We start from the raw sequence: 209,134 nt of genomic DNA, 5'->3' as shown, positions 1-209,134 counted from the left end.
CATTAATTGGTTATTTCTCTGCAGGTGGTTCAGCGTAGTTACCGGAACATAATCTTATAGTGTAAGATAATACATAAGTGATGCACATACTGTATATATTACTATAAGCATTTAGTTCTGAGTAATCACTTTAGTGTATTAGTAAACTAAAACTTACAGATATTCTAAGTCACCCCAGACCTATATAAATACACTACAGAAGCTCTTATATGGGCACAGGATTTGTGAGCTGTATTTCAAGATGATGATTTAATAGAAAAAGCCCAAAACCAGATTCCTCAGTGATGCATGAAAGAGCAGGCGAGGATCTTACTGTGCCAGCGTATCTGTATTTATAGGGTGCCTCGCGGACAGAGGGTGAGATGAATCTGATTAGAGAGAAAACAAGACATGAGGGGAATGGGGGCATTAACATATGGAAAATGAGAATTGGATCCATTGCGCCATTCCTCTGGTTACAGAAGCCAGCCCATGCCAAGCACAGCCTGGTATACATGGTCTCGCTCTGTTCTCTGCCCAGGAAGCGGCCAGCCCCTGTCTACAGACCCATCAGTGGTTTCTTCTTTGTAGATCCATCTAATTATAGTTTTATGTGCGCAGAAAGATCCAGCACTGACAAAGTGTGGTATTCAAATATAAACTCCAACAGATTACACCCCCCAATACCTACATTTATCAGAAATCTGTGTCATTACTCTCCTATAGCTAGAACTGTGTAAAAAAAAAAAACAACAAACGTCTACAAAACATGTTTATAGTACAGTGACTGTATAATACTGTAATAAAGGGTGATGTGTGATTGAGCACAAGTCAGAATAATAAGAAACCCATAAAGCTGGTGTCACCCTGAAGGATGTACAAAGCAGGCCAGATATTTTGGCTCTTACATTAATTACGCACCAAAATCCGTTACACATCAACTCTGACCGGCGTACTAAGAGGTTTATTTTACCTTTTAATGCGACACACTGAGCACTTAGTTGTTTTGCCGTTTGTCTAGAACCCCGTTTTATACTTTTTCCCCAAAGACCAGGACAGATAATGGAGATGTTTAGGGAAAGCAGTGGAAAAAAAAAAAAAGTTTGTTTTGCTTTCAGCAACCAGATTGGAACCAAATATATTTTTCTTTAAAATCAGACACCAGAGAGAAAACAATATTGCTGCAGAGGATTTATATCTAATTACTATGAGCAACACAAACTATTTTTTCCTTACACAATGGGACATGACGTTAGTGTGGTCCCGTAAGTGAACATAAGGGACTAAAGGAAAAATAACCGATATGACTGCTTGACAAACCATTAGAAGGATAAATCACAAATTAGAGACATGCACACACCGGCACACGCCTCCGCCAGACACACGCACCGGCACACGCCTCCGCCAGACACACGCACCGGCACACGCCTCCGCCAGACACACGCACCGGCACACGCCTCCGCCAGACACACGCACCGGCACACGCCTCCGCCAGACACACGCACCGGCACACGCCTCCACCAGACACACGCACCGGCACACGCCTCCACCAGACACACGCACCGGCACACGCCTCCACCAGACACACGCACCGGCACACACCACCGCCAGACACACGCACCGGCACACGCCTCCACCAGACACACGCACCGGCACACGCCTCCACCAGACACACGCACCGGCACACGCCTCCACCAGACACACGCACCGGCACACGCCTCCACCAGACACACGCACCGGCACACGCCTCCGCCAGACACACGCACCGGCACACGCCTCCACCAGACACACGCACCGGCACACGCCTCCACCAGACACACGCACCGGCACACGCCTCCACCAGACACACGCACCGGCACACGCCTCCACCAGACACACGCACCGGCACACACCACCGCCAGACACACAGAAACACGAGTCTCAGCTTTACTTTAACTTTTATTTTACACAAATAACAGTAAAGATGTTTATTCGTTCTCCTCACTGCGCAGTCTGGCGTTGGGGTTTGTGACTTTGATGGCGAGCTGAGCCGCCCTTTCCACAATGGTCTTTCTGTTCTTGGAGGAGACGTTGTGAGCAATCTCTGCACAGAAGGACCTGGGGAGAGAAACAAAGTGTCAGGAATAACTGAAGACTTGTCACCTTATAGAGAAATCAGCTTCTGTAACTATCCTTCATTCCTCTCAATAAAGGTACGGCAGGAAGTACAATCTATATACCACCAATTCTGCCAATCCTTTGTTTCGAAATGCACCAGCACAAAGAGCAATTCAATAAATAGCAACTTGTCTGAGGAGCTGGCAATCTGTACAGTTTATTCTTGTACAACAGAGTATTTTAAGAACTGAGTAACGTCTGGTTTACTGTGCAGAGCAAATTACCCATGGCGGAGGACAACCGAGATTTTTACATCTATGTTGTAATCCTAAAACCTCAGGACGCACATAGCCAGAGTGATTTAGAGGCACATCGCACAGACCTGGACCTGTCCCTTACTGTGTAACATGCACAGAGCAGGCAGCTCTGTGGAATGAACCTATATACAGCCTATCAAGTCATCAGGTTCTCATATCACCACATGAGCTGCCTCCACTGAGTAGTCCAGGTCTGGATAACCTGGGGCTCTCCAGGTTCTGTGAAACTACAAATCCCATCATACCCTCCCAGGTATCAGCAAAGCATGCTGGGGTTTGTAGTTTCTCAACACCTGGAGAGCTACAGGTTGTACAGACCTGGAGTCGACACTGGGTCATGCTTTATAAATCTTTCGCACATATTATAAAAGCGTTTCCTTTTTATTCTCAGGAATAACTTATAACCAGGTAGAATACTGAGTACATAATGCGGATATCAAGCCTACATCGTAACTGACCGATAGATAAACCAGACACAAGAACAGCAACGTCAAACAATGGATGCACAGAAACACCAACATTTACAGTCTCCAATTGTTAGGTCTGTAACCAATATTAAATAAAGTATTAAACTTTGCCCTGAAACAACATTTAATTTCTATACTAAAACATTTTATGTGCAAAAATGATCAGCACAAAGTTGAAAACTCTACTCAATGTTAAATAAACTTTATGGACAGATCAATGGCATTCTCCCCTACCGACATGCAAGTTAGGCGGCTCATGCATTCAGAGCTGTATCAGTCTCCATTTCCCCCAAATGCCACTATATCTGGTCTCTTACAGCAGATAATTCACCATACACCAATCTAACACCGGACAGACAGAGTCCCCCGATCACTGACAGTCTGACCAGATACTCACTTGTTGCTCATCATCAGAACCTCGAGCTCCTTGACATTGTGCACCAGGAATTTCCGGAAGCCGGAGGGCAGCATGTGTTTTGTTTTCTTGTTGCTACCGTAACCGATGTTGGGCATCAGGATCTGTCCCTTGAACTTCCTGCGAGCCCTGTTGTCAATACCCCTGGGCTTACGCCAGTTACGCTGTAGAGGACAAAGCAGAGGAATGGTCATAATATGGTCTGAAACACGAGGGTCCGATGTGCCAGAGGAGTGGGCCGCAGCCAGTTATCTCAGAGAAATAAATATATATATTATACATACACAGAACATACTATACTGACATTAGGCTCTGAGGCTGGACTACACTTAATAGAAGTATGTGAGATTTTATTCATGTAATCTGTAGGGTTTTCCCTGATAATCTTGCCAGATATATAGTAATATTATTGTGTACAAGACCAGAGTGGAGGTCTGTCCATTACTGGGATGATATTGGGGCAAAATGCAATGATATATATATATATATATTTGGATTAACACATGACACCACAGGTTTGAGATATGGGGGCTTAGATATAATTGTGCATTCATAACAAAAGCACGTGACTTTCAGAAATAAGAAGCCAAGACCACTGACAACTATGTTGTACGGTGTACGTAGGCACATAACCCTCAGGCTTATATTTTGTAGTTTTGAGGTGGGGTTTCACCTCTTCGTGCGAAATTGTTAGTATAAAAAATTATTCAGAAGGAAACAAAACTCTTTGTACTGACCTTAATCTTAACATAACGGTCTGACTGGTGGCGGATGAACTTCTTTGTTCGTTTCTTAACGATCCTGGGTTTGATGAGAGGTCGAAGGGCCGCCATGGTGCCTAAACAGAAACCACCGTTTAATTGGTAGAAAAGCCACATTCTTAACTATGTCAGGTATTTATATTGATGCCGATTCTGCCATACTGAGGGCTAAACACGAGAATTCACTAGAAACTACCAACATCTTAGGTGCTTATTGTCTTAATGTGATCAGTAGTTCCTAGAGAATAGACAGAATATGGATTTAGCACAAAGTATGGTCGTCTTCAGTGTCATTAATGAAAGTAATGTGATATTGTACCATTTTATTTGAAGAACAGGGTGATAATGTTAACATGTAGCAGAGACTCTTCCGTAAGCCAATACAATAGACCAGCCACGGAATGGGTAATAGCTCTGCAGTAATCTCCCTCCTATAGACTAAGCTGTAAGAGCACAGAGCACTCCACAGACAACAGCCCGGAGGACAAACACACAGGATATAATGTAACCAGACTGTACTCCCATAACAGTAAACACAAATCACAGCTTTATACAGATGAATTTTGTAAGGGTAAAATGATTGGTTAATACCATGAGGTCAGGTCCCTAGTCTGGGTTTTAGGGAATTCAGACTAAGCTCCAATGAGGCAGGGACTGAAATGTTATTTGTACAGCGCTGCATAATATGGTGGTGCTATATAAATAATAAAATGCCAGAAACCTGTAACACCCATAAATAGTGACTACAGATGTCTAACACTTAGTCTGCAGATGGATGCACATAATGTCATGCTGTATCTTCTCCAACCTAACTTTAAATGTCAAGGAACTTCAGGAAAGTTTTGCTGGGTGATAACTTTTAAATTCAGATTAAAATTGTTTTCATTTAGCTACTTTATTTTTGACTACAAAGGTTTTACAGCAAGAACAACAGTGAGGAACTGTGGTCCCTGCACAAAAACATTGAGGCCATTTTCTGGGGTCACCATGTGTCAGTGGTAGAGACTTGTTATAAACATTATACAGGTCCCTCGTTAGAGGTGCTGCCAATAATACACCGGTGAGAAAATTATATATATAATATATATATATATATATATATATATACACACACACACACACACACAGGCCATGCCTGGAGCCCATAGGACACTGGTGATAGATATATACACACAATGCCTGGAGCCCATAGAACACTGTGGTGACCAGCTGAGCTGTAATCCTCTATTTATACATTTATGTTACAATGTATCACATGTCAGAGGCTGATGCAGCATCTCCCATAGACCTGGATCATGGACCCTCAGACATCCTGCTAGGAGACAGAGCAGAGGCTGGCGGGCATGCTGAGACTTGTAGTTACACAGCAGCCAGAGTCTGTGCATACAGACCCCATTCCACAAGGTGACCCCCTCCTGCCCGCTCCCCACTATGACCCCCCCATTAATACTATCACACATAGCCGAGGAGAGCGGCCCCGGGGATCCCTACAGGCCGCCATGTTCCTCACAGGCCTCAAAGACTAACCCTCCCCAAATCTCACCGAATCCCCCAGAAATAACCCTGCGCGGGGAACGAGGGAGGCCCCTGGGTAAGGATGGTATAGCTCCCGGTACCAGTATACGGTATAATAACGGAGGATGTCGTCAGATTCACTCACCGGTCCGGAGCGTCCGCCTTCTCCGCAGACAGCTCGAGGAAGAGAGAGAGTGAGAGTGGCGGGGAAAGGTATAGAGGAGCTCAGTACTTCCGGAATGACGCAACGCCGCCACCTAGCGGCACCGACTGGTACTGCAGGCTGAGCCCAGCTGTGGTTATAACCAGGTTATCACACAGGTGCATTTTTGTGGCAATTGGGTTTGTATCAGATATTCAGCACTGATGCCTAAATATGCGCTTAAAATACCCCTAAACAGTGCATGTTTTCTATATCTCATCCTGAGCTCAGTAGTGTTCATCAGTAATTAAAACACGTAACTAAAAGTACTCAGAATATTCTACATTTTACTGCTTTAGTTATAGAAAAAATCCATATACTATATTATTGGTTATTTCTTTGTAGCTGTACTCCACAAATCTTGTTGTAGAATAACGTCCACCATTGTTACATAGTTATTGAGGCTGAATTATGCATCATCCTCAACTAGTTAAACATTCTGCACGTGTTCAAAGTGGAAATTTAGAAGTGGCGGTATGAATAATGTAATTGGAATGTGATAGTGTTACAATGAAGGCAGTAGGAGAGGTGGCGGTATGACATACCCCATATACCCCCCACTTCCACCACTATGTATTTGAGTATATATATATATATATATATATTGTAAGTGAATGTAATGTTATAGTGTTACAATGAAGGCAGTAGAAGTGGCGGTATGACATACCCCGTATATCAGCCCACTTCCACCGCTGCATTCTGCACGTATTTATATAGAGAGGCAGCTGCCAATTCAACATCACAGGAGATAAATATCCTTCCTGAAACCATAAGACAATAAGATTTTTTTTCCTGGATCAATCACCCACCCTGGGTAATCTGGTAATTACAACAACTGATAAGTTTCCTGAATGACCTGTGTTACCATATTCCTGTCTTTCCTGGCGCACAGATACCTGGGTAGAAAAATTGTTGAATCCATAAAAGACAATCAGTCGGAGGGCAGTGCTGTGCCCGAGTATTGTGTCATTTGCCCGGCAGCTCAGCCCCTCTGTGCCATGTGGGCATCTAATGATGTATTTCCCATTCAATGAACTCATCACATTTGCTGGTCACTAACAGCTGGACCGCCCAACACTGCATAGATCTCATATGCCCCCTGCGTCCCCGTATTCTATAAACAGTGACGCATGTAACAAAATACAGTTGGAAGTTTATTTTATTTAGATGACACCGATGTTTGGGAGAGGTCTCATCCTCTCTGATTGACGCAGCTTCTGGTCAGTGATTGGCTCGTTGTTGTCTCTGCAGCTTTCGGCAGATAGATGCGAAGCTTCTCCACGAGGTGTCCTGGCCAAAACGCGTTGTCATCCGATGTATAGAAACTGTGAGGGAACCGCCGCTTCAGATGTCTAAACATAATCAGTAATAACAGAGGGTAGTATTATATAATTTATATATTCAGGTGTTTTGAGAAGCTTTAAATATACCCCTCTGACGTCATGTTGGAAATGGGGTCATTTCTTTGGTACCTATAGGGCTCAGCGCTAAAAGCCGCCCCTGAAGGAATACATCAGCGCATTTGATGCTATTTTGGTCTATAAATTATTTACATCCACTTTCATATTACCGTCCAATTAAAATTGAACTTACTAAGAAAAACTATTTGAACATGTTATAGAGGAGGATGAGCTGCTCCCTGTTCCCTGAATGTCACAGATCTCTTTTCTAAGAAAATCATTCAGAAGTTACTCACTGACCACTGCCATTTTATGTGAAAGACCACCTCATATCCCCAGTCAATAAACACGTGCCTCATACCTCATGCCTCGGTGATGTCACCAGCTCATGGTGAAATGATAAATACTGTCTCAAAATACAAATGGGCACATCTCTATGGTGCCTCTGGCACCCGCGACAAGTGAAGGGTAGTTTTAATGGAGGGAAAGTACGATTGGGGCAGATTAGTGCTTCGGATGTGCTGGGAACACCCTTTTTGCATGCGCTTCGACACAATGCAAAGTGTTGCGAGGTACGGTAACCGTCTATATTTTGGTAAGTGGCTGTGCTGATGTATCGGTGTTGTTGGTACTAGGACTCCTCTGTCCTTCTCAACTCACCCGATCATTCCCTGAAACTGCTCATACGTCGTCCAACATCTCAGAGTTTCTTTCGTGACTTTTTTCTTGCCCCTCACTTTGGTCTTTACCCATCTGACATAGGCTTCTGGAGGATACGGACCATCGCTGAGACATGAAAAACAAAACAGAGGTAGGACTGGCAATATGTATAGCCAACTGGTTAAGAAGGACACACCAGGGACTGCAGGCGGCGGGTCTAACTGATGGCCGCACTTCAAGCTGGTGTCGTTTTAAGGGGGTAAAATATTCAAAGAACCCCTAACATCTCCAGAGATAAGCAGCCAGACAAGTGGCAGATTACTGCCCGGCTCTCTGCCATCTATCCCGGGCTCGTGGAAGAATGACCTATCAGGACTCCAGTGAGGATGACAGAAACAAGGGAGAAGTTGACTAATAATACATTATTGCTAAAAGTAAAAGAACAGAGAATTCGTAGACATCTGCTCGTTGCGTCCGATTCCCTGGACACCTGCAAAGCAGAGAGACACCGGCAGACCTCATCCGTGCTGCAAATAACTGGGCCTGTCTGGCGCTTGTCGCAGACTGCTTTATATAATACCCTGACTGCACTTTATTTGAAAATAATAACAGGTCCCGGGAATTGGAGGATGCCCACTCATACTGCTCTGCTACTAATATCAGGCAAAACTCTGTCGGAAGACTAAGGGGTATATTTACTAAACTGCGGGTTTGAGTGAAGATGTTGCCTACAGCAACCAATCAGATTCTAGCTGTCATTTTGTAGAATGCACTAAATAAATGATAACGAGAATCTGATTGGTTGCTTTAGGTAACATCTCCACTTTTTCAAACTCGCAGTTTAGTAAATATACCCCTAAACGTCTGATCTATATACAATACAATCACTGACTGGCAGAACACTCACCGTATTCCGGCAACTGAATCAGACTTAACGCTTCTGACACCGCTGTGAAACGACAAAAGCAGTAAGAGCTGATTATTCCCTGAAAAGTGCATAGTCTGAGACAGCTCACGGTAATATCACCTCCTCTCAAGAGCTGTAAGTACCCTCTTATTTCCAGTATTTCCAACATGCTTTAAACTTAGTACTGAAACACAAAATCTCCAGCTTCACACCCTGAAGTCTGCACTTCTGTATCTCAGTCCTTTACGGTATTAAGTCTCCAGTTTCGTAAGCGTTAGAACTTACTCCACTAGCAAGAAAAGGCTGGAAAGGTGCATTTCCTCTCCAAAGAGCAACACAGTAATTATACTATAGCAAAACTCCTGATTAGAAAAGTCACCATGAAATTCCAAAATCGGCAACACCCTTTTATGTAGATGGCGTCTAATCAAAATAAAATAATCAGCGTCCCACATCTACATTACATCATACAAATGCTGCCAATCCCACTAGCGGGTGTTAAAACCCTAAAGAAGAGTTTAAAGAATTAATTTGATTTAACAAATGACCAAAGCGACACCTCTGCTTATAATAACCACTAGCAGTGGAGGAGAGAACTTTCCTGACATTAAAGAACAGAACCTGGCAGCAAATAAAATGTTATACTCTCTAAAGCATCTAAGGACGCAGCAGAGAAAGTGAACAGACAGGAAGACAGACAGACAGTCTCTGTCACAGTGTAACATAAGATACCGCGGTGTAGATTGTATATGATATTTATAGGGTATGTCCACTGTGACAGTATCCTGTGTATCTCATGACCTGACGGCCGCAGCTCACCCCCTCTCAGGAGATCTCTCCGCCTGCGTTTTCCCTGTCTCCTGCGGATATTTCCTAGACGCTGCGCTCTTCCTCTCATCCTTGGATCGGATTAATGTTCCAGGTTGTCGGAGGGGCAGCTGTTGTCCCGATTCACACGTCACCAGTTTGTCCCCTGGATATAATAATGCTGTACATAGGGACACATGTAATATAGATGGGATTACAGACTAAACTACAACTTACAACATACTTGCCAACTCTCCCTGAATGTCAGGGAGACTCCCTGAAATAGGGGTGATCTCCCTCACTCCCTGAAGAGTCTGGTATTCTCCCTGATGCTGAGCCAGTACAAGACGTGGTTGGCTTCGCCCTCTGTGGTATGATGACACAGTTCAGAAATTGTGTCCTGTGTCCATGTATTGATGCCTATGGAGGTGGCCATTTTCATGGAGACCAAGATTTAATCAAAGACTGACAGGTAAGACAACATGACTTCAGTAATGGAGACAGAAATGTAAAAGACACTTCAGTCTCTGGAGATATACAAATAAATGATGATGATGATGATGGAGATTCATTAGCTGCTTTTTTTTAACACATAGTTGCCTACTCTCCTGGAATGTCCGGGAGACTCCCGCATTTCTGGGAGACCTCCCGGGCTCCCAGTAGAGCAGGGCAACCTCCCGGTTCTTGCTCCCGCAATAGATAAATGGGGGGGGGGGAAGGGGGCCCTAATGATGCAAATATTGTGTCATCTTAGCCACGCCCCCTGCTGTAATAGGCCAAAATTGTGACAATTATGTAGGGGGCGGTTACATGAAGTTACATGAAATTGAGTCCTCACCTCGCTCCAGCAGCTTCTCGGTGAGAGGAACCTTGTAGGCCCTGCACAGATTTAGGATCTTGTAATACTGCTGCAGCCCTTGTCTCCGACACTTCTCCACCACGTCTGCCGCCTCCCCTCCCAGTGTGGAGGGCAGGGAGTGAGCGTCCACGGCAGCGTTGCCCGAGCGCACCAAACGGCACTGCTCTAACCAGTCCAAGAGCCGAGTGTTACTCTGGGGGAGACGGAAGGCAAAGTGATCACCAAAGACTTCACCATTACCGCTATAATATAGGCAGATTCTCCACGCTGGACACTCATGGGTAGATTCACTAAACCGGCTAAAAAGGAAAAGTGGAGGTGTTACCCATAGCAACCAATCAGACTCTAGCTATCATTTATATAGTACATTCTAGCAAATGATAGCAAGACTCTGATTGGTTGCTGTGGGCAACACCTCCACTTTTCCTTTTTAGCCGGTTTAGTAAATCTTCCCTTTAGGCTGCAAATGCTGATTGGGAGCTGCTATTGCTTAATGGAGCTCGCTAAAAATAAAAGAGATATCATGTAACTTCACTTCAGATGTGTTACCCTTGTCATCCTCACATTGTTGCTATAAACCAGTGATGATGTTGCTGTCTGAGTTCCCTGCACTGTGCCCGGCAGGTGGTCATATGATGCGGGCCATGGGTTACGATCAGATATAAAGCAGAGAATAAGAGCAGGGCTGATGTGGCCTAAAGCAGGAAGGAGCTGGGGGCCACAGGTGAAGGCTTGGAGTGCCACCTGCAGCAGCAAACTTCCGCATCACATGACTTCGTTCATATCCAATGATCTCCTCTGCATCATTATGACAGAATTATATAATGGTGCCCATGTGACACTCCAACTGTTTACTACAAATAAATCTCTGTCAAAGGATGCTGGGACTTGTAGTTCAGTAACAACTGGAGTGTCTGCCCTGTCTGCGTAAACATCTCTGACTGCATTTCCCTCTCCAGTGTCCTCACCTTCACTCTGCGCTTCCTCTCTCTATAATGCTTCCCGATCTCCTCCATGTCCTCGTAGCTGAGGGGCCTCATTTCCTCCAGACTGACCGGGGGCACCTGCAGGAACTGCGACCCGCTTCCCCCGCTTTCTACGCTGTGGACGGGACGAGAATTCCTTTTTGTGCTTGCGAAGCCGTCCAGCGATCCAGAGAGTGTCACTTCGAGCTGGGTGTCTCCACATCCAGTGGTTTGGTTACTGGGAGTCTGGAAATACGGTACTGTAGCTACGAGGACAGAAGAAACAAATGTTCAACATCGCTGGTCAAGGGAGACGCAAAACGTGCAGACATGGAGCAATCTGGTCTCTGTGCCCATGACAGATAAAATTACCATCAGACATATTGGTCCTTGGATGCTACAACTATGGCCACCCGATATCTTCTGCCACTTTCTAACCACCCATTTCATTGGAGCCTTTTATTATTTAATACAACCAAGAAGCTGACACTCATGACAAGTCAGTCCACCTTCTGAAGATATAATGTATGCATCATACTCATTATACTCTCAGCTGTGTCTTGGAGTCATTGAGCTACTGCAAAGACACAAACCCAAAACTTGGTTGGAAAAAGACCATGATCGACCGTTCTGTAGCGGAAGGACCTGAGGTTAGATTTTGTAGAAGACGACCGGGGTAGTTCTACCTGGGCTGACGGCAACTCCTTTCTTACGATCTTCCATGGTCTTCTTCCGCCACAAGTGACGTCCTACTGAAAGCTCCTTGTAGTTGATATAATTTGGTTGCTTACTGCCGAGGGAGATGACCAGGTCATCAAACTGCAGGTCACTAATGGGAATGTCAGCCTAGAAGAGAGCAGCGTTTGAGTTACACCTCACAAGCAACGCAATAAACAGCTCAAAATCACATGACGTCAAAGATGATGTTTTCTGAACGCGACTGCCTTAGCCCTGGTGCCCCATTCAGTGAATAATATATTGTACACAGACACAGCGATGAGTCATTAATGCAGGCTTTGAATTCCAGAATCAAGCTGCTTATTACTATCAAGTAGTATTATAATATTTTAGCTTGAAAATTATCGATTCATTGATATAATTTGTAGGTTTCATACAGCCTCGTGGATAGACTGTATTTACCTGGTAGGTTTAATAGAGAAATTTCTACAAGTATTTATGGATCTATAGTTAAGAAATATGAGAATATAAAACCCTAGGAGAGCGTAATCCTTTTGACATAAAACGCCACCATCACTCCTCACAATTCACCTCTTGCCTCACGGTTTTCAGGTCGTGACTGGATATCTGATTCCTCTTGCTCTTGTCTGTCTGGTTATAAAGGTCGACAAGGCGCAGTCGTCGCTGATTCAGGTAACGTTGTAGGATGGCCAGGGCTTCGGGGTTAGGCTGCTGGATGGTGGGTGTGATGACATGGGGCTGAGCGCTCCTTGTCTTGCTGTGCTCGCCTTTCTTATATTCATACACCTAGAAGCACAATGACTTAGTGATATGATAACAAGGATCTGATCAGGAGATATCATCATCATCATCATCATCATCATTTATTTATATAGCGCCAACATATTCCGTAGCGCTTTACAATTGGGGACAAACGTAATAAACTAATAAACAAACTGGGTAAAACAGACAAAGAGGTGAGATATATCACAAATGTCAGGAAAGAGGTGGAGAGATGGCCCAAATCAGAGCGGATGATTTTTTTTTCGTCAAGTTCTCTGAAACCCATAATTATTTATCATCATCAACCTTTATTTATATAGCGCCAGCAAATTCCGTAGCGCTTTACAATTGGGAACAAACATTAATAAAACTATACTGGGTAATACATACAGACAGAGAGGTAAGAGAACCCTGCTCGCAAGCTTACAATCTATTTAGCGCACATAGCCTCTGCCCCATCTATGCGTGTGTGGGGAGGGTGAGTCAAAAATTATTGGTCACCTGATATTGTATACTGGTAGCATTTTTACAGTACTTTTAAAGTAGAACTCTAACCCCCATAAATTGATATGTTGCATGTGGTTTACTCAGAAAACTATTCAGAAGTTGCTTACTGTCCTTTACCATATTTCTGTGAAAGTATGCCCCCACATTTTAGTGACTGATCAGGATCAATAAATAAAAGGTCATGTTAGTAGCAATATATCTGCTACAGCAGATTTTTTCCCCATCTTCTACCTGTCTATATCTAATAATAATAAATAGTCCATTTCTGTAACAATAACATATTCTTAGCTCTCGGTATATAAGACACAGTCATCATCCAAATAAACATGGCTGCTCTGGTTTGAATAGGTGGCAGCTAAAACAAATTTTAGGATAAGATTTTACATTTTTGTAATTTTTTTTAATTGGTGAACCCACCGTATCTACAGTAGTTTCTTCTGACATTTGGCTTTTGATCCTTCTCTCCGCCATCCGATCCTGTACTCGCGTTTCTAGATCTGTCCAGTCTGGTTTTCCCTGCAGCCATTTCTCTATATCCCCCATACTGTCCAATTGTTCCCTGAACTTCTTTCTTTCCAATATCCAATCTGAAATATTCAGACCAGTATCACTGGTCTCTTCGGTCACTGCCGTCCTATCAGATTCTGACTTAACGATGCTCCTGGAAGCCACAAGAGACTCTTCTTTAACGTCTAACGTTCCAGACTCCAGTTTTTCCATGGGGGGAGCATTGATGCGTCGTGTCCTTGACTTTGGGGGTCCGAATGTCCTGGAGGCCACCTTGAAGAAAAGAGTCTGGGACAGATCTCGCTGTTTGTACCCCTTCAAATGATTGTCCATTGATGGCTGGACGTCTTGAAAGGAAACATCTTTAGCCATTGTCAAATTCTGCATAGATGCATCAATGTGAAAAGATGATTGGATCAGTCGCCATATGTAACATGGGCTAAAACAGAAAAGCAGAGATTAAAACTGTGACTGTATGATTTCTGCTATTTTTGCTGCTTTTTCTATGGATGGCAGCTCTTGAGAGCTTACAGTAGAGTATATCCTGAAATGGAGAAAAATGTAAGAGTATTTGCTTCACAAAGAAAACCCAAAACAAGAAAACTGCATTATACTCTAAATCCCCCGAAACACCGTGATGGCAGCCATTTTGAGAACTGAACCAATATTCCGCCTATAAATCTACAAAGTACCTCATACCTCTGCGAGGTCGTTACCTCCTACTGAATTGACAGGCTGCGTTCTAGCGAACATTGGTTCAGCGCACAAAATGGCTGCCTCCGCAAAACTTGTGACAACCCTGAGGCATGGGATTCTCAGACCTCCCCCCCTCCCCCTTGCAAGTGACTAAACCGGCTGTCACGGAAATTGACACATTGATTATTGACATGAATAATTATACAAGTCAGATAACGGCTGCCATGGTAAGCATGTGATGGATACATCAAATATATTATTATTTGGAGTTGTGGTACACTAGGCTATTATGCAAAATAAAACCGTAATAATTTAAACAAGCAAAAATAGGCAGATAGCTTAGAAATAGTAAGAAATTGACTTTAAGATAATCATTACAGACAGTAAGAAGGACCATAGAGGAACTGTGTGACTGACTGGGCATGCTGGAACTTGTAGTTCCACACCCAGAGTCACAGGTTGCCTTATCCTGGTCTAGTCAGACATTGACCATTGCACTCCCCACCACTGAAGACACCAAACTAAAATACATAATAATAGAATAGCATCTAACTGGCAGGGGGTACTGTACAGTGAAAAATAGGGACAGTCCCTGAAAATTGGGATAGATGGCAGCCACTGTGCAAATGCTGTGCTGTATCAGATAAAAGAAACATTGTGTAAGATAAAGCAACCCTAACAGTAGGGAGCAGCTCCCCAGCAATGATATATAATGCAGGGGGACAAAGAATCCTTCCAATCCCTGCAATACATACCTGTGCTCTCAGAGCCCTCCCTCCAAGATTGTTGCTGTCAGGTTACTATGGTAACATCCCGGTTCTCCGCCCTCTGATTGGCTTACACTGACGTCTGTTTCTAGTTTAGCATAGGCACAAGAGGCAAATACCTAAGCAACTAAAATATGTCTCCAAAAGCCTAACGGAAATTTGTGACCCTCTCCATTTTCTTGAAGACCAAAACTTGGTTGACACTTTCGCTTTTGACTCCAGCAAAATGTCTCCTGTACTAGAGACAAGATGTTGAAACCAACTTTGTTCACTGTGAATTCAGAATTATTTTTATTTTATAATGCATAGACATTGCATAACTATTATTATTATTATTATTATTATTATTATTATTATTATAGTTTATTATATATAAAATGGGGCACTCACACAGAACACAGAGTTTTTAAAGCACAGTTTCTCTGTCCTGTCAAACTTGTTCCACTAAAGCTTTCAGGAGGGGATTTATGAAAACTGGATAACAGAAGACTGCAAATAAGTTCTGTATACCATAGCAGACACTGGATATAATTATATAAGCTAGTAGGGAAATGGCAGTGGCTACGGGTTACAATACCTTCTTTGCAATTAACCTGTAGACCAGTTTTCTTAAATGCCCCCCACAGTGTCACTACGATATAGTCTAGTGGTGGATAACCAGGAAGATTTTGGGGACCTCATCTATGCCCCCCCCCAACTCCTCCAAAGGGCCACATGTCAGCAGCCATCAGTACGGTCCAAGAATGTCAGCAGTATTAATAATGCCCAGTAATAAACTACAAGTAGTAATAGTACCCAATAATATAGCAGCAGTGACACTAATGCCAATTAACAGGCCACACAAGCAGTAATGACCAATAAAATGGCAGCAGTAGTAATAGCGCCAGGTGATATGCAAACAGTATTGCCCAATTATATACCGCCAGTAGTAAATCCCTTCTTTTGTGCATTTCCTCGAATATCACGCTCCAGGGTGATGACGTTGAATAAGGGCCGCCAGTTGGCACCAGTGATATAGCCAGTAACGCTAATGAACTACTACTTCACATTTTATTCAGTAAGCAGGATGCAACACTCAGTATTTAATTATATTCTATATATTGCATAAATAAATATGAGGCTAAAATTTCAGTGGATCTGGGATATGAGTCTGCTCAGTGCATAGTTACCAACAGCCCCTGATATCAGGTGTGGGAGATTTGTACCTGAAATCATTCATGCATGACTATATCCATGATTTGCTATGATCAAACCACCTAATGTTTTAATTTGTTCTAAATCTGTAACAGTAACTAATCTCTAATAGGTAGGTGATAAACTGAGTGGGACTAGAACCTAGATCAACCTTTAGTCAATCACGCAATTAGCACTTTGACTGTAGTATACAATATGTCACTTCAGCCAACTCCTGCTTGTTGAAGGTGAGTGTGAAGTGTGTGACATAATGGGGAGACATTGGACAATACGAGCATCAGAGTATTGATGGAATAATGCAGTGTTAAACAAATCACTACAGTAGTTGCAAAAGTATTCTCCACTTTGGCTTTTTTCACTATTTGTTTTCATACATCCGGCTCCTACTCCTCCCCCTACCCTCTCCCTGTAGGAGTCCCGCAGGGCTCTGACCTCGGCCCTCTACTTTTTTCGCTCTATAGTTCCTCCCTTGGTGCTCTCATCTCCGCCTTCGGTCTTCAGTATCACCTTTATGCTGACGACATTCAACTCTACATCTCCTCCCCTGATCTTTCTTCCACCCTCCTCTCTCGTGTATCTGACTGCCTCTCCACCATCTACTCCTGGATGTCTGCGCGTTTTCTCAAAATCAATATCTCTAAAACTGAACTCATTGTCTTTCCTCCATCCAGACTCCCATCCCACCATAACCTCTCTTTTGTCGTCAACAACACCACCATCTCCTCTGTCACCCAACTCCGCTGTCTGGGTGTCACCCTTGACTCCTCTCTCTCTTTTGCCCCCCATATTCACTCCCTTGCCCAAGCCTGTCGCTTCCAACTTCGCCCGCATCCGTCCCTTTCTCTCTCAGGATGCTGCCAAGACTATCATCCATGCACTCATAATCTCCCGTCTGGATTACTGCAACCTCCTCCTCACTGGCCTCCCCCACTCACATCTCTCCCCCCTCCGCTCTGTACTCAATGCGGCCGCAAGACTCATCTTCCTCTCACGCCGCTCCTCCTCTGCCTCCCCTTACACTGGCTTCCCTTCCCCTACAGAATCCTTTTCAAACTCCTCACCACCACTTACAAGGCTCTCTCCCACTCTACAGCCCCTTATATCTCTAACCTCTCCATTCACACTCCTGCCCGCTCCCTTCGCTCAGCCAATGATCGACGCCTCTCCTCCACTCTTATCACCTCTTCCCACTCCAGAATCCAAGACTTTTCCCGTGCTGCCCCCCTTCACTGGAATGACCTCGCTCGTTCCATCCGCCTCTCTCCTACTCTGTGCTCCTTCAAACGTGCACTGAAAACCCACCTCTTCCTTAAAGCCTACCAACCTTCCGCATAACCCCCATCTCCTCCACTCGCTCTCTCCCTTGCCTCATCTAGCTCCCTTTGTGCCTGTTCTGTTTTCCCTCCCTTAGGATGTAAGCTCTTCCCTCCTGTCTCCCTACCTGTTCTTCTGCTCCGTGTTTATTGCTTTAACCTGCCTGGAGTTCCTGAAGTACTGGTATCTCTGTTTATTGTTTTGTACTGTTTCACTCTGTATAGTGTACTGTCTGTATGGTGTACGGCGCTGCGGAAATCTTGAGGCACCTAACAAATAAAGGATAATAATACATCATGGAATCTAAATTCACTTTTTTGGAAATTGATATCCCCTCTGTTCTATGCAAAATACTCTGTAACGTCAAATGAAAGACAACTCTAAAGTTTTTTCTTAAATAATATTAAGTACTCATCACTTCGCTGCTTTGATTTACTAGGTAGAAGCGCATTTAACTGCAATCAGCTGAGAGCCCATGTGGATGTCTCTCTACCAGCTTTACCATTTTTGCCCATTCTTCTTTGTAATATTGCTGACATCAGGATGGATGGAGGCAGTTGGTGAACAGTCGTTTTCACATCATTCCACAAGTTCCTGAAGGGGTTAAGGTCTGTCCTTTCACTAGGCCACTTATGTTTTGTATTTAAGCCACTTTAATGTGGCCTTTTCTCTAAGCTTTGGATCATACATGGTATGGTGATAAAGGATAGCACAATTTGGGGGAGATTTATGAAAACTGGTGCAAAATAAGAAGTTTGTTGAATCCGATTTTAACTTATGTTTCCAACAGAATGTAAAAATTGAAAGCAAACATCTGATTAATTTTAATGGGGAATACAACATATTTATACATGTACCCTCAATGTGGAATAATATATAGTCAGTGAGCCCTGTGTAGCAGCGAGCAGATACTGTGCACATCAGACTCAACTGTCAATCATGGGCACAATCCTCAGCTGCATGCTATCATATAGCGCGATAGGTCATCAAAAAGCCCACTGAATCCCCACCTCCCCCCAAAAAAGGAAGGAGTGGACCTATGGTAGAGGCAGGTGAGACAATGGCGTAGACATTAGAGAAACAGAAAGAGCCAGAGATTAGCTTATTTAAATACCTGCTTCTGATTGGCTAGCTAGCTCAAACATGTTGTAAAATAATTTTAAAGAGATCTCAGTGTAAAAATAAACCTGCCCAGCATCTGGGTGCCAAATGCAAAAGCAGACAGTATTTTCCTTGCGTGCAAGAAGAAATATTGCAAAAGCACCCCTTACATTGCGACATGGTTTGTCCAGGAGCATACTTACACCCATTATCTAGATTTACCCTTAACTAAGGGTGGAAATCACCTATTCTGGTACAGAGTGCAGAGCTCCAACAACCTTTAAAAGCCCAACATGTGACACGTCCTTAAGAATATTGTCCCGAAAAACTTGAATTGAAATGTTAGCAAATGCGCACATGTAGAATACAATGACAAATGTTTAACCAATAAATTACAAACTATTCTATTAGCAATATAACTTTTATCCAAAATGTTTTTTTTATTTATTTTAGTTTTCATCATATAAAAAAATACAAACATTAAAATGGCGCATAATTTATAACTTGATTATTTATGTACACAAGAGACATGATAAGATGAATGCATCAAATGACAATAAAAGCGCAACAAGTGGGACAAATGCGTTAGTCCAGGCCAAGCTGTTCCTTGTTCTCCCGCAACCAGGCATGATATTTATTCAGCTTGTGATCCTCTGGCTGCACCTGAGAATATAAGATAATAATAGAAACATGATGGTATATGTGGGAAAAGATTTAGGCTGGTAATAAAAATAAGAAGGAATTAGTGGAAAGTGATGCTAAATTCTACTGTAATCAAAATATAACAAATAAACAGAATATTTATTGTATGTGTTCGTTAATTTCTTTTAGTGCTTTAAAATATTTTTAGCTCTATGTCTTTACAATAGCCGTATGTTTGAACTCTTTTCTCTTATCAGTCCCCATCACAACTGTTGGGATAGAGCTTTTAATGAGATCACAAAAATACTAATATGCTATTATATATTGTAGTCCATTTCTGGTTCATATCCTCTGTTGCCACACCAGCCCTGCTTCCTCACTGGCTGCTGCTACTTCTCTGAGTGCCCTGCTAGCAGCTTGATTATATGCTGCAGCATTAACACCAGACCATGACCCTACAGCAAAGATGACGCAGGACTGAGAATCATGGCAGCTGTTGGTCAACAAAGGCAAATAATATCTTATTGATAGTGGCGCTATATAAATAGATGATGATTGATAGGGAAAGTCCTAAATGGGTTATGCAACTTTTATTATAATGCAATCCTATGTGGGACACATAACAGATCATTCAAAAATAGGATCGGAAACAATTGTATCGCTAAGTCTGGGCAGATTGAATACTCAAAATTTCTGCCTATGCGCAATATATCAAGTTTATCAGATTTGCAAAAATCATTCAATGAAAAGATCATTTGTGCAAAGACTGTTTTTAGATTAATTTGGATTATGACAACCAAATAAAAGTTAAATTAAATTAGTAATTTTGGCTAGGCACTGCTTAATTTTAACATGCAAATTGGGGTTTGATTCAGACAAATAAAAAAAGGATTTGGAATTTTCCTAAAATATTTATTTAATGCATCACAGGTTCTAACAAAAGGGCTTTCATTTTTGTGTGCCCAGTTTAAAGCTATTGTTTAGTTCATGATCTAATTTTGTTTTAAGCACGTCACTTAATAGACTGAGTAAACATTTCAAATATTTAATTTACATAAAAATAAAATTAGGATGTAAAATCCAGGAGAGGGATCTGGGAATCGCACCTTTTTCCACTCGTTCACACAGAAGATGCGATAGGAATCATTGCCGTACTTCCCAATCCCATGAAGTTCAATGGGATATCGCCACTTCTTAGAGAGATATTCGTCTGCGGTACAAGAAACATGGCTGAAATCCCAAATTTCACAATAATTGTTTGCCTAATTCTATGATGTTTCAGGATTACAGTAGTGGGAGTTGAACTGTCATTTGCAAAAATGGCTGCACTTTACAAAATAATGGTCAGCACTGGAGAAATATTCTTTATATCAGATCCCGATCATCATGAAGGAATCAAATAATAAATCAAGATTTTGATTTGCCGAACACGGCAAATTATGGATCTCCCAATTGATTTCCCAGAGATATTAATACATAGAACACACAGATATTGTTACTACAAGCTAAAATTACGGTAACTTGTTAGCACTTAGGCCTCTGATAAACAATTTTAATATTTAAACTAGGTGTTGGATTCAGCTTGTATCCGGCAGAGGGATTTGTAGAAAAAAAAAACTTGATATTTGGCCAAATCTAAAATAAATATCCTGAAATAGATACGAGAGCAACGAAGGAATAGAATGACGTTCGGCTACTTGCAGATCATTTATCCATTTTCAATATTTCTCCATGTGAATGTATTTATAATGCTAGGTGCTAAGCGCATCTAAACTGTGACTATATAAAGTAATTACAGAACAGGGAGTCTCAGTTTACCTGAAAACCTGACAATGGTCTTTGCCCTGAGATTATGGAGTCCGAGCGGCTGCAAAAGTTCAGCCATCTCCTCCCATGCGGCTGCTCTGGCGACCTCAGCGCTGGGATATTTCTCTAAGAATTCCCACAAGGCCGGTATCGCCATTTTCCCTATAAGAGAGGACAGAGAGGCAGAAATGCAGGTAATGAATACAAAGTGCCAGAGGAGGGTAACCGGATTTAAGAATAGGAGCACGATATGAGAACTGCTTTATGTCTTGTCCTACGCCCAGAGCTTCACCAGACACAATAGAGGTATTTGTGTTGTGTAGCTCTATGAGAAAGTTGCTTCGTGGTTTAAGGAAATTATGGAATTTATAACCAGTCTTCTACCCTTGCGGCGTTTGTATGATGGCCAACACGGTGGCTCAGTGGTTAGCACTTCTGTCTTACAGCACTGGGGTCTTGAGTTCAATTCCCGACCATGGCCTTATCTGTGTGGAGTTTGTATGTTCTCCCCGTGTTTGTGTGGGTTTCCTCTGGGTGCTCTGGTTTCCTCCCACACTCCACAAACATACTGGTAGGTTAATTGGCTGCTATCAAATTGCCTCTAGTCTCTCTCTCTCTGTGTCTGTGTGTGTGTTAGGGAATTTAGACTGTAAGCTCCAATGGGGCAGGGACTGATGTGAGTGAATTCTCTGTACAGCGCTGCGGAATTAGTGGCGCTATATAAATAAATGGTGATCATGATAATAATAATGTTATACCCATATGTGCAAGGGTTTTTAAAGTGTTCCGATTCTGGTAGGTTTATTGGCTTATGACTAAACTTGTCCTTATGTGTGTGTGTTAATGTGTTATTCATACACTAACTGGTGCTTGAAAAATGTGTTTAAAGTGAATTAATGCAAAGGATTCCATTTACTTTTCTTAACCAAAAACCGTCATAAAAAGCAATTCTTTCCCTATTGTAGAGATACAGCCCAGGTTCTCACCTGAGGTCTTGTTCAGGAAAATAGTGGCGAGAAGAAGCTTCCAGGGATCATGGAACAGCGTTTCCTGAACTAGATTGAAAGGAGACCGAGGAGGGGTCCACTTGGCGAAAGCTTTCCTGCGGGGCGGCACCAGAGCTGCAAATGAAAGATTGACGGTCACAGCAAAGCCCCCAGCAGCTAAACCTTAACAGAGAGATGTGGTAATTACAACGTTGTGATTAAGATTTATAAACTGGTTTTCATCTACAATTATTTGTCCAAATGGTGCCATTAACAACGATTATCTTACTCCGGTTTAGTGACATTACATATCCCTCACAGACAACAGGAGAGCGCCACCTAGTTACCAAATCATCACAAATGTTAGTAATATTTGTTGCTAACTTTCAAATGAAGTACCAGTCAGACTCGGGAAAGCAATTAATATACCACAGTTTTGTATATACTGTGTCTAAACGATACACACAGCTTCTCTGCTTCATTCTTCACTCCTCCAGTGCAGCCCTTAGAGCACTGCAATAATACTACAGCCAGGGTTGGTCTTAAGAAGCACAATACTCAGCCCTATCCCTGGCTCCCCCACACAAGTAGTCACAGAGAAACACGAAACTCCTCTGACACAGCCCAGCGTTTCTATTTCTTAATGAAAAAAGTACATCAGTAACAAATTCCCTCCCTCGCACAGTAAGACTTTCCTCTAGTCTTCAAACCTTTAAGCGTTCACTGAAAACCCACCTCTTCAGACAAGGTTATGATATTCCTCAACCATCATCTTAATTTCCCTAGGTTACCCTATTGCCATCCTCTACACAGCTAACACAAGACAACAACCTTCTGACCAACATTGCAACACACACAGCCCACTCAGTACTTTTACCTTTGCAGTCTGGCTGGTCCATTGTGCAATATGATGTAGCACATGCCCTTGTGTTTCTAACTCCCATTGTCCTATAGATTGTAAGCTTTCGAGCAGGGTTCTCTTACCTCTCTGTCTGTATGTATTACCCAGTATTGTCTTATTAATGTTTGTTCCCAATTGTAAAGCGCTACGGAATTTGCTGGCGCTATATAAATAAATGTTGATGATGATGATGATGAAAGTAAGGAGATATGTCAGAACGTAGAATAATAAGAATTCATTAAAGTTTTTATTTTCTCATGGCAAATTCTACCTACTATTTTAATGTTGCTATAATTCATGTATAATGACATTAAAATTCATCCAATTTCCTATTTAGACATAAGGAGGAAGCTCCTCTATATAGATTATATACATAAGATATACAGACCCAAAAACAAAATATGATATACCTATATGGCTCGATATCCACTACACTCATTGACTATAACACAAACCTTCTTTGGTGGCATTTTTGGAGAAATAGTGGCTGGTCTTCCTCTTCTCCACTTGTGACCTTGGGATGAAATCTAATGAAATAAATATGTTTAAATAAAACACGCTTTGTAGACATAACACACGTTTCAAAACAGAACTTTAAATTATTAATCGACCACAACTACTTACCTCTTGTTTCATTGTTGTCCTGCTGATAGGAGTCACTGGCTGCTTTCTCCGTCTCAGTGTCAGGCAGCTGCTGGACAGCACACGGGTCTGTCTGATCTTCTGTCTTCTCTGCGGGTGTCAGTACTGGCTCCACTTGATCCTCTGTCTTTTTACAGTGAAGTACTTGATTGGGGATTGGTAACTGAGAGCCGATTATTGGGTCTAGTTCACTTGATGACCCCTCTTTGGGTTTTTTCCTTACATTGATCCTTTTATTGTATTTTCTCTTTCTAACTTGCGCATCTTGCTTAGAGGAAGAATATTTTCTCGGCTTTTTAATTCTGTCACTTTCTTTTGACCCTCTTTCTGACACCCTCCTGTGACTTCTAACTCTTTTCCTACCAACGTCTTTCTTTATAAGCACATTTTTTTCTTTTTCATCCACAATAAGTAAATCCTCTTCTGTACTTTGTACAATTCCAGTGTTACTTAGAGCCTCTACCACGTGTTCTCTTGGCAGACATTGGATGGACATCGAGCTGTCTTCTCTATCTTTGCTGTTACATGCCATTACTGGTTCCATACATTGTATACTCCTTTCCTGTTTTATTAATTTCCTCTGTGGTGGAACCAAAAACCCAAAGTCTTCAATTTTGATTTTGACATGGTTAGAATTAAGATATCTTACAAGAGCACATCTCGATCTGAGCTTGGTCCCTTGAGGGCTGGGAAATTAAAATAAATAAAACGACAACACATTCAGTATGTACATGTTTATAGTATTCTGCACGATCTTCATTGATAAACCTGCAACATCGCAGACTCCAAGATTTAGGGGGCAAGAAATTAATTGACAATATGAATTTAGGAGAGTATATGAAAAGTGACAATTGTCACCCAAACAGTCAAATTGTGCATAAGCAGCATTTTGTCCAATTATGGACACACCAGTAAATATCTATGCATTGTGTGGGACAGTGTCAAATAATCTTGGCTTACTGAATGGGATTTAACTTAATGTTTCTCCAAAATTAGGCAAAGAGCTATATATATGGGAAGCAAAGAAAATGCAATGACAATGCAACAAAGCACTGGGATTGTTATTTTTAGATTATATATAACATTTAAAAGAATCTGCTATACTATACATATTTGGAAACATGGTACAGTAGTTTATTTACTGATCAAGTCCGTGTTTGAAATGTGGGGGGCTTTCTCAGAGATATGTCACAGTGCGAAGCTCATGGGGGAGGAGCTTTGAAAACCGCATTACAGATAGAAATAAGATAGCGCAGGAAAGGACATTGTGGAATTTGCTGGATCGAAGGATCAGCGGAATGCAGGTAAATTACATTTTGTTATTTTACATATCTTACATAATGCCTCCCAAATCTAAATTGTTATTTTTGGGTGAAATTATAATTTAATTATCATTTTGCGAAAAGAGCTTTTCTGACACTTAATAATGGAGGAGACTAGACATGGAGCTTTTAGACCACAACTGACCTTACAAATAACAGGTCATATTTTCCAGCCGTTTTTCCTGATTGTCTCTGTTTTATTATTTTTTTCCAGCCCTCAGGAAGTGTTTCCAGGACACCCGAGTCGGCATCTTTAGAAACCTCATCGCTGTGTGATTCTTGCAGTGAAGTGACCTGGGAACCTATAGTTTCTGCTTCTTTGGGTTCAATTTCTTGTCTCCTGGGGAAGATGAGAAAAATAAAACATGCTGTGAAAATGTGAGTAAAACACACTGCAGCTTTATAGGGACTGGATCAGTGTTAGACATGCAAATGATCAGTCTCTAAACTTTGAAAATCAAAATGATCATATTTGTAAGATCTGGACCTGCTTTGACTTCTGCTACTGCTGGTTGTAGCGACAGGAGTAGCTCTCTTTAGCATGTGAAGGAGTCACATTCATTTTGCGACTGGCAATGGAGTAGCATGTCACCGCTCTCAGAATTTTAAGTGGTTACTGGACTGCATGGCAATGTTGATAGCAACTATTTATTTGAAGCTGGTATGCATTTGTTTTTTTTTTAAATCTAAGGCTGTATTATTTATTAAAAATAATTACACTGTGGATCATCCCATTTCTTTCCTGTATTTCTACATAATAGTCTGCTGAGTGCAGGGCTGGAGACTTCTTTGGGGGCTGCAATCATTTCAGCAACTGTGTGTTTATAATATATCTTTACCAATATATAAGGATCACTGAGGTGGCAAAATTGTCCTGGTATTTACTCTGGTACCCACAGCCCAGGGGTACAGGGAGAAGCCTCAGCGCTTTTTAGAATGGGGTTGCTGGTTTTTCCTACCTCTCTCCCCCAACAGCATAGAGTCACCAGCTTGGGGCTTGTTTTCAATATGACAGCGGGAGCCCCACAGTGAATGCATCTACCAATGATCTCTATAATGACAGGGGCGCTCTAGTTGGGCATATCTAACGCCAGTGGTTTGAAAGGACTGCTGTGAAAATCAAGATAACATCTAACCACCAATCTGAAATAGGATAAACAGACATATTGTACATATGCTGCCATATTATAAATCATTATAAGGTAATATCACTGATTCCTCTCGGATAATAGTAACAACCACGGGATCCTAGCAACACTGTGGTTACCTGTCCATCATGGGGGCCGCCATGTTAGATTTCAGCAGGATCATGTGACACAGCAGAGCTCCCGGACTGCGCATGCGCGCTGTGTACGTGTCCGTCCTGCGCATGCTCAGTATGGGGGAAAGGGTTAGGGGGCGCGGCTTGATATGTAAATGTGTTACAATCTGTTGTGGTAACTCTACGGATCGGTAATAACGGATCCCGGATCCCGGAGCCCCGGAGCCATGAGGGCCGTACCCACCTGGGTGGACAAAGTACATGACAGGGACAAGGTGGAGCAGTGGTAAGAAGGGTCCTGGGGATATGGGACTGGGGCCCTGAGGTGCCTAGCAACCAGGTGCAGGGGGTCCTGTGGTGCCTAGCAACCAGGTCCAGGGGGTCCTGAGGTGCCTAGCAACCAGGTGCAGGGGGTCCTGAGGTGCATAGCAACCAGGTGCAGGGGGTCCTGAGGTGCCTAGCAACCAGGTGCAGGGGGTCCTGAGGTGCCTAGCAACCAGGTGCAGGGGGTCCTGAGGTGCCTAGCAACCAGGTGCAGGGGGCCTTGTGGTGCCTAGCAACCAGGTGCAGGGGTTCCTGAGGTGCCTAGCAACCAGGTGCAGGGGGCCTTGTGGTGCCTAGCAACCAGGTGCAGGGGTTCCAGAGGTGCCTAGCAACCAGGTGCAGGGGGCCTTGTGGTGCCTAGCAACCAGGTGCAGGGGGTCCAGAGATGCCCAGCAACCAGATGCAGGGGAGCCATTGATGCCTAGCAACCAGGAGCAGGAGGTCCAAAAGTTCTTAGTTAACAGGTGTCAAGGGCCATGTGATAGTTGGGATGTTAATGTAATACCTGGTACTATATAATTGCAGGATCGTGGGGTGTAAGGGAGGAGTGTGATTGAAGGGCAGGGGGATTCATGACATACATACTTGCCAATACTCCCTGTGCACAGCCTTGACGTGATCTCCGGGGGCCATAGGAATCTGATAAAAGAAAGGGGGCATTGGTTGCATGGGATGATTACTGACTGTTCATGGACCATGTGTATGATTGTTGGAATAGTTCAAGCATGGTATCTTGGTGATTAAATATATGTATGCCTAGGTCAGCTATATTGCATCGTGTGACCCGTGCCCTGGGTCTCAGTGTGGTTTAGTTTGCTATCAGGGATGCAGCAAATACACTATTGTCAATTGCTTTATGGCTTTGACAGATGGGAAATGTGATGGAGACAAACTGGAGTGTGTTAGGGGTGATTGCCTTATGAGTTGGTGTTATTGGAGTGGGGAGGTAAAACTAATACTCATGCACTCTAAAATATGCAGTATTGAGACCTTACCATAGCATTTATTCTCGAACACTCTATTTATGATATTCTATTGTAGCATTGACTCCCAGATTAGGAGCGACCACTAGGATACTGTGAATGAATGATAACATGCATCTTATGGACACTACAGCATCATAGTTATACTCTCATTCCTGCTCCTGCGCTGCCAGCATGCTGGACAGAAACATCAGCCTGGATGATCCCAGGAAGCTGAGCAATTATCAGGACTGTCAGATCCAACATACTGGCACTTCCTGCAATTTTATTATTATTATTATTGTAGATTTGTAAGGCGCCACAGTGCTCCACAGCCTTGTGGGACCCCAACAGATAGTGGGAGAGGAGGGGAGGATGTACCAGAGGTAGAAATACTAAAGGAGCAGTTCGATAGGTAAGAAGTGAACCAGGAAAGGACAGTGTCATGAAGGCCAATGGAGTGAGGGGTGTGTAGGAGAAGAGGGCAATCAACAGTATCAAAAGCAGCAGAGAGGTCCAGGAGGATGAGTATGGAGAAATTACCATTAGATTTTGCTGTAAGTAGATCATTGGTCACTTTTGTGAGAACAGTTTCAGTGGAATGTTGGGGACAGAATTGCAGAAAGTTGAGAATGGAGCGAGAGGAGAGAAAGTGAGACAGATGTTTGTACAGTAATCGCTCAAGTAGTTTGGAGGTAAAGGGGAGGAGAGAAATAGCGCAGTAGTTGGAGAGAGGCTGGATTGAGAGATGGTTCCTTTAGAATTGGTGAGATCAGCGCATGTTTAAAGCAGGATGGAAATGTACCGGTGGAGAGAGACAGGTTGAAGAGGTGAGTTACATATGAGCATGCAGTGGAGGGGGAGCGGAGTAGTTAGGGGCGAGTGGACAGGGTGTATGGTGGGATAATAAGATGAGTGCAGAGACTTCGTCTTCAGTTACTGGAGAGAATGAATTAAGGGTGAATTGGGGAGTTTAGGTAAACGTGGATTCCAAGTGCCTTCACAATAGTTTTCAATTTTTGTAGTGGTTGATCTGCTTTATTCCACCAATCTGACAGCCAAAACATTATAGTTATAGTTAAAAGTATTAAAGTTTGATCCCTCTTTTTTTCCCCCCAGTATTTACGACCTTGCGTTTAAGCCAGATGGGACTCAGCTTATTGTGGCTGCTGGGAATAAAGTTCTGGTAGGTGATGCTTTGTTGCTTTTGAATTCCCTATCATATGTATTTCTGATTTTTCTGTATTAATAGACATACATAGGTAATAGGACATACTCAGAGGATGGTAAGTGAAGATCAGGGTGTTGTTCTGCCACAAACAGTGATTATTGTTCTCGTATTTCTTGACATTTTCTCAGGTCTATGACACATCAGATGGAACCTTACTTCAGCCATTAAAGGGACATAAAGATATGGTGTATTGTGTGGCGTACGCTAAAGATGGCAAGTTTCTTATCTCTTATTATGTTGCTGATTAAATGTAATATTATGGGTATTACCCTGTGGCATATTGTGTATTTTATACATTTTAAGGAGATTTGATGATATGGGGGTGACCACTTAGTTGTACGTAGTATATAATGCGTTATACAATATATTATTAACATATACGTGATTAGAGTATGGTAAATGTTTACAGTATCGGTACACTGAGTGTTCATATTTATATTCATATTGGTAATGAAGTCTTGCTGTATAAGTGTATATTCTACCAATGTATATTGCAAGACGATGTAACAAGTAGTATTGTATCTGTTACTTTGTTTTGGATGAACATAATACACAACTAATTGTGTGTAAAAGTAAAAATGTTATTGTCAATGTTCTATTGATTTGATGTCCCTATTGATCATTTACCGGCATTACATTTAGTTGCAGAGTTTGCACTGGATCACTGCAACCAATCAGCAATTTGCTTTTATCTGTCTAGTTAGACAATGAAAGTAAGTGTCCGATTGGTTGCCGTGGAGCAAAAGTTGTATGTAAATGAAGTGTTCGTAGATGAGCCCTCCTGTGTGTGCAGATAATCACCTATCTATCTGCAGTTCCAGTACTTTACTGTGTTATAATTGGGATTTGCAATGTGGTTTTTCTTAGATTTAAATAAATATTTATCTCTGTTGTTTGTTACTTGTCCCCTATTCTTCTTGTCTTGGTGACTGCAGGGAAAAGATTTGCCTCGGGATCCGCTGATAAAAGTGTCATTATTTGGACTTCCAAATTGGAAGGAATTTTGAAATATACGTAAGTCCTTCTTAGTGGAACAAATGTGTGTTACTCTGTAACATGTTACACACAGGACCGATGCTAGCCTCCATGGCGCCCTAGGCATTTTTACTAAATCGGCGCCCCCCCCCCCCCGCAACAATCGGCGCCCCCCTCCTCCCTCCTCCCCCCCGTCTTTCCTTACCTCACCACCGCCGCCTCTCTGCTCCGTCTCCTCCCCTCCACTCACTGACACTAGTAAGTGGAGGGGAGGAGACGGAGCAGAGAGGAGGCGGTGGGGAGCAATAGCCTCTTCCCCCCCCTCCCCCGTGCATCTGAATGCTGTGCGGCGGCCGTGACGGGTATGGTCAGCGGTCGCCGCACAGTTTTAAAGTAATTTTCATTGCCCTCCAGAGCTCGGCGCCCTAGGCAGGTGCCTAACCTTGCCTAATGGGAGCGCCGGGCCTGGTTACACAGTTCTAGCCTCATGATTTACTTATGTAGGTATAGGAGATGTGGTTTATTCCTGGAAAAGTATAAAGTCATTCGTTCCAGCTGGTCAATAAGGGTCAGGGGCACCAGAAACATTGCTAGCTTGACTGACTACATTGTAATAAAGACTTATTGATCAGTTACTGTTGGCGTGTTGGTCCGTTGCTATCTAGTGACTTGTGTAGTAGACGATCGCAGGTCACCCATCCAATCACAGGACAGCAGTACCTGTAAAGTTTAATATTTTGGGCCTCATGTCAGAAACAGTTGGTGTCTCGGTGAATGCGCCTGAATATTCTGTTTGTTAGGGGGACTGATCATTCGGAAATTTATATTAGATCGGAGTTCAACTTCTAAAATATTGTCAGATTCTGCCGTCACTACCAGAAAACTTATTTGAGTTTACATCTGAAATCTGCATTTTTCTTCCACGATCAGACACAACGATTCCATCCAGTGCGTCTCTTACAACCCAGTCACCCACCAGCTGGCCTCCTGCTCCTCCAGTGACTTTGGTGAGTCCATCTTCTTGTGGGTGGTCCAGTAACTGATCCATCATAGGATATGTAATCGCTCATGTTTCTATCTCTTGTCCAGGTCTGTGGTCTCCAGAGCAGAAGTCGGTCTCCAAACACAAAGTGAGCAGTAAAATTACCTGCTGCAGGTGAGAGCTCTGACCAATCCACAGATACGGCTGTCATTGTAAGTCTGTAGGACTGTGGTCATCATGTAGCAAGAAGAAGGTTATTTAAGGGGAACATGGAATATTCCAGTATAAATATCCTCAGAGGTGTAGTGTTTGTATCAGTCTGGTTGGTTATGTCATTGACCAGTATACGTGATCTGTACTTTGTTCTGTTACCAGCTGGACGAATGACGGGCAGTATTTAGCACTGGGGATGTTTAATGGCATAGTCAGCATTAGGAACAAGAACGGAGAGGAGAAAGTGAAGATTGAGCGTCCTGGAGGATCGCTGTCACCCATATGGTCCATCAGCTGGAATCCTTCCAAGTAAGTTCATCCGCTGGAATCCGAAAACCGCCAAGAGTATGGTCACATGACCCTCCAGCCAATCATCCTGGGCCTGCCTGTGTGGGTGTCTGGCACTCATCTGTACTTTATAAAGGGGTCATTCTCTGGTCTATCCACTTTTTTTTATAGGGAGCGAGCGCCTTATGGTGTAAAACTAGGTGGACATACATACACACTTCCGTTTATAAGCCTGAAGTTATAAAGAGAGTCCCACTGTATAGTGTCAGTCAGCCATTACAACTAATGTTGTTACAACATAATTTAGTATAAATTCTGAACAATTTTTCCTCTGTCCATTTATTGGGAAGGTGATTCCTTAACATTTTGTCCGGTTGCAGAATGTTTGTGTCACAGAGGTCTGAGTTCTCTAATTTATCTACTTTACAGACTGTAAACAAGTTCCATATAACGTATTAAACTTAAAGTGTTTCCTCTTCCGTCAGGGACGAGCACAACGACATCCTGGCCGTGGCAGATTGGGGACAGAAATTATCCTTTTATCAGCTCAGCGGCAAACAGGTACCTCAGAAAATCCATAATATTATAGACTATAGACTTCATAACCGGTGCCAACGTGTGTCATTTTACGTCGTCCAGTAACGCATTATATCATTGTGTATGTTATATTGCTTGATTTACTAACGTATTGTTTGATGCATTATTGGATTATATAATGTGCTGGCATATTGTGATCTGAATGAATAATATTACTATTGGATCTATTACCATATTGTTCTATGCTGCAGGTTGGGAAGGACAGGTCTCTGGGCTGTGATCCTTGCTGTGTCAGTTACTTCTCCAAAGGTGAATATATCGTCCTGAGCGGCTCCGACAAGCAGGTGTCTCTGTTCACCAAAGACGGCGTCCGGTTGGGAACTATCGGCGAGCAGACCACCTGGGTGTGGACCTGCAGAGTCAAACCCGATTCAAACTACGTGGTAAGACGGATCCTGCGCTGCCGCGTGAGGCCTCTGCTGTCACTGAGTCCTGGTGCAGCTATTATATAATATAATGTGTGTTACCCTGCAGGTCATCGGGTGTCAGGATGGAACTCTCGCTTTCTACCAGCTGATCTTCAGCACCGTGCATGGGCTCTACAAGGACCGATACGCCTTCAGGGACTGTATGACCGATGTCATTGTGCAGCACCTCATCACTGAGCAGAAAGGTAGGTAGCACTGCTGACTACTCGTATATACAGTGTACACACAGACAATACCTCTGACTCAGCTCATATTCATCACCTAGGATGGGACTTGTAATCAGGGCCAGATTAACCATAGGGCTAACTGGGCTACAGCCCAGGGGCCTATGGCATCCAGGGGGCCCTTGAAAGTGCTCAGCAGCAGTATTGATCGGTCGGGGGCGGGGGCCGATCAGTGCTGCTGAGCACTTTCACTACGGTCCTTCTCCGGTGCGCTGTAGTCTCCTTACTGAGGAGATCTCGTGAGTCTCACTCTCACGAGATCTCCTCAGTAAAGAGAGTACAGCGTGCCGGGGGGAGGCACTGGCAGCTCGGATCACGGGGGGGAGGCGCGGGCAGCTCGGATCACGGGGGGAAGCCCTCACGGGGGAATGGAAGCCCGCTTAGCCCAGGGGCCTCCATTCCCTTAATCCGGCCCTGCTTGTAATATCGTAGGGGCAGCAAGGACAATGCACACAGACACACTGGGGAACACGGGACGAAACCTAGCAGCAGCCTTTGTAATATTTGTAATATTATATCTATCCATTCTTCTGGTGTTTCCCCTACGTCCGCCCCCTTCCCCCCCTTAATTCTATGTACATCACCCTTGTTCTCCCAGTCTTTGTTAGGTGCATTTAGTCTTCAGCTAACGCCAGGTTAATGGAATGTAACTGATGCAGTGATTGTCCTAAATCTGTTCTCTTTATGAGATCAAAGATATTTATTCATCATCCTTCTGGGGGTAACAGACATCAGTCTTGGGTTTCTGCTTCATCTACCAATGAGGCAGGTGACCTAATGATGTCCCTTTCTTCTGGCCATCAGTTTATAAAGTGCCCTCAGCACAGGGAACGGCTCAGTCATTATGTCTGGTCTCTGTTTTGTTTTCTTTTTGTTGTGAATTGATTTGATTTGGTCTTTCTATGATTTTATGTTGCTCAGGGAAACTCCTGATATCTGTCGTGTGAAAGGGAAAATACATCTCTCTCCAGCGTCTACTTTGTCCCTGGGATCAGCGCTCTGTGCCTGATTCTCACAGTTTTCTAGGTTACATGTTATACCTATAAGGGAGCCCTGCCCCGTCTGTGAGATACACTGTACCCAATACTTGGGGGCTGAGTGTTCACAACATCTAGGCTTACAGTGATGAGTCGCTGGATCCTTCCTCTGACAAGGCCTATAGAGCCCGGCTTCTGTGGCTAAGAGGGAAATGGGTTTATATTCATTTTACTGTGGTATCTGCAGGGTCCTGTTATATGCTCACTCTGTTCTATCTATGTTATCTCTACCGCCAATGGAGGCCCTTCACAAACTCTTATGTCAGCAGGAGGCCCTTCACAAACTCTTATGTCAGCAGAACCTGAGTGAGCCAGAGTCGTTGTACATGGATTACCTTTGTTTCAACTGGTTGAGTCCTTACAGCTCAAGATATTGAAGCAGAAGTTAATAGATGCCTGATACCCATTGGATCTCTAAAGTGGTGTCAACAGGTGTTGGGTGTTTTGCATCTGATTGCATTTTATATGGAATAAATGTTGTTAGAAGCCCCTTTGTGGAATCCCCCCTGAGTGTTTCATGGTGTTGCCGTCTGGTTAGTGGGACAATCATGGTATTCATTGACCACTCGTGGCCTGTGCATGTGGATGTGGACATTGTCCTCCTGAAACATTCCACTCTTATTGGGACAGAAATACTTATCAAATAAGCTTCTGATGACTTTACTTAGAGTGAATTCCATAGAATGATTGAGACAGCTGTGACTGTGACTAAACAGATGGAAACATTCACCTATGTGTTGCGTACATGTTACAGTGAGGATCAAGTGCCGGGAGCTGGTGAAGAAGATCGCGATCTACAAGAACAGACTGGCCATTCAGATGCCGGAGAAGATCCTGATCTACGAGCTGTATTCCGAAGACGCTGCCGACATGCATTACCGCGTCAAGGAGAAGATCATCAAGAAGTTTGAGTGTAATCTGCTGGTGGTGTGCTCGCAGCATGTTATCTTGTGTCAGGTGAGGACCCCATGGGCAAACGCAGGATCTGTAGAGGGGGGTTTCCACACCACGCCGCCAGTGGGCGTCACCAGCATGCATGGGGGTGTGGCTATAATATTAGACAGTGCTTGGCTGCTCTCCAGCTCTTCCTATCCCCATAATATACATGGGCAATGCTGCGTGCACTACTGCTCAAGCAGAGCCGTGTGAAGCGGGGCAGTGTCCAGCCACCTCAATTATACAGTGCCCCAGACTTGGAAAGGGGTTTCCAGGCACTAGGAACCCCCCCCCCCCCTCCTCGGTTTGCCTATGGACCCTGTAAGACCCCACGCATGCTGCCCAAGGCTTAGTAATGTATTCCTATATGTTTTATACTTCTGCATATGCAGAGCCCAACAGTGAGTTACACAGTGGGCAATCTGGTTGTTCAAACCAATCGCTGGACACACAGATTTGTAACCAATTTGGCCACACACGTGAAAGGCCAAAGAGTTATGTGGAACTTGGGATGGATTACCAGATTGCATAGTGCCCTTCTGTTTCCTGGTCAGCCCCTGATGCACCTCTGTGCAGGTCATCAAATCTCCAGAGTAGGAATAATAGTCCTGGTCAGTACCATATATGTGTTTACAGCTGCTCTACTGCTACAAGCACAGTGACCATCCTCCGTTAGGAAGAGATTGCTTCATCTTCACTATTAAGCTTCTTAGTGTTCTGTGTGGTGTTAGCTCAGTGTGCCAGCATCACCCAGCTTTCCTGTGCCTCTGTCTGTGTGTGGCGCTGTGTGTCTTGTGCCCATTACTTACCAGGGAACATTCTCTGATACCCCAGGAGAAGCGGCTGCAGTGCTTGTCCTTTAAGGGTGTGAAGGAGCGGGAATGGATGATGGAGTCTCTAATCCGGTACATCAAGGTGATTGGGGGGCCTCCAGGAAGAGAAGGCCTGCTGGTGGGGCTGAAAAACGGACAGGTAATCTCCCCTGATCAGGGTGTGTTGTACTCCGCAGCGTTACCTCTTCTTACAACAGAATGCGGACATTTATGTCGTAAAAATGGCAGTATTTGTGTTCTTGAGATCTTTCCTGATTGCTGTTTTTTCTCAATATCACTATATCATTGCTGTAAGTTACATTAATAATGATATAAGCACATGGGGCGAATTAAACAGATTGCGCTACAGCCCTTTGCGCTAGAGTACTAGGTCCAGATAGAGCTCTATGAAAGCTATGATCTATTACACGAATGACCACTTGGTGGCGCCATGTGCTTATGTAATTTTCTTGCCATAGATTTTTGCCTATAAGTTATTGAGAAGGAATGTTCCTGAGAGGCGCACACAATGTGTCTGTTACATTGTCCAGCTTTAAATAACAAGCCTGCATTTCACATTAATAAGATAACTTTCTGTGTGTGTGTTAGAATTTCCTTTAAAGCATCCCCTTCCCGTCCTCCATTGTATCTTGTTTCCCCCCAATTCCCAGATGATCCCCGTTTTTGCCAAGCCCCATTTGTAGACAGTCTGTAGGTTTACATTTGTAGAGGTCACTCAGCAACACTGCAGATAATAATGTGTCATAGCCAGTGACCCCGGGGTCCTATTCTCCATATATATATATGCATTCTAGTCAAATCAAGCTACTTAAGGTGTTAAAAAGGTTCTTGTCATGCATTTGGGCCATAGCCCAGGCCTCAACCACCAACCACTCCCCACTGTCACCCCCAGCAATCACCAACCACTCCCAACTGTCACTTCTCCTTCAAGAAATATATATATATATTTTTTAAATCTTTATAAACACTTTTAACAATTAATAAATTAAAAACATCTTAGTATACCAAATTTCAGCCCTTTCTGAATTTTTTTCCCCACACACACTAAGAATGTAGTAGGTCAGTGTATAACTCCGCTCAGCAGGTGGCGCTGCAGCTTGGTTTTATTTTTTCCACACACACACAGACAGACTAACACACGTCACTAGACATTTATATTATAGATATATAAACTGCCTTAAATGAAATACTGTAACATTGGACATAACTTTCCTGTCTTAGTACAAGACACCCTGGAGCTCATTCATTGGTGTTTCCTATAAAACCTCACTATTGGTCTCTCCACATTAAATTCCGCTCTTGTCTTTTTTTTTTTATGTGGACGCTCATTAAATTCTCCCTGTACCACTTTTATTTCCCTCTGGCCACATCATGATTTATCTATGTATCCTGCTTCATTCTCTTGTCTGTCATCTTTTTATTTTTTTTATTAACTATTGTTTATTTATTGAAGTGTACAAAATGTGTTACATACATATAAGTTATATATCTTGTATCAAACTGAACACTAAACAATTCAGTACTTTGTAACAATTATAACCATTATAAACTGAGATAAGATAGGGATAAAATTCTAACAATCTGTTATTACAAACCGTTTGTAGAAGGAAAACAACCGTCTTAATAACCTTTAGTTATTAATTGCGTTAAATAATTGAACCCTATTTGATTGCGTCCCGTACATTACGAGGTGGAGATATATTAGTAAGATAAGAAGCTGCCGCATGTAGGGCGCACGGAGACCGAGCCCTGGGTTGTTGTGTCCTGAAACGCAGGGATTGTAGGAAAGTTGTTGTACTCTGGCGCGAATAAAGATTTCGATAAACGTCCCTTTGATGTGAATGCGACAACATTGCAGCCGTCTCGTTGTGGTTTATTGTCCCTGTCTGTAACTCTCGCCCTTATTTCCATCAGATCCTGAAGATCTTTGTGGACAATCTTTTCGCCATCACGCTCCTGAAACAGGCGACCTCCGTGCGGTGTCTGGATATGAGCTCCACCCGCAACAAGCTGGCCGTGGTGGATGAGAACAACACGTGTCTTGTGTATGACATCACAACCAAAGAGCTGTTGTTCCAGGTCAGAGATGGAGATTGTCTCAGCTGGTCTGGAGAGGCAGAATATAGGCGATTATTAAAGGGGATGTAGTTATATTACTCTCCTCCTTTAGTGTGGGGGGGGGGGGGTAAGCCCCATTCTCTCGGAGGCAGGGGGCACTGGAAGAAAATCTGACCCCCTCTCTCTGTGTAAACCCCTAGTCCCTCATGCCAATGTCCAGTTTCTTCAGGCACAGGGCTCTGTGCCACTACCAGTTATGTTTATGTTGAGATAATTGTAATAGTTTTGTTTTTTTAATGAAGAATAGACTTCAACACAACAGCGCCCCCCAGTGGCCAGATTCTCACCATGGTAGAACGATGACCTGATTTACAGAGTAATGACTTGTGGACAAGACGTCCCTCCAGCCATGGGAGTACCCTAGTTTTAAGCAGATAACAACAATTTTTAATAAGGGTTCAGTAGGGACTAATAACACAACTTGTCCTGTATGTGTCAGTGCTGTAGGGCAGGTATAGGCCGCCGATGGCTCTACAGCTGGAAGTCCCAGCATGCCTTGCCAATCCGAGGCCTCTAGTTCCACAACTCCTTTCTCATCCACCTAGGAGCCCAATGCTAACAGCGTGGCCTGGAACACGCAGTGCGAGGACATGCTGTGCTTCTCCGGAGGAGGGTACCTGAACATCAAGGCCAGTAACTTCCCGGTGCACCAGCAGAAGCTCCAGGGATTTGTGGTGGGATACAACGGCTCCAAGATCTTCTGCCTGCATGTGTACTCCATGTCTTCCGTAGATGTGCCCCAGGTAATCAGACCGCGTACTGCTGCCTAGGTGAGCCATACACAGGAGATAATCCAATCCCTACTGTACATTATATGTGTATCAGAAGTCACTGAGGAGTTCTGTCACCATATAGAAGCACAGAACCCTCCCATAGAGGTCACAGAAGTAACTTACAGTACCGGGTGCGTTATTCCTTATAATACACAAGGTTTTCTGACATTAGAACTCGCCAGTTACAAGTAACGACATCAGAACTCACTGTTTATACCGATATTATTTACAGGATATTATATTAATATTAGCGTCACTTGTGTAATATATGTATTACTTACATGGTACAGAGACCAACTCCATTTATACAGTATAATAGCAGCCATGGGGGTTTAATTGTAGCGGAAGGAGGGTCTGTTGTGTCTGTCTTCATCGTGAAAAATAATGTACAAATAATGCAGCCAATCGGCTTACTAAGAACCAGTGACATCACTGATTCCTAATGATCTGATAGGCTGCAGTTTATAACCATTGGTTCTGCTATTCTGTGCCTATAGTGATTAATATTGTCCGTTTATGGGTCCTGTTGTTGATCTAATGACAGAGACAGTGCGATCTCTGCTGCTCAGTGCATTGTAGTGATTCAGACTTGTTCTTACCCTGACCTGTCCCGTGCCCCCCTCCCCTGCAGTCTGCTCCGATGTACCAGTACCTGGAGAGGAAGATGTTCCGAGAAGCCTATCAGATCGCCTGCCTGGGGGTCACTGACCTGGACTGGAAGGAGCTGGCTATGGAGGCGTTGGAAGGGCTGGATTTTGAGACCGCCAAGAAGGTGACAATCTGTTTCCTGTTTATCAGAATGCTGTGTCTGACATCATGTGATCTGTTTACTCTCCATCCCCAAGCGGAGGGTCCCAGGCACGTCCTGTCATTCACAGGGGTCATCCTGCCTCGGACGAGCATGAAAACTGCTGACACCAGCTCACCGAGACACACACATACCACTAACACATGGCAATGTGCTCAATACACCAACACATAATTACATACTATGTACATAACACATATATAGAAACATAAACCTTAAAACTGTTCTTGTGTGATTATAATGACTGTATTCCTATTACACCGTCATCGGTTGTGGATGATTTCAGATCTCTGCTGCAGATATTGCAACTTCTGATACAAAACAACAGTAACCTGATAGTAAGAATAACAGAACATTACTGTACCTGGGATATTGTGGCAGCGTTACAGTGTAAACTGTCTCCCTGCTCTCTTTATCCTTAATACTGGGAATCCTTCATGACATTATTACAGGTATAAATTCCCACCTCTGTATCAGCACTATGTCTGAGGTTCCCTGGATCTGTGAGACAAATAAAGCTGTGACCTGGTAGATACAAGAGGTGCTGTGTTATGAGTCATATAATACAGTTATTCTGTGATCGGATGGAATATTGGATGTGATGTAAATGGTTCTATGCAGCAGGAATAGTCAGGCAGAGCAGAGCATGCTGGGAATGTTGGTTCACCATCAGCTGGAGGGGGGGGGATCAAGCTGCACCCTTGTGATATAGGAGTTAGATATCTTGTGGATGTGTCTAATAATGTCTTCATTCCTTGTATCAGGCTTTTATACGTGTTCGAGATCTTCGCTACCTGGAACTCATCAACAGTATTGAGGTAATCAGACACTCCTTATGTTATCACTACGGAAAGAAGACCCTTACTTTAGGGGTACACGGTGAACTTTGTTGCTGCAAACAAAGAAAAGTAGACTGTTGGCTGTTTGTCCCCCCCTCACACCCAACACAACCTTAGGCTGTGTAGCCATAAGGTAAGACCTGTGAATGTACATGAGAAGACAGCGGCTTTTGTGTTGTATTCTGTTCATATGTAACGTGGTATTTACTGTCATATTCATTGCCGAGTGTAGTGTCCTTCAGGAGAATTAATCGGGTCTTTACCTTCAGACAACCTGAGCATTTTGTTTGTAATACCCTCCTGCAACCTTTGCTAAATAATTTATATTTCTGGCTTCCTTGTTTTTCACCATGACCTACAGCATCTAGGATTAATTGTTTGTTATGTATTGCCCTTGGATATGACACAGCTCAGCTCTGCTTTGTATATTAGATAGAACAGTTTTGTGTTCTACACATGGGCCTCTGTCTATCCCCTTTTAGTACTAGAGTCCCCGACCGCGGCGGGGTAAGTATGTCCTTGTCCACCTTTTGTAACCAGGGGCCTGATTCATTAAGGATCTTAACTTGAGATACTTCTTATTTCAGTCTCCTGGACAAAACCATGGTACAATGCAAGGGGTGCAAATTAGTATTCTGTTTTGCACATAAGTTAAATACTGACTGTTTTTTCATGTAACACACAAATACTTGATAGCTTATTTGTACACTGACATTTAAAGTTGATATTTGTGTGCTACATGAAAAAACAGTCCGTATTTAATTTATGTGCAAAACAGAATACTAATTTGCACCCCTTGCATTGTAACATGGTTTTGTCCAGGAGACTGAAATAAGAAGTTTCTCAAGTTAAGATCCTGAATGAATCAGGCCCCAGGTCACCAAGTCATCATAATTACTGGTGTTCGGATAGTAAAATGCAGCCTGAAGCCACTGAATACCTTTTAACATTTTTTTGTTATGAAGTTGTTAAAGCCGCGCAGCTCTCCAGCGCTCACCGAGACCCCGGACCACCCCTCTATTGTGTCTACATAACAATGTTGACTTACCCCTGAAATTCCGAGTTCATTGTGTCTCTGGGAGACAAGGAAATCGGGAGAAGACAAATTATTCTGCACATTTTTTCCCTTTCCTTCCTCTGCCTGTTTGTCGGCCGTTTAGCTCAGTGACATAATTTGCGTTATAAATTTATATTTCCTGCAATGTGAAATTTGTTTTGGCTGATTTCCGGGCTGAGTTCAGCTGCGATCAGAAACAGCCCAGGGGACCGGCTGCCAAGACCCAACGTTTCAGGCTGGACAATGTATTAAACACCCTTTTGGTTGAACTATTATTTGGTGTAGGAAAATATATTTATTTTTCCCTGTCCCCATGTATTGCCCCAGTGCTAGTGAGAAAAGGATCAGTGTACAGGACAGATAATACAATTATGATGACCATTTATTTCTAAAGACAAATCTTTTTATAATGCCGTAAGAACGCCATCATGTTTCCCTGCGGCCATACCTTGTGTTTGCTTTGGTAACACTAACAAGTCCCTGAATTCCGCATGCATTGCTAATCCCTAAAAATATTTTACTGACATGTCATAAACATTGACTGACACATTATGACACCGGAAATGATTACCAAACTGAGAGCAGAAGCAGCCTCTGCACAGTAAGTTGCTGGGGGATTGTAAGTGAGTGATTGAAAAAACCTTTTCACAATCTCAAAATCATCGATGAGACACTTTTTTCTGACCTCTTATTTTTTTTTCTTACTGATGGGGGAATGTTTGATTTTTTTTTTTTCACTAACTGTCAGTAAATTTACTGACAGAATGTCCCTGGAGATCAGTCAGTTGAGGGTTAGAATAGACACCCAGCAGCTCCTGTTTGTGTCATGCTGGGAGCTGTAGTAGGACAATAGCCGGAGAGTGAGCGGACAATAGCCGGAGAGTGAGCGGACAATAGCCGGAGAGTGAGCGGACAATAGCCGGAGAGTGAGCGGACAATAGCTGGAGAGTAACAGAATGCCAAAACAACAGCTGCCAAAGAGTCGCTCTGTGCATTGTAATTTAATGTGCTGCAAATCCCCCGACCAGTGTAAAAGTTAATAACTGGTGTAGACAGAACTAAAGTATATTAAGGGAGTCCCAAGATTTACAGCCTGGATAGTTTAGTTTTCTATTGAATCCAGTCTGGCTCCTGTCATCGCCCTCTCACACTGCACCTGACTCCTTATACCCGGGCTTCCACCTGAGACACAGCGTTACGGGCTGCTATGGAATGAAGCACAGTCCCCAGTGTACTCCGACACAAAGCCTGCAATCACAACAGTTGTTCTAGAGGAGAAGTTCGTTGTTAACCCCTTTAGATGTTATGGGTTATCGTATAATGCATTACAAGCTGGGGAATGTACATCACAGCATAGGTACCTTCAGGAGTTTAACCCAAGTGAATCTTCAAGCTTTAGTTATAACTTTTATTTTTCCAAAGTACTCACATACATAGGTGTAAATAACGGGATTAATAGATGTCAGTACAAACATGCAATGTAACAAAGTAATGAGGAAGGCAAGTCAGATAATTGGTTACATAGGGAGAGGAATCTGTAGCAGAAAGAAGTAATAATACCACTGTATAGGTCATTGGTACGGCCTCATCTAGATACTGTGTTCAGTTCTGGAGGCCATATCTCCAGAAGGATATAAATACATTACAGACTGTACATAGAAGGGCAGCTAAAATGGTGCATGGCCTACAGCACAAAACTTACCTGGAAAGACTAAAAGATCTTAATATGTATAGTTTGGAGCAGAGAAGGGAACGGGGGACATGATGGAAACTTTCATATATATCCAGGGTTATGACAAGGTGCAGGAGGGAAACATTCTACAAAGGAAGAGAAGTATTAGAACACGAGGACATGTACTGACACTGGGGGGAAGAGAAGTATTAGGACACGAGGACATGTACTGACACTGGGGGGGAAGAGAAGTATTAGAACACGAGGACATGCACTGACACTGGGAGGGAAGAGAAGTATTAGGACACGAGGACATGTACTGACACTGGGGGGAAGAGAAGTATTAGAACACGAGGACATGTACTGACACTGGGGGGGGAAGAGAAGTATTAGAACACGAGGACATGCACTGACACTGGGGGGGAAGAGAAGTATTAGAACACGAGGACATGTACTGACACTGGGGGGAAGAGAAGTATTAGAACACGAGGACATGTACTGACACTGGGGGGAAGAGAAGTATTAGAACACGAGGACATGTACTGACACTGGGGGGAAGAGAAGTATTAGATCACGAGGACATGTACTGACACTGGGGGGAAGAGAAGTATTAGAACACGAGGACATGTACTGACACTGGGGGGGAAGAGAAGTATTAGAACACGAGGACATGTACTGACACTGGGAGGGAAGAGAAGTATTAGAACAGGAGGACATGTACTGACACTGGGGGAAGAGAAGTATTAGAACACGAGGACATGTACTGACACTGGGGGGAAGAGAAGTATTAGAACAGGAGGACATGCACTGACACTGGGGGGAAGAGAAGTATTAGAACACGAGGACATGTACTGACACTGGAGGGGTAGAGAAGTATTAGAACATGAGGACATGTACTAACACTGGGGGGAAGAGAAGTATTAGAACACGAGGACATGCACTGACACTGGGAGAAGAGAAGTATTAGGATACGAGGACATGTACTGACACTGGAGGGAAGAGAAGTATTAGAACAGGAGGACATGCACTGACACTGGGGGGAAGAGAAGTATTAGGACACGAGGACATGTACTGACACTGGGGGGGAAGAGAAGTATTAGAACATGAGGACATGTACTGACACTGGGGGGAAGAGAAGTATTAGAACACGAGGACATGTACTGACACTGGGGGGAAGAGAAGTATTAGAACACGAGGACATGTACTGACACTGGGGGGAAGAGAAGTATTAGAACACGAGGACATGTACTGACACTGGGGGGAAGAGAAGTATTAGAACACGAGGACATGTACTGACACTGGGGGGGGAAGAGAAGTATTAGAACACGAGGACATGTACTGACACTGGGGGGAAGAGAAGTATTAGAACACGAGGACATGTACTGACACTGGGGGAAGTAGGTTCAGAGGAAATATGAAGAAAAACTACTTCACAGAAAGTGTAGTGGATAAGTAGAATAGCCTCCATCAGAGGTGGTAGAGGCTGATACAGTAGAGCAATTTAAACATGCTTGGGATAGACATAAGGATATACTTATAAAGATTAAAGGATCCAATAAGGTTGGAGGTTACCATAGGTTAAAAAATGGGCAGACTAGATGGGTCAAGTGGTTCTTATCTGCTATCAAGTTCTATAGCTATAGAAAAGGAACGTCTCTAATCTGTTGTGCACATGTTTTTGAATCCGTCTTCTTATCTGCCGTCAAATTCTAAGTTTCTAAACATATGTCTTGTTAGTAAACACCCCCTCTCGTAAGTGTCAGAAGGATGGGGGTCCAACAGAGTTACCCCCGTCCCTCGATGCCTCTATAATGATTGTGAAGATGATGGGATGATTTATACATTTTATTTAATTATGACACCCAGAAGATTTTAATGTGGCAGAAGCACAGACCGCTCTGTCCTCGGACACTTCACAAACCGCTTGGTGTTTTAATTACAGAATTTCTACATTTTCTTCTCTGTTGTGAAAAATTCCTCCAGTTCCTACTTCCGCAGTGGGGGGTTTCGGTCTTCTATGAGGAGTAGAATAAATAGTGGATTTTAATGCTCTTTTCTCTCTCGTGTGTCTTCCAGGAGCGGAAAAAGCGCGGAGACACCAACGAGGACTTGTTCCTGGCAGACGTGTACACTTACCAGGGCAAGTTCCACGAGGCAGCCAAACTGTACAAGAAGGGCGGACAGGAGAGCCGAGCGCTGGATATGTACACGGACCTGCGCATGTTTGAGTACGCCAAGGTATGATCCGTACATAGTAGACCATTCAGGGTCCATATTGCTTGTCTCACAAGAGGCGACGCTCCATAAGCAGGACTAACACTCTGTAAAACCTTCATCTGTTATAGGAGATGATTGTCAAGGCTCGTTGTCACTGAACACACGTGTAACACGAGTGATATCAGACAAGTAGGGGCTTGGTTTTGTTTTGTACATATGGACAGACAGACCAGGAGGATGCAACAGAGGCAGTCAAAATATGAGAAACAATTAGTATTATAAATACTAATATGCAAATAGCCTTAGATATAATTACATTATGCTGGACGTCGCATGTTTTGGGGCAGAATGGTGGCACAGTGGTTAGCATTGTTCCCTCACAACGCCGGGGTCATGAGTTTGATTTTGACCAAGGCCCTATCTGTGTGTATTTTGTATCTTTGAATAAACTGTAATAAATGCAATAATAAATATATTTTGACTCCATGTAACACCCGAGAAGTAATCTGGCAATCAGTTATGTGACCCCTGACCTCCATTTTTGCCCCATTTTTCCATTACTCCAATACTATGATGCTTTCCATTTATTTTTACTGTTCTGTCAACAGCAATTTAATTTTAAGTGAACTTTCAGACCCCTGGCTGTCAGTCTGGGAGAATAATTCTGGAGATCTCCGCGTTACTGCTGTGTGGGTGGGTTATTTGGCGGAGCCCCCATTTAGACCTCAAAGAAACCGTTGCTCATATGAAGTGAGGCTGAGCGCGTTTTACCATCACTGACAGTTCTGTCATAGTCCATCATAGAACACCTTCAAAATGAGTCACGTGACACAAGTGGGAGGGGCCTGTCTTTTTTTGTTAGCAAAAACATACTGGTGGGTTAAATAGCTGCTGGCAAAAATTGACCCTAGTCTGTGTGTATATTAGGGAATTGAGACTCTAAGTACCAATGAGGCAGGGACTGATGTGAGCGAATTCTCTGTATAGCATTGCGAAATTAGCGGTGCTATATAAATAATTGCTGATGATTAGCAAAAAAAATGGTTTTGACCTCTGTCAAAATACACCTCAGAAACAACTTAGGAGACCTTTTTTATATATATATATATATATATATAGTTTATAATTTTATATAGCACCACCATACTACGTAGTGGTGTACAGAGAATACATCTATATAAGCTGTGTGTATTGACGGTCATCCCTTCCTCAGGATTTTTTGGCAACTGGGGACCCAAAAGAGACCAAGAATCTAATCACCAAGCAGGCCGACTGGGCACGGAACATCCGAGAGCCGAAAGCGGCTGCTGAGATGTACGTGTCCGCTGGAGAGCACATGAAAGCCATAGAGCTGAGCGGGACCCACGGCTGGGTGGAGATGTGAGTATACCTCCATACTACAACGTGAAACGGGCACTATATAGGATCCAGCAAGGATGGCAGGGCATGCTTGTATTTGTAGTTCACCAACAGAGAGCGATACATTGCCTATATCTGCTTTAATAATAATCAACAGCTAAATACAACTCGATCCATGCGTTCTCAGTGCCGTTGCTCGTTCTCATCAATTATTAATATTCTTTCTTTTTGTTTTTTATTTATAAAGCGTAAACATGTTCACCTCGCACATTACGTATAGACGACTCTAATTGCACGCGTAATATCTATGATCGGTGGCAGAGTACAGGTTAACCCCGTGCCTGCAGTAATAGCTATAAATGTTATAAGGCCCATATGGTTGATTTACTTAGGATAACGTAATGGTGGATGTAAAGTGACGGACCTCTAGGGATTGTCAGGCTGAGCTAAGCTCCCGAAATAATGGCCTCTCCGCTCGGCTGTGATAGTGTGGCAGGATATGCCGCTGACAGGAGCACCTGCCTACCGGGGCGTACGGGCAGGCCATTTAAATTACCAGGGCCCATAAACGACCTTCAGCTGGCTTTGATTTCCGGCTTCTCTGCTTGGCCGGCCCCCGTCCAACGGTCGCGTGGTCCAGAGGGGGCGTCATAGGGGAGATGTTATGTACAGAACAACAAGACGCTTTATCAAGTGCGCGAAAAATAACCCACATCCCCCCCAGCTGCCGGTGACGTATTCTGGTTATGTTTAGTCCTTTGTTTTCTTAGCTGCGTACCTGGAAAGTGATACAGAATAAGACAGAGCAGGAAGCGGCTATTTGCAGCTGTTCAGCACAATAACAAGGACGTTGTTTCCTATCCTTCTCTGCGCTCATCTTTTCCACTATCTTCCCCTGTGTTAGGGTTCATCCAGCTTGTGTGGCACGTTCTCTGTCCCCCGCTATAGAGCGTCTGTGTGCTACTAATCTTTGTGTTTGGTCTCCCTACAAAATGATACTTCCTAAGTTGTATTATTTTTTTTCTATACATCATACCTGTTTATATTTTTGTATTCATCGCTACAAGAGGGATCTGAGGTTCCAATATTCATGATTTATACAATTCTTCAGTTTTTAAATAATTAATGAATCTTATATGGAATAGAGGATGGGAGTGACCCAGTTGTCCGGCTGATTTTTCTGATCACGATTAAATCTAAAATCATACTTGCCAACTCTCCCTGAATGTCAGGGAGACTCCCTGAAATAGGGGTGATCTCCCTCACTCCCTGAAGAGTCTGGCATTCTCCCTGATACTGAGCCAGTACAAGACGTGGTTGGCTTCGCCATCTGTGGCATGATGACACAGTTCAGAAATTGTGTCCTATGTCCATGTATTGATGCCTATGGAGGTGGCCATTTTCATAAAGACCAAGAATTAATCAAAGACTGACAGGTAAGACAGCATGAATTCAGTAATGGAGACAGAAATGTAAAAGACACTTCAGTCTCTAGAGATTCATTAGCTGCTTTTCTTTAACGCATAGTTGCCTACTCTCCTGGAATGTCCGGGAGACTCCCGCATTTCTGGGAGAGCTCCCGGGAGAGCAGGGCAACTTCCCGGTTCTCATCCCCGCAATAGATAAGTGTTGGGGGCGTGGCTTAAATACGCAAATATTGCGTCATATTGGCGGGGCCAAAATTATGTGATGCATCAAGCCCCGTCCCCCGCACTCACCTCCCCCAGCGAGGAAAAGTTGGCAAGTATATCTAAAATACTATGGACAGTACTCGGTCCAGGTCATCTCTCTCAGGGTCCTCATACCCAGGGCCGGATTAACCCGAGGTCTAACTGGGCTATAGCCCAGGGGCCTCGGGCATCCAGGGAGCCCTTCAAACTCCTCAGCAGCATTATTGATCGGTCGGGGCGGGGGCGCCCCCAGCCCGATCAATGCTGCTGAGTACTGTCAGTGCAGTCCTCCGTCCCGGCGCGCTGTAGTCTGCTTACTGAGGATATCTCGCGAGAGTTCATGAACTCTCACGAGATCTCCTCAGTAAGGAGCTTACAGCGCGCCGGGACGGAGGACTGCACTGACAGGTAAGTGCTTGGGGGGGTCCTCGCGGGGGGGGGGGGGGCGGCGGACGGCTCACATTGGGGGCCTCGGGGGGAATGGAGGGCCCCTTAGCCCAGGGGCCTCCATTCCCTTAATCCGGCCCTGCTCATACCCACTGACATTTTAAGGACCGTGTAGGCATTTTAGCCCTAATTGGCTGCAAATCACAGCGTGTATGAGCACTAACAGACTGACCTCTGTAACATCTGGTCTGATATCTGTGATGGACAGTGGACGCATCTGACCCTGTAATTAGCCATCATCCAACTGCACCCATAGGGCCAAGTTGCATCCAGAGCGAAAAACAATTGTATCTTTGAGATTTGGTCGCACATGTGAATGTGCCTATATGGCCAAATCTGACAGAGATCCAGCCCTCCCCACGATCAGAACAAGCTGTTAGATCAGTGCTGGCTAACCTGTGACACTCCAGGTGTTGTGAAACTACAAGTCCCAGCATGCTTTGCCAATATATAGCAGCTTATTGCTGGAAGGGTATGCTGGGACTTGTAGTTTCACAACACCTGGAGTGTCACAGGTTAGCCAACACTGGGTTGGATCATCAGGTGAGGGTCCTCTACACCAGGGTCATAGCCCAAGTTTCTCCTTCCCTTGACCAACTAGAATAGATCCCGTCTCAAATTAGTATTGTGTCAACAAGTGCTTATGTTTTTGTAGCAATTCCTGCTGTCACTGGGACAATGTAACACTGGTACGGACTAGTCAGCAATTAAAAGAAACCATAATTCTGCTGCTGTCTGTCCTGACACTGAGCTGTGGACGTTACAAACCTTTTCATTGGCCCACTGACCCCATCTCCAGTAACCGCACTTTCTCCTGTCGTCTGGAACATTTGCAGGTTTGTGCTCTTTTCTCTGCACATAAAAACATCTCCGAGATTTATAGGTGAAGTTGAAGGGCTATAAAAATTAATAGCGAGCTAAATGACATACGTTTCCTGGTAGCAGGGTAGCAACGAGAGGGGAAAGTGCCCCCAGACCAAGCTTCTTATTAACGTTCCTAACAAAGAGGTCCAGGCACCAGACGGATTCATTGCTTTTATTTCTACATTTTTATTCTATGTACACAATTTCTATGGTTTCTTCTTGCTGACATTACTCTATTTTAAATACTTAAGTTTATTTTCTTAAAATATGCTCTTTATTTACTAATAATGTTTGAGACTTGAAGGTATATTTGCTAAACTGAAGGTTTGAAAAGTGGAGATGTTGTCTATGTACTAAATAAATGATACCTAGAATCTGATTGGTTGCTATAGGCAACATCTCACTTTTTCAAATCTGCAGTTTAGTAAATATACCCCTTAGTCTATTACAATTGTTTAAACTTAACCTTTATACAAAATTGTCATCAACTTTACACATCTAGAGAACATTTTGCACAGTAAACCTGAATTTGAACCTTAATTTGAATTTTACTGTTTATGTTGCAGCTGTTTCCTTACTGTTGTTTTGTTCCCTCAGTCTCGGTACTCTAATCACTAATCTCCTGACGCAGAGCTGACTGTGCGCCAGTTGGCATAGCATATATTGCGCAAATTCGCGCTCCGCATAAAGAAATGCAGGAATATGCGCCAATGCTGGCTAGCATTAGGGCCAGCATTGGCGCCAGGTGGAACGGAGCAAGGAAGGCACACAGTACAGGCGTGTTATCATAAATTTGGCTCCTGCAGAAATGCACCTGTACACCTGTTATTAGGCATATATTTTGCACCTGCTACAGGGCAGGAGCGAATACTCGATGATGACGTGGCATAAACCAGACACGTGCCACCTGCGCGGAGCCAGCCGCATCTCGAGATTTGTGTACAGTTCTGCGTTTGGGCAGAATACACTACTTGGAGGCTGTAGGGTGACAGGAGGACACGGTCTCTCTTCTGATCATTTACTTGTGTCCTCACTGGGATATATGTGTAATGAAGACAGAACAGGAGGTAGTGGTGGAAGTAGGAGGAGTTGGTGCTTTTATTTATTTTTTTCTCCAGTACGCTCCCTCCTCGGGGTGAAACATAACCCACTACCTGTGTCTTCCTACAACCTCGGAGGAAAGGATTTAACAGTAAATACAATACCTGGTTCAATCCCACCTGTTCTGTCCCAGTGCCTGTTCTACCCCTGGATTGCTGCCTATCAGTCAGATCTCAGTCATTTCATTGGCCATCAGTTTCTTTCGTCTTAAAGAACTTGGTTTATATCTGTTATGAAACCACCCGTGTGTTGCCTGCTAAGTACTATGACTTATGTCCATTTATTCTTGAAGAAACGCTTATAAGGGAATTGTGATCACCGTCTGCTAATTAGCGATTGCAAATATAGATGATAAAGATGATAGAGGGGTTTAAATCCCCCAAACACTCCCTATGTCACATCTTACCAGTTATAAAATGAGCTTTGGTCATTTGTGCCGCCATCGTCTACATTTGTGGATTCATTGGAGAACTGCGTTTGTCTTCCGATGGTTTCTACTGCCTGCAGGGGTATTACTTTCATATAAAGCACTGTACATTGTAGGGTTATTTAATGTACAATGCCAGCCACAGAAACACAAGATTCCCGATAATTACTGTCAGAATCTAAGGCTTCTGTTTGAGCGATCAGAGGGAAGAGCTGAGACGAGAGTACGCAGGCTGCTCTGTACAGCGTTTCCCGAGTTGAGTATAATACGTAGGAGAGAAGATTGAGAGCTCTGTGTTTAAGTGGCTGAAAATCCACGACGTTCACTTATGCCCGTCTATTACCAGCCTTAAAGCTGTTTGTGATCCTATTTCCATTGCAGGCTGATTGACATCGCACGGAAGCTCGACAAAGCGGAGCGGGAGCCGCTCTTAAAGTGCGCCTACTATTTCAAAAAGCTGCAGCATCACGGCTTTGCAGCCGAAACGTATCTGAAGATCGGGGATCTGAGAGCACTGGTCCTGCTACACGTGGACACCCAACACTGGGAGGAGGTGGGTGATGACTTCTGAATGAAAAGCAAACTCTGATCTAACGGACAATAGCGATATGGTGTTGCTGGATTGATCACATGACTTCTGACTACAACAAGTCATGTGATCAATCCAACTATTTCACAGCTGCTACTCTGTACAGTTTCTAAAGTTATTTTAATCTGTGTTTATTGTATCAGACAAGGATTATCTAATGACGCTGGAATACTAACCTTCTAGATAGAATGAAGATATTTCTGCTGCTAATCATTCATTTCTGTGCTCAGGCCTTTGCTCTGGTTGAGAAATACCCGGAATATAAAGACGAGGTTTACGTTCCGTACGCGCAGTGGCTGGCAGAGAATGACCGGTTTGAAGAAGCTCAGAAGGGTCAGTAAATATTATATTAAATAGCTCACTTGCATTATACCCTCTACATGATGACAATATCTGCTGTTCTCAGTATAAGTGTGCAATACTTCACTAGTGTCCTGCACCGTTGTACACGGCTCTCACAACCGTGCTTCCTGTTCTAGCCTTCCACAAAGCCGGCCACCAGGATGAAGCGGTCCGTGTGCTGGAGCAGCTTACCCATAATGCAGTGGTGGAAAGCCGGTTCAATGACGCTGCTTATTATTACTGGATGCTGTCTATGCAGTGCCTGGATATTGCACAAGGTGAGGAGGAGTCATTAGGAGTCATTATTAATGTCTACTCTACATAAAATGCATTTTTACAGTTGTAAATTGCAAACACATGTTCTAGCTGTATACACAGCCGTCATCACTAGTAATCAGCGCTTACACCCAACCTGTAGCTGGAGCAAGGGATACGACTGAGAGAGACATACCTGAGATGCCCATAACTTGAATCAGACACTGCTGTGTGCTCCAGCTTGGCACACCCTTACTGTACATTGACTACGTGCATACGCCCGGTCCCCTCCCCGTTCTGCCCCTGAAATCATAGGCTGTCGTAAGGGTCCTTTGCACTCCAAGATGAATTGGACGTTTCTGTGTTCTCTGGTGTGATTTTGCTGTGTGTTACCCCAAAATACGGCACGCATCAGAATCTACCTGCCTTAGTGAATCAGACCCAAAGTGTCCAACAACCACATTGAGCTCTAAGAAATTATTCACTGCAACAATAGTCCTGGAAATTTTCCCTTCTTGACTAATCTGGTTGACACCAATGTTTCCAGGTTTACAGGAAGCTTCGTGTTGTGTAAATGATTCATTGTTTATTCCTTCCTGCAGATAATGAGGAGAAACAGGATGCCATGCTACAGAAGTTTCACTATTTCCAACATCTGGCTGAGCTGTACCATGCCTACCACTCCATCCAGAGATACACAGTGAGTGATACCTGCACCCCCCCCCCCCCCCCCCACTCCCAGCATGCTCTACTGGCTACCGACAGATCAATAGTTATCTCCAACCGGAGCACACTCACAACAAGCTCAACGGAAACTTACAAACCCATAAAAGACTTGTAAAGACACGAATGCAAAGTTCTATCAAGTTTTTTTATACAAGACCTACATGGACGATTCGTATCCTGCACAAATTATTTCATGTGTGTAACCGTGAGCGAATGTAGTAAATTGCTTTATACACTAAGGGGGGTATTCAATTGTTAGCGAGTTGTTTTTTTTTCCCCGCCGCGTAAAAAACATAAAATCTCCCCCGGGGTTTTGACAGCAATAGCGACCGTTTTGAGTTAGCGCAGCGGGAAACCTCATGCAATTCAATTGAAAAAGAGAGAACGCCGCCCCCGCGCGTTAAAAATTGTGTTTGCGAGATTTTAGAGGAGTGAAGGGGAGTTTTAACGCTGTCATGTATAACACAAAAAAAGGTTTTGCAGACATTTCCATACATTGGATTGCATTACACACTGATAATATCTACATTACAGTACTTTCTTTAGCATATTCTTTAATTCAACTATTTTTTACCATACAATCATCTATACCAAGTCAAAACACATTAGTACATACATATTTGTACCAAAAACATATATAAATATAATTAGTGATTTAAATTTATTTATTTATTATTATTATTATTTTTTTATTATTTCATTATTTTTTTCACAAGAGCACAAGTTAGGTATTAGTGATAAACATAAGTTTAACTTTTTTTCCACATTTTTACATGATTTCAAATACTTTTCAGAGGTTTTTTATTTTTAACACACCCCCAGGAGGTGTGAGATAAAACAGCATATTGGCCTGTTTAACGCGCCGCGTTAAAAAACAATTGAATAGCTTTTAACGCGGCTGCCTCTCGCGCACCCTATACTTTCAATAGACCTTCTACTGGAGCGCGAGAGAACCGTTTCATGAAAAAAAAACGTAGCGTTAAAAATGGAATTGAATCGCTTGTAAAGTTAACCCGCTCGAAAATGATAAAACACAGCGTTAAAATGACTTGGTACGGTCAAACAAAAACAAACTCGCTGACAATTGAATACTCCCCTTAATTTCCAACAGGTCTTCACAGTATACTATACAGTTACATTATGCTTTAGTATATGTTCTACCTTTTGTTTAGCATCCTATTCACTTTTTACGTTACATGCATTTTGAACAAGCCATTATTATCGTCCTTTATATTTATAGAACCAATGTTTTCAGCACTGTAGTGAAACGCGTCAGCACAGACGCGTTTGATCTAACTATCTAATTTCCCTGTCACAAGTTTACAACTAAAACAGACTATGGCAAATTTAGTGTAAATATGTTTTACTTGCCAGTATCATTTCGGTCAATGGGAGAAACCCAAGTGAACGCGGGGAGAACATAAACTCCATGCAGTAACATCCTGGTCTGAATAAAACTCATGTCACTTGCACTGAAAAACAATGGTACTAAACACTGTGCCGTCGTATCACCCCACCGACCCACTAGCTAATATTTAAATCTGTTTCAGTTTTTCTAATGATTTATTTTGCATCTAATTTAACGTGTTTCATCTACAACTGTCATAAATGTCCCGTCGTGTTTTGCATCATTTAGTGTCTCAGTGACCTCCTAGAAGTAGGATTGTTGGTGATGTCACCTTAGGGGTTGTTCGTGAAAGTGGAGTAAGGAAACGCAGGACTAAGGTGTAACCGTATTTGACAATTGTTTATTGTCCCTTCTTAAGCTGAGTACACATCTATGCAATTATCAGGGAAGTCACAAATAAACGACAGTTAGATCTGATATCACATTAGTGTGTACACTCCCACTATCATGTTTTATCGTACCAAACATATTGTATATGTTGATTTGGTTTTCTAAACTTCCTAAAAATCACGATCAACGATGGAACGATGTCTGGTAAATGTGGCAGTGTGTACACACTCACCACCAGCAGTGTAGGCAGATATCTGTACAGTGTGCAGAGTGATGATCTTTTCAGCAGACGGTTATGAGAGATGAAGATCACAGATCTGAAGGTAAATGGTGTAGGTGTGTACACAGGAATCTGCTGCTCATCGGGACTTTCAGTCGTTGGTGAAATCGCTACAGAAATCATCTGCAGTAAGATTACATAGGTTGTACCCAGCTTAACTGAATTTTTACTTTACTTTCAGAAAATATACCCCAATATGTTTTGCTTTATATACTTTTGGACTTTAAAGCGTAATCATTGTCATTTTATTTTAGGACGAACCCTTCAGCTCTCACTTACCAGAAACGCTGTTTAATATCGCCAGATTCCTGCTGCACAGTCTGACCAAAGAGAGCCCCCTGGGCATTTCTAAAGTGTATCCTTCTACTTACGGCAGATCAATGGGAACCCCAGCGTGAGGGGTTAATGGTCGGGTAGCAGAACAATCAGATTACTATTATTATTATTATTATTATTATTATTATTATTATTATTATTTAGAATGTGCTGACATACTAAGAAATGCTGTACATTTAGGGATCATGACAAAAACAAGTTATATGCATTCACAACCGATGGTAAAGATCAATAAAATGCCCCATGTGATCAGTTATAAATGTTTGGGGTAGTTCATCCGTCAGGAGGTGACTTGTAGAACTACAAGGTACAGTAGAACGTTGTGTAGTTCGGGTTCTGAAGGGATCGTACTTGTATGTTCTCACTGCTTAACACACAACACCAGGAATACTCTGTATACACTGGCAAAGCAGAGCAGGGCCTTGGGAGCTTACAAACTAGCCCGGCACGTCTACGAGCGGCTGCAGGGCCTTCAAATCCCCAGCAAGTTCCAGGAGTCCATTGAGCTGGGCATTATCACCATCCGGTCCAAACCTTTCCATGACAGCGAGGTAAGTGCCCCCGTTTCCATGGATACTGTACGTCCCAATTACGTTTTCAGAACACAACACTTTCACTTGGCTACACACATTGGTGGCATCTAATTATATGAGCGTGCAGCCAATCCTTTGACCAGGAACCAGTGACATCACTGAGGCGTGAGGTACAAAGAGCCTCATGCCTCGGTGGCCTCATTAATTCCTAGCGATCATGTTGGTTACTAGTGATATGGGTTTACTTTGGATATTTGATGATATTTTAACAGCAGAAAGCTGCTCCTTCCAGTGCGGCCTCCGCTAGCCAAGATTTGTTATTTATTATTATTATTAGAAAATAATTAGCAGCATGTACTTCACAGTTGTTCATATAAGCTCAAAAGCAACAACCTGTCGTCTTTTGTAGATCTGTGTTTACAATCCCACTGTCAGAATGACCTATAATGAGAATGACTGAGTGGTCCAGTCACCACCAGGGGGCAGTATACTCTTAGATGCCAACCAGTGCCATCATAGCTTCTTTTCACTTAGCCATGGATGGGTTGTAACTTCCATTTCTAATCCCACAATTAAAGTAAACGCGCCACTTAACACCACACAGAGGCAGACGTTTTGAGAACGTAGTGTATTAGTCTCATCGGGTCCTAGTGAACAGATACTGGCTCCGCTCAGGAAATTAATGATATTGCACTTTAAATCACTATATGCTGTCTCCACCCTAAATTACGTTATTGTGGACATTCTGCATCCAGTTCTGTACTCCCAGATCTGCTCAGAAGTTTGCTCCTCCCACAGCGCCATCCTTCTATTGCACAAGAGTTCCCAAGTGCTACAGCGCAAAAGTTTGGCACTGTTGCACAGGGCGTAAGATCTAAAATGCTGCACCTTTATATTTTCATCAGAGCTTATAAATGACTCCCACTATATAACCATTTAATTAAAATTGGGAGAGCGATTCCTATGTAGCGGATCTGTGCGCTCCCAGGTTTTATGATGTTGGAAGGCTTGTTTAATGCTAACATAAACACTGTCATCTGTGCCTCAGTTAGCAAAATAAACTGCTGGAGATCTGGAGCACACCTCAAATAAATCATTATCTAATTACGCTGCAGCAGAGAGTGGGTTAATCCCCCCTTAGAAGTGCACATCTGTTTCTGGTAAGTGCTCCCAGCTGCCTGAGCGTTACACACACAAGATTTCTAAGGTCATAAAGAAACTCTAGGATATTGGCAGGGCAGCCCGTGTCTTGTAGTACAGTTACGGCATCCGTGTCGTTGGGAGCTGCCAAGTCTGATTTATACAGAGATTTTTGCCCTGGAATCTCATTAGACCAACAGAACGTGCAGTACGGTGCGTTAGGCCGTGTGGGAGAGGCTTGAGCAACCTGGGCGGCTCTGTGACCCGACGACAAGGGTTGTGCTGGGATTTGTAGTTCTCCAACAGCAGGCTAGCCATAGATTGGCTACATTTGATCTTGAGCAGACATGGGAAACCTGGGACTTGTAGTTCCATAACACCTGGAACACGGGACATTGTTTTAGAAGGCCATAATGAAATATTAGTATCAAAGCCACCTGGTGACAAGCAATACGTTATAATGTCCTGAGAGAGCACAGATAAAAAGATGTTGTACTGGAAACATGCAACATTTGGAAGTCATCAACATAAAGAAACACTTGGGTCAAATAGAAATGCAAAGTATATTGAAAGCGTGTCTTTACACACAGCTATGGTTCCTGAGTTAACTAAGCATTTAACAACCTGTCATTCCTAGGGTAGTGTCGGATGTTTTATAACTGCAAAGGAAACGGCGACATTCTAATATAATATTAGTTGGCGTAACGTTAAAGAGAATCAAGGACGCTGTTTCCCTGTCACATACGTCGTCTTGACAGCGGACATTGTATTGTTGCATGGGAACGGCGTTCTTGACTCCCTTTAATGTTTCGCCAACTGTGGGTATCCTCGTTTTCAAACATCACAGAAAATTGCGCATTTTGAGACGCCCATCTGGCACTGCCGTAGGATCGTGCACAGAAATTTCGGATGGCTTGTGTTGGCCAAAATGTTGTCACACGTGGCTAGGGGAAGAGACCTCAGTGACTGTGAGAGAGGGTCGGGTTGTGTTTGGCAGGATGCTAATGTTTTATTAGGAACGGGTAAAGTGTCTAAGAGAGAGACCATAGGAAGCCGTGGACATAAATTATTCTGGCGCATTGAGTGAGGCTGTGTCCTGCCACCACATCAGCAAAACCCATGGAAAGTTTTGTGTGCTGGTGTCGCTTACCTCCATGTTAGTATATGGGGCAGTGCATGGATAGACTTTACATAAATATATAAATATTTGTGCTCTCTCCTTATAAGATTGCAGTCTCCTAGGACACACGTGTGCCGTCTGCTCTCAGTTTGTACATTGTGATATACACATTGTGATATACACATTGTGATATACACATTGTGATATACTGCAGAGGTCTCGGCTGTGTTACTGGCTGGCGCTCTGAGTATGCACAATGTACAGGAGACTCTGTATCTGTCTCCCATATTCTGTGGTACTAGGTCACCCAGTGTGTAACCCTCTCTGTCTCTCCCGCAGGAGCTGGTCCCCATGTGTTACCGATGTTCCACCAACAACCCTTTCCTCAACAACCTGGGAAACGTCTGCATCAACTGCAGGCAGCACTTTGTGTTCTCTGTATCCTCGTACGGTGAGTGTAGGGAGCGAGCGGGACATAGTGACACACTCTCCACACACTGTACAAACACACAGACCCCCCCTATTACAGATAGCGGAAACATGTATCACCAGGTACACCTAGAAGAGAGACAGTATAACAAGCAGAGACTGAGAACAGGCACAATAACACACGTCACCGCACACACTGAGGAGAGGACGGTGTAACACACGTCACGGCACACACTGAGGAGAGGACGGTGTAACACGCGTCACCGCACACACTGAGAGGACGGTGTAACACGCGTCACCGCACACACTGAGGAGAGGACGGTGTAAGACACGTCACCGCGCACACTGAGGAGAGGACGGTGTAACACACGTCACCGCACACACTGAGGAGAGGACGGTGTAACACACGTCACCGCACACACTGAGGAGAGGACTGTGTAACACGCGTCACCGCACACACCGAGGAGAGGACGGTGTAACACACGTCACCGCACACACTGAGGAGAGGACGGTGTAACACACGTCACCGCACACACTGAGAGGACGGTGTAACACACGTCACCGCACACACCGAGGAGAGGACAGTGTAACACACGTCACCGCACACACTGAGGAGAGGACGGTGTAACACACGTCACCGCGCACACTGAGGAGAGGACTGTGTAACACAGGTCACCGCACACACTGAGGAGAGGACGGTGTAACACACGTCACCGCGCACACTGAGGAGAGGACTGTGTAACACGCGTCACCGCACACACTGAGAGGACGGTGTAACACGCGTCACCGCACACACTGAGGAGAGGACGGTGTAACACGCGTCACCGCACACACTGAGGAGAGGACGGTGTAACACACGTCACCGCACACACTGAGGAGAGGACGGTGTAAGACACGTCACCGCGCACACTGAGGAGAGGACGGTGTAAGACACGTCACCGCACACACTGAGGAGAGGACGGTGTAAGACACGTCACCGCGCACACTGAGGAGAGGACGGTGTAACACACGTCACCGCACACACTGAGGAGAGGACGGTGTAACACGCGTCACCGCACACACTGAGGAGAGGACGGTGTAACACGCGTCACCGCACACACTGAGAGGACGGTGTAACACACGTCACCGCACACACTGAGGAGAGGACTGTGTAACACACGTCACCGCACACACTGAGGAGAGGACGGTGTAACACGCGTCACCGCACACACTGAGGAGAGGACGGTGTAACACACGTCACCGCACACACTGAGAGGACGGTGTAACACACGTCACCGCACACACTGAGGAGAGGACGGTGTAACACGCGTCACCGCACACACTGAGGAGAGGACGGTGTAACACGCGTCACCGCACACACTGAACTGAGAGGACGGTGTAACACACGTCACCGCACACACTGAGGAGAGGACGGTGTAACACGCGTCACCGCACACACTGAGAGGACGGTGTAACACACGTCACCGCACACACTGAGGAGAGGACGGTGTAACACACGTCACCGCACACACTGAGGAGAGGACGGTGTAACACACGTCACCGCACACACTGAGGAGAGGACGGTGTAAGACACGTCACCACACACACTGAGGAGAGGACGGTGTTAACACGTCACCGCACACACTGAGGAGAGGACGGTGTAAGACACGTCACCACACACACTGAGGAGAGGACGGTTGTAACACGCGTCACCGCACACACTGAGGAGAGGACGGTGTAACACACGTCACCGCACACACTGAGGAGAGAACTGTGTAACACGCGTCACCGCACACACTGAGGAGAGGACTGTGTAACGCGTCACCGCACACACTGAGGAGAGGACGGTGTAACACACGTCACCGCACACACTGAGGAGAGGACGGTGTAACACACGTCACCGCACACACTGAGGAGAGGACGGTGTAACACACGTCACCGCACACACTGAGGAGAGGACGGTGTAACACACGTCACCGCACACACTGAGGAGAGGACGGTGTAACACGCGTCACCGCACACACTGAGGAGAGGACGGTGTAACACACGTCACCGCACACACTGAGGAGAGGACGGTGTAAGACACGTCACCGCACACACTGAGGAGAGGACGGTGTAACACGCGTCACCGCACACACTGAGGAGAGGACGGTGTAACACGCGTCACCGCACACACTGAGGAGAGGACGGTGTAAGACACGTCACCGCACACACTGAGGAGAGGACGGTGTAACACGCGTCACCGCACACACTGAGGAGAGGACGGTGTAACACACGTCACCGCACACACTGAGGAGAGGACGGTGTAACACACGTCACCGCACACACTGAGGAGAGGACGGTGTAACACGCGTCACCGCACACACTGAGGAGAGAAGTGTGTAACACAGGTCACCGCACACACTGAGGAGAGAAGTGTGTAACACAGGTCACCGCACACACTGAGGAGAGGACGGTGTAACACACGTCACCGCACACACTGAGGAGAGAAGTGTGTAACACAGGTCACCGCACACACTGAGGAGAGAAGTGTGTAACACAGGTCACCGCACACACTGAGGAGAGAAGTGTGTAACACACGTCACCGCACACACTGAGGAGAGAAGTGTGTAACACAGGTCACCGCACACACTGAGGAGAGAAGTGTGTAACACGCGTCACCGCACACACTGAGGAGAGAAGTGTGTAACACACGTCACCGCACACACTGAGGAGAGGACGGTGTAACACGCGTCACCGCACACACTGAGGAGAGAAGTGTGTAACACACGTCACCGCACACACTGAGGAGAGAAGTGTGTAACACACGTCACCGCACACACTGAGGAGAGGACGGTGTAACACACGTCACCGCACACACTGAGGAGAGGACGGTGTAACACGCGTCACCGCACACACTGAGGAGAGGACGGTGTAACACGCGTCACCGCGCACACTGAGGAGAGGACGGTGTAACACGCGTCACCGCGCACACTGAGGAGAGGACGGTGTAACACGCGTCACCGCACACACTGAGGAGAGGACGGTGTAACACGCGTCACCGCACACACTGAGGAGAGGACGGTGTAACACACGTCACCGCACACACTGAGGAGAGAACTGTGTAACACACGTCACCGCACACACTGAGGAGAGGACGGTGTAACACACGTCACCGCACACACTGAGGAGAGGACGGTGTAACACAGGTCACCGCACACACTGAGGAGAGGACGGTGTAACACGCGTCACCGCACACACTGAGGAGAGGACGGTGTAACACACGTCACCGCACACACTGAGGAGAGGACGGTGTAACACGCGTCACCGCACACACTGAGGAGAGGACGGTGTAACACACGTCACCGCACACACTGAGGAGAGGACGGTGTAACACACGTCACCGCACACACTGAGGAGAGGACGGTGTAACACACGTCACCGCACACACTGAGGAGAGGACGGTGTAACACAGGTCACCGCACACACTGAGGAGAGGACGGTGTAACACACGTCACCGCACACACTGAGGAGAGGACGGTGTAACACACGTCACCGCACACACTGAGGAGAGGACGGTGTAACACACGTCACCGCACACACTGAGGAGAGGACGGTGTAACACACGTCACCGCACACACTGAGGAGAGGACGGTGTAACACAGGTCACCGCACACACTGAGGAGAGGACGGTGTAACACGCGTCACCGCACACACTGAGGAGAGGACGGTGTAACACACGTCACCGCACACACTGAGGAGAGGACGGTGTAACACACGTCACCGCACACACTGAGGAGAGGACGGTGTAACACGCGTCACCGCACACACTGAGGAGAGAACTGTGTAACACGCGTCACCGCACACACTGAGGAGAGGACGGTGTAACACACGTCACCGCGCACACTGAGGAGAGGACGGTGTAACACACGTCACCGCACACACTGAGGAGAGGACGGTGTAACACACGTCACCGCACACACTGAGGAGAGGACGGTGTAACACGCGTCACCGCACACACTGAGGAGAGGACTGTGTAACACGCGTCACCGCACACACTGAGGAGAGGACGGTGTAACACGCGTCACCGCACACACTGAGGAGAGGACTGTGTAACACGCGTCACCGCACACACTGAGGAGAGGACGGTGTAACACGCGTCACCGCACACACTGAGGAGAGGACTGTGTAACACGCGTCACCGCACACACTGAGGAGAGGACTGTGTAACACACGTCACCGCACACACTGAGGAGAGGACTGTGTAACACACGTCACCGCACACACTGAGGAGAGGACGGTGTAACACACGTCACCGCACACACTGAGGAGAGGACGGTGTAACACAGGTCACCGCACACACTGAGGAGAGGACGGTGTAACACGCGTCACCGCACACACTGAGGAGAGGACGGTGTAACACGCGTCACCGCGCACACTGAGGAGAGGACGGTGTAACACGCGTCACCGCACACACTGAGGAGAGGACTGTGTAACACGCGTCACCGCACACACTGAGGAGAGGACGGTGTAACACGCGTCACCGCACACACTGAGGAGAGGACTGTGTAACACACGTCACCGCGCACACTGAGGAGAGGACGGTGTAACACGCGTCACCGCACACACTGAGGAGAGGACGGTGTAACACACGTCACCGCACACACTGAGGAGAGGACGGTGTAACACGCGTCACCGCACACACTGAGGAGAGGACGGTGTAACACACGTCACCGCGCACACTGAGGAGAGGACGGTGTAACACACGTCACCGCACACACTGAGGAGAGGGACGGTGTAACACACGTCACCGCACACACTGAGGAGAGGACGGTGTAACACGCGTCACCGCACACACTGAGGAGAGGACGGTGTAACACACGTCACCGCACACACTGAGGAGAGGACGGTGTAACACGCGTCACCGCACACACTGAGGAGAGGACTGTGTAACACACGTCACCGCGCACACTGAGGAGAGGACGGTGTAACACGCGTCACCGCACACACTGAGGAGAGGACGGTGTAACACGCGTCACCGCACACACTGAGGAGAGGACGGTGTAACACACGTCACCGCACACACTGAGGAGAGGACTGTGTAACACGCGTCACCGCACACACTGAGGAGAGGACGGTGTAACACACGTCACCGCACACACTGAGAGGACGGTGTAACACACGTCACCGCACACACTGAGGAGAGGACTGTGTAACACACGTCACCGCACACACTGAGAGGACGGTGTAACACGCGTCACCGCACACACTGAGGAGAGAACTGTGTAACACACGTCACCGCACACACTGAGGAGAGAACTGTGTAACACGCGTCACCGCACACACTGAGGAGAGGACGGTGTAACACACGTCACCGCACACACTGAGGAGAGGACTGTGTAACACACGTCACCGCACACACTGAGGAGAGGACGGTGTAACACACGTCACCGCACACACTGAGGAGAGGACGGTGTAACACACGTCACCGCACACACTGAGAGGACGGTGTAACACGCGTCACACACACACTGAGGAGAGGACGGTGTAACACACGTCACCGCGCACACTGAGGAGAGGACGGTGTAACACGCGTCACCGCACACACTGAGGAGAGGACGGTGTAACACGCGTCACCGCACACACTGAGGAGAGAAGTGTGTAACACGCGTCACCGCGCACACCGAGGAGAGGACGGTGTAACACGCGTCACCGCACACACTGAGGAGAGGACGGTGTAACACGCGTCACCGCACACACTGAGGAGAGGACGGTGTAACACGCGTCACCGCACACACTGAGGAGAGGACGGTGTAACACACGTCACCGCGCACACTGAGGAGAGGACGGTGTAACACGCGTCACCGCACACACTGAGGAGAGGACGGTGTAACACACGTCACCGCACACACTGAGGAGAGGACTGTGTAACACGCGTCACCGCACACACTGAGGAGAGGACGGTGTAACACGCGTCACCGCACACACTGAGGAGAGGACGGTGTAACACACGTCACCGCACACACTGAGGAGAGGACGGTGTAACACGCGTCACCGCACACACTGAGGAGAGGACGGTGTAACACGCGTCACCGCACACACTGAGGAGAGGACGGTGTAACACGCGTCACCGCGCACACTGAGGAGAGGACGGTGTAACACGTCACCGCACACACTGAGGAGAGGACGGTGTAACACGCGTCACCGCACACACTGAGGAGAGGACGGTGTAACACACGTCACCGCACACACTGAGGAGAGGACGGTGTAACACACGTCACCGCACACACTGAGGAGAGGACGGTGTAACACGCGTCACCGCACACACTGAGGAGAGGACGGTGTAACACGCGTCACCGCACACACTGAGGAGAGGACGGTGTAACACGCGTCACCGCACACACTGAGGAGAGGACGGTGTAACACGCGTCACCGCACACACTGAGGAGAGGACGGTGTAACACGCGTCACCGCACACACTGAGGAGAGGACGGTGTAACACACGTCACCGCACACACTGAGGAGAGGACGGTGTAAGACACGTCACCGCACACACTGAGGAGAGGACGGTGTAACACACGTCACCGCACACACTGAGGAGAGGACGGTGTAACACGCGTCACCGCACACACCGAGGAGAGGACTGTGTAACACACGTCACCGCACACACCGAGGAGAGAACGGTGTAACACGCGTCACCGCGCACACTGAGGAGAGGACTGTGTAACACGTCACCGCACACACTGAGGAGAGGACGGTGTAACACACGTCACCGCACACACTGAGGAGAGGACGGTGTAACACACGTCACCGCACACACCGAGGAGAGAACGGTGTAACACGCGTCACCGCGCACACTGAGGAGAGGACTGTGTAACACGTCACCGCACACACTGAGGAGAGGACGGTGTAACACGCGTCACCGCACACACTGAGGAGAGGACGGTGTAACACACGTCACCGCACACACTGAGGAGAGGACGGTGTAACACACGTCACCGCACACACTGAGGAGAGGACGGTGTAACACGCGTCACCGCACACACTGAGGAGAGGACGGTGTAACACGCGTCACCGCACACACTGAGGAGAGGACGGTGTAACACGCGTCACCGCACACACTGAGGAGAGGACGGTGTAACACACGTCACCGCACACACTGAGGAGAGGACGGTGTAACACGCGTCACCGCACACACTGAGGAGAGGACGGTGTAACACACGTCACCGCACACACTGAGGAGAGGACGGTGTAAGACACGTCACCGCACACACTGAGGAGAGGACGGTGTAACACACGTCACCGCACACACTGAGGAGAGGACGGTGTAACACGCGTCACCGCACACACTGAGGAGAGGACTGTGTAACACACGTCACCGCACACACCGAGGAGAGAACGGTGTAACACGCGTCACCGCGCACACTGAGGAGAGGACTGTGTAACACGTCACCGCACACACTGAGGAGAGGACGGTGTAACACACGTCACCGCACACACTGAGGAGAGGACGGTGTAACACACGTCACCGCACACACCGAGGAGAGAACGGTGTAACACGCGTCACCGCGCACACTGAGGAGAGGACTGTGTAACACGTCACCGCACACACTGAGGAGAGGACGGTGTAACACACGTCACCGCACACACTGAGGAGAGGACGGTGTAACACACGTCACCGCACACACTGAGGAGAGGACGGTGTAACACGCGTCACCGCACACACTGAGGAGAGGACGGTGTAACACGCGTCACCGCACACACTGAGGAGAGGACGGTGTAACACACGTCACCGCACACACTGAGGAGAGGACGGTGTAACACAGGTCACCGCACACACTGAGGAGAGGACGGTGTAACACGCGTCACCGCGCACACTGAGGAGAGGACGGTGTAACACACGTCACCGCGCACACTGAGGAGAGGACGGTGTAACACACGTCACCGCACACACTGAGGAGAGGACGGTGTAACACACGTCACCGCGCACACTGAGGAGAGGACGGTGTAACACGCGTCACCGCACACAGTGAGGAGAGGACGGTGTAACACACGTCACCGCACACACTGAGGAGAGGACGGTGTAACACGCGTCACCGCACACACTGAGGAGAGGACGGTGTAACACGCGTCACCGCACACAGTGAGGAGAGGACGGTGTAACACGCGTCACCGCACACACTGAGGAGAGGACGGTGTAACACGCGTCACCGCACACACTGAGGAGAGGACGGTGTAACACGCGTCACCGCACACACTGAGGAGAGGACGGTGTAACACGCGTCACCGCACACACTGAGGAGAGGACGGTGTAACACGCGTCACCGCACACACTGAGGAGAGGACGGTGTAACACGCGTCACCGCACACACTGAGGAGAGGACGGTGTAACACGCGTCACCGCACACACTGAGGAGAGGACGGTGTAACACACGTCACCGCGCACACTGAGGAGAGGACGGTGTAACACACGTCACCGCACACACTGAGGAGAGGACTGTGTAACACGTCACCGCACACACTGAGGAGAGGACGGTGTAACACACGTCACCGCACACACTGAGGAGAGGACGGTGTAACACACGTCACCGCACACACTGAGGAGAGGACGGTGTAACACACGTCACCGCGCACACTGAGGAGAGGACGGTGTAACACGCGTCACCGCACACAGTGAGGAGAGGACGGTGTAACACAGGTCACCGCACACACTGAGGAGAGGACGGTGTAACACGCGTCACCGCACACACTGAGGAGAGGACGGTGTAACACGCGTCACCGCACACACTGAGGAGAGGACGGTGTAACACGCGTCACCGCACACACTGAGGAGAGGACGGTGTAACACGCGTCACCGCACACACTGAGGAGAGGACGGTGTAACACGCGTCATCGGACACACAGAGGAGAGGACGGTGTAACACGCGTCACCGCACACACTGAGGAGAGGACGGTGTAACACGCGTCATCGGACACACAGAGGAGAGGACTGTGTAACACACGTCACCGCGCACACTGAGGAGAGGACGGTGTAACACGCGTCACCGCACACAGTGAGGAGAGGACGGTGTAACACGCGTCACCGCACACACTGAGGAGAGGACGGTGTAACACGCGTCATCGCACACACTGAGGAGAGGACTGTGTAACACGTCACCGCACACACTGAGGAGAGGACGGTGTAACACGCGTCACCGCACACACTGAGGAGAGGACGGTGTAACACGCGTCACCGCACACACTGAGGAGAGGACTGTGTAACACACGTCACCGCGCACACTGAGGAGAGGACGGTGTAACACGCGTCACCGCACACACTGAGGAGAGGACTGTGTAACACACGTCACCGCGCACACTGAGGAGAGGACGGTGTAACACGCGTCACCGCACACAGTGAGGAGAGGACGGTGTAACACACGTCACCGCACACACTGAGGAGAGGACGGTGTAACACGCGTCATCGCACACACTGAGGAGAGGACTGTGTAACACACGTCACCGCACACACTGAGGAGAGGACGGTGTAACACGCGTCACCGCGCACACCGAGGAGAGGACGGTGTAACACGCGTCACCGCACACACTGAGGAGAGGACGGTGTAACACGCGTCACCGCGCACACCGAGGAGAGGACGGTGTAACACGCGTCACCGCACACACTGAGGAGAGGACGGTGTAACACACGTCACCGCACACACTGAGAGGACGGTGTAACACGCGTCACCGCACACACTGAGGAGAGGACGGTGTAACACATGTCACCGCACACACTGAGGAGAGGACTGTGTAACACGCGTCACCGCACACACTGAGGAGAGGACGGTGTAACACAGGTCACCGCACACACTGAGGAGAGGACTGTGTAACACGCGTCACCGCACACACTGAGGAGAGGACTGTGTAACACGCGTCACCGCACACACTGAGGAGAGGACGGTGTAACACACGTCACCGCACACACTGAGGAGAGGACGGTGTAACACACGTCACCGCACACACTGAGGAGAGGACGGTGTAACACACGTCACCGCACACACTGAGGAGAGGACGGTGTAACACACGTCACCGCACACACTGAGGAGAGGACGGTGTAACACGCGTCACCGCACACACTGAGGAGAGGACGGTGTAACACACGTCACCGCACACACTGAGAGGACGGTGTAACACGCGTCACCGCACACACTGAGGAGAGAACTGTGTAACACACGTCACCGCACACACTGAGGAGAGGACGGTGTAACACACGTCACCGCACACACTGAGGAGAGGACGGTGTAACACACGTCACCGCGCACACTGAGGAGAGAACTGTGTAACACACGTCACCGCGCACACTGAGGAGAGGACGGTGTAACACACGTCACCGCACACACTGAGGAGAGGACGGTGTAACACGCGTCACCGCGCACACTGAGGAGAGGACGGTGTAACACAGGTCACCGCACACACTGAGGAGAGGACGGTGTAACACGCGTCACCGCACACACTGAGGAGAGGACGGTGTAACACGCGTCACCGCACACACTGAGGAGAGGACGGTGTAACACGCGTCACCGCACACACTGAGGAGAGGACGGTGTAACACACGTCACCGCACACACTGAGGAGAGGACGGTGTAACACGTCACCGCACACACTGAGGAGAGGACGGTGTAACACACGTCACCGCACACACTGAGGAGAGGACGGTGTAACACGCGTCACCGCACACACTGAGGAGAGGACGGTGTAACACGCGTCACCGCACACACTGAGGAGAGGACGGTGTAACACGCGTCACCGCACACACTGAGGAGAGGACGGTGTAACACGCGTCACCGCACACACTGAGGAGAGGACGGTGTAACACACGTCACCGCACACACTGAGGAGAGGACGGTGTAACACGCGTCACCGCACACAGTGAGGAGAGGACGGTGTAACACGCGTCACCGCACACACTGAGGAGAGGACGGTGTAACACGCGTCATCGCACACACTGAGGAGAGGACTGTGTAACACACGTCACCGCGCACACTGAGGAGAGGACGGTGTAACACACGTCACCGCACACACTGAGGAGAGGACGGTGTAACACACGTCACCGCACACACTGAGGAGAGGACGGTGTAACACGTCACCGCGCACACTGAGGAGAGGACGGTGTAACACGCGTCACCGCACACACTGAGGAGAGGACTGTGTAACACACGTCACCGCGCACACTGAGGAGAGGACGGTGTAACACGCGTCACCGCACACAGTGAGGAGAGGACGGTGTAACACACGTCACCGCACACACTGAGGAGAGGACGGTGTAACACGCGTCATCGCACACACTGAGGAGAGGACTGTGTAACACACGTCACCGCACACACTGAGGAGAGGACGTGTAACACGCGTCACCGCGCACACCGAGGAGAGGACGGTGTAACACGCGTCACCGCACACACTGAGGAGAGGACGGTGTAACACGCGTCATCGCACACACTGAGGAGAGGACTGTGTAACACACGTCACCGCACACACTGAGGAGAGGACGTGTAACACGCGTCACCGCGCACACCGAGGAGAGGACGGTGTAACACGCGTCACCGCACACACTGAGGAGAGGACGGTGTAACACACGTCACCGCACACACTGAGAGGACGGTGTAACACGCGTCACCGCACACACTGAGGAGAGGACGGTGTAACACACGTCACCGCACACACTGAGGAGAGGACTGTGTAACACGCGTCACCGCACACACTGAGGAGAGGACGGTGTAACACAGGTCACCGCACACACTGAGGAGAGGACTGTGTAACACGCGTCACCGCACACACTGAGGAGAGGACTGTGTAACACGCGTCACCGCACACACTGAGGAGAGGACGGTGTAACACACGTCACCGCACACACTGAGGAGAGGACGGTGTAACACACGTCACCGCACACACTGAGGAGAGGACGGTGTAACACACGTCACCGCACACACTGAGGAGAGGACGGTGTAACACGCGTCACCGCACACACTGAGGAGAGGACGGTGTAACACACGTCACCGCACACACTGAGAGGACGGTGTAACACGCGTCACCGCACACACTGAGGAGAGAACTGTGTAACACACGTCACCGCACACACTGAGGAGAGGACGGTGTAACACACGTCACCGCACACACTGAGGAGAGGACGGTGTAACACACGTCACCGCGCACACTGAGGAGAGAACTGTGTAACACACGTCACCGCGCACACTGAGGAGAGGACGGTGTAACACACGTCACCGCACACACTGAGGAGAGGACGGTGTAACACGCGTCACCGCGCACACTGAGGAGAGGACGGTGTAACACAGGTCACCGCACACACTGAGGAGAGGACGGTGTAACACGCGTCACCGCACACACTGAGGAGAGGACGGTGTAACACGCGTCACCGCACACACTGAGGAGAGGACGGTGTAACACACGTCACCGCACACACTGAGGAGAGGACGGTGTAACACGCGTCACCGCACACACTGAGGAGAGGACGGTGTAACACACGTCACCGCACACACTGAGGAGAGGACGGTGTAACACACGTCACCGCACACACTGAGGAGAGGACGGTGTAACACGCGTCACCGCACACACTGAGGAGAGGACGGTGTAACACACGTCACCGCACACACTGAGGAGAGGACGGTGTAACACGCGTCACCGCACACACTGAGGAGAGGACGGTGTAACACACGTCACCGCACACACTGAGGAGAGGACGGTGTAACACGCGTCACCGCGCACACTGAGAGGACGGTGTAACACACGTCACCGCACACACTGAGGAGAGGACGGTGTAACACGCGTCACCGCGCACACTGAGGAGAGGACGGTGTAACACGCGTCACCGCACACACTGAGGAGAGGACTGTGTAACACACGTCACCGCACACACTGAGGAGAGGACGGTGTAACACACGTCACCGCGCACACTGAGGAGAGAACTGTGTAACACACGTCACCGCACACACTGAGAGGACGGTGTAACACGCGTCACCGCACACACTGAGGAGAGAACTGTGTAACACACGTCACCGCACACACTGAGGAGAGGACGGTGTAACACACGTCACCGCACACACTGAGGAGAGGACGGTGTAACACACGTCACCGCGCACACTGAGGAGAGAACTGTGTAACACACGTCACCGCGCACACTGAGGAGAGGACGGTGTAACACGCGTCACCGCACACACTGAGGAGAGGACGGTGTAACACACGTCACCGCGCACACTGAGGAGAGGACGGTGTAACACACGTCACCGCACACACTGAGGAGAGGACGGTGTAACACGCGTCACCGCACACACTGAGGAGAGGACGGTGTAACACGCGTCACCGCACACACTGAGGAGAGGACTGTGTAACACACGTCACCGCACACACTGAGGAGAGGACGGTGTAACACGCGTCACCGCACACACTGAGGAGAGGTATGGATGTGCTCTCCCCGTGTTTGCGTGGGTTTCCTCTCACATTCCAAAAACTTACTAGTAGGTTAATTGACTGCTATTAAACTGACCCTAGTCTCTGTGTGTGTATATTAGGGAACTTAGATTGTAAGCTCCAATGGGGCAGGGACTGATGTGAGCGAGTTTTCTGTACAGCGCTGCGGAATCAGTGGATGATGATGATGATGATGATGACGATAGAATAACGTGGTGAATATATAGGTGCTCTGCGTTTCCACGTTTCTGTGGTTGTACATGGACCATGCTTTGTACATATCTCTGTAGTGTAGCTCTCTGTCACTATAAGATGATTAGTTGCAGTAGAAGGATGTGATGGATGTGGAATCCATAGATATCTGGGGGAGAACATCCTGTAATCCATCCAGATGATTTCTGACTATCCCATTTTACAGCTGTGCCTGGGGAAGGACCACACACATTTTCCCATTAGAAATGTCATATATTTACCCTGTACAGTAACCAGACTGACATTGTAATATATGTATTGTCATTATTTACATGTTACAGTAATGTCTGTGGTGCTGATATTATTATTGTGTCTCGATGAAAAGTACAATATTCTGTGTGCATTTAATTTATTAGTTTTTTCATACAAAAGTTCTTTGCAGCTTGTTAGCCAAAAACAGGTGAAGGGTCAACGATGGCAAAAACGGCACTAACCAGTGTAACCACGGCAACAAGCATACTGGTATATTGTATATACTTGTTTATTGCCAATCACTGCTATACTACAGCCCCTGAAGACCACAGTACCTTCATTTGGTCTTGATTTATGTTCCTTGGTTGTAGTGAGCTGTAGAGATCTTTCCCTCGCTGACTTTTATAAGACAAATCTGTTTGAAGCGTCACAGCCCCCAGCAGTCCTGTACACAAATCTGTAACTACAAATATGCAGAGAAAACTACGTCCATATGTGTCACAGACTGTTCAAGGGAAATAACCCAACGTATATGCACAACATGTTTTTCCTTTAAAGGGCCAATGAACCGTAGTAAAAGGCAACTTGTAACAGTCACAGATAGATATATATGTAAACCCACCATGACAGATCTTTAAATATATTTGACATTGTATTTACATTTACCCGGCAGCTGAGTGTGAGCTGTTGGGTTCTGTTATGATCCATTAAAGGGCTCATTCTCACACACAGATTTATTTTGTTGCATTTTCTAGTGAAGACTTCAAACTGTTTTAAACGGTTTACAATCGAGGATTTTTGTAGCTGATGTGAAGCGTTTTATTTTGTTAACTTTAACTGAGATACAATTCAAACTAATTTACTGCCAGATCCTGAACACAGGAAGCGAATCAAACGTTTGAAAGCCGTCACAAAACACTTGTGAACAAGCCCCAGGGGGTATATTTGCTAAACTGCGGGTTTGAAAAAGTGGAGATGTTTCCTATAGCAACCAATCGGATTCTAGTTATTATTTATTGAGCACATTCTACATTATAGGCAACATCTCCACTTTTTTTCAAAACCGCAGTTTAGTAAATATACCCCAGGACTTAAACTGGTCGTAGTATCCTTCAATAAATCCTTCTCCCATCATTACAGTTTTGTCCAAAATAAATTCTTATTTCCACATATGTATTATTCTTGCCAGTAGCTCTTATAGAAATAAGTTTATATACTAGGTTTAGTGATGTACAATGCTGCTTGCTGTGTGGACGGGCTTGTTTCAGGTCGTCTGGGGGTAAATGGATTTTTTTGTAAAAGGAAAAAAAAATAAATCAGTTGACACTTTAAGTGGTAATAACACTGAGACGTGTGATTACCAGCTTCCAACCGCTCAGTCACTCCTCTTCTGTATTATAAGGCAAACAAATCCTCTTCCCCTGCTCACTTTTTATTAAACAGTGTTTTCTCTCTACCTTAAAGAGAGTAACAGCTTTCATTATGTTTAAACAAATAAACTTATCCTCTGCGCCCCCGTTTGTTCTTCTCTGTGCCCCTGTCTGTTCTTCTCTGCCCCCCTGTCTGTTCTCCTCTGCCCCCCTGTCTGTTCTCCTCTGCGCCCCTGTCTGTTCTCCTCTGCGCCCCTGTCTGTTCTCCTCTGCGCCCCTGTCTGTTCTCCTCTGCGCCCCTGTCTGTTCTCCTCTGCTCCCCCTGTCTGTTCTCCTCTGCTCCCCCTGTCTGTTCTCCTCTGCTCCCCCTGTCTGTTCTCCTCTGCTCCCCCTGTCTGTTCTCCTCTGCTCCCCCTGTCTGTTCTCCTCTGCTCCCCCTGTCTGTTCTCCTCTGCGCCCCTGTCTGTTCTCCTCTGCGCCCCTGTCTGTTCTCCTCTGCGCCCCTGTCTGTTCTCCTCTGCGCCCCTGTCTGTTCTCCTCTGCGCCCCTGTCTGTTCTCCTCTGCTCCCCCTGTCTGTTCTCCTCTGCGCCCCTGTCTGTTCTCCTCTGCGCCCCCTGTCTGACCTCCTCTGCGCCCCCTGTCTGACCTCCTCTGCGCCCCCTGTCTGACCTCCTCTGCTCCCCCTGTCTGTTCTCCTCTGCTCCCCCTGTCTGTTCTCCTCTGCTCCCCCTGTCTGTTCTCCTCTGCTCCCCCTGTCTGTTCTCCTCTGCTCCCCCTGTCTGTTCTCCTCTGCTCCCCCTGTCTGTTCTCCTCTGCTCCCCCTGTCTGTTCTCCTCTGCTCCCCCTGTCTGTTCTCCTCTGCTCCCCCTGTCTGTTCTCCTCTGCTCCCCCTGTCTGTTCTCCTCTGCTCCCCCTGTCTGTTCTCCTCTGCTCCCCCTGTCTGTTCTCCTCTGCTCCCCCTGTCTGTTCTCCTCTGCTCCCCCTGTCTGTTCTCCTCTGCCCCCCCGTCTGTTCTCCTCTGCTCCCCCTGTCTGTTCTCCTCTGCTCCCCCTGTCTGTTCTCCTCTGCTCCCCCTGTCTGTTCTCCTCTGCCCCCCCTGTCTGTTCTCCTCTGCTCCCCCTGTCTGTTCCCCTCTGCTCCCCCTGTCTGTTCCCCTCTGCTCCCCCTGTCTGTTCCCCTCTGCTCCCCCTGTCTGTTCCCCTCTGCTCCCCCTGTCTGTTCCCCTCTGCTCCCCCTGTCTGTTCCCCTCTGCTCCCCCTGTCTGTTCTCCTCTGCCCCCCATGTCTGTTCTCCTCTGCCCCCCATGTCTGTTCTCCTCTGCTCCCCCCGTCTGTTCTCCTCTGCCCCCCACGTCTGTTCTCCTCTGCTCCCCCCGTCTGTTCTCCTCTGCTCCCCCCGTCTGTTCTCCTCTGCTCCCCCCGTCTGTTCTCCTCTGCTCCCCCCGTCTGTTCTCCTCTGCTCCCCCTGTCTGTTCTCCTCTGCCCCCCCTGTCTGTTCTCCTCTGCTCCCCCTGTCTGTTCTCCTCTGCTCCCCCTGTCTGTTATCCCCCTCACCCTATCCGTTATCCGGTCCCCCATCCGTTCTCCTCGGTCCAATATCTTTACCCTGTGAAGCCTACAGGCAGATTCCTCCAGTTCTCTCCAGGCTGATGGAATGTGCTGTGTGTAAAACAGAGCGTCCACCCTCAGCAGTAATTACAGGACAGTGGGTTAATCCTTCACTAATCTGCACAACAGTGTTTAGCAGTCAGTTAGGTGATTTGTCTGTCATTTAAATCTATAAATAGTGAAGCTGATTTTACACAGACCGTCTGCTGAGAAACTAGAAAATGATCCATGTTCATCATCATCATCATCAACATTTATTTATATAGCGCCAGCAAATTCCGAGTCTTTAATGTGAATGTACAGGCTACACTCACTATTATTAATATATTACCTCTCACCCACTACTATTAATATATAGACTCTCACTCACCAGTATTAATATATAGACTCTCACTCGCCATTAGTAATATATAGACCCTCACTCGCCATTAGTAATATATAGACTCTCACTCACCACTTCTAATGTATCTTGTGCAGAACTTACATTCTAAAGTGTTATATTAAAATGTAATTGGATTACAGGGCAAACATCCCCATGTAAAACATTTAAATTACCCCCTATGGTGCCATGATAATGTAACTGCCCTCTGATATTCTGCCTCATTGCTCAGTAAATCTGTTCAGATCTTCCACCAAAACCGAATATTTTCTAAAATAAAATGTGTTTTTTAACATTTTTTTTATAACATGTCTTTGCAATGTAGAGCAACTGTAATAATGCATGTTATATACAGTGGGTATTAGTAACCTCATGATAAATGTATTTAATGAAAAAAACACTTTTTTTTAAAAACAAAAATGTTTTATTATTAATGACGATTATTAAACGGTGACAATAATTAATTACCCTTTTTTTTTCTGTGCGTTCTGCTGGGACTTTATATTGCACATAAGTGTTGTACGTATCCTGCAGTGTTGTCTGTCTCAATACGGCCAGTGCCGTACGTGCAGAACGTCCCTACACCCGTATTCACCAAGAGACGTCTCTTCAGCTACACTACTAGCTGAATACAGACGTATACCCCAATTAGGTGCGTTTTTAAAATATTGCACAATTCGTTCATTCTCCGTAATGAATCAGGCCCTGTGTAAGCGAGCAATTGCCCCCTTGATTAAATTATTGGTTACCCCAAACTTTAGCAGCCACTGGACAGTTGCCGTAGTTATTGCCCAGTGGCTCCCAGCATTGTGGGGGGGTCACGTCTTACTGCAGACCTGCTTCGTGTCGGTGAGATAAATATTTGTTTGGTTGCTATCGGTTACCTTTGTGTTTCTTACACGGTATAATAAAATAAGTCTTCTAACGTCTGCAGTCGCCTCCCCCGTGCACGTTACACGCTCATCCCCTGTAATCACACTCAGCAAACATGTACGGTGAAGACGCAGATTACCTCTCACCTTAGAAGCTGATTTGAGGTTTATCCTGGAGGGTATTATAGCTGACATTAATGAGTCTATTCAAGGTTTACCTTATCGGCTCTTTTTCTTTTTCACAGAATTCATTTTTCCTTTTTTCACTCCAATAATAGACCAATCTAATTGTAGAACTGATAAATAACTATTTATATTCTTGATTCTACATGTAATTGTCTGTATCTCATGTAATTGTCTGAATCTCCTGTAATTGTCTGTATCTCATGTAATTGTCTGTATCTCATGTAATTGTCTGTATCTCATGTAATTGTCTGAATCTCCTGTAATTGTCTGTATCTCATGTAATTGTCTGTATCTCCTGTAATTGTCTGTATCTTTGCACACTGAGCGGCAGCCACCTGTACAGGGTCCATTATAGGAAAGTGTCTGGTCATGCTGAGCGTTATTGTTCGACAATAGCCCGAAGAGCCATCGTTTGCCTAATTCTATGATATGGTTGAGTCTTGTGTCTGTGATTCCTGGATTTGCAATGTATTAATTTAATCCACACTGTTCCCTTAGCTTGTACTTGTATAAGAGAAGCTACTGCTGACTGGTCTGTGCCCTGTATCATTTTCTATGCATCATTCTGTTGGGATCATTAGCTGGTTATCCCCTAGAAGATAACTTGTCTTGAAGGGAGGATATGTCTTATATCAATGCAGGGCTTGTCTGGGCTTCATGTTTATATAAAAACATAGATGTGCAAATTATTCTGCTTAGTGAACTTTTATTTCATTGTAGACCCAGACTTATACGGGTGATTGGCAGCTGAATGAAAACATGAGGTATTAGTTCATTTTTTGATCAAAACTTTTAAGCCTGCATCCCAGCGTCAAGGGCACCTCATTATATGCAGGTCCTACACTGACCTATATGCTTTAAACACCATTAAAATGCAGTTAAATCAGATGCACTCACCTCCCAGGTATAGGGGTTTACATCTAGCAAGGGCTGGCTTGTGAGCCACACCCCAATGTGCCTGAAATACGCTTGATGGACAGCTGCTATGACAATAAGCCAATATTTTGAAACAAAACGCGAGACGCCGGGACACAGGCTTAAATGTTTTGATCAAAATATGAACTAATACCTCATGTTTTCATTTTGCTAGACACACACATATATGCAGTGTAAAGGATAAGCGCTGACAACTGTCTTTTGGTTTTGTATACATATATGGGCATTTATATTGCCACGCAGCTGGTACCATATATAATGTGGCATATACCGAGCACGGGCTTGTTTTTTCTCTAAACTGACATTTTGCTTACTTTTGTACAATGTCTATATACTGCAACACTGCCATCTAGAGGCGACATTATCCTGAAATGTAATCAAATTCCCAGATATTTTTTCAAATATTTTTAATATGTTGTTAATGCTCTGTCGTTATTGCTATGTTCCATTTGACACTGCAGTCTTGCTTAGTCTAGCTTTATATCGCCTTCACCTGCAGAAGTGTTGCCTCTGGTCGAGTTCTACCTGGAAGAAGGAATCTCCGACGATGAGGCCATGTCACTTATCGACCTGGAAGCTCCGAGAAGCAACGCCAAAAAGGACAGATGGCAGGAAATGTCCTCGGCTGGTATCCTTACTGTCGGCTGGAGGTGTAAGATGTATGGCGGGTAGCTGTAATGTATGATGGTAGGCTGTGATTACGCACTGGGAGATGGGGTAAGCTACTGATTTCTGATGATGGACAGCAGAATCAGCCAATCACAAAACACTGAGGTTGAGGGTGGTGCTGAGAACTGCACTGTGGAGAGAGTTGTCAGGGGCGGCTGAGCTGAAAGACAAGTGTACAAATAGCTGACCCCATTAAGAATGTGAGTTTGTACATAGCTTTGTTTCCACGATATGACTTCAAGGCAATGACACCAGCTACAGGTTAGAAGAAACTAAATGTCAAAAAATACATGGTCTGTGATCATTACATTCTGTCCGGGTGACCTAATCTCCCTTATATAAGTTTACTGTACATAGTAAGCTCTACTTGTTTTCAAGTTATGGCCTTAAACATTGATAAGACACACAAACGTTGAGACTGGACGATGATGAAGAAACCATTTTGGACGGTGACCCTTTCTCAGCTAAGCTAAGTTTTGAGGTAAGTTTCCTGTTTACGTGAGGACTGTGACCCTACAGCTTGCACTCCGGTATCATACAGACCCTGTGTCGTAAAATACTGTTATGTGTCACAAGTGGACCTGGCCTATGTAAAGACACAACTCAGACGGGTGGAGCGAGTGCAAAGTGTGACAGATTTATAATTCAAAATTATATAGAAGTCTGACCGCCTAAAAACAGATCTTGGATGACCAGAAATTGGACTGATTAAAATAGTTTTCTCTGGAAGAAAATCTGGAGATCTTCCCCTATCGCACCTGTATGTACTATGATCTTGTTACACATTGTAGATTATCCGGTATTTGCAGCACTTTTGGGCACGGTCCCTATCATGGATTGCCCTGTTCTCCTTGAAAATGTAAAATATTAAAAATATATATAATTGCCAGATTTTAAAAAGAATAAACCGTGAATATTTTCTTTCCACCTTAGACTTAAAGTATTCACAATAACCAAACATTGGTGCTATATATGTAATGTATGCGGTAGGATTTCCGGCAGTAAGTCTTGATTGGTTAAGTTGGACTAATACAGCCTATATGACACATGTGGAGGCGTGTCTTGGTTAGCCCCGCCCCCACCTAAGTGACCTTTTTGTGATGGTGTGTGTGTGTGTATGGGTCCAGATGGGCCATCTTATCGCCTCATTTTAGGATTACTCTGGTGACGCTTAGTGACACAGTCTTATAAAATGTACACATCTTACCTATATCCCATTCCTTCTAAAGATCGCTTTTCATACATTCACTTTGTAGCAAGGGGGCTCGGAGTTTGTCCCAGTGGTTGTGTCTCACACAGTCCTGAGGTCGATGAGCCGGAGGGACGTCATGGTAAAACGCTGGCCGAGGCCGCTGAAGTGGCAGTATTACCGGTCCCTGCTCCCCGATGTCTCCATCACCATGTGTCAGTCCTGCTTCCAGGTACGTATTGTCTGGATGCCCAGAGATGGCAGATATTATTTCCCTTCATAGCATAGGTCCCGTTGCTTGAGACCCCCTCCTTCTATGCTGGGGGCCCCCATCCCCCTTCCTCCGAGGAAGTTAAACCTCCACAGAGGAGTTCGCAATTTGCTGATCAGAGTGAAGAATTATGTTGCAGCTTTTTTTTAGCAACATACTGCAAATCTTATGCTCTAGGACATCCATATGCCTCACATCTCTAAAGAGGTGGCAGCATGACATGTGGGGGGCTATCAGAGGCCCCCGCTGGTATATCTTGTCCTCCTCTGCATAGGTCCAGTTTCCTTAGGAGTCCACATGGCGCTGGACAAGGGGTCCTGAGGGTATAAGCCCCCACTGCACAGGAAGGGAGAGCTGCGTGTTTACAAAGGACATTTTCATAAGCACAAATTTCATTTTAAGATAATAACTAAAGTTCCGTTAATTAGTGACATTGATTTTTATTAGTAACAGTAAATACACTTTAATGACCACAAACCTAAAGTACAACTTATCTTCTATAAAGAAAAATAATTACATTCACTTTAATATTAGTAACATTTGTGTTATTATTATAATAACCAGTTAGTTAATCGCTGATAGACAGTAACACTGAGTAATACATAAGTAGGAAAGGGCCTAATGTGACCTCAGGTAACCTAGCACAATGAGATTAGAAGGTGTTTGTGTTGAGGTATATTAGTGCGTTGAAAGGAAGATTAGTAAATGGTTTATAATGCAGAGTTCAGAACTCTGATTGGTGCAGAACTCTGAGTTCTGCTTCGATCACTGTCCCTTAGAGCTCAGAGCGTTGCTGATTTTCTAGACGCTGCTCAGCGTATTGTCCCAGGCTCCTTCCTGTACTGATCACTGTCCCTTAGAGCTCAGAGCGTTGCTGGTCTTCTAGCTGCTCCTCAGCATATTGTCCCAGGCTCCTTCCTGTACTGATCATTGTCCCTTAGAGCTCAGAGCGTTGCTGGTCTTCTAGACGCTGCTCAGCGTATTGTCCCAGGCTCCCTCCTGTACTGATCACTGTCCCTTAGAGCTCAGAGCGTTGATGGTCTTCTAGCTGCTCCTCAGCTTATTGTCCCAGGCTCCTTCCTGTACTGATCACTGTCCCTTAGAGCTCAGAGCGTTGCTGGTCTTTTAGCTGCTCAGCGTATTGTCCCAGCTCCTTCCTGTACTGATCACTGTCCCTTAGAGCTCAGAGCGTTGCTGGTCTTCTAGCTGCTCCTCAGCATATTGTCCCAGGCTCCTTCCTGTACTGATCACTGTCCCTTAGAGCTCAGAGCGTTGCTGGTCTTCTAGCTGCTCCTCAGCATATTGTCCCAGGCTCCTTCCTGTACTGATCACTGTCCCTTAGAGCTCAGAGCGTTGCTGGTCTTCTAGCTGCTCCTCAGCGTATTGTCCCAGGCTCCTTCCTGTACTGATCACTGTCCCTTAGAGCTCAGAGCGTTGCTGGTCTTCTAGCTGCTCCTCAGCATATTGTCCCAGGTTCCTTCCTGTACTGATCACTGTCCCTTAGAGCTCAGAGCGTTGCTGGTCTTCTAGCTGCTCCTCAGCTTATTGTCCCAGGCTCCTTCCTGTACTGATCACTGTCCCTTAGAGCTCAGAGCGTTGCTGGTCTTCTAGCTGCTCCTCAGCATATTGTCCCAGGCTCCTTCCTGTACTGATCACTGTCCCTTAGAGCTCAGAGCGTTGCTGGTCTTCTAGCTGCTCCTCAGCTTATTGTCCCAGGCTCCTTCCTGTACTGATCACTGTCCCTTAGAGCTCAGAGCGTTGCTGGTCTTCTAGACGCTGCTCAGCATATTGTCCCAGGCTCCTTCCTGTACTGATCATTGTCCCTTAGAGCTCAGAGCGTTGCTGGTCTTCTAGACGCTGCTCTGCGTATTGTCCCAGGCTCCCTCCTGTACTGATCACTGTCCCTTAGAGCTCAGAGCGTTGATGGTCTTCTAGCTGCTCCTCAGCATATTGTCCCAGGCTCCTTCCTGTACTGAGCACTAACCATTAGAGCTCAGAGCGTTGCTGGTCTTCTAGCTGCTCCTCAGCTTATTGTCCCAGCTCCTTCCTGTACTGATCATTGTCCTTTCTCTTCTCCCAGATGTTCCACGCAGAAGACTACGAACTTCTGGTCCTGCAACATAACTGCTGTCCGTATTGCCGGAAACCCATTGAGGAGACCAGCCAGTGACGTAGGGGACAGCGAGCACTACACCAGATCCAACAAAACAAAGGATTCATTTTATTTTTATTGTTTTTTTTTTTATAAATTATTAAATCATTTGTAAAAAGTTCCTGTCTGCTTATTGACAATGTGTTTACTTTTTATTGGTTGCAATATTCTCCCTATGATGGATACAGCCTTAAAGAGCAGCTGTTGCTCACACAGTGGAGGCGGCCATATTGTGCGGTGAACGAAGGTTCTTGAGAATGTAGAACCAGTGACCGGTACAATGATACATTCTCTTGAGAATCTATTTATATACATTTATCTCTACAGAGCCAGCATACTCCACAACACTCTAAAAATAATAATAATATTAAAGCCAGACTGGTATGACCAAATAAAGGGGTAAAAGACCCTGCCTGCAAGTTCACAATAGAGTTCAGCAGTAGAAGAATGTTTTGGTGTGGGTAAGGTGCAGACCACCATCGGCAAGGGCTGCAGGTGAGGCAGTGTCTATGAGAGCCATGTTTCGGTCATTGCCAGTAGGTTGAGGTTGTTAAGGATGAAGAGGTCATGGATGAAGATTAGGTTGTTTCAGATAAAACCTGGATTCCTCAGGACACATGTAAAGGATTTGGGAAGTGATGGAAGACCAGTGATATATTTTGAGATTTGCTGGATTTCTATTGTTCCATTTTGAAATAAAATTCATTGTAAACGGGGGCAGAGAGCTGGATTTGGCGATATATCACCGTCCGCTAGAAGCCGGAGGATTGAGAGGAAAAGATATCGTATGATTTAAAAGGCCACATTTTGTGCCGAGAGGTTGAGGATTTTGCAGTTCAGGAACAAACATAGGAAAGAGGTTTGTGAGTGTTAATTAGAGGAGAGTCGAGTAGTGAGGGGGCAATGTGGATAAAGGAACAATGTCATGCGGGGCAGGAAGGATGTAGTGATTCTAAGGATAATGCCACAGGGGGCATTGGGCCAATTGAAAGGGGCTTGAGAATGAACGGCAACGAACCAAAGCAAATAAACAGAAGGAAGGAGTGAGAAATAACATCAGCAAGTTGCATTGTACGGGTAGTTTCTGGATGTAGCAGATGAAGATTAGAACAAATACATCCCACCTAGACTGACTGATATAGTCTAGCAATAATTAGGCCCATGTCAGCTAATTTGTTATCTGATAAAGACATTTCATGTGCAGAGAGGTAGAGCTGGTAACACAATCGTGTTAGTACAGCGGCATAAACTTTACATCACAGAAGGAACAATAGAGATACATGGAAATGAAACCGATGATTTGGTTTGCAGGAGTTAAATGCAGGTAATGATGGTAGAGACATAACAGGGGACAAAACAATGAATGGGGACAGATCTGCATAAAATGTAGGAATATGAGCAGTAATGTAACTGATTTTCCATCACCTGGGAAGGAAGTCACCTGACCTCCCCTCCTGCTCCTCCATTGGTCTATATTGGGGCAGCATGGTGGCTCAGTGGTTAGCACTTCTGCCTCACAGCGTTGTGGTCATGAGTTCAATTCCCGACCATGACCTTATCTGTTTGTATGTTCTCCCCGTGTTTGCGTGGGTTTCCTTTCCACCGGGTGCTCTGGTTTTCTCCCACACTCCAAAAACATACTGGTAGGTTAATTGACTGCTAACAAATTGACCCTAGTCTGTGTGTGTGTCTGTCTGTGTGTGTGTATGTTAGGGAATTTAGACTGTAAGCCCCAATGGGGCAGGGACTGATGTGAGTGAGTTCTCTGTACAGCGCTGCGGAATCAGTGGCGCTATATAAAAAAAACAGTAATGATGTGATTCAAACCCTGGGCCATAAACGCCTAAAATTGTGCAAAAGTCCTGCACAATTCCAGACCCTAATAGGACTACTGTCTCTGTGCTTGCTGACCGGACTGGCCGTGTGCAATGGCCCAACGCCCTTTTAAATGATATTCATTTGTTTTCATTTATTCTGTCAGTGTGTAAAATGGGCAACTCTGTTTTGAAAGAACCCCCCCTCTTCTCTTGAAAACAAGGGAACTTTTTACATCCAAGGATCTGTCATTGAAGTTATTTTTCTATAGAAAGTCCATTACTGGGCAGACTAATGGCGAACAATCCTTATTTTGTCCTTTTAATAATATGTCTCTGCTTAAAACTATTGTTAGGGTTGAAATTTGTGAGTTCACACTTATGTTACGTTATTGCCACTTTCTCCACAAAAGAGAGAGAATCAAACAGATAGATAGGTGTCTACAACAATTAGATCTACTTTGTCTACTTTAATAATTAGAGGTGAGCAGATCTGTTTCCTCGCACTCCTTCTCCTTCCAAAGGTTTAGTCCGCAGAAAAAGAGATGGAACCGTGTCTCAATGTCTCAGGTCATTAGATGATTGACAGGATTAATGATATCTCTAAACTGCAATCCATGGACAAGCTACTGAGGGATCAGTACACAAAACAATTAACATCTTACCAAACCAGACCTGTACTGGAACCACTGTGACTTACTTTAAATATCATTAGTATCAGCCAGAGCGGATCAGTTAATGTTAATTCTAAATGGTGCATCTGGGAATACACATATACTGCCACATTACTGGTTCTGTTGGCGATACCAGAAGAAAATCAATGAAAAAAATGCATAATTAATTTAATAAATATTTTTTTTCAATAGTTCAAAAATATTTAGATATTTTTAATTTCTTCTTAAACTCCCCCCCCCCCCCTGCAGGATTTGTAGAGGGGGGTTTCCACACCACGCCGCTAGTGGGTGTGACCAGCATGCATGGGGGCGTTGCTATAATTTTAGACAGTGCTTGGCTGCTCTCCAGCTCTTCTATCCCCATCATATACACGGACAATGCTGCGTGCACTACTGTTAGGGGCACACAGCTCTCCCTTTTTGAGCAGAGCCGTGTGAAGCTGGACATACCTCCAAACTGTCCCTACAATCAGGACAAAGTCCTGACTGAGTGTGTCAGCACAATTGACAGACTGTCCTGCTCTCTCCTACCTGTTCTTGCTGCTTTCAATACTTGTTGGGGAGAGATGACTGTGCTCAGTGCAGACAGAAACGATCTGCACACAATCTGCAAAGTGGCTGGTCCCGGGGCAGGGTCCAGCCACCTCAAGCATACAGTACCCTAGGCTGGGAGGGGGGTTTACAGGCACTAGGAAACCCCCCCCCCCCCTTCTCAGTCTGCTTATGCCCCACCATTAGTGGAACTGAAATCCCAAATTGCAACGTTAAGTGGTGATACAAAATCTGCCTAATTGCCACATTTTGATACATTGACCCCTAAGTTCTCTTTCTTTAATGTGTTTCGTAAAAGGCTGAAAAACAAAGTGTAATTGTAGCTGTTTTGCTTTATGATGTCCGGCCTTCCTGTACATAATACTCACAGGTATCACCGGTATTAATGTTGCAGCTCTTAGTCAGCGACTAAAATTCTAAGAGTGAAGCTTAACTTACTACTTGTATTATTATTACTATTATTATTTAAATTATTTTTTGGTTTCACATGTTATCAGAAATTTCAAATGTTTTGCATATGTAACCTATTAATGGATTAAAGAGATTTGTGTTATGTTCCTATAGTAATGTCATTTTTTTTTCTGTGCAATTGTCAGATCAGACCACAGTAAAATTGTGTAAAGTGTACAAAATTCTCCGCAGTCCATGTAACGTCACATTCAAAACTTGCAGATATTTTCACAGTTTGCACGCATGAAAATCGACTGAAAAATGTATTCATCGTAAAACAAATAAAAGTCGATCCATGCAGCTGTGAACAGGTGTAAGATGAGCGTTGGAAGACAATTTGGGCAATTGGTGGTCACGACAAATGACCGTAGAGATCTGCACACAGGCTAACTAAATTTATTGGCATTCCCAAAAGCAATCATATCATTATCAGTTGGATTATTCTCAGGTGTCATGTTGGTTTCAGCACCAAACACAGAGTGATATAAATTAAATATTAGGCCAATTTGATTTTACATATTGAAGCTTATGGCAACATTAGATTCACTAATTTGGTAAATAAGTGAATATAGGGCTATATTCAGATGTTGATATTCCTCCTTAAAGGTTTACTTGCCTGACCTGGATTTTTCCCTATCACTTTTAAACACACTTTCCTCTGCTGTGTTTAACAGTGAGACAGGTGTAGCCTTAATACGTTTATGAGAAGCCAATTAACACTTTGCAACATTAGCTTGGATTACTGTGATTACTGGATACCTAAATCCTCTACTGCTGACACTAGGAAAGGCAGCTTACGTGGGGTGTCATGTTATAAAGTCCAGGGGTCCGTCGCTCACTGTGTAGAGCGGCTCTAGCTGGGAACTTAAGTTTTTTCGGGTCCCTGAGAGACAGGAGAAACACAAAGTGGTTTCTTTCTAGAGGGAGTAGGACTTTAACGAGCTGCCACCATGAACGGAACAGAAGGTCCAAATTTTTATGTTCCCATGTCCAACAAGACTGGGATAGTACGAAGCCCATTTGAATACCCTCAATATTACTTGGCAGAGCCATGGAAGTATTCAGCTTTGGCAGCTTACATGTTCCTGCTCATCCTCCTTGGGCTCCCAATCAACTTCATGACCTTGTATGTTACTGTCCAGCATAAGAAACTCAGAACACCCTTAAACTACATTCTGCTGAATTTGGCGTTTGCCAATCACTTCATGGTCCTGTGTGGTTTCACCATCACGATGTACACCTCAATGCACGGATTCTTCGTCTTTGGCCAGACTGGATGCTACTTTGAAGGTTTCTTCGCTACACTTGGTGGTAAGTAGAAGCTCTTACTCCATGACTTGATGGTGAACACAAGGTTAGTTTAGATGCCTGCTTGGCAATTGTCATTGCACCAGGAGGGTAAAACAAATGATTGATGATCTAGGTAGACTAGAGGAATGGTCAAGAGTGTGGCAACTACAGTTTAATGCCAAAACATGCAAAATCGTGCACTTGGGTCTCAAAAACCCAAAGGCCAAACATAGTATTAATGGCACTATAGTGGAAGCTACTGAGGAGAGGGATCTAGGAGTCACTATTTCAGGTGACATAAAGGCAGGTAAGTAATGTAACAAAGCAATGAGGAAGACAAGTCAGATACTTGGTTACATAGGGAGAGGAATCAGTAGCAGAAAGAAAGAAGTAATAATACCACTGTATAGGTCATTGGTACGGCCTCATCTAGATACTGTGTTCAGTTCTGGAGGCCGTATCTCCAGAAGGATATAAATATATTAGAGACTGTACAAAGAAGGGCAACTAAAATGGTGCATGGTCTACAGCACAAAACTTACCCGGAAAGACTAAAATATTTTATTATGTGTAGTTTGGAGCAGAGAAGGGAAAGGGGGGACATGATAGAAACTTTCATATACAGGGTGATTCAAAAGTCGCAGTACACCCTTTTATTTCAAAAACTCTACAGGAATTGGGCCGATTTCAAGATGGCGCCCATGTTTGGTACATACCGTAAAAGATAGACCATGTCACCCATACCTTACTGGAGTATTCAGGTTTCCCAATTTCCTGTAGAGTTTTTAAAATAAAAGGGTTTACTGCGACTTTTGAATCAAGGTGCAGGAGGGAAACATTCTACAAAGGAAGAGAAGTATTAGAACACGAGGACATGTACTGACACTGGGGGGAAGAGAAGTATTAGAACACGAGGACATGTACTGACACTGGGGGGAAGAGAAGTATTAGAACACGAGGACATGTACTGACACTGGGGGGAAGAGAAGTATTAGAACACGAGGACATGTACTGACACTGGGGGGAAGAGAAGTATTAGAACACGAGGACATGTACTGACACTGGGGGGAAGAGAAGTATTAGAACACGAGGACATGTACTGACACTGGGGGGAAGAGAAGTATTAGAACACGAGGACATGTACTGACACTGGGGGGAAGAGAAGTATTAGAACACGAGGACATGTACTGACACTGGGGGGAAGAGAAGTATTAGAACACGAGGACATGTACTGACACTGGGGGGAAGAGAAGTATTAGAACACGAGGACATGTACTGACACTGGGGGGAAGAGAAGTATTAGAACACGAGGACATGTACTGACACTGGGGGGAAGAGAAGTATTAGAACACGAGGACATGTACTGACACTGGGGGGAAGAGAAGTATTAGAACACGAGGACATGTACTGACACTGGGGGGAAGAGAAGTATTAGAACACGAGGACATGTACTGACACTGGGGGGAAGAGAAGTATTAGAACACGAGGACATGTACTGACACTGGGGGGAAGAGAAGTATTAGAACACGAGGACATGTACTGACACTGGGGGGAAGAGAAGTATTAGAACACAAGGACATGTACTGACACTGGGGGGAAGAGAAGTATTAGAACACGAGGACATGTACTGACACTGGGGGGAAGAGAAGTATTAGAATACGAGGCCAAGTACTGACACTGGGGGGAAGAGAAGTATTAGGACACGAGGACATGCACTGACACTGGGGGGAAGAGAAGTATTAGGACACGAGGACATGTACTGACACTGGGGGGAAGAGAAGTATTAGAACATGAGGACATGTACTGACACTGGGGGGAAGAGAAGTATTAGAACACGAGGACATGTACTGACACTGGAGGGAAGAGAAGTATCAAAACACGAGGACATGTACTGACACTGGGGGGAAGAGAAGTATTAGAACACGAGGACATGTACTGACACTGGAGGGAAGAGAAGTATCAAAACACGAGGACATGTACTGACACTGGGGGGAAGAGAAGTATTAGAACACGAGGACATGTACTGACACTGGGGGGAAGAGAAGTATTAGAACATGAGGACATGTACTGACACTGGGGGGAAGAGAAGTATTAGAACACGAGGACATGTACTGACACTGGGGGGAAGAGAAGTATTAGAACACGAGGACATGTACTGACACTGGAGGGAAGAGAAGTATTAGAACACGAGGACATGTACTGACACTGGGAGGGAAGAGAAGTATTAGAACACGAGGACATGCACTGACACTGGGGAGAAGAGAAGTATTAGAACACGAGGACATGTACTGACACTGGGGGGAAGAGAAGTATTAGAACACGAGGACATGTACTGACACTGGGAGGGAAGAGAAGTATTAGAACACGAGGACATGTACTGACACTGGGGGGAAGAGAAGTATTAGAACACGAGGACATGTACTGACACTGGGGGGAAGTAGGTTCAGAGGAAATATGAAGAAAAACTACTTCACAGTAAGGGTAGTGGATAAGTGGAATAGCCTCCATCAGAGGTGGTAGAGGCTAATACAGTAGAGTAGTATAAACATGCTTGGGATAGACATAAGGATATCCTTATAAAGAACTAAGGATCAAATAGGGTTTGAAGTTACCATAGGTTAAAAAATAGGCAGACTAGATGGGCCAAGAGGTTCTTATCTGTCGTCAAATTCTATAGCTATGGAAGGAACGTCTCTAATCTGTGCTGCACATGTTTTTGAATCGGTCTATTGGATTCTTATCGAAAGACGAATTCCTCATGTCTGTGCTTCTTCTCGACAGGTGAAATCTCCCTTTGGTCCTTGGTGGTTTTGGCCATTGAGCGATACGTGGTGGTCTGCAAGCCCATGAGCAACTTCCGATTTGGGGAGAACCATGCTATCATGGGAGTGGTCTTTACCTGGATTATGGCCTTGTCATGTGCTGCTCCTCCCCTCTTTGGGTGGTCAAGGTATGTATAGAACCAGAAGATTTTTTTTTTTGTTTACATGAAACAACCCGTAGTGTTTCATATATATAATAATAACAATTATAATAATATAATACTATTTATCATGTATACAGATATACGTTTTAACAAAAACATTAATCTACATAGCAAATGTATTTTCCTGGAAATGTACAAATTTATCGATAGAAATGTCAAATAAAAAAGACTGTAGAACAACCCCTGAATATACACGTTGATCAGAGGAAGTCAAGGAATCCTGGGAGTTGTAGTTCCAAAGCTGGCTTTGAAAAGAAAAGCCTTGCTTCAGATATCTTCCGTTCAAGGAAGATCCTGAACATTTTCAATATGTATTTTATAGAAATATGTTACTCCGTATTCTAGGCCCCATGACGAGGTTTGTGGCTGGGGATCACTGTTCCTGACACTTGTGTCTAATTTCAGGTACATCCCTGAGGGCATGCAATGCTCATGTGGGGTTGACTACTATACTCTGAAACCCGAAGTCAACAATGAGTCCTTTGTCATCTACATGTTCATCGTTCACTTCTTCATTCCCCTAGTTGTCATTTTCTTCTGCTACGGCCGACTGGTGTGCACTGTGAAAGAGGTACGAGCCCAGCTACTTGATGGTTTCCACCTATGATCACATTTTTTATCATCCCTTATAACCGCCTTGCTCCATCTTTTCTAAACTTTAGACCTAGCAGCCTTTGAACCCCAATCCTCTGAAACTCTTTATTTCTAAAGTAAATGGTTTCGGTTGATCCAACAACAGGAGTTGACTGTCAGTGCAATCATCCTCAATGGCACACCTTCCTAACGAGAGCAATTATATCCTGTCAATCAATAAATATAAACATAATAATCCGGCAAATGAATACACAGAAATCATACACAAATGTTTATTGGTTGACTGGATTATTATTATTCTCAAAGGAACCTAAAGACTGCATTGTATTGTATGTCACGAGTGCTTACTGCACCAGCGCACAGTGGGGGCAGCCATTATGTGAGATAAACCATGAGGAGAATGCAGCCTATCATCACCCAGGCACCATTTCCTAGTGAATCTATAGGTTGCGCTCTCATGAATATTGGTTGAGATCACAAAGTGGCTGCCTCGACTGTAAGAAGGCGAGAAGGTACGTGGACACCGTTCATCCCGCGTCTCTCTGATCTCCATAGGCCGCAGCTCAACAGCAGGAATCAGCCACCACCCAGAAGGCAGAGAAAGAGGTCACCCGAATGGTTGTCATCATGGTCGCTTTCTTCCTGATTTGTTGGGTGCCCTACGCCTCCGTTGCATTCTTCATCTTCACCCACCAAGGCTCTGAATTTGGCCCAGTCTTCATGACCCTGCCAGCTTTCTTTGCCAAGAGCTCTGCCATCTACAACCCTGTCATCTACATTATGCTGAACAAACAGGTAAAGAGCTATTATAATATGACCTCTCCAAATGTCCTCCTAACCAACCCCCAGGTGTCTATATTCTGGCTTCTCAAAGCTCTAACCCACATAGAATCCCATAATCCACCTCTGGGCTGGCTCAAGGGGACGACAAATGAGGCAACCGCCTAAGGCCCTTATGATTAAAAGCCCCATATGTTAAAATTAATGGGTTAAATTTATTTTGCCCCAACTAATTCTTTGTTAATTTACAGTTTTTCCCATCCACCATAGTAGCCACATGGAGAGATCGTACCTGGACTATTCTGTGCCATGTTTTAAAATTAACAATTACTTTCAGTGGGATTCATTCTTGTGTATTTTTGAAATTAAGGCTCTTTTTGATCTTGCGGGACGGTCCTAATAACTTATGTTAATGTATTTTTCCTTGATAGATGGGACTTTATTTGTGTAGGAACTTTGATAAATAGTTTGGGTTATAGAGAGATATTTATGCAGGTTTTTATTGGAGGGTCTGTCTGTATATTATTTTCATCCCTGGTTTGGAATTTGTAGAGCTGCTCCTTGTGATCTTGTCCAGTTAATCTTTGTGATAACCTCTAAGGCCTTTCTTCTTCCAATGGACCATGTGGCAATATGATATTCTTTAAATTATTATTTCATTCATTACTCCTTCCCCATAATTCCAGCTCCTTCCATTGTCTCTAGTCCTACCTTTCATAAGACCTGACTTTCACATCCTCTCCCATAACCACATGACCTTCCTGTCCCACAGCCTCATTACCTTACTGGCCTTCTTCCTGTCCCACAACTTCATGCCCTTACTGTCCCACAACTCCATGCCCTTCCTGTCCCACAACTCCATGCCCTTCCTGATCCACAACTCCATATCCTTCCTGTCCCACAACTCCATGCCCTTCTTGTCCCACAATTCCATATCCTTCCTGTCCCACAACTCCATGCCCTTCCAGTCCCACAACTCCATGCCCTTCCTGTCCCACAATTCCATATCCTTCCTGTCCCACATCTCCATGCCCTTCCTGTCCCACAACTCCATGCCCTTCCTGCCCCACAACTCCATATCCTTCCTGTCCCACAACTCCATGCCCTTCCTGATCCAGAACTCCATATCCTTCCTGTCCCACAACTCCATACCCTTCCTGATCCACAGCTCCATGTCCTTCCTGTCCCACAACTCCATGCCCTTTCTGTCCCACAACTCCATGCCCTTCCTGTCCCACAACTCCATATCCTTCCTGTCCCACAACTCCATGCCCTTCCTGTCCCACAACTCCATGCCCTTCCTGTCCCACAACCCCCTGCCCTTCCTGATCCACAACTCCATGCCCTTCTTGTCCCACAACTCCATATCCTTCCTGTCCCACAACTCCATGCCCTTCCTGATCCAGAACTCCATGCCCTTCCTGTCCCACAACTCAATGCCCTTCCTGTCCCACAACTCCATGCCCTTCCTGTCCCACAACTCCATGCCCTTCCTGATCTACATCTCCATAGCCTTCCTGTCCCACAACTCCATGCCCTTTCTTTCCCATAACCTCATTACCTTACTGGCCTTATTTCTGCCCCACAACTCCATGCCATTACTTCCTTTCCTGCCCTACATCCTGCCCCTCAACTTCCATCCTATAATGGTCACTGTCTTCCTCCCACAGTTCCGTAATTGTATGATCACCACCCTGTGCTGTGGCAAGAATCCCTTTGGTGATGAGGATGGCTCCTCTGCAGCCACCTCCAAGACGGAAGCTTCTTCTGTTTCTTCCAGCCAGGTTTCTCCTGCATAAGACCTTCATCCAGGCCTGTCGCTGGGTCCGCTGCCTCACAAAGCTCCCACCGCCCCGACTCCTTGTTGCTAAGGCAACGAAATTCTGCAAAGTATAATATATACTATAATATAATTGTAATGAGTGATTTGAACCTTATCTGTCCCACAAGAGGTAAGAACCTCCCCAGACCCCTTTGCTGCTGGTACTGGCCACGTTAAATTGCTTTGCAAGGCAATGGGGCCATTGCGGCAGCGAAGGGGTTATATTCAGAATATGCTGAGAATTTGGTCAAGACTGTAAATATCTTAAGGCAAAGGTCCCGCTAGTGTGGGACATGCCTCCCAGAAAGACTCAACGCAATGTCCCTGTAGCTGTCAGGTCTTGGGGATGACGTACCCAATGCTGCACGGTCTCTGGCCAGTTCATACCTCTCATTTTTGCAATGCAACAGAAGATAAGAATATTTTTTTTTTGTAATATAACATCAGATTTCTAGTTATCTTTCTGCTTTCTGTTTATTTATTTATTATTTTTGGTAAGGTCTGATAGCGAGGATAGACAGACAGACCCTTTGCACCTGTAATAAACAGCACTTTGCAAGTAAAAAAATAAAATAAAAAATGTCTGCTTTTTATTTAAGTGAAGATGCTCTTTTTATAAAAATTGGCCATGTCCACCCCCTTCCGCCCCTACAGATTTGACCTCTTCATCCAGAAATCTCTTTAAATTGCCACCGGCAATAATTATCTGTCAACTGCCAATATGAGACCACTGGGGCACATGTGGAAAATTAAGTCCTCCTATTTCATTTACTCCCATTCCAAAAAAGTCTTATTGCAATAATGAGAACCCATCAATCCCAGGTACATTCATCTTCCATTGACATCCTTGTGATGCCAAAATTATTGGCAAAGGGAGACACCCTATTACTAACGCCACTTGGCATAATTGCCTGACACCTAATATCTAATTAATGTGACTGTCAGGAGACGGGCTACGGTCCAAAATTCTGTCCGCTGAAATAGAGCCATCCTCTGTACGTTCAATAAATATGTCTTTGTTTGAAGAGCTTACATTCTAAATCATGAAGGCTGCAAGACCTCCTTTCCTCTTCAATCAACCTTTGCTTTATTCCTTTAAAATATTTTGCAGAATTTGCAGATACCTCTTCACCTCTGGGCCGATATTCCCTCAAGAACATGTACAAATACCCATTAAACTCTCTTAGTTGCCAGCATATCTCTGTATGATAACGGTTCATTGTCTGCCTCCTGCCATGGGGTGTAGACCAATGTCGTACCTGATTCTGTGGCAGCTTTTTTTTTCTTTCCTCTTAACAATCTTCCTTCCGAGAAAACATTATTTAAGATCAATTTAATATTATCAGCTTCTCTTTCTATATTTAGACCCCCCACTCACATCTCTACTCGGCAGTGAAATTGTTGAACAACTTACCGGAATGTTGGACACCGGGGTCGGTTTCAAAACTTCAAGAAAAAGTGGAAGCGTTGCCCATAGCAACCAATCAGATTCTAGCTATCATTTATCTAGTACATTCTATAAAATGATAGCTAGAGTCTGATTGGTTGCTAAGGGCAACACCTCCACTTTTCATTTTTTAGAAGTTTTAGTAAATCTCCCACCATTCTTTTGTTTAATTTCCCAGACTGATGCTGTGGAAATGGAGATTGTAGTTATAATGAGGCAGGTTTATACTTGTACGAGAAGCAAGTTCAGCATAGGTAAAGGTCGACAGGAGGGGGGGGCAGAATGCTCTGTTCCCCCCTTAATGAACCCCATAAAAAAAATTCCAAGATGTGGAATTTGTCTGTGTTACTGTAACAATTCTGAAACGTTTGTAAATAGAAATAACCTTGTAAGATTTGTGTAGGTGTGTATGGATATATATTCACCTGTATACATGTACATGCACATACAGACAGGTCTATACTCTGTACACGTGTGTGGACATACAGTGTCACGGTGGGAATATGAATACTGTAATACAATATTTCCTAAGTGTAGTCATTGATTTTCTGTACAATGTTCTAGAGGATAATTCCACATAAAAACATTTCCTGCTTAAAATTTCTGTCTCTTTCTCTGTCTCTGTGGGATGATACTAACCGGCTGGGTCGACCACACAAGGCGGGTGATAGAGGGATAGTGGGAATCCATTTTTTTGAAGTCATACACTAGTTTTCGCGGCCTGTATAAATATTTCCAAAAATCCGTCCACTGTGACATCAGTGAGTCTATTCGTCATGTGGCTGGTTCCTAATGAGTCGATAGGAAAAATGACACAATTGACAGGCTTCGTAGGCTACAACAAAATGGCTGCGTGACCTGAGTGTGCTTTTAATAAACATATTAATTGCTGCACAAACTCACTTACCATATATATAACAGATGAAGACTTATCTTGGTGGCTGCCAGTTCCTGTCACCCTTACAATGGGATCTAGTTATACCACACTGAAATACAATATTTAACACAAACATGTCTAATGCTGTGGTTTAGGTGAACTGTATAACTGATCAGACATTGTAGACCTGCCAACGTGATCATTATTTCACAGTGTGAGCCCTTGGATTGAGGCACATGGATGGTGCTACGGTATAAAGGTTAAAATTAATGCACAGGGCAATGGCACAATGAAAATGTGACTATGGTCACACAAAAAAGGAGATGCTTATTACACCGGAAACTGAATACCTAGCTTATTAAGCACTATGCAGGGGCAAACTCAGGATTTGCAGACGGGGGTTTCCACACCACGCCGCCAGTGGGCGTGACCAGCATGCATGGAGGCGTGGCTATAATTTTAGAGAGTGCTTGGCTGCTCTCCAACTCTCCCTATCTCCATAATATACATGCGTGCCCTACTGTTAGGTGCATGAAACTTTCTCTTTTTTTTCGAGAAGAGCCATGTGAAGCGGGGGTAGGGTCCAGCCACCTCAATTATACAGTAACCCTAACCCCCCCCCCCCCTCCCTCTGTTTGCTTATGCTATGATAAACAGAATAAACTTAAACATATCAACAAACTAATGATATACTACATATGCAATGCTGCCAGCTGCCTATTGGCGCAGTCCCAAACCCCCCGAGCTTGGGTCAGTCCGGTATGGGATCGTAAGCCGGGTACACACCGATGCAATCCTACGTCAGATGCGATTTCTGTATTCAAAATTTGCCCGACAACGTTCCATTGTTGAATATGATTTTTAGGCAGTTTATCAAATCAAATCAAACGATACATTGTGCTTTGGTAGATAAAACATTATGGTGGGAGCCTACACACTAATGCAGTATCTGAGCAAATGTCGTTTATCATGTGACCTGCAGGATAATTGCATAGACGTGAACCCAGCTTTAACCCACGTTACCCCTAACAAAATACTGGTTGGGTTTTCGACAAGTTATCTATATCATACAAATAAATTGGTAGATCCGCTGGGAATGGCCTTTAATGGCTCTTAAACCAGATCTGGGCGTCTCCTTCAGACTCTGTATACATTTAATAAAATACACTCACTTTAAAAACATAAGTACATATGTATCCCCTAAAGAAGAGCAATGTAGCCAGTTTCTCTACCAGGACCACTGGGGATAATCACATCATAAACAGAAGGATCAGCGTATTGAATGCCAAGACCTCTGTTATATAATACTCCCCCAGAAGATTAAAGGTGAGTTACGTTATACTGTTCCTTCCAGGTAATACCCAACGCGTTTCGATCCTACTGGGGTCTTTTTCAAGGTAGGGGCCCTGGAGCGTGTATACTAATGGGTGAATGTATCACTCTGCGATTCTGGCAATATTGTTCGATTTAATATGGAAATTTGATTAAAGGTAGATATTGTCTTTAATCAAAATTGCCGCCTTAAATTCGGATGCAGAATATCGGCGATTTGCCAGAATCTCACGTTGATACATTTACCGCTAGGTTTGGTCTTTGAGAATCCGTGGACCCTCCTATACCTCACTGTGCAAGGAGCTATTTTAACATCAAAATGTTTCACTTGCAGTTTCTCTGTAAGCAAAATCCTGATTGTAGATTTGATTGACTACAAATCATCATAATTCCCTCCATTACTTTGTGAATATCTCTAGGCTTGGAAGAAAACCGTCTCATTTCTCGTTACACACTAAACCTCCAAGGGGTATATTTACTAAACTGCGGGTTTGAAAAAGTGGGGATGTTGCCTATAGCAACCAATCAGATTCAAGCTGTCATTTTGTAGAATGCACTAAATACATTATAACTAGAATCTGATTGGTTGCTATAGGCAACACCTCCACGTTTTCAAACCGACAGTTTAGTAAATATACCCCCAAGAGTTGTTCTCAGCTATGACGCTTGCTGTTCTGAAGAGTCTATAGATGGACAAGAAGCAGTCCCAATCAGTGGCGTACACAGGGGGGGGTTTCTGGGTCTCCAGAAACCCCTCCCCTCTGCTAACAAAGTGCCCCATATAGCAGCACTGTACTATACAGCAGCCGGGGCGCTGTCAAAGAAGCGTCCGCAGCGGTGTTGTATATACAGGGGAGATTTAATTGAAAAAAAAAAGTTAAATCTACAATCTCATATGTGACAGCGATAAAATAAATACTGTGCACATCAGACCAGACTGTCCATCATAAACAGATCAATGCCCAACACATGCAGCATATTCCTATACCCCCCGTACAGTCACAATGTCCTCCAATTAATACTGACGCAATGACAACATCAGAGACATCTTATGAGTAGTGTTTTGTCTGATAAAATGTACAGAACGAGACCCGACCTCCCCCAGTCTAAGCTGGCGCAGAATGAAAGTCCTTCTGCAGAGCAGCCATTATGTCCTTTGTAGGCTAATCTGCGCTTCCCAATTAGTGTATTGATCAGTTGCTGCTGTACGGGAAAAGTGAAGGACCATTGGTCCCAAACCCCAAAGGTAACAGTATACCAAAGGTTCCCAACGCAATTAGGTTGTGGATATATCGGTGAATGAAATGTAAAACCAGAACACAAACAATAATGATCCAACTGTATATTATTATAAACAAATTGCAAAAATCCAAATGCACTGGATGTAAAACATTAAAGGCAAATAATTGGCAAGAGTGGCAAGGCTGCAGCTACTTGTAAACACTGCAATATTGAAAGTCCCAAATAAAGTTAGTGGTATAAAAATTGGATATCAGAACAAGAAAAGGGCCAAAGATGACATAAGTCCAAATCCTTGGTTCAGGATGTGAACGTTAGTGCAGATTACATCCAGTATGTATGTCCCTCTAGGGCAGTGATGGCTAACCTGTGACACTCCAGGTGTTGTGAAACTACAAGTCCCAGCATACCTTTCCAGCAACAAGCTGCTATATATTGGCAAAGCATGCTGGGACCTGTAGTTTCACAACACCTGGAGCGATTTTTTTTACATGTTACATGTCATTCACCCATATAGCCACACCCTAATTGCGCCTGGGAACCTTTGGGATTACGTCCTTTGTAAATAACATAGTTTTCATATTCGGGCTTTGCTATAATGTATTTATCCACCGCTATATAGGTCAGACTAAATTATTTATCATCTAAAGCTCTCACTGTTCAGTTCCACTTGTCCAAAATAAATGAATTAATGAATTAATTAATGGTTAAAAATTAGATAAAACAATATTTTTAAAAAATGAAAAAAAAAAAATGTAAAAAACTTTTACACACTAATTATTCAAAGAATAAAACATTTTTTTGTCCACTGATTTTCTTTGATGAAATTTACTGCTGTCAAATGCAATCGCTGTCGGTAACACTTTGATGTATAGGGCGATATTACAAAAACATTTGATAAATACATACATTTTACAAACACCATGTTTTATATTGTTCTAATGATATAAGATGCATAGACATCAACCTAACCAATTGCATCCTGGATTCTGCTTCTAAACATAACATTTCTGAGTGAAGGGTCCCAGGCTCCATCCATTACTTGATATAAAAGCTGTTTTGTATATCAATAAATTGACTAATCCCATCTTTCATTCAGTCAGATCTAACTTTAGCTGCAGACATATATCCCGGGATAAATGTCTCAAGTTGGCGTTTCTGTAAATGCCATAAACATTTTCTTGTACAATATATTTAAAAATATTTAGTCCTGATTCCTCCTTAATGAGACACATCCCACCCAGCAATAAGGACCAGGTGCTGACTATATGGTCTGCACAGACCACGCTGAGCTGACCCTCGTTAGAGATCTGATTGGGAGTGATTGACAGACAGATATAAACCCTACACAGAGGACAGAGAGTTGTTCTCCTGTCAGTAGTTTAGGTGTTACTGGTCATGGCTCCTAAGAAGGTACCAGCGGCTTCTGCAGCTGTTGTTGAGAAGGAAGAGAAGAAACCTGTAGAAGGTAATGCTGAATAATTGTATCTGTATCACCAGTGTAATATAGTGTGTGCTTTATATTAATCCTGTTACTGTATACTATGCACCTGAGGAAGGGGCCCTATTAAGTCTAAGAATGGACTTTTTCTCAATGTTCTTTACAAAATATTCACATGTACATGCTCTATTCAGCTGCAAGTCTGTCTAATAATGGCTGAGAATAGGCATGTAATGGATCTATCATTGTTGCATGACTCTAGAACACACTGAATAATGTCTCTTATCTGTGAGATCTGTAGTGTTCTAATGACACAGCTGAGAATGGCTGATTAGCAGATACATTATCTTGTAGTACACCATAATCTTGATGGTTTAAGTGGTTTCTGCTGGGTACAGGTGGCTGTTATGCAGTAAGGTGATTTTTATCATATTCTGTTAAACTGAACAAGATGTCTGAGACGTTCTATCATTCAAAAGTTTATTCTCAAATTAAACTGGCAAGTTGTCCACTGCTAGCTGCTGGGTGCTGGTGTATTTCTGTGGCCTTCCCTCCCAAATCCTTAATCAATGGACTGTTTTGTTTGATAGGCAACAATAAATACTGCAGTGGACTAACTTTGCAATTTGGCAAAACCATGTTGCATTGGAGGAGGTAGGTAAATTCAAAATGTGGATACAGACTTAGTTTGTTTAGGGCATGTACTAGATCAACTTTAAGTGTTAGTGTAGAAATAAAGCTATCAAGTATTTAACTTATGTGCAAAATAACGAATTTACACCCCTTGCATTGTAACATGGGTTTGTTTTGGAAAAAAAAAATATTTTTTTTTCTGCCTTACTTTCCTTAATGACTTGGGCCCATGGTGTGCATAGAGACTTCGTGTTGGGGCATAGAGCTGTGGCCACATGATTGGAGGGGGAGGGTGGGTTGCATATCCCTTACAATGCATTAGGCTCTCCAGGCTGTGAACCTTCTATACCTCTTAATTTATAAATATCACTATTTTGCAAAACTGAGTTGCACCGTATATATTTATGTAGACTGAATGCATTTCCTTTAGGGTCTAGACCAGGCTTGGCTAACCTCTGACACTCCAGGTGCTGTGAAACTAAAAGCCCCAGAATGCTTTGCCAATATATAGCGGTTTATTGCTTGAAGGGTATCTTGGGACTTGTAGTTTCACAACACCTGGAGTGCCACAGGTTAGCCAAGCCTGGTCTAGATTCTAAGGCAATAAATTGCAAACCTAGTCCTCAGGGCCCCCTAGCAGGGCAGGTTTTCCATATCTCTCTGCTGGAGCACAGGTGCAGTCATTACTGACTGACACAATTTATTTATTTTTTAAACTCTTTATTTATGCAAAAAAACAGAAGTTCCACATAGCAGATAATAAAAAAAGAGAAACATTTGAACAGAAGGGCCAAAACATGTCAATTGAGAAACAGAAAAAAAAAAGTCAGGCAAATGACATATTGTTACACAAATTCCTACACATAAAAAAAGCAGTAAGTTAACCCATGGAAAGGAGATTGGCTGACCCAGCCAAGGATGTTGGAAGACTCAACTTGACTGACACATTTTGAAAGATCCACATGTGGTAGAATTGTCACTGGTCACCTAGAAAACCTGCACTGTTGGGGATAACTGAGGACTGGGTTTGGGAAGTGCTGCTCTAAGGTGGTAATTAATTATTGCATAGTGTTCTGTATTTAAACGGAGAAGACCTCTTTATACTCCAGCTTGGTAAATATTGGACTTGTCCAGTAAGGTTCACCCAGATGGTACAATAATTTGCTTAGATGCACCAGCAAACTCACATGAACACTAAACTTTATGCCAGCATTTTTTGGGTGGGGGTTGGCTTGCTTAGCAGCACAAGGGCACAGTGCCCCCCAATACCTGGGCTGCTTGGTAGAATGACTGCTTGGCTGTACCAAGTGATGGCTTGGAGAGGAAAAATCTCTGGATGTTGTAATGCAATACATATTGTATTGTCAGACCTGAGGTACAAGGTGGCTCATGCCTCAGTAATCACTAGTTCCTAATTGCTAAGCTATAGCTTCATAAACGAATTCAGCACACCAGTCGGCTGCCTCCTTTGTGTAAGAGGTACAATAAGAACCTACTTTAAGGCATAGGCTTGGTATTCCCCAAAAAATATGCTTGGGTTGTCTGGCACTAGGGGCCACAGGAAAGACTTGTAGGGCCACATTCATGTGACTGCTGTTGTCTGAACCGTAAGGAACAGTCTAAAGCTCGCAGCCAAGACAATCTCTTTAAATATCTGTAGAGAACAGTAAAGAAAAGGCCAAACCGGTCAAGCTGGTGAAGAACTTGGGGCACCCTCCGACACTGGCCATGGTCATCGAGGTCCTTAAGAAGAATTCTGAGAGGAAGGGGACGTCGGCGCAGGCAATACGCACTCGTATTCTGGCTGCACATCCCACCGTGGACCCCGTGAGGCTGAAGTTCTTGCTGAGGTCGGCTTTGAACAAGGGAATTGAGAAGGGAATTCTTATCCGGCCAGCGAACTCCAGCGCAACGGGAGCCACTGGCCGCTTCAAAGTAAGTCCTGTAATGTTTAACGTATCGGTTTGCGCACGGCGTTGCCCAAAACTAAATTAGGGGGACTCCGCAGTTGTGTGTTTTCCTCCACTACTGTAGAGCGCTACCCAGTAGCCTTTCATCATTGATTGGCTCATATAACTAAAGCCTGATTAAACCCTCTTTGGCCCTATGCAAGACTTTGTTTTTTTGGGAGAGGGGACTCTTGGATTATGGCAATTCGGCACCATCAGTGCCCACTGGGCATTAGGCCAGCATGAAGAGCAAGATACTGATAACAATGCAAGTTATAATAGGAAATCTGTGTAAATTAAGAGTGTTTGGACATCTCTGGGCCTCTGCAATATTCTGACAGGGTTCACGTTCCTCCACAGCTGGCGAAGCCGGGATCCAAACCAAAGGAGGCGATTAATGGTAAAATGTCTGAAAACGTGGATCCCAATGCAGAGCCCAAGGAGAAAGCGAAGAAGCCACCGAAGAAAGCAAAGGTTGTAAAAGAGAAGGAATCTAAAGATGGCGCAGGTAGAGGTCTGGCAGGGACTGGGGGGGGGGGGGGGCAAACTGTAACATTCAACGTAGGCGGCCATGTTGTCCTCACACAAGTCTGCCATTTTATGGGTGGGGCCAGTATCTATGGCAATGTAACCAAGGAATTCAGCAGAAACTGGTGACTAAGCGCCTTGTGCCTCAGTAAGGTGAATGCGAACTGATGGTTTGCATGCCTATAACTTCACACAATGACTACCTCTAACAATTACACTCTGGAGCTGGTGAACTACATGTCCAATGATTCTAGTCTTCTGATCTTATACTCTGGTGCCCACAAAATATCCCCTTCCTACCCCAGCTTCTTGCATTGGAACATTGGCCAAACTAGATAATAGAATTGGTCTTAAAATGGCTTCTATAACTCTTCCATTTTGATATTGGTTCTACTATAAAGTTATGTAGGCTTATATGACCAGTCCTCTGACTTTATCACCAGATGCATCAATCATAATAGATATTGCAAATGAAATGCTCTGCCTTATATAAACTAAGTACATGGAACTGTAGGAGCGATTGTTCTGACTACACGTCTAGCCCAATACAGCTGCAGATAGCAGGCAGTCATGTGCAAGATATTTATAGCCTGCAATACTACACTTTACCAGCAGGAGGCGGTATATTGTGTTACCTGTGATTACAGAATGTATGTTGCACACAGTTGTCACTTAGACGTTGGTTGTAACTTTAATCTCTCCCGATACAGATGAGAAAGCGGAGAAGAAAGTGAAAGCAGCTGGGAAGAAGGAAAAGTCTGAGGTGTGTAGACTTGTGGATCCTTAAACTTCAATAGGAGTTGTCACATTAGTTTGTGTCTAGCCCTTTAATGCTGCAGAAGCCAATTGTTCTAGTCAGTCCTAATCTGTCGGTGGGTTGTTTGTTTGTTTTTTTGGGAAGGTTGAATCTCTTCTAATGAGCAGCTACCATTGTTCAATGTACCTGTCATCTGTGCTTAAATCAAATATTCAAATGCAATGGTCATAAGATTGACCAATTTAACATAATTTTGTTCATAAATTCTCAGACTTGAATGTGGAACTCACAGAATAACCTAATACAATACTGACAGTCTGGGGATCTGCTCTTTGATGAGATACTTTTGAACATTCTCAACTTTAGTTATTTATATAGCGCCACTAATTCCACAGCGCTGTACAGAGAACTCATTCACATTAGTCCCTTCCCCAATAGAGCTTACAATCTAAATCCACTAACTTGCACACACTAAGGGCAATTTAATAGCAGCAAATTAACCTACCAGTATGTTTTTGGGGTGTGAGAGGAAACCCATGCAAACACCGGGAGAACATACAAACTCCTCACAGATAAGGCCATGGTTGGGAATTGAACTCATGACCCCAGTGCTGTGAGGCAGAAGTGCTAACCACTGAGCCACTGTGCTGCCCATCTTTGATTAAAAAAGGCAGCTCTGTCTTTGTTTTGCCACCATAACGATTGGTTGGTCACTTGTGGCCGATGGCTTGTTTCAGAGTCTGCTCCTGTTTTTACACTATTACTTGGTGCTCATCAGCTCCTTTAATATCTACTATATGCAGATATTCCTCCACCCATAATCTCCACATGAAATTGTCTACACTCTGCTGGTTTCCCACTATCTCAAATATTTGACCATTCCTGTTGCTCTACAGCCGCAATGCTCATTCTCCCAACTGGGAGTAACCCTTCTGTAGCCTTGTTACTGTTCAAAGTTGCCCCTTGATCTCATATCCTCTTAGATTGCTACCAACACATCATCCAATTCCAAACCAGAGTAACTGATCTATAAACATTATTGTCTAAAGCAAATGCTGAGATTAGTCATGTAAGGGGGATCCTAATTTAGAAGTGTACTCTCTACCCCCTGAACCACCCCCCTCTCTCCCCAAATAACTGTAGAAATGGAATGACAAGGGGTCATCAAAGCTTTGCTGCTCAGAGGTCACTTGTGGGTCCAAATCGCTTGGCAATAAACTATTTATAAAGTAACTCCAATCAGCGTTGTGTAAAAGCTGTTATAGGCTACTAATCTGACTCATTATAATTTCTGCTAGGAGAAGCCCAAGGCTGCCGCTAACAAACCCAAGAAAGATCCCGAGGTGAAACCTGACAAGGCTCCGGCTGCACCCAAAAAACCAAAGGCCAAAGCTGCGGCAGAGGGAGGTGAGAAACCGGAGAAGGAACCGGCTAAGAAAGCTGCAAAAGCGAAACCTTCAAAAGCCAAAAAGGAACCAGAAGAAAACTCTGCTCCTAAAAAGGGGAAGAAGTAACTGCCTGAGGGGGGTATTTGGTATTTTAACTTTTGTAAATGTAACTTATTTCTCTGAATAAAGTGTTTAATAAATTATACAGCTGCCCTGTTATCTGTTGGTTCCCAATGGCTGCCTTAGATGTCCGTGTATGGTGGTCTCACCAGGGAGGGGATTATGGGGCTATGAATTTAAAGACCAAAATAAAACTTTCTTTTGAAGGATCCCCTATAGATCCATCACCTAATACAGTGAGACCTGCTCCAGAGCTGTCCGGGACTTTCTAGATTGAAGCCAATTTAGATTGGACAAAAAAAGTGTTGGGGGGGGGGGGGGGGGGGGGGTTGATCATCATGTTCCTTTACTAAATGTCTGTCTTCAAAAATTGAGCTGAAAAAGTTGACTTGAAGAGGTGCTGAAACTCTGTCCTGAAAAGCTACCAACAGTTCATGTTTTCAGGATTTCCTCAATCATGCACAGGTGAGTTCATAGATTTGGCTGGGTCAGTAATTGGCTCACCTGTTTCTACAATGGAAATCCTGAAAACATGTTGGCTCTTGGACTGGATTTCAACACCTCTGCTATAATGGGTGTTCTATAATTGTCTTGAACGCCCGGGGGAATAATACTAGTTTACCAGATGCTGCCATATTTGATGGCTCATCCAGCACGCAGTCATTGACTTGGGTCTGTTTTAAATGAAGTGCCAGGGAATGTGCGCAGGTGGACTTAATCTTGCACATTTCCTTTCATACCCATGAAGCTAATGGGATCACTGCTGAAACATGGGAATAATCTTGGCAGGATATAGATTGTGAGCAGGGCCCTCTTACCTCTCTATTACCCAGTACTGTCTATAACCAGGGCCATCTTTCCCACTGGGCAACTGCCCGGGGACCCCTCAGGCAAGGGGGCCCCATAGATGGTAAGCTCTGGGGGTGGGGGGGGGGGGGGGAAACTCCTTTTTGCTGTCACACAGTGGTGGTCCAGCTCCCTCCCTGTTCTCCCCTCCCCCCTCCTCTCCATACTGCGCTTGTGCTGAATGTCGGGCGTGACATCACGTCCTGCTTTTTCAGTGAGGCGTGCAGCATAGAGGATCCACGACACGACAGACAAACAAGTGAGGAAGAAAGAAAACAAAAGGGAAGGTGAATGGCAAGGTGAGTGAAGAGGGACAAATAGAGGAATAAGGTTGGGCACAGTATCTAATACAGGGGCAGGGGGGAAAGACAAGAGGCACTTGATGAAGGGGGCAAATAGGAGCATAATGAAGGGCACAGTGTGAGCTAGGGGAGACATGATGGGAGATGAAAGCAGCTGCTGTGGATGTAAGGGGCATATGGAGATCTGGTGGGCATGCAAGGGGCATTTAGTTTTTTGATGGCATGTGATGAGTTTGTAGTTCACGCCAGTGACTGAACAGACTATATTAGCTCTGACACCTCCTCCCCTGGGTACAGCAGTGGGCTCAGAGTTGTACTGATTGGGTGATTGTGAACATTTTAGCATTGTTTGATTTTTTTTTTTTTTTCACTTGGGAAGATATTGTAAAGTTTTTGTGGCTTAATCGTTGTTTACAGCATGTTTTATGTAGAAACACTGCTTTTTTTTTTTTTTTTTTTTTTTGCAGGTAACAATAAATATAAACTTAATTTTATCGATAACTTAACTTGTTCCTGTGAGTGATTGTGTAGGTGGGGGCCCCAGTGCACTGCTTTGCCTGGGGGCCCATCATGTTAAGATGGTCATGTCTAATAACTAGGTCTGTCCCCAATTGTGCAGTGCTACGGACTTTGCTGGCGCTATATAAACAAATGATGACAGAACATGGTTTCTGTGTTGTGATGCTCAGCATCACAGGGGATAACATGACATTAAGAAGTGTTACTCTACACTAAACAGGATTTCTTTTGTCTCCCTTTCCATTGCGCCTCCCCCTTATCTGGTTTAATGGCACATCTCAAAAAATTCAAGTACCCTAATAGTGGATCTATCCCTATGACCGTAGAGCTGCAGTTAACAGGCAAAGCGTCACCTGGATGATCTAACTAACACTTCTCTCTCCTAGGAAGCATTGCTGCAGGGCTGGTGTGTAGTCTACCTGTACTGGACACTGTGTGCAGGACAACACTTCACTGACCAACAGGACCGATGCACTCAGTGCAGCTCTGGGGTCACAAATATTCTTGTTTAAAACACACAGGTCTTGACATTTAAATTGAGCAAATGTCTCTCTAAACTAGAGGCTGTTCACAACCATATAACTCTCCATCCAGTGCAACTGTTGCATAATGTAGTCAGGGGAGCAGTACCCCAGAGAGGGGAATAGAGAGATTGGGGTGAGTGTTGGACCTTTTGTGTTAAAGGCAGAGCAGTTCCTTAATACTAGAGAGGTCTATAGGAATCTGTCATAATTTACAATATTATTCTGGTTGACAAACCTTCGGTATTCTGATGTCTGTAATGAAACCTTTCACTGCTGAACCTCTTTACTGACCCTATAATTCTAAAATGTATGAATATGAAAGGTGTAAAAATGCTGGCCAATAGCTGTTCACACTGGAGACTATTGCTGTGGTAAATACTATGTAACGTACATCTTGACTAACAAAGCTCAACACTTTACAATGACTTCCAGGGAGGACTTTGCGGCTGAGCAGGCATACTTGACTACTTTTCCTCATTTGCTTCACGGAGATCTCGGGGGAGGTAGGAGCGGGGCTTGACGAATGGCATAATATTGGCCCTGACCCTAAACGATTGTCACAAGTTTGGCCAATTACAGCAGGGGGCGGGGCTAAGATGCAATATTTGCGTCATTGCGCGCCCCCCCCAACCATCCCTGCCACTTTATTGTGGGGGCAAGAATGAGGAGGTCTCCCGGGAGAGTAAGCAACTATGCGTTAAAGAAAAGCAGCTAACAAATCTCTACAGACTGAAGTGACTTTTACATTTCTGTCTCCAATACTGAAGTCATGTTGTCTTACCTGTCAGTCTTTGATTAAATCTTGGTCTCCATGAAAATGGCCACCTCCATAGGCATCAATACATGGCAATAGGACAATATCTGAACGGTCATCATGCCAGAGGGCGAAGCCAACCACGTCTTGTACTGGCTCAGCATCAGGGAGAATGCCAGACTCTTCAGGGAGTGAGGGAGATCACCCCTATTTCAGGGAGTCTCCCTGACATTCAACTCAGGGAGAGTTGGCAAGTATGTGAGCAGGTGTATGTAAGCACCCCACAGCTGTTGGTCACACAGGACCCCCATATCTATCCTGACTTGTTCAGTTTACTTCATTATAATGGAATATTTTTGCCACTGCAAAGTGTACACAAGAAGGGCAGGTGTGGTCATGCTACAGGGGCTGTCAACTGCTCTAAAAAATAACACCCCCCCCCCCCCCCCCCCCCATATATGAATGGTATATAACCCATCTTTGTCTAATTGCTTCTTGCATGTCTTATCCGTTACTTAAATTAGCAGTTTGAGGGCTGATTCTGTGACCATAACCTCATGTGACCATTTGGAGCCAATCGGGAACCCATCTTGAAAGCTGGCAGCCTTCCCACAGTGAGGTCACAAACTGTCTCCGTGGCGCACTGAGCGTGCTCCTGCCAGCACATGAATATTCATATCTCCCATCGGAGGGCCACATACAAGCAGGTGAATTTAGCAGACATGATACAAGTAACATTTAGTGACGTCTCTTCAGATAAAGGTTTCTCGCAATAAGCTACAAAATGAACATTAGACTTTTATTACAAATAACAATCTCACAATAGAACAATAATACATATAACAGGATCTCTCCTATATACAGCTACATACAGTGTGCATCAATACTTTCTATTCGGGTGCAGGAGCCTCTTATGGCTCGTGTTCTGCAAAGAGGGAGCAATGAAAATAGCCGTAGCTACCCGGATAAATCACTTTTACAAAATGTGAGTCTCTAGTTGGGGTCACATCCCCCCCCACCCCCTCCCCCCCCCCCCCCCCCCCCCCTTATCCTATTCACATCCTTCTCTGCAAGGAGTCATCCCACAATGCATTGCAGGCTCCTGGCTGATAAATAGTTACCATGGCAGAGTGCAATTCTGTTCTGTAATGAACCTAAGTGGAGTCACTTTGTGCTTCTTATAAGCCAAAACTTTCTTTTTTTTTTTTTTTTTTTTAAATTAACTAAAGTGCACCTGTCACCTCACAGTGGAGGCAGCCATTTTGTGGGCTGAGCCAATATGCGTGAAGATGCAGTCTATCCATTCGCTAATAACCAGTGACATCACCGATGCACTCTGAGACACACCGCGGAGTCAGCCATTTTGTCAGCTGTCAAATGTAGCCTGAGGTACTTTGTGAGGCGCCATTTTGGCAGCTGAACCAAGAATCACACACAGCATTATCAATTCACTATGAACCAGTGACGTCACTGGAACTATTAAAGCGATTAATTATCACAAACATTAAATCGGCCTACAAGATGGCTGTCTCCATTATGTGCCTCACGAAATCCCCAGAGCGATGTTGCAGCTGCCATGGCACATTTGAATATTGGCTTAGCCCACAATAATGACTGTTGGCGCTGAGTGTCGGCAATGGGTACAGGTTAATGTCTAAGATCTCTGCTCAGCAGATATTCACAGCATTGAGTACTTGGCTCTGTCATGTTTCATATATTATGTTTACATCTCTATGTTGCTGAAAAGTCAATTTGGGCAGAAAACTGGTACATGATAGCCGGCTACCTGACCACACGTCCTCCTTGCCCGGATATGTTGATAATGCAGTGCTTACCAGTTTAGCACCCACCTACTGCAAATGAGGCATTATAATAAGACTGTAATAACATCCTGATGTCTTGCAGAGAGAAAGAGCTAATTTGGGGTACAGGGTCTAGGCAACCAATGGTTTAAATCTTGCCTGCTGGAACTTGTAGTTCAACTGCTGGAGTGCCACATATTTCCTAATTCTGGAATTTCCAGTCTAATCCTGTCCAATGCAATCCCAACATTGGGAAACAGCTGGAATTTGGAATGCTTCTACCTTAAATCTATAGCATCTGTTTTAACCCACTCCTTACCAGAAAGTGGTAATGTATAATGCAACGTGTTATCCTTCATTTTGGCAGCAAAACAATTTAACGTTTATAACACTGGCAGGTAACCTTCAACAACAGCTCCTGCCGAAATACAGCACCACTCGCTGTCAGCCAACAGCAGGGGGCGTGGTAGAGCAACAGCTGCATAGATGCCGCTTTCTCTATAAAGGAAAAAACAAAAAAGGGCATTGTAATTTAACACCTGCTGTGCTTGGCGTAGGATGCTCATGGCTCCTGCGTTTTACAGGTAATGCCCCCTTCCTCAATAATACGAAATCCATCATGGACATTGAGGTGTTCTTTAGCGCTAGGCTACGTGGAGTCCAACGTACGGTTCAACAGGACAAGTGATTCGCTGCTCACTCAGAAGATTTCAGGAAATGTGCACTGAAATAAAACAAAGGAAGTTGTTTTTTCTCTCCCCCTTGGGCAATACGAGATTAATCGTGTACAGTAGCATTGTATGTTCTGAACCATTATGTGGTTTAATATTAGAGAGCCTGAAAACCACCCATATAGCCCTAGCCTAATATTGCATCACCCTACGAGTTTAAGAACAATCGGAATAAAGTAGTTTCCTATCTTAAGTAATATCTGGAATGGATTCAAGTGCATTTGGCGGTGCTCCTCCCATTTCCTGCTGAGGGATGCGCCATTAGATGCTGCAGAACACGGGTTCCTCTATTCGCACTCTACTCCCTTTTCATATCCTGAGATCTCCGTCAATAAGGCACGTATAGCCAGGACCCCACTAATGTCCGCTCACAGCTCCGCTGTAGACAGACGTATGTTCCGCGTTCACCGTCTTAAGAAGTGGTTGTTCCCCTGCATTGCGATTGTCGACGTTGTCATGACAACGGGCGATGCTCTCTGACGCGGTTACAGTGCAGACTCTCCAAAACCTTTCAATGAAAACAGTAAGTATAAAAAATAATTCAGGACCCAACATAGACTAGTTCAGACTATGGCACAACTGTTAGGTATCAGTCACTGAGAAAGTCCACATTCTCAGCCCTGTAATTAAGTCTGATGCTCTAGAAGCAGCCTTCCATGAATTCTAGTGCACTGCTTGTAACAAGAGGGGTCCTTGGTGCCAACTGCCCTGGCAGAGCCCAGACAGGGTGTGGACAAGGATTTGCTTCCCAAAGTTCTGGTTTAGAGGAGAGAGTGTCCACGCCAGTCGCTCTTAGGCTTCGCTGCTACACGTATAGATATCGTCCTCCATTAGCACAATCACTTGCTCAAATTTGTGTTGGAGCTGCCCGCGTTTGGTGACGGCGTTGGCTTCGAGGGCTGCGACAATCTGCGAGGTGAGAAGATAAAAGGAGATTGAGATTATATGGCAGCGACCGAGGAAACTGCGACTTTATTAGGGGTTTAAATGTGTCACCTACCTGTGAACGGTATTTTTTGGCATATTTGTAAATTCCAGCCATCGCCACGTTGGTGTTAAATTTATTCTGGTATTTCTGGGACAAATAAAAAGAAAATAATAAGTGAGATAAAATAAATGCTGATCTTCACAGCACCGTACAGGAACGGACCATTCAAAGAAGCCCCTCCCTCTGCGCTAATGACCAGATAGATTCGCTCGGTCTCTGTAATGGGCAAGCAGTAGACGGTGAATTACGGGTCTGCCACACTGGGGTGAACGGACACTTACCCGTGATTCCTCCGCAAGATGCGCGTTCATTTCCTGCTCACTTAACGGACTCATCTCTTTGATCTGCCTGTAGTATTTCTGCACAATCTTTCTATACTCCGGAATCTCCTTGGCGTACAGCAGCTTGTTTGTCGGAGAATCCTGGGATAAATGTGATGTAGGTCAAGTTACAGCAATGGACTTCAATGAAATAATAAACAAGTAAAACACTAACATGAAAACACTCTCAATATTCCATACAGAGAGTAACTGACTGTGACCTGTAGGGGGCGGTAGAGACGAGTAGAGGAGGCACGCTTAAATCCCACGTAATGATTTATGATAGATCTGTCATTACTAAGTTCTTGTAGCTCAGGTCTAAAATGGGGAAAGGCTGAAAAACTAAATATAATGGCAGTATGGATTACACAGACAGTAGTAAAGAGTCTCCTTTCAAACTCTTATTTCTTAGGTGAATGAATGCCAGGCTTCATGGACATAGTACGCTAGGTGGCGCTATTGTCGCTCACTGAGAATTTTTGGGTGGTGCTGCTACTGCTTATTGGCAATTTGTAGGTTTGCCTCTAACGAGGTAAGTAAAATGGCAGCTGTCACTTATATTTATAAATGCCAACATACAGAGAAAGCATGTTCCCTAATTTTAATGATGACACTATACCTTACACCCTTTGAGTGTAAATAAACGCTATTGATGAATTTCCCCTTTAAACGGTTCAACGTAATGACTTGGGACGGGCACACTTAGGGTATCTCTCTGACACCCTCCAGCCATCGTTCTCATTCTCACCCCATTTTCTCACGCTCTCTTCTAATAAGCAGTGTGTGGCCCACTTGTACAGTTAATTTGTATCTTTTGAAGTTCTCCCCTTAAGGCAGCTTTCTGCAAGTACTTGTCTGCGTAGGTCACTGAACTCACGTCACCCAAAAAAAACATTTCCAGCTGTGCATTAAGCCCCGGAGACCTACGGAGGCCAAATACACATTACAGACTGAAAGAGCACAGCGATGGTACCATAATTCACTAAACAAACTCTACACAGGATAACGGGACTGTTCTGGGGCACTTCTGGCTTCTGTGCCAATAAAGTTATTTTAATTTAAATGACAGATAGGAACCAAAAATTAGTAAATTTAAAAAATGTTATGTAAAGTCTAAAATGGAAGTATATAGCTAGATAAAATGCGTTTGTGGATAACAACATGAGTATTTTCTAAAAGAAAGTATTTGGAAAAAACGTAAATAATTCTAATTTCACATTCTGTGCACCCTGTGTTAATGCATCTGAAATTTGTTATCTTATCGGGCATCTCCCTCCCCCCCAAAGACGACCCGTAAAGTTTCAGCGTTCCTCACCTTCCCCAATTGCATATCGGAGATTGAGCAGGCATCGATGAACGCCTGGGCAATAACCGACAGACAGGCGTCCATGTGGTCGGACTTCTCCATATCAAACACAAACTCTGGATTTTTCAGGATGTTCACCCAGAAGCGCAGAGGAAGACTGCAGGGTAGAAAAACAGAAAGATGTGAATATGATGAAGGACGAAGTTGGAGAGAGAAGAACAGGGTCTGTCTGGAAGTTGGGGGGAGAAGAACAGGGTCTGTCTGGAAGTTGGGGGGAGAAGAACAGGGTCTGTCTGGGAAGTTATAGGAAGCGGCACGCTGACTCCGGTGAAAGCTGTAAGAAGACCTTGGTGGAGGTGTAACTGCAAATGACTGTCTCCAACAGCAAAATGTTTAAGAAGCCACTCATACCCCACCTCAGTTCAATCTCTAAAAATATCCCACAATGCCTAAATTTATACACATACAGGGCGATGGCATTGGCTAATTTGTCAATTTTACACAAAATTGTCTGGGAATGTGTGTGGTACAAATATAAACGAACACCAAAGAATGCAGTCTATATGTTCCGTCAGCAGTCACCCAGCAACACGTGATGAGGTCAAATAGCTGAAGGTGCTGCCCAATTTGGTTGTGTATGGCTGAACGTGGCTCAGATGTGAGCCGATGCGGCTACCTTTCTGATTAACTATTTATTTCCCGCTCTGTTTCAGGGGGCATTTGTGGCTGGACCCCACAGAAGCCACATGGGGAAGTCATGGATGTAGAATAACGGGCTGAATTACAGCAACACTGGTAAGATCTACAGAGAGCGCCACATATCTGAGAACAGTCGGAAGAGGAAACTAGTGAGAAGCCCGAAGCCTCAGGAGGGGTTACAGTAAACCGTTCTTGGAGCCCAGTTGAGCATTAAGGTCAGAGGGAGCAGGAACGGGCTGTAATTAGTATTATCTCCGATCTCATTGCCAGGAGCTCACCTGTTAGTCTTCCAGATGTGCAGCGTGTCTGGGTCAGATATCCCCCTCTTTTCTGCTTGCTCCTCAAGGAAGTCAAAGAAGTACTTGATGGCCAGGGGAGGCCGGTCCTCGCGGATGCTGAGGATCGCTCGGAAGAGGTCATCCAAGAATTTCTGTAGCGTTCCCTGAAAAACAATAGTGATGAATCTGGAGAATTTACTATCCAATCAGCAACTGAAACTGCCTAAGGCCTCAGATCTAAAAGTAAAACCTATTGGATTTAATGGACCCATGCCTGCTCGCTGTTTACTAGCGTTTGAGTGCATTTTAGCAATCTTATTGTATACACCCAGAAACATGGCTCCTGACCATTCTATCCATCACCTCCTCTTTCTTGTCTGCCTCTTCAATTTTTCCCAGCTGGTCCTACTGTCTCTCACCGCCCCTCCCTCTAGAATGAAAGCTCTCGCTGGCAGAGTCCTCTCTACCTATTGTCCCACGTCTGTCTACTGTCTAACTCCCTCGTACGTCTCGTCACGTCTTTTGCTGCACTCAGTGTTAGTCCCCATAGCATTACTCACACTCATCTGTGCCACTTATGTGTATTAACTCATCTGTTTATTACTTGCTTCTGTATCCAGCGCTACGGAATCTGTCTCCTAATAAAGTGATAAGAATTAAATGGTGATTACCTTTGTAGAGAGCAGGCGAGTTAGATAGATCTCAGGCAGAACCTTCTTTCTGTGGCTCTGTCTGTGAGATTTCCTGTTTTCTAATAAATCGTCAGTTGGGAGAACCTGGAGGGGAAGGAACATGGAGTGAGAGATGGACAAACCTATAAGTATAACGGATCAAATACAGAGGAAAAATCTTTACATGGTGCAATAATCTGCATTTATAACAATGTACATATATAACACTCACCTAAGCACACAAGTATGGTTGCTACCATTTTAAAATAATTTCCTGTAAGTCATTGCATCTAAGCGTGCCATAACCGATACGATATCAGCTGAATTTGAAGTACTACAATCCCCAGCATTTCATGTTTACTCAATTTAATTACAAATTACGTTTTCTGCATTTGAAATACTCCTCATTAGTTAATATGATCTTGTAAAGCCAAGAGACTAAGGGGGTAGATCTTTCAAACCCTTTAAAAAGGAAAAGTGGAGGTGTGTCCATAGCAACCAATCAGATTCCATTTATCCAATTTAGAATGTACAAGATAAATCTAGAATCTGATTGGTTGCTATGGGCAACACCTTCACTTTTCTTTCTTAGAATGTTTGATAAATCTACCCCCTAATAATGGATGGTAAGGTCTGCAGAGGTATTATTTTGTGCAGCAGTGGAATACTGACAAATAGGGACATTTCCTATTATGGATCCTTAAAAAACGGTCACTGGAAATTAGACACTAACAGAGTGATCTATAGAAACTGCTTAACTGTAATCACTTTCCAAGAGGAATTTAGACCCAGGATCATTGCTTATATAGCATTATAATGAGGTGACAACAGCTGCAGCGATATGACTTAATGCCACATGTAGGAAGAGGAAGCATTGTGTAATCCAGGGTTACAGTTACACAGTGGGTCTGTGGTATCTGCCAGTCACCTGTGGACCAGCTGACCTCCCACATAGACATTATAAGGGGAAATGTATCCACACGCACGATGCGTGTTACTTCCGTGTTTATGCTAATATCTGCAAATCAGAACCGTCTGTGCGACCACAAACTGATTCTACTTCGGGAGCATGAAAGGCGGTAGAGCCTGTTCCTAGAGCGAGGGGGGGGGGTTAACCCTCCCATTCCTCAGATGACCCCGAATTCCTGTGCCCTCCATGGAAATGTTATCTGAGGGCTGATTCCAATTAGAACGACTTCTGTAATATCTGTAAGATTATCTCGTAACCCTCCCGTCTAGTTCAAGTTACTTTCTAAAAATATATATTCCATCTGGCTTTCTTTTTTTTTTTTTGCAGTCTCTCTGTTTCCTCTTTATTCGCCCAGACAGGAGCGACCTTCAAGAGATGATGACTCTGTACAGCGCCGAGTTTAATAATGTCATGAAATTGCGCAGCAGCTAATTAACTTTTGCTTGGATAAGTTTGGTGCAGATGGAGATAATTGGAATGGAAAGTTGAAGCTTTCCCAGGCAATCAACACTGCCTTATCACATTACTTCTGCTCCCCTATGGCTGCTAAACTCTGAAACTCCCAACTCTGATATAGATCAAAAAGCTGAGGTTGCAGTCATCTGAGCTGCTGTGACATCACTAACCCAGCCCCTGGGTTTGAAATCACCACTCTGCACTTTGCATAGCAAGTTTATAAGCCTGCCCCACACACACACTGCCTGCTCAGTACAGAGCAAGATTGGGGCACTTGCCGAATAGCAGAGTTCAGCAGCGGCCGCTGAGAGGGGCCACTTGGCGTGCCAGCGTTTCTAGAGAAGTACAGAGTAGGTACAAATATGATGTAAGGGGGTGGAGCATTTTTAGGAGCGTTCCTTGCGGCCTGGAAGACTGCACCGCACAGAAGGGCTTCAGGTCCTATACATTTAATGGGACACTTCCACTTTTCAGTTGTACTTTGTTTGGCGGAGATGCACACTTTAAACCAAAGCTTAAAACACACAAAAGTGACACATGTCATAATTAAGTAATTTATTTAAGCCATAAAGGCAGCTAAACTAAGCCATGGTTTAGGAGACAAACTGAAAGGTCTAATGTAATGGAGCGGTAGGAAGTTATACTTTGATGCACGGTTTACACTTTTGCACAATGCACCTCTACGAACGTCAAGACATTTGTAGTAGGAGTAGGCATCTCCTGAGAGCGGAGAGGAGGCATACAGCTTAAAGCCGACTATTTAGGGGCACCAGTGTAAAACCCAGGCGTGTTCCACGGTGCATCCAGTGCATACCGTAAATGAGGATCACGGTTGACAAATATACATTATGATGGAGGAAATAACAGCTACTACATGAGGGTGCAGTGCTCTCTAATAGCCTGTAGGAGGTGATATAGTCATTCTGTTGGCAGCAGATCCTGTCTTACAAAACAAGACAACAAACACACTGGGCCCAACAGACTAAAGCACAGCATCACAACCCCAATAGAATATACAGTCACAACTATGCAAATAAACTGGCAGATGTAATTCAGATTAATCTGACATTACATTAAACATTTCCTTTATATGAAATATCCCCGTTCAGCCTCTCTGTTCCAATCCCAACCCTGTGCATTGGTTACAGCAAATAACTGACTTAACTTACCAGATGAAAGTACTTGTCTGTGTCCAGATCTTTCACTGAAAGGAAAAAAAGAAAAGGATAAGAGACCATTTCTAGACTGGGAGACCCCCCCTCAATTATTTCCTGAAATCAATTACAATCAAAACTTAGAACTGTAAAAGTATTATTTTATCATTAATCATCATCATCATCACCATTTATTTATATAGCGCCACTAATTCCGCAGCGCTGTACAGAGAACTCATTCACATCAGTCCCTGCCCCATTGGGGCTTACAGTCTAAATTCCTTAACACAGAGAGAGAGAGAGAGAGAGAGAGAGAGAGAGAGACTAGGGTCAATTTTGATAGCAGCCAATTAACCTACCAGTATGTTTTTGGAGTGTGGGAGGAAACCGGAGCACCCGGAGGAAACCCACGCAAACACGGGGAGAACATACAAACTCCACACAGATAAGGCCATGGTCCGGAATTGAACTCATGACCCCAGCGCTGCGAGGCAGAAGTGCTAACCACTGAGTCACCATCCTGCCCAAGGTGACATCATTTTCTTATTTAGGACAATAAAGGGTGCATTTATAATAACACTTGTTTTTCGTAGACTTCTATACAGTTCTGAGACTAAACACAATCCAGTTAGCAGCTAGTAATATGCACAACACCATTGTTTCACTAACTGATTCTTTATGTCATTCACTCAAACTAGAAGAAAACAATCAGCTTCATCCTTCTCAAGCTATTCTCTATTCTACTCTATTCTCTATCTCTCTCTCTATACATATATATACTTTTTACACCTCGACTCACCTCGCCCCAGGGTGTTGTCCCTTTGGTCCTTCAGACTCATGGCCAGCGACGCTCCGTCACAGACCTGGAAGATACAATGGTCAAACCAACATATACAGCTCAGCACTCGCTGTCTATTATAACATATACAAGTCTATATAGAGGACTCTACACCTCGTCTCAACTGGGTACAGCAGGGGGGAAATAATATATAATCTATCCTCAGTGATCAAACCCTTACTGCAGATATAGGTGTATTTATTCCGATATATATGAAATAAATTAAATATTTGTGACTGTTACAAGTAGTTATTTTATATTAAGTTATTTGACATTTTAATGTACTACTATTGGGGCAGCAAACCTCATACAGAACAAATCTATTACAAGTTATTAACAGGCAGCTTGAGTAGAATTTAGATCTCTAAGTAGCCAGTTAACACACAATTTAATTGTACTTTAAGCCATCACACAAGGTCACAGACAATGCTAGTGGTTGTACAAGGAACCAGAGATCTAGGCTGGAGAACAATGATATGGAGTTTCCCGTTACCTTGTAGTGCGACATTGTGTTAAGCTTCTTCCTTCCATCTTCCATGAGCGACGAGTCATCCAGATCTCGCAGGATGAAGCTCCTCGAACCACACGCAAAGCATTCTGTGGCGAGGATGAGAGATGAAATGTGGACTTATAACGTGCCCGCATATGTTACAATTTGGTCATACAATCTGATTGACTTTGATTGTATTGTACAGAAACTCTCAGTGTGTGGGGAAAAACAACCAAATTTCTACAATCAGTTTGTACAAAATTCAGATTGCAGGACTAGGATTTATTTTTATCTTAATGCAATCAAATTGCTATGTGTATATGTGTTCTAATTGTACCATCCGTCACTGCAGAGCGCATATTCTGCCAAAGCGAACAGGAACATTTGGAATTAGACGCAATCCAATTAATTTCAGATCAGATATCATGCAAAATGTGAACATGTTTAGAACAATAAAGCTGTACTTTATGCAGATAAAATTGCAGTAATATGTATACATGTTTGGCCAGGGGCTTAGTGCTCAAATAAATGAAAGTAGTAGTGTATATAAATGTTATTTATTTTCAAAAATAAACTAGATTTTATTTTGGTAAAGGAAGGGCAGGCTAACGCAGGAGAAAACAAGAGCTGTAACTACTATTTTTCTATCAATCTGGCCACTAGGGGGCACTGTGTTTTTTTTCTGTTATGCATTATATTTCTCAGCAGAAATTGTACATCGATGCCTCTACAGAAAACAAGGAAACAGGCTCTATATATATATATATATATATATATATATATATATATATATATCTAATATATAAATGCTTAGTGGCGTCTGTCTGTCTGTGTGTGGAAAAAAAAAAACAAGTTGCAGCGCCACCTGCTGGGCAGAGTTATACACTGACCTACTAAATTCTTAGTGTGTGTGGGGAAAAAAATTCAAAAAGGGCTGAAATTTGGTAGGGCTCAAACTCATTTTCGTGAGGTAATTTTACCTCATGAACACACATGTGTAGAGGCGTGCGTTAGTGTGTGTGTGTGTGTGTGTGTGGAAAAAACTATTTTCTCAGAAAGGGCTCATCCAATTGACCTGAAATTTGGTATACTGACATTATTTGACAAAAAAATTAGAATAGTCAAGTCAGTTAACTTCCATCATCCCCCCTTCCCCCCGTGGGCGGGGTAGTAAAGGCTAAATTTACGAGTTGAGGCGTCAAACTCATTTTCGTGAGGTAATTTTACCTCATGAACACACATTAAAAAGGGCGCTTGCGTCGGGAACTAACACTCTTCCCCTGAGGAGGCCTGGGCTAGGTCCAAATGCATGACAAGAACCTTTTTAAGACCTTAAGTAGCTTGATTTAACTAGAATGCATGAGTATCATGCACGGGTTAACTTATATATATATATATATATATATAGGCAGTATAGAGGCCATCAGATACTGGTTCCCTTCCCTTCTTACCCCTGTGGGTGACATTGTTTAGCAGCCAATAGAAAAGTTCCTTTCTACTGATGGTTACCTAGATCCACGTCTTCCACTTGCGGCCACTGCGAGAAGGGCAGGTTCTTGCAGAACGCCTCCAGGATCTTCTCCTTACATTGGCTGACCGTATCTGTGTCCAGCACCCGCACGCTCAGCGAGTCCATACCGCAGCCTTGGAAGGACACGTTGAGGTTCTGCCAAGGGAAGGTGGTAAGCGGGAATTAGTCGCTGACCAAGATAACAATGGTCTGAGCTGCGACAGGAATAAAATACAGAGACGCGGCTCTACCCCCAAACAGACCACGTATCCTGGTAGTTTAAGTTATAGTGATTGTCCAATATTTGCTGACACTGAAGCCTACAGGTACTTTTGTATTTATTAAATTTATATTTTCCTTAAAGGGGTTGTCCATTATGGTGCAGCCGTTCCCTAGAACCTCCCATTGTTTTATCAAAACCCCTTAGAATCCCTTACATGGAACATTGAAGTTCTATGTTCTTCTATCCCATAGGGGGATTTCCACAAATAAAAAGTTACCGGTAACATTTACTGGAGGGTAGAACCACCTATCTGTGTCCATGTAAATAAATTATAAACTGTATACATTGCAACAACATTAATCATAACCTGCAGTCTATGAGAAATGTCATCAATTATAATCCAAGTGAGAGTTGAATTATGTGTCAGTTTTCACAACTTGTTTAGTAAATATATTCCAGTACTTAATCCCTTTTTAACAACGTGCTTGAACCTGTGTTTATGTATCCTTGGGTCAGTTTGTTTTACTTACTATTATGACACATTCACGGGTAATTGTGGCTGGATAGACTAACTAGATTATAATGTAATGTGACTGTCTGGAATCTGATTTTGAGGAGCCTGGGACGGACACGAATATTATTGCCCCCCCCCCTCCCTTTGCGAGGTCAGCGGAGGAGACACAGTTTAAATGGCACTGGCGTCCACAACTAGATAAGGTGCCTGCTGACTGCACCCAGAGCGGACTGAAATTCCACTTCTATAATTGGTAAGAGCATAAGATCGTACCGCCGGTTAGAAGACATTCTGCAAGATGTTAGTGCAGGATTAGTGGCATCTAATAGAACTAATCACCCACATTTATATACGCTGGGCAGTTGTCCCATTTTTATTGTGTAACCCCCCCCCCCCTAAAAAATGTGTCCTCTAGTTCAGCAGCCTAAACATCAATGAATTCTCTCTTGCGACAAAATCGTTAAATCAGTTGCAGTAAACAGAACACTATATGCTGCAGAAAGGGTTAATGTACCGATCGTGGGATTGTATAAGTGAATCTACTTTCAGTGATGTTTGTGTGTGTTCCCTGCCTGCGGACCAGAGCCCAGAATTCACTTATACCTCTCACTGGACGTGTCAGACATTTATATTACACCCCCGGGGGTCTGGTCCCCTCTCTCTCCTTCCCTCTACCCCTCTCCCTCATGACGTAGGAGCCATAAATCACAGCCCCCCCCCCTGGGGACAGACTCTTCCATGTAATCCTGAGCCAGAGTGGATGTGACGGGTGGGTTCAATCCGTCTGGGATATTTCAGTGTACAAACAATGCATTAGTTCCCCCCATACATCATTGTGACTCTTTCAATGTGTTTTCCCAAAGACACGAAACATTTATTGCCCTCATTTTACCTGTTCGTCAATCAGTAGGTACTCAATGCACAGGCCATGCCCACACCGATGACATCACGCCGCTTAGAGACTAAAATTCGCTATATATAGTAATAATGTTAAAACCCAGAGGTTCCCAAGAATCAATTATGCTCCATAACTAAACTGTATCCAGCAGTGTAACAGTGTATCATAGTGATTAGGTGACTGTAAGTGTATGAAAGGGTAAATCTTGGTTCTGTATGTACCGAGTGACGCTCTAAATGCTGCATTATCCCAGTCTAGAGTGTCTGAGAACCCGGTAACGCTGCTTACCATAGGCTTGGCCTCGATGTTCTCCCGCAGGAGCCACTCCTCGTTCAGGGTGTACCTGGCCTTCCCAGTCAGGGCGTCGATGGAGCCCTTGTTGATTTGCTGCTTTATGGCGCACAGGAGCAAGAAGAACGGTTCTCCCACTGTCTCCTGTGGAAACACAGGTGGGTTACACACATAGGAAGGGTTTCATGTCAGTGAACTTAGTCTCAGCCTGAATACATACTGCACCATTTCTATCCAGCTGCGTTTCCCTCACAGTTCAAAATTACTATTCTCACTTAAAAATAAAACAACCTGCATATATGTCATTTAGTGATTAACCTACATGTGCATACAGTAGCGGATTGCATCAGCCTATCCAGTCACTATGAACCAGTGACATCACTGAGAGTGCAGCCTATCCAGTCACTAGGAACCAGTGACATCACTGAGAATGCAGCCTATCCAGTCACTAGGAACCAGTGACATCACTGAGAATGCAGCCTATCCAGTCACTAGGAACCAGTGACATCACTGAGAATGCAGCCTATCCAGTCACTAGGAACCAGTGACATCACTGAGAATGTAGCCTATCCAGTCACTAGGAACCAGTGACATCACTGAGAGTGCAGCCTATCCAGTCACTGGGAACCAGTGACATCACTGAGAATGCAGCCTATCCAGTCACTAGGAACCAGTGACATCACTGAGAGTGCAGCCTATCCAGTCACTAGGAACCAGTGACTAAGTGACTACAGATCTGTAATAAGGCCACGTAGGATCAAGCCTTATATTACAGGGCTATAGGGGTGGGAAGATAATCTTTCTATGTTTTATGTTGTATATTCATTATTTACATAATATAAACATTAAACATGAGCTGAGGGGATAAATATAAGCAATTATGTTATACAGAAAGGATGCAGAGGGAGATGGGACCGTGAGAAGCTGGAAATGGGGGGGGGGGGGGGGGGGGGGGGTGTCACGGAAAATGCAGTCTATGTGAGAAAATTGAAATTGGGGCCCAGTTAGGGATTTCGAACCCTCCGTGCAATAAATTTCAAGAACTTTCTGTATATTTATTTATCCTTGTTGTGTAAAACATCCGTCCATCCGCACATATACACGGTGACGTGCGCAGCGACAGATGTCAGGCAGCTGAACGTGACAGAACGATGCATTGTAACCCTGTCTCACGTGTCGTCAGGGGCTGTGGGGGGGACACAGCGCAGCCAGAGAGTGGATGTGATAATCCTACAGACCCTCTAGTGGATGGAAACTTGGGAGTGAGGCCGAGACCCCCCTCCTCTCCCCCTCCTCACTCCCTGGGATCTCTCCGTCACAGTCAGTAATTACATTTGGTTTTGTTTGCAGAGTCCAAATGACTGGAGCTAATCAATTCCAGGCTACTTTCTGATGCCTGTCCTAACAGAGCAACGCTTATTAGTGGGGTCTTCACTATCATAACACGACCCGCGACCTATCACCCCGCTGACAGTAGGATTGGAATAACTGAACATTTTTCAGGTTGAAAGAAGCTTTTAGATGAAAACACAAAAGAAACATAAAGGAAAATTGCAAATATAGGAAACATTTAATCCTGTATTCACAATTTATTTCTTAACTAGACAGAACTTTAAATATCCTTGCAAACTAATTCCCATTTCTTGGGGAACGTATTTTGCCGTTGCGCGCCTCGCTTCCTAAGTCTGTGAGCTGGCGCTGTTGATAGCCACCTTTATAAAGACCGCTGACAATTACCCATTCAGTTAAAGACACATTAATCGAAAGAATCGCTTCTTCACACAACACCAGGGCCCTTGTTGCCGGGCAGAACACGTTATGGAGAGCAGCTGTTAATGATTGGCTGCTAATTTAATACATGAAATCTACCAAGTCTTACATTTCATGGCGTTCTTTATGAATCTTTAAAACTGCTGCAAAAAAATGCTACATGTATTTAATTTCTCCATTTCTTTTACCTAAAGCACGTAAGATTAATTGTATAAAATATATTAAAATTTTCAACATTTTTGGGACCCAAAATGGTGCACACATAACAACCTGACATAGGACAGGTACAGGAGGAGAGACCAAAAATATTCGGTCTGCCCCATTTCTAATGTGCTGCGGGTTTTAAAAATGTAATCCCATTGGACGATCAGTCTGTTGAACTGTTAACTTGAAGGTTGGGTTGTTGCCCTGCATAGTTATAAAAATGCCCCCCAGCCCTTTACCTCATCCACTATTGTAGAATAAGTAACAGAAAATCTTTATAACATTACACCCCACGTTAATTGGCGAACAGCGCAGATCTATCGGATCGCATACCCTGAGGCAGCTGTACATGCAGATAGACATCCAGTTGGTCAACATCTTCTCTACCACGGACTCCGTCCGGCGGAGCATCAGTTTAGGGTTTTTGGGGGCCGAGGAGTCGATGAGGTCAACCAGGAGATCCTTCATAATACTGGTGTAATACTCCAACTTCCCGTGGAGGGCGACGGTGAGCAGCGAGGCCAAATTACACCTGAGTATATCAAAGGATAACAACATGGGGTCAGAGGAGTGCGACATTTGAGCGTGGGATGTAGTGTAAAGCTTATTGTACGTCACAGGATTTGTATTCTGGAAGCGACGCAAAGTCACTTATAGCGCACGTAGCTGTACATTGAAAAGAGCAACTTGTGATTGCACTTGAATTAGTAATACATTGTTATTATTATACTTTAACTATAAAGCGCATATATATATTACACAGCGCTGTATATTGAGCGGATCATGACACAAGCAAGTTGAGTACAGTGGCATGAAACAGAAGATAAAGATGGACCTTGCCCAATGAGCTTACAATCTATCAAGTCCGTGCCGCATATCTCATTGTTGTCGGTGGTTTACTCAAATCTTAATTTCGGTCACGGTATGGAACAAATTACATCTACAATTGTGAATAACGTTTCTCTCTGGACTAAGTTTACATGTAACGGCCCTTTAATTTCATCAGGAGGAGATTATCTGTGGGAATAAGATCTTGGAGATAATTCTCACTTTCCATCTCTAGAAGACGTCTATTGGAATCGAGCGTCAGGGTCTGTTAGTAAAATTCGTTCCTTGTTCTACAGGTTGTGAGATCGCTCGTTCCGTTACCTGTCTCGCACAGCAAAGTCCTTCTGCATCTCTACCGCGTGGATAAAGGTGATCAGGAAGTGGCGGTTGCTGAGCAGAGTGGATAACATCGCCATCCCTTCCTCCATGGTTGTTCGATAGGTCTCTGGTACCTGTTACCGAAGAAACATTAATTAAATCTGTTCTCAAGACTCTACTGCCAATACCAAACATGGATGAGGTGTTAACAGACAGGTACAACACATTTACTAATGCAGCCAATCAGATGACAGTTTTCAATAGTCTGGCTACATTTATCTGATTAAAGCCGACATCTGATTGGTCAATATGGGTTACAGCACGTCCTTGTTTTATTTGCACCATGGTATTAAATAAACCTCAGTGTGTGTTTAAATACTCTGAATTTCACTCAGCAAAACACATGTAAAGGTGCTCGGGCTGTTTTCACAGGTAGCTATCTCCAAAACAAGCTCCCCCTCCCATCTTGGTGAGATAATCTGTCATTTCCTGTGTGATCACAACCTAGCCCCAAAGTGCTGATTCCTAGCGAAATATACATGAAGCTCACGTCAAAAACATCAACTGCAGCAGAGTATCTGATAAACAACGTTCTCTGTGGTACGAACATCGGTCATATAATTGTCTTGTTGTGGCGTGATCAGATCCGGTCGCTTGGCCTCCCCAGGATTCTTACACGTTCAGCGGAAATAATATCTGTGACCATTTTTAAGCTTCAGTAAAATAATAAATTGCAAACATCAAGGGCAACTGATTCACCACAAAAGCCAAGGCTCCCATAATGCAACTGCTTCTGGACACGAGGCTCAATGCAATCACCAGCGGATTTGCGCGAAACAAGATGGTATCTTTACAAAGCTCGTTTTTGAATGAGGCAAAAAACAGTGTATTTGATACAGCGCCCAATCTGTCTGATAAGAAGGAGCCCGTCTCCATCACACTTGCTTCATTTTTACCCGCCAACACTTAGTATCGCTGGGTTTCAGCCAAAACAAACGGTCCCGTCGATTTTCCTGTTTTGCTGCACAGGATGTGAGCTAGAGGGACAATCCGCGGCCCGAAAAACACCAAGACGAGGAGGAAGTGCAGATTGTCAACACTAATCACATCACATAAACACACGAAGCACTTAATTAACTCTTAATTCCGTGCTAGGCTTAACTACAGCTCCGGTTTCAACTATTTCCCCTCACGCAGGATCACCAGAGTACCACGGGCATCCAGGAGATTATGTCAATGCTTATTTGAGCAGTACTGGGCCAGGAATAAACAACCCGTGACTCGCTGGCTGTTGTGGAACTACAAGTCTCAGCGTGTCCTGCCACTCACGCCCTTGCACGGTATACTGGGCACGGCAGTTTCACAATAGCACTAAAAGTCCGCATGTGTGTAATCTGCACCAACTGCAAATTTCTAAATGTCGGGAAAACCTAATTTACATATTAATTAGCCAATAGGAAAAAAAAATAGACATTATCTGCTTTACATCAACACACAACAAAAAGTGCAAATAATTTGAACCCCTTAATTACACATTCACAAATTTTTCAGCTCTTTCTTCTGATAAAGCAAGTTATTCATATAGAAATTTATGGTGAAAGAAAAGTTATCTGCACTGAACGACTGAATGATCTTTATTATAAATGTTTGGAGATATTAATGGACCTCACAATGGGACATCTGGAAACCTTGATGATAAACATCCACAGCATCTATCCTAAGGGCGATGTACACAAATTTATACCAGACACCGATTTACAGAAACCCCGGAATTGTGTATCCCTATATCTAAGTGTTTGCTGCTTGCATGGTTTGTAATTGAGAACGGAACATTAAACTTCCTTAGCAATTGCTACATGTCATTAATAGAACCATAGATGAAGCAGATCTGGACGGACAGCGAGTGCTACATATTAATGACATTTCTACCCTCGTACAACTTTAACATGTTGCATTGTACAAAATACATTGCTTTATCTTGCTGGCTTCGTTCCATTCCTTTCAGCCATGTGTTTATATCACCTGGGCAGAGGTGACACAAAGCTTCTCATGGATACAATGGCTTCCATACAGAGGGGGCAGCGGAGTTTTGTCCTATACCACGGCAATGGAAACAGACATCTCTGTCTAATGATGTAAATGCAAGGCTCAAGCACACAGCCAGGAAGAGATAGCAATGTACTTAATACAAGTTGCCAGAGAGTTGAATAAAGCCAAGTAAAGTTGTCCGAGGGTGAAGATCCTTTTAAAGAAAAAGTTCTGAGTCCAGAAAGATAAGTTCCTCCATTCTCCCGGTGGGGTAACAGTAGAAACAGTTGGAAATTTCTGCTACAGGACAGAACATTTCCGTGGATCCGGAGACTGAGGATGTTTTGGGGGATTTGAAGCCGGGCAGGAATCTCAGAATACAATATCCCCCGACTCACCTTCCACTCTACGCAGAGGAGCGGGTGCGTCTCTGGCACCTGGATCCCCAGGGGGGAGCTGAAGTTTTGGGGTGGGCGGGACATAACGTTCTTCATACAGGGACGAGCACTGCGGGAAAAGAAAACAGACCGTCAGACAGAATCCTCCTTTCACAATCTTACAGCCGGAGGTCAGAGAATTCTTCCTGCTGAGTGAAATAATGTCTCACAGATATTTTGTTCATAAGTTATTGTAACATGTAACCGAACGATTCTGATATATTTCATGAAAATGCAGTCACTGGGTGGTGCTGCTAGGGAAGAAATGTACCTTGGGAGACCAAGACACATACGTGGCCTTCAAATATCTACAATAATATGGCCCTCTCTGCTTACTAAATATGTCTAAATGTTTTTCAGAGCATAAATATACCTAAACGATAAAGAAAAATTAAAGTGCACTCCTTTGTACATATAATTTTAAAACATCTATTTTCCTTATAATTTCTATGTTACAAATATCCTTCCGCCCTGAACGTGCAACAAACCTATTCCTGAATTTTTCTGCAAAACAGAATGTGCTTTTTTTTGCAAATATTGCCGACTTTTACCAAGTACAACTTTAACTATGACCTAATCTGCCTGGCCTCCCTCTGTGTTTTTCACTAAAGTCTTTATGTCATGCAGGCAGAATTATTTATTTTTATCTCCCTTGAGACCCAGCACAGAACGGCTATTCTGCCTCGTGTTACAGCTGAACTGTGTTGTAGCCAACAAAACTAAAGACTTATATATCAGGCTTCATTAATCTGCGGCTGCAGCAAAGCTCGGGCACTGATAGGTAAAGCAATGTCAGCTTCTAACATAACGAGTTGTTAGAAGAGACATGGGACTTTCACAATATGTCACCTGATTATAAAGAGGCATGTGGTTTCCTTCTGTTTTCTAAGTATAAAGATGCCACGTGAATAACCAGTGTCAGAAGCACTTAAATGACATTTAGTCATTACTAAATAGTCAGCGTTTTGTTCATGCGACCTCATTATCACTTCCTCATTCTGTGTTTTCCGGTTACCATTTCCACCCCATTCAGATTCATAATTCTGGGTGCCAGGTTAGATCCACAAATATCAAAGCTCAAATTGACTGGTCCGAGTGTTAAAATGGGCATTATAAAAAGTACTTTAAATGACTTTTTCCCAGGCTGTAGGTGGATACAGACAGTGGATTAACTGCTAGGAGACACTGGAAGAAAAGCGACTCTTCCTTTCTCCTATAACAATCCTGCTCATCCTGAATAGGAGGACTGGTACCAGGGCTATTTAACACCCGAGGGACAAAAAAATGCCTCTTTAGGCCTATTCTCCGGTAGAATCGTTTCCAGTAATGACCAAAACAAGGCATTTCCTCAAAAAGGAAGGGCAGACATTCATCTTGGGTGTGTTCCCAACCAGAATTTAAGCCAGTGAACTATGGACTCTAATGTGGAACAATAAGGCTTTTCGGAAGCTCTTTCAGTCTTTGGTCTGAAGGGTCTTTGAAGGACACTGCGTTTGGCAGAGGGATCTCTGTTCTCTTGGAGATCAGAGAGATCGAAAGATCGAAAGAAATGAGGATGATTATTCCGACAAGACTTACCCCGACGTCTTCACACCAAAGGGTGTGATTCCCGACCGGACTCCAGCATCATGATGAATGAAGAAGCCGGCGAGAGACGATGACGACACAGGCGACCGTGACGTTGCTATCGGTGCTGTTAAGGGGGTAATATAAGTATTCGGGCATGTACAATGTACAACGCTTTGTAAAGTACATTGTCCATGCCTGCATACTTACATTACCCCCTTAACAGCACCGATAGCAACGTCACGGTCGCCTGTGTCGTCATCGACTCTCGCCGGCTTCTTCATTCATCATGATTGCTTGCAGTCGGTGGGCACATCAGTCGTTCTGCAGTCTGGTTGGGAAGGAGCTCTTCGGTCTGAAGACGTCGGGGTAAGACTTGTCTGGGTAGTCAGCATCTATATGCTGACTACCACCGGCTCTGATACCAACTCCTTATAGAACTCATCTGGGAAAAATTGATTGGATGGAAGGTCCGTTTCCTGAAAGTGGAATGTGGAGCCTGGTTCTGGTCTTGGGGATCCTGGACGTTTAGCACCATCCGGATAGTTTATGGCTTCAGACACTGAGAAAAACTAGTGAGACTCCTACTGAGTGATCTTCCCCAATATGGTCAGTCAAGGTATTCAGAGAGGTTCCCGAATCACAGGGCAGCCAAAGTTAGATAGGCCATCATTCTAATGTCTCTGCATCAATGTGATGACCAGGGCAGAAGAACCTGGGTGCAGTAATAGCTCTCTCCTCCTCAGGGGGGTTATAGAGGAGAGGAAGGGTCACTTTGTATCCTAGAGGGCGATAGTCTGTATCCTCCTATTGTAGAAGATGAATTCTGTCTCTTGCATTAGCAATCAGCTCATATCCTGCCCTGAGCGCCCGCTTCAGCCTGGCACACCCTGCGGCTGCGGAGTACCCCTGACAAATTGCGCTAACCGGGATGCAGTTGACAAAATGAAACCTAATTTACAAGTCTCCCCGGATGTGGGACTTACCTTTGGGAAGAAGGTGCGGGTCACAAAATGCTTGTACTCCAGGAAGGGGATTCCCTGGCTGCGGTTTAACTCCTTGGTCAGGTCCGTCATATCTGTCTGCAACTCGGCAAATCCTACGATGAGGAGAAGACTTTAAGGACATCTCAATCACCGTCTCACCAACATCCCACAGCAAACACAGGAATATCCAAATAGCTAGGAAGTAAGCTTCCAGCTCACACATTGTTCTGACAGATCCCTCATGATTAGGCATTGATCCCTACTGCTGACATAGTCTAGCACCATGAACTGCATACTGGATAATCTCAGAATAGCCATCAATGACAGTGAGGGCCAAGCCCATTACCTTTTCGTATCTCCTCCCGAATTTGGGATTCCATCTCCTCCATTTGCACCAGCGTTTTCTGCCAGTAACGCTCGGCTCTGCGACTCTTGGTGCAGTAAACGAACAGAGCTACAGGAAGAGAGAATGTACCAAGTGGCGTAAATCAGACGATATCTGGCAGCCGTATGCGGCTAGATTATAACAAAGTGATTTAAACCAGTAAAATAAGAAGACCCTTTATCCAGGGAGCTAATGCAGTAATTAGAGATACTGTGACTCACTGGACCCGCCCCTCTGTATGATTCAACCAATCCACACAGTGCTTTTTTTCAAAGCAAGTCTACAAAGATGTCAGTCACTCTGTGTCTATGCAGCTAGAGAAACACCTCCCTCCTAACATGAGAGGCTGCTGCAGGGGATGAAAAGGGAGCATGGTGGATATAATTTGCTAAGTATAAAGACTCACAATTATTTCAGATTATTCTGCTTATATATATATAATATTATTTGGTGGTTTACCTTATTTATAATAAATGTAACTTGTTTGAGGTGGGGGTTTATTTACAACATTGGCGTGTTTGGACTAGGCGCTACCTGTGCACACTTACCCATCACAGACGCCAGTAACAATATACTGCAGATGACAATAGAGACAATGATTGACGTATCTATCCCGGCCAGGAGCAGCATAGTGACGGTCTGGTTGAATTTACCCACTTGTATCTGAGAAAGAAAATAAGATACTGAAATAAAGCAGCCCCTGTGAAACCAGAAAATGCTGAATGTGAAATGGTACCGCAGGCAGATGGCAGTCACACCGCTGTCAGTACCACTGAAACTCATTCACACTCATCAATGCAAATGACAACCTGACATCTACACGTTGTTTTCACATGGGAACGTGTCACTTACATTCTTGCAAAAAAAAAAAAAAGTTTGGAAACCTTTCTATAAGAATATCAACACAGCAACCGATAGGAATCGTAATAACTTCTACCTTATACGGTAAAAATAGGGACATGTACAAAATTATACAGGATGTTTAAAGATATCAAATTGGGGCAACGCTGACAATGAACATTGAGACCATTTAAATAATAACGTTTGCAACACTGCTTGTTAATAGTTCTGTTAGACAATAATTGTCTAAAGATATGTACAGAATAGTCATCAATCTGCTTTATCTTCTTATTAAATTGTATTATTGAACAAAGCTACAGGGGTAGATTTATCAAATGGAAAAGGGAAGATGTTGCCCTTAGCAACCAATCAGATTCTAGCTATCATTCATCTAGTAAATGATAGAAAATGATAGCTAGAGTTAATTAGTTTTGCATGAAGTTCTCATTTAAATGGTGTCTTTAAGTAAAAAAAAAGAAAAAGAAAAAAGGCTTCCAAATTTTAGATTTGTCTTCAATAATAAAAACTTTAATTTGCAATGCATTGCTTGGCCTAGACTCTTATTATAGTCTGTATTCTGATTTGTGCATGTATAAACAAGGAGTGTCTGAAAAGCCTAAAAGAACAGTGAAGGGGATTTTAATTTGGGGGGGGGGGGGGGGGGGTTTGACATGCAATCTAATTAAGAATAAATAAACAAAGTTCACAATAAACTAAGAAAGAACCTTAAGTCAACTCAAAATTGAACATCCTATCGGTGAACCCCCTGGGTGATCGGATTCTGTACTCTCCACCCCTGGGGGATTTCTGATCTCCTCTGTCTTACAGTAAAATGATTCAATCCTTCAATCTGGCTGCAGGAAAATTCTGTTCATTTCAGGGAGAATAGAGAACAAGGACTATTTTGAGGACTCTCTTCCTCTCTGTAGGCTCCCTGAGGTCACTGACTGGCAGCATGTGACCAGCAGACATTGCTAAATATCTACAGTGCAGCTCTGGGTCATCCCGAAACAGAGAACGTTCTTCATCAATCCAGTTGTTGCAAGTTTAATGCTCCGACAGCAGAAAACAAAACCCAAAAATGATTGGACTAGCGGGGTCTGAGGTCTGTGCTGGGATGAACCGTATTCTTTGGCTGTAGGTCTTAAAACACATTTTGTCGGCTACTGTGTGACTTGTATCTGGTAAACAATTGTGGGTTAATTTCAACATCAGTTGGTTTTGTGGTATACAGAAAACAAAACCCCCAATCTATAGAAAAGGTCTGCCGATGTCTACAGTCACCACTACGGAAATGTTGTCAATTACGGTACAAGGGTATAGGGACGGCGAGATACCGGCCATGTCTTATACTGGACGAGGGGTCTAGTTAGAATTACTACTCACCGTGACAGGTAGATAGCGCTCAGAGGAACTTAGAGACTCGTTGATGCTGCAGTGAATGACTTTGTCATTAAAGACAATCAACTCGCAGGGGATCTGTCCAACCTTCACCTGATACTCATCGGCCCTCAAGCCAAGGTCATCGTCTTCTTTCTGGCAGACACCGGATAAAAAAACAAGCAAACAAACAAATAAACAAGACATTTAGATAGGGATGAAACCTGATTAGCTCAATATTTGATTGGCTAACAACTATTTTTCTTAATTCAGGCTACAGTTACAAATTTCTAGATATGACTCAGGAGAATAACGTTAGGAAACGGACTGACAGTTTGGCACCACACAAATCAGTGTATTTATTATTGATTATATTAATGAGCGTTAAGTGATGTTTAATTCCTTACATGTATCACTAGAATGAGAAGTTCACCAATGTGGTGCTTCATCAATTTTTCCTTGTTAGCCATGAAGAACAAGGGGTCTGGCTGATATTCCAGGCTGAAACTTCTGTCTAAATATTCCTCCTCGTCACCAAGATCCGGTCTCTCTTCGGACAGATGGATCCCATTGACGCAGAAGTCCAAACTGAAGTTTTTTTTCTCCAGGGTGGAGTTTGGGGCGGTAGGAGACGGGCATGTGATTACTACGTCACTGAGGACTGTGCAGTTCTACGAGAAAAGTTTAAGATACAGTTAAGTTTCCGGCAGAGTTCTATCCCTACCTAATTCAGCATCAAACATTACCAAGAGTGGCCAGTCAAAAGCTTTCAGCATTAACAGTTCACTGGAAGTCCAATGCTCAAGTTCATCTCTATTTTTATGGTTCTAAGAACAATGGCACTTACCATTTGTCCTCCGCTGTGATTTTTAATCTTCATTTTAATGTCCTGGACCAGCTCAAATCTTTCTCCAATCAGGGTGATAAGCCGACCACCGCTATAGAGGACACAAAACATTTTTCTGTGCGTGCAAACATTGAATTAACATCCCTCTAATCACAACATTACGCTATGACTCACAGGGGCAAACGCAGGATTTGTAGAGGGGGGGTTTCCACACCACGCCGCCAGTGGGCGTGACCAGCATGCATCGGGGCGTGGCTATAATTTTAGACAGTGCTTGGCTGCTCTCCAACTCTTCCTATCCCCATAATATACATGGGCAATGCTGCGTGCACTACTGTTAGGTGCATGCAGCTCTCCCTTTTCAAGCAGAGCCGTGTGAAGGGGGAGCAGGGTCCAGCCACCTCCAATTATACAGTGCCCCAGGCTTGGAGGGGGGTTTCCAGGCACTAGTAAACCCTCCCTTGGTTTGCCTACAGAAGAGTAGAACCTTCAAAAAGAAACTAACGAGGACCAAACATAAGAGACTAAAAGGACACTTGACTTTGGAATCATATGCACAAGGCAGTGTACCTGCATAACCAACAAAGGAGTCTGCTTAAAAACCAACATCTCTATGCAACGAGCCGCAACATTACAGAGTTCACAAGACACCACTCAAAGAGTTTGTAGTCACCCACCTAATGTGAGACCTACTCACCTCATGTGGCTGCTCTTAGGCTCAATGTTTGTGATCACTGGGTTTTCCCGGTACTGAAAGGTGAGACTGTCGTTCAGACATGATTCTCCTTCAAACATGACACAGACATGGACTGAGTTGGGAGGAAGGGACCCGATTGTGGGTACGGTGCAGCGGATTCTGCTCTCCGTGCGTCTTGGGGAACAAAAAAAATAAACAGGGTTAAAACGGAGGATAATAAAATCAGTGAGGAGAGAGGAACAGGAGAGATATGAGCCAGGAATCAGGCAAGGTACACACTGGCCCGATGATTGCACGAAAAACGTCCAATCAGCCGCCATCCGATCGTTTGGTCAGATAGCGTGTGAGTGTGTATAGTGACACAATGATCTAAAGTTGTGCCAAAGTACTGATCATCGTTTCATTTGGTTGGTCGTACTGTTTAATGTTTTCCGACCAATCACTGACCGATCATGTAGTGTGTATGCAGTCATCATGCTCACGATCTCCATAGAGTTTACAGAGTCCGGCTCTGTTCAGCTGATACCAGCAATGAATGTCCCGGTGAATAAATGTAGAGAGTTTTGTAGAAGGAATAATTCATTTGTTTGTTCTGAGACAGAATGTTTTGTTTCAGAGTCACAGAAGCACGAAATCCGTTAGGACATGGATAGCTATAACAAGGCGGTTTAATCAGTGTGACAATGTGACAGTAGTGAATGAATGAATATTGTGCTGTCATTCTCTGAAGACTAGAGGACCAGATGAAGAGCACAGATCTGAAGGTAAATCGTGTCAGTGTGTATGGATGAATCATCAGACTGATCGGACCTTCAGTCGTAGGTACAATCGTTTGAGATAACAGGTCAGTCGGAAAATTCTTCAGTGTGTACCTAGCCTAAGGTGTGAGTGGTAGCCACTGAGGAACATTTGGTGACAAAACGTGAGATAAGCACAAGACCAGGAGTTTTGTGACAGATAAGAAGTTTATGGAGCTCACACAAGATCTCTGCACTCCAGGTCCCCATCGAACAAAACACGAACTTCTCCACCGATGTCCAGATTTCTCCCAGAGATGGTAATCTTTGTTCCTCCAGCTCTTGGACCAAGATTTGGAAACAAGGAGAGTACCTTCGGTGCCTGCACATAACCGGGATAATAGAGTTCAAACTATGTCCAGAAATGACCTAGAATGTAAGCTCTTATGGGCAGGATCCTCCCTACCCTATGTCTCATGTTAGTCTACCTCGTACATCCCCGGAGCTATGTCTTATGCTGAATTTTTGGCTGTTTACTGACACAAATGGAATTCATACATGTATCTGTCTTAGCTGTAATTGTTAACGCATGATTATCAATCAATGTGTTATACTTAACTGTATTCATATATCTTTTATTACGTTTATTTAAGGAATCCGTGGAGACGTATAAAAACCCCGATGATGATCTGTGTTCAATGTTTTGAAATATTTTGGTGATAAAGGAAATCACGGATAATGTTATATTGTGTCTCTGTGTAGCAGCTACAGAATGAATGTCGTGAATCCTCGGACAGAACCACTCATTGTGCTCAGTACACAATGTATCACCCAGTGTAACAATGTATCACCCAGTGTAACAATGTATCACCCAGTGTAACAATGTATCACCCAGCGCAACAATGTATCACACAGTGTATCAATGTATCGCCCAGCGTACCAATGTATCACCCAGTGCAACAATGTGTCACCCAGTGCAACAATGTGTCACCCAGTGCAACAATGTATCACCCGGTGTAACAATGTATCACCCAGTGCAACAATGTATCACCCAGTGCAACAATGTATCACCCGGTGTAACAATGTAACAGATTCTCACCATATAGGAATATTTCTCCTTGGAGCGACCACCTCCGTTCACATTCACAGTCACCCAATCACTGAGCTCCTTGGGGGCGGCTCCGGTCCTACACACAATCCTGGGGACATAGAGAACGGTCATAATATAAATTATTATAGGTGATATCTTCTATAATGGTCACTTTACTGCTATATACAATAATAATGGGGCGTTTTACATCAAATAAAAGCGAACGTAATATTAAAAAACATCTTATATAACAAATATATGTAGCAGTTTCCATTCCTTGGCAGGAGCTGAGATGTTTGACATAACCCCATAATACCTGGCTACAAGCAGTTATCTGCTGTTATCAAACATTCTAGGTTCATTTGTACAATCTTTAGTTTCAATAATCTCCAATAATAGCCAAATATATTTGTATTTTTGAAAATTACTAGCAGCTGCTTTTCTACAAAGCAGTTTGTATCTTAAGGTCAGTGTCCTAATATATGGGCACAGGTTCAGTGTCCCGGTATATGGGCACAGGGTCAGTGTCCCGGTACATGGGCACAGGGTTCAGTGTCCCGGTACATGGGCCCAGGGTCAGTGTCCCGGTACATGGGCCCAGGGTCAGTGTCCCGGTACATGGGCCCAGGGTCAGTGTCCCGGTACATGGGCCCAGGGTCAGTGTCCCGGTACATGGGCCCAGGGTCAGTGTCCCGGTACATGGGCACAGGGTTCAGTGTCCCGGTACATGGGCACAGGGTCAGTGTCCCGGTACATGGGCACAGGTTCAGTGTCCCTGTACATGGGCACAGGATTCAGGGTCCCGGTACATGGGCACAGATTCAGTGTCCCGGTATATGGGCACAGGGTTCAGTGTCCCGGTACATGGGCACAGATTCAGGGATAATGCGTTTTACAAATGACCTCCTCAGTATCTACAGAAGACTACGGCACAGTTAACATGATGACTTGACAAGAAAATCCTGTAGTAATAATAATAATAATAATAATAATAACAATTTTAGGACACAACTGATGAGCGATTGAGTAAACAGTGATTATTTGTTTGTAAAACTCACTCATCAGACACCAGATATTTCTCCATGATGGGGACACAGGGGATTTCTCCAATACTGACATTGCCGTCAATGTCGCGGAATCGGCTCCCGAGGTTACGTCCTTGTATGGTGAGCAATGTGCCGCCGAGCAGGGGCCCGTTGATTGGCTCAATCTGTAAGGAGTAAGAATGAGAAAATAGCGCTATTAAATTACAGGGGCCACAAAGCTCATAATCAGGGCCAGCGGCAGATCTACAAGGGGTGCAGATACTACTGGGTCCCCTCTGGGCCCCCCACTGTGTTCTGTAGAGGTGTGGAGGTGTTGCCTATAGCAACCAATTAGATGCTAGCTATCATGTATTCAGTACATTCAATAAAATGATAGCTAGCATGTGATTGGTTGCTATGAGCAACACCTCTACTTTTCCATTTTAGATGCTTTAACAAATCTACACCCTGGGACAGGCTAGGAGTTTAAACTCCCCAGAGGCCAGCGAGCCATAAATTCACTAACTTCGAGCAAATAGGAAACATTACAAAATTTGGTTCCAGCTCCTTATCTGAAAAGTAAACACCACCCCCCATCCCTCTCCCGCCACAAAGAAAATAGGTATTACCTTCCTGATCTCTGGGGAGGGACAGTTGTTTTTGGAAGGTTCACTGCTCAGCCTACAGGTGGCGCTGCCCTCAGTCCAAGAACACTCATGTCCCAGATCTCTCCGTCCGAGGCAGCGGGAGCAGTCTGTAGTATCTGACGCACAGTTATATACTTCAACTGGAAGAGAGAAACGCATCCAGACTAAGACTACCAAATACAGCATGCCAGTACTGTGCACGCACGGAAGGACGGTCAGGGCTCTGTTCCTTTAAGAAATTGTTTGCAAGAACAGAGTAACTGTAAAGTGGAACTAAGAAAAAATATTCTGATATGTGAAAAGGAAGTTATTCCGCACAATGTCTCCTTCACCCCAAGTCACCAACTTGAATAAATAAACCAACTGCTCCGTTAGTTAACTCTTATATTTACCAATTTACTTATCACATCTATTTATAAACAGATATTAGTAAGTCAGTATTAAATATCCATTTGTTATAAGAGATACATTTGGAAGCTTGGGATCTGTCTGAATAATAGTGGCGGCCCCCATGCATTTTGTTTGGCATTTATACCGAGGGGACATCATCGGCCAATCAGATTTGTGGACTTTACAGATGAAATCTGATGATAGTTGAGAGTGAAGAGGGTTCCAGGTCACAGGAGTTGGCAGAAATGGACAACGGGGGTAAGACGGATCCAGACAAGGGCAGGTTATGACTTTCCTGTTTTGAAATAACTAGGCACAGTGGAGGCAGCCATTTTGTAAGCTTAACTAGTCATCAGCCTATCCATGCACTGGAAACTAGGGAGAAGAGGTGAGTCCCTCAGATCCCGCCCCCGAGGACCCTCCTCCCCCTATTGGAGGCTTTACTGCGTATGCGATAAACCTGCGTACACTCCGATTCTGCTCTTCTGTGAGCAGAGCGGATACTTCGGGGGCTAGAGTGCCGGACCCTTACCCAAATTGTGCTTTGGGGCACGTCACTGTTAAGCATCTGACTGAGGTGTGTAGGTGACAGGGGCCCTTTAACTACCACAAGTAGTTTATACTGCTACAAATACCGTTAGCTGCAATAAGTACAATGGAATGAATCATCTCTTTCCGCTACTGCAATAAAGTAAATAAAGAATTTGCATGGAAAGTCGGCTGTGGTATAGAGGGCAGGTCATTGTTTCAATTACAACATTCTGTATCTAACTCGTATATGGAAAACATATTTTTTTTTTACAATTTTTTTACAAAATACAGATGTAGGTGAGTAAAGCAAAAACAGAATATTAAGCAACGAGATCGTTCAGATAAGAATGTTATTCTGGGAGATGCAGCTTTACTTGCTAACCACACTTCCTCCTGACTATAAACCAGAGGTAGGCAATCCACTGAACTACAACTCCCAGCATTCCCTGCCAGCTCAGTGGGCGACGGCAGGCCTAAGCCAGCTGTAACCGTACTAAAAAAACAAAAACATGTCAGCGAACCACAAAAAGCTTAATGGAAAGTCTCAAGAGCTTGCACTCAGTTTAAATAAATGAACAAGCCTACATCACTGAGAAAAGAGGCAAAAAGTGCTTTATGCCTCAATGATATTACAAAATTCTAGTGAACTGATGGACTGCATTGAATATTGGTTCAGCCGACAAAGATGGCTTCCGTTGACAAAATGGCTACTGCCACTGTTGCTAAGCAATTGATTTTTGAGTATCACAAACAAAACTTTATTTAGATGCGATTGAAACGTTGCTTCAATACTCCAACTCAGCACAATCTTTTTACCCATTTGAGACATTTCTGCAGATTAAGCTGTTTTGTCGCTATAATTTGCCTCTCTTTAGCGTTTTTTTTTTACAAGGACGTCTCTCATGAATCACAGCGTCTAACATGACTCAGTCTTATGTCCTGTGCCCACAATTAATCGCCATTTTAACTACTATTTCTTCCCATGTAAACAATATGAACAAAGCTCACTGTGCAGAGGATATATCCAGTTTGTTTACTGAAACACTGTTACCCCCTGTCTGCGCCGTGGCGTGAAACATGTTAGGACCTCATAAACAAATTAATTTCCAGGCTCATCCTCCCACACAGATAAAGCTTCCTGTGTCTTTCTTCAAGGGATATTTTATGATTTGGAGGGCAGAGGGGTCGGATACAGCAGCCAATTATCAGTCTGCGCTGTCTGGATATGTGTATATATATATTTATCACTTAGTGTTAGAATGAAAGGGGAGACCAGTGAAATATGATATATACAGTAGTATGGGCTAACATGCCAAAAGTTCGGATTACAAATGGGATAGGAACTTTCAGTTTATACAAATATCATTTGCAGGAGTTGATCCATATATTATTAACATCACTTGTGTATTATATTCATATATAAATGTCTTAGTAGTCTGCTATTTGTATGTTATAATTTTATGTCCAATCAGAGATATTTTTTACTTGACGTTAGTGGAGCAACATGTGCGAAAAACATGGACATAAGTCATTCCCCAGTCTAACTATTTTGTGGCTCACCTTTAACAAGTATCATCGAATCTGAAAGTGATATCATTGGTATTGTCCGTTTTCTATAATTTTATTTTATCAATGACATTATAGCTATATGCAAAATAGGTACATAGTAAATGTGATTAACTCACCAGTCGTCTTGTTGGGATTGTCAAGAAATTGTCCCGAACGGTCCGTCAGCTGCAAATTCACTGGAAATCTCTGGCTGTTTTGGGACGTGTGCAGCTGGCGGACAAAAAGGTTTTATCAGTCTGTGTCGATTCCCATATATATAGTATATCGCTCAATATATTACAGCATCTATAGATTTACAGTCTGCTCGGAGATGAGAGTTATCCTCTAGATAGTACCAGTCTTGTGGATGGCCGCTAGATAATATCAGCACAAGCTGTGATTGCACCTCTAGAGATTACCATATGTGAGATGTTTCTCTACATTACCTGTTCTGTTATGCAGACATAAATGTAAATATTGGCCGGCAATTACGGTAGGAATCTCCCCTCCTATTTCTGTGGAGATTCCAACCATAACATCGGCGCAAAGTGTCACCCCGGCCGTTACGGAGACAACTCACGACAAATTTGAGTCCTTCCCTCCGAGTCCATTGGAGACGTTGGGAGTATAGAGGCTCAGACTTGGATTTTGGAACTTTAAAAATTAGGCAAATTGTAAACTCCTCCCCCCTCTGCAGGGAACTTCAGTGATTTTTATCCCAGCCCCATAGGACATGACAGAGAGGAATAAATATGAGAGAGAAAACTTCACAGCTTCAAAACTGTTATGTAGGGCGCCCAGTGTCCCCCAAAGGACCCAGAAAAAAGGATTTAACATAAATTTAAAATTAGTTTTTTTCTCTATCATCCAAACGGGGGACAATGGAAAACTCAGAGGGCATCTCAAAGCCGCCTCTAAGGGTGGGTACCGCTCAGCAGAACCAACCAGAACTAGCATCCTTGGACGCAAATACATTGAACCAATAAAACCTCATACATATGTACCGGGTAACTGCACAGTTGCTCAGCCCAGGCTCCCTGCCCCAAGGTAATCCTGCTGACTGACAGGAGATATCACCTCGCAGTCGTTGGACACAAACAAGCCTCTCTATGGGCCTCATACAAAGAATCTCAAGAGTCCTCTTGACATAGAATCTTAAAGCTCTAACAACCAATTAGTGACGAGAGCCCTCTTCATCCGCTGATTAATCACAGAGCAACAATGGAATCATAATGTCTTGATTTAAGTGTAAATTTAACCCAACTTAATTAACATTTCAGTGCGAAGAACTAGCCCTGGGGGTAAATGTATCAAGCTGAGAGTTTTCCGGCGGGTTTGAAAAACCAATCAGATTCTAGCTGTCATTTATTTAGTACATTCTACAAAATGACAGCTAGAATCTGATTGGTTGCTATAGGCAACATCTACACTTTTCAAACCCACCGGAAAACTCTCAGCTTGATACATTTACCCCTTGGTCTCTGTAAATGTATCAGGGAAGGGCTGGCAAATTTTAGCCTGTGGACAAGAGTCGACCCAGGAACTTATTTTAAAGGGAAAAAAATGCAGGTGGCCCAGGTTACTCAGACCTAAGGTAGCCCATTATGGTAGCTCATAGGCCCAGCCATACCCTAGTATGTATCCAGAAGGATTGTCTTCTACACAAGTGCAAATATCAGTCTCCACCTCTAGTGGTGATGGGGGGATGTGTTCAATTCTAGTTATCCTCAAACCATCACATTTTCCACCACGAGTGGACAGAACATTATGTTGTAACTGCAATTAATTATATTTCTCCCATGTTCCAGGAAACAGTTCCTCATTCACGTCAGCTCCTCCTCGAGTATTATCTATATTAGTCTTTAAAATAGGATCTGACATCTACAATGGGGATTTTTTGAGCCTATTGTCTCTATATTACATTTAGATACAGAGGACAGAGCTCTCTCCTTATAACTAGTCTGTTTTTTTTTTATATTTTATGTTACAATTTCCAGTCAACAAATGTCCTTAATCTGATTCTAAATCTCTTGATCGCACAGATTTAAGTATGTCTCGGGGGTATTTTTTTTCTTCAAATGCCTCAAGTAGTTTTGTTGTTTGGTGTTGGAACGTAATATTTTCCAGATATTTCCTACACAATCTCCTAAGTTGACCTTTAGATATATTGTTGAACCAGGGTTGAACATGCAGTGGTAGCGAGACAGACAGTATCACAGACATCAACAACCAGCTGCTGTAATGTGTGTTCTACAGCCCGGCTGTGACACACACAGGAGGACACGATGTACAGCCGGCTGTGACATACACAGGAGGACACGTTGTACAGCCGGCTGTGACACACACAGGAGGACACGTTGTACAGCCCGGCTGTGACACACACAGGAGGACACGTTGTACAGCCCGGCTGTGACACACGCAGAATGACACTATAGACAGAACACACACATACTGCTACCAATACACACAAACAGTCGGTCTCCTTACCAGCACGTTACTGCATAGAACAGACGAGGAATTTAACCATTTGGCCGGGAAAGTCTGTTCTGTCCCGAAGTCACATTCCAGGGCCAGATCCTAGAGGGCGAGAGACACAGAAAACATCTGCTAAGATTTTCATGTGTGCGTCCATCTGTGATCTGTGTGTACACCGCTCGTGTGTGCGTCCATCTGTGATCTGCGTGTACACCACTCGTGTGTGCGTCCATCTGTGATCTGTGTGTACACCGCTCGTGTGTGCGTCCATCTGTGATCTGTGTGTACACCGATCGTGTGTATCATTTTTATTCTGTTCTCCTATGTCCGTGTGATTTTACCAGTGATCTGGTTCCTTGCAAAGGTCATAAACCTGCCGATAGGTTAAACGGCTCCTGCCTAGATCGGCTCCTGTGTGTTGTGTTTGTTTGTGATGGGGAAATTAGATTGTAAGCTCTGTCGGGGCAGAGACAGACAAAGCTGTGGACTATATTGGCGATATATAATATATAATGGACAACAGCAATAGTAATAATTCAGATTAATGATTTTCTGACATGGACGTCCTTCTCTTTAAAACATCTCAAACCCTCAGCCGGTTAAGCTGCATTTATTGGATGTAAACTGTAATACGTCAACTTAACTCATATCATAAGACTTTATGGGGGTACTTTTCAGTGTTGAAAACAAACAAACCAAAAAATGGAGTATTGCAGACATTTCAAATGCTTCATTAACACAGAACAGTGTGATTGATTTTATGCTCCTCACAAATACACAGATTATTTTGCGCCCCGCACATAATATATCAAGGAGCAAATGTATGTAGGTACTTTGGGCATAGATGAGTTTAATAACCAGAAATCCTGATCAGAACTTGTGCTCGGAGAACTTACCTTAGACATGTGACCGTTGGCCAGAGTCAGGGTAAAGTTCTTGGTGATTCCGGTAGGGGTAGGTGGGATGTGTGTGGCGGCTATCCGGGGACAATCTGTGCTGTTCTGCCGGAGAAGGGAGAGGTTGATATTAGTGAGTTACACACAGTTACACCACCAGCTGCCTCCCTCTCCTTATCCTCGCTGGAAGAGGCATTTGGACCAGCGACAATGGTGGGATCGCTATAATGTATCCAGTTTGCAAATGTAGGAAAGGAACAAAATATTTTGCATAATGTACAATCTACCCTGGAAAGCCTTTTGGCACGGCAGCGATATCTATAAAGGGTTACCCATCCTATAGCTGGTCATATGGATATTGATAGGGGAAAGTCCATTGTTGGGGCACCTCATGCCAATGTGTATATGGCAGTTAGATGGGGGTCTCTTCACTGGTACAACTACCCTAATGATTGACAAACTGTCTTTAGAGAACAAAGAGTTACATAACTCAGCATATATGGTTTCCATTTCTGGAAAGAAAGCCTCATCGCCAAATAATGTTACTCTCTGGTAAGACTCATAGTGGGGGAGGGGACCACACCCGGGTAAGGTCAGTTTCTGTTTTGTTTCTGCTGAAATTGGGTTGCTGAAAACCTTTTTATCCCAGGGACGTAACACGAATCAGTCCAGAGGTTATAGAACGAGGAGAATGGATCACATGACCAAGAAGAACCTGGTTTGGAACATCAAGAAGTTCCCTCTGATACATGTCAGAGACCACATACACCCTTCATGGTAAAGTAGTGATGAGCCAATTACCCATACAGTATTATCAATACGCAAGAGAAAAACACAATGGGGGTCAGCAGTGCACAGACCGTGGGGGCAGGAAGCGCCGTGGGTGGACGTGTTTCCGTAGTCTCAGGTCATGTGATCTCCAGGGAGTTTCCACTGTACTCTTAATATGCAACGTCCAAGTCCCCCCCTCCCCAATTCACAGCTCTCAGGAAACAATAGCGATTTTCTGAGTTGATAGTGTGTGGTCTAAAATGCTACTAGATATGGGGCTCTGCAACGTACAGTGAGAATTATACATCATTTTATGTACTTTTGTAAGAATTTAGTTGTAGTATTAGCATCCAATACACTGGTAGATCATAAAAATATCCCCCTTTTTGTTTTTTTAAAAATAGTCTAAGGACTTGTTCAGGCCCCCAAACATTCTGGTCATTGGAAACCGTGTTTTTCTTGCTTTATAACAGTATGAAAAAATAGAACACATTATTCCCAATAGGATTGTTTACACCAAGGGGTATATTTACTAAACTGCAGGTTTGAAAAAGTGGAGACCTTGCCTATAGCAACCAATCAGATTCTAGCTTTCATATTGTAGAATGTACTAAATAAATGACAGCTAGAATCTGATTGGTTGCTATAGGCAACATCTCCACTTTTTCAAACCCGCAGTTTAGTAAATCTAGCCCCAAGACTTTCTGAAGTGTGGATGCTGGAGAGAAATTTGGCCTCTCCCGGGTAGCGGAACAGGGCAATGGGAGACCCTACTGAAGGGTACAAAAGTGGGGCCACCTAAATTGTGGGTTATCCAAATTTGATTGACCGTTTTAGGAGGCCTATACGATACTAGGATTTGTTGGGTACAGATAGACGGCAAACCTATTTTTCCTGTATGCTGAAAACAAACTCTCTCTCATCCTATAGCTTGGCCTGCGTACAAATACGCATTCCAATCACAAGACGTAAAGAAATGATATGTACATAAGAAGTCAGTGAAGTACTGATAACCCTTTGCACTAGTTCTCCAATCACAATTTCATTTGCAACAAGAAATAATCTATAGATACACAAACACAACTCTGTAGTGTCTGTAGTCTGCTGGAAATGTGACACTTCCTTGTAATGTTTCAATCACTTTTGGATAAACTGTGGAAAAACAAAAATTCTCTGGGAACATACTCATCTCTCTTGTGTATACAAATAATTTCACTGGTCCTAACCCCACATTTTTTTACAACTGTGAGAACAGAATGACAACACGGCGCAAAGGAAGCGCATCAGAAATATTTTAGAGCCATAACTTAAATTTCCCAGTTCACACTAAATGGAGAAAAAAAGCCAACATCTGTAGAACTAGAGGAACTGAGACCTGACGAGCTGAGATATATTTGGGAATTTATCTAAGGTTTCCTGTCATTTGTAAACCAACAGCAAATTCACATGTCAACAGGAAGAAAACATTTTTCATCTGCCACGTCTAATGCAGCGGGTAATTAGATAATGAGTTTTCAGCCCATCTTTTCTAATTAAGGGCTGAGATTGCTCGGTAAGGCAGGATTCAATTTCGGCCCTGATAGAGGGGTTGTTTAATGGGATTATGGTAGAGGGCTCGCAGCTCAGGTAACTGTCTCATTAGTTTACATTTCATAGCGTGCATCAAACTTGGTAACATTTACGGCACAACCTAATGAGCAACAAGCCTTTGCATTGTGTAAAACAAATGACAGCTACTTTGTAGACATCTGTTGTGATTTAGTGATGGTTACAGGCGAACGCTGCCCAGTTAACAGCCCCCTCCTGTGTAGACTATTCCCCCCATTGTCTAGTTACTAATGAGTTTTCCAAGGACACTAAAGTCAGATAACAAAATGCGATGGAAACCAAGAACAACGGAGCATTGGCCGAAGTCAGAAGGAGCCCAGACAGTGATGGTTAAAGGCGATCAGCGCACCTCTTCCAGGAGCAAACGCAGGATTTGTAGAGGGGGGGTTTCCACACCACGCCGCCAGTGGGCGTGACCAGCATGCATGGGGGCGTGGCTATAATATTAGACAGTGCTTGTCTGCTCTCCAACTCTTCCTATCCCCATAATATACATGAGCAATTCTGCGTGCACTACTGTTAGGTGCACGCAGCTCTCCCTTTTCAAGCAGAGCCGTGTGAAGTGGGGACAGGGTCCAGCCACCGCAATTATACAGTTCCCCAGGGTTGGAGGGGGGTTTCCAGGCACTAGGAAACCCCCTTCGGTTTGCCTATGTCTTCCCGTAATTGCAGATCGCTGGTTTTTACAGCGATTGGACCGGAGGCATTTTAAAGGATGAGGGTGCATTGCTGCAGAGGGTGGAAGATTACTGGTGGTGAGCAGCTGCTCTTGTAAAAAAAATACGTATTCAATGGGTGTCAATTAAGAGGAACATTGCAAAAAATAAAATGTGCATGAATTGGTCCCTAGATCACAGCCTGTCCGAAATCATAGTCCAAGATAAACTTGTCTCGCTATAGCAAAAACCTGTTTGAGCGCCACCTGGATTTATTCCATCATACCAGCCCCATTTCAGGGGTGGAAACAACCCCCCCCACCCCCACCCCAGCCGAATCAGTACATTTATTATGTGACGTCACATTTGTGTAATCTTGGCTTGTTACACATAGTCAATGGCCTCCAATGTATATCACGGGCTAATGGAGCGTAGACTGAGATTCAACTAAACTCTTGGAACCCCCATAAAGATAGATTGGGGTAAGCAAGCCATGGGGTACGTGAGCCCAGTTCTTACCTTGATGGCCGCGTCACATTGGGAACTGTTGGACACACACGAATGTTCCCTGATGCACCAACTACAGTTCCAAGCAGACACCGCGCAGCTCGTGCACCTGCAAAGTTAACGAGAAGAGTCAGGGCTTGAAAACCAGCGCACGCTTTAGATGGGGGAGGAGCTAATTAGCTATGGATGGTAATGCAGCCTTAACCACGCAAAGTAAATAAATTTAAATAAAAATGGAATTTAAAGGAGTCACAAATGGGCAGGGCTTTTTCTTACATACAAACAAACAGATTTTAAGGCGAGCGCAAAAATACACACTATTCCTTTGGCTAAAACACAGCAAAAAATTAAGTGGTTACTTATGACTTTACTTCTTCAAATATCTTACGATGTTTTGATGTTGATGGTCTGAGTCCTCTCACAGTCATAAATAACCGAGTTATTCTGAACTATCCGGATCCCCCGGACGGTCACTGCCACCGTGACGTTCGTGTAGTCTGGGAAATAAAAGTTGCTCTTAATTCATAGGGTTCAGGTTGACATTTCACCGAGTCTGGTTACAAAGTGCTGAACATTAAAGGAGGATATTAGGCAAAATGTAGCATTAATAAATTGGTTTTCCTCTAATATTTTCCTCAGAAAATTGTTCCATAACCCCCAGGAACATCAGAAATTTTCATTAATACTTAAAACGTCTACAAGAAACACACTTCAGAGTGAAATAAAAGTTTGATTTTATTTAAGATCTATAGTTAATGTCAGCAAAAATGCCCATTTATACCTGGATGCACAATACTACATTAACATCATCATTTTTATTTATTTTTATGGAGATTTCTCTCCATAATCACCACAACAGGCTCAAGGGTCAAACACAATTATCCCTCATGAAATGAGGCATAGGATTACCATGGTAAAAGATTGAATTACAAGGTAATTTCAAGGTAATTTAGTCGTTAACCGTGGTAATTGTGTGTCTTTTTTTAATAGGACGCTTGCTGCATGTTAATTGATTCATCGTTAGACCATTACTCGTTATCATAGCCAGAGACGAGATGGTTGGCGCAAATGACAAGGTAAACGTAACTATTATTTAAAGGTTTCTGTCAGATCTAATATGACCAAGTACAAATCTGCTATCAAAATGGCACCGTGACTGTCCTATCGTAGAAATCAGGACTCGTACTTCTAGAATCTTCCGGACAGAGCGGGCACCGTACCTTGGTTTGCCGGGAATGCTGGGAACTTCTCTCTTGGAAGGAAGGGGCAGTGAGCAAATTGTTGGGATGCATCGGCGTGAGGCACGAAAGTCGCTGGCATGAGCACCCCATCGCCGTAGTCACAGGACGCTTTCATTTGCCTTAGGCTGGGGAGATTCCCGGTGATTTCGAGCAGGATTGTCTGTGGGGGAAGAAAGATGAAAATCACTATGTGTTACAGTCTGAAAAAATTAGATTAGTTACATGGAAGTGATTTATTTAAGCCATAGGAACATGCCAACACCAAGTTGCTGTCATATGTCATACAAGCACTGAAACAACCATCGCTCTACAAAAAATTTTGATGTGCCACTTTTGCACAGCGGCCTCTTTTTGCGTCACACTTTGCGCCGCACGTTTTGCTTTGCGGCACCTGAGAGCGGAGAGGAGGCGCGCACCTTGGAGTATGCTGGGTGGACGAGGGAAGCTTGCCGCTGCAAAGCCACAGGGTTTGGTGGAAGGCTTCGTAAATGACCTTCATCAAACAGACTATGGACTGCATGAATTGTTTCCATGGAAACAGATGTTGCCAAGGAAGGGCAAAATTCCTTAAATGTGTCATACAGAGTGTTTCTGAGTTTTCAGCAGCCAATTACAAGCAAAGGCCCTATTTCAAGTTATTCCAGTAAATCATTGTGGTTTTAATTAGGCAAAATAAATTTTGAGTGGAATTACCCTTTTAAGAACTGGCAGTAGATTAAGTAGTTTTTCTTGTGGGGTGGGGGATTGAGCAAGGACACAGATTTTTTTTAACCCCTTCATGACTGGCACAAGTTTTCCCCCTCTTTATAACCTAAATTTAAAATTTTGGCATTTGTTTGTTTTTTTCTGTTTAGTTTACCTAACTAAACTTTAGATTTAAAAGGAGAGAACACAGCAGGGGCAAACACAGGATTTGTAGAGGGGGGGTTTTCCACATCACGCCACCAGTGGGCGTGACCAGCATGCATGGGGGGGTGGCTATAATATTAGACAGTGCTTGGCTGCTCTCCAACTCTTTCTATCCCCATAATATACATGGGCAATGCTGCGTGCAGCTCTCTCTTTTCGAGCAGAACCGTGTGAAGCGGGAGCAGGGTCCAGCCACCTCAATTATACAGTGCCCCAGCTTGGAGGGGGGTTTCCAGGCACTAGGAACCCCCCCCCCCCCCCCCCCCTTCCCTCGGTTTGTCTATGTGCAGGGTAAGATTACGTGAATAAACGGAATACAAAGTAGCGTAATAACATAACCGAACAAAAGAAAGAATGAACGACCTGCGCTTTACGCCTTGTTTCACTGGACTGACATCTTTAACTTGTTAAAATTAAAATCAATATGTTCAGTTTGGGACTATAGAAAGTAAATATAATAATACTTAGATTTATATAGAGTTGTGTAAGGATAAAGGGATAACGTACTGTTCTTACCTGGGTATCTGAGGCAAAGTCAATTTTGTCAGGCATAATTTTCATTGCTGGGCATTGTTTTGTGACCCCTCTATTAGGGCTGGTCCAGAACCTGGAATCCTCAGAATTCCGACATTCCTGCTTCATGGTGCACCTGAAAGACAACCGGGGGGTTACGTGTGACTTGTGCTGTATACTAATACATCATTCAGGGACAGGGGTTTAACCTCTAGAGCACCAGACTAAGCAGAGACCACGAAACACGTCCTAAGTTTAACAGACGCAAGCCGATGTGACATTAATGAGAGCGCGGCGGCCTGATGGGGAATAGTGATAAGTAATTATCTGCGTATCGGGAGAGAGCTGACACTCGGTGACCTTCACAAGTCAGTGACAGGATCCGAGACTCACATCGGTGTTAGCTGCATATATTAATCCCCCGCCTAATTAATCAGATGGAAGGATCAGAGCGAGATTTTAATTCCAACAGTGATTTATATTTATGTTCAGTCGGTTAATGAGAACATGGGATGGAGACGATGTGATACTGTCAGTGGCTTAAAACGTGTGAATAGTTTATAGTCTACAATCAGGTGAGTGGGTTTTATGACAACTGACAAATTAAGTCCCCTGAAGATGAAGCTGGGGATAGAGAGATACCAGACACTGAACAGTAGACAATGGGGGGGGTATTCAATTGTCAGCGAGTTGTTTTTTTTTGACCGCGTTAAGTCATTTTAACACTGTTTTTTATAATTTTCGAGCGGGATAACATTACCCGCGATTCAATTCCATTTTTAACGCTAAGTTTTTTTCTTCATAAAACGGTCCTCTCGCGCTCCAGTAGAAGGTCTATTGAAAGTATAGGGTGTGCGAGAGGCAGCCACGTTAAAAGCTATTTAATTGTTTTTTAACGCGGCGCGTTAAACAGGAAAATATGCTGTTTTATCTCGCACCTCTTTGGGGTGTGTTAAAAATAAAAAAACCTTTGAAATCATGTAATAATGTGGAAAAAAAGTTAAACTTATGTTTATCACTAATGCCTAACTTGTGTAAGTTGATTTTCCTGTGAAAAAATAACGAAACAAAAAAATTAAAATAAAACAAAAATAAAATAAAATCATTAACTAATTATATCTATGTATGTTTTTGGCACAAATATGAATGCAGTAATGTGTTTTGATATGGTATAGATGATTGTATGGTAAAAAATAGTTCAATTAAAAAATATGCTAAAGAAAGTACTGTAATGTAGGTATTATCAATGTGTAATGCAATCTAATGTATGGAAATGTATGCAAAACCTTTTTTGTGTGTTATACATGACCGCGTTAAAACTCCCCTTCACTCCCCTAAAATCTCGCAAACACAATGTTTAACGCGCAAGGGCAGCGTTCCCTCTTTTTCAATTGAACTACACGAGTTTTCCTGCTGCGCTAACTCAAAACGGTCGCTATTGCCGTCAAAAACCCGCGGGAGATTTTTATTTTTTTTACACGGCGGGGAGAAAAAAACATCTCGCTAACAATTGAATACCCCCCAATGAATGGAAGGGATTTGTGGGTTATTCAGAATGTAGAGAATGGTAGATAGAGGATCATTATCAGTTGTCTTGGTGGAGACAACGTATAATAGAACATACCGGGGATACAGTTTAACTGTGGAACCACAAGTCCAAGCAATCTCCAGTTTGGCTATCTCTGGAGGTGGTTCAAATAAGAAATCCCCAGGCAACGTTTCACCTATTCACAGTAATGGGAGGAAATGGGGCTGAAAAGCGACTTAACAAGAGAAATGATTGACAGGTGCATGTTTTCTAGATCTCCTTACAGATTTTCCAGTCTAATAATAAGTACATCTTCGCTCCTGGTAAAGTGAAATAGCATATTTTTGTCTGTTTTGGGGGGATCACAAGGACAGGGTTAAAAACCAGCGCTGTGGACATAGGCAAGACAGATGCTCCTTTGTGTCACTTCTCCTACCAAGCTTTGACTCGTTAACCACGATTATACACCAGTCGATGTTGACCGTGAACTCTTTTGAACCTATATTTCTGCAAACTACGGTCTTCTCACTTGGAGTGTATCAGAACATACGTCAATCTCTGTTCCCTGGTCTATGAGAATAGCAAGATCATTGCCCTCATTTTATGACATCAAAAATGATGTTCTGTGATCCCATTATCTCTTTGCTGTCTGGTTGACAGGTCAGGACCAGGAGCTATTGACAGATCCAACCCATATATAGTCTATCTCTGGTCTTGTAGGAGATATAAGGACAGGTGATGGAGACCTATGATGGAAACTAGATGATCTTGGATAGGGACATTGTTGGGAGAGACGGGAAGAGTATATTTAGTAAATGATTGATAGAAGGTGGTGACCATTAAATAGACCACATGACACCCATGCACGTGTCTAAGGAGATGGAGCCTGAACTGAACCCAGAGAGTGATCGTCAGACCTGTCCTCCATGGCGCACCATCCGCAGTAGGCGTCGGCGGCCTGCAGACACTCCGCGCACGTCTGGAACTTGTCACAATCTGCAACTTTCACTTGGGTCAGCTGGAAAAAGAAGAAGAATTTTGAACACATAAAAGGACAGGCCCAGAAATATATAAATATTTGCAACACAGGATTTTACATGGATATTAACATCACCGTGACCTCATCTGCGTCCAAGAAACTGAACCATTAACGAGAATTATGCCTCAAACATTATATTGACCCCAGGCCCAAACCCGCAAGCCCGGGAGTGACAGGTTACCTGGTGTGATGTCATCACGTAGAGGTTGGCGGGATTGACAGGGTTAAACTGCATAATGTGGTGGACCGGCTGTCCGCGGGCTATCAGGATCGACTGTTTGCTCACAACGTTCATGGTGCCGTTGAGGTTAATCTGTGGACGCAACAAAACATCCATCACATATAAAATAACATGATAGATATAGCAAATATAGGATTCTTTGTATCTGGATTTAGTGAGACGAGCAGCTGCCATGTTGTTGTCCTAATGAAATCAGATACAAGTCAAAAATCTGACACTCAGGTCTGGTAAGCTGCCATGACATCACTGGCCTCTGTGTAGCAGTCCACCAATCACATTTTGCAGAGCAAGTTTGCAAGCCTGTCAGTCACACTCCGCTTGTTCATACGGAGAAGGACCTTCCTTCTAACGTGAGAAACTAACACAGAAACACTCTAGAAGTATATTAATCAGCTCAGTAATAAACGGCCTATGATTCATTGTGGCTTTATCTAGACTTTAAGCACGCAGTACATGTTACACTCATCAGGACTTGCAAATCCAAGGCAGACGAAGGGTTAAGCTCCAGAAGGAGCAGCTTAAATGCCACAATAAAACAACAGTCTGGGACCACTGAGGAAATTCCATTAAACCATTTCCCAAAATCGCACCCCACCTCCTCCTCTCCCATCTCTTTTTCTCATTCATTATCTTTAGCTCGTAACCTCGGATTCCTCATTCTCGTTTTCACAGCCATTTGGGAAATTTACAATAAAGAATTCTCTCCCCCCAACAATATAAAATGAGGTAGCATTGTGCAACCTCAATTAGTGTCCTTTCATTTGCACGGGTTTGTGTATGACGTTAGTGGGCACATGAATCCGGGCACAGAGGCACCGGGGAGTGAGGTGTGAGATGGAATAGAGAGCGTCCCGGATCCCTGATGACCAATCGTTGGACACGTCCTCTCCCGAGGATTAGATCTAGGGGAAGCTTTCATTCCGGCTGTTAATGCTTTATCGCAGCCTCTCCCAGGAACACAGATCTCAATTACACACTAATAAAGGGAGGTTACAGGTCTGACTAAGTAGGTAACTGCTGTGGAATTGGATTAGTAACGTGTGAGCCGAGGGTGGGGGGAGAGGGAGCGATCTCTGCAGATAGCAGAAAGCTTATATTCAACAATTATCAGATGGATTTAACACGACAAACCGATGAGTGACCACGTGTGGACAGGTCCAGTCTTAGGTATAATAGAAACAACCAAAAACAGTCAACGTTCAACAGGATTAAATACCGTGGACTGAAGGACAAATCCTGGAAGACCTTTGACGTGTGGAGCCTCAAACATCTTCCAGTCCAACCTGCGGCTCTCCAGGGGTTGTACAACTACAAGTCCCAGCATGCTTTACCAGCCATTATCTGGCAGGGTATGCTGAGACTTGTAGTTTCACAACACCAGGAGAACCAAAGGTTCTCCAGGCCCGGCTGTGAGGATGCCCAGGCCCGGCTGTGACCTAGTCAGAAGACGTCTTACTAAATAATCACCCCAAATAAGATAGTATTAAAGGTCACAGTGGCAGTGCAAGGGACCAACAAGTGCTATTGCAACCTCATTAAATTATATTATTATGTAAAATATATTAATACTATATTATCATATTATTACTTTTAGAATTGAGCTGTCAAAAAGATTACAGGTAACAAGGCAATCAAACGATAACACAGAAAGCGTCAAATGACAAATACATAATATTACAATGTATCCAGATCCCCAAAACATAAAATAAGAAACAGGGTATAAATAGCAACAGCCACCAGGAACCAAGGGGTGAATATGTACGAACAACTTTTAAGGTTTAAAGATAATTTTAGTAGTAAGATAGACGGGGACTAGGTAGGGGGGAGAATATACAGGACCAATATTTAGGAGGGGGGTTGACAAACTTGTAGCAGCTCATATCATATTATTTTTAAAGGAGAGAGCAAAGAGTAGCGGCCGACAACACGGCATCCATTGTGCAGTGAGCAGATATTGCTGGTGATGCTGGTGGGATCTGGTGGGATCTGGTGGGATTGGCATTACACACTGGTTCAGGACTCACGTGGACTGTGCACCAATCTACAAAAACAAGATCTTGTTTTGCCAGACAAGGTGTTTATATAATGAGAAAGGGGGGGAGATTGGGCATATTTGGAAGGCATTCTTATTCCTGGTTTTTAGAACGAACAGCGACACTTCCTCAATGCCGGTGAAATCAGTACAACGGTCATTTTAAAAAAAAAAGTCCATTTGTGATTTTCAGGAAGGTCCCCGGTAAGGTGGGTGTGCGGGGGCGGGGCTTGACGAATCGCATCATTTGGGCTAAGATGAAGCGATATTTGCGTCATTAAGACCCCGCCACTTATCTATTGCGGGGGCGAGACCCGGGAGGTGTCCCTGAATCTCTAGAGACTGAAGTGTCTTTAACGTTTCTGTCTCCATTACTGAAGTCATGTTGTCTTACCTGTCAGTCTTTCATTAAATCTTGGTCTCCATGAAAATGGCCACCTCCATAGACATCAATACATGGACATAGGACACAATTTCTGAACTGTGTCATCATGCCACAGATGGCGAAGCCAACCACGTCTTGTACTGGCTCAGCATCAGGGAGAATGCCAGACTCTTCAGGGAGTGAGGGAGATCACCCCTATTTCAGGGAGTCTCCCTGACATTCATGGAGAGTTGGCAAGTATGATTTTAACTGCACATATCTATATATGTTACTCAGCAAATGTCCTGCTCTTTGCAAATGTACCCCTCCATCTTCCTGGCACAAAGCTGGCAGGACACTTGGTACCGGTCACCCCAGATAGAAGAGGGCATGGTAAAATTTTTAGGATTGTTGTGGTTTCACTGCCCCCATCCTCAGTCATATGACAGGCTGATAAAAGGCGGTGTAGTACATGTATAAAGTCTGCTCTGTCTGTAGCTCTCACAGCGAAGGTAGAAAGATACATGTGCAGCAAAATATAGACCCAGCATCTGGGAGGTGTAATCACTGCATATTCACAAGGTAAAGGTGAGACTGACAACAAGAGCAGCAGATGCTGAGATTACAACAGTTACATCGAGATACTTTCAGAAAATCAGCTTTAAGTGTCTTCTATCTGCTCCTAATACTTGTACTATGTGTCAGCTCAGATAAGGGTGGTGTTATGTAGCCTGTAGGTTATGTGGATGGTGGAAGTCACCAAAGAATTCAATAAATGTAATGTGTGAACTGTGAAACAAATATTTTTCAGCTCGACTTTCACCCGTTAAAGTGCTAAGATGGCAGAACGTGCAGGTGAAGAACATTTTGCTCTCTCTGGTGGAAGAAGCTGGAGAGGTTTGGGTGCTCGTTGCTGAAATTGGGGCGAGCCGCAGTGATGCGCCCCATTCTACAGCTGAATGCAGCATAGATGTTTTGTGGATGCAGTTAATATTTTTTAAATAGGGATGTTTAGAATGCAAATAAAAAGGAAATTAAAATGAACTTCAGTAAACATGATAAGATGGAGGTTATAGTGCACCATATAATTACATGCACCAGCAAAGTGTTACTAGAAATTATTCACGTATTGATAAGTATGTGAGGGATGGACTAAAATTAATTTTAATTCAGCCTATCAATTTACTAGCTCAGCGGTTCCCAAATCCAGTCCTCAAGGGAACAGGGCAGGTTCTCCAGGTGACCAGTGACATAATTCTACCACCTGTGGATCTATTACATTGCATCAGTCAGTAATGATCTGTTACATTGTATCAGTCAGTAATGATTACACCACCTGTGTATCTGTTACATTGTATCAGTCAGTAATGATTACACCACCTGTGTATCTGTTACATTGTATCAGTCAGTAATGATTACACCACCTGTGTATCTGTTACATTGTATCAGTCAGTAATGATTACACCATCTGTGGATCTGTTACATTGTATCAGTCAGTAATGATTACACCACCTGTGTATCTGTTACATTGTATCAGTCAGTAATGATTACACCACCTGTGGATATGTTACAATGTATCAGTCAGTAATGATTACACCACCTATGGGTCTATTACATTGTATCAGTCAGTAATGATTACACCACCTGTGGATCTGTTACATTGTATCAGTCAGTAATGATTACAACACCTGTGGATCTGTTACATTGTATCAGTCAGTAATGATTACACCTGTGTATCTGTTACATTGTGTCAGTCAGTAATGATTACAGCTGTGTATCTGTTACATTGTATCAGTCAGTAATGATTACACCTGTGTATCTGTTACATTGTGTCAGTCAGTAATGATTACACCACCTGTGTATCTGTTACATTGTGTCAGTCAGTAATGATTATACCACCTGTGTATCTGTTACATTGTGTCAGTCAGTAATGATTACACCTGTGCTCCAGCAGGGAGATATGGAAAACCTGCACTTCTAGGGGTCCCTGAGGACTGGATTTGGGAAACCCTGCACTAGTCTGTGACACCAGTGAGGCATGAGGCACAAGAGAGGGAAAGCTATTTTGTGCCTCATGCCTCAGTGATGTCAGCAGCTCATTGTGAATGGATAGGCTGCATTTTAATGTATAAGTGATATAGTGTTCGTAGGCTGCCCCCTTTCCTCTCTATGGTGGCGATATGTGCGTTGGAAGTGTCGGTGGGCTATGAAATGGACTAAACAGAGATATGAAACCAGGGAAAGCTGGGGCGGTATATTTAACCCTATATTATATGTATCTGCCATTCATTACTGGGAATAAAAACAAAGTGTTATTTTTCTGTCCTTTTTATTTATTTATTTTTTTAAACAGGTTACAGTCCTCTGAATTACCTTCAGGAGTCGGCCGCTGGAGGTGCCCAAAAACGCCACTGTGTAGCCACTGATATTGGCCACCGCCACGGAGGTCAAGCCCACAGCCTTGAAGAGCGGCGTGGCAGACAGAGACTGACTGATAGCCAGCGGGTGCTGGAGATGGGCGGCTCCACAGTCCAACTGCTCTTCCTGCAGCTGTGAAGAATAGAGAGACCAGTGTGAGACACGGGAAGTGGGCAAAGCAAACCGCGCAGGGCACTCAGACACACACAACGCACTTATTATAAGCAATGGCTGGCATTATACTCTCAGACTATTTAATGGAGCACTAGATCTAAGTGCCTCATCGCACACTAGAAGGTCTCAGGGGGGTAAAACGTTCAATGTTATCACAATGTGCATCAGGAAAAGATGAAATATGTCGTTTCTATCACAGCATAAATCAGCAATTTCAGCCAAAAGGTCAAAGAATGCGGCCATTAACCCTGTGGGTGCCAGAGTCCCCCCAAATTCACTGAGTGTGGTGTTGAATAATTGTCGGATAATTGTTTCTGTCTGGAGTCTGGGAATAATTGCAAAAAACTTTTATCTGGGATAAAGCCAAAATGGTTCAGCTTCCCCCCCCCATCCCCCTCCTGTGAGTGTTCTACACGCATAAAACTTGATATAAAAATACTTTTCTTAAAAGATCCACCCGTCCTACTGCAAGATATCAGACACACACACTGTCCCATCAAACCACATACAACTCAATGTATCAATCTACAAATGATGGGAACTTACTGATTTGTCAATACCCCCAGGCTGTTATCACTACAAGCATATATTTATCTTCCTGTGCTTTCAAACCCTGTGTTTACATCATCCTGCAGAGTGCTTTCATTTAATTGCCCCGGGCTGTGACCGTGCTCTGCTCTGCTGGCAATATCAGATACCATTGTGCCCACAAATCAGCTTTGTGATATATCCTAGGACGGTAAAAACTAAGTCGCTCTGCCTGATGGTATAAAGACACAGCTGAGAAGCACAGAGGGATGTGGTGATAAAGAAATTAAATTAGATTAAACTTTGCAGTATTATAGGAGATAGACAGGAAGAGGGAATTGAATGAAGTGAAAGGTTATAGTCAGGTTATAGGCAGATCCATTTTTACAAAGTGTTCCTGATTTATCCGTTGATCAAGACACTAAAATAGGTTTGGCCAGAGCTGCCTTAAACACTAAACACACATGAAATACACATGGTGCACAGGAAACAGTGTACATGTGTAGCACTTTGCTGCAGACCTGTCAGTTTGGGATCATGTGACATGATCACCTGATAAAGTGAACACACCTAAAATTTCTCCAATTGTACCTCCTGATTTTTTAGTGAGATCCAGCTCTTCTGACATATGGTATTTCTGTAATCAGGATGCAGCCCCCCCTTAACTCCCCCTTTTCTCTCTCAGCCATGGGAAGCGTTTAGACTAAATTTAGAAAATTCCATCATGTTATGCTGTAGGATTCCCAAGTCTCCGATGGTTTAATGCTCGGACCGTTGTCGCGGATTAGGGTCTCCAGGATTTGTAAAATTACTAGTTGTTAAAAAAGTTCCTGACAATTATACTAAACATTTGTCTCTCCGGGAACAAACACTTTCATACACAGCCGTCAGTTTGTATAACGCACAATGGTGCCATACAGTCCAATCCTAAAGCAAATACAGTTTCAGCCAATTCATTTTTGCTGATTAATCACAAATCACTGTTATTTTTCTTTGCAAAAATTAGTGTTAACAATTAATAGGATGTTCTGATTAAAATATTTGATGGTCCATGTTGTGGTGATGGGGCCAACAAACTAACTGGGAATGTGAGGGGCCAACTTTTAGGCTGGTTACCCACCGGCGTTAGGGAGATGACAGCGACACAGCATGTTAAACGCGAAGGCGAGTAAATAGAGTTCGAAAACAGAAGCGCAAAATGCGCTTTTCTGCAGTAAACAAGGAGTAGGGAGACCGAGCGGTCTCTTATCGCCGCAGCTCTCAACGCCTAGAGAGGCGAACGAGGGATATCGATCATTAGCGTTTGCAAACGCTGTAAAAAGAAAACTGGTGAGCAGACCACCCCCTTAAACAGACAAACCAGCTCTAGTGCTACCAGCCTAGGTTGGTATGTGGAAATCCCCCAAAAATTGCACTAGGCTTTGTCTGCCAGCGGCTGAATTATACTTTAATACAATTCCCAACCTAGTATTTTAAATACTGGATTTTCAACGCTACAGAGCTTACTATCGTGTCCTACCCCACTTATGAAACCCGGACTTCCCATCTTTTCTATAACTCAAATTAACACCTCCCAATAATTATAAATGCAAAATCAGGACAAAATAAGCCCCACTCACATTTGCCCTCACACTGTGCCTGATTCAGCCAAACATGCCCACTTTTCAACCAACCATGCCCACTTTCTGTGAAGATCCGCCCACTTGTGTGATGCTCCACCCACTTGTTAGGAAGCTCTGCCCCTTTAGAAGTATGCAAATCGCAATTGTCCCTCTCAAAACAGGTCAGTTGGAGGGTATGCAAATGAACCACTGTGATCATGTGATGGCGCAGCATCAGCAGTTCCCATTGGTGAGGAGATCAATGTGCTGTCAGCAATGACCGTGAGATATCAATATACACTAACCAGCTCTTCCACACCCAATAGAGCAGAGCCGGAACTTTAAATTTTAGCAGCTGGAGCGAGAAGGAAAACTGCCTCCCCCCCTCCCCTAGCCTTCAATTTTAACCAATTAACCTAAAATATTCATAAACTGCGCCCCCCTCCCTTCTGCAATGCACCCTGGGCGGTTGCTCCTCTCGTACAGCCCTAGTTACGGCCCTGCCATAGAGGCAGCCATTTTGTGGGCTGAGCCAATCAATATTTACCCTATCACATCACTCGGGACCTGTGACATCACTGAGCCATGAGACAGTTTCATAAACATTGGTTTGGCGCACAAAATGGCTGCCTCCTCCGTGAGCCTGCATTAAGCATCTATCCAAGCCCAGTGGCGGTTACACAACATACCCTGAGAGGATTATTTTGGTTAGGTATGGTTGTTTTTCCTATGCTGGCTCAGACAGAGATTATCCTGGATCTCCGACCCCTGGGTATGGGAGAGAAGGAATGCTGGCAGGGCTCGTACGCCCGGTAATGTGTGTATATTCCTGCTGTCTGCACATGTTTCCCCACACACTGCGCTTTTCAGGATTCCCAGCCACAGATGTTTCCAGTTGTGTGAATACATAGCTGGAGTTATTACACAGATTTGCTGTAATACATCCCCCATATCCTCACAGCTGTTCGCAGACCCTGCCAGCGAAACAAAGAGAGAGGAGGCGAGAGATCAATGTCGGCTTAGAAACGCACCGGGCGATGAGAGACAAAGGCTGCGGAGACAGGACAATGGGTGAGGTTACCCTAATAAGTGAAGGTTACAATGAGACACCACCTAGTCTAAAATAATATACATTATGTAGAGGTTTCTGCCTTAGAGGCGGGGGCTACATTCATCATCATCATCACCATTTATTTATATAGCGCCACTGATTCCGCAGCGCTGTACAGAGAACTCACTCACATCAGTCCCTGCCCCATTAGAGCTTACAGTCTAAATTCCCTAATATACACACAGAGACAGACCGGGGTCAATTTGATAGCAGCCAATTAACCTACCAGTATGTTTTTGGAGTGTGGGAGGAAACCAGAGCACCAGGAGGAAACCCACGCAAACATGGGGGGAACATACAAACGCCACACAGATAAGGCCATGGTTGGGAATCGAACTCATGACCCAGTGCTGTGAGGCAGAAGTGCTAACCACGTGAGCCACCATGCTGCCCAGGCTTTCCCTCTACCCATCTTATAACAAGGTGTAGGGGGATCCCTCTTCTTAATTACTAGGAGGGCTGCCATGCCAGTACAAGGGGAAGGACCCGTGATGTTGTCCTCTTAATGATAACCCATGTCCCTTGTCACCACAATATAAGTAGTGTTGTCTGTATGATTCTATTAGTTGGGTGACACCTTTTAGTCCAGCGTTGTGTGTGGGTGCGTGGGGTGAATCCTGTAAAGCTAGCAGCGAAACGCGTTTAGTTATTTTTAACTATTTTTCAAAGATCCAAACTGAATCATTATCTGCAAATAGCAGAACCTGATTCACAAAAAAAGACTCCAGGGACATTTGACGTAGGAGTCACTGATACCACAAATCATTGAGCTCTAAACTGGACGAGGGAGGAGAACACAGCAACCAGCACCGAAACACATGTAAAGATAACATATTATTTTAACACATCTATACCTGATTTGACTCGTATCTGCATTGGTTTTATTTGCATCAACGTGAACAGGACCTGAAGTGATACTGTAACCAAACCTACAGATCCATATGGTGACCAGACCCAGCTGCACCCGGTTATCAGACCCAGGTGGTTGTCTGATCCACAGGACACTCTGCCACGGGGCTGCTGGGTATAGGAGCTGCAGGGCTCTGGCAGATGACACTCTGCAGAGAACATGATCATGTACTCGGCCACTATCAGGCTCTTTATCAGCGCTCATTAGATTAGTGTCAGGACAGCGGCAGAGAGATGGATTCAGAGGCACCGAGTGATGGTTCCAGGAAGCCTGACGCTGCCGTTCACACGTTATCAGCAGCTGGGAACAGCTGACAATTTGCACAGGTGCCTGGAAGCTCTGTCTTTTGTCACATTCAACAGGTGACATCTGACATTAACCTTACACAGTGCAGAATCCCAGCAGGTGCGACTACAGGGTCTGTGAGGATACAATGTATCCATCCGACAGATCACAGCATAAATGTATCACTTCCCAATAACAGAGCTGGTCGTGGCATCTGGCATTACAGTTTGATATGTAGGTTTGGCTGGTATAATATATGTGGGCAGGGTTAGTATTTGCATATGGGCACAAGCTGGTATAATGTGTTTGGCACAGGCTGGTGTGATAATAGGTTCTGTCTGGCAGGATAAACTGTAAGGCACTTCGCTCAGTATGGTAATATTATACATTGTATCACTCCGTATATAGTTTCCTGATTGGATAGAGTCTCACTTGCTACATTTTAGGTATATAAATATTAGATAAATCATTCATTCTCTTCCTCCTAATACACAGACATCAGGACACAGAACTTTTCCCTCTTCCTAATACACAGATATCAGGACATACTGACCTCTCCCAACCTCCTAATACACAGACATCAGGACACACTGACCTCTCCCTCGTCCTAATACACAGACATCAGTACACACTGACCTCTCCCCTCCTAATACACAGACATCAGTACACACTGACCTCTCCTCTCCTCCTAATACACAGACATCAGGACACACTGACCTCTCCTCTCCTAAAACACAGGCATCAGGATACACTGACCTCTCCTCTCCTCCTAATACACAGACATCAGTACACACTGACCTCTCCTCTCCTCCTAATACACAGACATCAGGACACACTGACCTCTCCTCTCCTAAAACACAGGCATCAGGATACACTGACCTCTCCCAACCTCCTAATACACAGACATCAGGACACACTGACCTCTCCCTCGTCCTAATACACAGACATCAGTACACACTGACCTCTCCCCTCCTAATACACAGACATCAGTACACACTGACCTCTCCTCTCCTAAAACACAGGCATCAGGATACACTGACCTCTCCTCTCCTCCTAATACACAGACATCAGGACACACTGACTTCTCCCCTTCTCCTAATACACAGACATCAGGACACTGACCTCTCCCTCCTCCTAATACACAGACATCAGGACACTGACCTCTCCCTCCTCCTAATACACAGACATCAGGACACACTGACCTCTCCCCTTCTCCTAATACACAGACATCAGGATACACTGACCTCTCCCCTCCTCCTAATACACAGACATCAGGACACAGACCTCTCCCCTCCTCCTAATACACAGACATCAGGGCACACTGACCTCTCCTCTCCTCCTAATACACACACATCAGGACACTGACCTCTCCCTCCTCCTAATACACAGACATCAGGACACACTGACCTCTCCCTCCTCCTAATACACAGACATCAGGACACACTGACCTCTCCTCTCCTCCTAATACACACACATCAGGACACTGACCTCTCCCTCCTCCTAATACACAGACATCAGTATACACTGACCTCTCCCTCCTAATACACAGACATCAGGACACACTGACCTCTCCCCTCCTCCTAATACACAGACATCAGGACACACTGACCTCTCCCTCCTCCTAATACACAGACATCAGGACACACTGACCTCTCCCTCCTCCTAATACACAGACATCAGGACATAACCCTTTTCCTGCTACTAATACACAGGTATCCGCACGTTATCTTATTGATAACCCGCAGCATATGTGATACAGTATTTCCATGTATCCATCAGACTTCCCTGTTGAGATTCCAGCGTTCTGTCTACCGCCTGCCCTGTAACCCCAACAGGGGAACCTGACACCCCTCCTGCCCTTGTCTTGTCCTCCTCCCATGTGACTGTCAGGGGTCTGCCTCCCGAATCTGATCCCTATGGTAAGAGAACTAATCATCGCCCTGATCCCTCTACTGCTCTCCCCACTTGTGTTTTCAAAGCGTTCAGAGTGGGATTAGGAGGTGCTGACAAGATGGGACATAAAGAGCCAAGTGACAGGTGACACAGTGATCCCATTAACCCCTTCACTGCAAAACCATAATGACCACAGACACTTCCCCTGTATAGAACCATTAAGTGCTAAGAGTAAGTTGTCTTATAACAAAGAGCTTCTAGTTACAGACAAATATATGTGTACAATATTCAGGGACTTGTCCAAGATATTGGGAAAGGATTTATATACTGGATGTGGAACTACAACTTCCAGCAGGCCCTGACAGTCATGCCTACATTAGAGTCCGAATATAACTGATAACAGAAGACAATAGCTTCACTTCCCAAAATATTTGTAGGTACACCTACTTTTTTAAGTTGCACTACCCACTAGGAAAATATTTTACTAACTTGACCCCCTTCTCCCTGGCCGGGGCCCTGGGGGCCGCTCGATGCAGCCGTTGTACCCGGGGATCCGCTCTTGGTTAAGGTTTGTGATTGGTTCTCCAGCTCATATCCCCCCTCCGGGCACTGATAGATAATCTGTCTCCGCTATGTATAAAATCACATGGACATGGACCCTGAGCTTCTTATAAGAGTAAAAACTTAGTTTTGGGTGGAAATACCCTATTAAACAAGACAATTTGCATATTACACAGTCAAATTATTTGAATATGTGAATATTAAGCTAGCACACCAGACCAAGTATTTCACTTTATTATATGTCACAGTCTGTCACTGAGATATATATATATATATATATATATATATATATATATAAAACTGAAATAAACACATCTAAATCCAACACTATCAGTATCCACCTCTCACTGACAGCTGCCAATCAAACTTTCTTCCAGCTGACATTTGTCAAAAGCAGCAGTTAGCATTTAGAGCTGTGGAACCTCTGTAAGTAAGTAATGATATTATACTATATGTATTGGTTGTTTGTTTTTTATTATAATTTTGTTATAATTTTAGCTAAACATCCGCTCTTCTGAATTATTTGCACTATCGAGCAAACTATGCCTTCCAATTAGTGGAACAATGCAGAACGGTGGCACAGTGGTTAGAGCTGCTGTGGATGAGCAATGATTAATAAAAACAAATAAAAAGTGATTCTATAATTCTAAAGATAAATATTAGTTGTATACTGGTCTGAGGGGTTCAGTAAAAGAGATAATAGACTGTAGCTATGCTTAAATTATAAACTGTGGGTGGAGGAGGAAATGACTTTAGCTAGAGAACCTCAGTTGTTCTAAGAAATCCATTCAATGGGAGTATATTTACTAAACTGCAGGTTTGAAAAAGTGGAGATGTTGTCTATAGCGACCAGATTCTAGCTGTTATTTTGTAGAATGTACTAAATAAATGATAACTAGAATCTGATTGGTTGCTATAGGCAACATCTCCACTTTTTAAAACCCGCAGTTTAGTAAATATACCCTTTGTGTATTTCTTCAAAGCAAGTTTGTCAATCTGTCAGTCACTCTGTGCCTGGTGTGTTACAGAAGAACCTAAATTCTAACACTGCAGCTTGCTGCAGAGGGGTGAAATGAAGCTTGGGGGACCCAGAGTGCTTAATTTGTGAATAAAAAATGAAGCAGAACTTACAAACTTAGGCTATGAGTGCAGTAAAAATGCTGGTTCTGAAATTGTGTGTGTTCCAGCACAAAGGAAGCCTTGTACCCCCCCCCCCCCCACCCCATGTGTTCCCTATTCTCAGAAGAACCTCACACCTCTCAGTTTGACCAATCTATGGCTTACAGATAATCTAGTTCTTCCTACCACCTCGTCATTGCTGACCACCAGCCTCACACCAAATCTTTATGTGCACTTCCTTTACCCCTAATGTTGCCTGGTGACTGTACGTGGTGACCTATTTCTGAAAAAGCAGCGATAACGATGATTTTTTTATTTTCACGTCCCGCCGCTATGGCAGTGGGGTTTTTGGCCTTTGATAAACATACTCCCTTAATGTCAGCTTATTTTTCTGCTGTTCTCAGACCCCCCAGGACCCTCAAACATTTGCCCTGACTGCGGGTCCCTCTGTTGTTACCTCCATGGGATTAGAAGACTGTGGGAAGTCTGAGTGACTCTAACCCACTGTTATCGGGAGCCTCTGTATCACCGTACTGACTCTTTTAATAACAATCTCTCATGGGGCAATCATTGTGTTTGCTGAGATCCTCAGGCTGGAAAGACCTCAAATAATAAACAATGTATCCAATATGGTCAACATTCTGGACTGTTACATTGTTTCACCATAGTTGCAAATTCTCAGATGACTGATGAGTTTAATATTGTTCTCTTGTGCCAGTAAAGTAACATGTTATTCTCAGTGATGATATCCAGCGTCTGAGAAGGCAAAAGAGAAACTTTAGATCATATCTGGACAAAGGTCATTGAGTCAGTATAGGAAGAAAATACCCAGTATCTCAACTGGACTTGTCAGAGAGTTTCACCCATAGACAGTGATGTGGGAGCAGATTAGAGCGATAGTCACACGCTCCACACTACAATCTCACACCCTTGGTGTCACTTCCTACTGAGTGGTAACTCTGCAAAAAAACAAAACAGAATTGGCTTGTATTAATCATCATCATCATCAGCTATTTATAAAGCACCACTAATTCCGCAGCGCTGTACAGAGAACTCAAATCAGTCCCTGCCCCATTGGAGCTTACAGTCTAATTTCCCTAACACACACACAGACAGACAGAGGGAGACTAGGGGCAATTTAATAGCAGCTTATTAACCTACTAGGATTTTTTTGGGATTGTGGGAGGAAACCAGAGCACCCGGAGGAAACCCACGCAAACACGGGGAGAACATACAAACTCCACACAGATGAAGTCACTGACAAGACCTCCCCTCAAATACCGCGTACAGTTCTAAAGGCCCTATCACCAAAAATATATTAATAAAGAAAATTCAGAGAGGGGGCTACTGAAATAGTGCAGGAGCTGCATAACAACACACATCAGGAGAGATCTGAAGAGCTGAACATGTCCAACTTATAGGAGAGAAGGGACAGAGGTGAAATCATAGAAACATTTATATGTATCAAAGGTAATAACATAGGTCAGTCCAGTCACTAGGAACCAGGGACATCACTGAGTGCAGCCTATCCAGTCACTAGGAACCAGGGACATCACTGAGTGCAGCCTATCCAGTCACTAGGAACCAGTGACATCACTGAGTGCAGCCTATCCAGTCACTAGGAACCAGTGACATCACTGAGAGCAGCCTATCCAGTCACTAGGAACCAGGGACATCACTGAGTGCAGCCTATTCAGTCACTAGGAACCAGTGACATCACAGAGAATGCAGCCTATCCAGTCACTAGGAACCAGTGACATCACTGAGTGCAGCCTATCCAGTCACTAGGAACCAGTGACATCACTGAGGATGCAGCCTATCCAGCCACTAGGAACCAGTGACATCACTGAGGATGCAGCCTATCCATTCACTAGGAACCAGTGACATCACTGAGGATGCAGCCTATCCAGTCACTAGGAACCAGTGACATCACTGAGGATGCAGCCTATCCAGTCACTAGGAACCTGTGACATCACTGAGAAAGCAGCCTATCCAGTCACTAGGAACCAGTGACATCACTGAGAGTGCAGCCTATCCAGTCACTAGGAACCAGTGACATCACTGAGGATGCAGCCTATCCAGTCACTAGGAACCAGTGACATCACTGAGGATGCAGCCTATCCAGTCACTAGGAACCTGTGACATCACTGAGAAAGCAGCCTATCCAGTCACTAGGAACCTGTGACATCAATGAGAAAGCAGCCTATCCAGTCACTAGGAACCAGTGACATCACTGAGTGCAGCCTATCCAGTCACTAGGAACCAGTGACATCACTGAGGATGCAGCCTATCCAGTCACTAGGAACCAGTGACATCACTGAGAGTGCAGCCTATCCAGTCACTAGGAGCCAGTGACATCACAGAGTGCAGCCTATCCAGTCACTAGAAACCAGTGACATCACTGAGAGTGCAGCCTATCCATTCATTAGACGACATCATTGAGGCAATAGGTCTGGAACCAATTGGCATTTTAAAATGTAAGTTCAAACGGCAGTGAAACCGCATGTAAATGACAAACATTTAACTTACATTTTTTTCCCCACTGACCTCTATGCACTGAGCGTGTATTAAACACACTGAATGGAGGAACGATCGTTCGGAAAACTGCAAGGTTTCCGACCGCAAGCAACATTGCAAATGGTTATGGGGTGATTGGAAACAAAGTTTTGCATTTAAAGTCCCATTATTGTGCTTTAAACTAGTGTTATAATTAACACCACTGGGGATGAGGCCTCAGTGAATTAATAGGACACATTCTTGTGACCAAACTGCCTCCTGCCCCAGTGACGTCCCTATTTCCTCCTGAATGAACAGGCCGCATTCTGGTTCATTCAACAAAATGGCCGCCTCGGCGTGTGCAGGCGATACGTACGCCTTAACACTTACATTTATCTGTGTAAGAAATATTTATATTGAAACAAATAAACAAAGTTTAAACAACCAACATAATCAAACTGCAATAAACTGCAAGAGAAATGGGATTTTGAGAAGCCGCACAATACATTATATCTGCTTATTGTTGTGTCCCAGGAAAAAAAAAAAATCCTCACCACGTGTCTCTCTGTCTCAATCATCAGGACTAAAATAGAAGGAAAACATATTTTTTGGCCACACACTGTGGCAAGAACAATATAAATAAAGAGATGTAATGTGCCAAGACACACAGCTGTCCCAAGTAATAACTGTGTCATAACAATGGCCGTCTCCGCACAAGTCAGTGATGTAACCTGTCTACTGTCCCTCACACACAGACCCACCGCAAAACAGCCTGGGTCCATACTGCTCAATGATTGGCCCTAATACACACATATAAAATGGGTCCATGTGGACTCAGGTGGTGTATCCCATAGCAACCAAACAGATTCAAGCTAATATTTTCTAGTGTAGTACATACGCTCCCTGAATGTCAGGGAGACTCCCTGAAATAGGGGTGATCTCCCTCACTCCCTGAAGAGTCTGGCATTCTCCCTGATGCTGAGCCAGTACAAGACGTGGTTGGCTTCGCCATCTGTGGCATGATGACACAGTTCAGAAATTGTGTCCTATGTCCATGTATTGATGCCTATGGAGGTGGCCATTTTCATGGAGACCAAGATTGAATCAAAGACTGACAGGTAAGACAACATGACTTCAGTAATGGAGACAGAAATGTAAAAGACACTTCAGTCTCTAGAGATTCTTTAGCTGCTTTTCTTTAACGCATAGTTGCCTACTCTCCTGGGAGACTCCCGCATTTCTGGGCGACCTCCCGGGAGAGCAGAGCAACCTCCCGGTTCTCGCCCCCGCAATAGATAAGTGGCGTGGGGTAGAGCTTAAATACGCAAATATCACGTTATCTTAGCCCCACCCCCTGCTGTAATTGGCCAAAATTTTGACAATTGTTTAGGGACGGGGGTCAAAATGATGCGATTCGTCAAGCCCCGGGGATCTCCCTGAAGCCAACAAGGAAAAGTTGGCAAGTATGGTGTATTATAGAATATGAAAGCAACCATCTGATTGGCTGATACAGGTTACAGAACATTTTTCCACACAGCGTGATTTTACTGAATAAGCCCCACAACGTACTGTCTTATTCATAGATCTCCCTGTTTGTTATTGTATTAAAACTCATTTAGAAGGTCCTCGTCATGATCTGTACAAACAAGCCCGGAGCTGACACACTTTCTATCGAGATATTAATCTGAAGTTGATTGATAGAACTGTATTGTAATAAAAGTGCAATTACGCAAGGAACGCATGTTCTATGTTCCCCCAGGGGGATGTCCTCCACATTTGGGAAAATGAGTCTGTGGTTCTTTTTCTGAGTAAGGTTCAAACCCTCTGGAAATGACACAATGTTGTGTTTATACAAAGCCGGCACATATTACAGAGACAGGGAGCGCTGTGGTCACCGGTGCATGCTGGGAGAATTCCAGCAATCAGGAGAAGCGCTGTGACAGACAGACAGTGAGGGCCGTTTCCTTCTGGTATTCCCGCAGGGACACCAGGGTGCCAATTTCACAGCGCGGTCACGTGCTACCACCACTAAGCCACAAACATGGCTCTGACAAACACAAGTATGAGACTGGGGAATCGGACCCTCTGGGGTTTATTATATCATTGCTGGAAAATGACCGTGACACAACTCACAGCTCTGTCCTTTATTACTAATAATGGCTCCAAGACTAAAAAAATTGCACTTTAAAGGGATATTCCACATTGAGGGCTTCAAGTAGGGTCTATGTGCATAGCGTAAAATGCAAATTTCACCATTTACCAGTTGCGTCTTGTGTATACAACTCCTTATGCTTAGTGCGGCCTGAGAGTTTCGTTTATTGGCTAAGACACTCCTATCACAGCTTTTAATAATACATGACTTCCTACTGTGCTTTTCAGCTATTTTTATGTATCATCAGTCAGAGGTTTTTTTTTTTTTTTTTTTCATTTTTGTCCCCCTGGAATAACACCCAAAGCAGCTCTCTATATAACTGTATCATCATCATCATCATTTATTTATATAGCGCCACTGATTCCGCAGCACTGTACAGAGAACTCACTCACATCAGTCCCTGCCCCATTGGAGCTTACAGTCCAAATTCCCTAATATAGACACACACAGACAGGGAGAGAGAGACTAGGGTCAATTTTTTTATAGCAGCCAATTAACCTAGCAGTATGTTTTTTTTGGAGTGTGGGAGGAAACCGGAGCACCCGGAGGAAACCCACGCAAACACGGGGAGAACATACAAACCCCACACAGATAAGGTCATGGTCGGGAATCGAACTCATGACCCCAGTGCTGTGAGGCAGAAGTGCTAACCACTAGGTCACTGTATGCAATGCAAAGGGCATATCTCAATGCAAAATAAATAGACAGTGCCTGATTATATATATAAATGGCTAAAAAACATTTAAGGACAGAATGATGCAGCGATTTATATAGTGAAAGTTGTAGGAGGGTATGCTGCAGCATTACTGACACCTTTTAGGCTGTTTGGTTCACTATTTCATACACCGATTGCTCAGTCAGACACTAACTTTCAGCCATTTATAAGCAAGTTCTTGTAACAAGAAACATTCCTTGTGCAAAGATGATTAGAAACTTCCTACATGTAACTATCAGATGCAACTGTTTTAGGTTCCATTTAAAATGAGCAATTTGGAGAGGACTAGTGCGGCTGGCAAAGAGTTAAAACAAAGTGCAGGAGTCTGGAAATTAATCCAAAAGCTCCTGACAGGAGTCTGCTCCCCCAGATTCCTCAGAGTAAAAGCAAGAACCGGTCTATTTTCATAACCCATAGATCAGACAGATTCATTTACAATTTCCACTGATTCTCACCACCGACTGCTTGGGCTCAAAACCTCCAACATGACGATGAGTCACTGGGTATCTGAGTCCTAGAGGACAATACGTCCCAACAGCGCAGAAACCTGCGTCAGAGGGTGCAGAGGAGAGATAGGCGCAAACATCTTGTAACTGGTTCAATATTCTGCTACAAACACATCTGACAAAGATCTTGGAGTCTACACAGAGCTCAAAATAACCGTTTCATAAATTACTCCCAGACGTCAGTGTTCCTCTGCCGGCTGATCTCTGGCGCTAAGATGTCAGCCCGGCTCCCCAAATCTCCGGCTGTTCACCCCTCTTTGGACACGTCCGCTAAGAGGGCAGTAGGGACAAAATTATGTTAAAACCATATTCTATCTATCTACATTATCTCTAGTTTAGTATCTTAGTTACTCTACAAATGACACCGATTTTGGACAATGGTCTTAAAACTTATACAAAAAAAAGGCAAGAAAATTAAGGTTGTATTTCAAAAATAACTTTTGACATCGAAAATGACTTTTGAAATGTTTCACCTCAGATAATACATGTTATTCTATTTCACAAATTACTTTGTTTTAACCGCTAATAATAATATGATTGTTAAGAAGAGTGTGGATAATGAAACGCATAAGGGCCGCACCGATTCGTACGCCGATCAGATACAACATTACAACCACCTGCCTAATATTGTGTAGGTCCCCTCGTGTTGCCAAAACAGCTGTGACCCGTCCAGGCCTGGACTCTACAAGACCTCTGAAGGTGTCCTGTGGTATCTGCCACCAAGACGTTGGCAGCAGATCCTTTAAGTCCTGTAAGATGTGAGGTGAGGCCTCCGTAGCTCGGACTTGTTTTCCAGCACATCCCACAGATGCTCGATCTGATTGAGATCTGGGGAATTTGGAGGCCATGTTAACACCTTGAACTCTTTATCATGTTCCACAAACCATTCCTGAACAGTTTTTGCAGTGTGGCAGGGAGCATTATCCCGCTGAAAGAGGCGTAGGATAATCAGGGAGTAGCGTTGCCATGAAGGGGTGTACTTGGTTTGCAACCATGTTTAGGTAGGTGTCAAAGTAACATCCACTTGAATGCCAGGACCCAAGGTTTCCCAGCAGAACATTGCCCAGAGAATCACACACTCAAAGGCCCCTGACATATTCATGACACAATTGTTCATAGACCCCGATTCTAAATTGTTGGTTCAAAATTTGCGGCTCACGTCCGTGCTAAAACTCATATTTTATTCAACACTAATTTAAATAATATTTGAACTAAAAAATAGGTATTTTAACATTTTGTTGTGGTTGGCGTTCAAGGGCGGCCGTTTGCAATAGAAAAAATCTCCAAAATAATCAACTCAGATGCTGTTGGACTTCTCAATTTCTTTAAATGGTTCCCAAAAATTCCGACCAATCATTTGACGTTACCCTAAGGGCAGTTTAACGGCAGTTTCTTGGATTAACCCCTTCACGACCGGTCGCTGCAATTTTTACGGCGGACAAATATGCGCTTTAAACCTTCTCGAAATCATTTCATCAGAGAGTCGCGACCTTGCGCCGTGTAAGCCGCGTGCGGTACTTTGGCATCCTGCATCCCATCAGCGATCACAGGATCGCCCCCTGCAGGAGAGAGGCAGCGTAGCACTGTGTACACATGAAAGTATATTTGTATTGTAATGCCCCCCAAAGGTTTATCCTGAACTATTCGGGGGACAATCTAAAAAAAACAAAAAATAGTGAAAACATAACAAAACAAAAAACACAAATAAACATTTTAATTAAAAAAATAAAACAAAAAAAACCCATAAAATACACACTTCATTTCAAGCTCCTGAACTAGAGAAAACGACACAGATTTTGTACCCAAGCAAACAGTAGAAATACAGGAACACATCTAAGGACATATTTCTAGAGGGGCACTAATGTCTTGAAAATAATTATTAGCATAATCATGGAAAACTGTATTTAAAACAAACAATCACACTTTTTTTTCCATCTATTTTAACTTCTAGAACCGTAAAAACGCTACGAAAAAAAATCCTATCTGTCCTGACGGGAACAATACAAAAACCCACTCTGATAAATCAACAAACTAGGGCAGCATGGTGGCTTAGTGGTTAGCACTTCTACCTTACAGCACTGGGGCATGAGTTCAATTCCCGCCCATATCTGTGAGGAGTTTGTGTGTTTCCTCCGGGTGCTCTGGTTTCCTCCCACACTCCATAAACATACTGGTAGGTTAATTGGCTGCTAACAAATTGACCCTAGTCTGTGTGTGTGTGTGTGTGTGTGTTAGGGAATTTAGACTGTAAGCTCCAATGGGGCAGGGACTGATGTGGGTGAGTTCTCTGTACAGCGCTGCGGAATTAGTGGCGCTATATAAATAAATGGTGACAATGGTGTTGCGGCATCACCGGAACGCAGCAGAAATCATAAAACATGTCCAGGGTCATTGAGGGGTTAACGACTAACTTCACATTTTGAGAAAAAAGTCGTGAAGTTGGCTTTTAAAAAATGAATCAGTTTTCAACTTATGGGTTAATTTAACAAAAAAATAAAAATAAATAGGGTTCTAGTTTTGCACTATTATTCCCTCTGCTGTTATAATACGCCCCTCTCTGAGTGAGCCAGGGGTTGCCGCTAGTCCTTACACAGCGGGCGCGCTGAGAGCACGCTCTTTCCTCTACACAGAGGGGGAACGTGGGAAACCGAGCAGCTGGGTTCTCGGGGCCGCGTTCAAGCGTCTGTGACTCATTAGCGCGCAGGGGACAGAGGACGTGGGAAAACAAACTCACTCTTCATATAAAAAAACAAAAACCTTCATCTCCCTCCCAGAAAAAGTTTTATTGGCTAAAAGAAGATCCCGGGAATTCACTCATCTGAAACCTTTAAATGCCCCCAGACCAGCTATAAAACAACAGGAATATAAATGTATAGCGATATCCAGTGTCGAGTATCCGTGAGCACAAATACACGTCTTTCCTGGGGTCGAAGAGACGCCTCAACTATTACTATTAATACTCAGGGGCTGTGAAGGGTTAATACTCGCTGTGGCTGACGTGGGCCCCTGGGCAGGACTGGAGGAAGATGGTGGGATCCGGTGACAGTAAACTGAAATAGGAGGTTTCTTACAAGCAATGGTTAATTGCTGAGTGCTTTTCTACAGACCTCAATAGTCTCCTGTTCATTGTGCTGTCATTAGCTCCAAACACTTGTGGTGTTTTATGTCTGGTTCTGCTCTGATAAGCCCCTTAGTACTGGGTGTTATTGGGTCAGGGGAAGAGGTGTACAGGTGTGCCCCATTAAATACTGGCTCAGCACAGTGTATACACACACAGCAATAAAGCACATTGTTCCCATAGGAGGCACCTTGTAAACTGTCCCCAGGACTGATAAGAAGGTTTTGGTGTCTTCTGAGGTCTCACAGCTGGGGTAAGGGTGACAGAGGTCCCAGATCCTGGCTGACCTCTGACCTCTCCCGTGATACCTGCTGTGCTTCAATTTAAAGTGTACCTTTCGCCTTGGAGCGATGGAGGCAGCCAATCTGCAGCCTGAACTTAAGAGTTACGAGGATGCTTCATTTAACGGGAACCGGTAACAGTGGTGAGGCGTGAGGCACTTTGTGCCTCAGCGATGTCACCACCTTTCCCCTCAATATAAAAGATAACAAAAATGTGATCAAAGGGTAAATGTATCAAGGTTCCGGCGGGTTTGAAAAGTGGAGATGTTGTCTACAGCGACCAATCAGATTCTAGCTGTCATTTTGTAGAATGTACTAAATTATAACTAGACTCTGATTGGTCGCTTAGGCGACATCTCCACTTTTCAAACCCGCCGTAAACTCGCAGCCTTGATACATTTACCCCCAAATGTGTCCGCACACTGATTGGCCCAGACGTGCAGCGAGCCCTCATCCGTTTGTATTTTGACAAAGCCACAAACCCAAATTGATTGGCTCAGCCCCATTCAGAAGACACATAAATAGGGACTGCTCCAGAAATTGGGGTATACTCCCTACCTCCCAGTGGAGTGATGGGTTCAGCCTCCGCCGTGCAGTTAACACAAACATTTCAACCTGACAGCACTGGAGATATCGCCCTCTCCACTGTCCTCTGACTTTCCTGCCATTCATTGGGAATATGGTCTAGTCCTAAACTCAGAACCTCACAGCCTGACGGACACTTAACGTGTCACAATGTTATTTTGTGGTGTCTGGATTTTTCCCACTTACTGGCAAAACAAAGGTGCAACCTCTGTAACACTGTGTCTGTCTTTACACCTCACCGGTCTGCGGCTGGGACAGAGCCCTCCAAGGACAGGAAGTTTGCTCAGTCTATAAAAGCTGTTACTTTGTTTCCTTTTGACTTACACAGTGCAATAAAACAGTTATATGATCCCATTCCTATTAATCTATGTCACACTTTACAATCTTGACCTGCGGATCGAAACCCAACATTGGGTCCTTATTCCATTTATGGTGGCTTCACATAATTGTCTTTTAGCAAATCTATCCTGCTTTGTACAACCAACAGAAAGGTTAAGGTGTAATATCATCATCATCATCACCATTTATTTATATAGCGCCACTAATTCCGCAGCGCTGTACAGAGAACTCACTCACATCAGTCCCTGCCCCATTGGAGCTTACAGTCTAATTTCTCTAACACACACAAAATATAATATACAATATATAATTCTGTATACATATCTATTTCCCTAACACTTATTACTAAAACAAATGTGATAACTAACAGTGAGTTTCATGTTTTATATTCCTATCCCCCTATTGATAAGAAAATGATTTGCAAATTAATGCTGTTATCATTTCAGATGCTTCTGGTGGGAAAATAGCCATATACTGACGTTGTTTCTATCCCAGTGGTTTTCAGAGATGACCACAATAGCTGAGAGCAGCCACCAGACATTTAATGAGCGTGGAAAAAGCAAATCCTCGTGGCCGCAACTGGGAACCGCGGGAAAGTCTTGTGTCAGGAGAGCGCGGCTGACATAGGAAGCAGCGCTGGTTGTATCTGACCTATAGAAATCCAATAGCCAATGAGAACTTGGTAAACTCAGAATGGCTGTTTGAGGTCCCTTCAGGGTAACCTGCAATCATCTACCATTGTTAGCCAGGAGATACTAGTTTGGTATCACCCCCATTTTCATGTTATACTAACAGTGCTACGTGCTAGGTAAAGCATGGTTGTTGACACCATAAGGTAAAGGGGCTTTAGGTAACCAGCTCCTGGTTTTCAATCTCCCTGCTAGTGAGCATGCTGATATTTGTAGTTCAACCACAACTGTAGAGCAATCAGTCATCTTCCACTACTCTACATGAATCCAGGGCAAGTTTGGAGCTGCAGTTTACAGTGTAACTGTCATCTACACCCAGTGGAATAGACAGCTGATGACTGACATATTTTCTATCCTAACATAAGTTCATATTCAATATTTCTACAAAGACTCTGTTACTGTCTACAATTCCTGATCACCAAGTGTACTCCATATATAACAATGATACACACCAGTGGTTTAGAGGTTTAATGATTTGATCACAGACATTTTGGCATGGAATTCAAGCAAAAGGTACAACTACGACAGTTGTAGAGTCTGTAACTACTACTGTCCCCATCAGGAGCGACGGGACCAGCTGCTACTCTGTAGTCCACACTATTTACACTGTGCTGCTCTGTGATGTCCAACTAAAGTTACTCTGCTCTGTGAAACCACATAAGAGATGACTACGGTCCGTAACAAATTGTCAGGAGCCGACAAACCTCTGGCAGCAAGAAAATTGGGCTGTGGTTTCCCCAAATACAATGCTGAATAGATTGCATGTTAGATCCAGTTATTATTTTTTTAATTAATAACAAAAACAAATGGAAAATACTGGTGAGGAACTCTTTACAGTCTAGTTGACTCGACTTAATTCTTCTTTAAAGTTGCATTGGGCTACCTGTGACTCTGTCGCTGTCGTGGAACTACAAGTCCCAGCGTGACAGATATTTCTAACAAGTGTCCGACTGCTCCCATTTCTGCTAACAGATATTCTACATGAGCTCCAGGATGGATACAGGTCGTCAGATTTCACAGGTGAACACTCTCAAACATTTTCTTTAATGTAAACCAGAACTTGCATAGAGACTTCCTGAATAATATATTGTTAATAATAGGATAGGGCATATATTTGGCGCACTTTGTGACATCACTGGGCAATTACAAAATTAATGAATTTTTCAGAATTCTGGGCAGGGGGAAGCACTGAAACACATCTACAAACTGCACAGACATCTAATGAGTGGGTGATAATCTTTCATCGACATCATCATCAACATTTATTTATATAGCGCCAGCAAATTCCGTAGCGCTGTACAATTGGGAACAAACAGTAATAAAACAATACTGGGTAATACATACAGACAGAGAGGTAAGAGAACCCTGCTCGCAAGTTTACAATCTTTATCTCAAATGCTAAATTGCTGATTATGCCAAACAAAACTGAAAGGGTTAAAGAGCTTTTTGTTAAAGAGCTAATAAAACACACAGTCACCTAGAAAGCAGTAATCCTGACCTTTCCTGCAAGTGTTACTGAGTAATGGTTATAATTGCTCTAACAATGAAAAATGATTGCACTAAACTAATTGCGAAAAAAGGACATTTTTAATATATATTTGTGAACAATGTAACGTGCTCTGACATACTGCATAAACTTGTATGTTACATTGCTAGTTGTCTGAGCCAGCTGCTGCAGAACATCTCAGAAACGACGGTTGTCAATCACACTCACGGTTACAAGAATTTAGGGAAATGGGAGAAAACTTATTTGCCAAAATATGAAACATTGCAGATTGCTGTTGGTTGATCAAGGGGCGACTAAGGCAGTCAGTCTGTGCTGTCATACATAGACTTACTCCCAATAGCATAGGACGACCAGACATGACTGTAAAGCAATTATATTCTAAGTGATAACAGGTAGTGGGGATTAGCTGTTGTCTTAGTGTTGTCTTTCTGTCTAATGCACATTAATAATATTGGCAAGCTCCATTCTCACACGGCCATCAAACGTTGAAGTCACCAACGTATAGATTACTGCTTTGGGCTTCCGTTTAATCTGGAAAGTCCTGTCCAAAAAGTTTAAAATTCAGGTCCTAGACTCATCTGCCAAACGTCCCCTCTTTCTCCTCTTGTAACACCTGTCCTGATACCTTCATCTAATGTCTACTAAAAACCTTCCAACGCTGCCCAACCTGATTTACCCCTTATCTTATTCACCAAAATGTCCTTCTCTTATCCAATGATTTCAGACATTCCCTCTGATAACTTCATTACAGTCAGAGCTACAAGACTTTCTCCCTAGCTGTAGTTCAGCCATGGAACTCTCTGCCTCAACATATCATCATCATCATGTTATTTATATAGCGCCACAAATTCTGCAGCGCTGTACAGAGAACTCACTCACATCAGTCCCTGCCACATTGGAGCTTACAGTTTAAATTCCCCAACATACACACACAGACACACACACACACACACACACAGAGACACTAGGGTCAATTTTGATAGCAGCCAATTAACCTACTAGTAGGTTTGTGGAGTGTGGGAGGAAACTGGAGCACCTGGAGGAAACTCACGCAAACACGGGGAGAACATACAAACTCCACACAGATAAGGCCATAGTTGGGAATTAACCTCATGACCCCAACGCTGTGAGGCAGAAGTGCTAACCACTAAGCCACAGTATTACTCTCATAGCTTCCAAACCATCCAATATTCTCTTAAATTCAGCTCTTCAGAAGGACATATCTCCACACTCCTCATCTCACACCAACAGTGCTCTAAACTTTTCCAATACAGCAAGATATCACCTATTAAAGTTCCACAATAAGCCCAAAGCCCATAGTCCTACATATAACCAACGCCAACATTGTTGTACTAATGCCAGACTTGACTTTCCTAGAGGACTCTACAGATCCCCCTGAGTCCTCACCACCTCTTATCTCTGTTTATGCAGGAACATTATGGGGGGTATTTTGCTGGAAAACCCTTAAAACCTGGGACTGCCTTGAGACAGAAGTTATGTTATTTCAGTGATAGGGTATCAGTCAGCCCCTTCCTATATACAGTATGCAGCTTTATAATGTATATATGGGGACTAACCTTAAGGTTGCTCCTCAGTTGGCAGCTTGGTCCGGTTCCCTGGACCACACTATCCAGCACTGACACCTCTTCATGGTCCTGACTTTCGAAGCAGCCCCTGCGCGCCTTGCGGATCTCTTCCCCCACCTCCTGCAGTCCAAACTCGCAAAGAGCGGCCTCCCTCCGGCCCTCAAACACCCCGAATATCCGCTCAGGCTCCGCGTAGACGGACAGCAGGCGCCCATACAGCGTGCCCGCGGGCCCCTCGCAGCGCAGCCCCAGCTGGATGTAAGACTCGGTGATCTTGCGGACTTCTCCCCGCGGATCCGGCCTCAGGCAGAAGCGCGCTAAGACGCTGCTCTGCCGGCTCTCCTTCCCCGCGGGGGCGGGTTCCATGTTCATGGCCAGATAGCCGAAGCCGCTCTGCTGGAAGGCCCGCACGAAGACCAGGCGGTGCCGGTTCTTGTAGCTCTGCTTCACCTTGAAGATGTTGTCTTCCGAGGGGCTGATGTCAAAGGTGAATAGCCGGGAGGGGTAAGTGGTGTTGAGCGCACGGATGGAGATCTCCGGGCTGTTCTCAAAGCGATGGTCCGCAACGCTCTGGTTCCAATGGAAGAACTGGCTGCCGAAGCCAGTGTATGTGGCCCCCACCAGGAGCCGGGTGTCCCCCTCTTGGCCCCTGAGCAGGAGCCCCACGGTGGAGGCGTTGGGGTGGTTGGCGGCGATGTTCAGCATGCTGGGCACCACGGTGCTGGGGGGGAACGGCACCGTGCGCAGGGAGATGTTCCGCGGGGCGCGCAACTCGCACAGTCCCTGGTAGACGGAGCCACAGGCCAGCAGGAGCCCCTGAGCCGGGTCCAGCTCCAGGATCTTGTTGTAGTTGGGGGTCAGCGACCGGGGGAACTCACAGTCGGAGTCCGGGATCTGAGGCGCATGGCACAGGGGGGAGTCTGGCACCGGTCCGGTCACCTCCTCCTGCTCCTGGCGCAGGTCTGCCCGCAGCTGGTACAGGCGGTTCACGGCTGCCAGGTACACCCGGCTCCCGGCTCCGTCCAGGGCGAAGTTGTTGGTGGGCTGGGGGGAGAGAAACCTGTTGATCAGCTCCAGCCCAGAAGCCGAGGACAGGAGCAGCAGCCAGTGCGCAATCCAGACAGCCGGAGCCATGAGTGGGCATCAGGGGCAGAGGGCTGAGACTGTTCACCTCCTAGAGCTCTGCATGGCATCAGGTAGAAGAAGTCTGTGCCCACACAGCTGGCTGTCTCTCTCTTTCTGCTGTCTCACACTCTGCTGTCTCTCTCTCTCTCTGCTGTCTCTCCCTCTCTGCTGTCTCTCTCTCTCTCTGCTGTCTCACCCTCTGCTGTCTCTCTCTTCTCTCTCTTTCTGCTGTCTCACACTCTCTGCTGTCTCACTCGATGCTGTCTCTCTCTCTGCTATCTCACACTCTCTGCTGTCTCTCTCTCTCTCTGCTGTCTCACCCTCTCCGCTGTCTCACCCTCTCCGCAGTCTCACACTCTCTCCTCTCTCTCTCTCTCTCTCTCTCTCTCCCTCCTGCAGCTCTCTCCTTCACCAGGATATGAATTACACTACCAAACTGATGCTTCCAGTCTCTGTTCCCCCACCTCACTCTCCCAATGACCCTCCCCCTGCTCCCTACACTCCTCCTTGGAAGAAGTTACCATAAAGCACATTCTGCAATGTAGGTCTAATTTTTTACTTTGTGATACTCTCCATATTCCCATGCCCCTGTCTCTTCCATTCCCCCAGCCCTGTCTCCCTCCCCAGCTCCTGCCTGGTCTCTCCCACCTCTCCCCTCTCCTCTCTTATTACAGGGTCCTCTCTTCTATAGTCTCTCTGTCCCCTCACTTTTGTCATGTGAATCTGATTAATTAGAGTAACATTTTTTTTTCTTTGTTTGCAAAAGCTGCGAAAAATAAACTTTACCACTTCATATACCAGGGACAGACAATATGGGGAATGGGGGATGAAGATAAGTTGAAGGAGAGGGAGGAGGGGTCACTTGCAACATGTTTTACTTAAGATAGGAATATACAAATAAGTCTGTGTTTGCAGTGGATTATTTTGAAACTTTTGAAATATTTTTATCCGAATATATATATTTATTTTTAATTGTAATTGTGCATGGCATAATATTTAAGGATACTGTTATAACATGTATTCAGTTACTATTTTATATCCCTATAAAAGCACTTGATGGAAGACAGACTTAGACAACCTGTTGCGCCCCAGCTGTTGTGGAACTAAAAGTCCCAGCAAACTTCCTTTAATCCAGTGCATAACTTGTGACTCCTAACAACATGACCCAATATTCATATCATTCTGTGTTACAGTATCAGGATGGGGCAATAACATCTGGGGTGATTCTCACAACCATAAATTCTCAAACACAAATTACCTTGTATGAAAAGCAGGTAAATACATATCACACCTTCCACTAGAAGGTCTGCAGAGAAAATGTGGATTTGGAGCGTGTTCACGTGTGAGTTCCGTGGAAATGCAAGTCAGCCACGCCCTTTGGAGTTAAGTCCAATTTTGAGTAGTGTGTTTCTTTACAATTCGCCATCCATGGGCCAGGTGAGAGTTGATGATAATGCCGTTTGCACCAAACGTATCTATACTAAAATTCCTGCAACTCAAAATATAACTGCATAATTGTAAGTGTGTGGACTGCCCACACGGGTACCTGGGACTGCGTTACCCAGCGCTGAATATAGTAGTGGCGTTTTTAAATATGAGTTGATAGTGAAATATTAATTACCCACGTTCAGGGGAGGGCTGGCAAATTTTAGCCCAGGGGGCAACACTCAACTCAGCAGCCTCTTATATGAATATTTTAAAGGGAAAAAAAATGCAGTTGACCCAGTGAGCCAGCCCAAGGTAGCTCATTTTCAGACCGGCCAGAGGGCAAATGCAAATGAGCTATGAGAGAGGGACATTGAGTATTTCGGAGTGTGTTTTCGGTGTAACAGGTCCCCATCCCCCACAAAGCAATTTTACATTTTTATACATACTCAGAATTGCCGATAATCGGGCGTTGGATTGCAGTTGGTGCCTTTTACTTCAACCAGCAGAATTTTGCACAAGATAGCCCATCGTGGGTCCGGCTCAGGGGCTAGATGCCCCATTGCCCACCAGCCCTTAATGGGAACAACGGTCCAGGGGATAGTCCCTCGTTCCCCCATTTGTTTTATGTGGGGGGGGGGGGGGGGGCATGTTTAAGAAAGGTGGCACTCCACTAACGGTGGCGTTACTCTCTAAGGGGCATGATAACAGACAGGACTTAGAAGTGATGTGTTAATTTTTGCTAATGAGCGCGCTTCCATAGAAGCCGGCAGTCCTGTAAATATTCATGCACAGATAATAAGCTGATAGAGGGTCTCTGCATGGGCGAGGTGGTCAAAACGGCAGATTTGGCCACAACTATATATTTTGAGCTTAGTGACCTTTAATGGGTTAAAAAAAAAACATGATAAATTAAAACCAGCTGATGCTGGCTTGAAATGTTTGATATCGAACATGTGCTTATAAATAGCATATAACCCAATCACGAGTCATATCTGGTATGTAGAAAAAGACAGAAAGTTCTCTTTAACATACCACAAATGTCATTTTGTACAATTTTAAGGTCTTGCTGCTTTTTTTTTTTAAACAAAACTATGACATTATCATTCAATGTATGTCTTCTGGAACATCTACATTTGTAGCTATTTATTACGCTAGCTGCCATGTCTGTGGCCCCTCCCTAATGCCAGCGCAATTCTTTGCCATTGAGGGGGATTGTCGAGACCCAGCAGAAATTAATCTATTTAAAAAAAAAAAAAAAAAAATTGAAGGTCTCTTTGCTTGGCCCCAAACGGTAACATTGACAGGAAAAGTTCGACAAAGCATAAATAGTTTTTAGGACAATTAATGCTACAATATAATGTTAAATACAACACTATGGAGGCTGAAGTGGTTAAACATTGTTGGAGATTGCTGGATATGTCGGGGGTAAGTCACAGCCTTGGCCTTGGCCTGGGTTAAAAATAAATTATCTAAAATTATCTACACAACCAATCAGAAGCAAATACCCAGTGTGAACTGTGGAGGGAGAGCGTTAGACAACTGCACACACTGGCAGGAATTAGATAGATATCTACCGAAAACATTGGTCACCTCCCTGTGGTACATTTTAAAAAATATTGCAACGACTTGATAAATTTGGTGCATTTGCATGTTTCAAAATATCTCCTGTGTTGTTCTTGTTCCTGGTAGTGACAATCTTTTTAATCTCGTCCATCTTAATTGTGCATTTTTTTAAAAAATAAACAGGCCGTTCCTAAAACGATAAGCTGAACCCCTATTTGCTACCAAAAGCCAGAATTTTCCACTTTCCATGAAAGATATGTCGGACTATTTTTAAAACATACAAGGCAGATTTTTTTTATCAATGGTCTCTGCGGGAAATGAAAACCCTCTAATGTGGAACAAAATAAGCTTAAAAATAGATTAAGAATGTTAAAAAAAAGCAGCAAAATGCTTTATTGAAATATTAAAGTGTTTTTTCTTTCATTTTCTTATGTTATGCTGAGAATAATGTATGTTAAATACATGCAAAGGCACCTTCGCCAGCGAAAGCCGTCGCATCTAACCGGCAGCGAGAGAGCGGCAGAGTCGCTTACCTATCGCAAGGTGGGCAGGGTCAATATGCAAATTGCATTATCAAGTTCCACCCACCTCAGAAGATACCAAGTGGCAGGGGAGTATTGGCGTGAATTGGCTCTTTACATACCTCTGCCTTTCACTGTTTACTGAGGTGGGCGGGGTTTGATGGGTTGCCCCCCTCCACACACACACACCAGTCATGTCCCCAAGACTCATACACAAACCGAGGGGGGGTTCCTATTGCCTGGAAACCCCCCTCCAAGCCTGGGGCACTGTATAATTGAGGTGGCTGGACCCTGATCCCGCTTCACACAGCTCTGCTTGAAAAGGGAGAGCTGCGTGCACCTAACAGTAGTGCACGCAGCATTGCCCATGTATATTATGTGGATAGGCAGAGTTGAAGAGCAGCCAAGCACTGTCTAAAATTATAGCCACGCCCCCATGCATGCTGGTCACGCCCACTGGTGGCGTGGTGTGGAAACCCCCCTCTACAAATCCTGCGTTTGCCCCTGAGGCCCCCCCTTTTCCTACTTCCTGCCCGTATCTGGGAGCCAGGTAGAAAAATTAGGCAATTAAGTTTTAAACTTTCATAACAATGATTCATGTAGCCCAAATCAAAATGGAAATTGAATATATTATACATTAAGCAGATACTTTTTGGCTTGTGAACAGTGTTCTTCATATTTCAAGCTTTTCTAACGAAATGTTAAAAGAAACAGAGCTTGTCCTGGGCTGCACCTAAGACGCAGGTTCTAGATGCCATCAGGATTTATTTTGCAGAAGGTAACAAGTTGCAGAGATGTTTTGGGGGCCTCAGGGGTTGGTGCGTTGTACGAGATCTCACAGCTCTGCGGTTCTGCCCCTGGCAGGTTACAGAACAGGCCCAAAAATAAAAGTTGTTTATTGATTGTGATAACGTGAGGGAACGTGTCACAGCGCCAGCACGAGTCCGCGTGTCGGGGAAGGTGTATGTGTTAATGTATGGTAAATGTATGTCGATGTGTCAGAGATTAAAGATGGTTTATAACGGAGGTGCTGAATGGCACCGAGCAGATGTCAGATCTGGTTTTATTATTCATATAATATCTGTCTATCCATCTATATATATATATATATATATATACATTTAGGTGGTGCTCTAAACCTTTAAACCATTTTTTACTGTATTAGAGGCGGGGGCTACATTCATCATCATCATCACCATTTATTTATATAGCGCCACTGATTCCACAGCGCTGTACAGAGAACTCACTCACATCAGTCCCTGCCCCATTGGAGCTTACAGTCTAAATTCCCTAACACAGAGACACACTGGGGTCAATTTGATAGCAGCCAATTAACCTACCAGTATGTTTCTGGAGTGTGGGAGGAAACCGGAGCACCTGGAGGAAACCCACGCAAACACGGGGAGAACATACAAACTCCACACAGATAAGTCCATGGTTGGGAATTGAACTTATGACCCCAGTGGTGTGAGGCAGAGGTGCTAACCACTGAGCCAACGTGCTGCCCCATTAACATGGATGTTTACCCCAACCCACAGTACATAACTACCAACTATCACAATTTTGGTGAGACAGTCAGGATTTGACCTGGATTCGCCCACTGTGCTGTAGCCCCCTGTAATGACCCCATTTTGAAGGGGTTGGGGCCATGTTCATTGAAGGGGTGTTTTGGGGTGAGGCTTGTGGCAGAACAGTTCTTTGCAAGCACTGGGCCTACCCCTGTTGGACAAAGCCACGCCCTTGTCTAGCATGACCACACCCCCTTCACACGCGCTATCCTGATTAGGGAAATTTGTAAGGTACCATGTTATATTTGCAAATATGTATGTTTTGGTCTAATATAGTTAATGGAAACATTTGTGCGAAAGTGAATTTATCCTTTATCCAAATTGGTATTAAAGAAAATACAGTATGTAAAAATGTTTATATTTGTATTTAATAGAAATGTTGTTACGGAATATTCAATCTGCTTGTTGTTAGTTTGTAGCTGAAACAGTAAACAGCCCAGTTTATATTATGTTTGTGCCACAGACCTGGGTTGTAGATTTAATCTTGTTTATATGTGTTTTCAGAGACTGTTTATTATATCCCCTATTTATTTATTTCATTAGATAGTGGGGGTGTTCTTAAACATCTCATGTTTGATAAGTAATCAACTATTGTCAATATATCTGTTCATCTCAGTGAGGTCACTAACTAGGGTACATAAATTGTCCATTTAGTTTTGAGAGGAAGCCATGACATACAGCGGAGTGTGTACACGGGCCTTAAGCTCGCGTTTGTCCTTCCACTGGCGCCTCGCTCCGCACAACCGCTGTTAAATGGAACAGAATGCAGCTGAAACCTGGGCAATTCAATTCTGATATTTGCCAATAAGCGTCTTTCTGGGTACCACGGGACCAGGAACATCAATGATTTCCCTGCGCACCTCTATGGGATGCGAGAAAAATTTGGCAAAAGCACATCTTCGCGCAGTGCCGTCACGAACCGTTCCGGAGGCGCTCCACGGCAGACCCTAAGAAGGGATCATTCAATGCCATGAGGATTGCAAGGGCTGTTTAGGTGGCACATGGAGAAAAATACTGCGTCTAAGCTCGGTGGAACATTCTCCCTGCGTTGCGTCAATTGTGAATGTTTTTCTCTTCTGGTAAGGATCCGTGAGGCCGCTTTAAAGTCGCTTTTGAGCTGCAGACTGTTCTGTTGGGGAGAATGCAGTTTAAGCAGAGGGGCAACGCAGACTGAGCGTCTCAGTGGCAAACGCAGGATCTGTAGAGGGGGGTTTCCACACCACCCCTCCAGAGTGGGCGTGACAAGCATGCATGGGGGCGTGGCTATAATATTAGACAGTGCTTGGCTGCTCTCCAACTCTTCCTATCCCCATAATATACATGGGCAATGCTGCGTGCACTACTGTTAGGTGCACGCAGCTCTTCCTTTTCAAGCAGAGCTGTGTGACACGGGGGCAGGGTCCAGCCACCTAAATTATACAGTGCCCCAGGCTTGGAGGAGGGTTTCCAGGCACTAGTAAACCCCCCTCGGTTTGCCTATGGGTCTGTCTCCTCACTTACTATAGCAGGGGCAGTAAACTTGTATTACCAGCTTAGTACTTACAAAGGCAACTCCCTCAATGTGTTTTAAGAGAATGGTTCTGTATGTTTTATTTCAAGGTAAAACTCTACGCAGTCGGTCATTGCACCATATTGTAAATGAGACGTCCCCGTAATCAGCATCTTGGAGGTATTGTTAGCATAAAAGTCTATCCAGGGATATGACCGTTAATTAAAATGAAGGATAGTAGTGGATGAAGGGTAAACATAGGACTGCAATATTGTGTCTGGGGGGATTTTCACAATTGAAACAGATTGGCGGTTGCTTACTCTGGGTCAATTTAAAATATAAGTGAGGGATCGCAGGAGATCCAAAATAGGTTGAACTTGATGGACTGGTGTCTTTTTTCATCCTCATCAACTACGTTACTATGTTACTATGTCTGGTGCCTATTGTGACAGAATGACTATCCTTGTTTTCACACAACTCCGATAATGGATAACAAAGGTGTAAGGTTGGTAGGTAAGGTTTATTCGGAGAGAGTTCCCTGATGAAAAGCAGGGTGTGACTCTCTGAGTCCCTCAGCGATATCAGGAAGGAAGGCTGTAGCGTTAACCTGCTGACTGAGGAACAACAATTCCTGTTGTTCGGAGACTTCCCGTCCGGTCTGGGTTTAGGAATTCCTCAATTTGTGTCTTTAATTGAAAATTCAATCTTGATGTTACCAGTAACCCTTCTATTGCCAGACAACTTCACCTAAAGTTTGCTGTAACGTTTGGCTTTAAAGCCGCCATCTAGGAAAGGTTTTTCCAAAAGGTGGCCCCTCACTCTAGCTGGGGCCCAGAACAACTTCCCAGGGCTCCTCAGTACCTCATACAACCCCCGGACGAAAACCGGTGAGCGGAATGACCAATCACAAGCCGCAATCACCAGATGTGGTTTGTGATTGGTCCTTCTGATACCACAGCCATTTAAAGATGGTTCTGTATTATAGAGCTGGCAAAGCCCTGGGAAATGTGGCAGGTAGCAGCCCCCCCGGGGCTCTGGCTAAGGGGAAGAACCACCTTAGGAATAATATTTGCCAGGTGGTAGTGCAGCTTTAAAGAGTTAATATACTGTATTTATTAGAGAGGTATATACTCACTTTATTTCTGCATAGATATTCAGTATTTATATATATATATATATATATATATATATACTGACATATTTTATTCTGCATAGAGAATCATGATTCTATATATTTGCATTTGTTGACTTTAATAGCTGCAGTGTTAGTATCATTACTGAGGTGAAACACTGCCCCCAGTGGCCACTTATGGTAAAGTAATTACTTAATTGCTTATCAACCCCAGACAGAACCAGTGTTGTCCACTTTCTTCCCTCTCCCAATTACCTGTTAAAATATATATATATATATATATATATATATATATATATATATATATATATATATATAATAATATGGAAACAATTCTGTTGGACGTTATAACCTGTTCTCTGTTGTATCTATTAGTTTTTTCAATAAACATAAAGTTTTTTAGGAAACAAAAATTGATATAATTTTAGAGTTAACGGGATGGTAAGTAACGTGCTGCTGTGTCCTCTACATCATCTCTTATCATAATATTATCTAATCATATGTTGTACAGATTGGGCTCCCACGTGTCCCGATTTTTTTAAATGTCAGAACGGTTTGGAATAGGTCAGTTGCTCGCAGCACGCTACCATATTTGTATGAAACCGCCTGCCTCATCCTCATGGAGTTGGACTCATGGCTCAGTGGGGCTAATTCATGCCGGCAAATCACAAACAAACACATTCACCACTGCATCCAGTAAACAGAACATCCAAGACAATATTATAATAAACAGGTTTTTATAGTCAATGTATCATATCACTAAACCCCCCAGCACACACTCCATACATTACAGCTGCCCCACATGTGACATAGCACAGACTTATCCCAAACAAAACAAGATAACGATGATCAAGAGCATGTATTTCGGACATTGTGTTGATCTATGGGCCCAGGGTACTGCAGGTTTCTGTCTTGGCAGTGATTGGACGGAGGCTGGATATTGTCCTTCTGAGATCAAACAAATGACGGTGGTCACGATGCTTTTTAATTATGTTGCAAAATAGAAATGGGAATTATTTTTTTATTTTTTTGCTAAACCTATCTAACTGCAAGATAATCTGTGGTTCTCCAGCCACTAAGGGACATCAACTGATGACAGGGCATGCTAGGACTTGTAGTTCCACAAATAGGCATTGAGCCACAGGTTGCCCATTTTACTAGTCAATTTCTTAAAAAGTAAACATTACTCCCATGTGCCAACCTGACTAATATTCCGCAGCGAGATGATCATCGATTTCCGCTTTTCACTTATCGTTCAAGAGGAATAATCTGAGCTGCATTAATTACCTGGAATTATTTTATTTTTTTAAAAAAATAAATTACATTCTGTTTACAAATTCAATCCAGGTTACTTTAATTGGAAAATGAGTGTAAAAAGCACAAAAGCAGACTATTATCTCACTTGGAGAAAGAGTCAAGTTGACAGACTGCAACGGGGGATTTGCTGTTATTTTAAAACGAGGAAGTGACTGCAGGAAATTAATTGGAAGCAGGAACGGGACAGAAAGAGGATGTGGAGCATCACAAGGAGCAGGACATAGGGACAATGTGCACAGGAAAGCTGGGATTGTGGGTGATCGCTGTCTGGATAGAAGCAGGAGGTCTGTCAAGGAAGAATTCTGGAGCAGCCCTGGGGAAATTCCTATCTATAGAGGAAAATCTCTAGGGCATGGATTGGAACGGTTGTGTGTGTATACATATATATATATATATATATCATCATCACCAATTATTTATATAGCGCCACTGATTCTGCAGTGATGTAGAGAACTCACATCAGTCCCTGCCCCGTTGGAGCTTACAGTCTAAAGTCCCTAACACACACACACACAGACACAAACTAGGGTCAATTTTGATAGCAGCCAATTAACCAACCAGTATGTTTTTGGAGTGTGGGAGGAAACCGGAGCACCCGGAGGAAACCCACGCAAACATGGGGAGAACATAAAAACTCCATACAGATAAGGCCATGGTCGGGAATTGAACTCATGACCCCAGTGCTGTGAGGCAGAAGTGCTAACCATTGAGCCACCGTGTGACCTTGCCGGAAGGTTGGGTGGCCGTACGATGACGTGCTACTGCACAAAGGCTACACAGGTGGGTTTCAGTTGCATGAAACCAATTGATTCACCACATAAAAGAAACATCTCGTTTTGTAAATCATTGTTTCATCTGCGCTTCACTGCACAAGTGATTTTTGGACTTTAATTGCCTTGTGGAGCAATTATCTTCAATTCTATAATACAGCAATTTTATCGCCTCCTGGGGAAGGCAGAGATTAAGGCTGTTCTGGGCAGGAAATATTAATTGAAATACTAGAAAGAACAGGAAGGGTCTTTTTTTTTTCTTTGGGTGATTAAGCGCATAAGATTTATTGGCGGAGACTAAAGAAATCGGCCATGTATCCCTGGCTGATAACTGAACTAGGACCGGGCTCCTGATCCATTCCGGCTAGGAATCCGTTCCATGAAAACCACGGTTACCTTGCTGGTATCTAATCCTATATTTTAATAACTATGAGAACATGACCAGCTCCACCCGGTGTATAATAATCTGCTTAAGAACTTCCCATATTGCAGTTACCTGTGCTGAATGAATTAATAAGAAAGCTGTTTTTAAATCTCAATTAACTTACATTGAATAGGACAGAAGTGTTGCATTTTGTACTGTAGAGAAGAGGTCTCTGTCTGTCTCTGGGGTGAACTTTCTAAAGAAAAGAGTTTGTCCCAACCCAGCACTCACCTGAGTCTGCGTGACGGGTGTGTGACAAAGGGTTAATCAAAAACAACCACCTGCCATGTTTATAAATGATTAAAACCCTCCCTGTCTGTCCCACACACTAACTTTGCCTTACCAATGATGTCACCATCAAGGTTTTTTGTGAAGAGCTGTCACTAACACAGGCAGCCTTTGTTTCTCCCTTTATATAAACTAATCTAACACAATTTTATTTAATCAGAGTTATCCTAAAGCAAATGATCCCCTCTGACCCAGAGTTATCATAAACCAAATGATCTCCTCTGTTTCAACTATGTAGCGTTCTAAAACCAAGCTCAGTCTGACTCGTGCATTCAGAAGAACGGAGACACATGAACTTATTAAGTAAAATTAAATATGGAAAATAAATGCACAATGCTTGAGATGAAAACAATTAACACAATGACATACAGAGATATAATACAATAGTTTCTGGTCAAATAAAAAGGAAAAAAACAGAAAATGTTAATCTCATGAACGAGTTTCCTGCTTGTGGGAGAACAGGACACTTCTCTATATGAAATTGACTCCCAAAAGAGAAGAGTGTGATAAATCTGCTTCTGCTTTTTCAAGTTATTTTTTTACAACTGTCAGAACCTGGGATCAATTAACTGGGGATGAAGGGATTTTGAAATCAATCATGATCCTCATCAGCGCTGAATCTATGTAAACTCTTCGGGTGTCTTTGGTGTTAATGCAATTTTGCAGTTTAACCATTTCGTAGCTGTACGGAGACTATCATTGCTTTATTCTAAGGGGGATCTTCGTTCTCCAGGGGGACGGAGGTAAGTTTTGCTGCAAGTTGTGAAAGTGGAGCCAGTTTCTCAGACACTAATCTGGATTTGGTAAAGAAAAGTGAGTGTAACTAGCAATAATGTATAATCACATCTTACATCCCTGAAGAATGATGTGAGCCATTACCACATCCTGTACCTCTATCTGGGGGGGATCTCAGACCCCCCTCTACAGACTGACAATTTTGTTTTTACTGTCTCTCCTGTGTTGGAGATTCTGCCGATAATCGGGGGTCCAGGGACTATAATAAGAACCCAAATATGCGCACAGTCCTATTAGCACCTAATGACAAGGGAATAATGTTCATATTGATTTGTCTGTTGCTTTGTATTGGGTGTAACGTGATTGGTGCTCAGTTTATTATTGTCATGAAGTCCAATTGTGGTGCTCAAATTTAACATTTTAGGAGCTGGATAGATATCAGTAAAGAGTAAAGAAAAGGGCTTATGTAAGAACATGGTGCAGCCCAAAGTGCAACAATGTGCTGTAACCCATAGCAACCAATCATAGAGCAGTTTTTAACGGTCTAGCGCAGCCAGACTAATACAAGCTGGCCGGTTGCCGTTGGTTACAGAGTATCTTTACTCTGCACCGTGATCATTTTGGCCATTTTGCCCACACACATTGCCCATCCTATGTTTCCTCGGCCGTCCCCCGTACACACAGCCCAACAGAGGTGATGTAGATGTTTTCAAGGTTTACACCAGGTGATCCTGTGTAATAGTAACCCGCGGCCTTTCATCACAGCGGTGTCAGGACATGAGTCACTGATTGTTTAACGTTGTGGTTTACCAGGGGGGGGCGGCACATGCCAGGACTGAAACGTCCAGTCGCCGGAACACAATAGGGTCGGATAGAGCCTCATTCATTTGGTTTGAGTCACCGGTGTTGTAGGTCTGTGAATGGCATCTACATCTATCACTGTGGGACGTGGAGGGGGTCAGGGGTTTCTGATGTCTGGGTATCATCATCTTCTATTTATATAGCGCCACTAATTCCGCAGCGCTGTACAGAGAACTCACATCAGTCCCTGCCTCATTGGAGCTTTGAGTCCAACTTCCCTAACACACAGACAGACCAGGGTCAATTTTGATAGCAGCCAGTTATCCAGTATGTTTTTGGAGTGTGGGAGGAAACCAGAGCACCCAGAGGAAACCCACGCAAACACAGGGAGAACATACAAACTCCACACAGATAAGGCCATGGTCGGGAATTGAACTCATGACCCCAGTGCTGTGAGGCAGAAGTGCTAACCACTGAGCCACCTTGGGTATTCGGAGGATTCATACATGTATTATTCTACATGGTGCCCATGTTCCTTTTATTATTGTGTTCATGTATGTTGTTATATCTGTACGACTATGGCATACAAATAAACATTGATGATGATGATGGAGGACGTAGATCTCAGTATTAGTTTTTTCCAATACATGTACATGAATTATTTTTACTATCTGATTAGTGTTTTGCCGTCCTCTGTTCCACTCTCCTGTAGCCACATCTGGTCGCACCCATCGTTGTCAGACACATGGCCCGTGAATAACTTGGCACCAGCTACAATTTTGTTTCAGTGTTTTGTATCACCACTATAAGCGAATCAGCATAGATAGGAGTCATTTGATAAACGAGCCCCTTCCTGTTACAATGTTTTCAACTGAAACATGACTAAAAATATTTGCATCTTATTATTTGTGAAATATGAATTAAAATGGGTGGATACCCCGTTTTTTGTTTTTTTTTAAAGGGGATAAATTAAATTAAAATACAGCATTATATCTCTGGTGGAAGGGAACAGTACGTTATGTTTCTAGAGGGTGTACGACACATGATTTAGGTGGCTCTACTGGCCCAGCCGCATAGTCTCAGTGAAAATGAATCCCGGACGTTTGCTGGTCTGTGTTAGCCGGTCTTCCCACCAGCGTTTCTGTACACAATGATCTGGGTTGAATTAATCAATTGCTGTCAATGTTTATTCATTGAGTGAATGCATATTAAATAAATAGACAAATTTGCGCCATGTTCATGACATATTTCTATATTGGTCCTGGCTGTATAATAACCTCAGGTGACACCTAGTAACTGGGTATAATTAGGTGAAAGAGGTTTGTCCCTGCACTAGACTGAGAGGTGTCCGCTGTGTATATAATGTGTATAGAGAGTACTGGAGCAGTGTGAGGAAGGGTGAGGGGTAATATTAAGGGGTCACCACTTCCTCCAGGGAAGTTTTAGCTGCAGCTTTGTGTGTGTAAAGGATTTTGTTTCCTGCAGATAAGCGGCTGAAGATCCGGGGGAAACTGGGACCAAAGCTGGGAGCGTTGATAAGAGATTCAATCGCCCACCCCCCTGCCGGCATGATAGAGCCCAGGGAAACCCTGAATCCTCACTAAGTGTAAGGACGGGAAATATCCTTTCCTAATGCTCCAAGACTACCCAACATTCAATCAGCAACGTCCCCTGTACTCTCACAGGCCGTTAGCGACAGATTAGCACGTAGGTCACTGCGACCTGTCCTGTCCCCGCAAATGGCCGCTTCTTGGAGTCTGAGTTACTGGGAGAACACAGAGGTTTATAAGGTGTGAGGTACAAGGTCCTCTGGTGGAAATCAAGGAGCAGGAGGGCAGCAAAGTTTATTGATTTGTGATTGGCTGGGTTTATTGGGGGGGTTAGAAGTTTGCAATGACTGATAGGAGAAGTTGGGTGGAGTGAGAGGAGAAGTTGGATGGAGTGAGAGGAGAAGTTGGGTGGAGTGAGATTAGTTGGGTGGAGTGAGAGGAGAAGTTGGGTGGAGTGAGATTAGTTGGGTGGAGTGAGAGGAGAAGTTGGGTGGAGTGGTTGGGTGGAGTGAGGGTCTTCTGCGCTGTGAGGGTCCACCTGGTTGCCCGGTTTTGCGGAGCTGTTCAACACCGAGAATTAAGTTTGCGTAGAAAATTAAGACGAAATGAAGGTGTGGAGAGGACACATTTTTCAGGGGTGTTCCTTACTTTATGGAAGTGGCCCCAAAGCCAGTTTCACTCCACAAAGATAGATTTTGCACCAGCTTCGAGCTGGAGACAGTTGGGTATGTCCTATATCTTCAGACCTGTAGATGAGAGGACTCAAGTTCAGGTCAAACTCCATGTTACTTGTCCCACGTCAGTCTCACTAGACACGGTTGTCACACAGATTATCGGTACTGTCATTAAGCTCGGGTGTCCCGTCCTCACTAGGCTAATTTGTCAGTGTCAGCGTTGCCCACATATGTGTCTCTGCACAGATCTCACTAGTCTCCCACTCAGAATTTGGCCCCAAGCTTTCTACCTCAACTCCCTGTCCCACCGTCGGGGCTTGGGACCACATCATTCCAGTCATCCCCTAGACAAGGTCAGGGCGATGTTGGTTATTAGTCATACCCTAATGTAGCTCCGATCCTGCTGCCAGGGTTGTACTCTTAGGGGCATATTTAAGAAAAAACGGTATTGCACTATCGTGCACTTACCGTGTAATTTGGTCCAGAAAGTGTCAAACGCAAATTTATTAAAGTCCCATCGCACTGATGACTGATCAAAATGACTGCTTTTCACTTCAGATCGTTTTTGGGAGCAGTCACCATTCAACAGAATCTAACAAGTCCCAAAAAAACATTTTTTTCGGGAACTTGTCATGTTAATGTACAGCTGAAGCTGGCGTACATCATCCGAATTGAAGAAATCTAATGCTGTCAGCTCTGCTCTGGAGAGCAGAGCTGGACAGCGCATGTGTGGAGGGATCACATGATCCCTCCCTGTCACTCAGCGCTCTCTCTGCAACTATCGTTGCAGAGACAGAGAGGGGATCTGTGTGCGCATGTCCAGTTCTTGGAACTGGACATGCGCAATTGAAGAGTGAAGAGAAGACCCGGAGACAGCGCTTCCGAAGAGGGGGGTAAGTATGATTTTTTTTATCACTGAAACAGCAGATTTTCGGAACTGCTGTTTCTGTGCAGGGCTGTACATAAATGTGAGAAGTAGTTCAATCCTTATTGCGATAAGGATTGAAAACTACTTTTCACTTTATGTGAATATTGATAAATGTGCCCCTTAGCTAAACCAAGGAGCACAATACAGTAAACGGTGCTTAGCTAAAGGATCGTTATAGAGGAGCAAATATAGGGGCACATTTATCAATTATCGGACAAAACGAGAAATACTTATCAATCCTTATCGCATGGATAAGGATTGATGTATTTCTCAAATTTATTAAAAATGGATCACAGAAACAGCAGTTCCGAAAAACCATACTCACCACTGCCTCTTCGGTCGCGCTGTCTCGGGATCTCCTCCTCTTCGGCTTACTTTATCTTCTTCATGCTACTGCGCATGTGCCGACCAGAGAACTTGAGGCTGTGACAGGGAGGGATCACAAGATCACTCCCTGCACATGCGCTGTCCAGCTCTGCTCTCCGGAGCAGAGCTGGACATACCGAAGAGCACAACTTTTACAAGTAATTCCTATGATGCTGGCGTACATTAACACAACAAGTTCCCGAAAAAAATATTTTTTCGGGACTTGTTAGATTGCGGCCAGGAGCAGTCACCATTCTCTTGAATGGTGACTGCTCGCAAAAACGATCAGGAGTGCAAAGCAGCAGATATCATTTGCACCTTTAATAAATTTGCGGAGAGCACATCCTGGCCTAATTTACACGGTAAGTGCACTACCGTGCTTTCTTAAATATACCCAATAGAATTGAATAGACTAAGGGGTAGATTTATCAAACTTTCTAAAAAGGAAAAGTGGAGGTGTTGCCCGTAGCAACCAATCAGATTCTAGTTGTCATTTATCTAGTACATGCTAGAACATGATAGCTAGAATCTGATTGGTTGCTACGGGCAATACCTCCACTTTTTAGAATATTTGATAGATCAAAGAAACTTATTTCTGGGGAGCCATATTAGCCATGATACAAACCTAGAGGTGTACCCGAAGAGGAAAGGACAATAGATAGGACAAAACTCTGCACTTTGCAGTAAAAAGCATTCTGAATTGACAAGAAGTTTTCTAGTGGGTGTATGTAGAGGTGTAGTGTAGAGCCATGGTGCCCGGATTAACCGCATACTACGGCATTCCCCCCCCCCCCCTTCCCAAGTTCCCAAATCATTTTTGGACCTTGTCAGAAGTATTCTATGTCTATTTTTAATTACATTTTGCCCAAATATCTAATTTAAGTCTCATCAGAAGAAGGTAACAGACTCCCACCAGACCACCTTGAAAAGAGCCACTTTCATAAATGTGACTGCTCTGATGGCTTAAAAACAAAAGTTGGAAATAAAGTGGCATGACACTCCTAGGGTGCCAGCGCTCTGCCATCTTGTACTGGTATGTTGGGCTCACAGTTAAACATATAGGAATATGGTAAAAACCAATGTGTGTGTGTGTGTATAGTGCCATCTGCTGGACGTAATGAAGAATGCATCAAGAATGCTATTTCAGAAGTTAGACAACTATATTGCCAGTGAGAATTCCTCTTTTCATGCACGATAATAAATGAAAGGGTTCCCGTCCGCTTTTTGCCAGTCTTGGTTTCTTGTATTTCCAGGTGCGAAGTCTATTTATTAAGTATTGTGGAAGGATCGCTGCAATATCTATTCTGATTTCACCATTTCAGGATGAAACAACATAAAATCATTAACAAAAAATTGATTTATGCTTTGACCAAAGTTGTTTTGTTTCTTTTGTGTGTAAACACTTTAAAATATTTATGTTTTTTAAGATTTTTTATGTATTTCTTACAATACATAGGGGGATGCAGAGAGCCCGAATTCAGGCTTCCAGCTCCACTGAGCACGTGTGAGCCGGCTCTTGTGGGCCCCTATCAGCAGACACGAGCCCACTGAGCGGAGCGTTGAACGTTACCAGTCTGGGGCAGTATCGCTCGGGCAGCTGAGCAATAAGAGGCGATTAAATAAATCAGAGAGCGGCCTATTGATAAAAACATCAGAACTTTTTATATATGTTTAACCATATTCACTATCAGAGGGGAGACAAGGAAGGGAAGTGGGCCGGTAACGTGAACTTGCTCGGTCTGCACACACACACCTCCCTAATTTAAGGGAGGACTACAGAGAACCAACTTGGGGTAAAGGGTCTTCACCCTATTGGCCCTCACAGACCATTTGTGTTACTCATACAAGTGACTACAGGGTCTATGCATCAAGCTAATTTGCCACTTAAAAGATGTAGAAACTACTGTTTCCCTATGGAAATCTACTGAAGACTTTTTGGCTTCGTAGAATCTGTTACAGTGGAAGTGCGCGTGCGCACAGCGCTACCTCCTCTCTACGCCAGCGCTATGCTGCCGGTAAATAGGATAATTAGATCGCAGGAGAGGGGTCACTTCTCTGGGGCTCCCTGAGTAGCCGCAGCATGATGCATTCAAGCAGAGCATAAATATGCATCACTGCGATGTGCAGCGATGCATAATTAGTGGCACCGCATCTTATTGATGCATAGACCCCTTAGACATTACAAAGTGCACCTGGTGGTGCAGTGGTGGGATTACAGAGACTGCAGGAGGTGTGGCCGCACAGAGGCCTGGAGGTCAGAGGGTCCCGGCCATAACGGTCCACATTCATGAGGCCCCAATGGACACAGTCATGTTGTGGGCTGAAATCACTGAGGTGGGAGGTGCTGAAACTACTTACTAGGGAATTGATAGAGCAGATATTGAATCAGGAAACTATATGGGGGGTATTCAATTGTTAGCGTTAACGGAAAAAAATGAGCGCTCAAAAAATATTACCGTTTATAAGGTAATATTGCGCGCGAATATTGAGCGCTCGTTTTTTTCCGTTAACGCTAACAATTGAATACCCCCCTATGTGTGTTGTTTCTTAATGACAATTCAACTGCCGGGGTCCACATAGCCCTGTACCCAGTATATCTGATTTCAGAGTGAGCGCAGTCACACAGTCTATGTAGCAGGTTAGTGTGTGATTGGATGGTGATGTCACAGCGCAGTCACACAGTCTATGTAGCAGGTTAGTGTGTGATTGGATGGTGATGTCACAGCGCAGTCACACAGTCTGTGTAGCAGGTTAGTGTGTGATTGGATGATGATGTCACACAGTGAGCGCAGTCACACAGTCTGTGTAGCAGGTTAGTGTGTGATTGGATGATGATGTCACACAGTGAGCGCAGTCACACGGTCTATGTAGCAGGTTAGTGTGTGATTGGCTGGTGATGTCACACAGTGAGCGCAGTCACACAGTCTATGTAGCAGGTTAGTGTGTGATTGGATGGTGATGTCACAGCGCAGTCACACAGTCTATGTAGCAGGTTAGTGTGTGATTGGATGATGATGTCACACAGTGAGCGCAGTCACACGGTCTATGTAGCAGGTTAGTGTGTGATTGGATGGTGATGTCACACAGTCTATGTAGCAGGTTAGTGTGTGATTGGATGGCGATGTCACACAGTGAGCGCAGTCACACGGTCTATGTAGCAGGTTAGTGTGTGATTGGATGGCGATGTCACACAGTGAGCGCAGTCACACGGTCTATGTAGCAGGTTAGTGTGTGATTGGATGGTGATGTCACAGCACAGTCACACGGTCTATGTAGCAGGTTAGTGTGTGATTGGATGGTGATGTCACAGCGCAGTCACACAGTCTATGTAGCAGGTTAGTGTGTGATTGGATGGTGATGTCACACAGTGAGCGCAGTCACACAGTCTATGTAACAGGTTAGTGTGTGATTGGATGGTGATGTCACACAGTGAGCGCAGTCACACAGTCTATGTAACAGGTTAGTGTGTGATTGGATGGTGATGTCACACAGTGAGCGCAGTCACACAGTCTATGTAACAGGTTAGTGTGTGATTGGATGGTGATGTCACAGCGCAGTCACACAGTCTATGTAGCAGGTTAGTGTGTGAATGGATGGTGATGTCACACACTGAGCGCAGTCACACAGTCTATGTAGCAGGTTAGTGTGTGATTGGATGATGATGTCACAGCGCAGTCACACGGTCTATGTAGCAGGTTAGTGTGTGATTGGATGGTGATGTCACAGAGCAGTCACACAGTCTATGTAGCAGGTTAGTGTGTGATTGGATGGTGATGTCACAGAGCAGTCACACAGTCTATGTAGCAGGTTAGTGTGTGATTGGATGGTGATGTCACAGAGCAGTCACACAGTCTATGTAGCAGGTTAGTGTGTGATTGGATGGTGATGTCACACACTGAGCGCAGTCACACAGTCTATGTAGCAGGTTAGTGTGTGATTGGATGGTGATGTCACAGCGCAGTCACACAGTCTATGTAGCAGGTTAGTGTGTGATTGGATGGTGATGTCACAGCGCAGTCACACAGTCTATGTAGCAGGTTAGTGTGTGATTGGATGGTGATGTCACACAGTGAGCGCAGTCACACAGTCTATGTAGCAGGTTAGTGTGTGATTGGATGGTGATGTCACACAGTGAGCGCAGTGCACACAGTCTATGCAGCAGGTTAGTGTGTGATTGGATGGTGATGTCACAGCGCAGTCACACAGTCTATGTAGCAGGTTAGTGTGTGATTGGATGGTGATGTCACAGCGCAGTCACACGGTCTATGTAGCAGGTTAGTGTGTGATTGGATGGTGATGTCACAGCGCAGTCACACAGTCTATGTAGCAGGTTAGTGTGTGATTGGATGGTGATGTCACAGCACAGTCACACAGTCTATGTAGCAGGTTAGTGTGTGATTGGATGGTGATGTCACAGTGAGCGCAGTCACACAGTCTATGTAGCAGGTTAGTGTGTGATTGGATGGTGATGTCACAGCGCAGTCACACTGTCTATGTAGCAGGTTTGTGTGACATCACCATCCAATCACACACTAACCTGCTACATAGACAGTGTGACTGCGCTGTGACATCACCATCCAATCACACACTAACCTGCTACATAGACTGTGTGACTGCGCTCACTGTGACATCACCATCCAATCACACACTAACCTGCTACATAGACTGTGTGACTGTGTTGTGACATCACCATCCAATCACACACTAACCTGCTACATAGACTGTGTGACTGCGCTGTGACATCACCATCCAATCACACACTAACCTGCTACATAGACTGTGTGACTGCGCTCACTGTGTGACATCACCATCCAATCACACACTGTGAGCGCAGTCACACGGTCTATGTAGCAGGTTAGTGTGTGATTGGATGATGATGTCACACAGTGAGCGCAGTCACACAGTCTATGTAGCAGGTTAGTGTGTGATTGGATGGTGATGTCACACAGTGAGCGCAGTCACACAGTCTATGTAGCAGGTTAGTGTGTGATTGGATGGTGATGTCACAGCGCAGTCACACTGTCTATGTAGCAGGTTAGTGTGTGATTGGATGGTGATGTCACACAGTGATCGCAGTCACACAGTCTATGTAGCAGGTTAGTGTGTGATTGGATGGTGATGTCACAGCGCAGTCACACTGTCTATGTAGCAGGTTAGTGTGTGATTGGATGGTGATGTCACACAGTGAGCGCAGTCACACGGTCTATGTAGCAGATTAGTGTGTTATTGGATGGTGATGTCACAGTGCAGTCACACGGTCTATGTAGCAGGTTAGTGTGTGATTGGATGGGGATGTCACACAGTGAGCGCAGTCACACGGTCTATGTAGCAGGTTAGTGTGTGATTGGATGGTGATGTCACACAGTGAGCGCAGTCACACAGTCTATGTAGCAGGTTAGTGTGTGATTGGATGATGATGTCACACAGTGAGCGCAGTCACACGGTCTATGTAGCAGGTTAGTGTGTGATTGGCTGGTGATGTCACAGCGCAGTCACACAGTCTGTGTAGCAGGTTAGTGTGTGATTGGATGGTGATGTCACACAGTGAGCGCAGTCACACAGTCTATGTAGCAGGTTAGTGTGTGATTGGATGGTGATGTCACACAGTGAGCGCAGTCACACGGTCTATGTAGCAGGTTAGTGTGTGATTGGATGGTGATGTCACAGCGCAGTCACATGGTCTATGTAGCAGGTTAGTGTGTGATTGGATGGTGATGTCACACAGTGAGCGCAGTCACACGGTCTATGTAGCAGGTTAGTGTGTGATTGGATGGTGATGTCACAGAGCAGTCACACAGTCTATGTAGCAGGTTAGTGTGTGATTGGATGGTGATGTCACACAGTGAGCGCAGTCACACGGTCTATGTAGCAGGTTAGTGTGTGATTGGATGGTGATGTCACAGCGCAGTCACACAGTCTATGTAGCAGGTTAGTGTGTGATTGGATGGTGATGTCACAGCACAGTCACACAGTCTATGTAGCAGGTTAGTGTGTGATTGGATGATGATGTCACAGCGCAGTCACACAGTCTATGTAGCAGGTTAGTGTGTGATTGGCTGGTGATGTCACACAGTGAGCGCAGTCACACAGTCTATCTAGCAGGTTAGTTTGTGATTGGATGGTGATGTCACAGCGCAGTCACACAGTCTATGTAGCAGGTTAGTGTGTGATTGGATGGTGATGTCACAGAGCAGTCACACAGTCTATGTAGCAGGTTAGCGTGTGATTGGATGGTGATGTCACACAGTGAGCGCAGTCACACAGTCTATGTAGCAGGTTAGTGTGTGATTGGATGATGATGTCACACAGTGAGCGCAGTCACATGGTCTATGTAGCAGGTTAGTGTGTGATTGGATGGTGATGTCACAGCGCAGTCACACAGTCTATGTAGCAGGTTAGTGTGTGATTGGATGGTGATGTCACACGGTCTATGTAGCAGGTTAGTGTGTGATTGGATGATGATGTCACAGCGCAGTCACACAGTCTATGTAGCAGGTTAGTGTGTGATTGGATGGTGATGTCACAGCGCAGTCACACGGTCTATGTAGCAGTTTAGTGTGTGATTGGATGGTGATGTCACAGCGCAGTCACACAGTCTATGTAGCAGGTTAGTGTGTGATTGGATGATGATGTCACAGCGCAGTCACACAGTCTATGTAGCAGGTTAGTGTGTGATTGGATGGTGATGTCACAGCGCAGTCACACAGTCTATGTAGCAGGTTAGTGTGTGATTGGTTGGTTTTAATGGCACCAGCCGCAGCTTGGATGGTGATGTCACAGAGTGAGCGCAGTCACACAGTCTATGTAGCAGGTTAGTGTGTGATTGGATGGTGATGTGACAGCGCAGTTACACGGTCTATGTAGCAGGTTAGTGTGTGATTGGATGGTGATGTCACACACTGAGCGCAGTCACACAGTCTATGTAGCAGGTTAGTGTGTGATTGGATGGTGATGTCACAGCGCAGTCACACAGTATGTAGCAGGTTAGTGTGTGATTGGATGGTGATGTCACAGCGCAGTCACACAGTCTATGTAGCAGGTTAGTGTGTGATTGGATGGTGATGTCACAGCGCAGTCACACAGTATGTAGCAGGTTAGTGTGTGATTGGATGGTGATGTCACAGCGCAGTCACACAGTCTATGTAGCAGGTTAGTGTGTGATTGGATGGTGATGTCACACAGTGAGCGCAGTCACACAGTCTATGTAGCAGGTTAGTGTGTGATTGGATGGTGATGTCACACACTGAGCGCAGTCACACAGTCTATGTAGCAGGTTAGTGTGTGATTGGATGGTGATGTCACAGCGCAGTCACACAGTCTATGTAGCAGGTTAGTGTGTGATTGGATGGTGATGTCACACACTGAGCGCAGTCACACAGTCTATGTAGCAGGTTAGTGTGTGATTGGATGGTGATGTCACAGCGCAGTCACACAGTCTATGTAGCAGGTTAGTGTGTGATTGGATGGTGATGTCACAGCGCAGTCACACAGTCTATGTAGCAGGTTAGTGTGTGATTGGATGGTGATGTCACAGCGCAGTCACACAGTATGTAGCAGGTTAGTGTGTGATTGGATGGTGATGTCACAGCGCAGTCACACAGTCTATCTAGCAGGTTAGTTTGTGATTGGATGGTGATGTCACAGCGCAGTCACACAGTCTATGTAGCAGGTTAGTGTGTGATTGGATGATGATGTCACACAGTGAGCGCAGTCACATGGTCTATGTAGCAGGTTAGTGTGTGATTGGATGGTGATGTCACAGCGCAGTCACACAGTCTATGTAGCAGGTTAGTGTGTGATTGGATGGTGATGTCACAGCGCAGTCACACAGTCTATGTAGCAGGTTAGTGTGTGATTGGATGGTGATGTCACAGCGCAGTCACACAGTATGTAGCAGGTTAGTGTGTGATTGGATGGTGATGTCACAGCGCAGTCACACAGTATGTAGCAGGTTAGTGTGTGATTGGATGGTGATGTCACAGCGCAGTCACACAGTCTATGTAGCAGGTTAGTGTGTGATTGGATGGTGATGTCACAGCGCAGTCACACAGTATGTAGCAGGTTAGTGTGTGATTGGATGGTGATGTCACAGCGCAGTCACACAGTCTATGTAGCAGGTTAGTGTGTGATTGGATGGTGATGTCACACAGTGAGCGCAGTCACACAGTCTATGTAGCAGGTTAGTGTGTGATTGGATGGTGATGTCACACACTGAGCGCAGTCACACAGTCTATGTAGCAGGTTAGTGTGTGATTGGATGGTGATGTCTCCACTGTGTAGGTGACAGGTCTGCTTTAATGGTAGTGTCCAGACAGAAGCTGCTTTTAATTATTACTATATTTCATGTATAAATAATTAATTAAATTGATGCCAACATCTTCCACAGGGCCCCACACGTATTACCTCATGGGCAGCCCACCGAGCTTCTTCTATTACCTTATATTGACCACCGTAATGTTGATTTATCGGCTTTATTTAGTTTCCTTCAGAGAAAGTATCCGTCAAGCAGACACTAATCCCAAGTAAATTATTGTCAGGCTCCTATTTGTTTTCATGCCGGTGATTTATCATCCAATCACGTGGTCAGGAAACCATTGAATTACTTACTGTGATTGTTCCTCCCGGCAGAAGATTCCCTGCTCTCAGTTATCAATAAGGAATTGTAAATGGAAGGATTCATCACCTAAAGGAACTGTCCATTCGCTAGTCACAGCTCAGAGGCATGAGGCACAAGGAGCCCCACAATTCTAATATGGGCAGCTGTATTTATAAAGTAGGGTTATATTAATAAAGGGTCAGAAAAACTAGGTCTGTTCACTTAGAGGGGGGGGGGGGGGGTCTGGATGGAGCCTTAGAAGTGACCTCATAAACAGCTGTTGACAAAATGTCTAAATGCAGAAATTGTTTTTAACACAAAAAAAGTGCCACAGAGCAAAAGGTTACAGTAACACGTCACACTCAATGATAGAACTGCTAATCTCAATTATACAATGGTCATTGAAAAAAGCAAACGGGTACAAAAAAAAGGAAAGAAAAAAAGAAAGCTGAGCTGTGCTCTGTCTGAGCTGGATAATGTTGACATTATCCAACACAAAGGAAAGTGGCACGATTAAACTTAGTGTGAGCGGGTTTGACGTCAAACAGGAAAATAATATAGGTTTGGTGCCTAAAATACAGCCCAATGTTATGTGATTATATATAGAAAAATAAAAGTAAGAATAAACCACACAGTCATCTAACTGTCAAAAACCCCTCCAGCCAGTACAACAACACCCGGAGTCTGCTCTGGTGTTCACTGGAGCCCCTAGTGGTGGGGACAGACTTGGCCACAGATTACAGAGGGTCGTGTGATGTGTACCAGCTGTGGAGAACCCAGGAGCAGAGGGTTATGGCAGACAGCGAATCTAGAAAACAGGCCGAGGTCAGGGGTCACTTGCTAGATAGAATCGTCAGAAAACACGCCAGGGGTCGGTGTCACGAGCAAATCAGCAGAAACGATGGTACAAGCCAAAAGGTCAAGGGCACAGGCAAAAAGACAAATCCAGAGTACAGGCAGGGGTCATACACGGCAAAGAGAGGTCCAAAGGTTTAACACCAACAGCACACAGAGGTCTGGAAGCTATAACCGGCAGGGAGGCTAAGCCCTCCCTGCCTTAAATACTACAAGCAGCCAATCAGAGCCTGGCTCTGAAATATACACAGCCCCCTGCAAATGTTTAGATCATTTATTAATTTGCCCACAGGCTAGTGGAGCTAATTTGCGCACGCGCCCGGCTTTCATTCATTGCCGGGACGCGGCACTGATGAGGACTCCACGCCGGGGAGTCCAGGAGACGAGTGGCTGCGGCGATTACCGCCGCGGCTCGTAACACTAACCGCCTCTATCCGTAACCATAACTGTTCCCCTCCCATGATTTACAATTATTGCATTGTGTTAACATTTTCTGAAATTTCTTTCCATTAATTCTACACCCAGATCTGATGATAATTACACCTCTCACTGATATGACAAAGATTTGATCTTTCAGTGGTGAAGTTAAACCAGCTTTTGGAAAACACGTTTGTAAATATAAAAAAAAAATGGTGAAATATATAAATAGGATGTATTCCTTTGTCATTGTACTGTCCTTGCACTTATATTTCTCTATTTACATTTAGTAAAGCGAATTGGAAGTTGCCATAATGATTTCTCACCCGTAGACTGCATGGAACACTGCCCCCTTGTGGCTGATATAGTTATTTTATTAAGCAATAATGTTTGAGCAGATCTGAGTGTATCCTTGTTTACTTGGAAATAAAAAGAAAAGATTTGTAAAATCAATATATAAAACTTTAAATCCCCTATAATGTCCTTTAATTACATAAGCACATAGTTTCCGTTTCCCAAACACTGTCAGTGAAACATTGCACAATGTTGTGCAGCTGTTACTCTGGCCATATGAATTAAACTGATATTATAATGAACAAGGTGTGCGCTCTATGCTGTAAATAGACAGCAGGGACTTCTAATGTTGCAAAAATATAACATATGGTTTATTGATTTGGAACGATGGTCTGTACATCGGTGGTGTCTCACATGGCGACCTCTCGCTCAGTGAGCGCAGGGATCTCCCGCTGAGTCACCGAGCTATGCACAACAGTAACGGCTAAGTCTTAGTAATACAACCACCAAATCGTCCCAGTACAATGAGAGCGAGGGACAGACGCTGTACAATATAGGGACATTTATATAACAAACTCTTTAAATATAGCTTGTTTGTTTATTACCAAAAGCAAACTGACCCTGTTTATTTTTACTCAAATTTTGTATTTCTCTGGAATTATCAGATCAATGCATAATAATAAACTTGTTGCAGAACATGACCTAGATTGTATAAAGTGTGTTTCCTTGCAGATGTTACCATGTAATAGAGTATGAGCCCTACTCAATCCCCTCCATAAATAACTATTTATGTGTGACAATCCTCAAAAGACAACAACTCGGGGGAGGGTCTAAGACTTCATTTGGGGGGTGGGGGGTTACGATGACATAATTGTGTGTTGGATGGGGGGGGAAGGTGACAACATTAAGGGGGTCACTCAGCATAAATGAAAAGAAAATGACAGAGCAGGTGGTCCAGACAGCCAACACCCCAAGTTTCCGCATGGCCGGTACAGGGAAACACAATGATTCCTGATCAGAGTTAAGCCGACATGTATTTGTGTCTGGCTCCTTTTTATTTTTTAAAGAAAATCAAATCAACTTAGGTTGCAAAACTGTTGAAGTGAAAATAACCACAACACCATCTTCGTTTAAAAACATTACTTTTATTCCGCGAGCCCTCCCCTCTCACTCCAAATAATATTAATTAAAATATTAAACAATTTATAACAAACCTCCGCACAGAACTGGAGGCGAATACTTACAGCAACGACACTGTACCGAATGAGTACCGCTTACTGCCCCCACATACCACTACTCCCCCTAGTGGCTCTCAGCAGCACGTGCAGCTCTTAAAAGTGCGGCCAACTGTTTTCACGCCTCCCTCTGCCAGGGGGTCTTGGAAGGTGCGAGTGGGACCCCCTGGCAAACAACGGCTGAACTGCTACCGGCAAGTTATAATGAAACAAACAAAAAAAAAAAAATTCAAGAAACAACAAAAACAATAAGAATAAATCAGAAATACTGCTCACATTTTATACAAGGGGTGAGGGAGGCAGACGTCACCATAAGGGACACCTCGAGCAGCAAAGGGGTCGACGGGAGTCGCTAGTCCTCTCCTTGATACCTCAGTCGCCCCTCCCCTCACTCCTCCCTGGAGTTATATTAAGACCGCCGACCGTCAGAAGGAATGTGCGGCTGGGGCTGGTTTGCGACGCATTAAATAGCAGATTAATGCGCAACAGGCTCCGCCTCCAGCGAAATATAAAAAGGTTAGAGGAAGAGGTGGCGGAGAGGAGAGATTGAAGTCCAGAGTTTCAGTGTAAAGGCAGTTTGGATCCCCTTGAGCTCATTAGCCACCTATTGACCTCTAAGCATCTTTAATGCAAGGTGCTGAAATGCCCCCTCCCCGAGAAGCAATAAGGCACTTGGTAGAATTGATGTTTTCTGGGTCAGGAGGGTGGCAGAAGCGGGTCGGAGTGCCTTAATGCTACAAAACACAGCGTCCATTTCAAGAAGTAAAAAAAAAAAAAAAGTCCAGGCTCCGGGTAACTCCCAGCATGCCTTGCTGCAGTCAGAGCTGTCCAATCACAGACCCTGAAGGCACAGAAACGGGGAGGGTTACGGGGAGTGAGCGGAGCAAGAGAAATCCTAAGTAAACGTATTGCAGCGGCTGTCCTTCAGTCACGGGGAGAAATCCCAAAAAATAAACACACACCATAATGTCGAAAATTCTTTCATACAATGTAAACCATACACTCTCGCATCCCCTCCCCCACCAGTGCACCCCCGTGGCTGCAAGTCTTAAAGGGGGGCAACATTACTCAAGTTGGGGGGTGGGGTGGTGCAAAATGCCCAGTGTGACCCTCCTGGATTTTAAGGCGTGAGGAGGGTGGGGCACTGTGAATTGGCAGTTACCTAACTGGAACATGGCCTCAAAACAGGAACTTATCTTGTCCCTGTTCTCAGAAACGGTAATACCCCCCACAGCACAAGCCAGATGGGCTCTCCCAATGTCTCTAAGTAGAAGACTGTACCATCCGTACCCCAGTTTCGGGCGGGGGGAAAGTCTGGTTATCTCGGGGATGAGAGTAGTCGGTCCAGGTATCCGGATAAAGAATCGGAGTGTTTATAGAGAAGTGCGGCCAGCAGGACTAGGAGCAGCGTCCCCAACGTCCGGCCGCGGGTCTTCAGTAACGGGACCACACAATTGGCCACGGTGGACACAAACACCAGCACCACCGCCATGACAGCCAGCAGAATGTTGATGAGTTTGCCCAGCAGGTTCCTGGCCGTGGCGTTCTCCAGACCCTCCAGCTGAACCACCTGCTGCTGCTGCTGCTGTAGCTCCATCTTGGAGATCCTGGTCTGACAAGCTTCTAGCGCCTCCTGCAGGAGAGATAGGGACATGGTCACATACGCGTAATATTTCATGCATTCGCTACAAGCTTATTCCTAATGTAGTTCCGGCACTAGGACCCAGGGAAGAGACAACTAACAATTAGGGTGACAAGGAGGATCGTCGTATCCTAAAATACAACCAGGGTCGTGTTATACCCCCATCTCCTGACAACATTACCTGATGTGCAGTCTGAGAATAACTTTGTAACTTCAACTCATTCAACTTTT

General features: G+C 44.5%; 8 protein-coding genes across 18 annotated transcripts in view; 3 read left to right on the top strand and 5 right to left on the bottom strand.

Moving 5' to 3' along the window:
- Positions 1-1,904: 1,904 nt before the first annotated feature.
- RPL32 (ribosomal protein L32) lies at positions 1,905-5,803 on the bottom strand. The gene is made up of 4 exons (XM_075183719.1): positions 5,697-5,803; positions 4,013-4,113; positions 3,258-3,439; positions 1,905-2,076 (listed from the first exon to the last, which is right to left on the bottom strand). The coding sequence occupies exons 2-4, from the start codon at positions 4,106-4,108 to the stop codon at positions 1,947-1,949; spliced, it is 408 nt and encodes a 135-aa protein (XP_075039820.1). The 5' UTR covers positions 4,109-4,113; positions 5,697-5,803; the 3' UTR covers positions 1,905-1,946.
- A 1,091-nt stretch (positions 5,804-6,894) lies between these two features.
- Positions 6,895-15,339, bottom strand: EFCAB12 (EF-hand calcium binding domain 12). Of its 4 annotated transcripts, none has more exons than XM_075183716.1 (10): positions 15,278-15,339; positions 13,737-14,370; positions 12,621-12,836; positions 12,038-12,197; positions 11,355-11,617; positions 10,366-10,579; positions 9,540-9,708; positions 8,721-8,762; positions 7,814-7,939; positions 6,895-7,105 (listed from the first exon to the last, which is right to left on the bottom strand). In XM_075183716.1, the coding sequence occupies exons 2-10, from the start codon at positions 14,211-14,213 to the stop codon at positions 6,946-6,948; spliced, it is 1,827 nt and encodes a 608-aa protein (XP_075039817.1). In that variant the 5' UTR covers positions 14,214-14,370; positions 15,278-15,339; the 3' UTR covers positions 6,895-6,945. The 4 variants fall into 4 exon arrangements, with proteins under 4 accessions (XP_075039817.1, XP_075039816.1, XP_075039818.1 ...); XM_075183715.1 differs by having other exon boundaries at positions 13,737-14,265; positions 15,278-15,326; XM_075183717.1 differs by having other exon boundaries at positions 9,540-9,693; positions 13,737-14,265; positions 15,278-15,326.
- A 3,975-nt stretch (positions 15,340-19,314) lies between these two features.
- Positions 19,315-26,516, bottom strand: MBD4 (methyl-CpG binding domain 4, DNA glycosylase). The gene is made up of 8 exons (XM_075183714.1): positions 26,465-26,516; positions 25,343-25,537; positions 23,858-24,561; positions 23,689-23,760; positions 22,333-22,467; positions 21,359-21,508; positions 20,647-20,750; positions 19,315-19,561 (listed from the first exon to the last, which is right to left on the bottom strand). Exons 1-8 carry the CDS (start codon positions 26,506-26,508, stop codon positions 19,484-19,486), a joined length of 1,482 nt encoding a protein of 493 aa, XP_075039815.1. The 5' UTR covers positions 26,509-26,516; the 3' UTR covers positions 19,315-19,483.
- Positions 26,517-26,584: 68 nt separating this feature from the next.
- Positions 26,585-81,940, top strand: IFT122 (intraflagellar transport 122). The gene is made up of 29 exons (XM_075183713.1): positions 26,585-26,744; positions 28,864-28,930; positions 29,104-29,188; positions 29,911-29,989; positions 30,881-30,957; positions 31,040-31,106; positions 31,308-31,454; positions 31,919-31,994; positions 32,222-32,413; positions 32,505-32,643; positions 34,474-34,676; positions 35,490-35,627; positions 37,403-37,567; positions 38,152-38,349; positions 39,011-39,151; positions 39,952-40,005; positions 44,832-44,993; positions 46,186-46,352; positions 51,222-51,393; positions 51,660-51,762; positions 51,909-52,049; positions 52,629-52,726; positions 55,025-55,125; positions 55,492-55,657; positions 58,239-58,350; positions 78,039-78,167; positions 78,610-78,689; positions 79,465-79,629; positions 81,749-81,940. The coding sequence occupies exons 1-29, from the start codon at positions 26,686-26,688 to the stop codon at positions 81,836-81,838; spliced, it is 3,573 nt and encodes a 1,190-aa protein (XP_075039814.1). The 5' UTR covers positions 26,585-26,685; the 3' UTR covers positions 81,839-81,940.
- Positions 81,941-86,142: 4,202 nt separating this feature from the next.
- Positions 86,143-94,829, top strand: RHO (rhodopsin). Its single transcript, XM_075183712.1, has 5 exons — positions 86,143-86,621; positions 89,382-89,550; positions 89,992-90,157; positions 90,736-90,975; positions 92,631-94,829. The coding sequence occupies exons 1-5, from the start codon at positions 86,261-86,263 to the stop codon at positions 92,757-92,759; spliced, it is 1,065 nt and encodes a 354-aa protein (XP_075039813.1). The 5' UTR covers positions 86,143-86,260; the 3' UTR covers positions 92,760-94,829.
- Positions 94,830-98,990: 4,161 nt separating this feature from the next.
- On the top strand, positions 98,991-104,576 carry H1-8 (H1.8 linker histone). Its single transcript, XM_075183710.1, has 5 exons — positions 98,991-99,145; positions 101,412-101,686; positions 102,061-102,208; positions 102,939-102,991; positions 104,284-104,576. Exons 1-5 carry the CDS (start codon positions 99,076-99,078, stop codon positions 104,497-104,499), a joined length of 762 nt encoding a protein of 253 aa, XP_075039811.1. The 5' UTR covers positions 98,991-99,075; the 3' UTR covers positions 104,500-104,576.
- Positions 104,577-108,630: 4,054 nt separating this feature from the next.
- PLXND1 (plexin D1) lies at positions 108,631-180,723 on the bottom strand. Its single transcript, XM_075183711.1, is given in 37 exon segments — positions 108,631-110,880; positions 110,972-111,046; positions 111,241-111,381; positions 112,595-112,742; positions 113,563-113,726; positions 114,234-114,338; positions 116,829-116,863; positions 117,613-117,676; positions 118,145-118,248; positions 119,651-119,807; positions 121,575-121,721; positions 123,885-124,083; positions 124,701-124,831; positions 127,124-127,192; positions 127,194-127,232; positions 129,715-129,827; positions 130,061-130,168; positions 130,648-130,762; positions 132,326-132,475; positions 132,727-132,990; positions 133,167-133,257; positions 133,864-134,037; positions 134,843-134,982; positions 135,700-135,799; positions 136,749-136,900; positions 137,345-137,502; positions 139,969-140,062; positions 142,319-142,408; positions 143,203-143,307; positions 146,757-146,853; positions 147,133-147,241; positions 147,965-148,145; positions 149,411-149,543; positions 151,853-151,953; positions 152,156-152,287; positions 156,985-157,161; positions 179,177-180,723. Coding segments are annotated over 37 exon segments (5,622 nt in total). The 5' UTR covers positions 180,320-180,723; the 3' UTR covers positions 108,631-110,763.
- Positions 180,724-207,151: 26,428 nt separating this feature from the next.
- Positions 207,152-209,134, bottom strand: part of TMCC1 (transmembrane and coiled-coil domain family 1) — a 181,324-nt gene continuing 179,341 nt past the window's right edge. For 7 of the 8 annotated variants that reach the window (XM_075183702.1, XM_075183701.1, XM_075183703.1 and 4 more), the window contains one exon: positions 207,152-208,894. In XM_075183702.1, coding sequence (XP_075039803.1) covers positions 208,580-208,894 — 315 coding nt within the window. In that variant the 3' untranslated portion in view covers positions 207,152-208,579. The remainder of the gene's footprint in view (positions 208,895-209,134) is intronic. The other variant, XM_075183704.1, reaches the window with a different exon arrangement.

This window comes from Mixophyes fleayi, chromosome 8 (assembly GCF_038048845.1).
Source record: "Mixophyes fleayi isolate aMixFle1 chromosome 8, aMixFle1.hap1, whole genome shotgun sequence".
NCBI lineage: Eukaryota > Metazoa > Chordata > Amphibia > Anura > Limnodynastidae > Mixophyes > Mixophyes fleayi.
This window is presented reverse-complemented; position numbering and strand designations above follow the sequence as displayed.

Excerpts from the sequence above, each read along its gene's own strand:
- RPL32 (XM_075183719.1), bottom strand. The coding sequence starts at position 4,108 with ATGGCGGCCCTTCGACCTCTCATCAAACCCAGGATCGTTAAGAAACGA. Across the intron at positions 3,440-4,012 it reads ACCGTTATGTTAAGATTAAG|CGTAACTGGCGTAAGCCCAG; the intron begins GTCAGTACAAAG and ends TGTCCTCTACAG. Across the intron at positions 2,077-3,257 it reads GTTCTGATGATGAGCAACAA|GTCCTTCTGTGCAGAGATTG; the intron begins GTGAGTATCTGG and ends TTCTCTCCCCAG.
- EFCAB12 (XM_075183716.1), bottom strand. The coding sequence starts at position 14,213 with ATGCAGAATTTGACAATGGCTAAAGATGTTTCCTTTCAAGACGTCCAG. Across the intron at positions 10,580-11,354 it reads AGAGGAAGCGCAGAGTGAAG|AGTAACACTCGGCTCTTGGA; the intron begins GTGAGGACACTG and ends CGTCTCCCCCAG. Across the intron at positions 8,763-9,539 it reads GAGAGATCTCCTGAGAGGGG|CGGTGTCAGAAGCGTTAAGT; the intron begins GTGAGCTGCGGC and ends GTCGTTTCACAG.
- MBD4 (XM_075183714.1), bottom strand. The coding sequence starts at position 26,508 with ATGATCCTGCTGAAATCTAACATGGCGGCCCCCATGATGGACAG. Across the intron at positions 21,509-22,332 it reads TTTCCTGAACAAGACCTCAG|GGAAAATGGCGATACCGGCC; the intron begins GTGAGAACCTGG and ends CCTCTCTTATAG. Across the intron at positions 20,751-21,358 it reads GACCATTGTCAGGTTTTCAG|ACGAATATCTCTCTAAGAAG; the intron begins GTAAACTGAGAC and ends CTTGTACCGCAG.
- IFT122 (XM_075183713.1), top strand. The coding sequence starts at position 26,686 with ATGAGGGCCGTACCCACCTGGGTGGACAAAGTACATGACAGGGACAAG. Across the intron at positions 30,958-31,039 it reads CTGCTCCTCCAGTGACTTTG|GTCTGTGGTCTCCAGAGCAG; the intron begins GTGAGTCCATCT and ends TCTCTTGTCCAG. Across the intron at positions 35,628-37,402 it reads TGGGGCTGAAAAACGGACAG|ATCCTGAAGATCTTTGTGGA; the intron begins GTAATCTCCCCT and ends TATTTCCATCAG.
- RHO (XM_075183712.1), top strand. The coding sequence starts at position 86,261 with ATGAACGGAACAGAAGGTCCAAATTTTTATGTTCCCATGTCCAACAAG. Across the intron at positions 89,551-89,991 it reads CCCCTCTTTGGGTGGTCAAG|GTACATCCCTGAGGGCATGC; the intron begins GTATGTATAGAA and ends GTCTAATTTCAG. Across the intron at positions 90,976-92,630 it reads ACATTATGCTGAACAAACAG|TTCCGTAATTGTATGATCAC; the intron begins GTAAAGAGCTAT and ends TTCCTCCCACAG.
- H1-8 (XM_075183710.1), top strand. The coding sequence starts at position 99,076 with ATGGCTCCTAAGAAGGTACCAGCGGCTTCTGCAGCTGTTGTTGAGAAG. Across the intron at positions 99,146-101,411 it reads AGAGAAGAAACCTGTAGAAG|AGAACAGTAAAGAAAAGGCC; the intron begins GTAATGCTGAAT and ends AAATATCTGTAG. Across the intron at positions 102,992-104,283 it reads GGAAGAAGGAAAAGTCTGAG|GAGAAGCCCAAGGCTGCCGC; the intron begins GTGTGTAGACTT and ends AATTTCTGCTAG.